This window comes from Marmota monax, unplaced genomic scaffold (genome assembly GCF_021218885.2).
Source record: "Marmota monax isolate L192 unplaced genomic scaffold, Marmota_monax_Labrador192_F-V1.1 WCK01_AAM20220418_F8-fsc00017, whole genome shotgun sequence".
Classification (NCBI taxonomy): Eukaryota; Metazoa; Chordata; class Mammalia; order Rodentia; family Sciuridae; genus Marmota; species Marmota monax.
The window spans coordinates 19,922,988-20,209,237 of NW_026695241.1; the positions used below are offsets into that span (position 1 = coordinate 19,922,988).

At 42.3% G+C, this 286,250-nt stretch overlaps 10 protein-coding genes, 1 long non-coding RNA gene and 2 other non-coding genes across 27 annotated transcripts in view; 7 read left to right on the forward strand and 6 right to left on the reverse strand.

The window, feature by feature from the left end:
• Window positions 1–8,582: 8,582 nt before the first annotated feature.
• Tmed10 (transmembrane p24 trafficking protein 10) lies at window positions 8,583–46,965 on the forward strand. The gene is made up of 5 exons (XM_046440838.2): window positions 8,583–8,868; window positions 28,042–28,153; window positions 33,527–33,600; window positions 43,214–43,340; window positions 43,830–46,965. Exons 1-5 carry the CDS (start codon window positions 8,644–8,646, stop codon window positions 43,949–43,951), a joined length of 660 nt encoding a protein of 219 aa, XP_046296794.1. The 5' UTR covers window positions 8,583–8,643; the 3' UTR covers window positions 43,952–46,965.
• A 3,192-nt stretch (window positions 46,966–50,157) lies between these two features.
• Window positions 50,158–51,499, reverse strand: LOC131424019 (uncharacterized). Its single transcript, XR_009226390.1, has 2 exons — window positions 51,122–51,499; window positions 50,158–51,011 (listed from the first exon to the last, which is right to left on the reverse strand). It is a non-coding gene; the product is annotated as an uncharacterized LOC131424019 (long non-coding RNA).
• A 17-nt stretch (window positions 51,500–51,516) lies between these two features.
• Window positions 51,517–91,673, forward strand: Nek9 (NIMA related kinase 9). Its single transcript, XM_046440839.2, has 22 exons — window positions 51,517–51,886; window positions 54,175–54,352; window positions 57,151–57,206; window positions 57,723–57,793; window positions 59,479–59,584; window positions 61,702–61,833; window positions 63,576–63,686; window positions 64,672–64,736; window positions 68,525–68,575; window positions 68,985–69,177; window positions 71,281–71,425; window positions 72,056–72,256; window positions 72,588–72,634; window positions 75,023–75,178; window positions 76,961–77,069; window positions 77,727–77,888; window positions 79,483–79,653; window positions 79,916–79,975; window positions 84,419–84,633; window positions 85,720–85,881; window positions 87,543–87,752; window positions 89,228–91,673. Exons 1-22 carry the CDS (start codon window positions 51,668–51,670, stop codon window positions 89,348–89,350), a joined length of 2,943 nt encoding a protein of 980 aa, XP_046296795.1. The 5' UTR covers window positions 51,517–51,667; the 3' UTR covers window positions 89,351–91,673.
• LOC124090487 (U6 spliceosomal RNA) lies at window positions 83,930–84,031 on the reverse strand. Its single transcript, XR_006851098.1, has one exon. It is a non-coding gene; the product is annotated as a U6 spliceosomal RNA (small nuclear RNA).
• Window positions 91,674–92,302: 629 nt separating the features above from the next.
• On the reverse strand, window positions 92,303–101,272 carry Zc2hc1c (zinc finger C2HC-type containing 1C). Its single transcript, XM_046440840.2, has 3 exons — window positions 101,103–101,272; window positions 99,020–100,346; window positions 92,303–94,833 (listed from the first exon to the last, which is right to left on the reverse strand). Exons 2-3 carry the CDS (start codon window positions 100,325–100,327, stop codon window positions 94,570–94,572), a joined length of 1,572 nt encoding a protein of 523 aa, XP_046296796.1. The 5' UTR covers window positions 100,328–100,346; window positions 101,103–101,272; the 3' UTR covers window positions 92,303–94,569.
• A 76-nt stretch (window positions 101,273–101,348) lies between these two features.
• On the forward strand, window positions 101,349–115,948 carry Acyp1 (acylphosphatase 1). Of its 2 annotated transcripts, none has more exons than XM_046440851.2 (3): window positions 101,349–101,641; window positions 107,346–107,437; window positions 115,554–115,948. In XM_046440851.2, exons 1-3 carry the CDS (start codon window positions 101,476–101,478, stop codon window positions 115,767–115,769), a joined length of 474 nt encoding a protein of 157 aa, XP_046296807.1. In that variant the 5' UTR covers window positions 101,349–101,475; the 3' UTR covers window positions 115,770–115,948. The 2 variants fall into 2 exon arrangements, with proteins under 2 accessions (XP_046296807.1, XP_046296808.1); XM_046440852.2 differs by lacking the exon at window positions 101,349–101,641 and adding an exon at window positions 106,822–106,992.
• Window positions 101,510–149,404, forward strand: Mlh3 (mutL homolog 3). 4 transcript variants are annotated; one of them, XM_046440843.2, is made up of 13 exons: window positions 101,510–101,641; window positions 118,798–122,144; window positions 124,551–124,649; window positions 125,331–125,416; window positions 126,251–126,355; window positions 128,039–128,111; window positions 134,552–134,623; window positions 136,216–136,327; window positions 137,831–137,990; window positions 143,023–143,046; window positions 143,312–143,390; window positions 145,656–145,807; window positions 147,371–149,404. In XM_046440843.2, the coding sequence occupies exons 2-13, from the start codon at window positions 118,859–118,861 to the stop codon at window positions 147,488–147,490; spliced, it is 4,368 nt and encodes a 1,455-aa protein (XP_046296799.1). In that variant the 5' UTR covers window positions 101,510–101,641; window positions 118,798–118,858; the 3' UTR covers window positions 147,491–149,404. The 4 variants fall into 4 exon arrangements, with proteins under 4 accessions (XP_046296799.1, XP_046296798.1, XP_046296801.1 ...); XM_046440842.2 differs by lacking the exon at window positions 101,510–101,641 and adding an exon at window positions 117,447–117,587; XM_046440845.2 differs by lacking the exons at window positions 101,510–101,641; window positions 134,552–134,623 and adding an exon at window positions 117,447–117,587.
• Window positions 142,781–161,730, reverse strand: Eif2b2 (eukaryotic translation initiation factor 2B subunit beta). Of its 5 annotated transcripts, none has more exons than XM_058577856.1 (8): window positions 161,498–161,730; window positions 161,277–161,397; window positions 160,979–161,127; window positions 159,950–160,113; window positions 159,273–159,368; window positions 158,546–158,683; window positions 157,498–157,564; window positions 142,781–143,240 (listed from the first exon to the last, which is right to left on the reverse strand). In XM_058577856.1, the coding sequence occupies exons 1-8, from the start codon at window positions 161,658–161,660 to the stop codon at window positions 143,200–143,202; spliced, it is 939 nt and encodes a 312-aa protein (XP_058433839.1). In that variant the 5' UTR covers window positions 161,661–161,730; the 3' UTR covers window positions 142,781–143,199. The 5 variants fall into 5 exon arrangements, with proteins under 5 accessions (XP_058433839.1, XP_046296805.1, XP_046296804.1 ...); XM_046440849.2 differs by lacking the exon at window positions 142,781–143,240 and adding an exon at window positions 153,323–153,517; XM_046440848.2 differs by lacking the exon at window positions 142,781–143,240 and adding an exon at window positions 155,765–156,330.
• Window positions 161,731–168,427: 6,697 nt separating this feature from the next.
• Window positions 168,428–168,499, reverse strand: Trnaa-agc (transfer RNA alanine (anticodon AGC)). Its single transcript has one exon. It is a non-coding gene; the product is annotated as a tRNA-Ala (tRNA).
• A 33,426-nt stretch (window positions 168,500–201,925) lies between these two features.
• Pgf (placental growth factor) lies at window positions 201,926–214,632 on the forward strand. 4 transcript variants are annotated; one of them, XM_046440855.2, is made up of 8 exons: window positions 201,926–202,082; window positions 202,218–202,360; window positions 203,534–203,576; window positions 207,983–208,179; window positions 208,397–208,473; window positions 210,465–210,494; window positions 210,600–210,662; window positions 213,763–214,632. In XM_046440855.2, exons 2-8 carry the CDS (start codon window positions 202,286–202,288, stop codon window positions 213,788–213,790), a joined length of 513 nt encoding a protein of 170 aa, XP_046296811.1. In that variant the 5' UTR covers window positions 201,926–202,082; window positions 202,218–202,285; the 3' UTR covers window positions 213,791–214,632. The 4 variants fall into 4 exon arrangements, with proteins under 4 accessions (XP_046296811.1, XP_046296812.1, XP_046296809.1 ...); XM_046440856.2 differs by having other exon boundaries at window positions 201,926–202,360; window positions 210,600–210,666; XM_046440853.2 differs by having other exon boundaries at window positions 201,926–202,360.
• A 20,232-nt stretch (window positions 214,633–234,864) lies between these two features.
• Rps6kl1 (ribosomal protein S6 kinase like 1) lies at window positions 234,865–250,462 on the forward strand. 4 transcript variants are annotated; one of them, XM_046440858.2, is made up of 11 exons: window positions 234,865–234,995; window positions 236,557–236,841; window positions 238,167–238,291; window positions 239,145–239,237; window positions 244,749–244,796; window positions 245,207–245,339; window positions 246,108–246,716; window positions 247,081–247,170; window positions 247,331–247,413; window positions 248,748–248,843; window positions 249,160–250,462. In XM_046440858.2, the coding sequence occupies exons 2-11, from the start codon at window positions 236,577–236,579 to the stop codon at window positions 249,268–249,270; spliced, it is 1,653 nt and encodes a 550-aa protein (XP_046296814.1). In that variant the 5' UTR covers window positions 234,865–234,995; window positions 236,557–236,576; the 3' UTR covers window positions 249,271–250,462. The 4 variants fall into 4 exon arrangements, with proteins under 4 accessions (XP_046296814.1, XP_058433758.1, XP_058433759.1 ...); XM_058577775.1 differs by having other exon boundaries at window positions 236,684–236,841; XM_046440859.2 differs by having other exon boundaries at window positions 234,904–234,995; window positions 236,668–236,841.
• A 1,718-nt stretch (window positions 250,463–252,180) lies between these two features.
• On the reverse strand, window positions 252,181–273,678 carry Dlst (dihydrolipoamide S-succinyltransferase). Its single transcript, XM_046440860.2, has 15 exons — window positions 273,556–273,678; window positions 272,978–273,011; window positions 269,915–269,963; window positions 266,685–266,740; window positions 266,500–266,574; window positions 266,060–266,115; window positions 265,423–265,534; window positions 262,901–263,053; window positions 262,461–262,537; window positions 261,322–261,419; window positions 257,422–257,552; window positions 255,639–255,712; window positions 255,346–255,429; window positions 254,823–254,990; window positions 252,181–253,753 (listed from the first exon to the last, which is right to left on the reverse strand). The coding sequence occupies exons 1-15, from the start codon at window positions 273,616–273,618 to the stop codon at window positions 253,619–253,621; spliced, it is 1,365 nt and encodes a 454-aa protein (XP_046296816.1). The 5' UTR covers window positions 273,619–273,678; the 3' UTR covers window positions 252,181–253,618.
• The window catches only part of Prox2 (prospero homeobox 2), a 27,090-nt gene continuing 13,579 nt past the window's right edge, over window positions 272,740–286,250 (forward strand). The window contains exons 1-2 of the mRNA XM_046440861.2: window positions 272,740–273,123; window positions 277,968–278,136. The gene's annotated coding sequence lies outside the window, so the exon portion shown is untranslated. The remainder of the gene's footprint in view (window positions 273,124–277,967; window positions 278,137–286,250) is intronic.

Below are 286,250 nucleotides of genomic sequence, written 5' to 3' on the forward strand. Positions count from 1 at the left end.
CTTTGTAGATGCAACTTGAGCTATGTTCAGAAGCTGTCATCCAAAATGCAGAAGTTGGCCATCTGTAGAACTGACAGCATTGGCTGTGGTTTGTGAAAATCCAAATATTGGAGAAGTATGACTTTAGAAAAGTTATTAATATTTCCTTTGTCCACGTGCCATGAGGGAGAAGAAAAAAAGGCTCCCCCATGTGCCTGTGGAGAGAGCTTTCCTCCACCCTGACCCTTGTTTTCTATTCCTTCCTCTTCACTACCCCTTGAGCTGGGAGCATGTGGCCTGCAGAGGAACAGCCCTTGTCCTCTAGTGCCAGCTAGGATTTCAGGCACTCTACTTATCAGAGGACAAATTTTATGTTGTGTTCTAGGAAAAAGAGTGGCCGTACTACAGCAAGGAAAACAAGAATGTAAATCAAATGGGGAGATATTAGGACCATGCTACCAAAAGGCACTGAAAGACTTGGTGCTGAAAGGAGAATGGGCAAAGTTTAGGTTGGATGCACATTGATCAGGGGGGAGTTTTCAAAAACCCTGATGCTCAGGTTGCAATCTGGACACCAGTTACATGAGAGTATCTGGGATTGGGAGTCAGGCTTTTTTTTTTTTTTTTTTTTTTTCAGATCTTCAGATGAGCGGGGCCTTGTGGGCCTAGTGGCATATGCTTGTAATCCCAGTGGTTCAGGAGGCCAAGGCAGGAGGATCACGAGTTCAAAGCGAGCCTCAGCTATTTATCGAGCCTCTAAGCAACTCAGAGAGAGACCCTGTCTCTAAAACATTTAAAAGGGCTTGGGGTGTGGCTCAGTGTTTAAGTGCCCCTGGGTTCAATCCTCGGTACCCAAAAAAGATCTGATTCCAATGTGCAGCGAAGGTAGGAAGCACTGAGACATGTTTTCATTCTCCTGGATTGGGCCCTTGGCGTTGGTAGTTTTAAAAGCTGCACAGGTGCTCTGGCATGCAGAGGCTGGTCCAACAGATCATAAAGAGACAGCTGTTGCTGCCCACCATGTTCTTTCTCCATCTCCCTCACAGGATGCAGCATCTATTGAAGTTTGGGCAGATTTCAAGAGAGGTGCTGAGAGTGTCCACCAGGTACTGACGACTTAACATCCTTGTCGAGGAAATGCATTAGAAAAGAAACTCAAAACCTTCTCAGAACCAGAGTGAAGTCCTGTGACAGTATTCTCCATTGTGGGTCACAAAACTTTCAGGTCCCAGCCTGCTTAGAAGTCATCTCAAGCCCTCTGAGGGTGCCCATGGTGTCCACATGCGTAGTGTAGCGAAGATTGGGGACAGATGCCTTGGACTCCCACTAATCCTCCTTTGGAGGGCCTTAACTTTGAGGCTATTTCACAACATTCTGAGCAACTTTTCCATTTCTTTATTTTTTCCCTTCTTTGTAGCATAAGTGGCTACACATAAAATGAACAAGGGGCCTGCGCAGTTCCCAACTTCCCTCCCTGAAAATATGACCTCCTTCTCCCGAGAATTTCATCCTTACAACTCTATCTTCCTTTTCGTCCCCCAGTTTCTCCAATCCTTTTAGTCCAGCAGATTTCTTTTGGTCTCGTTCCTGCATCAGGATTCGGCCTTCCTGGTCTGCAGAACTTCATCTCTGGCCAGGCTCTGCGGCAAACAGCGCTTATAAGGCCCAGAAAAGGCCTCCCTTCTTCTAGTCCTGTGCTTCGTCTTTGGTTTGTTTCCAAGGCATGTGAGTGTGAGTGGTGGTGAGTGTTCATATGATGGTTCATGTGATGATTCTCTGAAACTTGTTCTTCTGGGACACACTTTGCCTCTTTTGCTTGGATCTCTAAAATTCTTTCTCATTGTTGATCTTTTTTTTTTTTTTTTTTTTTTTTTTTCAGGGCTGAGGACCCAACTCAGGGCCTTGTGTGTATTAGACAAGTGTTCAGCCACTGAGCTAAATCCCCAGCCCCCTACTTGTTAAAAAATTTAATTAACACATAATAATCATCTGTAGAGTATATTGAGATACACAATATTTATTTATCTATTTATTTTTGCAGTACTGGGGATTGAACCCAGGGGTGCTCTACTACTGAGCTACATCCTCAGCCCTTTTAAAATTTTGAGACTCGTCCAGGGTCCTTTGAACTTGTCCAGGTTAGTCTCAAACTTGTGATCTTCCTGCTTCAGTCTTCCAAGAAGCTGGGATTATGGGCATGCACTACCACAACCAGCTATACAGTGTGATATTTTGATACAAATATGCAAATAATATGTAATGATCAAATTAGGGCAATTAATACAGTCATCTAATTTTTTTTTTATTGTTAAATCCAGACCTCTTTTGTTCTCAGCTCACATATTACTAGGAGAACTTTGATTGTGACAATCAGGATTTGCTGACTGTAGCATACAAGGCAGGGTCCTGATAACTTATCTGGGCAATATTCTACAGACAACATTGATGAAGAGTATTAATTGTCACGGGGACCTGGTGAGAAGTTTTGTTTCCCATCTAGGAAGGTAAAAATTTAGCACCATGGGAATCTGGAGAGGAAGATCAATTTTTTTTTTTTTAAACAAAATGAATTGAGGAGAGATGCTGGTGGATACTGCAAGTTTCAGTATTGATGGCCAGCATCTTCACAGATGCTCTGGAAGACTTAATTCATGCATAAACTATAAACATTGTATCATGACTGTAACCATGGATAAAGAAAGACTACACAGGTATCTAAAACTTTTTACTAGAGCAGGAACAAAAGAATAAATACCAAGTTCTACAAAATGTAACGAGAATTATGTCTGAAAACTGGCCTGCTGTTGGGAGCTCTTGTTTCTATTTTCAGCTCTAATACTGACTCATCCTATGGCTTGAGACAAATCACTTAACGGCTTGGACCTCAGCTTCTCCATATGAAAAGTGGCAATTGAAATACTAGAGATAAAGGAACTAGCATTTATTGAGCAACTGTCCCATGTTCATCATGTACTAGATGCTTTATATCATGTTACAGTATTTCATTCAGTCCTATGGCAAATATTTGTTGAATACCCACTAGGTACAGGATATTGTGTCTGGTATCAGGATATATCAGGGCAAAAACAAAGCCTTAGATTTTCTGGAGCTTTAATTTCTATGGGGTGGAGTGATAATAAACAAGAAAAGAAATATACAAGATTGTGACGAGCGTTTGCAGATAATAAAAACAGATTTTTTTAAGAAAGAAACATGGGGATGGGGTTAGCTATGTAGGGTATCTTCCAGGTGACACTTGAGACAGGACCTGAGTGAGGAGAGCAGCTGGCAGAGACCAGAGTCCACAGACAAGATCTGAGGAAGAGAACTCCAGAGAGAGGAAGTGCTAAGACTCTGATTCAAGTGGGAGCTCAAACTACTTGGAAGGCCAGGTGACTGTGGAAGAGTGAAGGCTGGGAGTGGAGGAACTTACGCTGGGGAGGGTGAGATTAAAGAGGTATGTAGGAATCAGACCACAGTAGCCTTTGAGGCTGCAGTAGGATGTTGGGGTTCATTCTTATTGATCTGATTTACAATTTTAAAAAATCCTTCTGTTTAGATTAATGAATATGATATGGTTAGACAAGAATGAAAGAGAGGTAATCATAACAAGGCTGTTGTTCCTCTAGGCCAGAGAAGCAAACTTCTTCTGTGAAAGGTGAGAGAGTAAATATTTCAGGCTTTTTAGTCCATGTAAGGTCTCTGTCACGTGTTCTCTTGCTCCTGCTCCTGCTCTTCCTCCTCATTTTTTAAAAATTAAAAAAAAAAAAAACATAAAACACATTCTTAGCTCTTGGGTAATACAAAGCAGGAGGTTACTGCTTGCTTGATTTGGCTTGCTTAGCGGGACAGTTTGTGTGCCCTTAGTTTAGAAAGGAGAAACTGATTAGCATCTATTTAGGACACAGAACTGATAGGACTTGCTGATAAACTGGCTGAGGGGTGGTGAAAGAAAGAGGAAGCAAGAAGGGTCTCAGTGATTGGGTAGAAGGTGGTGCTACTTACAGAGATGAGGAGGAAGCCAATTTAAGAGGGGTGGGAGGGAATCAAGAGTTAAGTGTGAGTTGCCTATTAGTCCTCTAAGTGGAGTTGTCCAGTTGGGAGCTCAGTGTAGACGCTGGAGCCTAGGGGAGAGGTCAGGCTGGAGACCCACATTTTGAGCCTATCGATGCATTTAAAGTAAGGGCATTGGATGTCACACAGAGTGCTGCACAAATGTTCAAGGACCAGGTCCCAGGGGAATCCAACAATTAGAGGACCCATTAAAGAGATCCTTGGAATTACTCTCTGGGTCAAAGAGCATGACACATGACAAATATTGCCAAATTGCCTTCCAAAGGGGTCTTTTGTATCTTCACAGAACCCATCTTGTCTTAGCTATGTAAACACACGCTGTGAGTAGGACTGTAAACACAAATGGGCAGGGACACTGGGGTTAGCAATCCTTGATGGCTTGTGCACGGTGCTGGGTAGCCTCAAGCCACACTGGAGGATTCAACTGGTTCCAGGAGGCAGCAGCAGAGGACCGAAGCGCTTCCGAGGAGTCCCAGCCACAGATTTGCCCAGCAAGCTTGTGATAAGTGCCAATTTTTAATAAGAGCTTCTGATTCACTCACTGTCTGGGTGAGGTATGTTTTAAACACGTTCCCTTTAATACGAAGGAAAAGTTGAGAAACCTGTGGCTTAGGGATAGACTGGGGTGGGTCCTCATGACGTTTTTGGGAATCTTAGGTGGGTCTGGCTGGGGAAGTTTCAGGATGATGCGGTGACAGAGGACTGCTGGCCAGGAAGAACCATTTGCTTTGGGTGTGGGATGCTTTCCATTTGATCTCCAATTCCAGATGAGGCCTTCCATTCATACAGGTGTAAATGGTATTGTTTTAGTCAGCTTTTTCGCTGCTGTTATTTAAGAGCTCGTGGTTCCAGAGGACTTAGTCCATAGAAGGCTAGTTCCATTTCTCAGGGCTCGTGGTGAGGCTGAACATCATGGTGGGAGAATGTGGCAGAGAGAAGCAGCTCACAATTCTGTGAAGCTGGAATCAGGATGCAGAGAGACACCACTAGTCAGATACAAATATATACCCAAAGCCACACCCCCACTCCCACCTCCTCCAGCTACACTCTACCACTTCAAGTTACCACTCAGTTAATCCCTATTAGGGAATTAAATCACTAATTGGGTTGAGACTCTCACAACCCAATCATTTCTCCTTTGAACCTTCTTTCATTATCTCACATATGAACTTTTGTTTCACATCCAGACCATAATAGGTATCTTCCTTAAAGCAAGTACAGAGTTTAAAAATTTGGGTTCCCTAGAGGTCTTTATCCATCTTCTAACTCTACAGCATAAAGGGAGATTTTGTTGTGGTTTTTCCTGGGTCTTTATATGGCAACAAGAACACGCTTCTCAAGGAAAAAAAAGATACGCATAATGTTGGTAAAACAGAAATCATACCTATGCTTATGATAGATTATGGATTAAATAAATTTGTGTGGAAATAGCAAATGAATACTAAGAAGGAATCTACTGTTAGGCCTTCGGCTAGGAGCCCAGGAACCAGTTTTGCTTTCATGGAACCATTATTCATTGAGCCTAAGTGCCAGGCCCTCTTTTAGGTTAAGAAGATAAACAGTGAACAAAATAGACAAAAACCCTTGCCCTCTCAAACAGATATTCAAATGAGGGAGACAGAACAGTAAACGCCATCAATTAATAAAAGGTATGTTACACTAGATAGGGGTGAGAGCCAAGAGACAGACCAAGGACAGAAGGCAGAGACAGGAGGTGTGTGGGGGGGTCAGGGATAAGGTAGAAGAGAGGAGAAGAAAGGACTTGATGTAGCTCAGTGGTAGAGCGCTGGACTGGCATGTGTGAGACCCTGGATTCAGACTCCAGAAATGGGGGAGGGGTGGGCTTGAGAGCTGGGACATAGGAAAATAACTCAATTTCTCCAAGCCTTAGTTTTTTTCATCTGTAAAATAAGGAATAAAAGTGGGGCACAGTGGTGCATCCTGTAATCCCAGCTACCCTCTAAATATAAAATAAAAAGGGCTGGGTTGTAGCTGTAATAGAGCACCCCTGGGTTCAATCCCAGTACCAGGATGGTGGCGAGGGAAATAACGCCTTCCTGACGAAGATACAGGCATTTGTCACGACTCAGTTAAGGGATTTGGGGTACTGACAAATATTATTTGAGCTGTTCTTAACTTTCTTCTGAAGTAGACCCTGATTTGAACTTTCATGTTTGTGCCTTGTCCAAGTTTAGCAAGAATCCTGCTAAGGGGCCAGGTATGGTGACACACACCTATATTCCCAGCAGCTCAGCAGGTTAAGGCAGGAGGATTGAAGTTCAAAGCCAGCCTCAGCAATTTAGTGGGGCCCTCAACAACTAAGCAAGAGTCTGTTTCAAAAAAAAAAAAAGCGTGGGGGGGGGGGTTGTAGCTCAGTGGCAGAGTGCTTGCCTCCCACATGTGAAGCACTAGATTTGATCCTCAGCACCACATAAAAAAATTAATAAACAAAGATATAAAAAAGGAGGGTGGCTGGAGATGTGGTTCAGTGGTTAAGCACCCCTGGGCTCAATCCCAGGTGCCCCCCCCCCAAAAAAAAAGAGAAAAATCTTGCTAAGTCAGTTTAGCCAGATTCTCCTCTCACCCATGATTTGCCTCTTAGTAATTTTCCACCCACTGAGTCCCATTCTGATCCTTGGCTATGAATTCCTATTTTTCCTTGTTTTCAAAGTTGAGGCTGATGTCTCTCCTCCACTACAAAACCCCACTATATCAGTGCATGTGTATCAATCTCCACAGTCCCCTTCTATTCTATTAAGTGTCATGAATATTTTTTTCTTTAACTGTATAAAAGTTCTTGGAGTCTTGGAACTTCAGTTTCTTCATCTGTAAAATGAGAAAACTTGTCCAGATTATTTCACAGTGGTTTTGAAAATATCAAATCAGATCATTAAGACATGTGAAAATATTTCAAAATGTATAATCTATTATGTAAACATAAGATGAAAACACAAAATACACACAGGTATTTTATGGGTTGAAAATCTCTTGCTAATGGTCAGCAGAGCCCTAGAACTTCAAGTAAACAATAATTTAAATAACTGTTTGTACAGAATCCCTGCACTGACAGGGAAAAGGCCAATGCAAATTATCAGGATGTACTCAGTAGACTAGTACTCTTATCTTAGATCAGGGATAAAACAATCAAAACTAAATGTTCCCAAGTGGACACCCCATAAAATAATTATTATATGGCATTTGTCAAATTTTAAAATGTTTAACAGCTCCTTTATGTTCTTGTTTTGTTTGTGGGACTTCAGTTCCAGGAAAAGAACTAGGTGGATTGCAAGGACTTATTAAATAAAAAAGAACAATCATTTAAATTACCAAGGGCATATAGTTCACCTTCTGGGTATTTCTGCTGATACGCAATACATATCAATCAAAGTAGATAATGACTACAATCAGAGGTTATTATGTATTCCTTTTTCTTTTTTTACTTTTTTAAAGAGATGGGGGTCTTTCTCTGTTGCCCAGGCTAGCCTTGAACTCCTAGGTTTAAGAGATCCTCCTGTCTCAGCCACCAAAGTGGCACGACCTGTCCTTGCAACTAGGTTGGGTTTGTTCTACTAGTTAATCATCATTCAACTCTTAATATTTGATAGCATTTCAATAATGGTCTGTTAAATCAATAAACATGTTAGCATACATGCAGGTTAGTGTCTGGCACACAGTAGGTACTCAATAATTATTTGTTAAAAAGAGTGCATGATTACCATGTGAATTTGCTTACTATAAAAAACCTATTTGATGTACAAAGAGTGAGTCTGAAATACACAAATACTCTCCTCCCCTGACAAATCTGGTAAATTTTATGCCCATTTCTCAGAATGGTTCACACATGGTGTTTTATTGTTTAAATACTGAATTAAATTTTGGTTTGAATGTACCTTAGCATAGTAAACGCTCAGTGTTTGCTAAAAAGTAATATACATACTCAGAAAGCCAAGCTGTTACTCCAACTTAACACCCCGCTCAGGGTCATGAACTGGACGCCTGCCAGCTCACACTTATCTGGTGATCACTACACCTTCTTAGATTCTATCCTACATTCGTTCCTAGCCAAATGAAAACCTTTTGAAAAAATCTTTCCTCTCAAGTGCCTCAAGGTCCCAGCTGTCACCAGAGCATCAAGGAGCTGGGGGGTGGTGACAGCTCCATCCTCCGCCTCCTCCAGGCGCGCCCAGGGGGCGAGTGGGCGGGCTCAAGGAACGGCCTTGTGGCTGTTCCCTATTGGAGCTTGGTTGCTATGGTGTCGCCGACCTTAAAACAACTTCTTCCGGAGGTTAAAAGAGAATTACTTCCAGGTCTGCCCGTAGTTGCCATGGCCGACTTAGTTGTCACTAATCTCAATAAAAATAAAACCTTTGCAGTGGGCTTCTAGGAAATCTTATTTAACCATTTAAGCTCCTGATTATGACGTAGTATCACAGTGTTCCTCCCCTTTCAAAATATTTATTATATATTTTTCGATTATTGGCCAGTCTCCAAAATGGCGCCGATGGCATCTGTAGGTCAGAGGTGAGTCACGTGGCCCCTCCCGGTTCCGGCGTGATAGAGGCCCCGGGTGGCGAACAAGTCTCCGGCACCATGTCTGGTTTGTCTGGCCCTGTAGCCCAGCGTGGCCCCCGCCCGTTGGCGTTGCTGTTGGCGTTCCTGCTCGGACCCAGCTCGGTCCTCGCCATCTCTTTCCATCTGCCCGTTAACTCCCGCAAGTGTCTCCGCGAGGAGATCCACAAGGACCTGCTAGTGACCGGCGCCTACGAGATCGCCGACCAGTCTGGGGGCGCTGGCGGCCTGCGCATCCACCTCAAGGTGCGCCACTGGGCGGTGCGGGGCTGGAGGGGAACCGGAGGCTTGGGCGTGGGGAGGCTTAGTCCCGGTAGTTCGGCCAGCGGAGGCCGGAGTTGACCTGGCCTTCCCCCGAGCGCGAAGGTCGCGCGGTGGGGACCGCCCCCTCACCCCGCTCGTTGGCGTTCGCGGGGCGGGGCCGGCGGCCGAGTCGGGAACCCTGGGGAGGCCGACGAGGCCTTGGCGGACGTGGTGGCTCTCGAGCTTGGGCGACCTCGACTTTGGGTAGTTTTCAGGACCCTATACCTTTGGCTCTCAGGTACCTTGAGCCGTAGTTCCGTTCTGCAAAGAAGTCTGATGTCGGGGATCTGTGGGGATTGGCATCTTACCCACGGGAAAATACTGGAGACAATAAAGCTTACCGTGATTAATAAAACTTGTTATTTATTGAGCATCTGCTGTGTCACTGCCTGTGCTGCTCTGCGTACGTTACCATAAGTTAGTGTGCACATCACCTTGCGAAGCAGGTGGATTCTGTTAGCCCTGTTTTACAAAGGAGGAAACTGAGGCTCAAGTAGAATAAACCGGTGTTACAGATGGTATTGCTTCTTAGGTTGGTAGCCGAGTATATTGGGAAAGTGCTGCCATCTCCTCCCCTTGCTTTTAATCTATAAACCCTGGAATTTATTAAAGACCATTATTGATCACAAAATGGTGTTTTTCCTTTGATAATGCTGGATGCCCAGACTCAGCTAAATCTCAGCTGTGCTCCTGGGTGATGACAGCTACTTTCCACTTTGATCTCATTTTGCAGTAAGAGTGGCCTGTACTGAATTTTGAATCTTTAATGTAGTTCCATATCAGTCAGGATTTGATTGTGTTTTAAGTAATTTTGCTCATTCACAATAAAAACAGTGGCGGTTTCTTTTTGACAGAATGGGGCTTTTCTTGGACAAAAAAGAAAAAAAAAAAGTTTTTATTTTTTAACAGACCTTAAGCTATTGGAAGATACAGGATAATGTAATTTGTATTGTATTTGGGAGATATAAACTGTTTTCAGAACTATTGTTTTGTGACCCATCCTTTATTATTATTCTCTTTGGGTAGTAAACTTCTGTCTACCCAAGAAAGTAGTGATGGAGAAATTTTAGAGGCAAAAAGGGTTTTGGAGGTGGTGTTTCTGGCTCTTCAGAGGATACAGTTCATCAAATAAATTGAGCAGTGAAAGAGACCTTGCTGTCATCTCTGGTGTAACCTTCTATTTTTTTTTTATTTTTATGTTTTTACACCTCTTCAATGGCTTGCTATTGCTCATCAAATAATTTGAATTTTCCAATATGCTTTGTAGTGCTTTTCACTTTCTGTTTCTAAAGCTTTTTATATTGCCACTTCCCATGAAGCTACCCTGAACAGTACCCTAAACTCATTGTTTTGCTATCTTTATTGTAACTACTCATGTTTATGCCTTGTTTTCCTTATTTAACTGTTAGTATTCTGTGGCAGGGATTACTTTCATGTTCATGTTTTCCAGAGTGCTAAATACATTGCCTTGCTTTTAGTAAGCATTCAATAAAAACGACCATAGTACAGCCTTGTGGGAATTATGTCTGGATCTAAGACTGCAGAAGGGACCTCAGCAGCAGGACTTTGTGCATCTGCACACTAGCATTTCACCACCTCTCTAATGTGTCTGTTGTGTTCTGTGGCTACTAACCAGTTAAATTGGACTACTAGGGTCCAAAACCCAAATGTCAAGTAGATAATATAAAGGAAGGAATTGGGAGGAAGGAAGGAAGGAAGGAATTGGGAGGAAGGAAGGAAGGAAGGAAATCCAATAGCAGGGTGAAAAATGGAGAATAACAAGCACATGAGTGCTTTTGTCACATCATTTTTCAAAAGAATGCAGAAACCTAGATTTTGATATGAAACTTTTGATTTAAATGTCACCAACTAATTCAAGTTAGTTTTGGCTTTGGTTTGCTTCCAGTGCTACAGTCTAGTGAGTCTACATTTATACTTTTTTTTTTAATACAATATCTTTATTTTTTTATTTTTATGTGGTGCTGGGGATCAAACCCAGTGCCTCACAGGTGCTAAGCGAGCATTCTACCACCTGAGCCACAACCCCAACCCCTTACATTTATACTTCTTAACCAGATTCAGCAATTGTCAGGGTCCATACATATTTTATCTGCATTGCTTTCCCTTTATTATTTTATGTTAAATTACTTTATTTTTAGTTGTTGATAGATTTTTATTTTATTTATTGATACGTGGTGCTGAGTATCGAACCCAGTGCCTCACACATGCCGGGCAAGTGCGCTACCGCTGAGCTAAAACCTCAGCCCTTTATGTTAAATTATTTTAAAGTAAATCCCAGATATCATGGTATTTCAGTCCTGCATACTTCAGCATGAATCTCTTTGAAAATATGAACATAACCACAGTATTGTTATAATCACACCTTGCAAAATGAACATTGAAACTGGGCACAGTGGTGTGTGTTTATAATCCCAGATACTTGGGAGACAGGCAGAAGGAGTGCAATTTAGTTTGGAGCTAGCTTGGGCAACATAACAAGACCCTGTCTCTTCAAAAAGAACTGAGGCTGGGGCTGGAGTTGTGGCTCAGTGGCAGAGCATTTGCCTAGCATGTGTGAGGCACTGTTTCGATTCTCAGCACCACATAGCAATTAAAAAAAAAAAAAGGTCCATTGACAACTAAAAAAAAAAAAAAAAAGAACTGAGGCTGAGGAGGAGGATCACTTGAGTCCACAAGTTCAAGACCAGGCTGGACAGGTTGCTCATCGAATAATTTGAATTTTCCAAAATGAAAGTGAGAACCCTTTCTCAAAAAAAACACCTTTTTTTAAAAAATTTTTTTTGATGATTCCTTAATATTATCTAATACCTAGTACATAGTAACATTTTCCCACTTGTTTCAAAAAATATCTATTTAAAAAATTCCTTTGTAGCTCTGTGAGGTGGCAGCATGCCTGCAACACCAGCTACTTTCAAGGAAGGAGGATGGCAAGTTCGTGGCCAGCCTGGGCACCTTTGCAAGACTGTGTCTCAAAAAGGGCTGAGGATGTGGCTCAGTGATAAAGCACCCATGGATTCAATCCTTAGTACCAAAAAAGTGTCTCAGGTCACTTATCTAGAGTAGTCTACTTTTCCCCCACCTCTTTTTTAGGGGTAGGGGGAGTTACTAGGAATTGAACTCGGGCGCTTGACCCCAATGAGCCACATCCCCAGCCCTATTTTGTGAAACAGGGTCTCACTGAGTTGCCTAGTACTTTTGCTTTTGCTGAGGCTGGCTTTGAATTCTCAATCCTGCTTCAGCCTCCTGAGCCGCTGGGATTACAGGCGTGTGCCACACCAGGCTTTTTTTTTTTTTTTAATAGAGCTTATAGTTTTATTGTTGGGAGGCAGTTGTCCTTAAAGAATGTTCCACCTTTTGGATTTGTCTTGTTTTCTTCCTTGATGTATCATTTAACTAATCCAGCTCCCTATATTTCTTATAAAAATAATGTTATAAAGATGTAATCCCATTGTTTTTTTTCTTGGTAAGGGTACTTGTGGCTGGTGCTGTGTTTCTTGTGGCATTGCAATAGGAATACTCAGTACTTTTTGTGCCTCTTAGTGCTATAAAGACGATCAGTAGGTTGAGATGTGTTTAAGTGGCCTCCTGCACCACAGATTGCCACAGTATTAACAGACAATTATCTTAAGAGATCTGAAGTCAGAATTCCTAATATCAAGTTGTTAATAAGGCTGTGTTCCTTCTGGAGAATCACTTTCCTTGCCTTGTCCAGCTTCTTGAGGCCATCTATACATTCTTTGGCACTTGGTTCACCATGTCTCTTTCTTCAAAGCCATTAGCATAGTGTCTTTCCCTGTTCTGTCCCTCTCCTTTCCTTCTTTGAAGCCTCCCTCCCGTCCTCCTTCCCTCTTCCCCACTTCCATCATCCCATTTTCCCTGACTCTCCTGCCTTGCTCTTTCTCTTATAAGGACCCTCATGATAACCCCCCATCTCAAAACCCTTAATTTAATCATATCTGCAAAATCTGGTTTCATATAAAATAATATTTTCACAGGTTCTGGAGGTTAGGATGTCAGCATCTTGGAGGGGATCATTTTTCTGCCTGTCTAGGTGGTAACAGCTTGAAGCCTCCATTGTAAAGTTTTTTTTTTTTTGGGGGGGGGAGCAGTACTGGGGATTGAACTCAGGGGATCTCAACCACTGAGCCACACCCCAAGCCCTATTTTGTATTTCATTTAGAGACAGGGTTTCACTGAGTTGCTTAGGGCCTAGCTTTTGCTGAGGCTGGCTTTTGTTATCTTCCTGCCTCAGCTTCCGGAGCTGCTGGGATTACAGGCGTGTACCACTATGAGTTTGCTATTAATCTTTCACTTAGGAATCCATTGGTGACTAGTATGAATCTATTCATTAAGGTTGTGAAATGATGATTTTCTAATTCTGATATTTCTAAGGAATTCATGAAGTAAGACCATTTGATTATCTACATATGGTTTAAAACATTTTCACTCGTAATTTCCAGTGTGAGTGTGAATCAATAAGGGATTTGGGTTTGTTTTCTTACCTTTTTTTTTTTAAAGTATTTTACTGATCTCTCTTTATTGTTTCGATTTTTAGAGTCTATGTTTTATTCAGTTTGCATCTGTAAAAAAAAATTGTTCCTTTAGCCCCTTCATATTGGCTTCTGTATCCTTTTGATACAATCCTATTAGTTTTGATAACTTCTTCATTTTCTGGCACCACAAGATGTCCTATGGTTATCTTTTTTTGTTTGGTTATACTGGGGATTGAACCCAGGGCCTGACGCATGCTAGGCAAAGACTCTACCACTTAGCCATATCCCTTTTAGATTTTATTCTGAGACAGGGTCTCACTAAGTTACCCCTTGAACTTGGGATCCTCCTGCCTCAGCCTCTTGGTAGCTGGGATTACAGGCATTTACCACCACCACACCCAGCCCCTAGACTTATCTTACATTTATCATCCCCAGACCTTAGAAGAGCTATTGTTCCCTCAGTGAGTCCTGGTTCTTTTTTATAGGAAATGGTATTTAGAGACCACAGACTGGATGTCATTTTAAAGATTGTAATATATTGTGCAGCCTGGGCAACTTAGACCCTATCTAAAGATAAAAAATAAAAAGAGCTCAGGATGTAGCTCAATGGCAGAGTACTTACCTGGCATGCAGCCCCTTAGCACAGTTTGTGATCATTTCATGTATCTGTTCACTTCTGCTTTTTCTTCTATTTTGATCTCTGCTGGCTCAGACTCTGCCTCAAGGATTTTCTCAGTGCATCATTGAGGGTTCAGACATGTAATACCTGAGCAGAGGAGTTCCTTTTTATATGCCAGGCCATGTTCTAGGTCTGAGCCTGTGGATTGTCTACTCTTTGGTCACATGTGCAAAGCAGCTGTGGTTTGAGTTGAGGTAGCAGAAAGGAGAACTTCCTATAGTGCTAACCCCAACTATCTGAAATTGTCATTTGGTGGTTGGTTGCTCCAAATGAGGCAGTCTCTTAGAGGATATCTGTGAATATAGGACTGGGTTTACCTGACCAACTCATATTTTTCCTGCACCTATGTTATCATATCCATGTTGCTTCTTTGTTTACCCATCTCTTCAGATAGACTAAAAGTTCCTTAAGGGGAGACTTTATCCCATCCCGGCTGTGTATGTATCTAATACCAGGGCCTTCCACACAGTAGAACCTCAGCAAAAGGAATGAGGCATTGTCCTTGCATCAGCTCTCATCTTTCCTCTTTCTCTTCTCTTTTCTCTACTCTTTGTCATGACTGTGGTCATATTGAACACCTTGCAGTTCTTTGAATATAGTGTTGTTTTAACCTGAATCAGCTTTTGCTTTTTTGTACCTCTATGTGCTTCCATTACATCCTGTTTGATGTGTCACTCTTTATGTAGTGTGGTCCTTACATGTTGAGCTCCTTAATGTCTTATCTGTCATTGTGTCTTCAGTTTAATATATATATATATATATTGTTGTACAACTAGTTAAATATTGGTTGGGTTTTTATGGAGGAGGGGGTACTGGGGATTGAACCCAGGGTCTTCTGCAGGCTAGGCAAGTACTTTGCCATTGAGCTGCATCCTGAGCTCTTTTTATTTTTTTATCTTGAGATAGGGTCTCTCTAAGTTGCCCAGGCTGGTCTTTTCACGTCTGAAAGTACCATAATGGGTCCTGCACAATAGAAAACCCATTTATCTCAGTCCTCTACAATTATATGAGCTCTGTCATCCCTACCTTACACATAAAGGTTGTTTTCCTCTATTGAATAAAATTTGAATTGCTCATCTGACATAGGTCATTGAAGTGACCAGATACTAAATTTTATAAATTTGTATTCTGCCAATATGAAATATTTTAATGATAAAAATTTTAAGCATCATTGTTTCAATTCTCAGCACCACATAGCAATTAATATTGGGGATATAACTCAGTTGGTAGAGTGCTTGCCTCGCATGCACATGGCCCTGGGTTCAGTCCCTAGCACAATACACACAAAAAATGTAAACATGTTTTAAATGTGATTCTTCCATTTATTCACAACTATTTATTTAATATTTAGTACATGTCTGACCTGGTGGGGATTAGGAATGAATGAGGACAAGGTACTTGAGCTCTAATGGGGAGCAAAGACAAAAAAGTTCTAAAAAGGAAAGGGAAGGGGGAAAAAAAAAAAAAACCTCAGTTAGTGAAAGGTACTATAATGAAAAGCCAGGTGGCTGGGGTAGCAGTGATTGACGAGGTGAAGAGTATTTGAGTAGTTAGGGAGGTCCTCTGGACACAGATACAAATGATGGGAGGGCCTCTGCTGCAGAGATTACTGCTTCAGGCCTATCAGAGATGCATTTCATATTGAGATTTCTGGTTGTGTCTACCCCATGCCTCTCTTCCTCATTCTTTTTATAAATTGAGGCTAAGTTAGGCTCAATAGTATTTGATTTTGTTGTATAAAATTGAAGCAAGAAGTATCACCTCGTCATTTATCATTAATATGGAAATTACCCCATTACTTCAGGTAGATAACAAAAGCTTGTAGGAATTCAAAATCAGCTCTCTTAATTTTGAATTTAAAATTACATTTTCGTTGTGCGCAGTGGCACATGTCTGTAATCCCAGCAGTTTGGGTGGCTGGGGCAGGAGGATCACAAGTTCAAAGCCAGCCTCAGCAATTTATCAAGGCCTTAAAGCAACTTAGACCTTACCTCTAAATGAAATATAAGAAGGGCTGGGGATGTGGTTCAGTGATTAAGTGCCTCTCGGTTCAATCCCTGGTACCAAAATATCAAAACCAAAAAACTTTATTTTCATTAGGACTAGGTGATACCATAATAGTAGGATCCACCACTACTGTTTATTATTTAAAATCCTGATTAATAGTGGAAATTGGGGATGAGTTAATTTTAGGGCCTGACACAAGTTGTTGCCTAAGGGTGATTTATACTTTGGAAATAGATTGCAGAAAAAGAAAAAGTTGCGAAGAGTTGTAGTCATTACTATAAAGGAAAGAAGAGGTTGATGGTAATAATTTAAATCATTTATAAACACATTTCATCTTCCAAATCTAATCAGTCTAACTTTTTTTTCTCTCGTCATTTTCGAAAGTGCTGACAATTCTTTGTCTAAATAAGAATTTTTAAATATGGATATTATGCCCAGTTACGGTTTTGTCTTAGTCCTTCCCAGTGAGCTTAAAGAAAGACAAACAGGGACTGGGGTTGTGGCTCAGCGATAGCGTGCTTCCCTAGTGCTTGTGAGGCACTGGGTTTGATCTTCAGCATCACATAAAAAAATAAAAATATTTTTTTTAAAAGACAAACAGATCATTTGAAGAAATCAACCTCGAGTCATATGCCTACTCACAGTCTCAGACTAAAAATTATCAAGAAGCAACCTAGCAGTTGGGAAGCCATAGTTTATGATCCCCCCCCAAAAAAAGATATATGGAAAGATACTACATATATTATAGTTTTTAGATTTGGGGGATGATTATATTTCAGTTTATTATTACTCAGTATCTACCAAGGGCTTTTCTGTATTGAAGATGAGACAAAATGGGATGCTTGTTGCTCATTTCTCAAAAGTAGCTATCCTTGGGCCAGGTGCATTGGTACCTACCTGTAATCCCAGTGACTGGGGAGCTGAGGCAGGAGGATCACAAGCTGCTCCTGCAATTTAGCAAGATCCTGTCTCAAAAAAGAAAGAAAAAAATGGCTGGGGATGTCACTTCATGATAGAGTGCCCCTGGTTTAATCTCACCCTCCTACACACCCCCCATCCATGTAGATATCTTTTTTCTTTTCTTTTTTTTTTTTTAATCAATGAGGACCCTTACTCAGGCTGATCTCTTTCTACTGGGAAAAGTACAATCTTTTAAAATTTATATGTAATGTGGCTATTGTCCAGTTAATTAGAAATAGATGGTTCAGTGAAAAAGGTTAATTGGTACTTAACATTTTATTTTGTTAAAATCTAGGGGTAGGGGCTGGGGATGCGGTTCAAGCCGTAGTGCGCTCGCCTGGCATGCGTGCGGCCCGGGTTCGATCCTCAGCACCACATACAAACAAAGATGTTGTTGTCTGCTGAAAAATAAATATTTTTTTAAAAATCCTTTAAAAAAATCTAGGGGTATTTTGTTTGTTTTTTGTCTTATGTGAAAAATTTCTAGTTTTAACTGGGTAGTGGTACAAGTCTATAATTTCAGTTGAGGCAAGAGGATGGCAAGTTAGAGGCCAGTCTGGGCAGTTGTGAGACTCGGTCTCAAGCAAATTCTGGATTTTAATTAAAACCTGACCCTGTATTTCCTTCTCTGTAAAAGTTAAAGGATTTTTATTTCATTTAAAGTTTATTCAATAAATAATTGTCCACACATCTCCCTGTTTTGAATTGATCTAGAGAAGGACACTATTTACAGTTTGAAATTGCTATATTATATCTTCATGGTAACGTCTGAAGACTCGGTCTAATTTCTAGGAAGTGAGACAGACTTATAAAGGTAACCTAGAGGGGTGCAGTGACTTATGCTGTTTCTGGTGTGAATTGCTGACTGGTGGTTGATAAGCTAGTGCCCCCATATTCATAATGCAGCCTGGCAACTGGGACAGTAGAGCCCTCTGTGAAATCAGCCAGCTGGCCTCAGATCAGAATTTGGACTCCCAAACAAGACTCCAGCTTGAGGGAGGTTGATGTCATCTGCTTTATCCTGTGCCCCCAACCTCATTGTTCAATATAATGTGTGGGAAGTCAAGGGACTAGTTGTTAAGAAAGAACAAGGCTTTGTTTGTGCCTAAAAGGGTCATGCTGGAGGTTTTTACCGTAAATAACTTTGGAACAGTATGAAAAAAAACATTTGATCTGGCTTCACCCCCACAGTAGTGTTGTTACGGCAGCAACTGGTTTTTCCTTCTCGTTCCTTCCCTTCCCCCTCCTCTTTCTTTCCATTTCTTCCCTGCTAGCCTCCCTGCTTCTCAGTCAAGCATGACGTATTGCCTGTGTTAAGTTAATGTAGCAAATGCTGATGGAAGCAGGAAGAGAGCATCTATCCATTATCTCACCAGTGCCTGGAAATTTTCCATTTCTGGTTCTCCACACTTGTACAAAAAGCTTCCCAGCCTCTTTGATCATATTTTAGCTTAAGCAATACTTCTGTGCTGTGCTATGTCATTACTGAATTGTGTTAGAAATCTGAAAGAACTTGATGTTTCTAAACTCTGCTTGTAGCTTTCATAAATTTGACTTTATTCTGGGTAAAATCTAGATGTGATCCTTTGATTTCAGGAAGGCAGTTGATAGACTTTGTACTTGCTGTTGATTGAAAGATCAGGATAAATTCATTTTATGCCCATTAAACATAATGGCTAGGTCATCAGAGTTGTCCATGTTCTTCATTTTTGAGATACAGTCACGACTTATGGTAGCCCTTTTGTTTTAATTAATTAATTAATTAATTTTTTGCAGTGCTAGGCATAGAATCTAGGGCCTCATGAATGCTAGGCAAGTGTTCTGCTATTGAGTTATCTGCCCCAATCCCTGTGGTAGTCTTTAGAAAGTCTTATTTCTGATATTATTTTCCCAGTCTAAAGCTAAAGCCTTGTCAATAAATTGGTATTCTTTCTGTTTTTCTATATCTTAGGTAATAGACCTGTTGAATCAAGACTTACTCATGAACTCTCACCAAATGAAGCATATACTCTGCCGCAGTCTGGCTGGGCACACAATCACGAGCCACCACACAGCTTGTAGATTCAAACAGCAACTCTTTATTCCCGAACTCACACCAGCCGTCTACAATCACGTTCTGGGGAAATCCACGTTCTCTGCCCAAATCCACCTTCTCTCCCAAATTCACCTCCACTGGGCTTCTATCTCCAAAATATACTGTCTGAATCCCGTGAGAACTCAAGGGGAACTCAGGCAGCAGGATACGCCCTATTCCCAGCAGGAATAATCTTAAACCTTAAACCTGGAACCTAAACTGGGAACGCCCTAAACAAGATTATCTTAAAACCGGGAACACCCTAATCTGCCTTGGTCCTTGAGCAAGGTTAAGTACATTCAATGTCACTGCAACATGGGGTACGCTGGCAAGGAAATTGTCATACTTACTTGGCTAATGGCTCCCAGCAATACTCTACAATCCTGATCATTACATATGCCTACACAGTCCTCCCTCATGTCTCTGTTGGATCCTTATGTGGTTATTATTTATCAGATTAAAAACCATATCCAGGGAATGCTGGAGACATCTTAGAGTCTTTATAGTAATCCTTTTTGTCAGATGAAAGGATTAAATACCTGTTCTGTTAGGCATTTTGTATTCCTTCAGTTTCTGAATCTTGATGCTGCTTCCTTGAGAATTTACCTATTTCTGTTTTTCTGTTTCCATGCAGTAACCATTCAGGCTGTAATTATCCCTGGGTTTGATCAATACAGCATACTTTTATCTAGTTTACTATCTATTAGTAATGTTAGGTTGAAAGTATGCTTAAGGATCTAAATGTTTTATAGAGTTCTGAATTATCACTAATGATTATAATAGCAATAATGCTAGCAGTTACTTTAATAATAGTAACATTTTACTGAGTGCTTGTTATGTGATTGACACTGTTCTAGGCACTTCACTGTATTGCATTTAATAATCCTCACAGTAACCTTATGGAGTATGTATAGCAATTTTGTTCTTATTTTGCAAATGAGGCACAGAGATTAAGGAACAGGCTCAAGACTTTACATCTAGTAAATGGCAAACTGTGATTGGAGCACAGACTCTAGAACCATCCATCTTATTTACTCTTCTATACTGTCTGTCAAAGAGAGAAGGCTATGTGTTTTTGTTTCAGTGCATTTTTATTCCATATCAGTGTTTCTAATTTGTCAGGAACTACAAGGTTGATGGTTATTTTTAAAATAGTTGTATACTTAGTGTTATTCCACAGACTGATCATAACCTGAAAAAGACAGAATGCAGGTTGGAGCCATTTGAAGGAAATTATCTTCATGTTTCTTCCAGCTTAAAACTGACCGGTCTGGGGATGTGGCTTAAGCGGTAGCGCGCTCTCCTGGCATGCGTGCGGCCCGGGTTTGATCCTCAGCACCACATACAAACAAAGATGTTGTGTCCGCCGATAACTAAAAAAATAAATAAATATTAAAATTCTCTCTCTCTCTCTTTAAAAAAAAAAAAACAAAAAAATAAACAACAACAAAAAAAAACTGATTGACCTCTGCAGCTCCCAGCAAAAACTTTGTTGTTTGGGGGATCTTTTAAAGTGAATCAGGGGAACATATTCTTGGAGTAATGGGGTATGGTGCTGACTCAGCAAATGAAAGCTATGTGTGCCTTGTGCCAATAGGAAGACACAGACTTGCCACCTCTCCTTTGGTTCATGTGTTATTTTATTTATTTAGGTACCAGAGATTGAACCCGGGGCACTCTACCACTGAGCTATATCCCCAGTTTTTACTTTTTTCATGTCCTGCCTCAGCCTCCTAAATCACTGGAATTACAGGCATGTGCCATTGCACGGGGCTTGTGTGTCATTTTATGAGAGTAGGCAAAGACTAGTCAATGAACTATTTGTATATACTTCATGAAAAGTATGTAAAAATGCTTGTTTGCTTGCTTAGCTCTAAGTAGACTAAATTTGAGACTCTAGAGGTATGTGCATATGTATTTGTGTTTGACTTAATCTGTCTGGATATTTTGTTTGCTCATTTTTGTTTTTGGTACCAGGGATTGAACCAGAAGCACTTGATAAACTGAAGCACAGCCACAGACCTTTTTATTTTTTATATAAGACAGGGTCTTGCTAAGTTGCTTAGTGCCTCGCTAAATTACTGAGGCTGGCCTGGAACTTGCTATCATCCTGTCTTAGCTTTCCATATTGCTGGGATCATAGGCCTGTGCCACCACACCCAGCTCCTTGGATATATTTTTGAAGTTTTATTTTAAAATGATTTGATATTTACAGAAAAATAGTGAAAATAATATGGTTCCTATTTACCCTGTACCCAATATCCTGTCACTAATTCTCACATTAGCATTGTATATCTGTCAAGGTAAATGAACCAATATTGTTTCATTATTACTAACTAAATTCCTTAATTCAGATTTCCATAGACTGGGGTTTTTTTTTTTTTTAAGTGTTTTTCGGTTCCAGGATCCCATCTTGGATATATTATTATTATTATTATTATTATTATTATTTTTTTTTTAGAGAGAGAGAGAGATTTTTTTTTTTAATATTTATTTTTTAGTTCTCGGCAGACTCAACATCTTTGTTGGTATGTGGTGCTGAGGATCGAACCCGGGCCGCACGCATGCCAGGCGAGCGCGCTACCGCTTGAGCCACATCCTCAGCCCAAATACATTTAATCATGTTTCTTTGGGTTCCTCTTAGTTGTGACAGTTTCTCGGGCTTTCCTTGTTTTTGATGACCTTATGTTTGGGGGGTACTAGTGTGGTATTTTGTAGGGTGCTCTCTAATGGGATTTGACGATTTTCTCAAGATAATGGAACCAGCTACAGTGGTGCTGCATGCCTGTAATCCTTGCAGCTTGGGAGGCTGAGGCAGGAGGATCGTGAGTTCAAAGCCAGCCTCAGCAACAGCCAGGTGCTAAGCAACTCAGTGAGACCCTGTCTCTAAATAAAATACAAAATAGGTCTGGGGATGTGGCTCAGTGATCAAGTGCCCCTGAGTTCAATCACTGGTAATCTGCCCCCTAAAAAAAAAAAAAAAGAATGGAATTATGGGTTTTGGGAGAAGACCACAGAGGTCAAATGTCATTTTCATCACATCATATTAACATTATTTATCACTGTTTATATTGACCTTGACATCTGGCTAAGTGAGTGTTTGTCAGGTTTATCTATCCACTGTAAAGTTATTTTTCTTTATATTGTGTTCTTCGGAAGGAAGTTATTTTGTGCACCCCACACTTACAAAATGTGGAGTTATGCTTTACTTTGAATGTCCAGTATTTACATAAGTTGAGAGATTAGTCTTCCTTCCCCCACTTATTTACAATGATTTATACCAGTATGAATTCGTGGATATTTACTGCATACTTTGGATTATAATCTTATTACTATTTTATTTTGTTGTTTAAGTTGCTTCAGCTTTGGCCATTGGGAGCTCTTTTGATTAGTTCCTGTGTCTCCTTGATGTTTCTACATTCTTAAAGTTTTTTCCTTTTTGAGCATTTCCTTTCTGGCACTACAAGATGCTCCAGCCCATCTTGTACCTTTCCCACCCACCTCAGCCCTAGCAGTCCTAGTGTTTGCTTTTTCAGGGAGTCCTGATTGGAGAGTAAGTGGTATTAAAAGCCAAGATACAGTTGGATAGTAATGTTAAGACATCTTTTCCTAGTATCCCCTCAACACTTGTAGCAACAAGTGGTCAAAAGTAGCCCCATCTTTCTTGCAGCTTTAGATTGAGGCTGAATTCCATGAACTAGAGGACTAGGCTGGAATGCGGAGGAAAGTGATAGTGGTGAGGGGTAGGAGATAGAACCAGGGCACAGGATTATTGGTATTATGTCCTCTGAGTCCTAGCTCTGCATTGCCATACATTGATACAGAGGTTCACTAAAAGTACCTATTTGAATTGTATTTGAAAGTCCGTGTTTGAAAATGACAAGGACCTTCCTGATAAATTGTTGTTCATGTTAGTTCCAGGAAAATTTCTCTGAGATAAATTTGTGAGCTTTCATCAGAAAACAAACCATGTGTAACCCAGTTTATTTCTTAAATGTTGGCTTCCAGAAAACTTATTAGAGCCATATTTATTGTGCGGATATCATTTGTTGACTTCAGGCTCTTGAAAACTTATTTGTTTCTTCCTTTGTGAACTCTACTTATTCCTAACTGCTTTATTGGCCTAAGCTACTTAGATTTTTGAATGTTTGATAAAGGAATAAGACTTTAGGAGCAGGACTTGCTTAGGAACCTAATTCCAGCCACTGTCTGGAATGGTCCAAGAAAATCTAATTCTAGATGAGTTTATTTTCCCAGTGGCCTCTTCTCACTTATTTGACAGTTTCAGTGTGAGTATTCACATAATCTTGATATCATCCACTCTACATATATAATTAACACTTTTCAAGTTGTGAACTTTGGTTTGCTTTTCTTTAGAATGTGTTACCTAAAAACAAACTTGATGTCATATGAGTGAATTTTATAGCTTAATATTACCTTCGTTCAATAAAAGAACTTCATAATAAATATTAAGGGTACTTTTATTGTTAAAAGAATCCTTTAAAGTTTTACTATTATAAGTGAAAGCAGTGATTGTTTAGCATAGTTTTGTAGTAGAAATTAAGAAGAAAAAAATAAAACCTCTCAATTCTTGAAAGAAAAAAAACCAAATGATCTTTCAAGGTGATCTGTAATCAGAACTTTTTTTGTGGGGGGTACTAGGGGTTGAAGCCAGGGTTGCCTTATCATTGAGACATTGAGTTACATTTCCATCTCCAGCCTTTTTTTTTTTTTTTTTTTTTTGAGACAGGGTCTGAGTTATTGAAGGTTTTGCTAAATTGCTGAGGCTGACTTCAAATTTAAGATAATCCTGCCTCAGCCTCCCTAGACACTGGGATTATATGTATGTGCCACTGTGCTTGGCAATAATCAGAACATTTAATTAAAGGAAATTAAAAACCATCATTTAAACCTTTTAGACTTTGCCAGCTCAGATTAGTCATTGTGTGGGGCCCAGTTTCCTGTTCCCTAATTTAGCTACCTGCTGGTGTGTGCAATGATGTTGGGGTTAGAGGATATGATTTTTTTAAATTTAATGACTTTGTTTGTACTTTTTTCTTAAATAACTGCAAAATTATATGAAGAATATAGATGGGAAACCTACAGATTTTTAGAAAAATATTAGGATCTGTTAGAATGTCAAGTAGTCATATGAGTTAGCCCAACCTAAAAGTTCAGTTATCAAGTTACCTGCCTGGATTTCTAAATTATTCAAATTAATACTGTCACATAGAGTCAGCTAAAGGTTATAGGGAGTATAGAAATGTGAAGGCCCTGAGGGAACTGTGAGCATTGTCATACGGTATTTCTGGGAGGTCAGTTTCATGCTGATAGAAGGCTGCAGTGGGTTGATCCTCTGCCTTCAGCCTCTAGTGATGCATGTAAGTCTTTGCCCTAGGATGAATCTCGAATAACTTCTCAGATATCATTGGACAAAGGAAATGGTTCTTCCTTGACTGAAGTTCCTCAGTACAGTATAGAAGAGGACAAATTAAACAACTTTTACTCTGTCTGAGTACCAGTAGGAGGTGTGGAATGTTCTGGAGTCTTTCAGAAAACATGGAAGACTTTTTTTTTTTTTTTTTTTTGGTACCTGGGATTGAACCCAGGTGCACTCAACCACTGAGCCACATCTCCAGCCCTTTTTTAATATATATTTTTAGAGACAGGGTCTCACTGAATTGCTGAGGCTGACCTTGAACTCATGATCCTCCTGCCCAGCCTTCCGAGCTGCTGAGATTATAAGCATGCGCCACCATGACTGGCAAGTTGCCTTAATTCATTTCACAGAGCACTCTGTGTAGGAATTTTTTTCATTTATGGTGCTGGGGATTGAACCTAGGGCCTTGGGCATGCTAAGCACATACTTTACCACTGAGCTATGTTCCCAGCCCAAAGGTGCCTTAATAAGAGTTTTACGATCTGCACTTAAGCATCTTTACGATCTAGAGAGATTCTTCTCCTTAAACTTAAAAAATAACTTTTTTGAAGGACACTTTCAGTACCTTAGGAGAAAATAAAGAGATATAATCTGTTCTTCCAGGAAATAAGGTAGTTGAGCAAATGTGTGCCAAATCTTGTAAACCCTGATAAATTGAGTTGTTTGTCCTTTTGAGTTGTTTGTGCTTTTCTTACCTGAGTGTGGAGATGATAAAAATCTATGATGACTGTTCAGTGCTCTAACCTTGATGCCTATTCTCTGCTGTCCTCTACTGGTTTCACTTAGTGTTTAAATATTTCTAGCAACCTGTAATTCATGCCTTCTTTTTCTTAAGAATTAAGCTGGTGCAGTGAGCAAATCTGGAAACTTCATTTACCCAAATTCTCCTCCGAGAAGTTCTGTGTTGTCTGCAGCTTCATTCATAGGAGCCAAATTCAAATTAAGGTTTTCACATCAGTTTGGAATGTAAAAATCTGTTATTCCTGCAGTCTCCTTTTTTGAATTTCCTCTTACTCTGAAGTGCTATGATGGTGCTTTGGGGGTTGCAGAGTAGGGAAGTATCAGGATGGGAGAACTCATTCTGAAGAAAGAAAGGAGTGGAACAACGCTGGTTACTGCACATTACTTTGGGATTTGATTAGTTTTTTGTTTTTAATATGTGTATATTCAAGGTTCTCAAGTAGTTTTTTTTTTTTTTCTTTTCTTTTTCTTTTAGTTGATTAGTCAGAAAAAGTGTCCCACAAACAAGAGCCTTTATGAATCTTCAGAGCTAACTTCCCTAGCAGGTTGTTTAGCTAATACTGACCTCAAATTCTTGACCTTCCAATTGCCTGTTCATCTCTCTAAGGTGGGGAATGCAGTCTGAAGAAGGCTGTGTACCACTTGAGAGAGACTCAGCTCTCCGATTTGCACTGGTGGAAGGAATCTAAATACTCTTGTTATTTTTTCTTGTCTTCCATGTATTCCAACTGAGCCCTTCATATTTGCCATCTTTTCTACCCTAAATGTCTTTATTCCTCTTCTTCCCTTGATTGAGATTCTTCCTTTAGGATTTAGTTCATGTTAATTGCTCCAGAATACACTCTGACCTTTTGTAATCCCATAGCACTGTGCTATCTCTAGTAGTGCACTCTACATTGCAATGAAGCTGTTTTATTTCTTTTTCTGCTTCATTTTGGTATAATTTATAAGTAGAAATTATATATATTCAAGATGTACAATGTGATATTTTGATATACATTGTGAGGTGATTGCCACGATCAAGTTCATTAACATATTCCATCACCTTGTGCAAATAACCAAGTATATATGAAAAGGTGTCCATCATCACTAATCAGGTAAATGCAATTCAAAACTAAAATGAAGGTGTATTTTTAACAAACCCTTTTTCATTAACACATCTTTCAAGTTTGAGTAATGATAATCTTCTTTAGTTATTAAGAATTTTTTCCAAAGTGAAATAGCTTTATTATTATTTTTGACTATATACCTTTGTGGAAAATTAAAAGAAAATATTAAAGTATGAAGGGAAATCTTATGACTCAGAATTAACTACTGTTAAAAAGTGCTTTTAACAGGGCATAGTGGTGCATGCCTATAATCATAGCAGCTCGGGAGGTTGAGGCAGGAGAATCTCAGCCTCAGCAATTTAGGAAGTCCCTGAGCAACTTAGTGAGACCTTGTCTCAAAATGAAAAATAAAAAAGGGCTGGGTGCCCCTGGGTTTAATACGCACTACCAAAAAAAAAAAAGGTGCTTTTAAATATATAAGCTTAAATGTGTGCTACTCCATTTTTCCTGTTTATAGTTTTGCCTATAAAAGAATTGTTTGTTTTGTCCCTTTGGAAGAAGTCTATTTTAACAAACAGCATTAGAACATCTAGTTTAGTTTAATGAAGCCACTACTTTTATGTTTCACATTGCAAAGTAGCTTCCTGACTTAGGTGATGAAATATGCCTTTTGCTAAGACAGCCATGTGCTCTTAGCCTGGAATCCAATGTTTTTTAAGTTACCACATCATACCTTGCTTTGTATGTGGCCATTTACTTAATAATATATGCCCCTTCATCTGTGCTTATAAGTCTTTTTCTTTTTCTCCTTTAAGTGGTACTGAGAATTGAATATAGGGTCACTTTACATCGCTGAGCTATATCCCCAGCCATTTTTATTTTTATTTTGAGACAGGGTCTTGCTTAGTTGCTTAGGGCCTTGTAAATTGCTGAAGCTGGCCTTGAACTTTTGATCCTGTTGCCACAGCTTCTCAGTGCCACTGGGATTACACACACCTGTAGGCCATTCTTCAGTAATGGAGCAGTTTAAAGCAACCTACAAGAAAGGAATAATCATTTGAGAAAGTCAAAGAAGTCTCTTTTAGGAGAAACTTTTTGTTTATACCCCGTGTCTTGCTCCCACTGTGTAGCCATTGACACAAAGTTTGCAGGAGTAATCTCCCAGATGTTCTTCTCCATGCACACCTTCTTTTCCGTTCCACTTTCATACTTCTGCCCTGTCAGGATTTGTTTTATAGAATAAATGTGTTTTTATATATTTTTTCTCTTCTTGTGTATTGTATATGTGACATGTCCCTCTATAGGAAATGATCGAATTCTACTTGGTATAAAGTGGGTTTTTTTTTCCCCAATAAATGCAAGTTATATAACTTAGAACATTGGCTGGATCAATTTTTGGTAAGGTAAGACATCCTATAGCAGCAGCAGATTTGAGACTCAAGTGTGGTTAGGCTTTTTGAATGAATATCATTTATTACTGTATTTAGATTTCATATTCTAATCCAGTCTCATCTTTGGAGATGGTTGGAACATAGTAATGCTGCTGAGGACTATTAACTATCTTTTATGGATAATGTCTCATTCTATCCCCAATTTCTATAAGTACCCTTTCTGAGTGTTATTTGCTGCCTATTCTTATATTTTTATTTTAGATCACAGATTCTGCTGGACATATTTTATACTCCAAGGAAGATGCATCCAAGGGGAAGTTTGCTTTTACCACTGAAGATTATGACATGTTTGAAGTATGTTTTGAGAGCAAGGGTAAGTAATCAGAAGATTTTCCTTGAATTGAGCATCTTCTCCAACTCTGTAGTGCCCCCTGCTATAGATAGCAGTTCATTTCTAGTTTCAATTTAGTTTTTGTTCCTTCTGATATGGAGATTTGATGTCTTGTGGCCTTTGAAGCATCTTCTGAAAGATTGTCTAGGTGGAGTAGAAGAGTGATGAAGTAAAGCACAGAGAATTTTTAGGGCAATGAAATACCTTGTGAACCAATAAAACTTTTCATAGAATTGGGGGGGTGGCAGAGGGGAACAGTCCTAAAATCCACTTGGGGGGCTAAAAGGTCCAGAATAACCAAAGTAATTCTAAGTCAAAAAAGCAATGCTGGAAGGCATCATAATACTTAACTTCAAATTATACTTCCAAGCTATATTAACAAAAGCTGCATCATACTAGCATAAAAACAGAGATATAAACCAATGGAACAGAATAGAAGATACAGACGAACACACACAGGTATAGTCATCTGATCCTTGACAAAGGTACCAAAAACAGATGTTGGAGAAAAATCAGACTTTTTTACACTGTTTAGAAAAATGGTTATCCATTCTTCTATGAATGAGATGAGGTCCTTATCTCACTCTGCACAAAAGTCAACTAAGATAATCAAATACTTAGGAATTATACTTTGCAACCTAGAAGAAAATGTAGGGTTAATCAGCATTAAAAGAGAATAGAATTATGGCATTTGCAGGTAAATGGATGGAGTTTGAGAATATTATGCTAAGTGAAGGAAGCCAATCTCCCAAATCTAAAGGCCAAATGTTTTCTCTGATTAGTGGATGCTCTCTATGGGGGTGGGGGTGGGGTGGAGGAACTTTGGATTGGGCAAAGGGGAGGGTTGAGAGAGGTTATAAGGGTAGGAAAGATAGTGGAATGAGAAGGACATCATTACCCTAGGTACATGTATGATTGCCCAAATGGCGCATCTCTACGCCATATACAACTAGAGAATTTAAATGTTGCACTCCATTTGTGTATAATGAATTGAAATGCATTCTGCTGTCATGTACAACTAAGTAGAACAAATTAAAAAATTAATTAAAAAAAAAAGAAAAGAAAATGTAGGTCAACACCTCAGTATATAGGCAAAGGCAGCAACTTCCTCAATAGGCAGGAAATAATACTAAGAATTAATAAATGGATATCATCAAATTAAAAAGCTGCTGCACAGCAAAGGAAACAATTAAAAATGTGAAGAGAGAACCTTCAAAATGGGAGAAAATCTTTGTAGCTACTCATCTTAGGATTAATACCCAGAATATACAAGAAAAAACCCTCACATAACCCAATTAATAAATGGGTGGATGAACTAAACAGACACCTCAAAAAAGAAGTATAGAAGGCCAACAAATATATGAAAAAAATTTCAACATCTTTAGCAATTAGGGAAATGCATATTAAAACTACACTGAGATTTTGTCTCATTCTAGTCTGAATGGCAGCCATTAAGAATATGAAAAATAATAGGGGAGCTCGGATTGTGGCTCAGTGGTGGAACACTTGCCTTGCACATTTGAGGCATTGGGTTTGATCCTCAGCACCACTTAAAAATAAACAAATACAATAAAGGTATTGTGTCCAGCTAAAACTAAATATATATATATATATTTTTAAAAGAATATAAACAATAATTAATATTGGAAAGCATGTAGAGAAAAGGGAACAATTTCACACTGTTGGTAGAATTGTAAATTAGTACAGATGCTATGGAAATCAATATGGATGTTCCTTAAAAAACTAGGAATGGAACCACCACATGACCTAGCTATACCATTTCTTGGGATTTATGCAAAAGAATTCATATTGACATACTATAGCAATACATACCCATGTTTATAGCAGTGCAATTCATATTAGCCAAGTTATGGAACTAACCAGGCGTCCGCCAGTTGATGAATGGATAAAGAAAATTTGGTATGTATACAAAATGGAATTTCATTCAGCCATAAGGAATGAAATTATATCATTTGTAGGAAAATGGATGGAACTTGAGAACATTATTTTCAGCAAAGTCAAGGGTCATATGCTTTCTCTCTTATGTGGAAGGTGGAGAGAAAAAAGGAAAAGAAGGGGATGGGGAATCTCGTGAAGATCAAAGGGAGACCAGTACACCAGAGAAAAGGGACCAAGTGGAGGAGGAGAGGTAGAATAGGGAAATAATGGGAAATGATATTGACCAAATTATTATGTTGTGTGTGTGTGTGAATATGAAACAATGAATCCCACCATTATGTATAATTAACAATGCAGGGGCTGGGGATGTGGCTCAAGCGGTAGCGCGCTCGCCTGGCATGCGTGCGGCCTGGGTTCGATCCTAGCACCACATACAAACAAAGAATTTGTGTCCGCTGAAAACTAAAAAATAAATATTAAAATTTTTAAAAAAAATTAACAATGCACCAATAAAAACAGGGTAAAAAAGATATAAGCAAAACAACAACAACAACAACTTTGTGTGAAACTTAGTAGTAGATACATGTCATCATACATTGATCCCAGCATCGCATTTGGAATGTAAGTCAAAAGGGAACCTAATGTAACTGTGGGCTTTGGGTGATAATGATGTATTGTTGAGGTGCATCATTTATAACAGGTTACCACTTTGGCAGAAGATGTGCATAATGAGGAAGGGTATGCACATGTAGGAGTAAGGGGAAATGGGAAGTCTGTCTACCCTCCTCTCAGTTTTGCTCTAAACCTAAAATTGCTCAAACAAAATAAAGTTATAATTAAAAAGGGGAGAGATTATCATTTTCCAGGCAAATACAGAAAGAGATTTACTGAAAGTGTCTTTTTAGGCCATGATATCAGCTAAGGGAATAAACTGGCTATTCTATGCAAGAGACTATATGGTCTAAAATTAGGCCAGCCAGACATTTGTGGTTTTGTGGTTTCACTTAGACTTGAAAAATGTTAATACTGTGCTGTGACAAACAGGAGATAAACTGAAGATTCTGATAGAAAGAACATGTCTGATCATTTGAATCATGTCAGGCTAGAAGCTACTTGTGTTTCACAGCTTTTTAAATGAAGACAGAAAGGCAAAAGTTTGTCTAACATCTTCTGTGGGTGATGTCATAATCTTTATTACATTCAGATTAGGGGAGAAGAGACTACTCTGGGTGCCATGTTTGATTTGCTTGGAGATTGTTGGTTTAATGCTTAGAAATCATCATGACTTGTCTTAATCTTCCTGTATATTTCTCTTGCTTTCAAATTTATCTTTCTAGTCTATCCAAAATAAGTTATTTACTGTCTTAAACATGACATACTGATTTCCATTATCTGAGCCTTTGTCCATGCTTTCCTTCTGTCTAGAATATTTTGCTTGAGTCTTACCTTCAGGTATTCCCGTCTCTTTTTTCTTTTTTTGGTACCAGGAGGGATGAATCTAGGGGGGCTTAACCACTGAGTCATAACTCCAGCCCTTTTTTATATTTTACTTAGAGACAAGGTCTCGCTGAGTTGCTGAGGCATGCAATCTGCCTGCCTCAGCCACTCCAGCTGCTGGGATTATAGGTATGCACCCCTGCATTGGGCCCAGGTACTCCCTTCTCAGTGCAGGCAGTCCACAGCTCACCTCTTACCTTTCCTTCACAGCAGGGATTATTTGAGCCAGTTGTTTTGGCTCAAAATTTTACAGTGCTTTGCTGTTATATATATGGATGTCTTAGATCCTCACTGAATTATTTGAAGGCAGAGAGTATACCTTTTGAGAGTCTTTCAGCACAGTTCTAGTTCCAAGTGAGTCCTCAGTGAGTAGTTTTTTGGGGGAGTGGGGGGTACTGGGGATTAAACCCAGAGATGCTCTATCACTTAGTCATATCCCCAGCCTTTAAAAAAAAAAAAAAAAAGACTTTTTATTTTGAGACAGGATCTCACTAAGTTGCTGAGTCTGACCTTGAATTTGCAATCCTCATGCCTGCCTCAGGTTCCTGAGTTGCTGCTGGGATTGTAAGCTTGTGCCTCCACTCCTGGCTCAATGAGTAATTTTTTAAATTGACTTCAGTCCATTTCAGAAAACTTTCAGTGTCTCTCAAGCAGTAGAGGGTGGAGTACCATCCCCTGTGACTTTTGCTCTTAAAGACCTCAGTTCTTAAGTGGCACTGTTTCCCAAAACCTCTGATTTCATACAGGTGTTTTTTAGTTTTATAAATAGATGAAATCCAAGGAATTTGAACCAAATGGTTTCTTAGGGCTCTTTGAGTTGTTCCCTTTCCTCTCTTACTCAGTGATTTAAGGTTAGATTGAGGAGCTAGGGTTGTGGTTCAGTGCTAGAGCACTTGCCTAGCACCTGTGAGGCACTGGGTTTGATCCTCAGCACTACATAAAAATAAATAAATAAAGGTATTGTGTCCATCTACAACTTAAAAAAAATAAATAAACAAACAAAGAAATAAATAAAAGGTTAGGTTGGTGGGGGGCAGTACTAGGGATTGAACCCAGAGGCACGCTGCCACTGGCAGTGTCTTCTCCTAAGTTGCCCAGGCTGGCCTTGAACTTGGGATTCTCTGCCCTAGCCTTTTGAGTAGATAATATTACAGGTATGTGCCATCATAGAATTCCTTTTTGGTCACACTGGAAATAGTTAATTTTTCTAATACAAATATGTTGTTGGCCCTATTATCCCAATAGAAATTTTCTTTCTAAGAAACATCCCTGAGAATTGTGCTTCCTGTCAAGTTTTTTTTTTTTAATTATAACTAACTCCTTTAAGGATTTAGTGGGAATAACCTTATAACATTTTATTCATCTATTAAAATAAACCTTACATTGATCAGAACATTTGACTTAAAATGGAATATTAGATAAAAACCTATATTCTTTTCAATACTCAGATTTGTGTTAAATAAATTCAAAGTTAGCATATACTCAGTAATCCTAATTGAGCATGACTTGCTTTCAAAATTTAACAGGCATTCTTTTCAGATGTGGAAATGTGCATTTTCAGCCTAAGTTGGTACTCACTTCCTACTGATCGGTATGCCAGTCAATTTCACAGGGTTGTGATTTTTGAGTTTTATTTTCCAGTTGAAAAGCCTGTGTGTTTTTTCTTCTCCTATTCTATTCCTCTGTAGTACCAGTAGCAGAATCTTGTGTCGTGCCTGCTCTGAGATGTTTGCCAGCAGCATGTTCTCTTTGCTTTCCGGCACCCCACACAGATAGAGGCTTTGTCTGGAATGTTTGTGATTTTAGCCAGAGCCAGGAATTTTTTGCAGCTGAGTAGGGGGAGGAGTTGTGTCTGTTTCCCTCTATTGAGAGGATAGGGGTGAGGGAGAGGGAGGTGGGTGGGTGATTTCCCGGAATTTAAAATATTCTGCACAATGATTCTTTTGATTTCTTTCTCAGGGACAGGGCGGATACCTGACCAACTCGTGATCCTAGACATGAAGCATGGAGTGGAGGCAAAAAATTACGAAGAGGTATGTTCTGCCGCCACAGCCAGAGGAGGCAGCATGCTGTGCCGTCAGATTCTGTGTCAGGCCAACAGGCTATGCTTTGTCCAGAAGGCTGCGTTTTTCTCAGCAGTCATGTGACAACCAGCTATGATTTTATTAATACAAAAAGTTGTATTAATGGCCTTAAATAGTAAATCTGGTTGTTCTGTCAACCAAAGGACTGAACCAACTGTCCCTTACAGATGTCACACTCAAGCATATGCCATTCGACCTCTTGAGGCAGAAACCAGATATATGTAGTAATGATTTTAGAAAGAAAGTGGGAGGGAAGAAAAAACTGCAAGAGATAGTGATAATGAGTAGAAAGGAAATATTATAGAGTAATTAAAACTGATGTGTTTGAATGACAGGGAAGTGGAGTATACATGGGATAAGGAGAAGGGTGACAGGCTTTTTCATCTCTATTTGAGACTTTGGGGGCACCACAAAATGATTCTTCAGATGAAGAGCACTTTTCTTTCTTTCTCTTTTTTTTTGGTGCCTGGATTTGAACCCAGGGGCGCTTAGCCACTGAGCCACATCCCCAGCCCTTTTTTATATTTTATTTAGAATTATCTATTGCTAAGTTGCTGAGGCTGGCTTTAAACTCCTGGCTCAGCCTCTCAAGCTGCTGGGATTACAGGCATGCACTACCCCCCCAGCTGAAGAGCACATTTGAACCAGGGGCAGTGTCATGCCTATAATCCCATTAACTCTGGAGACTGAGGCAGGAGGATTGCAACTCTGCATCTTAGTGAGACCCTGTCTCAAAATAAAATTTAAAAGGGTTGGGGTGTGGCTCAGTGGTGGAATGCTCCTGGGTTATATCTCCAGTACTGCAAAAAAACAAAAACAAATGCAGAGCACCTTTGAAAAAACCACTAGAACTAATACCTTTACAGAAAGATAAAGAGTTTTCTTTCCCAGTCCCTGAGCAGTCTTTGGGGGCATGAATAAGTGGAGTATAGGACATGTAAGTGACTTTTGTAGAATGTAAACTAAATAAGTGAAGAAAATTTGTTTTAAGAGCTTTTAGAAGAGTTTTCTAGGAGTTGTCAAACAAGAGAAGTTGCTTTGTCTTTGGTCAGATCTCTAGAAGGGAAATATCCTAAAATGGACGAAGATTGGAAGTGAATGGTTATTTCTGCAACAGGAAGTAGTAGTATAACAATAGCAGCTCCCTAGGTCTTTCCTCTTTTCCCTGTTCAAGTGTTTGACACTTGAACAGAAAGAGTTATTTGGAGGCAATAGATAGGAGCAAATGATCCAGCAATGATTGGAAGATAATTCCCAGTAGAGACTTTGACTTGTTTGTTCTCCAGGCTAGTGTAAGTAAAAGAAATAAGAGAAGCAAGAGAGCCTCTTTGTTTGAATTTAAGAGTAAAATGAGAGCTGGGGTTGTGTCTCAGAGGTTGAGTGCTTGCCTAGCATGTGTGAGGTACTGGGTTCAATCCTCAGCACCACATAAAAATAAAATAAAGGCATGGTGTCCAGCTACAAGTAAAAAAAATAAATGTTTAAACAAAAACAGTAAACTGAAACATCTTTTTAAACTTCTATGATTCAGAAGAGCCTTAATTATATTTACATAAGATAATGTATGTTAAAGTGCTGTTGTAAGATATAAAACTCTTAAGAAAAAGTTGTAGGTATTATGCAAGAGTAGATAAAATGATTTTCAGCTTGTGGTTACTGCTGCCATTCCCAACCATGAGCTATTCTCCAAGCAACTATATGAATTTCCCTGTTGTAACTTTGTTTTCCAACATGGTGACTATCATTAATGGGTATTTTTTAAGTAACAGAGCACCTGATACCCTATTAGACTTGAGACCTAGTTCCCCCTTGAAAACATTTGACATTATTATATCTTTACAAAAGAATGAATGTGGACACCACTGATTTGACCCTTTACCTCCTAGAACCCCATTATCCTTGGGTTTTATTAACTCTGGCAAAGGGGCTGTATTTTTTTTTTTTTTTTTTTTTTTTTTTTACCTTCTGCTTAGCCCAAGAGGGGAATCCCTAGCAGAAAGGAAATCACATTGCTTCCTTTGCCTGCTTCCTACTTTGGACATTTGGCACATCTTAAGCCTTTCTTTACGCACATGATTACAACACAGCTCTAAGGTTCTGCTTCTTAAACCCCCACTACTCCTCCCCACTACATTCCCTTATGAGCCCTCTGCCTCCTTCCCCCAAATAGTAGACCAGACTGAGGCAGAGGAGGAGAGGCGGGTATAACACAGGTCAAAGACCAGTCCTTTTTTTCAGTGTGTGATTCCATGGAACGTTTGTTAGAAATAGCTGTTAGTAGTTTCTGGACTAATAATGTCTGTAATAAGAATATGGATAATAGAAGCACTTTGTTCCCTGGTTAATTGCCAGAGAGTACCGAGCATATTTAGAGTTCAAGGCATTTAATTTTAGGCTCTTCAGATAGGGAGAGCCTTTATGCTCAAAGGATTTTGATCCTTTGGCATCGACTAAGATTTAGAAAGGCAGCACATTTCTTTCTTTCTTTCTTTTTAAGTACTGGGGATTGAATCCAGGGCCTTGTGTGTGATGAGTAAGCACTCTACCACTGAGCTGCATTCCCTAGCCCTTCTTAAATTTTGAGACAGGGTCTTGCTAAGTTGTCCAGGCTGGCCTTGGACTTACAGTTCTCCTGCTTCAGCCTTCCAAGTTGCTGGGGTTATGGATATAATACATTTTTAAAATTTTCCTCACATTCAACACATCTCTTCCTCATATGTGGACTAATAATTCTGAAATCCCACGTGGTCCTATACAATTCAGTAGTAATTATTGTTTTAATAGCTGGGTGGAGTACTATATTACCTATCTAAAATGTTATGGAGGATTTAGTTAATGCACTTGAAATTGCTGTATAAACACAATACAAATGTGAGATGATATTATTTGGAAGACATAGTGCTTGCCATATGGTAAAGAAGCATAAAGTCATGTAGCTTGAAAAAGAAAATGAATTCTTATATCCTCAGAAATAAAACACTTTTGATTCCCTGTGTTGTATTTTAAGAACTTAGGCTGGGTGAGGTGGTGCACTTCTCTTATCTCAGTTACTTGGGAGGCTGAGGCAGGATGATTTCAAATTAAAGGCCAGCTTAGGCAACTTAATGAGACCCTAAGAATAAAAATTAAAAAGGGCTGGGGATGTAGCTCAGTGGTAGAGTGTCTCTGGGTTTGAAACATCCCTAGTACTGCCAAAAAAAAAAGGAAAGGCAAAAGAAAAAGAACTTCTAGCCACTATCTTGCTTTTTGTCTCCTGGGGCAGGGGAGCATCTTTTAGATTCATTTTGTGAATCAAGCTATTTCTTCTTAATTTGTACTGTGTAGAGTAGCTGCTTTCAGGGACTTGTTGTCTGTTAAGGGAATAAAGGCAGTTACTGTCCCATAAAGAAGTAATTCTCTGACCCGTCCTCTAATTCCTGAGCTGTGTATGTCCCTTCTTGCTGTGGATATCAGCATTTTCAAAGTTCTGTTTTGCCTAGGGGTTCTGTTAATCTTTTATTTGCTGTCAACACATATACCAAAACACAGTGCACTGATTGAAGCCACAGCTGAAGACATTCCAAAACTGTTTCTCTGAATGCCTTCAGAGAGGAGAAGCTCTGCTTCCATATACTAGGTCCAGAGTCCCTTTCTTGACACAAGTTAATGAAATAACATGAATAAGGCACCTGATACATAGTTGGTCAGTTAGTAGATTTTAGCCCAGCCCCCCGTACTGCTACATGTGTGTGATAGACATTGTGGTAGGGAGGGCTTTCTCTCAGGCAGTGGGCCTCAGGAATATGAGTGCTGAGTGAAAAGAGATGTGAAGTGCTCTTCACACACAGGAAGCACTTGCTTGAGTCAGGGAATCATCAGCACTTAACTACTAGGTGAAGAGAAGACCACATCAACAGGTGTGGTAGAAGTGTTTACTGTGTTTTGGGTATTTAGCTGTAAATTTTCTGGGACTAAACTGTGAGGGAAAAAGGTAAAAGTGAAAACAAATTTGTGAATATGACAGTGTATGATTGTTAGTCATGTGGCACAATATAAGTGATCTAATGTTAGAGAAAGTTGGTGTGGACAGGAGTGGTTGAAGGAGTCTACATGGATAAGGCCTTCAGAAGAGAGGTAGGATTTGAGAACAGCTAAGTGCGCATGCTTCTGGAAGTTAAGGATTCTGTTCTTGTGTTTTATAGCAGAGCTTTGCAGTTTTGATGCTAAATAAATGCTTTGGTGACCTTGGGTAGGGAGTCAAGTAACCATGATGTGCTGCTAATCCTGGTCTGCCACCTAAAGGGCCAAGAAACTTTATGAACTCTTTTAAAAAAAGTTTCCTCATTTGTGAAATGAGGCACTCATTGTAAAATGAAGTCCTTTGATTCACACCAGGAGAATGCCACCCTCTGGTGGAAAACCTGTGGTACACATGTCATGTGGCCCACCTTTGTCAAGATGTTTTACAAGACACATCTCATGCTTCTAGCCATGGGATAGAAGTAAACTAGAAGCAAGTGCTCTGGCCTGCCTTCATGGAGTATGTCTAATTGGTATCCTCCAGGTAAAATGTTTTGAAGAGTAGAACAGTAAGTGGGGATTTTGAAATTGAGGTTTTCTTTTTAAACTTTTGTACTGATTGTTACATAAAGATTCTTGATGCTATTCACTGATGACAGATACTTAGTTCTGGGCAAGTGAGGAGAGTTTTCAGAATAATTACGTAGAATTTGTTTTAAATTTTTACTCTATTGCCTACAAAAATGGTAGTGGGGGAAGGTGAAGAAGTTCATTAGTCAGACCAACTGGACAACTTATTTAGATCCTTGTGGCCTAGTAGCTTGTTTGCTTCACTTTTGATTCAGGAAAATTTCAGTGTAGTTTTATAATTTTCTTTGTCTAATTTCTACCTATAGAGTGAAGTATCTACTCAGATAGACTTGGATTTCAGTCCTAGCACTACCATACCAACCTTGGGAAGTTATTTAATATATTTGAGCCTTAGTTTCCTCATCTGAAAACTTACAGATAATACTTTCTGGGGTTATGGGATTAAATGAGATCATAAGATATAAAATACCACAATCTGAGTATGTATTAATCGGTGTCATTCATTATACTGCTTTTTTCATCTCTTTCCCCATTTGTATCTCCAATCTGACTTTTGGGCCATTTATTTGCTATTATCACACCACCTTCTCCTAAACATAAAAGAGTATGTTGTATAAATGTGTGTACCTGCACCAACTATTCTAGCTTCCAGCATATCAGACTCTTTATGTAGTCTCCAAAGCAAGGCCTACACTCTCCCCTCCATGTTTTGGCTTACTGGTTCCTCTCTACCTTGAATGTCCTTCTCATCTCTTTCAAAATCCTCTCCCAATTTGTGAGACCCAGCTTAACTTCTGTTAAGTTTTCCCTTATTTTCCTAGTTAGAGTCAGTCTCTTGCTACTTTCTTTCCATTCTGTTCTTTTTTTTTTTTAAAGAGAGGAGGGAGAGAGAGAATTTTTTTAATATTTATTTTTTTAGTTTTCGGCGGACACAACATCTTTGTTTGTGTGTAGTGCTGAGGATTGAACCCGGGCCGCACGCATGCCAGGCGAGCGCGCTATCGCTTGAGCCACATCCCCAGCCCTCCATTCTGTTCTTAATGTATATCTTGGTAGTAGAAGTCAATACATGATGCTTTTTAATTAAAGCTTTACATGTGAGACTTTCTACCAGTGAGCTTAATGTGGTAATTTAGCTTTGTGTCTTGCACACCCTAAGCACTCAAACTATATTGTTGTTATGATGTTCTTTAAAGGTTAAAACAGAGTAAAAATGGGTTGGGGTTGTAGCCTAGTGGTAGAGCATTTGCTTAGCATTCATAAGGTCATGGGGGTTTGATCTCAAAAAAAAAAAAAAAAAAACCGCAAAATTTTATACTTCTTGTAAACTGATCATAAAAGTCTATTACTAATTCTAAATTTTTCTTGTAATGAAAAGTTTTTTTACCACCCTCTTCTTAACTTGATGTGTGCCTATTTGCTTCTTTCCCTTTCCTCCCCATCTATCAGTTATAATCTTTCAGGCCTTTTTTATTTACTTATCAATTTTTAATTCAGTATAATGGTTTCCTTGCATAACCAAATAGCTTTAGAATTACGAATTCCCTCTTCCTCTTTACTCTTTATTTTGTTTTATTTTTGTTCTTGGATATAATTACTTTTTAGTTGTTTTCCGTTTTAAAATAGTAAATTTGTTTCTTGTAGTTCTGAAGGTTAGGAAGTCCAAGACCAGGTTGACAGCACAGTCAGGCTCTGGTGAGGGCCCACTTCTGGGTTGCAGACTGCTGTCTTCTTACTATGCTCTCACATGTGGAAGGCAGATGACTTTACTTAACACCATTTGTTTGCCGAGTCACTCAGAGTTTAGTTGTTGGAACTGTTTTTTGTTCCTTGATTCCTTTCCAATATTATTTTGATTTCTAGGATTAAACATAGAAGTATAACCATGGTTGGAATTTACCACTGAGTATCCTTGGAGTGTTAGATGGTTGCAGTGGCAAGTTAGTTTGCAATATTATTTTACACTCTTGGGGTTTCTTTAAGTTTTCTAGATTTTAAATTAATACCAATAGCAAAGTAGTTATTTAGGGAACTAATTTTTTTTTAAGAAATGGGATCTTTGTTCCACTAATAAATAGTGGGATAGTTTGAAAATAATTTCCTGAAGGAAGAATGGGATTCAATGTAGATTTCATTGAGGAAATAAAATTGATTTAGAAGATAGATATTGGACTATTTTCTTATGAATAGAGGCAAAGAGTCCAGAGTAACACCTACACTAGAAGAGGGTTTATATAGATACAAAACATAAATAATGCGTATTTTAACAAGATCTGCAAAAATAGATACCAAGTTCATAACCACTGTTAACTCTGAAAAAGAATGTGGGAATTTAGGAATTGAAGAACTAACAAAATAGACTTTTGGTTTTTATTTTCTTTGCTTCTGAATAGTTAAAAAGTTTTGGCAGGAGAACATGTGTATATGTTGATTATACAACTAAAAATAAATGAATGTTGGAAAAGCACTTGGAATAAATTTTTTGGGTTATAACTTACAAAAGCCACCCTCAGTACCAGGTTTAATTCTGTCTTGCCTTTTTGGGTTTTAGGCTTTGGATCTTGTCATCTAACAAAAAATATATTATTTTCAGCTGGCAGAGGCACAGCCATAGTTTCACTTCCAGTTCCTTTTGCAAGTTTCTATATAAGCAGCCTTAAATAAATTATGTCTAAGAAGTTTCATGTCGTGTCATTATACTATCTCATTCAGGAAGCTTTGAAGGGAAAGTATAGAGCAGGAGGGAAATTGTTAAACAGATTAAGGTTCAGCTTATTATATACCTTATATATTTATGTCTTTTTCCCTAGGGATGATTTTTAAATTTTTATATTTTTTTGCTCTATAGCCTTATATGAAATCATACAACAGATATATATCTGCTAATGGTATACTTGGCATTTGGGCATTCAGCTAGGAAAGTTAGCTCAGTACATTAGCCATTGGTTAAATCTTGTATTCAGATAAACTGTTCTGCAGCTGCCAATCACATTATTAACCCTAGCCAACATTTTGCAGACGTAAGAAAATATGTATACAGTGGAACAAAATCACAAATCTGTCACCATGTTTTTGTGTACTTTAAATATAAACTCAGTTTTTCTATCGTGTATGTATATGTGTGAGAGAGAGGGGATATTGGTAGGACTGGGGATTGAATCCAGGGAATCTCTAGCACTTTGCTACATCCCAAGTCCTTTTTATTTTTTATTTTGAGGGAGGATCTCACCAAAAGTTGCTGAGACCAGCCTCAAATTTGCAATCCTCCTGTTTCAGCCTCACGAGGAGCTGGGATTACAAGTATGCGCTATCATACCTGACTTTCTATCCCTATCTTAATAGCAGGTTCTAGTTTTATTTTAATTGTTTTCTTGTTCTTCACACATTTAAGGAAGAGTACAGGTAAACAGAAAATACAAAAGTTACCCTTAAATCTTCCCACTCATCCCATATAAACTGCTGTTAACATTTAAGAGAGAGAAAGAACAAGGAAGATAAATTGGACAAAGGAAAAAAGTGGGTATTCCATAGACAATTTGTGGTAAATAGGGAGTAGGAAATAAACAAGCAGATACAGAGAAAGAGTTATGAAGAAATCCCACTGTGGACAAAACTTAGGAGCAACTGGTACATATGAGTTTCAAGATCTTGGAGGCTCTGGTGGTTTATCCATCTTAAAGGTTTCGTGAATTGGGTGTGGCATGTACCTATAGTTGCAACTACTTGGGAGTAATCCTTCTGAGGCAGAAGGATTACTTGAGTCCAGGATTTCCCCTGGGGCAGCAGTGATAGGAGAAGGGAGGTAGCACATACCTTAATCCCTGCAACTCAGGAGGCTGAGACAGGAGAATCGCAAGTTCAAGGCCAGATTCAGCAACTTCAGGATACCTTATCTCAAAATTTTAAAAGGGGCTGGGTATGTAGCTCAGTGGTAGCGTGTCCCTGGGTTCTATTCCTACCACCACCACCAAAAAAAAAAAGCTAAAATTGATAAAACAGCATATAATAATGAAATCCTTGCTCATGTGATTTATGCCTCTAGTTATTGGATAGCCTTTCTCACATCCTTCATTCCTCAGTATGCGTGGACATCCTTAGAGATTTCTATTATAACTGGTGTGTCATTCTTAAAGGGCACAGTCATACATGCCTGTAATTCTAGCACTCAGAGGCTGAGGCAGGAGGATCACAAGTTTGAGACCAGCCTCAGCAACTTCTCGAGCCTCTGTCTCAAAAAGGACTGTGAATATATCTCAGTGGTCGAGTACCCTGATATCAATCCCCGGCACTGCAAAAAATAAAGAAATAAACTAAAAAACTTAGTGCAATATTTTTGAGTAAATGTAGGATTCATTGTGGCTCTGAGTTCTAAAATAAACCTTAAAGTTATAGGATTAATGTGAACAAACCATGGACTCAGATTAGACAGCTTGCCTAATGTGTTCAAGGCCCTCCCTCTGTTCAATCTCCAGCACTTAAAAAAAAAGTAAGCAAACCAGAATTCTGTAATTTTGTATTTTGAGTTATTATCTTAATGCTGTAGTAATTAATATCTACTTTCTCATTCTTGTGTATTATTGGGAATTCGGTGATTTATTTTTTTCTTCTAAAACTAGGATTGATTTTTACAACTCACATTTATTATACTAATAATACTATCTCTTTCCTAGACACAAGTGGAAGGGTAAAAGTAACATGCTTTATTAAAGTCAGAAGTTTAGGGAAAACAGTATATCTTACTTTACAGCCTACCATATTATATTTACAAAGAAATCATAAAAATTAGAGTATTTTTTGAAAATCCGAGATGGAAAGATGTAAGTAGTTAATAGGGAAAGGTGGAAGGCCAGATTTTAAAATCTATTAGGATGATTGATAAGAGGATCTAAGCCTGGTAAGCTTCTAAAAAGATTCTTGTGTTGCTTTGTGTTCTTGACCAGAGCAGTGTTTTCTTAATTTCTTTCTTTTCCAGATTGCAAAAGTTGAGAAGCTCAAACCATTAGAGGTAGAGCTAAGACGCCTAGAAGACCTTTCAGAATCTATTGTTAATGATTTTGCCTACATGAAGAAGCGAGAGGAGGAAATGCGTGATACCAATGGTGAGAGGAAGGCATCTCTTATTTCTCAATAAGTAAACCATAAAGGAGACAAATCCCCAAACATTAAATTTTGGTGTACCCTTTTCTCAGTTTTTCAGAAGTGGGGTTTATGAAAGAAAAATTGCTTGTTTCAGTGCTGTATTAAGTAAATCAACATTGTTAAGAGTGGAATTTTCTTCTGTGATGCATTTGATCATATTCTCTCGTTGGCTTATAGTTTGTCAGATAGATAGAACTAATCTTTGTAGTTTTTAGCATTTATAAATAGAATTATCTTCCTTCCTTCCTTCCTTCCTTCCTTCCTTCCTTCCTTCCTTCCTTCCAGGTCCTAGTAAGGACCTTCCTTCCTTCCTTCCTTCCTTCCTTCCTTCCTTCCTTCCTTCCTCCCTCCCTCCCTTCCTCCCTTCCTCCCTTCCTCCCTTCCTTCCTTCTCCTAGTAAGCAGGCTTACTTCATTACATTTATATTTACAATGCTTTTTGTCTTTTAGAGTCAACAAACACTCGAGTCCTGTACTTCAGCATCTTTTCAATGTTCTGCCTTATCGGACTAGCCACCTGGCAGGTCTTCTACCTTCGTCGCTTCTTCAAGGCCAAGAAGTTAATTGAGTAATGAGACCAAATCTCCTCCTCCCTCATGAATCTCAGCCAGCAGAACATCGCTGGGACGTGCCTGGCCTAAGGCATCCTATTAACAGCACCATGAAGGCACGCTGAAGCTTTCTTGCCAGAACTGATCTTTTTTGGGAGGACTTGGGGTACTCCTACACTCAACAAGTCAATGAGGGACTTCTTTTTAACTCGGTAGGATTTGGACTGGTTTTGCAACAATAGGACTATTATTAGAGTCACCCATGACAAAAAATAGGGGTTACCTAGATAATGCCAAAGTCAGCATTTGTCTTGGGTTTCCTCACGTGATCTATTTGAACCATGTTTGCTTTCCTTCTCCCACTTGCTCACCAGCTTGGGCTTTCACTTTAGTTCTTTTACTACGATTTGTATGACCATGTTGAACTTGTTTCATACTGATTGTCCTCTTTGGGTTTCCTTCTAAAAACATCCTGGCCCTTAGCTGAAATGTTTACATAGCTTCTGGTGATATCCTTTCATAATTTTATGTCTCTTACAAGGGTCGTGAATGTGATACCTTATAAAAGTGAGCTCAGAACTGTAGATAACTTCTTAAAAAAAAAATCTCATTTTAGACAATTAAAATATTTGTGCTCAACTGCTTGAATTTTTTTTTCTTTTTGTGTATGTGTACTTAGTTCCATGCAGTTTTATCATGTGTTTAGGGTCATGAGACCATCACAAGCTATAGTACAGTTTCATCACATGGATTCCTCATATTGCCCTTTTATAGCCACAGCTACCTCCCTTCTATATGCCCCTTTACCCCAAACTCTGGCTACCACTAACCTGTTTACCATCACTATAATTTTGTTGTTTCAAAAATGGTACATAAATAGAACCATTAGAATGTGACCTTTTGAGATTTACTTTTTTTACTCACCATAATTCCCATGATATCCATCCAAGTTGTTACATTTTATCAATAGTTTATTCCTTTTTATTGCTGAATAATATTCTGTGATTATAGATGTACCACACAGTTTCATCCACTGAAGGACTGATGGATTGTTTTCAGTTTTAGGTCCTTAGTAATAAAGCTTCTGTGAATTTTTGTGTATAGGTTTTCAGATGAACATAAATATTTATTTCTCCGGAATAAATGCCCAGAAAGAGCAATTGCTAGGTTCTGTGGTAAGCACATTTAGTTATGTAAGAAATTTCCCTACTCTTTCCAGAGTGGCTGTACCGTTTTACATTTCCACCAGCAGAGTATCACTGATGAGTTTCTCTTCATCCTTACCAATATTTGGTGGTATTACTATTTTTTTTAATTTTAGCCATTTGAATAGCTGTGTATAACATCTCATTATGATTTTCATTTGCATTTTTCTAATGGCTAATGATGTTGAACATTTTTCATGTGCTTGCTTGTGATTTGTATTATCCTCTTCGATGAAATGTTTATGTCTTTTTGCCCATTTTCTAATTGGATCATTATTTTTACTGTTTAGTTTCGAGAGTTTCTTATTTACCTAGATACAAGTATCAGATGTGTGGTTGCTTGAATTTTTAACATCACTTCCACCAAGGAAAAGTAAGTAAAATTTATCATCTCTTCTTGCATGCCCAATTATTGACTTAGTTCCTGTCATTATGTACTCTTTCTAGAGAATTGAGACATAGGAGGTATTAAAATAGGTATCTAGGAGGATCATGGAAAGAGTAAATACTTGAAAATACATGTTCTGAAAGTAAAGCCAAAAATTACTTGTGGGAGTGTGAGATGCCTAAAAGTCCATACTAATGTAAAAAAGAGAAAATATGGAGTTGGGGTAGAATCCTCTCCTTGGATGTGTGAAGCCCCAGGAACTCACACATATACACATACCTGCCCACAGAGTGGATACAAGTGATGATGTTCATAAACAGGAAAGCTATCACTTGAAATCTTTCCAGCTTCTCCTAGGAAAGTAGGAAGGAGTTCTTTCTTTCTGGAATCTCTTTTTAACCCTGCTAATTGTTACAAAGCTTGTCTAATTGAATGGTAAGAATTACTGGACTTAGATTCATGTCACTTGCAGTTAAGAAGCAGAATATGAAAATTATCAAATAACACTGCTGTGATGACATGGATAAAATGTGAAGGCTAAAGAGGGCATGATTTATGTTAAAATCTCAGGCTAATCAGTGTTCTAATTACTATGAATATGAAAGCTTTAAAAAAAAAAAAAAACTCCTGGGCAGCAATAAGCTCTCACCAGCCAACTTGAGCAACATTGCCATCTGCTGTTAAGAAGGGATAGTTGCTGCTTCGGAGAATTTGGCAGTAATTTCCTTGCCATAGGGACAGCAGATGTTGAGAAAGTCTGTAGCACTACTGATATTAAAAGACAGTATGCATCCAAGTAGAGAAAAAAATAAACTAGTGGATTAAGTTCCATCCTTAAACTTTTAAATATAAAATCCTAGCCTGTACCATTAGCCTAATAAGAAACTCATATTTCTGACTGGTGCCTTCCCCTTTTTTAGAAGCAGTGAAAGCTTCTATTAGTTATGGTTTTCTACTCTGAAAAATATCAAAGAAGAAGATAGGAGAGGAGAGGAGAGAATGTTTTATTTTGCTGATGCTTTTGTTTCCAAGTGACTCCAAACTGAAACTTTGTGGAACTGAAATTCTTTAATGTTCCTTCCTTTTACTCATGCCAAAAATACCACCATGAACATTTGTGCTTTGGGTTTAAAAGTTAATATTATGCCTTGCTTTTATCTAAAAGGTAAAAATATTTGCCTTTGAAAACAGGCTAGTACAAGAGCAAATAAGCTTTAAAAAAAGGGATGTTATCTGCTTTCCTCCATTTTTTATTCAGAATGATCTGTATAAGTGGGAACAATTCAGTTCTAAATAAACTTTGTCATACCATTGTCATGAACCCCTGTCAAAGCCATTTTCTGTTTGTTTAATGGAAAAGGCATGTGGGATATATACAGATTTACTTGTGTTGAATTGGGGGTTTTGTGTAAATTTTCTCAAATAAATGCTAGCAGAAACCATTTTAGGTGTATATTTTTTCTGTTACTTTTGAATACCTCTTTGGATTAACAATAATTCCTCCATATTCCTTAGTTTTAAAGTATAGCAAATTACACCTGATAAGAGAAAAAATAATGTTCTTAATTTACTTCATAGTTTAGATGAGCTAGTAAAATTTTGTTATATAACTTATATAAAAATCATATGTATATAATGTAAGTCATGTATAAACTAATAATCCTTAAATATATATGCATGTATGTATATGTGTGTACATAGTTGCATATGTTTTTATATATGCATATATATGTTTTCAGAAAGACCAGATGTAAGCCAGACATTCTCTGTACCTTCTTTTTTGGAAATTGCTGTTGGAATTACCCTCTATGGAGGCTTCTTCCTTGTCTTTATTCCTGAAATATCTCACCCAATTTAGAACCCCCTGGGACTTGCTTTTTTGGCCCATCATGTCTATGTAAACTCCCACTACAGGAGGCAAAGGCTGTTTGTCTCCTTTGCTTTCACTTGACAGTTCATTGATTTTTGTTTGTTTGTTTTTCCATAAACCTTTTTTACAAGAGCCAACAAAAAGTGCTTTGTACATTCACTTACCTCTTATTTATCCTTTACCTCCATTCTTCCAAAAACCAGACAAAATTTATTAGTGGCACCATAATCTACTATGAGTCCAGTTTAATAGTGGTTCCCAGTATTTAGGTATAAATATTTTAACATCAGGGCTGGGGATGTGGCTCAAGCGGTAGCGCGCTCGCCTGGCATACGTGCGGCCTGGGTTCGATCCTCAGCACCACATACAAACAAAGATGTTGTGCCCACCGAAAACTAAAAAATAAGTATTAAAAAAATATATTTTAACATCAAAAATGTTTTGTTTCTAAAAAAAAATGTTTTGTTTCTTACTGATATTTTAGAGAACATGAATTATAAATGAATTCAGCAAAACTTACAAATGAATTTAATAGTATCAGTAGTATTATATACTTGCCATATGGTAATACATATTTTGTAAATTATTGATTCCGTCTACTACATTGGTGTCCTATATGTGAGTCACATGTATAATTTAAAATTTCCTAGCTATATTAAAAAAGCGAAAAGAAATAGGTAAATTTATTATTTAAATTTAACTGTTGAGAATGTTATTATGTTTTATAACATACAGTCATCTAAAAAAATGATTAAAGTAGTTTATATTGCTTTTCACGTAAAGTCTTTGAAACCCAGTGTGTTTTTTACAACTACAGCACATCTCCATTCAGAGGAGCCACAATTCAAGTTTTTAGTAGATGGAGCTAGCAACTGCTTTAGCATACATGCAGTATAGGTTTATACCTTGCTTGGTCTTTGGTGGATTCTTTAATCTTTAGAGTAACACTGTTGCTTCTTGAAGTCTGCCATCCACAAATTGGGTAACTTCAGCAATACATGATAACTATTCGTTTGTTAAAATATGAAAATAGTCTGTTTTGACCAAGGATACCTTCTAATCAATTACACTTTAATTACAAATGTTGCATGTTTCTGGATTTAATATTCAAAGTCAGATGGTTAGTTTCAGTTATATCCAGTATAATGAAGAATTTGGCATGACTGTGTTCTGTATGCAACAGGACATTTTTCTCTTAAGCTTATGATATCTAAGCTTAAGAATAGTTCACAATTGTGAACTAGAATAGTTCACAATTGTGAACTAGAATAGTTCACAATTTTAGGCCAGTTAATTATAGAAAAACTATTTCCTCATTGGAAAGGTGCTAGGGATATTCACCCAAAGGTGCTCAACCACTGGGCCCACGTCCCCATCCCTTTTTTTATTTGAGACAGGGTCTCAATAAGTTGTTTAGGGCCTGGCTAAATTGCTAAAGCTGGCTTTGAATTTGGGACCCTTCTGCCTCAACCTCTTGAGCCACTGGGATTCCAGGCGCATACCACCACTCCTGGTTTGGAAAAATGAATTTTTAAGTTGTGGCTAAAACCTACTGAATTTCTCAGAATGAAAGTCAACACTTCTGATTTTAATTATTTTTTTCTATTCTTTCAGCCTCCCCCTCAAAAAAAAAAAAAAATGAACACCTAGTCTGTTAAACAAAATTAATAGATTAACAGAATTAACAGTTAAGCCAAGCTATAGAGTATATATAAATCTGGTTAAATGAGAGTTATGTCTATCTTCAAAGTGCCTTCCAATAGAAATATGAAATGGTATCTAACTAAAACGATCTCCCTACTTTGCTTAGCTAATCTCTGACTTAATGCTTTGACTGTTCCTCCAGGAAGCCTTCACACCGAGTAAATTTGGCTTGGGAAGATGCCTCTCCAAAATACCTTTCTAGAATGTTGTATTTTTATAGCATTTATGCAAACTGTTGTGATTGCCTGGTTATTTTCTGCATAGGGACTAGATGCTCCATGAGAAAAAAACTGTATTTTTTTCTGTGTGATTTCCCAGAAGCTGGCACATATTTGTTAAATGAATTAATTGAAATAAAAAATACTTGTAAAATCTAGATCCCTGAGATGAAACCAACAAAACTAATGAGTTATCAGTCAAGGAGTCTTACATTTTGGTTTTTAAAAAATGTTTCATACGGACTGGGGCCATAGCTCAGTGGTAGAGTGCTTGCCTCACAGGTGTGAGGCCCTGGGTTCAATCCTCAGCAATCAATCAATCAATCAATCGAGATATTGTGTCTATCTACAACTAAAAAAAAATTTTAAATGTTACATACATATGGGATAATAATCTGATATTTATTCAACAAGTAATTTTTGAGCCTCTATTACAATGCCAAGCACTTTTCTAGGCACTGATTATATACATATATAGTCTTGAACAAGAGAGCAAAATCCAGGTTCTCGTGGAGCTTATAGTCCAATGAGTGGAGATAATAAACAAGACATCAGCATTTTATAGGTAAGCATTCTGAAAAAAATAAGGAGTGATGTCATAAAGTATGATGGCTGTGTTACATTTACTTTACCAATAATATCCCAACTGATAGATTTCTTAAATCTAAACCTTCTCTTCACTCACTGATACTATCTCAGAACCTGTTCTTAGAATATACATTGCCTTGTAACTTGTCTGTTTGCCTCCAGTTTTCATCCTCTGCATGTTCATCATTTGGGTCTAATCCAATCCAAGGTGCCCATAGTTAGTATCTGAGCTGGATGTTCATGCAAAAGAAGGCTTTATTACCCCTGTAATCTCAGCTACTCTGGAGGCTAAGGCAGGAAGATTGTAAATTCAAGGTCAATTTAGAACCTATCTTGAAATAAAAAAGGCTGGGGATGTAGCTCAGTGTTAGAGCACTTGCTTAGCCTGTATGAGCCTGTGGTCTAATCCCTAGCATCACAACAAAAAAGCTTTATTCATTATGCTGGGGGAAAGATTACATAAATAGGGACTTCCCCAGAAAAGTTAGATATATGGTTACTAGTCATCTGCTTAAGAATATCCAATAATTTCCCATAGGAAACCCCAAACTCTGAGAAGAGATTGTATCTTCTATCTCACATGCACTCTGGATTCAAGCCACATGACCTCTTAAGCTCCATTATATCCTACCCTTTCATGGCTCTGGAGCCAGATTGCTAGGTGTGACCTCCCAGCTCCTCTTAATTAGCTGTGTTACAATGATCACTCAATTGGACGTTTTACTTGCCATTCTGTATTTCAGTTTCTGTAAAATGAGAATAGTGTGAGGATTAAGTGCCATGATAACAAAACATTTAGTATAGTGCCCAAAACATAACACTCAACAAATGTTAGCCATCATCCCTGTGCTGTAGGTCATATTTCTGCAATTTTATTAAAAAAAAAAAAAAAAAGTTTGGCCATATGAAGTTTCTCAAGGTCGCATAACTGATGAAACTATTGCTCAATGTGCTGCAATTTTCTTGATGAGGGCAGGGAGCATCTTACTGCAGATTCTCCATTCCCAAATGTGTCTGGCATCTAGTGCTCAAAAAAACGCTTCTTGAGGTCAGATGGTCAAAGATCTTTGGAAAAAAAAAAAAAAACCACCACAGGAGAATGTTGAATCTAGAAAACGAGAAGGGAGAGGAGAGTGTCGATTGAAAATTTTTGTAGTGGTAAAGAAGATTCCAGGGAATCTAAAGGTAGTCCGAGGAAAAATAATTGGACCCACTGACCGAGATGACGGGAGGCTATCAACATCCTATCATTATTACAATATCTCTTAAAAAGGAGCGCTGTCCAACGTTGGAAGGGACCGCTTCCCAATCACCATTCCTGCGGCGGGTCTGACGCCGAGACTGGAAGACCTCTGGACTTCCAGGAAGTAAGGGAACCTGGCCAGGGACGCAGGGAAGCCGGTTGCTGAGGCCGGAGAGTGCCCCTTCGGTGACGCCCTGACTCTGCGAAAGCCGGGCGGTTTCGCTCGGCTCTCACCACGCGCCCGCCAACTCCACCCCGAGGCCACACTTTTCCCCGTGGCCCCGAGGGCGGGAAGCCCGGGCAGCTGAACTAATCAAGTGGGCCTGCAAAGGCGGGGGAAACCTGGCTGGGCCGGAAACGCCGAGAACTGCTTCCGGGTCAGGGCCCCGGAGCCACCATGGAGACTCGCAGGGCTGCGGGGCCGACGGAACCGCAGGTCGGCGTCAGAACCAAGTGAAACGCTGCTTGGCCAGCGCCGCCTGGGACACGCAGGCCGGTCCCGGGGAGCCGCGGTCGCCGCCATGTCGGTTCTGGGCGAGTACGAGCGGCACTGCGACTCCATCAACTCGGACTTTGGAAGCGAGTCCGGGGGTGGCGGGGACTCGGGCCCGGGGCCCAGCGCCAGTCCGGGGCCGCGGGCCGGCGGCGGCGCGGCGGAGCAGGAGGAGCTGCACTACATCCCCATCCGCGTCCTGGGTCGCGGCGCCTTCGGGGAGGCCACGCTGTACCGCCGCACCGAGGTAGCGGCCCTCGGCTCTGGCCGCTGCCAGGCCGCCCCGAGCTTCTCCTTCCCGGTCACTTCCTTCCCGACCTGCCCCCGCCTTCCTACGCGTCTTGAGCCTCCTTGCATAATGTTTAGACACCCGCAAGGCATATGTGTCAGGGTCTTCACCACTCTTTCAACTCACCTGCAATAGGAATTGCTTAGATTACTGATTTCCACTAACCGGTCATTTGTGCTTAGCCCGGGGAACCTGAGCAAATCACAGAACTGTCCATGAGATTTAGTTTTCTCATCTTTAAATTGGACTTAGTGATCCCCACCTTAAACCTTACCTTTATATTTTTAAGGTTATTTCGTGAATCAAACGAAGGTGTGTGCAAACTGTAAGTGAAAGTGGTATAGGAACGAGAGGTGTTGCCAAAACTTCCTTCCTTTCCTTGTGTAGCTTTCAAAGGTCTGGGTGGGGAGGAGGGGTATTGCTTCTGAATACCTCTACTTGCCTAGTTTTGTCATTATCTTTAAGTTCATAAATGATCACTCAATTGGATGTTCTTCTTGAAGATCATTGGGAAGATCGCCGTCTGTTGGTTTCTTCACTAGTGTTCATCTTGCAGGCTTCATGTGTGGAAAAATATTGGTTATTCTAAGTTCTTGGGGAAACAAGGACCCAATTGAGAACCCAACGTAAGCAGAATGATCTCAATCTCTTCTATCCACATTCACAGTGTATATACATCCTTTACAAAGAATCCATGGATCACTGATTCCCAAGTTAGGAATGTATACTCAACTCCACAGTGGTTATTCTCCTTTCAAAAACCATAAATTAGATTTGGTAACTAGTGTCTTAAAACTTTAGCTCTAGGATAAACATTTAATGAGACTTGCTGAGGTAGCTGAAGGTGATTCATCCATAGGTGATCCATCTGCAGTTCTACTGTCTGTTCCAAGCCAGATTATATTGATTTTGTTTTGTTTTATCCTGCTGGGGATTGAACACAGGGCTCTGCACATGCTAGGAAAACTGTCTACCTCTGGAGCTATTCCCCACCCCAACCCAGCATATGTTTAAGACTGAAAGAAGAGGTGGTTGCAGGCGAATATCTTTAAATAATTCTTTTTATCCTAATGCCACATTACTGTAAAATGTTAGATTTACTGTTATTCTAAATTACATATTAGTAATCTGTTTTCTTGCCTTGAATAAGATGAATGTTGCCCACTTAAAATTTAGAAGTAAATCTTGGACTGCAATTAGTTTCACATTTTCTTGCTCATCCCTTTCCATTATTACCCTATTAAATTGATTACTATTGTCTTGAGTTGAATTAGATCACACTTTTCCAGAATTGTAGAGCATAATCCTTATCACCAAATATTTCTTAGATCTGTGAAGGTTTAGTTAGAAGCATCCCTTTCCCTCTAGAAGGAAAGGTTCAGTTAGAAACAGCCCTTTCCCTCTAGAAGGTTATGTTTTAGTAAGAAGATAAGCCAAGTAAGAAAACAAAGAGCATTTCAGTTGTATATGTATGTGAATGAAAACGAATAGACAAATGCCATTTAGGTATACGAATGCTTAAAACTAAGGGAATGGTTGCATTCAATAAGTGTACAATAAAAGGCTTATTAAAGTTTCCAAAGAAGTTTCAAAGTCCTGACAGAGGCATTCAAAAGGATGAAGAGGGTTATGTGGTGGAGATGCTTGTGGGCTGGGAAGCAGTACTAGGAAAGAATTAGAGGTATGATAAAAAGGAATAGACATGAGGAGCTACAGGTAAATTTTTATGAATAGAGAAAAGTGTGACAGGAGATCATAAAGGTGCACCATGGGGTCTGACCTATCTGGAAAATTAGATATTAGGAAAATCTTAATTTATAAAATTAGAGGCAAGCTTAGTATTTTCACTTTATAAGAAGCTGTGATCAGCTGTGGATGCTGTTATCCAGTTCTTTTTCAATATTCAAGCCCTGCAGCAGTCTCCTTTCTGACTAGCAGTCCTATAGGGTTCCTCAATAAAATCTTTAACGTCTGTACCCATCTTATATTTTTACTTGGAACTGTCATCATGCAAATTAAGTATTGCAATAAAGTAAGAAGTAAGATTAGTTCATTACTTCCTCCAGTTCTAAAGTAAATTATAATAATTATATGCAGAACCTTTAACCTACATCTGTTTAAAGGAAAAAATTAAGAGTCGATCTTTGCCCCTCTAGGAAGTTTTCTTTCTAGGCTTACAGATCTGGGCGTGGATTCATTCACTGCTGGGCAAGAGGAAAGCACAATGCTTCTGTTACTTGTTGTAGGATGACTCACTGGTTGTGTGGAAGGAAGTTGATTTGACCCGGCTGTCTGAGAAGGAACGTCGTGATGCCTTGAATGAGATTGTTATTCTGGCACTGCTGCAGCATGACAACATCATTGCCTACTACAATCACTTCATGGACAATACTACCCTGCTGATTGAGCTGGAATATTGTAACGGTAAGGTAGAATTCAGTGGGACTTCCTCTGCAAGTCATTCTTATTATGTTCATACTTACCTTGAGGGGAAGAGTACAAGAAAAGGCATATATAATAGTGATAAAACTTTAAATGGATTTGTAGAGTTTAAGAGAAATTGTTCAGGCTTTGGAGAGTTTTGAAGTGTTGTACAAAATAAGGGAAGGGATTTTCCCTTGAGTATTCATATTCTTCCTTGTGATTATAGTTCCATCTTCAAAATGTTTTTTCAGTTGGATATTACATTTATTTTTCAAATTTTTTCCTCATGAAATAATATTAGCCATTAGGAACATAGTGTGGTTTGGTAACACTGGATAGTTATTTTTATTGACTTTAGCTAAAGTTATCCTGTTGCAAGGTGTCTAAAGATCGTAACGGAATGACTGATTTCTTTAGATCATTTGTGTGTAAGATTTGAGTAGTGCCTGGTTAATAGGAAAATAGACAACCCATATCCCAAGTCCCTCTACTTTCTAGCTCTGTAACCTTGGACAAGAAACTTATCTCTGCCTTGGTTTCCTCAACTTAAAATGTGTTTATTGATAATCAGGCTTGGTGACACACACCTCTAATCTCAGCAGTTTGGGAGGTTAAGGCAAGAGAATCATAAATTCAAGGATGGTCTCAGCAACTTAGTGAGACCCTATTTCAAAAACAAAATGGACTGGGCATGTGGCTCAGTGGTTAAAAGCCCCTGGGTTCCAGCTATTGCCCTTCTTGGACTTTTCCCAGAAGACCTTAAAAGAGCGTACTACAGGGATACTGCTACATCGATGTTCATAGCAGCACAATTCACAATTGCTAGACTGTGGAACCAACCCAGATGCCCTTCAATAGATGAATGGATAAAAAAAATGTGGCATTTATACACCATGGAGTATTATGCAGCACTAAAAAATGACAAAATCATAGAATTTGCAGGGAAATGGATGGCACTAGAGCAGATTATGCTTAGTGAAGCTAGCCAATCCCTAAAAAACAAATACCAAATGTCTTCTTTGATATAATGAGAGCAACTAAGAACAGAGCAGGGAGGAAGAGCAGGAAGAAAAGATTAACATTAAACAGATACATGAGGTAGGATGGAAAGGGAGAGAAAAGGGAAATTGCATGGTAATGGAGGGAGACCCTCATTGTTATACAAAATTACATATAAGAGGTTGTGAGGGGAATGGGAAAATAAACAAGGAGAGATATGAATTACAGTGGATGGGGTAGAGAGAGAAGATGGGAGGGGAGGAAGGGGGGATGGTAGAGGATAGGAAAGGTAGCAGAATACAACAGTTACTAATAGGGCATTATGTAAAAATGTGGATGTGTAACCGATGTGATTCTGCAATCTGTATTTGGGGTAAAATTGGGAGTTCATAACCAACTGGAATCTAATGTATGAAATATGATATGTCAAGAGCTTTATAATGTTTTGAACAACCAATAAAAAAAATTAAAAAAAAAAAAATAAATAAAAATAATGGTAAGAAAAGTAAAAAAAAAAAAAAAAAAAAGCCCCTGGGTTCAATCCCCAGTAACAACATCAAAAAAGTTTGTATCTAGCTATAGGGTTGTATTAGATCATATTTTAAAGCCCTTAGGGTAGGATTTGGTATGTAGCAAGGTTTGGTACATCCTATACAAGAGAATACCCAAAGCCCCTTTTCGAGCTGCATGCTAAAGAGGTACCAGCATATTCTTCATTTATAACTTTTCTGCCTAGACTCTGGTCTTTCACAATTGTTTCTGGTTCTGATCAACTGTAAATATAGGATATTGTAGTAGAAAATTTTTAAGTAACAGAAACCTTCTTAAGAAGTTAAGTTTCTGAACTATGTAATGTTCTGAACAACTAATAATAAAAATTAAAAAAAAAAAAGTTAAGTTTCTTTGTGGTTAGGAGGAACCAGAACAAATGATACATTTATTGAAACTCCGAATTACTAAATAGCAGGGGAAGAGAAATTATAAAAATTTACCCAGGCTAAAGTATAAGTTGCAGCCGAAAGTAAGACAAGCCAGGATTGTTTGCAATCTGTATTAGTTTATAAAAAAGTGAGAAGCAAATTAATACTTATTCCACAGGAAGAAATTCATAAAGGGAGTAATGATTGGGAACAATCTAGGAGTAAATTTTTTGGGAAACCTTTTCAGTAGAAAGTGGGAAGAAAAGATTGTTCATATGCACCCTGTATGTAAAACATTGCATCACAGACGTAACCCAGATGTTCTAGTAGTCACACTGGGAGAATTATAAAAATATTGCAGATTGGGCTGGGGTTGTGGCTCAGCAGTAGAGCACTTGCCTAGCACGTTCGAGGCCTTGGGTTTGATCCTCAGCACCATATAAAAATAAATAAATAAAATAAAGATATTGTGTCCAACCACAACTAAAAAGTAAATATGTGTGTGTGTGTATGTATGTGTGTGTGTATATATATATATATGTGTGTGTGTAGATTGCAGATTCCTTCAAAAGAAGTCTAGAAAAGAAAATCATGACTTTGAAGCTATTTCATTATTAGGGTACTATAGGAATGGTCTTTACTGTCATCTTTTCTAAAAATACCACACTTCCCATTTTTGTCTTGAATTAGGGAGGGGAATCTTCATATAATATTTCTGATAGTTTTGTACCCTGTGAAAGGCCAAGAGAGAAGAAATTGTTTCCTTTAGAGAGGAAGTTGAATCCTTCATTTCCTTGCATCACCTGTTAAAACCCTATTAGATGGAGTCAAGTTTTTATCTCTATTAAGCATTCAAACCTGTTTCTTGTTTAATTTCAGGAGGGAACCTGTATGACAAAATCCTTCGTCAGAAGGACAAGTTGTTTGAGGAAGAGGTAATTTATATGTCTATGAAAGGAAGCTGAAATTATAAAGTAATTCTTACATTTTGGTTGTGAAGAGTTTTTTCCCCTTTTATTTGGACTCCTTCCGGACTCTGATATTCATTAGAAAGAAAACCTCTAACAAGAAACCTGTCTTAGCTGCTTCCCGACCGTTTTACCTCTACATCATGGTTTACTCTGGCTTTCTTTTCTGGTTCTGTTACTGCATGCTGGTATGCACAGTATTCCATACTTTTGCATTCTTCCTGAGTTTCTACAAGAAAGAAACTGTTCCACTATACTATATTTTATGACAATAGAACTGTTTTATGGAGACCTGCTTTTTCTTTTTATCCCCTACCACTTTTCTTTGCTTATTCAACGTAGAAGCAAAAGATGTCAAGTCATGTTAATCATAACCTCTGGTTGCGGTTTCCTTTTTTGTTTGTTTGTTTTTGTTTCATGTGTGTGTTTATTTAAATGAATTTTTTGTTTACAAAACAAATATAATTTATTTTGTCTCTGCAGATGGTGGTGTGGTACCTTTTTCAGATTGTTTCAGCAGTGAGCTGTATTCATAAAGCTGGAATCCTTCATAGGTAATGAATAAAGAAAATGTATGGATAGATTCTTCTTTTTTCTTTTCTTTTTTTTTCCCTGCAGTACTAAGGGATTGAACCCAACGAGTTCTACTACTGAGCTATCTCCCCAGCCCTTTTTGGTTTTTATTTTGTCCAGGCTCAAACTTACAGTTCTTCTGCCTCAGTCTCCTGAGTTGGTGGAATTATAGGCATACATCACTGGGCCCAGCTAGCACTTTTTTTTTCTTTACCAAACAAGAGTTTTTCCATTGATATAATCAGGACAGGAAAGAGTGAATAATGAGGGGCTGGGGATGTGGCTCAAGCGGTAGCGTGCTCGCCTGGCATGCGTGCAGCCCGGGTTCGATCCTCGGCACCACATACAAAGATGTTGTGTCCGCCGAAAACTAAAAAATAAATATTAAAAAATTATAAAAAAAAAAAAAAGAGTGAATAATGAGAGAGATTATCTTCACTTTTTGAGATTAAACCATGTTTGTGATCTAGGAAGACTCTCCTCAGTAGCTAGATACCACTTAGTCATTACCTGTAGAGGTATCTTAGAGTTTAGTAGATTAACTTATCAGGAGAGCCGAGAAGGTAGTATGAGAAATAGTTTTAATCTGGATGGAATCCACAGTGAATGTTTTCTCTGTGCAATAATAATTAGCAATTGTTTTTAATTCTGTAATTAAGCTATTTTAATTTAAATAAATGGCATTTTGTAAGATTAATTGTGCAATTTTACTAAATATTTGATAAAAATTAGGGGGAACAAAACAGGTTTCTATTTATTTCTATCTATTAAATAGAACCATTTTTAAGAGCATTTCTGCATCATTATGCCCTTCTTTTGGGGATGGGGTACTGAAGATTGAGCCCAAGAATGCACTCAAACACTGAGCCACATCCCAGTCCTTCTTTTTTTTTTTCTTTTTTTTGAGGCAGGATCTCGCTAGATTATCTAGGCTGGCGGCAAACTTGTGGTCCTCCTGCATCAAGCTCCCAAATAGCTGGGATTACTGACATGTGCTACCTCACCAAACTGTAGTTAGCATATAATTCTTGATGACTATTGGATGGCTACTGTTGCATGTTATTTTCTTTTTAAAAGTAACAAAATATGTTGTTCTGGTTTATTCACATGTTTCAATAAAGGAAGCCAGAATCTAAACTAGGATTATTTTATTTTATACATGGTCAATCCATCTTTGGCAAAAGAGTCAGTGGCTTATTTAGATGATCTAAAACAGCCTAGTTGTGTTGATGCTGAGACATGTAGCCTCTTCTGCCTTAACAGATTTTTTAAAACCTTGACACCAATCAGATGCTAAATTGCAGTAATACTGAAATGGAAGGCGTAAGTGGTAGTTGCAAAGATAGTGTATTTTACAGGAATTATGGTTGCCTGCAGCCCTATTTTCTCATCTGACTTTCAACTTTTCCTAATGGTGTCATTGGTATGGGATACACTCCTGTGTAGTGAAGTTAATTCTTTGCTTTTACTCCCTAAGTCCCCTTTTCAGTGTTAAAATATGTGTGAAAGTGATGATCACTGTGTAGGATATTTGGGGCCCCATAACAGAATCTGACCAGTGAGAATGCATTCATATTTACTGTGTATTAATCTTGGCAGGATGTTTGGGTAAGATAAAACTGTTGACTATATGGACTTCATACATGGCATCTTTTTTTTTTTCCAGAGATATAAAGACATTAAATATTTTTCTGACCAAGGCAAACCTGATAAAACTTGGAGATTATGGCCTAGCAAAGAAACTTAATTCCGAATATTCCATGGCTGAGACGGTGAGTACAGGTTGCCCTTCTTTTTTTTTTTTTTCCTTTTCCTTTCTAGCTCCATGAGAACCATGCCCCCTAAATCTTGGACATTTTTCCCAAGACACTCTCTCCCTTTTTCTTTTTTCCCCCCTTGATTATACTAGTGATTGAATTCAGGGTGCTCTGCCATTGAGCTGTATCTCCTGCCCTTTTTATTTTTTGTTTCAAGACAGTGTCTTGCTAAGTTCTGAGACTGGCCTAAATCTTGCAGTCCTCCTGCCTCAGCCTCTAGAGTCACTGGGATTATAGGTGTGTGCCATCACATTGACATTGAAAATATTTTTTTTTCTTTAATATATGTATTTTTAGTTGTTGATGAACCTTTATTTTATTCATTTATTTATATGTGGTGCTGAGAATCAAACCCAGTGCCTCCCACAGCTAGGCAAGAGCTCTGCCACTGAGCCACAATCTCAGCTCAAAAATCTTTTGTGTGTGTGTGTTTCCTTTGAATTCTGCTTCTGGTTCAGAGAGAAGCCTATGTTACAAGCAAAGCCTAATTAATGCCCAGCGAAGAATCAGTTCTTTAATAATCACAGTCTGAATTAGAAGACTCCCTTCAAACCTGATTTTGATTGGGTAAAAAGAAGACACAAGACACAGGGATCTTATCTTTTTAGTAATTATAAAATCCAATTATGGCCAGGCATGGTGATGTACTCCTGTAATCCCAGTGGCTTGGGAGGCTGAGACAGGAGGATCTCAGTTCAAAGCCAGCCTCAGCAACTTACTGAGGCACTAAACAAGTCTCTAAATAAAATAGAAAATAGAGCTGGGGATGTGGCTCAGTGGTCAAGTGCCCCTGAGTTCGATGCCGGTATCCCCCCAGAAATATCCAGTTATGATTGTTCTGCTTTTATAATGCTCTATCCTTAAAAGAACTTGGAAATGTAAGTTAAAAAATTATCTTTATCCTGATGTTTTTTGGATAACATCAAGATATGCCTGCAATATGTGTGTGTTTATTTTTTATTTATTTACATGAGTTCTCTTATTATTCTAGGGTTGTGAGTCCCTGTTTCAGAAACTCATTTGTTTGTATGATGAAGGCCAAATTAAGTTTCTAAACATGCAATTATGTCCTTATATGGATTTTTCTCATCAAAAACAATCTGATAGGGCTGGAGTTCTAGCTCAGTGGCAGAGCGCTTGCCTAGCATGTGTGAGGTACTGGGTTCGATTCTCAGCACCATGTATCAATAAATAAAATAAAGGTCCATTGGCAACTAAAACAATATTTAAAAAAGAAAAGAACAATCTGATAAAACCCAGACTTGACTTTTCTAAGCCATTTAAATGCAATGAATTATCTGAAAATTTATAAAGGACATGTATGTCATCTGAAAAAAAATTTTTTTTTCTCTGTTGAGTAAAGATGGCTTGTCCCAAATAGTGGGAGAAGCAGACTTTTGTACAGAACACTTTATTTCTGAACTCATTCTTTTGTGTGTGTGTTTATTTTTTTATTATTTATTTATTTTTTTACATGAACTCTCTTATTATTATTTTTTTTGCATTACAATGCTTAATACACCTTTATACCTCAATTTATTATATTTCTGTATCCAAGATATGTTCCAAACTCATTCTTAAAGCCAGACAATCTTCAAATTCCAAAGAAATTTACTAGCTACTTTAGTATCACACATGTTGAATTGAGCCATGTAAAAAGTTTCATTCCGGTGCATTTCAGTTAGAACTTTTAACCCATTCATTCAGTTACCATCTCCCCACTGCCAGTTCACATTAGTGAATTTTTACTGAGTCTGTCCCAATCTGTATGAAGTCTTCACTAGGCCTTGAATGCCTAAAGCCTGTGTGAACTAGGACTCAGAGCCATTGAGCCTTCCAAGTTGACCATAGTGCCCTTATCACAGATTGCCCTTTTATAACTGACCCAAGAAATTTAATATGAATAAAATTTTTCCCCATAGTGGCATCATCTCATAAAAAACATTTTGGGATCTATTAGTGAATATTTTATGTTATTATCACTAGTTTATAGGAAATTTAACTTAACTAAAATGTTTATACAATTACTTCAAAAGAGAAATTATTTTTTGTTTTTTTTCTTTGTTGTTCAGCTTGTGGGAACCCCATATTACATGTCTCCAGAGCTATGCCAAGGAGTGAAATACAATTTCAAGTCTGATATCTGGGCAGTCGGCTGTGTCATTTTTGAACTGCTTACACTCAAGAGAACATTTGATGCTACAGTAAGTTGGTATATTATCCCACATTATCTTTGCAAGTGATTCAGATTGGTTAAGTGAATCAACTTCATTTATCTCTGAGCTTCTGATTTCTTAAACAGAAATCACTGTATTAAAAAATAACCTGTAGTCAGACACCAGATTAATATTATATCATTGAAATACTGAAGACTAGATTTATCTCCAACATTAATTCCCTACTGAAATGACCATAATCAAGCAATTTGAGCACTGTACTTGAATATGTTGACTCTGATTTTAAAACTGGCTCTAGCATCACCCATGTGATGCTCCAGTTTGGAAAAGTTATTTCAATTCTTATGCTCTAGCTACATCTTTTGTTTGTTTGATTGATTGTTTGTTTGTTAAATGTGGTGCTGTGGGTTGAACCCAGAGCCTCATATATCTAGGCAAGTATGCTACCAGTGAGCTACATCCCATCACCCTTTAAAATTATTACAGAGTCTTATTAAGTTGTTCAGGCTGGCCTCAAAACTTTTGATCCTCCTAACATAGCCTCCTGAGTAACCGGCATTACAAGCTTAAAGGCATGTACCACCAACCCAGCTTACATAATTTTCTCTTTTTTAAAAATAAAACCTGATATGAAGGAGCATTTCTCAAACTTTAATATGCATTCAAAATCACCTAGACATCTTGTTACAATACAGATTCTATTTCATCAGTGTTCAGGTAGAGATCTGATATTCTGCATTTCAAACAAGCTCCCACATGATGCTGATGATGCTTCTCCATGGACCACCACTTGAGTAGCTAAAGTGAAATCATGTTTATTCTCCTTCAATCAGATGTGAGAATTTAGGCAAATCATTTCTTGGATCCTCTATTTTTTTTTAATCTATGGAAACAACATATATCTCCCAAACAATATATAGTCCCTCATGAAAATTTTTAGATATTGTATGTGAAATATGCAAATGTAAAATTAAAAAAAAAGAAAAATGCAAATATAAGATAATGCAAACTCATTGGTCTTTTATGAGACCTATTTATTTTTCTAAATCCTGAAGTTTGTTCAGGTGTATCATCTAATTCTCCAGAATAATATAGTAGAAGAAAAATGACTTTTGGAGTCAGACTTTAGTTGGAGGATGGCTTTCCTTTTACTTTAAGTGTAATTTTGAGCAAGTTACTTTATATCTCTGAGCCCCATTTTTCTTGTGTAAAAATTGATAATGATAATAACTTCTTTTTGTTGTCTTTGTAAACATAAAAAAGATCATATATGTAATATACCTACTGGTCTTTCAATTAGATTGTTGTAATATTAGAATAATTTTATTCTTATCACCTTGTTATTATAAGATATCTGTGTATTATTTACTCTATTGCCTGTTCAGCCATTATTTAGGATATATACATTAGGAGATAAATTAGTTGGCAGGAGAGTTACTTAAAGTAAAGAAGCATAACTAATTATGCTTTCCTTTATCTTGGGATTCAGTTGAAGATTATAATATATTCTGAGCAATATGCTGTTGGCTATATAGTCATGGTTTTAATCTCCATTTTGGCCATTTAGCTTAATTTCATCTGATAGCAGCATTGCATCCCCAACCATTTCTTGCTGATGCATACTGATAGTTATAATATTATATCAAACCTAATATAGAACAATTGCCAACTCTTTAAATAATGGTCACAGACATCCCTGAGCCCCTGCTGGTAGATTATAATGTCATCTTTATATAACCAGGAACAATGCAGTCATCATTTTCTCATAGAACCCACTCAACTTGTGTGTGAAGATCGTGCAAGGAATCCGTGCCATGGAAGTCGATTCTAGCCAGTACTCTTTGGAATTGATCCAAATGGTCCATGCATGTCTTGACCAGGTAGGTCTGACTTATATATTGATTTCAATTTTACATTTTCCTTTTCTAGCCTCAGTGTTTAGGATATGGCATAGATACAGACCATACAGAACCACATTATCTTCCCAGATAAATGCATTCTGGTATTGGCAACTACCATGAGTTGCCAATACCAGAATAGGTATTGGCAACTCATGGTAGTTAAATACTCCTACTAACAAATTTTTACATTATTTTGCTATATTAATTTTCAACATGGTTTTGCCATCCAAACTGTGCTCTATATTTTACAGTCAAAATTTACCTCTATAAATTGATTTTGTAAAATGCAGTCAGAGATGTAGAGTTTCTGATTGTTGTGTTTTCTCTTTGTTTGGTACTGGGGATTGAACTCAGTAGGGCTTAACCACTGAGTCACATCACCATTTCTTTTTATTTTTTATTTTGAGACAGGAATTCCCTAAAGTACTTAAGCCCTTGCTAAGATGGTTGGTGAGGCTGACCTTGAACTTGTGATCCTTCTGCCTCAGCCTCTCAAGTTGCTGGGATTTTTAACTTATAAAACTCTAACTAGGTGTGCATTGCCACACCTAGTTAGAGTTTTATAAGTTAAAAAAAGAGAATTATGTTTCTGGATACCACCCCAGACCAACAGAATTTCTGTGGCTAAAGTTTAAAAATCTTTATTTGTAATATTTGTAATATGCACCCCAGTGATTATTCTGTGCCACATGTATTGAGGTTTGAGAGCTACTACCCTAATTGAACAAGTGAAGAACATGCATTATAAACATCCTCTTTCATGTACAGTGTTGATGGTGACAAGAGGATAGGCATTAAACATGGAATGTGACGTTAAGAAATGGTGATTTTTGAAACAAAAGGCTAATGTACAGTAGTCTTTGACTAATTAATCTTCATCCTTATAAGACAAAGTAAAATTTCTCATTAGATCCGATATTACCCATTTCTTTTAAGTGAAAACTAATCTATTTTTACTTTTTAGGATCCTGAGCAGAGACCCACTGCAGATGAACTTCTGGATCGTCCTCTTCTCAAGAAACGCAGGAGGTAAAGTACAAATAGATCACTTTCATTAGAGATGTTTGACTGCTATAGAGGCCTGATCAGAATACTACAGGAAAAGGTGGAGTTTCCTAACTTGGCCACTGTAGTGTTATTTTCTACCAACACCTCTGCTCCCATTGCTTGAGAGTGATTTCTAGCTTTTACTTCCTTAACTATTTGCTCTAAATTTGTACTGATTAGACCCAAAAGCCCTCTACTCCCTCAGTACGTGTATTTTCTATTCTACAGTATAGACATTGATACCCATAAGGTTGTATCTAAGTTCTGGCATTATCTTTGCCAAATTATTTAACAGCTCTTTTTGTTGTTGTTCTTGTTTGTTTTATCCACTATAGAGTGAGGTAAGGTGAGGAATAAAGAAGGTAACACATATAAGGTGCTCAGTCTGGGACCTAGTAGAAAGTGCTTAGCAGCTGTTGGATACAGATGTGAATTTGGGCATTTTTTTTTTTAGGTATGATTGTTGAGATGGTGTGTTGGAGTTGGACGAGTGTTCTTTATGAACTTCTTGTCCACTTCTTGAGGTCAATTTTTATTAACTTCTGACAAACTCTTTCCTGAGATTTTTTCTGTCCCAGGTCTCTAGAGGTAGGCAGGCTATCCTTCCTGTAGGAGGCTTCAAGCCTCAACTTAAAGGAGAAGTATTCCTTATCTTTTCTTAAATTTTCCAGTTTGTATTTCACCTTATTATTTTTGCCCCACTACACTTTATATCTTTTTTAAATATATCCTTCAAATATTCAAACATTTACTGTACTCATTTTTAAGTCTTGTTCTTATATGTACTAAGTATGTACGTCATTCCATAATTGTTGCTATTTATCTTTATTCTGTTGTCATTTAATTAATCTTTTATTAGTGTTTTTGTGTTTATTCAAACGTATTATTATTTTAATCAGTGCAATAATTGTTATTTTTATGGTATAGTGTGACATTTTAATACGTATACATAATGTGTAATGATTAGTTCAAGATATTTGACATATCTCTCACCTCAGACATTTATCATTTCTTTATGTTGGAAACCTCCAAACTCCTCCCTTCTAGTTATTTTGATATATTCAATTAATTTTGTTAATCATAGTTATCCTACTATGCTATGTAGAACATTAGAAGTTATTCCCCCTATCCAGCTGCACCCCTGTACCCATTAATTATCATCTCTCCATCCCTCGCTCATCCACACCCTTTCTAGCTCCGGTAATTACTCTTCTGTTCTCTACTCCTTTAAGGTAAACTTTTTAGGTTCCAAATGTAAGAACATGCAGTGCTTATTTACTTTGCTTGATTTATTTCACTTATAATATCCTCCAGTTCCATCTGTTTTCCTGAAAATGCTGATGAATAGTATTCTACTCTGTGTGTAGTCTACATTTACTTTATCTATTTACCCATTGATGGATACCTATGCTGATTTTATATTTTGCCTATGAGGAATAGTACTGCAATAAACATGCAAGTGTAGGTGTCTCTTTGATATACTGATATCAATTCCTTTGTATACATACCCAATAGAAGGATAGCTGGATCAAATGGTAGTTCTATTTTCAGTTTCTTGAGGAACTCCCATACTCTTTTCCATAATGTCTGTGCTAATTTATTGCCAATAACAGTGTCTGACAAGTTTCCCTTTCTCTATATCCTTGCAGCATTTGTTACTTTTTATATATATTTTTTAATAATAGTAATTCTAACTGGTGGTGGTTTTGATTTGCATTTCTCTTATGATTAGTAATGTTGAGCATTTTATCCTGTATTTACTGGTCATTTGAATATCCTCTTTCAAGAAATGTGTATTCAGATCATTTACCCATTTTTTTAATCTTCTTTTTTCTCATTCACCCATTTTTTAAATGAGATGATTTGAGGGTTTTTTTTTGCCATTGACTTGTTTATGTTCCTTATATATTCTGGAATCAATAGTTTGCCAATATTTTCTCCTCTCTAGATTTCTCTTAATACTATTGATTGTTTCCTTTCTGTATAGAAGTTTTTTAGTTTGATATAATCCCGTTTGTCAAATTTTGCTTTTTTGCCTATGCTTTTAGGGTAAAAGCCAAAAAGATAGACCAGTGTCCTGAAGCATATCTCCTTTATTTTCTTTTGATAGTTTTATAGTTTGGGGGCTTACATTATGCATTTGATCCATACTTAACCTCTAACCAGTGATTTGGTGCCTAGAATTATGTGTCATACTCCAGATATAGCACTATGACCTTCCATTAATGTTTTATGCCAATTCAAGCAATATCACCCTTTGGGGCTGGTTAAACACATTCATAAATTTTATCTAGTTTATACCCAACAATATAGTCAATGTTTAAATCTCTTATTGAAATACTCCAATTAATAAATATTTTTATGGTACTGGGAATTGAACCCAGGACAGTTCTATCTCTGATCTACATCCCCAGCCCTTTTACCAGTTTATTTTATTTTATTTTATTTTGAGATGGGGTGTTATAAAGCTTCCAAGACTGACCTTGAACTTATGATTCCCCCTACCTCAGCCTCCTAAATCACTGGGATTATAGACGTATGCCACTGCAGCAACCCAGTTTTGGACAAAATAGAGTTTATTCAGTGCAGTAAGCAATTTAACAAGTGTCAATTTTATAGTTTCGCCCAGTGGAATATGCCAACATCTATCAGTACTAGTAGAACCTTAGTTGATAATTTTTAATTGAAATTTTTATTGAAATAATTATATATTTACCTGGAGTACTTTGTTGAAAAAAACATAAGATAGAAGTTTTCTAGACAGAGAAAATAGCATAAGCAGAAGCACAGACACAGGAAGTTGTGGGAAATGTTCAGGAAACACAAAGCCCTATTTGGCTAGATTAGCTATTCTAGACCTGGGGTTCTCCGTGCAAAATCTCAGGAGCTTTCACAAATTACTGATACCTGAGCACTGCCCTAATAGTTCAGCTATGATAGATTTAGTCAGAATGATAATCCTGGACCAGAACATAAGGTGTAAGTGGGAAAAAAAAAGACTACAAGGAGAGAATCTTGAATACCAGGCTTAATTTAAAAATAGTACAGAAGTATTGGGCATTTAGGAGAGAACAGCTCACGTGATGAGAGGCGTACTTAAGGAAGAGTCATTTAGCAGTACTAGGATTGATGTTAGGTTAGCAAAGAATGGATGAAAGTGGGCAGGACTGTGGTGAGGCTGACTAGGAGGCACTGCCACAGTATAGATAGGAAATAAAGTTGCCCAGAGCTAAGGTGATGAGACTGGACAGGAAGAGTTGTGTTTTATAAAAGGTGCTGTATAGGTAGGATCCATAGAATTGAAATGTTGAAGAAAGGAGGAGAAAGGAGTCAAAGATGATTGAAGAAGGGGGAAGGAGTTTGCCAGTTACAGAAATAGGCAAGTCAGAAAGCAAAGCTGGTTTAGGAAAGAGATAATAAGCCCAGGTTTGGAGATGCTTGATTTGGGGAGTCAGTGGGCAGACCAGATGGAGATATCTATCATGTGCATCAGAGGTTCTTAAGGCTCCCTGCTCCAACCTAGACTGGTTCTCAGAAATAGAAAGCAAGTGGCCCCAAACTACTGACTCTCTTTAATATAATCAATTGTCTAATGCAAGATCTTATAACTGTTTTGAGTTGTATCAAGGTACCTTCCTAAAAATATTGTCATATTGTAGGATGCATTCAGTTAATAAAATTAAATCTGTGAAATATATTAAAGAGACACTGTTGCCTTATAGAAACCTATTATTTCAAAATTCATGTGTCTTTTGCTTTTCTTTTGGTAGAGAGATGGAAGAAAAAGTCACTCTGCTTAATGCACCTACAAAGAGACCAAGGTAATGCTCAAGAAACTATTAATACTATATGTACTGAATTTCCACCAGAAGGGTCTTACTTAGGTCTATGCATTATTTGATCCCAGTGGCCTTTGATATCTTCTTAGGAGCCACCATGTGCTTAAATTTCTGAAAAGAGAGCCATAATTTCACCTTACACTAACATGGACAGCATTACATTGATGAATGTTGAAAAGTATAGGTGTTATGGATCAGACTAGAAACTGGCCTGGCCAAACTGTGATGAATACCTGAGGCAGGAATTGCAAAGCTTGCTGTGAGAGAGGGTTGAAAGAATATATTTTTTTATATCATAATTGGCAGTACTTTTAAGGGAACAGACTGGAAGCAGTCTTCTTTGAGATTGTTTTTATGTTAAATGTGCCTTTGTTCTGGGGGTTGCTGGCAGGTCAAGCACCGTGACTGAAGCACCCATTGCTGTGGTAACATCACGAACCAGTGAAGTCTATGTTTGGGGTGGTGGGAAATCCACCCCCCAGAAACTGGATGTCATCAAGAGTGGCTGTAGTGCCCGGCAGGTGTGCGCTGGGAATACCCACTTTGCTGTGGTCACAGTGGAGAAGGAACTGTACACCTGGGTGGTAAGTGAGAGCTAAGGACTTTTGGAACAGTGCTGTCAGCCTACTTGTTTCCTGGGCCATGATGTCGAAGCATTTTGTTAGTCATATGATGCAGGCTACAACATGGGGTGATGGAACTTCAGCTCTACGAGAATGGAAATTCTGTTTGGTTCACTGATGTATCTAGCATGCCTGGTACATACTAGGTTACCTGTCAGCATTTTCTGAATGAATGAAAGAGGCAAAGAAAACTAAAAGAGCCCTAGCTTTGGACTCAGAAGAAGACCTGGCTCTTCAATTTATAGTTAGAGGATGTACTTTGTTTCATTATTGTGAGGTTCAGAGCAGCTAGTATTTGTGAAATAGCTTTACAGATGAAATACTGCACCATGTCAGGAAACCTCTGACTCCCACTGGTGGTTGAAGATGCCTAGGTATATCTTACATAGAACTTTTCTTGGTTGCCTTCTTACCTGCTTAACACAGTGAGTTTGTTGTTTCTTACCTCCCATTTTCTCCTTCACCTGCAGTGAAACCTTCATCCCTATCACTCAGTTGAGTCTTGACAAAATAACTGATAAATTGCCAAAGTAAAACAGGTGTTGTGTTTTCTTTTTGGTTTATGGATTTTTTTTAATTTTCATGGGACAAGGGATTGACCCAGGGCACTCCACTACTGAGCTACATCCCCAGCCCTTTTATTTTTAATTTTGAGATAAGGTCTTGCTAAGTTGTCCAGGCTGGCCCTGAATTTGTAATCCTGCCTCAGCCTCCCAAGTTTCTGGGATTACAGTTGTGCACCTTTGTGCCCAGCAAAACGGATGCATTTTAGCCCTTACCTTATTAACCTCTTGGCAGTGTTTGCCATCATGGACCACTCCCTTTTCTTTTTTTTTTTTTTTTTAATTAGTTACTCAAGACAATACAATGATCTTGACATATCATACATTTGATTCAAATGGGGTATGAATTCTCATTTTTCTATGTGTGCAGATTGCAGGTTCACATTGGTTATATAGCCACTTATATACATACAGCAATACTAGTGTCTGTCGTATTCTGCTGCCCTCCTTATCCCCCCTCCCCTTGACCACTCCCTTCTTGAAGCATTGTTTTCACTCAGCTTCCATGGGAGCAGGTTCTAGTGGCTTCCCCCTGTCTCTTTGGCCTTGCCTTCTCAGGCTTATTTCATGCTGCTTTTTCTTTACCCTACCTTATATTCGGCCCTTGGTTCCTTTCCCTGAGGGAATTCATTGTTTTCAGTGGTTTAACAATATCTTCTCCATGAGGACAGGGACTAAAGTTATCTCCCATGAGTGAGGAGTAGGCACACAACTGTTGAGTGATTAAAAGAATGATTTGGCCTTGGTTGTAGAGTGATGACTTACTGTTATTTCCTTAGACCCTGTTCCTTAAAGAATTAGCCTCTGGGGGTGGCTTCCAGAAGTAGAGTGAAACCAGTGCTTTAAACATCATTTGTATAAGGACTTATAGTTGAGTCCTTGGAAAGAATTACTTATCTCTGTAAACTGTAGAAAAGTCACGAGGACTGTTCTCAGTTCTGTATAGCAGCTTCTTTGATGTTGCCAGATTTTTTTTATAACTGTTCTGTGTTTCAAGTAAACTGACCAAAATTATCCATAATTAAATGTATAGTTCACCTTAGAGTTAGTTGAAGAACAAGAGAAATGTATCCTTTTAAGGCTTGTTAATACTTTTTAAGATTTTTAACCCGTGGGCAGTGATTTTATACTACCTACTATTAAAAGGTTTAATCCCCTTACCCATTTTTTTTTCCTAATTTCTAAATTTCCAGCTGTTTTTTTCCTTTTTATTTTTCTTCATAAGAGGTTATATTAGCTGGGTGCAGCTATAATCCCAGATACCCTGGAGGCTTAGGCAGAAGATCTCAAATTTGAGGCAAGTCTGGGCACTTTGGCAAGACCCCCATTTCAGAAATAAAAAGGGCTGGAAATTTAGCTTTGAGATAGAATTCTAAGTTTGCTCCCCAGTACCATCCCCACACCACACACACACTCGAAGAAGATGAAGAAAAGAAGTTATTTTAAAGATAGCCTGGTAGTGTGAAAAGTTAAAATTTCACAAGACCTCTTTATTTCACAGAACATGCAAGGAGGTACTAAACTCCATGGTCAGCTGGGCCATGGAGACAAAGCTTCCTATCGACAGCCAAAGCATGTGGAAAAGTTGCAAGGCAAAGCTATCCGTCAGGTGTCATGTGGTGATGATTTCACAGTCTGTGTGACAGGTAAGCCATCAACAGAAAGCATCTGAGTACATTTAATGTAGAGATTGTGCTTAAATCTGTGCAGTTTTAGTTAAGATTTTAACCCCCCCACCATCAAAAAAAAAAGTGTTCAAGGAAACAAAGACATTGAGAAATATGCCCATTAATAACAATACTCCCAATTTGCTGTTCTTAGGGAATGATTGGCAAGAAGACAGATGGGATAGGTGGATAACACAGAAGAGGCAGGATTAGGAGAAATACATTGTGTGTCCCATTTGAGGGAGAAAATAATCTTACTACCTCTGGAGGCTGTGGATAACAAAATCAGGATCAAGAGCTAAATTTAGTTTTGGGCTAGTCATTACTCATTTTATGATTCCTGGTACTTCTCTTTTTATCTCTAAGATAGAGTCCTTAAACATGACAGCACTGCCATTTTAAAACTATTTATTACAGTAATAATAAACACATACAGCTCTAGACTTAAATACAGATAGCTCTAGACTTACATAATGTGTCCTTTTGGTTTCTCTGATACAGTAAACTCATGTGCAATCATTGGCTGGATCCTCATTTTAGCCCTGTCCAGCTTTCTGATTGGACAAAATAAGTCAGTCCTGTGATGAGTTGTTTGCTTTTCTTTTGCAGATGAGGGTCAGCTCTATGCGTTTGGATCAGATTATTATGGCTGCATGGGGGTGGACAAGGTTGCTGGCCCAGAAGTGCTAGAACCCATGCAATTGAACTTCTTCCTCAACAATCCAGTGGAACAGGTCTCCTGTGGAGATAATCATGTAGTGGTTCTGACACGAAATAAGGAAGTCTATTCTTGGGGCTGTGGAGAATATGGTAAGTGTAGCCTTACTTCTGTTTACTTCTTCCCCGGTGCACAATCCAACTTCAGATTTGCATGCATCCAAACATATCACGTAGCTCTATTCCAGGGCTGAGGTTATGGTTCAGCAGTAGAGCGCTTACATAGCAGACGTGAGGCCCTGGGTATGATCCTCGCACCACATAAAAATAAATAAGTAAAATAAAGGTATTGTGTCCAACTACAACTAAAAAATAAATATTAAAAAAAAGAGAAGTGTTAATTTCATTAAAGAGACTCTATAGAACATCTTCATTTGAAAGAAGGCTGTAATCCGAATGATTTTGTTTCTTATTTGTGTTTCAGGACGACTGGGTTTGGATTCAGAAGAGGATTACTATACACCACAAAAGGTAAAATCAGAAGCAGCTTCTTCATAAAGCTTATCTAAGTCACATAGGAAGAACACATTCTTTTCCTGACTCTTCATATCAAGGTGTTAATTTCTAAAGTATTTTGACAATCTAGGATTCCTGGTTTAGTGTTATCATCTGACTAAATCATAGTGGATACAACTACTGTGGACACAGTAGAGTCACATCTTACTCAGGGATGAGAGCTAAAATCAGCATATACAGAGGAAAAGTCACATACTGTTAAATATACATAGAAAACTCCTCAGGAACATACTGGAAAGCAATATGCTATCTCTTAACACAGCCATTTTTCTCCTCGTGGTTTCTATGTTAAACACCAGATGAAATAGTTTTTGTTTAGGAATCATGTGGTGCAAATCGTCATATCTAATTACTCAGCACTTCGAGAGGCTCGCCGGAGTTGAAACCAGCTGAGGGAAAGTCATCTTCTTCTTTCACACCCCCCTGGGGCATAGGCTGGAGGGGTACCTACCATTGACTATACCATTTACTGTTAGAAGTTTTTATTTACATTTTAAAATTAACTGGTGTTTTTGTGGGGTCCACCCTCAATGGGATTCACAGCAGTTGCTCTTCTGAAAGCTATCATAGAAATTGTGAGGTTTGAGGCTTCAGGTTTCATACACATTAGCTAAAGAAGAATGTGGGCATTTGCAAATGTTCTCTCGGATATGCGGATGCTAACTCAAAATAAGTGGGGGGAGGTAGGGAAGAATAGAAGTACTTTGGATTAGACAAAGGGGAATGAAGGGAAGAGAAAGGGAATGGAAATAGGGAAGATAGTAGAATGAATTGGACGTAACTTTCCTATGTTCATGTATGAATACACGACCAATGTATTTTCACATCCTGTGTAACCAGAAGAATGGGAAGTTATACTCCATATATGTATAATTTGTCCAAGTACATTCTACTGTCATGTATAACTAAAAAAACAATTTTTTTTTCCAATCCAATTCTCTTATTATTTTTATTATGGCTCAGATTTTCCCTTCTTTGACCAGTGTGTGGATATGATAGCAGTAACTCCACTAGACATTTGGTTTCATGATTTGAGTTTATATTCACCATCTTACCACTTGTCTCATCTGTTTTATATTCTTTTTTTTTTTTTTAGCTACACATGACATTACAATGATCTTGGCAATTCATACATTTGAATCATTGGGGTATAATTTCTCATTTTTCTAATTGTACAGATTGCAGAATCACACTGGTCATAGAGTCACCTATATACATACAGCAATCATAATGTCTATTCTATTCTGTGCCCTTCCTATCCCCCCTACTCCTCCCCTCCCCTCCCATCATTTCTCTCTATCCAATCTAATGTGATACACTTTTTTTTTCTTTTTCTCATCACAACATCATACATGTATTCTGTATAATGATGAGGTTCTCCTTCCATCTTCCGTGCAACTCCCCTTCTCCCTCTTTTTCCCTCCCACCTCTCTTCCCGATTTAGTGGTAGTCTTCTTCTCATGCCCTTCCTCCCTATCCCATTTTGAGTCACCCCCCTTATATCAGAGAAGACATTCGGCATTTGTTTTTTAGGGATTGGCTAACTTCACTTAGCATAATCTGCTCTAATGTTATTCATTTCCCTGCAAATGCCATGATCTTGTTATTTTTTAGTGCTGAGTAATATTTCATTGTGTATAAATGCCACATTTTTTTAATCCATTCATCTATTGAAGGGCATCTAGGTTGGTTCCACATTCTACCTATTGTGAATTGTGCTGCTATAAACATTGATGTGGCTGTGTCCCTGTAGTATGCTCTTTTTAGGTCTTTTGGGTTTAGCTTTCCCTTGGAAAGCTGGGAATGGAACCACCATTTGACCCAGCTATTCCCCTTCTCGGACTGTACCCAAAAAAAAAAAAAAAAAAAAAAAATTTTTTTAAGTTTTTAAAAAAAGAATGTGGGCATTTGGAAGTCCTAGCTGCCATCTCAGTACCCTGTCACCTCTCTTATAAAATGAACAGCTTGGAACCCACAGGTCCATTAAGTGTCTTCGAAAGCTGTCAAGAAGCCCTCCATCTTAGAGGATGAAACCAGCAAGGGATTCAAGCATCTCCTTTCCAGCTTGTTTTGAGCAGTCTTCTCCTTCAGAAAAGTAGGACCTGTTACTAAAACAGACAGGGACTGTCTAGTTGAACTGGAATTGCCACTTTTTTCTTCCTGGTTGGAAATACTAGCCCTTAAGCTGATGGGCAAATCTGAAGAGAATGGACCATCCTCTACTTCCCTGTTGTCATTCTGCTAAATGCAGCATGTTGCTTCTGAAAGAATTTTGGAATTTTTTTTCAAACATGAGTTACATATTTGGGATTAATTTTCTTCCAACTTACTTTTCCCTTACAGGTAGATGTTCCTAAGGCCTTGATCATTGTTGCAGTTCAGTGTGGCTGTGATGGGACCTTCCTGCTGACCCAGTCAGGCAAAGTGCTGGCTTGTGGACTTAATGAATTCAATAAATTGGGTCTGAATCAATGCATGTCTGGAATCATCAACCATGAAGTGAGTGCCCCCTCCAAGTCCCAACCATACCATTAGAACTTCTCCTGATTGAAATTTCTTTGGGATTATTGGTTAGTGACCATAGAATTTGATTTAAGAATGAAGGTGGGTTGAGGTTTTAGCTCAGTGGTAGAACACTTGTCTAGAATGTGTGAGGCACTGGGTTCGATCCTTAGTACCACATAAAAAAATAAATGAATGAAATGAAGGTGTATTACTGTCCATCTACAACTAATATATATATATATATATATATATATATATATATATATATATATATATATATATATTTTAAATAAGGTGATGATCTCACATATATTATTTTTAGCAAAAGAAACCAGCCACACAAAAAAAATACATACTATATGATTCCAATTAGGTGAACTTCAAGAACAGGCAGAATTAACTTCGGACGGCAGAAATCAAAATAGTGGTTACCTCTGGGTGAAGGGGTCTGGTTATTATCAGAAGAGGTGAGAGGGATCCTGGGGTGATGGGAATGACTTCTGTCTTGATCTGGTGGTGGTTTTACAAATGGGTACACACAAAAAAATATATATCATGCTGTGTGGTATTTTGCAGTGTATCATGCTTCAGTAAATAAATTGATTATAAAGAACAAAATGAAAAAATTCAGATTCTACCTTATTATTAAAAGAGGAACAAGAAAATTAACATGAAAAAAAGTAACATTTTCATTCATTACCCCCTAGAGAGTTTTTTAGATTTATTGTTCTCAAATCACTGATCCTGTATAGACTTATTAAGTATAATTGCCATTCTCCCCCTTCAAGGATGTCATGAAATTCACCACTGATACTAATTCGTAGGTTCCTCTTTGTGTAAGTATGATGAGTTTTTGTTATTTCTTTTTTCTTTTCTTTCTTTTGGTGATGGTGCTGGGGATCAAACCCAGGGCTTTGTGCATATAAGGCAAGCACTCTATCAGCAGAGCTATCTCCCCAGCCCCAGTTTTTGTCATTTCTAAAGAACCAAAGTAACAAGAATTTTTCTGACTCAATGAAAAACATAAAAGTTAATGATAGAAGGTAGACTAACACAGCCCTAGAACTCAACCACCTGATAAAAGGCAAAGTTTACAATTTGACCTTGATCAAATTACCTAAATATTATGCCCCAAATTGCTAACCTATTAAAAAGAAAAACACAAAAGTTAAATTTTAAGCAGTCTGTGAAGTAGCAATTTTCAGGTAAGTATAAACTCTGGGTGAGACTGGGGAGTGTGTAGTTTGAAAGGCATATTCAGAATTATACTGTTTGATTTTGTGTTGGATTGGAATATTGGATTTGTTGTGAAATTTTAAACTTATAGGGGAGGATATTTTTATACTAATTCAAAGGCAACATGGGTTTTTAAGAAGTTAAACACTATTGACCCCTTAGATGAAGTTAGATCACATGATGTTTCATAGGCTGGAGAGAATCTTCAGGATTTGAATTCCCTACACTTTTGAGGTATGCATTGTGAAACCAAGGCAGATGTCAATAATTGTATCCTTACATAAATACTTCTGGGATGAAGAGTTTTCGTGTGGTATATCTTAATTTAGAAAGTAAAAATTTATTTTCAGAAAGCCCTGCTTCATATGCTAAATTCTGTGTTTGCATATTGAGCTTGTTTCTTTTTGTATTGTGTTAAAATGGAAAGCTACCTACACTCTTTTCTTGGCAACCATTCATTTGGTCCTCATCCATTCTCAGCCTGATTATTTCTCCATTTTTTCTCTCACAAATCTTTGCTTTCTCTTTTACTTGTTTTAGGCATACCATGAGGTTCCCTATACTACCTCCTTTACATTGGCCAAGCAACTGTCCTTTTATAAGATTCGTACCATTGCCCCAGGCAAGACCCATACAGCTGCTATTGATGGTGAGTTGATTTTCAACTATATTGTGTCCCTTAGGAGCTCAAGTGTTAGCTTTGCTTTGCTTTGCTTTTTTTTTTTGGTACTGAGAATTAAGTCAGGGACACTCAACCACTGAGCTACATCCACAGCCCTTTTTATATTTTATTTAGAGACAGAGTCTCACTGAGTTGCTTAGGGCCCTACTGAGTTGCTGGGGCTGGCTTTAAACTCGCAGTACTCCTGCCTCAGACTTCCCAACCAATGTGTTAGCTTTTCTTAATGACATTTTCATCTTCCTGATTTTCCCCATCTAGTATTGTCATTAACAATCAGGCATTCAATCACACATTTTTTACTGTTAATCATTATAAATGCATGATAAATATTTCTCTGAGAATACCACACCTCTAATGCCTGACTTATATTGTCTCTAATTAGTACCCTTTATGTATTAGAAGTTAGGTAGTACCCATTTTCCACATTAAAAATACAATATTGGAGACCGAATGAAATATTGAGTCGCTTAATGGATCTAACAGATTACAGTGCTTAGATTGTGTAGCCTCCATAGATCTAGGATCATGTGGCTAGCTAACAACCAGACACTAATGCAGGGACTCATTATGTCTTCCTTCGGTAACCCATTTGTGCCTGGTTATTTATTTTGGCTTCTCTTTCAGAGCGAGGCCGGTTACTGACCTTTGGCTGTAATAAGTGTGGGCAGCTGGGCGTTGGGAATTACAAGAAGCGTCTGGGAATCAACCTGTTGGGGGGACCCCTTGGTGGGAAGCAAGTGATCAGGGTCTCCTGCGGTGATGAGTTCACCATTGCTGCCACTGATGGTGAGTCTGTACTTGTCATTTCCAGCTTTCTGAACAGATGGGTATGTTTTTATTGGGACTAGTTTTTATATAGCTGGATTATGATTTACTTTTTTATTTATAGGAAATCAATGGCCAATTATTATATATCTTGAGACTCATTGACTTTTTGTGTGTTAAATATAGTGATTTTTTTAAGGGTCAGATTTTTAGATAATAATGAGTTGATTTCTAAGTTCCTTCCTTTTAAATTTTAAATTAATTTTTTGGGTAAAATGTTTTCGGAATTATCAAGAATTTCTGTCTATAGCTTGCCAAGCACCACACTGGTGCCAATTATCAGTAACTAGGTAACTGGAAAGAATATAGGCAGATCTTTCAATACTATGATAGAGGCGTCCAACTAGAGGCATCCAACTTCTTCCAGTGCTCAGTCCTCTCTCCAGAGTGAGTTCATTCCTGAAACTTTATATTATTCAATAGCCTCTCAATCTAAGTGTTACAAAAGATAGCCCATTTATCCTAGGTGATTCCTAATGCCTATTATCTTAGCATAATCATTAGTAGAACCCTCCTTCAAATTAAAAGCAAAAAGGCCTGATTTGGATGAGAATCAGGATTCTGGATTTGGCATCATAGACAAACAGTGTATTCTTATTTTATGCCTTCCTGTCTATAAGTGACAGCTCCATCCTATACCCTTCATCCCATTCATCAGCAAATCCTATTGATTATCTTCAAAACATATCCAACAACTTATCATCACCACTTTCTATAGCTGGTCTCCCCGCTTCCACCCTGACTTCTTGCAGTTTCTTTTCCTCATTGTAGCCTCAGGGATCCTTTTAAATACCTCCTGTTCAGAACCTCTAAGGGCTTCCTACATCAGTCAGGAAAAACCAAAGTCATCATAGTAGCCTCTACAGTCCTTTGTAACCAGGACTCCAGCCATCTCCTCATCTTTCCTTTGACCACTCTGTCGTTTGTTACTTTGCTCCAGCCACAAGCTCCTCCTCATCCTTTTGCACTTATTTTACCTTGCGCTTGCTGTTCCATCTGCCTAGAAACTCTCTCCCTCATTTCAGCCACATTTCTACTTAAGCATCCAAAAGTACTTCTCTGACCACCCTTTCTATAATAAACCCCTTCCTGTTATTATTCTTTTTTTCTGCTTATTTTTCATCTCCACTTATCTTCCTTCATAACACATATTACTCCCTGAAGCATTAGATATTTCTTCGTATATTATCAGTCTCTCCCGCTCCAGTGTTGGCAGGGACTTAATTTTTTTTGTTCACTGCTCATTCACCTCAGGCAGTGCCTGTCATGAAGTAGATGTCTAATAAATGTTTGAGCTACCAGTAAAAAGTTGTTGAGTGAGTAAAGCAGTGTATGAATGGCAATACATAGGAGCTGCGGGGTTTTTTGTTGTTGTTGTTGTTTGTTGTTTATTTTTTTACCTGGGTGGGATCAGGAGGAATTTAGGCTTCTGTAGGGGAATAAACAAATTACCCTCATTTGGGACAGTTTTCTATCTCTAAAAAGATGGGGAACTCAAAAAGTTGGGAGGCCAGTGTTCCATTAAATGATATTCTGTTTAATTTTTTTTTTCTAGATAATCACATTTTTGCTTGGGGAAATGGTGGTAATGGTCGCCTGGCAATGACCCCCACAGAGAGACCACATGGTTCTGATATCTGTACCTCATGGCCTCGGCCTATTTTCGGATCTCTGCATCATGTCCCAGATCTATCCTGCCATGGTTGGCACACCATTCTCATAGTTGGTAAGGGTTTCATATGTGAGGGATTGGGATGGCTTGGACAGGCTTGATCCACACCTACAGTACTATTGGTCATATTCTTGGAAAAAAAATATTCCTGTAGTAAAGAGGCTACTTCTCTAAGTCTTATAATGAACAACATGCCCTAATCATTATGAAGTTATCTGGAGTCTGAGATAGCAATTATTACCTCCCTCCTGATCTCTCCTCACTTTTCCTGCCTGTGTCTATATACAATGCTTACTGACTGAATATGTTTCCTCAGAGAAAGTCTTGAATTCTAAGACCATCCGTTCTAATAGCAGTGGCCTCTCCATCGGAACTGGTAAGTAGCAATGTCTCAGGTACCACTGGTTTTCTGAAGAGTGGGTCGTTGGGTTAGAGTTCATGTACTCTCCAAAACTAAAGGGAAAACAGAAAATTTCTTTAGGAAATGAGGTATATATAGTGATTAAGAGGAAAGATACTATGTTGGTGAGTTTCACAATAAGTCATGACTTACATTGTGGCCTGGGTAGAGTACATTTTTTGCCTTCAACACATATGGAAGTAATTAGTGGCTTTCTCATACTGTAACTTGTGCTGATCCTTTCCTTACTCTCCTAGGGGCCATGTGTTCTCTCTGTCCTTTGCGCCATTGTATTCTCTGGGGTATTCCATTCTATAGAAACCGTCCTTCAAAACAGGCTATCATAGCCACACATGGTGGCACACACCTGTAATCCCAGTGGCTCAAGAGACTGAGACAGGAGGACCAAGAGTTCAAAGCCAGCCTCAGCAAAAATGAGGCACTAAGCAACTTCGTGAGACCCCGTCTCTAAATAAAATACAAAATAGGTCTGGTGATGTGGCTCAGTGTTTGAGTGCCCCTGGGTTTAATCCCCAGTACCACCACCACCACCGCCCGCCCCCCCCACACCAAAAAAAAAAAAAACAGGCTACCAGAAATGAAAGTCAACTAAACTTTCAACATAGTTAGGAAAACGAACCAAGCCAGGTGCGGTGGCACACACCTGTAATCCCAGCAGCTCGGGAGGCTGAGCCAAGTGGATTGCAAGTTCAAAACCAGCTTCAGCAAAAGCAAGGTGCTAAGAGCTCAGTGAGATCCTGTCTCTACATAAAATACAAAATAAGGCTAGCGATGTGGTTCAGTGGTTGAATGCCCTTGAGTTCTACCCCCATTACCAAAAAGAAAGAAAGAAAAATGAGCCTGAGTTTTCTGATAATTTTCCTTTAACTGCTTTCTCCATGTTTCTCTGTTACTTGGGACTATCCATGAAATTGTATTTTTGTATTTTTTTTTATTCATTAAATTTATCCATATTACCTAGAAGAGCGTCTGGCAAATGGAAGATGCTGTGTGAATATTTATTGATTAAATATGTCATACCCTTCCATTGCAAGGAAGAGTGTTCCTTGTTTCTTGTTCCATTTATACAAGAGTGAAAATGAACAGCACCTCCAAATAGTCTATAGTTTAAAGTATAAAAAGCAAGTTTCAGCAGACTATGTACCTTTTTATAAAGTTTATTTTTATTTTTTAATTTATATTTGCCATACTAGGGATTGAACTCAGGGGCACTTTACCACTGAGCTGGCATCCCCATCCTTTTTATTTTTTATTTTGTCCAGGCTGGCTTTGAGCTTGTGATCCTCCTGCTTTAGCCTCCCAAGTTGCTGAGATTACAGAAGTGTGCCATCACACCTGGCACCTTTTTATGAAATTTTTAAACACACCAAATAAATAATATATTGCTTGGGGCTGGGGTTGCGGCTCAGTGGTAGAGTGCTCGCCTAGCACGCACGAGACACTGGGTTCGATCCTCAGCACCACGTAAATGTAAAATAAAGATGTTGTGTCCACATAAAACTTAAGAATAAATATTTTTTAAAAAATATCCCTCCCAGCTCTTGAGAGACTCTTTTTTAAAAAATGAATAAATAAATAATATATTGCTTAAAGATACATTACACATATATTGATAAAATCTTTTTAAGAAGAAATGACATATATAAAATTAATCAAGGGCTGGGGATGTGGCTCAAGCAGTAGCTCACTCGCCTGACATGCGGGGGGCGCTGGGTTTGATTCTCAGCACCACATAAAAAATAAAAAATAAAGATGTTGCGTCCACCGAAAACTAAAAAATAAAGTATTAAAAAAAATAAAATTAATCAAGAGTGATTTCATCTGGATAGGAGGCCAGAGAAGGAGGGAATTCTCTATGGACAGATAAAATGAGTGTCAGAGCTTTCAATGACAGTGGGAATGTTCCATATCTGTGCTATCCAGAAGAATAGCCCCTAGCCTCATGTGGTTATAGAGTGCTCAAAAAGTGGCTAATGTGACTGAGGAACTGAATTTTTAATTTTATTTAAATTTATTTACTTATTTATTTATTTTTAATTTTTTATTATTAGTTGTTCAAAACATTACAAAGCTCTTGACTTATCATATTTCATACATTTGATTCAAGCAGATTATGAACTCCCATTTTTACCCCGTATACAGATTGCAGAATCACATCGTAATTTTATTTAAATTTAAATGACTACATACATTTTTTTTCTTAGCCAGGAATTGAACCCAGGGGCACTTAACCACTGAGCCACATCCCCAGTCCTTTTTTGGGAGGGTGGGCACGTACAGGGGAATTGAACTCAGGAGCACTTGGCCACTAAGTCATATCCTCATCCCTATTTTGTATTTTATTTAGAAACAGGTCTCACTGAGTTGCTCAGTGCCTCACTTTTGTTGATGCTGGCATTGAACTGCAGTCCTCCTGCCTCAGCCTCCTGAGCCGCTGGAATTACATGTGTGCACCACAGCTCCTGGCTCCCAGCCCTTTTTATATATTATTTGGAGACAGGGTCTCACTTAGTTGCTGAGGCTAGCATTGAACTTGCTGTCCTCTTGCCTCAGCCTTCCAAGCCACTAGGATTACAGGCATGTGCCACTGCACACAGCAGCTGCATACAATTAAAGGCTACTCTATTGGATAGCACAATTCTACTTTTAGTGATAGCATCATGTATTTATTTCATTGTTAGCATGAAAAATTGTATATATATTAAAATGGTCTTCTGTTTATCTCACATGTAACATAATTCTTAAAAGCCACTTAGAGTAAAAAAACAAGCTTCAAGAGCTTATGTTGGAATCTACATATCTAAAGCTGCTGGAGTAGGATCCTAGTGTAGCATAGTAGTCAGTCCTCAAGCCAGCATAACATGGGATGATGATAAGCGATCCTTTACATTTAACCTTAGAATATATTATGAAGAGTTATTTTTATTTTTTGTACTGAGATTGAACCCAAGGGTGTTTTACCACTGAACTACATCCTTACTCCTTTTTGTTTTTTATTTTGAGACAGTCTTGCTAAATTGCTGAGACTGACCTCAAACTTGGAATCCTCTTTTTTTTTTTTTTAAGGAGAGAGAGAGAATCTTTTTTTTTTGTAGATGAACACAACACAATGCCTTTATTTTTATGTGGTGCTGAGAATCGGGTCCCTCCCACCTGTGCTAAGTGAGTGCTCTACCGCTGAGCCACAATCCTAGCCCCGGAATCCTCTTATCTTAACTTCCTGAGTCTCTTGGTGCTACTGTACCTCGCTTCAAGAAATATTTTTTTAGCTTTGGGCAAATTTATTTTCTTATATTTTTCTTTGGCCCACATCAAAACTCATTTGCATTTCCTGAGTGCACATCAGCTAGTCTTAATTATAGTAGCTTGAACCAGCCATATTTTTAAAATACATACAAATAGTCACACATGCCTGTAATCCCAGCAACTGAGGAGGCTGAGGCAGGAGAATTACAAGTTTGAGGCTAGCCTCAGCAACTTAGCAAGGCCCCATCTCAAAATTTAAAAATAGAGAGGGCTCAGGATGTGGCTTAGTGGTAAAGTGTCCCTGAGTTCAATCCCTAGTAGAAAAAAAAATTTTTTTTTAAAACATACAAATAATTGGGGCTGGGGATGTGGCTTAAGCGGTAGCGTGCTGGCCTGGCATGCGTGCGGCCCGGGTTCAATCCTCAGCACCACATACAAAGATGTTGTGTCCGCCAAAAACTAAATAATAAATATTTTTAAAAATAAAATAAAAATATACAAATAAATAATCATCAAAGAATTTAACACTTAGATGAATGTTGAAGAATTCACCATTTGAGTGTTTCCCCAGACAGGGAGTTGCCAGTGGTGAGTTTATCTGGCAACTTTAAGAGGTGTTTGACTCAAATGTTTTTGTGAACTTCTTTTTACTTTTATTTTTTATATAATATGGAACATTTCACAAATTTGCATGTCATCCTTGTGCAAGGCCATGCTAATCTCTGTATCATTCCCATTTTAGAATAGTGGTGCTAAAGCAAGCACTTAAACTTTTTATATGAGGTGAATGTCAGTGGAGGAAGCTGGAGTCCGAATGTATTTGTTAAAGATGCATAGTAAGCATGAGCACTCCATTTAGTGTACTGTGTTTGAAGGGATTGTTCGGTAATGCATTATAATATTGATAATCTGCTGTGAATATAGGATAAGCAAATTCAGAAAATAGAAATGAACTTCAGTTATGAAGATCCTGACATAAAGATACCTTGTATAAAAACTTAACAATTTAGTCTCAAATATCTGACTTGCACTATAGCCATTCTACTTCATGCAACTCTTAGGAACCTTTCCAGGGGTAAGTGGGACCATTAGAAGCTAAATATTTATTACTTCATAGCAAAGCTCTATACTTCTGTGCCATTTATCTGTCAGTGGTTCAGAACTCTAGCCCAGGAGCTGGTGGCGGCGGCCCTGGTGGTGGTGGCGAAGAGGAGGACAGTCAGCAGGAATCTGAAACTCCTGACCCAAGTGGAGGCTTCCGAGGAACAATGGAAGCAGACCGAGGAATGGAAGGTTTAATCAGTCCCACGGAGGCCATGGGGAATAGTTGTGGGGCTAGCAGCTCCTGTCCTGGTTGGCTTCGTAAGGTAATTCCTTTGGAAGATATACCTCAGATAAAATATATATATATATATATATATATATATATATATATATATATATATATATATATATATATATAATCTCCATCCCTTTGCAAGGACTGGAAAAGAGATCTCAGGATCTCTTGGTTTACCTTGTCCTGTTAAACTGTTTTGTGGCAAGAATCTAGGTTTCTGATTTCTACCTGGAAAGAAATCACCAAAATGTTAATTCCTTTTTTCTTTCTAATAAAAGTGATAGAAAACATCCTCATATTTGTATTATTTAAATAGACTGTACATTAATATGTAATCTACTTAGAAGGCAGTTTTTGTAGTGCATGTGTACAAATACTAAGAAGTTCATAGATTTTTCTTCTCTTTTTAAAAGTGGAATATTAGGGCAATTGGAATGCCTTACAATAGAAATACAGTTTATCAAAGTTGAGGTTCAGATAGTAAAAATGATATTGAAATATATTTATTTTTGTAGAAAGTTAATTAAATATGTAACACAAAAGAATATGAACAAGACTGTATAGTGATCATTTTGACTGTGGTTATCTGGTGAATTGCTGGTGGTTTTTATTAGCTTCCTTTGCCCATTTGTATTGTATACGTAAACATAAAGTTTGTGAAGTTTAAATTTTTTTCTCAAAAAAAAAAAAAAACAAAAAAACCTACAGATTTAAAGTTCCTTAACCAATAAGACTAAACTTATAGTTATTTGGAGATAAGCACAGCCTCAGCCATAGTCTTTAGCAGTCTAGCAGTTAACCTTACTGTCATCACCTTCAAGCCTCCCCACTCATTGAATAGCCTGTGCAGAATTAAGTGTGTTGGAAATGCACCAGATACTCCAGACTGTTCTTGAACTTGAGTCTGAATTTGCATCATTGTTACTCTACCACTGAAAGGTTTGGTGGTTTTGTTCCCAGTAAGGGTGAGCTCTGTTGTTAACCACAGCTAATCTGCCCCACTAGAGGGTGCTGATGTCACAACAGAATGAAAGCTACAGCAAAAGTAAGAAGGGAATTTGAGAGAAATAAAATTTCTGCAAACAATTGATGAGATTCTTTCTCATGTACATAGGAGCTGGAAAATGCAGAATTCATCCCCATGCCTGATAGCCCATCTCCCCTGAGTGCAGCATTTTCAGAATCTGAAAAAGATACCCTGCCCTATGAAGAGCTGCAAGGACTCAAAGTGCCCTCCACAGTTCCTCCAGAGCACAAGTCCCCAGTGGGAGCCTGGGTAACGGCTTTTTATCTTGAATTGCCAACTGAGTAGAGTAACTGCAAGCTTTGCCTGATCCTTCTGGACTCACTGTGTCCCCTGGCTTCCCTGGTCTTCTGGCTGCCCTGCATCCACTCTGTACTCTTCTGTCTACTAGTCCTATAACTTTCCACCCAAGGCTAAACTGAGCTGCCTTGGATCAGTATTTTACCTGCTGCATTTCTGGAAGATTAACATCTTTTTACACTGAGCATTCTCTTTTCTCTCTGCCTCAAAAGTACCAAAATTGAAATTCTGGAATTCTGATTCAATTTTTTATGATACTGCTAGGATGGGTTGGAAGCTGTAACTATAAGAAGTAATGCTTGAAGTGCAGGGCGGGAGTAACAGGTTCACCCAGTCTCAGCAGAAATGAAATTGTGGTAAATACTTCAATAAAACTGCAAACCAAAAAAACAGTAGAATGAGTCAGACATAACTTTTCTATCCTCATATATAAATGCATGACCAGTATAACGCCCCATCAAGTACAACCACAAGAATGGGAAGTTATATTCCATGTATGTATAATATGTCAAAATATTCTCTGTTGTCATGTATATCTAAAAAGAACAAATGTTTAAAAAAATTTTTTTAAAGGATATGGGAAAAAAAAAACTTCTGGATGGGAAGGCAGCAAATTTTTCTATAGAAGGCCAGGTAGTAAGTATTTTAGACTCTGCAGGCCATTCAATCTCTTATAACTATTCAATTCTGACATCACAGCACAAAAGCAACCCCAAATACAGGATGGGTATCTTTTATCCAAAATGCTTGAGTTCCAGAAGTGTTTTGGATTTCAAATTTTATCAGATTTTTGAATATTTGCGTGTACATAATGAGATTTTGGAACTGGGACCCAAGTCTAAACACAAAATTTATATTTCATAGACATTTTATACACTATTTTATTGTGCCTGTTCTTTGATCACTATCCATCACATGAAGTCAGATGAGGAATTTTTCATAGGCATCATGTCAGTAATGCCCAAAAGTTTTATATTTGGGAACATTTGGAATTTTCAGATTAGGGATGCTTGACCTATATACATAATGAATGAGCATGCTTGTCTTTCAATAAAACTTTATTTATAAAATAGGCAGTAGGCCAGAATTGGCACATGGGCTGTCATTTGTTGACCCTGGCTGTTAAGAAAGTACAATAGAAGAAGGAAGAAAATTCAGACTAGGATAATTGAAAACCTTCCCAGAAGAAGTAATAAAACCTTTGAAACTCGATGGTGAATTAGCCTTCTTGAATTGTGCTGGCAGTCACACCTCTCAAATTTTTCAGAGTGATCCACTATATTTCATAAACGTTGACCCTTTAGATCACACTGTCCTCCACTGTGATCAGAAGGACTTGTTCCAAACTAAATCATGCACTTTAAAATTGTTTACAGAATCCTTCAAAATAGGTCACTGCTCTTTTACCTTAGCCTAGTAGAGACGAAGGTGCTGAGAGTTCCCTTGTTCTGTCAGTTCCGGGCACTATGTAATCCCAGCACTTTTCTTTTTCTCTTAGACCTGTTCTTGTGTGTATATGTTTTATCATCGTAGTTTAAAAGTAAAATCTGTTTGGATTGGGGAACTATAGCACCTGAGCAGACTGTCCTGCAATCTTTCTTTCTTGTCCCCAGCCATCACGGCTGAATCCTGCAGTACCATGTGCTGGGAAGGGAACACCGTTGACTCCTGCCTGTGTGTGCAGCACTCTGCAGATGGAGGTGGAGAGATTGCAGGGTTTGGTGTTAAAGTGTCTGACTGAACAACAGAAGCTCCAGGAAGAAAACATCCAGATTTTTACACAACTGCAGAAGCTGAACAAAAAATTAGAAGGAGGGCAGCAGGTGAGAGCATTGAAAGAATCATTCAGTTTCTGAGTCTTTTTTTTTTTTTTTTTAATCACAGAAACAAAACACCAAGCACTGGATACATCAATTCTTTTGCAAGTCTGTACCTTTCATGGTGTAAATTTTGTAATGAATCCCAGAAGCATTGAACCTTGTTCAGGCACCTGGATTGAATCAATTTCATCACCTAACTTCCACTGTGTGTGTGTGTGTGTGTGTGTGTGGTTTTTTTCCTGTTTGTTGTTTGTTCCTGTTTGCTTTTTTCTTTTATTATGAAAGATGTTAAGCCTCACATTTCCTAAAATAAAGATATTCATTGTCCTAGACAACAGTATTTTTATTATCACACCTAAAAAATTGACACTAAATAAATATTCTCAATTTCATGTAGTACCCCACTGATAATTTGAAATTTTCCTAATTTTTCCACAAAAATGTCCTTTATCAGACTAGAATTGAGTCAGGAAGACCACATTGTATTTGATTGGCCTTGTTTTAACCTAGAACAATTGCCTACACCACTATCACTACTTTAAATAGTTTCATGATGTTGATTTTTTTAAATAAATTGGGCCAAATGTTTAAGTGTCCCATGTTTTAGATCTGTCTTGTTTCCCTGGGGTATTATTTAATTTGTTCTTCTTTCACTGTGTCTTTTCTGAAAACTAGAAGTTGGATTTAAGGTTTGGTTAGATTCAGGTTAAATGGTTTGGGAAAAGCGCTTCACAAATGATGGTGTTTGTGCTGTCTTTAAAGAGCCCTGGTATTGCTGCATATAGACTGTACTCTCTAGGAGTGGAGAAATAGATTCAGCCCTTGGCTTTGTTATTTATTAACTAAATGTGTTTGGACTCATTACTTTGTTTCTCTGAGCCCTGGTTCCTCACCTAAAGAAGAAAATAATATGGCCAACTCTTGCCTGCATCCCCCGCACGGGGCTACTATGAAATATCTTCCTAGCAGAGTGGAGATAAAGGTCAAGTGCTTTGGGCAATCTATTGCCAGGGGAGAGCCATGGAAGTTCGCGAAGCCAAACCTAAGTCTCCCTGGCTACCATACTGAGAGAAGACCTTCATGTAACTCATGGATAGCTTCCCGCAACCCATCCCATATCAAGGGTTTTCTTTATTTTGTTTTTTGTTTTTGGATTAAATGAAAGAATGCCTCTGAAAGTATTTTAGAAAATAATATATACATTTGAGGTAAGATTGACAGCTCTAGTAGGCAGGAAGATCATTTTGTCCAGGACTGTTTCAGTTTTAAAACAGAGTTCTGTGTCCCAGGAAACCCTGTGGTCCTAGGCAAACCACAGCAGTTGGAACCCTGCCTGCCACAAATGTAAAGATATGGATATTTTCCAAGTTAGTGCCATGAACTTCCTACAAAAATGTGGATATAAACATTGAAAACAGTCCTGAATTGCTGGGACCCGATGGCACTTTTGCTAATATAGAACTGTTTTCTCTGGACAGGTGGGGATGCATTCCAGAGGAACTCAGACAACAAAGGAAGAGATGGAAATGGATCCGAAGCCTGACTTAGATTCAGATTCCTGGTGCCTTCTGGGAACAGACTCCTGTCGACCCAGCCTCTAGTCTCCTGAGCCTATATTGCCCCCAGGAAACTGGGATCCAGAATACTTCACAGCACACCTACCGAACGCAGAGAGCAGCTTTCCTGGCTTTGTTCACTTGCAGACAAGGAACGTAAGGCGGAGGCTCTGAAGCACTTTCCTAGTACATTTGGAGAGTGGCATTGCCTTTTAGATAGGATCTAGGAGTGATTTTATTGTTTTGGAGAATGGAAGGGCCCTGTGGCCCTAGCTTTGTCACCAGTGACTGCCATAGCAGCAGCAGCTCCGTACCTCATCTGTTGATCCCCCCTTTGAAGAGGAGACACGGTGCTCACTTTAATCGCGCTGGTAGCAGCTCATATCCCATTTGTCATTTTCATCGTTGATCGGAAGCTGCCATGGGAATTCAGCACCAGGCATTGCACCTCTGGGTGGGGGAGGGAAAAGTGTGAAATGGGGGCAAGCTGGGACCATGTGTGGCCCACCCAGGTTCCTCTGGAGAGTGGCAAAGTATTCTGAGCCCTCTCAGGAGCCCAGAGTCCAGGAAAATGTCTGGTGGAGTCAATCTAGGGTTTGTTTTCAGAAAGTTCAATTACTTCGTGCAGCTAAATGCTTTAGGAGGAAAAGTGGGCTTAGAATGCTTTTCCTCTGAGGGTTGATTGAAATGTCTTCCGTGAGGAGTAGACAAAGGGCAGGTCCCACCTCATCACACTGCTGGAGTTTCAGGCTGTGGCCAGTGCAGGGTGGGATTTCCCAGCTCTGAAAGACGCCTCTGAGAGAAGAGGTGTCTCAGAGGGTTCAGTGGGGGCAGTGAGAAGAGCCTTAGGAAAATCACAAGGAGTGCCTCCATTAGTGCCACTGCCTGGTGTCTGAGAGGCATCAGGGTGACACTGAGTCTTCTACACCTGGGAAGCTTTTGTGCCTCTGCCTTTGTGGCTCTTCGAGGCCTAATCCCTTCCTGTATGTTTAGTCAGTATTTTTTCCCCTTTTTGGTGTTTTTGAAGCCATGTCATAACCAGTGAATCTGAATCATCTTTCTTACTTGAGTGGCCCAAAGCCAGCACCAAACCCTGGAGGTCCCAGAAGCCTAACAAAACAGATCGAACCTGCCAAAAGAAAGGAGTTTGGCAGTGAGCTCACTTGTGATGTGCCTTTGTAGACAGGAGCAAGAGAAATAGTGTCCTGGAAGAACAAAACTCCATATAGATAGTTCTAGGCAAGTGTTAGATGGTGCCCATGAGGATGTAGGCTTTGGGTTTCCACCAAGCCTTATAAAGTGTTCCTGTGGTAGTTAGGGTCACAGGAGCTGATTTGATGGTCTTACATCCTTCCTCCCTACAAGTCACAAATAATTTTGTTTTCAGAAACCAAACAGATCTGTTAAATATTGCAGGAGGGCCTGTGTAAGGGAAAATCTGCCGTTTCCCTAAAATTGGTGGTATAAAGGCTGGCGCTCAGAGAAAGTCTCATCTCTGGGGATGGGCAACTCTGTCCAATGGGATCCTCTTTGGTTTGAAGTCCCATTGTTTTCTCAATTCTGAGAAGAATAGTACATTAGTACTAATGTAGTCACTGAAGCCTTTTCCTAAAATAAGGGGAAGGCCAACCCTGAATTAAGGTTACAAAGTCTGAGGGTTTGCTGTAAACCCTGACAGCTGGTTTCGGTTCATCATAAATGCAGCATTGGTTTCTCAAGGACTGACTGACCTCTCAATGTTCCTGCATCCTGATGCTCACCGTTTCAGCAGGCCTGAGCAGCAGGGCTAGTTTTGGTGTTCATCATGGAGCTGGCTTCTGCTCTGGAGCTAAGGGATATGGGTACGTTGCTGAGACTGTGGGGTGATGGTAAGTGTTGAAGGGGGCTCAAAGCCCTTGCTTTGTTTCTAGAGGAGAGTCATTCCCTAGCCGTGGAACGCATTGGTCAGTTTCTCTAGCATATTTCCTAGGGAAGTCTAGGTTTGCTAGTAATCTGGATGAGAACCTGAGTTCTGTGCCTTAGAGACAATTGCACTTTCCCAAATTGTGCCTGGGACAACATGATTTTTCCCACCAAACAGCTATGCAAACAGAAACCAGTTCAGAGGTGGCAGCCATGCGTTGGAGAGAGTGAAAGTCAAGACAGCAGAAGTGCCTTTGAATGGTTTCCTGTAGCTGATTCCCCCCTTTGTCCTGCTTTTCTTCTTTATGCGGTGCTAGGTATTGCTTTTGAGTTACAGTATAACCTGAGTTACTCTTCTATGCTGACACTGTTGCAGAAGAACTAGCTTATTGTTAGCCAGATGCTGGAAAGGTTGAGGGTGGAGTGGTTTGGCATTTCTGTTTTAAATAAACATTTAAACTCTCAATTAGTGCTGTGCCTCAGTAAGCCTGCGCATGGCCACCATCACTGGAGATAAAACACCCACATTCTGGATCTGAATCTTTGATTCCATGAATGTTTATATAAATAAATAAGTGTTCTTGTAACGGGAACAGCACAAGGAACACTGCACAGAAATAATCTCTGCTGCTTTTCCATATCTTATTCTTGCCAACAAAATCATTTCTGCTATTTCAACTTTTTTATGAAAACTTTGAAATGACAGTGCTGTAAGTTCAGAGGAAGGAAAAAAATAAGTTATTAAAAGAATGGTCCTTTCCTGTACTTGCCTCCTTAGTCTTGTGGGGGCTTTTCCAAGTGATCATTCCAGTTTCTGTGTATAAAGTTTTTCCCTCAAAGAGGCTGAGCCATATTTGGTCTCCCTGGCCTAGCACAGCCAAGTGACAACTGCTCTTGGCTAAGCATTTTGCTGAAGTCTAAAACTCAAATTTCATTTGGTTCATCATCTATTCAAAAACATTCCTAATAGGACAGTTCCAAAGCAAGGATATATTTTGGGCAAATTCATTCAATGCAGTCTCTGGGCCTCCAAGAAAGTATTAGAGATGGTAGCGTCAGAGCATAGCAGACAACAGTAAAACATGTCCTTCCTGCTGCAAAGCCAGAAATCATTTATTGCTTTAATGTTTAACTAAGGAAATAAATGTACTGATCATTAAACCCCCCAGAACCATGAACATAAAGAGAAAAGCTCAACCGTCAAATCTCTGCTACCTCCTGGGTAGTGTGAAGAGTCATCAATCACCTGAAAGCAAATGTTGACCAGAAGGTGCCGTCCTGCATGAAATATGAAGAAATACTATCTCTGCACACACTTATAAATGAAGTGAATTTCCATGTGAGTTCCACCATGAGATTTTTCCCATAGCTTAACTTTTTGAACTTTTAAAATTTATAATGTTTACTTGGACTAAAGTTTCCTGGATAAAGTAATATAAAATATAGACATTTACAGGCAGCATTTTTGTGTCTTCTCTCATCCTATCCAGGAAGAGACTTAGAAATAAAGTTCTTACCTCTTCTCCAAATCCAACTCAAGCTAAATTTAAAAGACTAGTAAGTGAATAAGCAAGGTCTAAACATATAGAGATCAAAGAGAACACCAGGCATTGACTATTTTTTTATTTCTTTGGCAATTTAAGAATGAATTACTACTGCATCCATGTCTATAGAAAGCACTCTCTACATACATATTCATAGTTGATGGGTTTTGAGGACCTTAATGACCTCATCCAGGGATCCCAATCCCAGGTGCAAGGAGGCAGATGAGGCAAGTGACACAGGCCCCACCTGTTGTCGCCTCCACTGACGGAGCCACGTTTTCTGAACCCCACCAAATTTGTCATTAGGTTGCTGGTTCGGTGTTTCCAGTTTTTCAAGAAATGTTCTGTATTCCAGTTTTTAAATGTCAGATTTTAACACTGTGCAGCCAAATAATACACAGCTGTGGGACAGAACTGTCCATAGGCTTCTACTCTGTAACCATGGCCACAGCTTATTCTTTGCATCTATTGCTCTTAATATCAAGTGTGGAACTTAGTGTATTCCTCATTAAACTTGCCTGGGAAATGTAAATATTGGGTTAAGTAACTATCCATTGTGCCTATGAGCTTTCCTTAAGGACTCACTGATCTTTTTATTTAATTTTGTAAGTCCTCAAAACCCTTTAATTGAGGGCCTAACTTGCACTAAGCACTATTCTTCATAGAAAATTAAAAAGATCTGCTCCTTTCCCCTTCAAAGTTTACTCTCTAAGATAGAAATTGGACAGTGCTCTAGTCAGCAAGGACATGTGACACTATACACAGTCCCAGCTTACTTTGATAGTAGATTTGTTGACTCAGAGTCATTCAGGCCAGGTGTGGAGGTCACCACATGCCTGTAATCATAGCTAGTAAGGATACTGAGGCAGGGGGATCACAAGTTCAAAGCCTCAGACATTTAGTGAGACACTATTTAAAATTTTAAAAATAAATAAAAAGAACTGATGATGTATCTCAGTGGTAAAGCATCCCTAGGTTCAATCCCCAGTAGCACCAAAAAAAAAAAAAAAGTCAACAACCTGATTTGATAGCCAGAGGGCTAGCAGCTTCTTCCTTTTTCTTTTTTTCAACATATGAAACCCATTAGAATAAAGAACAAGTAGGGAGAAGAATAATGAGCTTCCTACCATGGTACCCTACCACCCCTACTCTGTGAAGTAAATAAAGATGTTTCCTTTATTATACAGTACAACACAGGGAAGGTTTAGGACATATTCATGCCCTAACATCGAATACTTTTTTTGGCATTTGGCCAGGACCATGCCCCAGGGAAGCCAAGGATTGATTTCCATTAATAATGCCTTGTGGCTGAGACTGTGGGGTGATGCTAAGTGTTGAAGGGGACTCAAAGCCCTTGCATTGTCTTTTATAAAAGTTACCAACTGGGTGATCATGGTCCTCTGATCCCAACTCCTCTCAAAACTTCAACTTCTTGCAAGAGCCAGAAGAATTAACAGAAACCACATACATACCATGACCAAAAGGTACAACCAAATACAGGCACTTCACTAGTACAAACCACAGTCTGGCTTGCAAGAAGACAGCTTTAATATAGGCTACTCGCTGTTCTGTGTCTTCACTCATCAGTTCCTAGGGCAAAACCATAAGGCAAACAGTAGAGATTTTAATTTAGTGGGAAGCTGAGTCTTCCTCCTGCCTCTTGCAGCCTAGCATTTGCTCTTATTGTTTCTGGTTCTTCAGGCAGTTCTAGGTGATGTCAAAGTTTTCTTTTTATCTTTATATCAAATTATTCTACTTCTGTTCATTGCTGTAGTAGAACCTTCTTAACTACTCAAGGATGTTTCCACTATTGCCTGCTCAACTATAATGCTTCCGTGGAGGTGGAGGACGGTTCTTAATGGTCTTACACTTGGGAATGTGTCGCTCAGCCACTTTGGGAGCAAAGTGGCGGCTACAGTGAGGACACTGAATATAGTCTGGGTTTTCTGCAGGCAGGATGGTATGCAAGTCTGAGGGTTTTCCACCTTTGGCAATTATCTGCTGGATCTCCCGTGCATGACGGAGGGTATGGATGAAAGATTCGTGCTTCTGCCTCCAGTTGTTCTTCCGAGGAGGTTCAACCTATAATGTAAAAAGAAGACTGGTCCTTCAAAGTAGTGTTTGTCTTATCTCCTTCCTGAGTCTCCATGTGGATGACAGTAAGAAATAAAAAGGGTGTTTATCTACACGGTCAAAGAGAACAGAAAAGGAGCAATTGTGATAACTCATTTGTCAGAATGGAGGCATAGACCAAGGGCCTGCAAGGGAATATAATACTAGGAGGCAAGTCATTCTCAGTAGAACACCTGAGAGGATCAGTGCTTGAAAGAACCATGCAAAGGGAAGCACGGAGATACAGGGATGAAAACATGCCGGACCCCAGGGCTCCCCTCCCCTTGAACATCCAACACTCCCAATAACCTCACATAAGAACAGGGTTTTTTTCCTCTGGAGAAATTGAACTGGATGGATTTCAGACTCGGGAAGTCCAGACAGGGTAGAGAACAGGGTTAATCTTGGGCTTGAAAATGGAGACTAGACTAAGTGCAAGGATATATATAGCAAATTGTGCAACTGTCAGCCTCCACCCCACAACTCAGCTCCCAGAGTAACAATCACTTTTGTGTTCTCTTAGGGAAGAGAAGCGTTCTCTGAATGCACCAAGCAGTGCAGAGAAAAGCCTCCAGACTGACCTTGGGGCACCCAATTATAAGATTCTGCTTGATAATCTTAACAAGGCCCCTAGTCAACAAGGCCTATGTAATCATAAATATGAATGGACAGCCAAAGACCACTAGATATTTGATGAAAGCTCTAACAAGGAAAAGACCCCCCCGCAAAATGTAAAATAAAGAAAACCTCAGGAAACAGCAACAAGAAGAAAACTTTTTACAGAAAAACATCAATAAAATGAATCTTAGAAGAGAATGTGTCCATAAAGGAATCTATTAAAAACCAATGACCCTAGGCTGGGGATGTAGCTCAGTACTATGGCATTTGCCTACCATGCATGATGCTCTCAGTTCAATCCCTAGCACCACCAAAAAAGAAAGGGGGGGAAAAATCAGGAACAATCAGAGAACTAGACCTATTATATATGAAAACTCTCATAGCTAAACCTAAAAATGAAGTAGAAGTGTTATAAAATAATGTCAAGAAAATTCCTTGGAATGGGAAAAAAATTCAAAATAGAAAGTAGAAAAGATCAGAAAATTAGAAAACAGGAAGTCCAACATATGGCTAACAGGAGTTCCAAAAAGAATAGAGAAAACACAAGGAGAAAACTATCCAATAAATAATACAATTAACATTTTTAGAATTGAAAAGTACAAATCTTGAGACTGAAATGGCTTACTGTGTATCCTAGCATAATCATCATAATTTCATCTGTAGTATTTTTTTTTTCCTTTGGTGGTTCTGGGGATTGAACCCAGTGCTTTGAAGTTCTGATAAAATCATTCTCCACTTAGAATTCTGTACCCAGCTAAATTGTCAAATAGGAGTCTATTGTATAGATATTTTCACTCATTCCAAGACAAAAAAATTTACCTCCCGTGAACATTTCTTAGCTTTCAAAAGCAAGAAAAAAGAAGGCAGAGGATACTGAAAATAGAGGATCCAACACAGAAGAGAAGCTAAGAGAAGTCCCCCCAAAAAACAGGTCTGCACCAGGCCTGGAAAAGAGCCAGTCCAGACTGAAGCAAGAGGAGAAAGAGTAGAGGAAAGGGGATTTTCAGGAAAATAAAACTGGTGCTAACGTTATGAGAGGTGTTTGAGCACTTAAGAAAACATAAACAGATGTCTGACATCAGATGGATCTCTTAGGAAAAATAAACTAGAGATAGACATGTAGAAGATGAAGGAAATGAAAACATAAGTCAGTTTTTAACTCGAGGTACATGTGGACGGGGCAAAATTTGTTCTCGCATCAGTGAACAAAATGTAGACGGTCAGGTAAAAAGCCAACTAATGAATAAAACCCAAAATAGTGATTCAGCTACAGTGAAGGAAAAGGGGTGGAAAAAAAGTAAGGGCAGTGGAAATAGGATATTCTTATGGAATTTGCAGTTCCATAAGAAATCACCAGATAATGCAGAATATTGGAAAATCAAGAAAATAATCATTTAGGATATGTAAATATTCTAAATATGATATGCATATCAAAAGAACCATGTAACAGAAATGAGGGCTGGATGAAAGGTCAGTGAAGGATACCACTGATCTGCACTGTAGATGAGTACTATATGATTTTTTAAATGCATGCAAATATTAATTGAAATTAATCTTTAAAAGAAGAAAAATAGAGGTCAAAAAGCTCTTGATAACATTGAGAAATACTACCAAAGAAAGAGAAAGGATCCATTAAGAAAGTCTCGAAGGCAGCAAAAGAGTCAGTGTTAGAGATGGTGTCCAGGGACCTTAAAGAGAATTCAATTAGGGGAAGCTTCCCTAAATATACAATATTATCTTTTAATTATTTATCATAATTAATTTTACTCAACACTGTAAGCACAAAACACAAAGATGTGTGTGTGGTTCCTGTCCTCAAGTGCTTACCTTCCAGTAGACAAGAGATACAAGTAATATAAAGATAAAAGGATATCCGGAAAATCATTTGTTCTTGGGAGTGCACTAGAGGAATGACAGCTTCCAAAGGCAAAGTGGTCTGGAGTAAGCCTTGGGGCATTCTCAGGAGTGGGTCCATCTCAATCCTGTCTTGGGGTCCTCAATGCAACACATTCCCTCAAATTTGTTTTCACAAAGGTGGGGCATCTTGACCTCAGAAACCTAATTCTTTTGCTTCATTGCTACTATATTTAGGAATTTAAGAAGCACAAGATTCTTTTAGGTTGTGGCCAAAAATAAATTGCTATGGTGGGACAAAGGATTCCCCAGTGGATTACTGAGTTAACCAAAAAGAAAACAAGAAAAAACAGTAACTAGCCATCCTGTCATTTGCTGGTGCAAAATGTTGGCTTTGTGTTGGAAGCTATGTTTCAGGGAGATTATCTTTTCTGAGAGAAAAGAACTTGAATACATCTCTTAATGGCCATCACATCAATGTGAGTTTTGGAAGGGCCTCAGCAAATACACACATAAACTAGTAGATGAGAGAGGTGCCTGCACAGCAAAGAAATAAAGACAGAGGACAATTTCATTTTCCTAGAACATTAGAGCTAAATGGGGCCTTTGAGATCAATCTTATGGCCTAGGATCTCCAACGCTGACAACTTTGTTTTCTTTACTACAATTCTTTAAATTCATGATCCCCAGATATTATAATTATAGCTTAACATGTTTTTGTATTTTTCTAATATTCACAAAAACTAATATACAACACTTTGTCAGCATGCCACACTTTTAGAAATATTCATATTACAAACCAAGTTGTACAACCTTGACAATCAGGTTATTTATGAGACAATCTCCTCCACATCTGTCCAAATATATCTATGAAGTTCCCCTGAACTTATATGTCAGTGTTTTGAAGCGCATACATTTTACAACCTGCTTTTTCTAACAGGAGGAATTTTTTGAGAGATAACCAAAAACAGATAAACCAAAAGGTCTCCAGTACAAAAAAATAAAAATAAAAGTCCCTACCTTCAAGGTGTTTACACTCTGAAAAGAGAGGAAAAAAATTCAAATGTAGTTGTGCTTCTTATATTTACTAAGAAGCTAATCTAGAAAGAAAAGATAGAGCTAAAGGAGTGGTGACAGATGCTAGTCTTGGAAGGTGACAGCATATTGCCAAAAACAAGGAGCCAAGAAAATGAACATAAAATGCTTCATAGTTTTTCTTTGGGTGTTTCATGTTTTTAAAAAAGTTTCTGTGGTATAAACATGTACTACTTTTATAACCAAAAGGGCACCTATTTCTTTAATTCTAGATTTTTTCAGCCCAACCAATATTTACATATTGGCCCTGCCACTTAAAGCTATGACCTCAAGAAAGTTACTTGACGTGTATAAGCCTTGGTGTGAGAGAGTGTGTGTGTGTGTGTGTGTGTGTGTTTGAGTGTTTAGGATAGGTCTGAGCGTTGATATCTGAACTGATAAAATGAGAGATAATGTCACCATCACAGAGTTGTAAAAATCCCATGAAAAACTCCTGTCATGGTGCCTGGCACATATGAATGCTCAACAAGTATTAATTCCCACCTTCAGCCTACAAGACACATGAGTTTTCCCTAAAGAAACCGGTGAGAACATAATAGGTCCTCACAAGGATCCATATACAAAGTCAAATCCACAAGGTTTTTATTACCTTGACTGCAGCTGGCCCCTTCCAATTCAAGTACTGCTCTAGCTCCGTGCCTTTAGCCCGGGCCCTGGAGGAGTCAAACACTTTCCTCTTGGAACCCTGCATCCTGCCACAGATGACAGAGTGTCTCTCCAGCCTGAGCAAGAGAAATTTGCGTCCACAGTGGCTGCATTTGCCCAGTTCTGGCTCTTCATTGGAGCAGCTGGAACCTGAGGAGCCTGGTGTCCTGCATAGGCTAGAACTTCTTGTGGATCTCTCCAAATCGCTGCTTGGTTCTTCCAAAGGCTGAGAGAACTTTGCCACTAATGGCCCTGAGGCTTGGTCTCGGATTTTGTTGTTGCTTGCCACCAGCCTTTCCCTTTTAAGCCTCTGGATTCTATAATCAGAGAACTGGAATGAACTAAAATTTTCTTGAGGCTGTCCCCAGGCTTCGTCCTCTCTCCTGTCTCTACTAAATACCTCTTCAGACCCAAATTGTGGGGAGAAAACAGGTTTGTATGTTGTGTTGCTGTTATCAACTTCCTTCCTGGGAAAGATCATTCTCTGTAGCCCTCTGTCTTCATTTCCCTTGGCCTGTTCTTTTACCTTCTGGATCCTTCTAAGTTCCTCTTCTATTTTCTTCAGCTTTTCTCTCAGGAGAATCTCCTTTCTTCGAATTTCCTCCTCTAAGCTCTCCCCTGCAGCTTCCAATCTTTGGATCTGCAGCCACTCAGTCCTTCGGAGGTTTGCCCTGGCCTTCTCCCGCTGCAAGTCAGCAAGAACAGATGAGTTCACCCCATTCCTCAAATCAAAATTGCTGTCTGTAAATTCTCTTGGCTCAGGGGTTCTTAGGCAGACATTCTGGTCCCCATCAGTGCTGGCCTCACCTGTACTATGATACTTGCGGTGGACCATGGGTTTCAGTGGGTATGCCCGGTCCACCCCAACTCGCTTTTTTGTAAAGGGGATGAAGTCCTGGTCATTTGCTTTGGGATATCGAGACTGAGAACTTGGGTAAAGCAAACCCTTTCCTTGGCCCAGGAGATCACTGCCCATGTCTCGCTGGCTGATTCCAGCACAGTGGGGATAAGAGTAGCTCCGGGCTGGTGTGCGGGTGTTCCATTTGGGTTGAGAGTAGACATTATCCAGTGCCAGTTCTTTGTTGCTCAAAAGCTTCTGCTGAAAATTGTTCTGCCCCATCGAGGATCGCTGGGAAGAGTCACCTTGTTCATAAGGGTCTTGCTTGGCTGAGTGGAGCCCTGGAGCTTCCGTTTTATTATGTGGGAACATAACGCCCACAGGCAGATGTGGAGCCAACTGGAGACCAGCCATTCAGGGCCTGGACTGAAGCCTAGGGAAGATTTAAACCAGATACATGTGAAGAATTTGTTTGAGGTTCACTCCCAGCTGCTAAAGTAAACTGTTTCTACATTTGCCCTGCCCACATTTCCCTTTAAACTTTTCTAGGGACAGTGGAGCTGATTCTGCCAGAGATTCCCTTCAGTGAGCATATGGTGAGTGATGATCAAGTGTCAGACACTGTGTTAGGCCCTGAGGATAGAAAAATGAACATGATACAAGTGTTCCTGCCACTTAGGTTTCCTTTCCACCAATCCCAGCCTCTGCCATACGTTATTATGAAGGAGGTAAAACAGCACTGGATTGAAGGTCAAGTTTTAGACTGTGACACAGAACAACAACTTCCTCTTGCTGGCCCCAGTTTCTTCACCTGTAAATTAAACGTTTTACAGGTAAGAAAAATGAAACCCAGTGGCTTAGTGCAGAGTTCTCAGGGGTTTCCTCCTGATGGAACGGTGCAGGACTCCAAGAAGCACAGAAGCCACTAGAGCCTGGTTGTCAAATCCTTTATCCAAGGAGTCCCCACGGCACAGACGGTGGAAGGCCTGTAACTTGAGAGGTGGGGGCCATTTGACCTGGCCATGGCCGGGTTTGGATTCGGAACGGGAAGTTATGTTCTGTCCAGGAGGGTCAAGCGGGAATCCTCACTGGGCACTCCGCTTTGGGGGAACAAGACCTCGCTCTCCTGCTCCTAAGGCCCTCCGGAGGTCAAGGTGCTGACCCCAAGTCTCCTCTCCCTTCCCGGTACCTGAGGCTCTCGGCACCGCTCCAGCTCAGGGAAAACCCCAGGACCTAGCTTTGGAGACCAGACCCTTCAGCAAACGACAGCCGCGCAGGCGCTTTTAGCTGGCTTCTGTTATTCCAGTTGCCTGGAGACCTGAGCGCGGAGCGCGCCCCTCCTCGCCTCTCCCCCGTAACTCCGCTTGGGAGGCGCGCGCAGGCGCAGTCTGCACGCGGTCCAGAGCGGCCGGGGCCAGTGGGGTGCGGTCGGTCTCAGTGTCACTTGACCCAGTGTCCAGCCAACTCTGCAGCTCAGTTCAGCCCTGCCCTTGGGAAAAGGGGGAGGGGCAGGAAAGGCTTTTCTGGGGCTCCATCAAAGAAGAACTTGTATTTTTCTGAGAATGATGCTCCCTGACCTTGGGGTGTGCCCGTCTCTGGCAAAGGGCGGAACCCCTAGATGTGCCCCAGAGTCATCCCGCCGCAGGATTCCGGTATCCGCCTGGTTAGCCGGAGTGGGCCTGCTGATAGCCTTTCTTAGCACGCTCGGCTGCTCTGCCCGGGCCCCAGGTATGGCTATGTGCTCTCCGTGCTTTCTTCCCTTGCCAGTACTTTGGAGCTTGCTGTCAATTTTTCTTTTTCTTTTTCTTTTTTTTCCCCTACCCAGTCTTTCCGGGGTAGTTTTTGTGGCCAATCTAATTATTTTAATATTATAATGTTTTCTCTCACGTGGTAACTCTGGACGTCTCTACTTAGGGCTCAGGAATGACTCAGCCAAATGTAATGATAATAAATTTAACTACCGGATCGGAAATAATCAGGCATAACTTGGTTTCAACACTAAATGATACTCTAACTTTTTGACATCAGAAGAGAATTTATTTGTCTTCTTCATGCTTCAGTTAATTTGGGTAAGCTGTTTAGAACAGGCAGCTCACTTTTTCCCTACTCAAAAGATTCCAGCACATGGAAAACAATGTAGACAGCAGCAGTCGGTGTTAGCACTTCAGCATGTCAGATTGGAGCCGTCACATGTTAACAGATTTCTTGGTGGGCCCTCCAAGGGCAGTTCTTTTATTCCTAGTTGACTCTTCTTTTTCTTTTTTTTTTTTTTTTGGTACCAGGGATTAAACCCAGGGCCACTTAACCACTGAGCCACATCCCCAGCCCTTTTATGTATTTTTTTATTTTGAAACAGGGTCTTGTTAAGTTGCTTAGGGCCTCACCAAATTGCTGAGGCTGGCTTTGAACTTTCCATCCTCCTGCCTCAGTCTCCTCTGCTGCTGGGATTACAGATGTATGCAAATGGGAACATACCCTACTCTGCTTAGGGCCAGGTCATCTCAGCCTCCCCCTGTATCTTGTCAACTTCCACAGCTTCCCCGCAAGCTAGTAGAATTTCCCAGCATGTTACCCTCCCTCTGACTGCCTTCCCTCTGCTTTCTGAGAAAGAAGGGCCTCTCTCCTGAATTTCTTTCTTTCAGAGCCCTCAAGGAATTGACTCCATCACTTTACCCCTCCATCTTGTTAATCTCCACAGGCTCCTTTTCTTCGGTGTTAAAACACATTAACTGTTCCCTACAAAACAAATCTCATTTCCGTTGACCTGTCATCTCTATATTAGGATCCCACTCATTCCGCGCCCCCACACCCCTACGGGAAATGGAACCCAGGGGTTCTCTACAACTGAGCTCCACCTCCAGCCCTTTTAAATTTTGTATTTTGAGATAGGGTCTTGCTAAGTGGCCAGGTTGGCCTAGCGTGTCCTGCCTCAGCCTCTTGGGATTACAGATGAAGGCCACCACGCCCAGCTCCACAAGAGTTCTTAATAGAAAACTACATCTGCTGTCCCCCCTCCCCCCCACTCATTGTCTGTTCCACTGTGGTCTTGCTGCTACCCTCTCCAGTTTATTTAATTGCGTGGCTGCCAGTGACCTTCTCATGACCAAAGACAAGCTTCTCTTTCAAGCCTACTCACTTGACATTATTGATTAATCACCATCTTAGAACTCTTTTCACTTGCTCCTTCTTGGTTTCTTTTTTCATGTCTTTGCTCCACCTTCTTCCAGGTCTCTGGCATTTATGTCTTTTTTCCCACTTGTTCTCTAAATTTAGGTATTCTCCTGAGCCCTCTTTCTTACTTTTTACATATGTGCAGTTCCAGACATTCTCTTCCTTTTATCAAATGCTGAAATTTCAGGTTTCACCTATGTTTAAATGCTGTTCAGCTGAACTGTAGCCTGTCTCCGTAGTTAGAATTTTCCAACTGCCCATTTAACACCTGCACATGACTGAGCCTCAGGAACCTCAAGCTCAGTGTGACAGAACACAAAGCTCTTAATCACCTCTCCATCCCCAGTCTGCTGCTTCTCCACATCCCCACTCCTGCTCAGAGCAAGATTCACCTTCCACACCTTCCTTTTATCACCTCTTTCTTCTGACTGACCTGCAGGTTCTGTTGAGTTTGCTTCTCGAATGTCTCCCATAAGTAGCCCTTCCTGCCAGGCACGGTGGCAATGGCATATTCCTGTAATCCTAGCTACTAGAGAGGCTGAGGCAGGAGAACTGCAAGTTCAAGACCAGCCTCTGCAACTTAGTGAGACCCTGTCTCAAATTTTTAAAAGGACTGGGGATGGAGCTCATTGATAAAATGACTGTGGGTTCAATTCTCCTTACTGTGAATAAATAAATAAATAATGTCCCTTTGTTTGTTTTTAGTGCCCTAGTTGAGTTCTTCCATACTTCTCATTGGGATGCTATCACGCTTCTTACTGTTACACTTGCCTTTAACATCTGCTCCCAAACCCATCCTTCTTGATGCTGCCAGACTAATGAGTCTAAATACTTCTTTCTTGGCTTTATTAAGATTTTGTTGAGGGGCTGGGATGTACCTCAGTGATACAGCACTTGTCTAGTATGCATGAGGCCCTGAAGAAAAAAAAAGATATAATTGAAGTCAAGTATGCTGACACACATTTGTAATCCCAACTAGCCTGGCTGCTGAGGCAGGAGGATCACAAGTTCAAGGCCAGCCTAGACAACTTAGCAAGATCCTGCCTTAATTTTTTTTTTTTTTAAAGGGGACTGGGAATATAGCTCAGTGGTAGAGTGCTTGCCTTGTATGTGCTAAGGCCCGGGGTTCAATGCCCAGTACTGCAAAAGAGAGAGAGAGATAATCGAGATAATTGACAGGGGCTGGGGATGAAGCTCCGTGGTAGAACATGTGCCTAGCATACGTGAGGTCCTGGGTTGGATTCCCAAGTACCACATACACACTTTTTATTTATAAATTTATAAATAAAAATTGTATATATTTATAGGGTACAATGTGATGCTTTGATATATGCATACATTGTGAAATGATTAAATTTAGCTTACTAAATACTGATCCTATCATTTTCCTCTCCTGGTGAAGACTCCTTCACCCGTAGAATGAAATTGAAATGCATACTTAGCATGGCATTTCTATTAGGTCCAACCTATCTTTTCATCCCTGCCTCCCCTGAATAAACCCCAGCGTCTAGCCCAGTAGGTCTCAACCCTGGCTGTGCATTAAGATTTCTTAAAAAGCTGGGCACTGTGTAGCACATGCCTATAATTGCAGCAACTTGGGAGGCTGAAGCAGGAGGATCACAAGTTTGAAGCCAGCCTGGGCAACTTAGCATGAAACCTTGTCTCAAAATAAAAAGCAAAAAAAGTACAAGGATGTAGCTTGGTGGTAAAGGGTCCCTGGGTTCTTTCTCCAGTACAAAAAAAAAAAAATGCTCAAAGAATATATATCTTGGGTGAGGCCCAGGCATCCATAGCTTTAAAAGCTTCCCTAAAAGTCCTAATATGCAGCCAGGGTGGAGAGCCCCTGGTTTAGCTGTGGTGACTTCTTGTACTGTCTCCTCTCCGTGGTACCACCTTACCACAAGCTCCACAAACTGGGTGGTGGTAGTCATGGAATTTTGGGGAATGGACTCTGGACTGGCTGCCTGGAATCAAATTATCAAATTGTGGTCATGTAACTCTGGAAAACTACTTTCCAAGAACACTTTCCTAGTCTTCCCAGTCAGAATTACTCTCTGCTCCTTCTAACATTTTCTATCTGGTTCATATTGAGCAGCTCTCAGTAGGTGTTCATGGAACTGAATTGCCATGTCATGCATTGAATTATCATTATGTGCATGCATATTTATCCCTTACACTAAATTGAGGGCAAAAATTATTTATTATTCATCTTTGTATACCATATGATGCCCCATACATTGAGACACTCAATAAGTTTTAAATTCCGGAGAAAACCTTTTTTTAAAATGAATTTTAAAGAAATAACATCAGCCAGGTGCATCATTTTCAAATAATTCCATGTACAGCATTAAATCCAGCTGTCACTGCACTGGGGGTTTTAAGATTCTGTAGGACCTGGATCCTTAATCTATAGTGGGGAGCTAATGGGATGATGAATTTCCATGTCTATTGTTGCAAACCCACCTCACTATGCCAAGTCTGCCAACCTGGCATATTCACAAATGGAGTTTTACAGAGGGATGTAATGCATACAAGCAATAAACAAGCAATCCAAAGAGGAACAATAAACATCAGTTTTCCTTCACAGACATTCTTTTTCTTTCTTTCTTTTTTTTTTTGGTACAGGGGTGATTAACCACTGAGCCACATTCCCAGTTCTTTTTTTTTTCTTTATTCTGGCACAGAATCTTGCTAAATTGCTTAGGGCCTCACTAAGTTGCTGAAGCTGCCCTTGAACTTGCAACCTTTCTGCCTCAGCCTCCCAAATCGCTGGCATTACAGGGGTGCACCATTCATACACGTTTTTCTGGTGGTGGGGGGGGGTCCTGGGGATTGAACTTAGGGGCACTCAATCACTGAGCCACATCCCCAACCCTATTTTATATTTTTTATTTAGAGATAGGGTCTCACTGAGTTGCTTAGCGCTTTGCAGTTGCTGAATCTGGTTTTGAACTTTTGATTGTCCTGTCTCAGCCTCCCAAGCCTCTGGGATTACAGGTGTGCACCACCATGCCCAGCTTCATACACATTCTTAATCATAAGGGTGGCTGGATTTAAATGTTTGAAAATTGACTCTAATTTTAACAAATGTCACCTACAACACCCCCTTGACAATTCCCTTTAGACAAAAATAAATTCATGAAATTTGGTAATTTGGTTTAGACTAAGTCAACTGAGATTCTAGAGCCATGAACCATTTGCTTGTGTATGTGTTTCCTTTATTTAGTTCTTCAAGCATTTTCTTAGTAAGGTAGTCTCTGATGGACAGCTTCCAGAATTCCAGGAGAAATAACCTCCACCAAGATGTCCTGTATCTCCCCCCTGCTAGGCATGACCCCAAATTGAAAGAGTCCAGAAAAGTGGCATGTGTCCTATTCAGTTTATTTATTTATGATGTTTAATGTCTGTTGTCTGACTCCCAGCTCCAGAATTTAAATTCCCTTAGGGCAGGATTCTGTTGTGTTTACTGATGTATGCCAAGTGCCTAGAACAGCGCCTGGTCGTCCTTTACTATGTGTCAGTGGTGTTTACTGAAGGCTGACAGTCGGTGTTTATTGAATAAATGAATGTATCCCAGCGTTTCTCGTCGTCTATGCCTTTTTACTTTTGAGAATCTCAGAAGAGGGGTACACTTAGCGACTGAGACGGGTTACGGGGTGAGTCTATGGAAGACGAGAGAGACACTGAACACATTCCCAAGTCGGGCGCCCAGCCGCTGGACCTCCAGTCCACTGGGCGGGCTCAGGGGTAAGACGCCCCCCCTGATTGGTCGAGCGAGGTAATGGGCGTGCGAGGCAGCGAAGGAGGAGCCACACTCTAAACTTCCGGGAGCGGCCGTTTGCGCGGCTGGGGGCGGTTCGCTAGGTGGTCGCCGGTGTGATTCGGCCCCCTGTGGGGAAAAGAGGCGGGTGAGCTGGGGAGAGGGCCCCAAGGCATGGCCCTGAGTTCGATTAGTCCTGAATGTTGTGGAAGGGGATTCTGGCGGCTGAGTGGGAAGAGGAGTGGATGGGAGGGAGCGGGACAGGTAATTGGGTCAGCAGGTGTCTGCCCCTGAGGAGCTTCTACCGGGCCCAGGTTCCCTCCCCAGGTGTCTTCCTGTTACTCACAGGCTTCCGTTTATGCCAGTCCACTCACTTGCTCTTTGGAGTCCAGGATGCAGTGGTGATGGATGGAGAAGGGCCATGTGGCCCTTTCTTTCTGCCTGTGGATTGGCGGTCCTGGGGTCGTCCTTTACTATTTTTGCTTTCCTGGTCTCTGACAGGTTTGAGCATGGCAGAAGGGGACACCTTGGTATCAGTGGATTACGAAATTTTTGGGAAGGTGCAAGGGGTGTTTTTCCGCAAGTACACTCAGGTATGTGGCCTACAGGCTTTGGGGACATGCCTAGGTTATAATTCTGGGAACCAGAGACGCATTTCTGACATGTGAACTGGAAGAAGCTGGCATTCGGTAGCTGAATGGTAAGGATGTGAAAATGCTTTGCAGTTTGTAAAACATGATGTAAATGGAAGATTCTCCTGATGTTATTATTGGCCTGTTTCTAACAGTGGTGTCTGAACATGTAGACAAACTTGTTAACGGTCTTTTTCTTCCGAAGGGGAATATGTCTAGTTCACCTTGTTGTGGTTTTATCAAACGTAGTCACATTTGTTGTAGGAAGGCTACCTCTCATCGAGGAAAAATGGCCTTTAGAAGAACTGATCATATTTCTGTAAATTAAGTTATTACTTCAATCATACCTGCTACGTTTTATATATATATATATATATATATATATATATATATATATATACGCATAAAGACACACATATATAAAGACATACACACACACATATATTTTTTGTTGTTGATGGACCTTTATTTTATTTGCTTATTTATATGTGGTGCTGGGAATCGAACACAGAGGCAAGCACTCTACCACTGAACTACAACTCCAATCCCATAACTGCTACATTTTATTTCTCTCTCCAACCTTTATCATTTCTCCAACCATCTCCCAACATCCCAACTGAATTCCTTTCTGTTCATTTTAGCTGTGGAAGAACATTCACCTTTTCCAGCTGAAGATTTTCTAACTAAAAATATTTTATCTTTTCCAGATTACCTAGATAATGGTAACACAGAACATGGAGTCTGGTATTCCTACTATATTAATACAGAGTATTTGAGGAGATAAACAAACTGTTACCTCTGCTTTAGTGTCAGTAATCTTCCCTTAGCATACACACACCCAAGTGCAATCTCAATTTCCCTCCTGCCTTCTGCAGGGAGATATCAGACTATTGCCTCCCACTCTGTGTCTAATTCCACTCTGTGTTCAATGGGTAATGAGTTAGGATTGCCAGATTTTCCAGGTGTTACACTGCTGGGACTGTGGTACTCAAAATTCAAACCTGAATCTTTGAAATAGGAATGTCAATTGTCAATACCTCTTTTTTTTTCTTCAGAATTTCATTTTATTGAACACATTTTTAAAATAAGCACCTCTTAGCAATTAAAGTTTAAAATAATAATAATATTCCTCCCACTCTGTCAATACCTCTTATTCTAATTATTTGCAAATCATTTCTTTCTGTTTCATACTCATATGAGAAGTGCTTGTTGAAAAGAGAGTTGGTGAAAGTCATTGCAAGAGCTAAGTTCTAATTAGTTTGGCTGCCAGTGCAGAGTAAGTTTCTGTGACTTAATAAATCAAGGTGACAACTTCAAAGATTAGTCAAAGTTGTTCAGAGAAAAGGACCAGATAGTATATAGTCCATCTTACTATACCTGCCACCTTTTACCCTCTGTCAAAGAGAGAATAAAAGAATGCAGAAAAACAAGTAGTGGTTAGGAAGACTACAAGGAAAATGTCATTTTAAAATTAGATTGTAGCTTATTCTTTACCATTTATAATCATTTAAATATATGTTATTTTTAACAGTTGTCTTATTTTGCTATAGTCACTTTGCATGTCAATATCATCTAAGTCCTGAATTAAATTTCATCACTTCTAGAGAAATGAATGAGAATACGGGAATGAGCTGTTTTTTAAGTGGGAATATAATTCACATTCCATAAAGTTCATCCTTTAAAAAAGTATAATTCAGTGGTTTTTTGCATTTACACAAAGTTGCACACTAATTTCAAAATATATTAATCACCCCAGAAAAGAAAACCTACCTGTTAGCACTTACTCCTTATTCTCCCAGCCCCTGGCAACCACTAACCTACTTTCTGTCTCTATGGAGTTGCCTATTCCGGACATTTAATATTAAAATGGAATCATACAAATGTGACCTTTTGTTTCTGGTTCATTTCACTTAACAGTGTTTTCAAAGTTCATCTATATTGTAGTATGTATCTGTATTTTGTTCCTTTTTATGGTTGAATAATATTTCATTGTATGGATTTATTATATTTTATTCTATTAATGAATGGACATTTGGGTTGTTTCCTATTTGGGGTTATTAGGAATAATGCTGTGAACATTTATTACATGTATTTGTGTAGACAGTATTTTCTGTTCCTTTAAGTGTATATACCTAGGAGTAGATTGCAAGGTCATTTGACAACTCTGTTTAACTTTTTGCGGAACCGCCAATTTTTCCAAAACCACTAAACCATTCTACATTTCCACCACCAGTTTATGAGAATTCCAGTTTTTCCAGATCCTTGCCAACCCTTGTCACTACCTTATTTATTACAACTATCCCAGAGGAAGTGAGGTAATAGTCTCACATTGAGAATTTTTGTCATTATTTGTTTTGTTTTCAGGCATCAAGGAATTTAAAAGGATTTAGGTCATAGTGGAGAACATACAGATCAGTAACTAAAGATAATTGGAAAATCCAAAACTATTTGGAAATTATACAGCATGTTTTTCTAAAGTTGTGGTAGAATACACATAATGTAAAATTTACAATGTTAACCATTTTAAATATACAGTTCAGTGACCCTCAGTACATTCATGCATAGTTATGTTACCATCACCATAATCTATCCATGGAATTATTTTTATCTTGCAAAACTGAAATTCTGTACCCATTAGCCATTAACTCCCCATTTTTCCCTCTGCCCAGTCCCTGACAATTGTGATTTTACTTTTCCTGTTTATGAATTTGACTATTCAAGGTAACTCATAAGTAGAATCAGTATAGTTCCTTTGTGACTGGCTTATTTCACTTAGTATAATGTCCTCAATGTTCATTCAGGGATCATGTATCAGCATTTCCTCTTTTTAAAAATCTGGTAATATTCTGCTGTATTTGTATACTCTGATTTTGATTTGCCTTCTCCTAATGACTAAGATGTTAAACATCTTTTCATGTGTTTATTGACATGTGAAAGAAGATATTGCATATCTTCATTGAAGAAATTTCCATTTAAATCCTTTGCTTAGTTTTTTGAGTTATTTTTTTTCGTATGATTCATAAGAATTTCCTATATATTCTGGACCCTAGTCTTTTATCAGATGTATGATTTGCAGATATTTTTCCCATTCTGTGAATTATCATTTCACTTGATAATATAATGTCCTTTGAAGTACAAAAGTTTTTCTTTCTTTCTTTTTTTTTTTTGTACCAGTGATTGAACCCAGGGGTGCTTAACCACTGAGCTACATCACCAGCCCTTTTTATTTTATTTTATTTTATTTTTATTTTTGAGATAGGGTCTTGCTAAGTTGCTTAGGGCCTCACTAAGTTGCTGGGCCTGGCTTTGAACTTGCAGTCTTCCTGCCTCAGCCTCCCAAGCTGCTGGGATAACAGGCACCGGGCATAGTTTTTAATTTTGATGAAGTCTAATTTAGCATGTATTACATTTAAGAAACCTTTGCCTCATCCAAGATCAAGATTCATGCCTACGTTTCCTTCTAAGACTTTCATAGTTTAAGCTTCTAGATTTAAGTCTTTAATCAAGTTTGATTTTTTTAGTGTTGGCATTAAGAAGTCCAATCTTATTCGTGTGTGTGTGTGTGTGTGTGTGTGTGTTGGCGATTGAACCCAGGGTCTTGTACATACTACGTATGCAGCTATACCCCAACCCTAACTTCATTCTTTTGCATATGGATATCCAGGTGTTCCAAAAGTATTTGTTGAAAAGACTAATATTTCTTCCATTGATTCATCATAGCACCCTTTTCAAAATTGTAGGGGTTATGGACTCTTAGTTTACTTCCATTGATCTGTATGCCTTTTTTTTAATGCCAATACCACATTGTCTGAGTTGCTGTAGTTTATTTTTTATTTTTAACCCAGGACCTCACACATTCTAGGCAAGTGCCCAATAACTGAACTGTACTCCTAGCCCTTTGTATCTTGAGACAGAGTCTTGCTAAGTTGTTAAAGCTGGCCTTGAATTTGCAGTCCTCCTGCCTCAGCACCTGGAGTAGCTGGAATTAGGTGTGCACTGTAGCTTCCTACTTCGATTATTGTAGCTTTGGAAAAGTTCAGAAATCAGAAAGTGAGTCCTTCAACTTTGTTCTTCCCTTTTGTGATTATTTTTAGCTATTCTGGGTCCCTTATGTTTCCATGTAAATTTTAGGGAAATTTGTCAATTTCTGCAAAAAAAGATCTGAGATTTTTGGATAGATTGTGTTGAATCTATAGATTAATTTGGGAATATTGCCATTTTAATATGAAGTCTTCCAGTCCATGAACATGGAAAGCCTTTTTATTTAAATCTTTATTCTTTTTCAACAATGATTTGTAATTGTCTACTTCTTTTGTTAAATTGATTTCTAGGCATTTTATGATTTTAGATGCTATTGTAATTGGGATTGCTTAGTTAATTTGTTTTTCAGTTGTCCATTGCTAGTGTTTAGAAATATAATAGATTTTTGTATATCAATCTTGATTCCTGTAACCATGTGAACTTGTTTATTAGCTCTAGTTTATGTGTGTGTTTGTGTTCCTTAGGATTTTTGGTATACAGAGTATGTCATTTGCAAGTAGAGGTAAGTTTCTTTCTTCCTTTCCGAGTGCCTTTTCTTTTTCCCTGCCCTGAGTACAACCTTAAAGATAATAAATAAAATTTTGAATAAAAGTGGCAAAAGCAGATATCTTTGTTTGTTCCTGCTTTATGGGGAAAGCTTTCAGTGCTTTTCACTATTAGGTATGATATTAATTTGTGGGCTTTTCAATACTCTTATCAGGTTAGGAAGTTCCTTTCTGTTTCTAGTTTCTTGAATGTTTTTAATCATAAAAGAGTTTGGGGATTTTTTTGAGTGCTTTTTTTTTTTTTTTTTACATTAATGAGAGGATTGTGTAGTTTTGTTTTATTCATTAATATGGCATATTAAATGGATTACTTCTTGTATGTTGAACCAACCTTGCATTCCTGGCATAAAACCCAGTTTGTCTTGTTATGTAATCTTCTTTATATTTTCTGGGTTTGGTTTGCTAGTATTTTGTTGAGGATTTTTGCTGCTGTATTCATAAAAGCTATTGGTTGGTCTAAAGTTTTCTTTTCTTGTGATGCTTTGATTTTGTATGAGGATAATGCTAGATGAATAGAATTAGTTGGGAAGTGTTTCCTCTTCTATTTTTTGTAAAAATTTGTGAAGGATTGGTGAATTTCTTTAAACTTTTTATAGAATTCTATCAAAAAAAAAAAAGAAAAGAAAAGAAAGAAAGAAATTTTATCAAAGAAAAGCCATTTGGTCCTGGGCTTTTCCTTTGAAGTTTTTTGATTACTAATTTAATCTCTTATAATAAGTCTGTTCAGATTTTCCATTTCTATTTCTGTTTTGTTTAAAATTTTTTTTGTAGTTGTAGATGGACAGCATACCTTTATTTTAGTTGTTTATTTTTATGTGATATTAAGGATTGAACCCAGTGCCTCACACATGCTAGGCAAGTGCTCTGCCACTGAGCTACAGCTACAGCTCTCTATTTATTCTTGATTCAATTTGTCTTCCTAGGAATCTGTCCTTTTTACCTAAGTTGTCTAATTTGTTGGCATACCATTGTTCATAGTTGTCCCTTTTTTGTAAGGTTGGTAGTTATAGCCCCTCTTTCATTTTAATCATTTGAGCCTTCTTTCTGTCAGTCTAGCTAAAGGTTTTCAATTTTGTTGACCTTTTCAAAGACTAACTTTTGGTTTTACTTATTTTCTTCATTTTTCTATTCTTTATTGACTTCTGCTCTTTTTGGGGGGTGAGGAGGATGGTTTCAGGGATTGAACTCAGGGACACTCAACCACTGAACCACATCCCCAGCCCTATTTTGTATTTCATTTAGACAGTGTTTCACTGAGTTGCTTGGTGCCTCGCTTTTGCTGAGGCTGGCTTTGAACTCCTGCCTCAGCCTCCTGAGCCACTGGGATTATAGGCATGTGCCCCCTCACTGGGCTTATTCTTTATTATTTCCTTCTGCTTGCTTTTAGTTTCATTCACTCTTCTTTTTCTATTAAGATGGAATTCTAAGTTACTGATTTGAAAAGACTTTCTTTTTAGATTGCAAACTAGAATTGATGATCATAATCCTTAAATTTGTTATAAAAAAATGTCAGAACATTGTTTAAGCAGAAATATGGTTATAAGGTAAAATTAGCTTTTGGAATTTTATTTTAAAAAAACACGCGCTTCCTCACTTAAAGGCAGATATACAAAGTTGAACATGAATGAGCTATTCTTTTTTTTTTTAAAGAGAGAGAGGAGAGCGAGAGAGAGAATTTTTTAATATTTATTTCTTAGTTTTTGGCGGACACAACATCTTTGTTTGTATGTGGTGCTGAGGATCGAACCCGGGCCACAGCGCATGCCAGGCGAGCACGCTTCCGCTTGAGCCACATCCCCAGCCCAATGCTATTCTTTTTTTTAAAAAAAAAAAATTTGTAGTTGTAAATGGACAGCATGCCTTTATTTTATTTGTTTATTTTTACGTGGTGCTGAGGATTGAATCCAGTGCTTCACATGTGCAAGGCAAACGCTCTGCCACTGAGCTTCAGCCCCAGCCCACATTATGCTATTCCTTAAGAAATTAAGAGAATTGAGTGCACAAATAGATTTTTCAAATTTTGGAGTGTTTTATTGATTCTCAGGAGTTCACTGCAGTTTAAAGATTTGACTGTTATAACCCTGTGTGCTCAAAACTGCACTATCAGTCTGATAGCTATTTACCATATATGGTAACTCTAAGTACTAGAGATGGCCAACCCCCCTATGTTAATTTGAAGTAGAACAGTGCAATTGTTAGTCAGTTGGATATTGAGTCTTCATCAAAGTCCATTCTCAGCATTTTTCTTTTACGTTTTCTCCTCTGGCACTTAGCAATGCATGCTGTAGGTATCTCCTGTTTTTCTTCATTCCTTAATTTCCTCCCTTAAACAGTTATTTGACCAGAGTCCCTTTTGTTCATTATGCAGACATGTCTTTGCTTTGAACCTACCTGATTTGATGGATGCTACAGTTTCTTATCATAGATTTTTTTTCCCTGCTCTACATAAAGTTTTGTTTGGTGAACTCAGCAATTTCCCACATTTACTGGGTCACTACTTTGGCATTTAGACATGCAATCATGTTAATTCCCATTTTCTTTTGTAATTCACGAACCTTCTTTTATTAGATATATTACTTTATAATCAATGACCTTTATACTATTCTAACTATATATTTACACAAAAATAAACATATCTAAAATATTGCTACCTTTTTCTAAATGTTCAAGTCTTGCCATAGCTTAGTGACTTAAAGGAAATAAGATTGAAAAAAAAAAAGCCACTACAGTGATTAGTTGGCTTTTGTAAGTTTATTCAACTTTAAGGACATTATGATTATTTAGACAAAGGAGAAGAAAGTCAAGTGAAAACCTAATAGTTATGTAGTTTCATGAAAGCTTGGTGTTCAGAGACTGGTCACAGCTGTTTTCCTTCTCTAGGAGGCTGACAGAAAGTGGGCTTTGAATGCAACATAAACATGTTGGGTTAGACAGTTAGTTTCTCTACAGTACAAACAATGGATGAGTTGCCCAGAAAATTGCAAAATACTCTTTAATGATCTTTAAAGATATAATGGACACTAATTCATCTGGTTATGTTTAGGTGTGGTCCTGGTTAAAGACAAAGGGAAGGATCAGATAACTTCACGCTTTTTCCATTTACCTTACCCAGTAGATTCTTGATTAAGGTTAAATGAACAAGATACAACCCAATATCCTAAAAAACAATCTGCCTTCAGGGATCATTATAAAAGCATCTGTTTTGGACTTAAGTCTTTAGTACTTAACCAAATTTACTACATATTGAAAAATTCTAGTGCCTGGGTTTTATAGAGTAGAAAGAAGGAAATGGAGTCAAGTGACCAACACTTGATGTTAAGATCAGCAATGAGATCCTCCTTGCTGTCTTTCTGTTTTGACTTTTCTGGACAGTATCAAATTGGTTTCAGTGGCTTGATTCTAGGCCAAGATTCCGGCAAGAGATTATAGTCTTATTTTGTTCAGTCTCACTGGATCTGTATGTCTCTCTCTCTCTCTCATTCTCCCCTTAGGCTGAGGGTAAAAAGCTAGGATTGGTAGGCTGGGTCCAGAACACTGACCGGGGCACAGTACAAGGACAATTGCAAGGTCCCATCTCCAAGGTGCGTCGCATGCAGGAATGGCTTGAGACAAAAGGAAGTCCCAAATCGCACATTGACAGAGCAAATTTCAGCAATGAGAAAGTCATCTTGAAGCTGGATTATTCAGAGTTCCAAATTGTGAAATAATGGCCTGAATTTAAATTTTCCAAGAAAAACTCAGTTTTGGTTTTTATTATTAATATAAAACTATTCTGTGTTCAATATTAGAATTAGTTATTTTTGTATCAAATATTTGTAACTGCATGTTACATGTGTGATGGAACACAACTTTACACAATTCTAATAAAACACTTTAGAACCATGTACTTACGTTTCTTTTTTTTTTTTTTTCCTGTGCTGGGGATTGAACTCAGGGCCTTGCACATGCTTAAACAAGTACTGTACCACTGAGCTACATCCCCGTCCTGTTTATGCTACTTTCTTAAATCCTTAGTGAACTGCCTTTGGGGCAAAATGAAATATTTATTCAATAAACATTTGTGGGAGAAATATTTTTGAGATCATTTAAAGAAGTCTAAAAGAAAAAGTTAGCAGTTACTTTGAATCATTTCTTTAAGTGGTTTACATGAAGTTTTCTTCAGGAAACTGCATGCCTCATAAGAACAAATGCCACCAGTTTAATTTGTTAGCAGTTTCAATGATGTTTTGGACTAATTACTCTTAGTTTTCTGGAAGTTTTGCTGTCATTCCTTTCCTCTAGGTAAGAAATTCACATAAATTAATGTTATTGGCTGAATTTGATCCTCCCAAATTCATAGGCTGAAGTCCCATCCTTCCATCTCTGAAAGTGACTATTTGCAAATAGGACTTTTAAAGAAATAATTAAGATTAAATAGGCTCTAATCCAATCTGACTGGGGTGTCCTTACAATGAAGAGGAAGTTTGGACACAGATATGTGTATGAACAGACAAAAGACCATGTGAAGACAGCTATTCACAAAGCAAGGAGAGGCCTCAGAAGAAATCATCCGTGCCAGCACCTCCTGAACTGCGAGAAAATAAATTCCTGCTGTTTAAGCCACCCAGTCTGGTATTTTGCTATGGAACCCTAGCAAACCTAATATATGCAATAATCAGAATTTTGCTTCATCAGCCCCAGAAGTCTGATTTGGTTTGGTTAGTGACTGAATATATTTCCAATAGTAATTAGGCTTAAATATTTTGTCATAAGATCCAATTTTTTAAAAAACAAGATTTCAATGAAATTGAGACAGCAGAACTGAGGATTGGTTAACAACTCCCAAAGCATTTATTCTCAGTGCTCTTAAGAGTTCTGCTTTTCGTCAGTTAGGAAAGAGGCTGCCATGGCGTTGGGAAGATACCAAAAAAATCAGTGAAGGAAGACCTAGAGTCTTATTTGTAAACTGAGAGAGTTGAGCTAGTTTCTCAGTCTGTTCCAACTCTGTAAAATCATTCTAAGATGGAAGGTTCCAGATTTGGTCACTGAATGCTACCATAGGTCAGACACTGTTCCTGGCCGTGGGGTACAGCATAAATAATAACGGACAAAAAACCAATCCGTCACATCGTGTACATTCTAAGGGGTGCAGGGGATAAGCAAATAAACGAAATACACTAAATTAAATAGTAGTATGTGCAAAGGAGAAAAAAAGAGAAAGGATAAAATAAAATTACCAGAAAGAGGCCGGGCCCAGAGACTGGTTCAAGGCCAACCTGGGCAAATTAGTGAAAACCTGTCTCGGAAAAGAAAGGAGGGGGGTGGAGGGGGATGAAGACGGAGCTGGGGAACTTGGGCTAGGAGCGAGAGCTCTGGGGCAGGTAACACCTGTGCGCATGCGTGCTGGGTGTCGCGGGCCGAAGCGCGCTCGCGGCAAGTCCGTGAAGCGCATGCTCGTGAGCTAGCGCGCACTCACTGGAGCCCAGGTGCGCGCGGCCGGCGCCCGTGGCGGTTGATATCTGAGAGCTGGTGAAGCGCGTTTCGAGGTGATTTGGGGGAAGGCACGTGGCGAAAGGACGATCCCGCGAGCTCTTCTACCACCAGAAGGGCTCTGGTGGCAGCTGCGGGCCAGCCTTTTGAAGCCAGTGCGCAAGGGCCCCGCGAGGCTCCTGCGGCCTTCCGACTGCGCGGGCGCCTTAGCGGGTGACCGGCGAGTTACCTCGCAGGCGGGGGAAAGGGAGGGGTGGAGCCTGAGGCCTGCGAGGCCTGGCGGGAGAGACCCGGCCTGCGGTCTCCTGGCCTTCGTAACTCCGCACTCGCACGACTTGGGCTGTTTCTCCAGGAACCTTGGCTCTGGAAGTCCTGGGATGTAATTAGGAAATCGTTGCTTTGGGTTTAATCAGAATACTTATTAAACACTCACCTCATCCCACCCCACCCTGTATGCTGTCCTCTGCTAAATTAACCATCCGAGGTTCTGCAATTATAAGCCCTGGTTTTACGAGGTTTGGAAAACCAGCCACCTGCAAAGGAGTGCAGCCATGCTTCCCTCTCACTTAAGAAGAATGGGGTCCTTTACTGCTCACAGAACCTTAGTTTTTCCTGCAAGAAAACTTAAAAATCAAAGTCTTATATGCAAAGGAGTTTCTCTGTCTCATCCATTCTGTTCCCAGCCTCTTCCCTGAGGCAACTACGTTTAACCAGTAATAACAACAAGTCATCATAATCTCTTAATGCCTGTCTCGATAGAAAAGTTGGTCTTTTTTATTTCCTCCCGTGGCTTTACCTTCCTACTTACAATATCTTAGCACTTCATTATAAGTTTTTCTAAAAGTCATGGTTATTGTGTAATGTATGTTACGAAACTAGCTTGGATTTTTTTTTTCATGAATAATTTCTAGCTAATGTTTCTTAGCTGAATTTAATTTAGGCATCTGTTTTTGGTGAAGTGGTTAGAATTTCGAATACTGTCTTTACGGGTCAACATCAAGTTAATTATGATTTCACTTAAGGGCATGTGGGATTTAGAAAGAAGCAATGAAATTATGAGTGCCTCTTTGGATGTTAAGTCCATTGCATCAAGCATTAGTTGTGTGATCTGTCTAGAAATAAGAGGGATAATTTTGTTTTGTTTCATAACTTGGTTTAATAAGAGATTCCATTTACCTCAAATGATATTTCTTCATATAATACTTGAGAGAAATGGATAATGCTGTGTAACTCTGAAACTTTGATAGTGTTTTTTTCCCCCAATAGGCAATTATTTCCATTCAGAGAAGGAAACCAGTGCCTGGCATTCTCATCACCTCTACCTGCCATGATCAAGTGCTTGTCAGTTGAAGTACAAGCCAAATTGCGTTCTGGTTTGACCATAAGCTCTTTAGGCCAATGTGTTGAGGAACTTGTCCTCAACAGTATTGATGCTGAAGCAACATGTGTGGCCATCAGGGTGAATATGGAAACCTTCCAAGTTCAAGTGATAGACAATGGATTTGGGATGGGGATTGATGATGTGGACAAGGTGGGAAATCGTTATTTCACTAGTAAATGCAACTCGCTAGAGGACTTGGAGAACCCAAGGTTTTATGGTTTCCGAGGGGAGGCCTTGGCAAGCATAGCTGACATGGCCAGTGCTGTGGAAATTTCATCCAAGAAAAACAGGACAATGAAAACTTTTGTGAAACTGTTTCAGAATGGAAAAGCCCTAAAAGCTTGTGAAGCTGATTTGACTAGACCAAGTGCGGGGACAACCATAACGGTTCATAACCTATTTTACCATTTACCCGTGAGGAGGAAATGCATGGATCCTAGACTGGAGTTTGAGAAAGTCAGACAGAGGGTAGAAGCTCTCTCACTCATGCACCCTTCTGTTTCTTTCTCTTTGAGAAATGATGTTTCTGGTTCTATGATTCTTCAACTCCCTAAAAGCAAAGACATATGCTCCCGGTTTTGTCAAATTTATGGTTTAGGCAAGTCCCAAAAGTTAAGAGAAATACATTTTAAATACAAAGAGTTTGAGTTTAGTGGCTATATCAGCTCTGAAGCACATTACAATAAGAATATGCAGTTCTTGTTTGTGAACAGAAGACTGGTTTTAAGGACAAAGTTGCATAAACTTATCGACTTTTTATTAAGAAAAGAAAGTACTATATGTAAGCCAAAAAATGGTTCTGCCAGTAGGCAGATGAATTCAAGTCCTCGGCATCGGTCTACCCCAGAACTCCACGGGATATATATCATCAATGTGCAGTGCCAGTTCTGTGAGTATGACGTGTGCATGGAGCCAGCAAAAACTCTGATTGAGTTTCAGAATTGGGATACTCTCTTGGTTTGCATTCAGGAAGGAGTGAAAATGTTTTTAAAGCAAGAAAAATTATTTGTGGAATTATCAGGTGAGGACATTAAAGAATTCAGTGAAGATAATGATTTGAATTTATTCGGTGCTACTCTTCAGAAACATGTGTTCTTAGATGAGAAGCATGACCAGGGCGGTTTCCAGGAAGCGTGTAATAATATTTTGGATTCTTATGAAATGTTTAATTTGCAGTCAAAAGCTGTGAAAAGAAAGGCTACTATAGAAAATATAAACACACAGAATTCTGGGGATTCAGAAGCTATCAGAAGAAAGACAAATGGCTCATTTTTGTACACTTATGAATCAGATGGCCCCAGTCATAGTAATATGACAGAGTTATCATTATACAACAAAGACAGCTGTTGCTTAGAATCAAGGATGTTAGAACAAGAGACAGTTGAAATATCAGAATCAAGAGAAAGTGAGAAACATAAAAAATCTTGCTTGGAACATAACTCTTTAGAAAGTCCATATGGAATCAGTTCAGAAATGTTTTCAAGCCCTTTCCAGATACAACATCACTTTGAGGAGAGTGGGGTAGATTTAGAAGTACAGAAAGAAAGTACAACTGCTAGTGGCATGGCTGCCAACATATTGAAAAACAAAAGAATTCAGAATCAACTTGAGAGATTTGAAGATGCTACTGAAATGGGATGCCAGTCTCTGCCTTTTGAGACAGGATTATTGAGCATACATAGTGCTCAGAGAGAAAAAGAGCCCAGTGATTGTGGAAGAATAAATGTTTTTAGGTATGGACAAGTAAAATTGTGTTCCACTGGCTTTATAACTCATGTCCTTCAAAATGAGCAAACTAAATCAACTGAAGCAGAACATTCATTTAAAAATTATGTACGGCCTGGTCCTTCAAGTGCCCAAGAAACATTTGAAAGTAGAACATGTCATTCATTTGAGACTCCAGACATCAAAGGTTTAACCAGCACTCTAATTAAAGAATCTGCTCAACTGCTGAGCAAAAATTTTTGCAGACAAAATACAAGTTACGGGCTAGAGAACAAACCTAGAGCAAAATGCAAAACTGTTACTGTTTTTCAGGAAGGTGATAAAGAATCACACACAGGTTGCTTATTGCCCGATATATCCTCTTCTTTCCCTTGGTGTAGACAAGTTTCAAATGGTATTAAGAAAACAGATAAATTGATTGGTTCCTCCAAACCTGTAGGCCGAAAGAAGCTAAGCTTGACTTCACAACTAGGATCTTTAGAGAAGTTTAAAAGGCACTATGGAAAAGTTAAAAATCCTGTAGATACAGAAGTGGAAGAAAATAATATTGAAGTTATTGCCAATCTCGGTCCTCAAGTCAAACCTGACACTCCACTGAAAGACAAGAACCACTTAGAAAATTCTGACGTCTGTAAAATCACTACTATAAATTGTACCAACTCAAATGGTAGTTGTCAACCAGTAAGTCACATCCTGTGCTCAGAGAAGTTTCCACTTTCCAAAGAAGATTGTTTGGAACTACAGATGCCTTATTTGGAAGAAAGTCCTGTAACTCTAATGGAGTTGTCTCACTTGAACAGAAAACCTTCGGATGTTGAGAAGTCACCTGAATCATTGGCCTCTAAATTATCCAGATTGAAGAGCTCTGAAAAAGAGGCTCAAACGATGGAGATTAGGAGTCATTTTATTGAACTTCCAAATTCAGATTCCAGCAGGGAAGACAGTAACTTGTACAGTGGGTTAAACCTAGATTTTTGTGAGTTGTTTAAAAATGAACCTGAAAGAACAGACAGCAGCATCCTCCCAAGGTCAGATACTGTCATTGAGGTTACTGAGGATAATTCCCTCAATGAAGACAGTGAACTGCATTCAGGCAACAACAAAATGGAGAACACTGCAAAACCAGACACTCCTTTGGAGTTACCCCGTAGTGATTCTAAAATTATCGCTCAAGATTCAGATGTTCTCATCAGAGCTTCAAAGCAACAGATAGGAAGTTCTGATTCTCCCAGTGGAATTTTAATGAATCAGATAGAAGATATCATAGCCAACCAAAATGAAATTTGTTCCTGGAGTAAGAAGTCTAAAGGAAGAGCTTGTTCTGAAAACGAAGAGTCAAACACATGTTCTTTGGATTGGCAGCAGCATTTTGATGAAGCCCTGGGAAGAATGGTTTATATTAACAAAGTCACTGGACTTAGCACATTCATTGCTCCTGCTAAGGACATTCAGACTGCTTGTACTAAAGACCTGACAACTGTAGCTGTGGATGTCATACTTGGGAATGGTAAGTAGTGTTCACTGGCATGAAGTACTTTTGAAGATGGGAATAATGGCCAGGAGTAGGGAATTGTCCAAAGAGATGATCTCAGCAGACAGAGTTCTCGAAGACTGATTATAAAACATGTGTTTTATGGTATACGAAAATTCTCCAACACTAAATACAGAAATACAATGAAGGGTTCACCTAGGATGTAAGTGTATGTATACACATCTATGAGTGTGTGTATGTGTAAGAGGAAGGGCAAAACAGCCCATTTTAATGAAAATGGTACTACTTAATAGCCTAGAAGATCCACAGTGCTTCCCTATCCCATTTCCCCCCTTCCCAAACCCATAACTCCTCTAGAAACTTTAAAGAAATGAAAGTTTCTCTCTGTGGCTTCCAGGCTAAGGGTAGAATGATTTTGTAATCATCCTCCATTTTCCAATGAAACCTATGGCTCAGTGCAGTACTATTTTATGAACTTTTTCCCCCAGAAAGTAGCACTTAATCATAAATTTTCAAAATATAGGCTGAATATATACTGTCATAACCATACTTTTCGAGTGTACTTTATTATAATGCATATGGTAATCCACTTGATCTGTTTTGGGTATAAGAAGATGTTATTCTGGAGCATAATAATGTGACTTTTAGATCTTTATGAGGTTACATTAGACCTTGGACTAGAGCTCTAGGTTCTCAGGTCTCAGTCAACAAAGTGACATTGTTTTGGCAATGTGTTGAGAGCCAGATGTTGGAGATGGTAAACCTGCTTTCTGTCTGACTATACTCTTGGCTTTGCACTAGGAGGATAAGTGTTAAATCTGCATCCGTATTAAAAGTCTTGAATGCTGCAAAAGAATGGATATTATATGAATGTAATTGGAAATTAGCTTATAATTTTTCTTTATGATGATTATATCAAGCAGGGGCCTCTGGCTTTATATAAGTTAAATAAGACCTTTATTTTTCCTTGTTTTACAGTTTTTTCCTTGTGAAAAAAGATAACTTTGGATAGTTTCAAAGTATTCAATAAGAGGAGAAAATGCTTCTCTTTCAGTATTGCTCCCAAGACTATCAAGTTGCTCTTAAGGCAATTTTATGTAGTTTTCAATTTAGGTCATTTTAGACCTGATTTTCACAGAATGCTTATCAGAAGTAAATTTAAGGCACCAACACCTCATCTTCCTGAAATGCAACTGCTTCTGATATGGTGCCAAGAGATAGTTGGGTTACATTCAACTGCAGATGATTGTTGCCAAAACAAAAGGGAAAGTCTTAGCTGCCATACTCAACATAAACATTTGCTCCTGCTAATTAAATCTAGATGTTTAAACACTTCAATCCACTTAACTTTTTGGAATAGTTTTTCTTTTAATGAACTTTTTGAAGGTCATGTTAACTGATAGTTTCCTAATGAAGACTATCTTTGTATAGAAACAAGTTCATAACAAGATGATTCCTCAGCACCCTCCACTCACGTGGAATGTTACCTTTCTGGAAATAGTTTGTGCACAGTGGTGCATTAGGACATGGTTGAACCAAAAATAAAAATGTTACATGAGATAATTTCTGTTGAACTGGGGATTGAACCCAGGAGCCCTCAACCATTGAGCCCATATCCCCAAACCTTTTTTATATTCTATTTAGAGACAGGGTTTCACTAAATTGCTGAGGCTGGCTTCGAACTTTGATTCTTCTGCCTTTGCTTCCTGAATCTGAGATTATAGGCATGTACCACCATGCCCACAAGAAATTATTAAGAAGTAAATTTTATTGTGTAGAAGAGAGGATACTTTATAAAGGTAATTTTTTTGTGGGCGGGGGGACCATGTGTTGAACCCAGAGATCTTAATCACTGAGCTATATCCCCAGCCCTTTTTATTTTTTATTTTGAGACAGGGTCTTGCTACGTTGCTTAGGGCCTTGCTACGTTGCTTAGGGCCTTGCTAAATTGCTGAGGCTGTCTTTAAATTTCTGACCCTCCACCCTCAGCTTCCTTAATTGCTGGGATTATAGGTGTGCGGCCACCATACCTGGCAACATTGTAGGATAATTAGCAACATTCCTGGCCTTCATCTGCTAGATGCCAGAAGCACCCTTCACTCAAGTTGTGACAATGAAAAAATGTCTCAGACATTGCTGAGTACTCCCACCCTATGCAAAATTGTCTCCCATTGAGAATCACTGTGACCTTAGTGTCTTCACTCTGTCTGGTATAGATGAATAATTGGACTAAACATTAATATGGATGCCTAAATTAGCAGATTAATTTCATTAAAGAACTTCTGATTCTCAAGCTAGTGTTTACTAGTCTGCTTTATGTCTTCATTCAGTTTGTAGAGAAAGAAATTTATGTGATTTAATTTTTAATAGTTTATTTGTATGTTGAGTTTAAATTTCTAGGTTTTTCTTTTTGATATTTAGGGTCTCAGTACAGATGTCATCCTTTTAGAAGCAACCTTGTTCTTCCTTTCCTTCCAAGAGCTCGGGAAGAGAGGACTGTGCTGAGGCAGAATAACAGAGGTGGGGGCACTACATTTCTGGGACACCTCTTATACACCTACTACCTAATGCAAAAAACAAAGCAGGGTTGCATTATTAAGCCTGATCAGTGCCAGCTGTGTCTTACTGGAACCAGGAACTCCCTGCAGCCCTATTTAACAGCAGAACTAAGTAATTCAATGCATGCATTTAGATCAGAAATTACTTTTCCAGACTTGAGGTCAGTACTGGGTGATTATGCATAGTCTGTGGTGTCTTGTGATTGAGGAAATGTTTTGTTATTTTTAAAGATTGGAGTTGCACTCCAAGTTATAGTAGTTTGATCTAAGCAAAACTTTTTGGAAAAAGTTACAGACATTTTTGTTTGTTTGTTTGTTTGTTTCTAAAAATAAAAAGTGTATTTTTACCTAAAGGCAGTGAGGCTACTATTTTGAACCATAGTTTCTTCTGGACTTGTATTCGGAAATCTTGCTATCAGTTTGGAGAAAGTCTATAATGTCAGAAGTTACAGTCACAACTCTAGTTTTAAAAGTAACATACCAAACAACTTAGAGATATAGTCTAGCAAACTCTGAACATTTGTAGAATATTGGAATAATATGTCTGATCCTTAGTCTTGAGGCTGCAACCAAACAGGACAGACTATTCATTCTTTTTTCCTGAGCTTCATGATGCCAGCTTCACCTGTCTCCTTTGTCTTAGATGCTGTGGATGATGCTGTTGGTAGTGAATCCCTTCAGTCTTTGTTTTCAGAATGGGACAATCCAGTGTTTGCCCGTTACCCAGAGGTAGGTCTGTAGCAATTTTTATTTGCCTGTTATTTTAATTTGAATTTCATTTAAGCTGGGTATGGGCATGAATAGCTATACTAATTTGTAATTATGAATGGAAACTAGGCATGTTTCCAAATGATTTATTTGGAAATTAATTTCTAACGTAGAGAGGAGGAATCATCATTTTGGAAATTCAGGCAATTTGAATTAAATGTGTATAATCAGTGTGCATCAAGTGAATGCATTTACCCTGACCTACAGCTTTAGTAAAATATTCAGAGTGATGATAATAAAAGCATCATTAGATAAAGCAGTGAATCTTCTATTGGACAACAGTTCATTGTTGGACCTGGGTACATGTTCTGTTCTCACTGCATTATCACAGAATGTTCTATGTGTGTTAATGAGGGTGTATAATAGGTGAACATTTGAATACTGATTCTTCAGTTAAGCTATCTTTAAGGACTTGATCATGGAGCATAGACAAAGTGTTCTGAAACAATATTGGTTTTTGTCAGTTATTTTGTTTATGAACAAAAAAATATTAAGGGAAAACTGGGGAATGAAATTCACCAAATTATATTGTTATATCATGTGATTTAAAATGTGATGATGAATTCCATTATTGTGTATACTTATAATGCACCAATAAAAATTGTTAGTTAAGACTAATTCTTGGGACATTTTTAATCTATAAATTCCCTGAGTTCAACCCACCTTTTTTAGTTTATTTGAAATTGAATGCTTTTAAAGGATTTTGAAATCTGGTAAAACAGACATAAAAAATCAAATTTATGTCTGTAGATTTAAAAAATTAAAATTTAAATGATGGTTTTGATGTCTCCCTAGGTTGCTGTTGATGTAAGCAGTGGCCAGGCTGAGAGCTTAGCAGTTAAAATTCACAACATCTTATATCCCTATCGTTTCACCAAAGAAATGATTCATTCAATGCAGGTAAAAATTGACTTTGTAATCAAACTACACTAGCTCTTGTGAAATTGGAATAATTTAATAATTGAGACCACATTTGCCGAAGCACTTGGGGCTTATTTTGTTTGTTAATTTTTATTTGTTTTTTGTTCTGGGGCTTTTACCCAAGGGTGCTTAGCCACTGAGCCATATCCCCCAGCTCTTTTAATTTTTTTTAATTTTGAGATAGGGTCTCTCTAAGTTGCTTAAGGCCTTGTTAAATTACTAAGGCTAGCTTCGAACTTGCAATCCTGTTGCCTTAGCCTCCCAGAGTCTGGAGATTACAGGTGTGCATTACCACACCCAGCTGTTTGTTAAGTTTTATTGTACCTTTTATCATCAGAAGTAAAAGCAAGGGATTAATTATAATTACAAAGAAAGAAATGTCCTTAATAGTGTAAACAGGTTTGAAGGTAATGAATTATAGATTCAGGCTTACAGTTTCAAGGAATATTAACACATTTCTATAGAGAATTATATGTAGATTTTATGTGTGTGTGTGTGTGTGTGTATCTGTATTTCAGGAAGGGTAAATTGAACCAAAAAGTACTTTATCACTGAAGTAAGTCCTCATCAGTCCCCCCAACCCCGCTCTTTTATTAAGACTGGATCTCATTAAATTGCTTAGGGCCTCACTAAATTGCTGATGCTGGCCTTTAACTTGGGATCCTTCTGCCTCAGCCTCCCAAGTCATGCAACACTGGGCCTGGCTTGATTTTTATATTAATTGATAGGTCAACAAATATCAATAAATAATTTGTAAATCAATACTGTCCTTTACTGGGCAATAATGCATTTTTTAAAAAATGACCCTCTATTGTGTGGGGCTACAAAGACTTAGGGAACCCCAGACTGATGAGTTCCATTAACCAAAGGGACCCCTCGTGTCATCTGCTTTTCTGTTTTGCTCTCTATGGCTCTCTCAGCCTCCTTGATTTCCAGTTTGGAAACAAATTAGGGATCCAGATAGAAATAAGGGAACTCCCAATGTGACATTGACCTGGTATTGAAGCAAGGAGCAGTTGGTTATGAAACAGACCCTGGACAGTGGAATAGGCTAAGGGATTTGGGGCGGGGGGCTGCCTCAGATATCTGGACAGAGAGGAGCCATCAAGGTCTGAAGTTATTAGGGGCTTTTTACTGTTTTAATAGAGTAACTCTTCCAGAATGGTTTTTCTTGCTTTCACATAAACTTTAAAAAGTTATTTTAGTTCTATTTGTTAGCAATCTGTGGTTATATTAATAATACTCTGGCCATGTTACTTATTACTAAGAATCACTCTGTTGGGAAATTTTCTCATCTACTCTAAAGAGTTATTAGTCTGTTTCTCTTACATGCTTTTTTTGGTCTTCCTTTGTGGTCTCCCTCTTTTCATATCTTATGATCACTCTACTTGCCCATTCTCTCTCTCTCCTGATACTGGGGATAGAACCCAGGGTTGTGCACGTGCTAAGCTAGCTCTGTACCATCGAGCTACATCCTCAGCCTAATTTGTTCATATTTTTTACCTTTCTTAAGGATTCCCTCAGGTTTGGCAGCACCTTATCTCAGTCTTAGATATGAATGTTATAATGTAAACTACTCTAAAATACAGTTTTGTGTCCTATGCAGATGAGACTTTGTTAATTTTTATTTAGCATTGTACCATTTCTTTGAATGTATGGCAGGTTCTTCAGCAAGTGGATAACAAGTTTATTGCCTGTTTAATGAGCACTAAGACTGAAGAGAATGGCAAAGCAGGTAAGAATGGAGGTTAGCCTCAATTAATAAGCCAGCTAATTTTCTGATAACTTCTTTTTTTTCAAATTACTTTATTAGGTGATAACTTCTTTTAAGGTAATTTTTAGTATACAATGCAATTTCAATGATTTGGATAGATGAAGAAAAACTCTCTAAATTAAGAATATTATGAGGGGCTAGGCATGTGGCTCAAGCAGTGGCGAGCTCGCCTGGCATGCGTGCGGCCCTGATTCGATCCTCACCACCACCACATATGACGAAGACTAAAAAATAAATATTAAAAAATACTCCCTCTCTTTAAAAAAAAATTTAAAAAAAGAATATTATGAAATAGCAGTTTTAAATACATTTAGTTTTATGTACATACACATGTATCATAAATAAGACACAGATTAAACTATTAATAGTAGCTGCCTCGGGAGTAAAAATGGCAAAGGGGGAAATTTAATCTTTTACTCTAAAATATTTTATATTGTTAACTTTTTCATAAAATTTCTATATTTTCCCTCTATAATAATAGAAAGCTTATATAATAAACCCTGTTAGATTTATCAAGAGTTATTCAGAATCACTTGATGACCTGATTTAATGAAAAAATAATAGTTCATACAGAACTTTAACTTATACAGCATATACTAAATGCCTGCCCCAGGCCCTAGGGATACAATGATTGGGAAACGTAAGTATGAGGAGTAACAATTACACAAACACATAGTTTTAACTGTAGTTCTTGTTATGAAGGAGAAAGAGAAGATGCTGTAAGAGCCTGTTTTGTCAGGGAGGTCAGAGAAATGTTCTTGGTGAAATAAGGTCTGAAATATGAGTATGAGTTAACTAGGTTTAGAAGATGGGGAATAATGTACACAAGTTGTGATTTCTTCCCCTTTAGCAGGAGCGGCTGGAGATGAGGCTCAGAGAAGTAGCTAGGAACCAGATAGTCAATGCCAGTTACTAGCTTTAATTTGTCCCGACACTGATTTGGAATGATTTGAAAGGTGATTGTTTTTTTTTAATTATTTGTTTTTTGATGTTGATTTGGGGGCAGTTTGTGTCACATCATATTGCATTTTGAAAAGATTGTTCTGGGTTTTTAGAGTGAAGAGTGGATTTTGAGTTCCAATAACTCCAAGAAGAATACAAGGAGGACATTACAATATCTAAGGAATGGTGGTAGCTGGGACCAGGGTAGGCTAGGGAGAAATGAATGCATTGGGAAAATGTTTAGGAATCAACAGGGCTTGGTGACAGATTTCTAGTTTTCTGGCCTACATAGCTAAGTGGACAATGTTACAAAACCAAGTTGGAGATGTAGCAGGCTTGTAGGGGGACAATGTGGTATAAAAATCATGAGTTAGTCTAACTTCTCTTTGAAATATTCCAGATGAGATGTCAAGAATGTTTCTGTATTACAGGTGTTACATTAGAGATGTGCTCTGACCTGACGATATTAATTTGAGTTGTCAGCATAAAGCTTATCATTGAAATCCTGGATATAAACTTTATCTCCTAGAAAAAGAGTAGTGATTGAGGAGAGGTCCTGAATCTAGAATGATTCCAACATTTAACAGCTAAGTAGAAAAGTGTGAACCAGCGAAAGAGATTGTCAACGAACAGCAAGTAAAATAGTGAGAAAACAGAAAGTTATGTTGCAAAGCCAAGACTTTGTGCCAAATACTGCTGAGATGTTTAATAAGATGAGGATGTTTAGTAAGAAGACTGATTTTGTGACAGTGATCAGCAAATGAGAGCTTTTGAGAGGAGAGGAAAAATGCTGATGGTACTAATGGAGACTGTGAGGGAGAGACTCAATCTGTGATTTGGAAGTGAGAGACCAAGGAGGGTGAGGGTATGGGTGAGACAAGACTTTTTTTTTGGGGGGGGGGGTACCAGGGATTGAACTCAGGGGCACTGAGCCACATCCCCAGCCATATTTTGTATTTTATATTTAGAGACAGGGTCTCACTGAGTTGTTTAGCGCCTCACCGTTGCTGAGGCTGGCTTTGAACTCGCGATTCTCCTGTCTCAGCCTCCCAAGCTGCTAGAATTACAGGCGTGCACCACTGCACCCAGCAAGACAAGACTTTTTAATGAAAGAATCTTAAGTGTAATTACGGTAGTCACCCCCCTCCCTTTTAAAATATTTGTTTTAGTTGTTGAAGACCTTTATTTTATTTATTTATATGTGGTGCTGAGAATCGAACCCAGTGCCTCACACATGCCAGGCAAGTGTGCTACCACTGAGCCCCATTTCAGTAGTCACCCCTTTTCTGTGGTTTCACTTTCTGCAATTTCAGTTACCCACAATCAACCAAGGTCAGAATATATTAAGTGAAAATTTCCGGAAATAAACCATTTATAAGTTTTAAATTTCATTCTACTTTGCATCTTCTTCTATCCCATCCAGGATGTGAATTGTCTCTTTGTCCAGTGTATCCACAATGTGTATACTACCTGCCTATTAGTTGCTTGGTAGCAGTTTCCATTATCAGATTGACTGTGATGGTATCACAGTGCTTATGTTCAAGTAATCTTTATTTTATTTGATAATGGCTCCATAGTGCAAGAGTAGGGATGCTGGCAATTTTATTATAATATATTGTTATAACTTTTCTATTTTATTATTAGTTATTATTGTTAATCTCTTATTGTGCCTAATTTACAAATTAAACTTTCTCAGAGGCTTATATGTATGGAAAAAATCATAGTACCTACAGGATTTGGTAAAATCTGCAATTCCAAGCATCCACTGGGAGTCTTGAAACATGTACTTTGTGGGCAGGAGAAGACTGGTATAAGGAATGCTAAATAGTGCAAGGTTCCCAAAAAGACCCGAGTGGCAGATAACCCTGAGTAGCAGTGGAGGGTTGGCTCTAGATTTGTAGACTTACGAGTAAGTGCCTCTAAAGTTTGAGAGCATTTAATTCTCTTTGTGTAAGTGTGGTATACATACACAATAGAAAGAGAATAAAATTATGGCATATGCAGGTAAATGGATACAATTGGAGAATATCATGTTAAGCGAAGTAAACCAATTCCAAAAAACCAAAAGCCAAATGTTTTCTCTGATTGGGGGATGCTGATCCATAATGGGGTGGGAGGCGGCGTGGGAAGGAAGAATGGAGGAACTTTGGATTGAGCAAAGGGAGGGTGGCGAGGGGAGAGGGTATGGGGCAGGAAAGATTGTGGAATGAGATGGATATCATTACCCTATGTACATGTATGATTGTACAAATGGTGCGACTTTACATCATGTATAGAGAGTTGAAAAGTTGTGCTCCATTTGTGTACAGTGAATTGAAATACATTCTGTTGCATGTATAACTAAGTAGAATAAATTTAAAAAATTCTCTTTTACCTTGTTTAATATATGTCAGAGGTCATAGATCAAAGGCAGATTAACCTAAAGTTCTATCAAAATTATCATGAATTATAATATAGTTTTACCATACCTAGAAAATTAATAGATTTTTCTCCTTTTTTTTTTTTTTTTTGGAGTGGTACTGTGGATTTAACTCAAGGGCACTCTACCACTGAGCTATACCCCCACTTTTTTTTTTTTTTTAATTTTGAGATTGGGTCACACTAAGTTGATTAGACTGGCCTTGAAACTACAGTCTTCCTGCCTCAGCTTCCAGAGACACTGGGATTATAAGCATGCGCCACTGTGCCTGCTCACACATGCTAGGCAAGTACTCTACCACTGAGCTATGTCTCCAGCCCCCTTTTTAGGGCCACCTTTTTTTTTTTTTTTTTTTTGGTGGGTGTGTGTGGTGCTAGGTATTGAACCCAGGGCCTTGTGCCTGTCAGACAAGCACTGTACCAACTAAGCCGTATCTCCAGCCCCATCCAGCCCCTTTTTCAAATTTTATTTTGAGACAGGGTCTCCCTGAATTGCTGCAGCAGGCCTTGAACTTTTCAATGCTCCTGCCTCAGCCTTGAAAGTAGCTGGGATTACAGGCATGCATCACTGACTTCTTTGTTGCAGGTACCAAGGGCATTATAGATGGTACTCAAGATGGGTGTAACCACAAGATCTTCAGATGTTCAAAGAAGCAAAAGGAACTATTGAAATTTCTCTTAAGAGTCTATATTAATATTGTTAGATACTACCAGAGTATCTCTTGTAAAAGGGTAAATATTTATATGCTGTTAAAAGAAACCAGAGTACAAGAATGCTCTTAAATATATTTTTCTAAATCAAAATGCAAGTATTTTTTCATAAACACCAAATGCAACCTATTCTTTGATTTAATTTTGATATTTTCGTATTTTTAATGGATAAATTTACAGTGTGTTCACCGAGTGGTGAAATACCAGGAAAGTCTTTACTCCTGTGGTCAATTATTCTTTTAAATTATAATGAAACAAATTCCAGGTTTGGCATTTTATGATGCATGTTTCTGCTTACAATAAAATATAGTTGTTCACTTATGACACCCTAAAGAATAAGGATTCAGGGACTGGGGCTGTGGCTCAGAAGTAAAGTGCTCGCCTACCATGTGTGAGGCACCGGGTTCTATCCTCAGCACCACATAAAAATAAAAAAATAAAATAATAAAGATATTGTGTCAACCTATAACTAAAAAATAAATATTAAAAAAAGAATAAGGATTCATTCATTTATTCTATAAATGTTTATTGAGTGCCTACAATGTGCCAGGTGCTGTTTTATGTGCTGAGAATGTAATAGATAAAAATCTCTGTTCTCTTGAAGCTTCCATCCTGTTGGATTGGAATATCAAAAATGTAGCTTCCATCATGAGTATTTATCTTCTACATTCTGCTTCATTCAAGAAATGGAAGACATCAAGAACACTATGTAGGGGCTTGGGTTGTGGCTTAGTGGTAGAACACTCGCCTAGCATGTGCGGGGTGCTTGGTTTGATCCCCAGCACCACATAAAAATAAAAATAAAAATAAAAATAAAGGTATTGTGTCCAACTATAACTAAAACAAAACTTTTTTTGAGAAGAAAAACTATTTCTCTAGTCAGGTGGAGGCTGGGTTGCAGAGGGTCTTGGTTATTCACATTGGGTTCAGTTCCAACTTTGAGGTTACTCCTTCACAGTTTAAGATTTATTCCATCGTTTTGCTCAAAACAGGATATTCAGTATTCATCAAAACCGGCTGGTGTTCCTCCTATCCTCAAAGGAGTTTAAAATTCAACATTTTAGAGGTTGTTCTTGTGGTTGAACATGCTGTCGGAAAATGTAAAAAAAAAAAAAAATTCTTTTTTTTTCTTCTTTTAATCTTAAGCCCCTGTGCCATGAATTTGATAGTGCCATAGAAATTATTTTAATCTCTTGTAGAACTAGGAAAAATAGACACTAATCACTTTGATTAAAAGCATAAATCTCCACCAGTTGGCCAAAAATAGCAAATTGCAAGCTAAAAAATGAGAGCCCAAAGACCTGCTCTTCAAAAGTGAGACCTGTAGACAGGATCAGCTGGAAGTTTGTTAAATTGCAGAAGCTTGTGTGTCACCACTAACCTAAATCAGAATTTGCATTTCAGTAAGATCCCAGGTAACATGTATGCCTCCAAAGGCATACATGTTCAAGAAGCCTGTCTAAAGCAGCCAGTGGGCAAATCCAGACATTGCCTGTTTCTGAATAACCAGAGAGATAAGAATGGCTATGTTATGACGTGGTTGAAAAGCAAAAAAAAAGAATATTTATTGACACAGTAAAATTATATGGAATTCTTATTTCAGTGTCCTTAAACAAAGTTTTACAGGAATACAGCTATAATATTCACATTTTGTCTGTGACAACTTCTACTTAAACTGAAGGGTAGCCATGACAGATATCATTTGACCCCAAAAGCTTAAAATATTTCCTCTCTGCCCCTTCATAGGAAAAAAAAAATAAAAATTCTAAAGTGTACAAGAAATACATTCTTCATGAGTTGCTGATTATAATAATGTCTTTTTTTTTTTAAAGAGCGAGAGAGAGAGAGAGAGAGAGTTTTTTAATATTTATTTTTCAGTTCAGGCGGACACAACATCTTTGTATGTGGTGCTGAGGATCGAACCCGGTCCGTGCGCATGCCAGGCAAGCGCACTACCACTTGAGCCACATCCCCAGCCCTATAATAATGTCTTAATGACTCTTTTTTGTATTAAGGTTGAATATATAAAGCAAAATTTGTATTTAAACATTAGGAAATGTAGAACTTTAACTTTGTTTTATAAATGAAATACTGACGAACTAAAGAGTTTTTTTTTTTTTTTTTTTTAAATCAGGGATAAATTTATTGTTCTCCCCACAATTTCTCTTTTTTAGGAAATAAAAGGTACCATTGTTGTCACATAGTATACTCTCATGCTTATATTGTTAAATAGGTTGAATGAAACTTTTTCTTCCCCTCCCTCAACATAATGATTATTTTAATCTTGATCTGAGAATTGGAACCTCCAGTTATCCTTATTGATCTTGTAGGTGGAAACCTGCTAATCTTGGTGGACCAGCACGCTGCCCATGAGCGCATCCGTTTGGAGCAGCTTATTACCAGTAAGGATCTCTCTGCAACTAGAAAAGATTTGAGATACCCCAGCAGAATTAGTATAGCTGAAAGTTTTTCTCAGTGGAACTATTGTGAGGAAACATGCATTGTATGTTAGAAAAATGAAGCTGAAGTCCTTCACTTTGTTTTTTTTTTATAACTGGAATGTAATAGTTTAGTTTATTAATACTTACTTGGTCAAAGGCATATTTGCTATATGTTATTATCCACCCAGCAGTACCTAAGGTCTGGGCTAATTTTGAGGGGGGTTGAACCCAGGGGGGCTTTACTACTGAACTACATTTCCGGCCCTTTTTATTTTTTATTTTGAGACAGAGTCCTTTAAGTTGCAGAGGCTTGCCTGAACTTGTGATCCTCCTGCCTCAGCCTCTTGACCTGCGGGAGTTGTATGTCTCTAGGCTAATTTATTATGGCATTCAGCACCAAGATGTGCCTCTTTTCCCACATGATCTTGGTATACCTTCTTCAAGTTCAGCAGGCAAAGAACAGCAGCTCAGAAGGCCAAATATATTGTTTTTATTTTAAAATAAAATTTGTTATTTAATAGTTAGTTTAACCAAATTCAATTATAAAGGCATAAGAAGAAATATAATGTTTCCTTTATACCCTTGTCCCCATCCTAGCTCATTTCTCTTCCCCACAGGCAACCAAATATTAATAATTAATAATAAAATAATGTGTGTCTTTCCAAAGTCAACATATGCTTTTTAATTTTTGCTACACATGTTTGTCTTCATGAGGCAGCATGTTCAACCAGGTGGTAAAATACCAGCAAAATCTTTACTCCTGTGGTCAAGTAATGAAAAACGTTAATATCAAAGAATTAGTGAAGAATCTAGGGAACTGTTTCATAGGCTAGACTGGCAATGGTATTACCACTATTTTCACTTTTTCTTATAAAATATTGGGAAAGATAAAATAAAAACCATCTTAGAAAAACTTTTGCCATTTGAGAAGAAAGCTGATGGATTCTCTTCAGAGACTGGGAAACCCTTCTGATGCACAGAAGAGCCTTCTTGAGCTATAGGATGGCAAACCCATATATTTGCCCAGGAATCTACATTACCACCTCTATTATTTAAATCACATTTACTGCCAGGTGTAGTGAAGCACCTATAATGCCAATGACTCATTAGGCTGAGGCAGGGGGATTGAAAATTTGAGGACAGCCTCAGTAATTTAGTGAGGCTCTCAGCAATTTAGAGAGACCCTGATTCAAAAAATAAAAAGGATTAGGGATGTAGCTCTGTGGTAAAGTGCCCCTGAGTTCAATTCCTAGGAACAAAAACAAAAACACCCTCACATATATCATCTACAGGAACATTGAATTGTTTGTTTGAATGTGAAAATTAAATCTTATACTCCTTACTTTTGGAAAATACTACTCAAATGAGTAAACTGACTATATATTTCCTAGTTTGACTTTAATAATGGAAATCCAAAGTACTGAACTGAACATTGTAAACATATTACTAAGGACTAGAGCACTTATGTCATGGCTGTACCTTACCATGCTTCATTTTTATCTAAACATAGATTTCCCTTCTTACTCTTAATCCATTTATTTTTCTTCTAATAGATTCCTATGAGAAGCAACAACCACATGGCTGTGGTCGAAAAAAATTACTGTCTTCCACTATAATTCCTCCACTAGAGATAACAGTGACAGAGGCCCAAAGGAGACTCCTATGGTTAGTATCACCATGAAGATGTGTTGTTGATAATATAAATTCTCACAATAATTCTGTGAGGTATTAAACATGACTATTGTTCCATGTTCAGAAGAGGAGACTGAGACCAAGAGAAGTTCACATGATGGCTTGTCCACGGTCATAACAATTATAAAGTGGCAGAGCAAGCACTCCATGGCAGTTCTGACTCCAGACGCCGTTCTTTCCACTGTGTCACAGCTGTTGAGTATAGGATAGAGTTGCCCTCATAATTTTTTCCAGGAGTTGGCTTAGAACAGTGTTTGTGCTCTGCTGTTTCTGAAGGCAAAGTAAGTGCAGTAATTGCTTCCATTCTGCTTTGTCTTGGTTCATTCTAGATTTCTCATTACCATAATCATATTAGGAAAAAAGTAAAACACTGAGATGCAAGAAGGGACAAATCATATAGTGAGTCACAAGATAGGACATTTCCCCCCTTTTGGACAGCACAAGTTGTTAAAAATGAAAAATATGATTGTCTATCAATTTAGTTCAAGTTTGGGAATCTGGTGCTGCCAATACATCTTTCTCCCTGGGCATAATTTATACTCGAGGCAGATTCCTTTATTTATGTCCCCTGTTAATCAGGACTTGTCATTTTCTGGCTGTTAATTACCCCCCTGCTTTAATGCTGATTCAGAGCATTTTCAGACCTTATCTTGTGCCTTCAACAAGAAGTTAGCACTGTTCCCCAGTGAAGAATAAAAACTTAGGAACAAGATTTTGAGACAAATTGATTATCTTAGTGTCAAGGATATATTCCAGGACCCCCAGTGGATTCCTGAAAACATGGATAGTACTGAACCTGCATATATTGTTTTTCCTATGTGCCCCAAAGCATGGCCATATATGTCAGAGTTAATCTATCTTTCCATATTTCATGCTGTAGTACCTCCTTTGTTTGTATAACGACTATTGTGTTTTGGGGTCATTATTAAGTAAACTAGGGGCCACTTGGAACCAATAACAAAATCCCGAGACAGTTAATCTGATAACTGAGATGGCTGCTAAATGACTGTCAGGTGCGTGGTGCATACAGCACATGGATGTTTGGGACACAAGGATGATTTTGTGGGACAGCATGAGATCTTCCTATGCTACTGAGAATGGCATGCAGTTTAAAACTTATGCTGGGAAGGTAGTCAGTGGTAGAGCACATGCTTAGCATGTGAAAAGCCCTAGGTGCAGCCCCCAGCACCTAAAAAATTTTTTAATTATTTATTTTTGGAATTTTCCATTTAATATTTTTGTATCATGGCTGCCCACAAGTAACTGAAATCTTGGAAAGTGGAAATGTGGATAAGAAGGGAACTACTGTAGTTCAAATAGAAATTTGAGAATAAAATCCCAAACAAACATATAAGTATGGGGAAAACAATACAGCTTTTAAAGCTTATGGCAATTTTTAAGAAACTATCAGGTACTTGGAACTAGAACTGAAATGTCAGTGAAATAAAAAGTTTACATTTGAGACTATTTCTTTAGGTATTACCACAAAAATCTGGAAGATCTGGGCCTTGAATTTATCTTTCCAGACACTAGTAATTCTCTGGTCCTTGTGGGAAAAGTACCACTCTGTTTTGTGGAAAGAGAAGCCAATGAACTTCGAAGAGGAAGATCTACTGTGACCAAGAGTATTGTGGAGGTGAGACAGCTTCCAGTGTTGAGGAGACTGCTGAGTGAAACCTCAAATTTTGTGGAGAATCTCTATATTTTTCGGTATTTTAACATGCATTTACTGAGTTTGCTAGCAGTTTGCAAGGTGCTAGAAATTCAAAGGTGCATTAGCTCAAAGTGAGGAGGAAGATTTAGATAATTATAGTACAATGAAATTTGGCTAGTAGAGATTTGTTCAAAAAGTGTTATGGAAGTACAAAATGATTACTGTGCCCAGGGAGGGGAGGTGAAGGAAATTGCCACAAAAAGTCTGTTTTGTTTTCTTTCCTCCCTCTTTCTTTCTTCCTTCCTTCCTTCTTTTTCTTTCTTTCTGTTTTGTTTTTTTTTTTAAACAATGGATTGAACCCAGAGGTGCTTAACCATTGAGCCACATCTCTAGCCCTTTGTTGTTTTTTATTTGGGACAGAGACTCGCTAAGTTACTTAGGGCCTTGCTGAATTGCTGAGGCTGACCTCAAACTTGTGATCCTCCTGCTTCAGCCTTCTGAGTCACTGGAATTATAGGTATTTGCTACCACACCTGGCAAAATACAGTTTTCTTAAGAAAGGTTTTGTAGAAAGGTAGAATCTTCCAGATACAGAAGAGGAGAGAAAAGCATTCTTGACAGAGAACCAATGTCAGAGACTTAAAACAGATCTATATGGGGGGAACTATTAATAGATATAGCTCCAATTAAGATATATATGGGGGAGTGTTAGGAGTAGATGAAGGTAGGTAGGTTACCAAGATGAATCATAAAGGAATTTAGCTTTTTATATGGGTACTTGTGTTTCATCCTCTGGTCAGCCGATGAGGAATTTTAAGCAGTAGAGTTAAATACATTTGAACCAGGCACAGTGGCACACATCTTTAATGCCTGCTGCTTGTGAAACGAGGCACCAGGATCACGAGTTCAAGGCCAGCTTGAGCAATTTAGCAAGACTCTTTCAAAATAAAAAGGGCCAGGAATGTAGCTCAGTAATAGAGCACTTGCATAATGTGTGTGAGACCTTTCCAATACTGCAGAGAAAAAAAAAAAAAAGATATATTTGAGGTGGGCATGGTGGCATATACCTGTAATCCTAGTGGCGTGGAAGGTTTAGACAAGAGGATTGTGAGTTCAAAGACAGCCTCAGCAAAAAGCAAGGCATTAAGCAACTCAGTGAGACCCTGTCTCTAAATATAAAATAGGACTGAGGATGTGGTTCAGTGGTCAAGTGCCCCTGATTTCAATCCCCAGTACCAAAAAAAAGATGCATTTGAGATTGTATTTTTAAATATGGTTACTGTATTTATACGTTTTAGCAGAGGTTCAGAAGCCACAGCTGGAATGTGGCCCTGGAGGTGTTAGGAAGGACCATTACTTCTTACTTTATTTCATTTTTTACAACAAATATAATTTATTTTGTTTTGTTGCTTCCCCAGCCATCTTGTTTTCCATTATAGCTTTCCCTTTTTTCTCTACTGATTTAGAAGTTATATACTCCATTCATATCCTTTTAGAGACTAGTCTTGAATTTTTACATGCATAGTTAGCAAAGTTTAAAGGTAATTTTTTTCTCTGTCCTCTTCCTAAACTGTATATAAACATTCCCTTTATCTTCCATCATTCCCTTCTCATCTTCCATGTTTTTGTTTAATATTTTTTTTCCACCTTGTTTTTAAGACTTCAATGATCATGAATTCTATAACACTGACATTAACCAAAATATTTATCAGAGTCTTTGTTTGCTGTTGCCTCCTATATCCTACTTGTTCCTTCTGGGTGGTTTTCTTTTTACCAAAATAAATCTTTTAAAAGTTATTTTGTTAAGAATCCATGAATTATAAGCTGTCTTTGAAAATTCTTTATTTTGCTTTCATACTTGCGAGATTGCCTAGCTGAAAACATCACCATTTATCCTTTAATATTTTGGAAATATTCCACTACTTTTGATTTTCTTTTTTTTTGCCATTGAAGTTCAGTCAGTCTAATTATCACTACTCTGTGGGTAATCTGATTTCCCCCTGGTTGCTTCTTAGATTTTCTTTTATGTGGTGCTGAGGATCAAACCTAGTTTCTCATGTGTGCTAGGCGAGCGCTCTACCACTGAGCCACAACCCCAGCCCCGCTTTTGGATTTCTGTATTTGTCTTTGGTGTTCTGCAGTTCATTATGATGTATTAGTATAGATTTGTTTTCATTTCTTTCTTGAGATTCATCTGCTTCTTCAGTGTGGAAAGTGTACATCATTGTTGCTTCCAATATTGCTGCTCCGCACCCCTTGCCCCCACTCCTGTAAGAAGTCTGCTGGATCTTATCCATATAGTCTCCATGTTTCAGACTCTTTCACATTTCCCATTGCTTTATCTCTAGTACATTCTGGGAAATTTCCTTGTATGTCTTCCAGTGAACTAAAGTCTGTCTTCATTTGCTTTTTAATTATATATTTATACAAGTCTTTTTACTTCAACTACTATTTTTTTTTTTTATTTCCAGAAGTTTTGTTTGGTTCTTTTTTCAAATCTGCTTGTTATTTTTTTCCTTATGATTTTCTATTCCTTTTTCTCTAGCACTTTCTATTTGGAGCACAGGCAAATCAGTCCATTTGCCTAGTAATCTGAGTGACTTCACTGATCTCTAAAATAAAAAGTAGAAGATAGATTTAGTGGCTAAATTCTGTGATAGGTTGATCTGGAGGAGATCTGAGGCAGAGAGAGCCGTTGAGGGGCAATTGCACTTGGTCAAATAGGAGATGATGAGGATTTGACTAAGTCAGCCAATGGAAAGGAGGGACATATTTGAGAGACCTAATTTGGTAGGTAGAATCAATAAGACCTGGTGATGAAGGAGAAAACATATTACCAGGGATTCCAAGGGTTCTAACCTGAGGACAGAAGGATGGAGGTGTCATTAACAGACACAGGAATAGAGAAGGGAAGCACATCTGGCCAGGAGTTGGATTATGATCTTGGTGTGGACACACTGAATGTGACTTCAGGGGACACCCAGCAGGTGGGCTGACCTACAGAGCTAGCACTTGGAAGAGAAATCTGGGCTGTAGTCAAGAGCTTGTACATTTTGGCAATATCAGAGACTGGAGAAGGGTCTAGAGAAAGGAAGTGATTGTCCAGGGAGAACTGGAAGAGCAAAAAATGGAGAGAGCAAAAGGAACACCAGCATCACAGTGTGTATGTTTGGCAAGGGTCTGGAAAGTGATTGCTGAAAAGAGATGGATGAAAATGTCTAAGGAAGAAAGAAATCCAGAAAAAGTAACATTGCCAAAATGAAGAGAAGTTGTAAGCAAGAAGAGACGATAACTGGCTATAAAACAAAGCCTGAGAAGTTGGGTTTAGCTGTCTTGAGGACAGTGGTCATCTTGTAGAATCCCCTCTTGAGGATGAAGTGGGGCAGAAGACAGAATGGGGGACAGGAGTGAACAAAAGGAAAGGAATGAGGCAGGTAGACTATTCTTCCATCAGCTTTGGCTAGATAGATGAAGAGAGATATGGGACAACTAACCACTAGGAAGGGTCAAGAAGTGGAGGGCAGGACAGAGGGCTGAGGAAGGAGTTTTGTTTAAGATGGGAGAGACACAAGTGTGATTAGGCTACAGGTGAGAGGACGTACAAGAGCAAGAGGCAATTTGTGGACTACCTGGATCCTACCCTTCCCACAGTTGCCTTTTGATCTGGCAAACTTTGCTTTGCTCTCAGCAGACCTCTTTTCTCCACAGAGCTCATTTCCAAATTGTCTTAAATCCAAAAGATAGGATCTGTTAGAATCTTGTATTGTAATTCAACCCCTAAAAATGTAACTGGAAAATTATAATAAAAAACTTTTCCTAGAGCGACTTCAAAGACTACTTTTACAGAGTTTACTTCAAATTGAAACAAAGCTTACAGTTTCAGATAATCAAGATTTTCTGAAATCTGATCAGACTGATCAAGAGAGATTTTGTTGATTCTGGAAGAAGCTGGAACAGTTTGGTGTTTTGAGGTGGTAACTCTTTGAATCCTAGAGTTGAAAGAAAATTTAATACATCCTTCTATAACGCTCTGTATTCCAGTCTGCTGAATGAGCTTTTAAACATTATTTAAATTATACAGTATTACTTGAACCATTGAAATGGGAAATAAGCTGAGAATTAGACCCTTCTTCCCCTCATCAGACTTACAAATTGATGTTTTACAGACTCAGATATACATACACAAAAGAGAACAGTAAAGAAATTAGGTTTGATTTCCATCCATACCAAGCTTTGTTAGTAAATGGGTGTTTCATCTTTCTATTTAAGTTTGTTTGGGAAAATATGTGGTTCATATATAGTATTTATCACATGGCTCTTGGTAACAGTGCTCATTTATAAATTTGGCCAACTAGAATATATAGGAAAGAGAGAAGAGAGTGTTCTGAGTTTGATTTAAAAAGAAAATCACCCTGTTGTAATCTTAGGAAGATGATTTTTACATTGTCATTTCCATGAGTAAAGAAATCTAGTTTTCTTATAAAGAAATCATTAAATGTGCTGAATCTCCCAACAATTTTCTTTCCTTGAGAGGTTAAACAAATTAGTACCATTAAATAATGCTGGGTTTGAATTTCTTTAAAGTTCTTTTGTAGTATCTATGGATACTTAACTGTTGAAAAGGTCACCCCAGGGGCAGAGATATCCAGGAGAGGAGAAACTTCTTTAGAAAAAGAGCTTGTTGACATGAAGGGAATTGTTCCCAAAAAAGACTGCGGGAAGTAAATTTATTTCTGCTTGTAATATCTAAACAAGTGACAGTGCACAGTGTGTTGATGATTTTTGTGTATTTATTCTCATCTTGTGTGTAACATTACACTTGTTCTGGCCAAGATTACACATACAAATAGACAGTCTTACAACAAAATAAATCTGTACCTAAGTGCTGTATTGCTGGAACTCTCTTCTTCAGGAGGCATATCTTAAAGGAGAAAATTGGGATAACCTGTAAATACTGAAGGGCTTGAACAATATAACAGTGGACTAATGCCTGGTTTCCTTTTTTGATTTGTAGGAATTTGTTCAAGAACAAGTGGAGGTAAGTTTTTCTCTCGAGGTTTCACACAGAGTGCCACACATAAAAGGCTTCATTGTCTCATTTCCTTCTCATGTAATAACATAGCTGCGGGCTGGGGATGTGGCTCAAGAGGTAGCATGCTCGCCTGGCATGCGTGCAGCCCGGGTTCTATCCTCAGCACCACATACAAACAAAGATGTTGTGTCCGCCGAAAACTAAAAAAAAAATAAATATTAAAAATTCTCTTTCTCTCTCTCTCTCTTAAAAAAAAAAAAAAAAAACATAGCTGCTCCAGGCCACAGGAAGCATCCAGGGGACTTTGCCACTGACCATCCAGAAGGTGTTGGCCTCCCAAGCCTGCCATGGTAAGAGCCTCAGCAGCCAGCTGTGGAATCATCCAGGTGCTGAGCACTGGCCTCAGTGCGGTGACTGAGAAAGAAGCAGATGAATGTTTCTGCTTCTCCCCAGAGAGTATGATTTAGATTTTAAAAAGAAAAACTGAGTACACAAAAGCAAAGCCTAAAAAATTTTACAAAGTGTGATGACAACACTGACTTTCGTGAGCAGAGGAGTGACTTCTTTTAAATTAATGCATTACAATTATGCATAACAGTGGGATTTGTTGTTACATATTTGCACATGTGCTGGAGGAGTGACTGTTAGAGGAGGCGCAAATGGAGCTGAGTTTTGAATGAGCAGAGGGTGATGGATTCCGTTCATCTCCTGGAAGGGGGAGTTTACCACAGGGAGAGGAAGCAGGCTGTGCAAAGAACACCAAGAAATTGGGTTGGTAAGAGAGAGCAGAAGCCTAGGACACAGCAACCCCTTTAGACTTGATACAGAAGGCATTAGAGGCACATTAGACGGTTCTTCAGTCAAAGATAATGAAATGTGGAATGGTATTGGAGATACTTACTTTAGGGATCAAGACAGTTACAGAATCTCCTGTGACTATCATTTGACCGCAGTGAAGTCTCCAATCCACTGACCCTTTTATCCCTGTCCATCAGTCTTCTCTCTTCACCTCCTGTGATCCATCATTAATCTACCTCCTATAAATATCCTCGAGTCTTTTGCTCCTTTATCTTATCCTTATTCCTCATAGCTACTCGATAATCAAATATCATTATTGCTATCTTCAAAACGTAACCTAAATCTCTCATTTGATCTGACTTCACTGTCCCCCCTTCACTCCCTCATTATTGCCCCTATTTGGGGTGGTATGTACAAGGGACTGAACCCAGAGGCACTCTACCACTGAGCTACTTCCCCAGCCGTTTTTGAGACAGGATTTTGCTAAGTTGCCCAGGCTGGCCTTGAACTTGTCGTCCTCCCTTGTCTCTAGGATCACAGGCATATACCACTTTTCAATGCTCTTGGTTCTCCACATCCAACTCTGGCTCTGCTTCAAGCTATTAATGCCCAGAGGAATCTTTTCAAAGCATCCCTCTAAGTATGCCATTCTTCTAACTAAAATATGATAATGACTACCCATTGCCCTTAGTATAAATATTTTATTCTTTACTAAGGGTTTTCATAATCTGACCCCTGTCTACCTATTTAGTATCATCTCACATCACTGGGCTCTCCCTTGATCTTTACATTTCAGCCTGTTCCTTTGATTTTGTTCTTCCTGTGTGCTAAACTCCTGTCAGTCTCAAGGCCTTTGCACTTCCCTTTCCTCTGCCTGGAACCTCTTCTGCCCCTTCTTCAATCAGTTGTCTTTCTTAGTCCAAGGTCTCAGTTTAAATATCATTTTGACAAGGCAGCCTTCCCTGACTTCCTAAACTAGATTTGGTCTTCCTGTTATATACTCATATTCTATATTTTATAGTACTTAAATTATTGTGTAATTATTAATTTAATGTTCTTTCATGTATTGACCATAAACTGCCCAAAAAGACTCCTAATGCATGGTATATACTTAATAAATTTTGGGGTGGGGGCAGGGCAGCAGGGATTGAACTCAGGGGCATTGGACCACTGAGCCACATCCCCAGCCCTATTTTGTATTTTATTTAGAGACAGGGTCTCATTGAGTTGCTAAGCACCTCACCATTGCTGAGGCTGGCTTTGAACTCACAATCCTCCTATTTTAGCCTCCCAAGCCACTGGGATTACAGGCATGTACCACCGCACCCAGCTTAATAAATATTTTTGACATTGAATTAATATAGGAACAAATGATGGGTTCTAATAATATGAGGGTTTATATTAGGAAGATTATTACAGAAATTAGAAAAAAGGAACAAATAAAACTGGGCGTTGAAAGAAAACAATCAGAGATGGCTGTTGGATAACCCTTGTACACAAGGTAACTTCAACTCCACAAATTCATAAGTAGGCAAAAATACTTCTTTTAGAAAAACCCTGAAAACAAAATCCTACAAGGTAAGAAATACCTCCTATAGGAATTAGACGAACACTCCATAAGGAAAAGCTGACGGACAGGTCAGTCAGTCCTGAAGCCGTAAAGTTTCATCCCTGGCGGTTAGTGCCAATTCCAAGCAGTATGAAAGCCACATTAAAGAAGTCTAAGAAATGTTACTTTTTACAGATATTTGGCTCTGACCCAGGGTCAACATTGATTTCCATGTACACTGTAACCTTCTGGTTTCTTTTTTGTTTAGGGGCCATCAAATTTAATGACAGCCTGAGCCTAGAAGAGAGCTATCGACTTATTGAAGCTCTGTCATGGTGCCAGCTGCCATTCCAGTGTGCTCACGGGAGACCTTCTATGCTGCCACTAGCTGACCTAGACCACTTGGAGCAGGAGAAACAGGTACACTAATGATTAGGAGGAGCAGGAAGGAGCAGTTTGTCTTTATTTTCCAGGTCCTGCTATCCAAGTGCAATCAGTTTTAATCCTTTCCAAAATGTGAGAGCTTGGAAAAACAAGCATTGGAGGTTTCATTTAAAGCCTTGCTCATTTCATCTTCCAGCTCAAATTCAAAATGGAACTTAGACTAAACTGTTAGATTATCTACATGATGGCTTTGTATTTTTAAGCTTAACTTCTATATAGATTTGTGTATCTTGAAATATGTTACCTAATGGCTCTGGGTTTGATAAGATGCAGAGGTTCTTCTTGGAGGTAGAGAAGGTTGGTAGAAATACAGAAAGTTCACTATTGGTAGAATATAGCCGCAACATCCAATTTCTTGATAGTATGTGCTAGAAATGGTGACCTGTGACTGTGGCTAGCCACCTCCAATGATGTCTTTCTTTTTTAATTTTTTTTTTTAGATGTGTAGACCTTTATTTTATTCATTTACTTATATGTGGTGCTGGGAATCAAACCCAGTGCCTCACACATGCTAGGCAAGCGTTCTACCACTGAGCCACAGCCTCAGCCCCAGCCCCTCCAATGATATCTTGAGTTGTGGCTGAGGATCATTATCAGGCTGGGAACGAGGCTTTAGGAGATCTCTACATTGCTGTGACCCTGGCTACCTAGCAGCCATGGAAAATGATGTGGATAATGCAATCAAGGCACAGAGTGGCATAAATTAAGAACATTTTCTATCCCTATTATAATCTTCTTCCCCAGCACTGGGGATTGAATTCAGGGGAACTGAGCTATATTCCCAGTCCTGTTTTTTAAATTATTGTTTTTATTTTGGACAGAGTCTCAATAAGTTGCCAAAGCTGTCCTGAAACTTATGATCCTCCTACCTCAGCCCCTGGGATTACAGTTGTGCATCAGGGCACTTAGCTCTATTCTTGTTATAATCTTTTTTTAAATTATTTTTTTATTTTTTTAGTTGTTGATGGACACAACACCTTGCTTTGTTTATTTATTTTTATGTGGTGCTGAGGATCAAACCAAGTGCCTTACATGTGCAAGGCAAGTGCTCTACTGCTGAGCCACAACCCCAGCCCCACTTATTTATTTATTTTATTTATTTTGGTGCTGAGGATCAAACCCAGGGCCTTGTGCATGCAAGGCAAGCATTCTACCAACTGAGCTCTATATCCCCAGTCTCTTATTATAATCTTAAATGAAAAATAGAACATGAGCAAATAGTTATGTCCATGTTGCTGCTTTCCAAAATCTTTTATTTTTCCTGCTAAAGGTTATAAAGGCTCTTCTCTTTTCCTGACTCAGCCAGTTGATTTTACTCTTTGTTTCATATAATAAAGAAAAATGAAAAAAAGTTTTGTCCCCATTGGTGAAGAGATAAGAATCTAGATTTAAAGTTTGCAGTCCCAATATCCTATAGAACTCTATAATCTTTGTCCAGAAACTAGAATTCTAAACAGATTTGAAGAACTGTAATTTTCAAATACTTTCATGCTATCAGACTTTTCATATTGCTAATTGGAATTATTCTTTGTTCCACAGGTTAAACCCAATCTTGCTAATCTTCGGAAAAGGGCTGAGGCGTGGCATCTCTTTGGAAAAGCAAAAGGCTGTGATGCAAGGCAAAGCCTGCAGTCTGTGTCTTCTTGTGAGCCCCCTTGAGTATGGACCTTTGGATCCATGAGGAACCCAAGGGCTTAAAGGATGCTAACTGCCTCTGAACAGAGAGCATGAGCCGTAGTTAGCAGTGCAGCCGTGGCTGAGTCCCCCTGGTGCCTGGAGAGGACCCTCACATCAGTCCTGTGGTGCAGGTGGGCCCTCTGGCTGAAGAGTCAGATGGAATCAAGCCTAAAAACAGTTCATTGATTTGCATCCAGACACAGTACTGTTTGTAACTTACTTAAGTGATGAAATTTAATGATTAATTATTTGACTGGTGAGTTAGCTTGTGTTTGAGAGGTGTGGTTTTTCTTTTTGTGTAATTTATTTTCAGTCTCCAAATATGCATTTATGAAATTGAGCTGATGCTAAACCCCTACAACTAGTCCTACTCGGCCTTCCTCCACTGCCCCCTGGTTTCTCCATTAGTCCCTCCTTTCCTTCAGTCTTCACTTCCCTTCGCTGCTTTTTAATATTCTAAATCAGAGATTTACAGTTTCTCTACTCTCAGTAAATCCCTTCCTGAAGTCATCCATCAGAACTATAGTCAAGGGCTGGGGTACTAGCTCAGGGGAAGGTGCTTGCTTAGCATGTGTAAGGCCCTGGTTTCAATCCCTAGTATGGCAAAACAGGCAAAAAAAAAAAAAAAAAAAAGGAGCTTTTAATAAAATTATTTTATGGATTAAAAAACTATTAATAAAGAGAAACATGGACAAAGAATAGAGAAAAATTTGAAGTTCTGTTCCTGGCTTTTTGTTAGTTTTTTTTATTGCATTTTGAAAACTCAGAGAATGTTCATATTCTAAACCAGTAACATGGTAAAAATGCTATGAGCTTGTTTTTTAAAATATAATTTTTCTGTGCTTCATAAAGTGTTTCTTTATGTGAAAGCAATTGTTATATCAAATGCAGCATTTATTCTTTCAATCTTACATGACATAGTCCACACTTTTTTTCCTCAGGAGACAAGGGTTCTTTTGATCCCTTTTAAATTGTGTCTTGGTTTTATTATTATGCCTATCCAATGGCCTTATGATTTCACTTGGGGCTAAGACTAATCTTTCTACAAATGCTTGTTATTCCACTCTTAAATTTGTATTTCCTCCACCCTTTCAGGTGACTTGATTTGTGGTTAATAGGACTCAACTAGTAAAAAAGCAAAAAACTAGCTGGTTAGAGTTTATTGCATCTGGGACACTGTACAATTAGTAAGATGTTGCAACAAGGATTTTCCCTTCAGTATTTCCTGAGCAGCCTGCTCAAATTGGCCTTTATATCAATGAAATAATTTTTCGCATTTTTTAATGCAGTAAACAAATGTGTGTTCATGGAAGAAAGTTTATTTTGCCAACAACACTAGGGTGAATCCTGGTAATGAAAGTATTGCCTTCATTGGCTTGGGCCTCAAGGCAGATGCAAGGAAGCTTTTATTCATTTTCAAGGGGATCCTTATAGAGTTATATAATTGGAAACCCTGAAGAATGGGCACCACTGTCTACAAATGGCCTTCATTGTACTGTATAAGAGGGGGTTTCATAATATTGGAACTATGACCTTAGAAAGGAGGGTATTTCGGAGGACTTGCAAGGCTGTAGGTCCAGAGGGGAGACATGGCCTTGAGCTTCAACCTCACTTACCAGAACGGTGTGAAGGCCACCTGTCCCAAGAATTTGAAAAATCTTTTTAGGTCAGAGCAATTTGTGAGATTGAAAAACTGTTACCTCTTATTATTTTGTTGGGGGGGTGGGTACCGGGGATTAAACTCAGAGGCACTCACCCACTGAGCCACATTCCCTATTTTGTATTTTATTTAGAGACAGGGTCTCACTGAGTTGTTTAGCGCCTCACTTTTGCTGAGGCTGGCTTTGAACCTGGAATCCTCCTGTCTCAGCCCGCCAAGCCACTGGGATTACAGACGTGCCCAGCAATTACCTCTAATTAAGATTATGAGGGAGGCGTTCAGAAGGTTTTGCCGTATGTTTCTTAATAGTAGCAGAGGATTAGAAAAAGTTCTCTATAAATTATGTAACTAGTCTTCCTGGCTAGCCTGACTTGAGCAATATAAGAGATACCCTATTTTAATTTATAAACTCAGTAGCATGCATCAGCATAAAAATAGCCTATTAACTAAAAATATCTAATTATTTATTTTATATTAGGATTAGAACCCAGGGCCTCACACCTGTAGGCAAACACTCTACTACCAATTCACATCCTCAGCCCTTTTTATTTGTTAAAACAGGGTCTCAGTAAGTTACTGCGGCTGACCTTGAACTTGGGATCATCCTGCCTGGGATTTTAGGGCACCACCATTCCAATAAATTATTTTTATTGCCTGTTGGGTTTTATTTTTTTCTATTTTGTTTTAACTCAAATGCCAAAGGAACAGAGATGCATTAAATTTTCTAACACATGATAGTAACTATGGTACTTAAGGTTTATAAAATAACTTTTCATATACTTAATCTCATTTGAATTTATTGATAACCTTTGAGATAAGGTGGTATTATTCTTTCCATTTTATAGACGGGGATTTGTCTAAGATCACACAGCTAGTAAATGAGAAAGCCAAAAGAGGCATCCCAGTTTTCTGACCTTAGTAACAATAAGAACAATAGTTAGCATTTACTGGGACTTGCATACTTAGTGCTTTGTATACACTACTTTTTTTCTTTTCTTTTTTTGTGTATGTAGTGCTGGGAGTTGAACCCAGGGCCCCAGGCACACTGTGTGTGCTACTAATGAGCTACACCCCCAGCCCTGCATACACTATTTCTAATGCTTACCACAGTCCTCTTGAAGACTATTCTCCCATTTTTATAGCAAAATTCGGAGGCTCAAAGACATTGACCAGTTTGCTAAGGACTTAGCTAAGTAAAAAAGCCAAAGTGCAGACCCAGGCCTGTGTGACTTCAAATTACAAACTCCTACCCATTATTACCCCATGGTGTCCCCATGCAATGCATGTTTAATTTATTAAAAATAAATTAGGGGCTGGGGTTATGGCTCAGCGTTAGAGCGCTCGCCTCACACCTGCAAGGCCCTGGGTTCGATCCTCAGCACCACAAGTAAATAAATAAAATAATTTGTTAAAAAAAGAATTCATTAGGTCTGGGGTTGTAGCTCACTGGTAGAGCGCTTGCTCTACTGGATTCAATTCTTAACACCACATAAAAATAGGTAAATAAAATAAAGGTATTGTGTCCATCTACAACTAAAAATTTAAAAAAAAAAGAATTCATTAATTTGTCGACTTAGTGGTTTGACTTTAGATTATATTCTGGTTGGTAGAGGCATTAGTAACTTCAGAGTAAAACTTGAGAGAAGAGGTGTGAAATGTGGCCATTATTGAAAGTTCCTTTTTCAGTAATGTTCATCAAAATTTATTGAGAAATAAAGGTGCATATGGCTGTCTCTGCCTTCAAGAGTCTTAGCTTTAGTCAGAGAGAGAAGGAAACTCAGGATGGAATATGGTGACTTCCTCCAGATTTAGGTATCACAGCTAGCTCTTTGTTATTGGGACAGAAGACTGTAGCTGGCTGCAGGAGCTAGTATCAGAACCCTTTAAAGGAGGCTAGAATGTGGAGAATGGGAGGGACTCAGGCAAGGACAGAACTGAGCTCAGGTCTGGAGCTCAAGGAGCAGCAAGAGTGGAGAGGCTCTAGCAAGTGGGCATCACTTGACAAAATCAAGGCAAACAAAAAGGGCAGAGCCGGAGGGAGCCCAAGTTCAAGTTCTAGAGATATATGCCAGTTGAGGAAGCCAAACCAAGAAGAGCAGATGTGGTTGGGCAGCCCCTAGAGAGCCCAGAACAGTGCAACAAAACTTCCAGTGCCGGCCATGCTCAACTCACTGAATAGAGGAAGAGCAGTTTCTGGCACAAAGAACCATATTCTCACTGCCTGCTTTCCACCTGAAGTGCCACCCATCTCATCAAACACTTAACCAATGCAGGCTCATAGAGAGAACTCATGGGCATGTTTGCCACCATATTTCATGCCTATTTTCACCCTTTTTGGCAGATTTGCTCATCAATAGTGAGATAGCAAAGAGGTGGAGCTAGAGAGGAAAAGGAAGTCTGAGAAAATCAAATGCACATAATCTGCACCTTACCCTTCTTTCCTTCTATCCCTCTTTTTATTCATTGGTTCATCATTTAGCAAGCAAGTAGTAAGTCACTTCAAAGTGTATTGCTTCAGAAGTCATAGGGCATTTAAAGAAGAGGTTACAAGGAGCTGCAATTGTAGCTCAGTGGTAAGAGTGCTTGCCTAGCATGTGTGAGGCACTGGGTTCGATTCTCAGCACCACATACAAATAAATGAACAAAATAAAGGTCCATCAATGTCTAAAAAATATTAAATGGAGAAAAAAAAAGAGGTTATGATTTAGGGTTTTTCTAACCTTTTTGTTTCTTTTTCTTTTTTTTTTTAAAGAGAGAGAATTTTTAATATTTACTTTTTAGTTTTCGGCGGACACAACATCTTTGTATGTGGTGCTGAGGATTGAACCCGGGCCGCACGCATGCCAGGCGAGCGCGCTACCGCCTGAGCCACATCCCCAGCCCCTTTCTAACCTTCTTGATCCAATGCCCATTTGTTACAGTGTACTCAGTCTTATCCAGAGACCTCTCCTGAAGTTCAGGTGACCTAATCATCGATGTGGGATCTAAGTGTCTTACCTGTGAACAAACTTAGCCAGTGAGCTAGTGTGACTTGAGCAGCAATCTGAAGAAAGGAGACTTGGCCAGCCTTGCCTGACCTTGGCCTTGCAACATGCTGTTTACTACAAAGACAAGAAATGGCCAGTGATGCCCCTCCATCTCCTGCCCCCCCAAAACAATTTGGAGTTAGCTCTGATGTTCGGAAGATTGTTGTTAATCAACATTGCAGTAGCTTTCTTTTAATTGCAGAATAATATATATAAATTAGGAATTGTAGGAATCAAGTTTTTGTGTTTTCACCACTGAGTAGCTTCTTTCTTCTGTAGGCAGGTCTTAATTCTAAATGTAACATGCCTGGGGTGGTGGGGAGGAGGACGTGTCACCACCTAAAGGATCCTTCTCTTTAGCACAGTATTTAATAGCAACATCATATGGTTGCCATTACAAGTGCAGCAAGGTTCAAAGGCTACCTTCCATTGTGTGAGTGATGTGCAGAGACTGAACACTCAGACTCTTTACTAAATGCTTAGCCATTGCACAATATCCTGGAACAGCAATTTGGCAAATGAAAGAATAAGGGCTGGGGATGTAGCTCAATGATAGAGTACTTGCCTACCGTGTGGAAGGCCCTGTGTTCAAATCCTCAGTACCACGCACACAAAAAAAAGAGAGAAGTAGGTCAGATAAAAAACACTTCCAAATATCATATTCTTTTTTTTTTTTTTTTGTCAGGGAGGTGTAGGTCTATAGAGGGAGTTTTTGCAAAGACCAGGTAGACAGTATGTGACCTTTACAATAATGGTCTTATACTATATGTGCTAAGCAGTTCCGATGTACTGAGTTCCACATTTATAGTGTTGCAGAGCCACTTAACAGTGATGACCCATGTGACCAGTGGCTTTCATTAACCCAAAGACTGTTACAATGGATTGCTCTGAGAAATGGTTTTGAAGCACATTTCTGAAATGTACAATCCTATGGGTCCCGGCAATCTTTCTTTGAGGTATCACTTTACACTTAAGTTTTTCTTGGTAGAGTATTTTTCAAAGACTTCTCTTCTGAGGCTAAATTAGGAATTTCTATTCCTTATTTGAGTTCCAAGAACTGTGCCTTTCCTGCCCTCCGCCCAACTTGGAAGATAGAAACCGTGGGAAAGAGCGTCTTTACAAACTGCATTTAGTTATCTAACTTGGTTTATTTAGCATATTCAGGAAGACTTTTGCATCCATGGAACCCTATTTGTGTTCATTCTCTTCAAGGGTTTTTTTCCCTGGGTTCTGCAGGGTTGGGAGGAGGGCCAGGCCCAAGCTCTAGGTAGAGTTGATGTGGAAGGTTCAGATTGATTTTTCTCTTTCCAACATTTTCACCTCCTCAAATAGAAAAAGGGAGAAAGGGAAATAAGGAAACAAAGCGTTGTGGAAATTTATGTAATTGAGAGCATAAAGATCTGGAAGAATATGCATTCCTGCAGTTCTGTTCTAGGCACTGAAGAGTTGGCCCGATGAGATGGCTTCTAACCTTCATCCATCTCAGTCATGCCTGGGAAGGATGTTAGTGCTAATTTTAGACACTGAGACTAAGATGCACAAAGAACAAGTATCATAAAGCATTTTTGGAGCCAGGAACAGATTTAAATTCCTTGACTCATTGCTGCTCTTCCTCCAAACCACACAATTGTACCCAAGTGAATTGCCGTTAGAATTGGTGCCTTCAGAGGAGACAATTGCTCATAATTGGTAGCCATAAGCCACTTCACTGAGAAAGCGTGGGGTCTTAGATGCTTGAAAGAATAATTGACAGAGGCTTGAGTGAGTCAAACACTTCTGAGTCACACAGCTTTGGTCTTGTTTTTCCCTGTCAGGAAGATGAAACCCAAGGCAGAGCCTGTCTACCAGAGCAGAAGCCTTCCCCTCATAACCTACTTTCAACCAGTGTTGACCCAAGTGTGGTTATCAAACCACCTTTCCATATTTCTTAGGGGCGGATTCCTAGGCTCCCTCCCTCCACCCAATCACTGCCACAAGAGGTAGTCCTATTTCAGAATGACTAGTTCCTAAAGATGGCAGATTATCTGGATCACTCAGAGTGATGTCTTAGTTTAAAACTATAAATCATATAATTTTCTTTTGTTTTAATGGAAGAAGGGTCATATTATGCATTTTGTCCTACAGCTTGGTTCCTTCCACCCCAGCTTGTTTTTAACTTACAGAATATTAAAACAAACTTCCATACAAATCTATCCCCCCCCTTTTTTTTTCTTTTTTTAGTGCTGGGGATTGAACCTAGGGCCTTGTGCTTGTGAGAAGCACTCTACCAACTGAGCTATATCCCAGCCCCTCTAGCCCATCTTTAAAGGGTAACAACTCATCTGCCCACAGGGCCTAAACCAAGAGCATACACAAGCTAAGTGGGTTCAACAGGAAGTTTTCAATCCAGTGGAATCAGATGCTAATCCTGCAACTTAGGAATGTGGGTTAGGATTTGCAAAATCTAAGTTTTCAAGAAAAGCACGAAATCTGAATTTTTTAAATGGGCAATCTCCAGATTGTTCAGTATTGGTAACTAATTAAAATTAAGTGCTAGGTGAACCATCCAAAATGCTTTCAGTGCTCCAAGCCACCCTTTTGAAACCTCTATTGCTTGTATACATAATGTCCCACAGTGAAAATGTCATACTTATTTAACATTTCTTCTATTGTTGAACATTTAGCCATGACATTACATATGTGACACTGAACATTCTTGTGGGAGGTGCCACGCCATGTGACCAGCATTTTCCTTCCCTGATTGGTTGAGGCTTTATCGGTCACTTCCCGTGATCAGGACACACAGAAGTGGCCCTAGATAGCAACCCGGATCTTGGAAGTCGTAAAATGTCGCAAAATGTGTCTTCATGCGAAGGCCTGCCTTCTTATAGCTCCAGGGGTCAAATTACCTTACCTGTCCTTGTAACCTGCCCCCTTTGACCTTTTTTTGGATGGAAAAAAATGAGAGTCCCCCAATAAAAGCCCACTCCCAAACGTGCTAGCTCCCTCTCGCCAGCCTCTTGTGATATTCCTTGCTCTCCCATTTGGGGGGTTTGAGGCCAAGGGCAGAGAAGCTGTCCCAGGGCTTGAATTAAAGGTAAATTGTGTGTCTGTGTTTTATTTGGTACCTTAGGAAATTCACTCAAGCAACCCTTAGTTGGCTGCCTGCGCTGGCCGGGGGCACATTCTTATCTTTGAGTGTTTGTACACACAATTCTAGAAGTGGAGGCTGCCTTTTAAAATGTTCTAATTTACGGTCCTAGTAACGGGACATTAAGAGGGTCCTTTTCTGGGAAGCTTTAAAGTAACTCCCAAGGTTCCCCAAAGATCAGATGCAGTAGGTCTTATAGGGAGCAAAATGGTGTATTTTTTTAAGCTCCCTGGTGATTCTGATAATCAGCAATCTTGAAACCACTGACTAGATTACTGAGGAGTTATTGGGGGCCAATTCCAGTGAATTATGAAAACTGTAAATACTTTCATTTGTACTTCTATGTTCAGACTTTCCCCTCTAACTACAGCCCTCTAAGATAACATGAAAATGGTTCTGCTGCTGCAATTTCAGTTCAGTTGGAGTTCAGGACAACAATCTTGGGAGCCTTCCAGTATCTTTTATTGGCATAGCCTAGGAAAAGGTGTGGGAGCCATTTCTGAGCAAAAATTTGTATCCCAGCAAGGTAGTCAGTGTTATGTTTAACACACCACTGAACCAGAAAGTTGAAGTCCCTGAAACAGACACAGCTAGGCACTAAGAGGCTCCAAAATCAATAGGCAAAGCCCTGCTGCTCTTTTAAGACCTAAAAGGCAAGAGCCAGTCCTGGATGTGTGGCTTGTTCTGGGATGACTAAAAAGGCAGAAACAGGATCAAGTTTTTAAGGTTTACTCTGTCCACTCCCCCACTGCTAGGAGGATGCATTGTAGCAGCAGCATTGAGTCTCCTCTCCGCTGTGACCAAGCAGTTTCCGCTTAGAGTAAGTGGTGGTCATAAGACATGGTCATCAGGATGGTAGAGCTCACTCATTAGGCGATAGATGTATGACGGTGCATTCCCACCAATGTTGGAGATAAACAGGGTAATGAGCTCAGGGGGAACGTAGTCAAACACAGGGCAGTGAACGCTGACCTTCTCCAGAATGTCCCCTGAAAGGCAATCACAACTGCTAAAGATAAAGCTGAGGCTCCTACTCTAAGAATTAAGTTGCATACGGAGCCTAGGCTCAATAATGCAGGCATGTAAATACCCAGGAAGGGAAGTTGTGGCAAAGTAAAACTGGAAGACAGGATTCCAGACCATAAATCTCCGTGCTTAAAACTGTCCAATTCAAATTGGAGAGTTTGAATTAAAATTCAAACTCGAGATTGCAACCTTCAAAATCTGTTCTCTCCACCCCACCACATTATGATTTGTACTCTCCCCGATGCTCACAAATTTCCAGCCATATGGCCATTTTTTCCAGATGGGGAAGTATATTACCAATCTCAGGCTCCTGTACCAGTGCCTAGAAAACCCTTGCCCTGATCTTCACATGGCAGGTTCTATTCATTCAGTACCTGGTGGCAACGTGATCTCATGAAGACCCTTGCCCAATCTCGTTAGTACCTTAGCCACTTTCTAAGACATCACTTTTGTTTTCTTCCTAAAGTATCCCAGGACCTGACATTTCTTGTCTGTTGTTCACACAGAGTAAAAGCTCTGTGGAAACAGGGCCTTATTATTGTTATATCTGCCGTGCCTCATGACGGTGCTCAATACACATATTTCTTAAAGAGTGGGTATTTAAATAAAAGGATGAAATTATTCAACTTCCAAAAATTAGGATACCACATATTGTGCTTTGTGTTTAGAGAGTGCTTTGGGCCAGCTTAACTGCTTAGGAGGCAGCAGGTTCATTGAGCAGAGAAAAAGACCCTGATATACCAGGGCATCCAGGCTATAGGTGAGTTTTACCAGTAGGAACATTCCAGAGCTTGCTCCTTTGGCAGTCAGTTCACCAAAATGACTCCCTACAGCAAATGAACACAGGTAAAGTTTCCTACGCAATTGCTGCCTGTATTTCAAATCATGTGCAAAGCCAAACCCAGTTAATGCTGAGTGCTCCAACCAACCATAGCCCCAAGAACTCAGCTAATACATACTAGTCTAAGAACAAATTAAAAGGACTAACTCAGGTCCCTAAGCACTCAGCTGCTAAATATAAAGTCTTTACAAGAAGTATAATAAAAAAACACACCTTGCCAGTACTCAATCCTACTAACCACCCCAACAATAAAAAGATCAAACACACACACACACACACACACACACACACACCACTCTTCAGTACCTTCTGTGAAAGGCAGGACTTCTTCAGGAGCCACAAACTTGTGAAATGAATCTTCTTCATTGGGGAACTAGGAAGGAAAAAAAAAATTTAAAAAGAGACCTAGCAATTCCACTCTTAATAAGTACCTAAGAGAAATGAAAATATATGCCCACACAGAAAACTTATATACAGATGCTTAAAGTAGCATTATTAAAAAAGCCAAAAGGAACCATCTCAAATGCCCATCCACAAATGAATGGATAAACTGTGGTGTACCCAATGGAATCTTTCCTTAAAAAGGAAATTCTGACATGCGTTACAACATGGATGAATCTTGAAAACATTCTGCTAAGTGAAAGAAGTCAGAAACAAAATGTCACATATTGTATGATTCCTTTGATATAAAAATATCCAAAATTGGCAAATCCATAGACAGAAAGCAGACTAGTGGTTAATAAAAGATGGGGAAAGAGGAGTAGGGAGCAATGACTTAATGGGTACAGGGTGTTTTTCTGGGATGACAAAAAGTTTTAAAGCTAGAGAATGGTAATTGCACAATGCTGTGAATGTACTAAATGCCACTAAATTGTACATTTTAAAATGGCTAATTGTATGCTATGTGAATTTTATCTCAATTAAAAAATACAGAGACATATAAATAGATTGTTTTCAATGCAAATAGCTTTTATCACTGACAAAATGGCTCTTCACTTAGCAACTGCTTGTATTCAGGCCATAAAGACAGGCCTTTATGACAATGAGGAATAGGACCAATTCTATGACCCTACTTTCAACCTGCTAGGCATTTTCAGAAATGATTGGGGGGGGGGGGTTGTGTTAATTGTATGCACAGGGCCTTTCCTTAGTCCATATTGTCCTGACATTATAATTTTGACTTCTAAAACTGGCAGGATATAACTATCAATTGTGCTTTCTGGATCAAGACTTCTGTGGCTCTTTCTATCCTCTACTGGGTCTAATCCATTGAGTAGAATGAGTAGGTTGAAAGCCAAGTTCAAGCCTACACTCTGGCTTCCTTCTTTCTGTTGCCTACAAACTAGAGACATACCTGTGGGGAAAGCTTGAACATGGGTGCACAGACGATGAGTGGTGTGAAATGGTGCTTTGCTGCCAGTGCCAAAGTATGGGTTCCTGCCACAGCTCGCAGCGCACCATTAGCCAGGATGGTCTTTGTGCCAATGATCACCTTTGGGACAAGAAGAAAAATGTAAGCCATCTTGGGGGCCATTGGCCACCACAGGCTGAATGCTCAGGCCTCCATCTTGGCACCCTGAGAAATCACAGACCAGCAGGTGGAAAGTGAGCCTAGGCTTAGTACTATAAAGTTCTGGCTTTCCCAAGGAAAGAATGAATGGAGCATGGAGCAGGAAACCGCAATGCCTTCTGCTCTCTGCCCTGTCTTTTCTGGAATCTATCTGCCATACCTCTCGAGAAGCCAAGAGTCTTCTTTATTTACCATCTACTATTGCCAAGTTCTCTTGAGCCTAGGGCAGGAACCCTGTAGCCAATCCCTAACAGCTGACACTCCTAGCTTGATTCTACTTCTAGTTTTTCAATTCTTTAACCAAATTTAGATGCTACTCCAAGTGAAGAACAGTGATGCAGATAAAAAGGAAAGAAAATCAGTTAATAGATTTAAAATGCCTAAGTATATACTTTCAAAGGGTTAACTAGAATCTTTCTTCTCTTACCATAAATATTAAGAGAAGGAAAAAATATCAGTATTTTAAAAATATAATCCTCATGAATTCAACAGTAACTTGAAAGATACCAACCTTGTTGACTCTTGACATAACAGCAAAAATGGCAGCATCAGTCATGACAGTAGTCTCAATACCTGCTTTGGACAAATTGACAGCCATTTCATGACCCTGCAATAGAAGGGAAAGGCTGATGCTGTGAGAGAAAGAAACAATGAAAAAGAGCTCTCAGATGTACCTGGACCTGCGGAATGCTGTGCTATAGGCATATCCATCAGCCAGTTTCCAAAAGATAACTCCCTTTTCTGCCTATGATGGGTATACTCTTATGAGCCGCAGGAAAGCTAATAAATATATATTACTCCATAGCAGCACTAGAGTAGCCACAAAACTGGAAATACAACTTGCTTGCATAATGGAGCACAGCTGCCACAACAGCTCCTGGCTCATTCTTTTACAACATCCTTCATCCTTACATATTTATCTTTTTGAAACCTATTATTTACTTAAGGATTGGGTGAGATCAGTCCAAGCACCCATCATCCCCAAAGTAAAGTACCCTCTTTTGATTCCTAAAAGAACCAGTTTATCTCTTCTTGGACCCAATAGTGTCACCCAACTTTTTTAAACTATAGATTGAAAATATTCACCAGATGAACAACTTGAAAATTCTGTTAATGTTTTACTTCCACCCATCCTTCCTTTATTCCCTCGTTTTTCACTTTTCTTAGCAACTCTAACAGTCCCCCTACCTGGCAGAAAGGAGCACACTCTGCCACAATGACATGGAATTTCCTCTTTCGGGCAGCCTCTTTAAGGAAGGCCTCCACTGTTCTGGAGAAGCCAATGGTCATAATCACCTCATTGGAATGGATGTGCTCCAGAGCCTGGGCTGCAATGTTCTCCGTGGTGCCCTCTGCAAAAACATTTTTTTGTAAGGAAAATATGAAAACACTATGCCACATCACAGATATGACAACAGTATGACAAGGGATGTTTGCCCTTCACATAAACTGCCCACCTGGCAGAATCTAGTACCACAGGTTAATGGGCTTAAAATGAAATGTCACAATTTCTTAAAAGCTCCCCTCCTCTGGGATTTTCTACTTCCTAAAATCTTAGCCTGCATCCCTTTTCCAGCAGCATTCCTGCTCATCAACTTCCTCCCTGCCACAATGCTGGCTCTGAAGACAGTAAGCACAGGCGAGAAACAGCAATCTGGGGAACATGAAAGTGCTGACTGTGAGGTAAACAGCTCCTTCCTAAAAGAACTCTTTCTCCAAAAGGTGGCCACAACAACCTCTACCTGAGAGAGGGAAGCAAGAGAAAAATGGAGAAGGAATTTGGAAGCAGTAGTTTGGGCCACAGATAGAACCTAGTCTTTTTATCCTATGAGGAACTCTGTAATGAATATCTGTAGGTCTCCTGGATCTCAGAGACAAGGTATATATGTATGAAGAAAAAAAAATATAAGAGAAAGTTTAGTAAGGGAGGGTGTAGCAAGTGTGGTTTTAGGAAGTTTATTTTCTTTGAAATGAAAATAAAGCCCTATCCTAATAGAGTCTTTGAGACAGAGGATTTGCAGCCTATAAAGGATTGGTCTGTCAGGAAAAGTAGGGAAGATTACTTTAGTCCTGCTGCCTATTCCACCCATTCCTAATCAAGGAACCAGAAGACGGGTCATCCTTCCCACCTCTGCTGAAGAACGACTTCCAGGGGCTTGCTTCTGTTTTCTCATCCCTTGCGACCTGTTGGGTCCACCCAGTGTTCAGACATCTTACCCAGCTCCACGAGCAGCTCATTAATCGCCTCAATTATGTTGGACTGCAGTTGGGCATAATGGACGCTGAAATCCTCGCTCAGACCTCCAGATGTCAAGAGTTTGTGCAGGGACTCCTGCTGATCGCTCTCGTCACTGCGTCCGTGCAGTCTACGGGGGCAACAAGACCCAAATGGGGAGGAGGTATAGTCAAGTAAGCAACAGGTGCTGCTCAGCAACAGTAGTTGCTCTAAGTGTTCAGAGAGCACATGCAAAAAGTGTCACTGCGTCCAACCCAGAGCCCAGGCCGTGAGCCTGACCTGCCATACTCCTCCCGGATGATCTTGAGCACTCTCCGCACCATATTGCCCACGGTGGTCTCCGAGGGCTGCGCGGCCGTCATCCTCCGGCCCTCTCTGCGGATCAACTCCATCAGCTCCCCTACAGCCCGAGAGAGAGGGTGTGGGACAGAGCAGCTTCAATGCTGCCTGGGTAACTTAGCCTAGGGATCGGGGACGTGAACGAGGCAGGTCTGCCTCACCTGCGTTACTCCAGCGGTGGTCCGTGATGATCCGGCGCAGCAGCCCCAGGGTCTCCCGAGCCATGTGCTCCGAGCTGCGCTGCCCACCACCCCGCTTTAGGGTCTCCACAAAGCTCTCGATCCTCTCGGACAACTCCGAGCCCTTCGCCGCGGCTCCCGGCATCTCGGTGACAGGCAGAATCCACACCTGGAAGACCCAGGGTTGCACTTCCGGGGCGGGAAAGGTCAACTTCCGCTCCAAGAAGAAAACTTCGGTTTGAGAGAAGTAGGTACGCCCCTTTCATCTGCTTAGGCCAATCAGAGACGTGGAGCTCTGGTTGTTCGCTTTCCACGGTGCGCCTCGGCCGGAAGTGGCTTTTCTGAGGGCTCTGAAGCTGAGCTGGGGTGACCGGTCCCGCCTGAAGAGGAGGTGTGGCTAGGGAAGGCTACCCTGCTGCTATGGTAACGGCAAGCCTCTACGCTGGCTCTCAGCGACCCGAAGCCGCGCGGGAGAAGTCTCCGCCCTCCTTCCTGGCCCCGCAGCTCGATGACCGTCTGGTGTCCTGAATCAAACGCTGCAAGAGGGCGTCCAGGGCCTGCTGCTCCTTGGGAAGACGCCCCATTATAGTGTTGATTATTACATGGTACTGATTGCTCCCGTCTCCCTAATGGATTCAATCTCGCGAAGACGGGACCGTTACCTATTTTGCCTTTATATTCCCGCGGCTTGGCACGTCTGATGGAAGAGAGAGGAATAGGGGATGAAGAGAGTGCCCGTTTACAAGGATTTCGTAATAGGAGCTAATACGGGAGCAAAGATGATGGCCTCCGATTTGGTAGACTGGCCGACCTACCCAGTATTAACAGCTACCATTTACTTCAGGCCTATCATGTAATGGGCACTGTGTGTGAATTGACTCTTCTTCAGTCCGGTGAAATGGATATCTTACCCATTTTACAAGGGAAACAGACCCACAATATTTAAGCAGTTAAGAAAGGGAGTGGTTCACACTTGTATCCGGTCTATCTGAACCCAAAATCTTAATAGGAATCTCTCTCTCTCTCTCTCTCTTTTTTTTTTTTTTTTTCCTCCCTGTCCTGGGGATTGAATGCAGGGGCCTTTTACTACAGAGCTACATCTCCAGCCTTTTTATTTTGAGACAGGATCTCGCTAAATTGCTGAGACTGTCCTCGTACTTTTGCAGTATCCTCCACCCTCAGCCTCCTCAGTCACTGGTATTACCCATATGCCGCCGCTCCCAGCTCGAATTATTTCCTTGAGATAAATTCCTCAAAGCCAAGTCCTTAGGCATTCACATTTTCAAGGCTTTGACAAATTAGGCATACACATTTTCAAGGCTTTGACTATTGACAAATTATCCTCCAGAAAGATTTTACCAGTATCAAAATCAGCCAGAGCTGAGCGCGGTGGCGTAAGCCCATAATCCCAGCGTCTTGGGAGGCTGAGGCAGGAGGATCACAAGTTCAAAGCCAGCTTCAGCAAAAGTGAGACACTGAGCAACTCAATAAACCCTGTCTCTAAACAAAATACAAAATAGGGCTTCTAGGGATGTGAGTACCCCTGAGTTAAATCCCCGGTAACACCCCCCCACACACACACACACAAAAAAAAAAAAAAAAGACAAAGATAGTACAAAAAAACTACAGACCAAAATCTGCAACAAATTTGTTGGCACATCAAATCCAGCAACACTAAAAATGAATAATACAGGAGCTGGGGCTGTAGCTCAGTGGTAAAGTTTTTGCTTCGCATGTGTGAGGCACTGGGTTTGATCCTCAGCACCACATAAAAATAAATAGATACTGTGTATTCATCTACAACTAAATATTTTTTTAAAAAGAATAATACATATGTGTGAAGCAGAATTTAAACCTGAAATGCAAAGCTGGTTCAACATTTCAAAATCAATTTATACACCATATTAACAATCTAAGAAGCAAAAGCACAAATTTATATCAATAGATGCAAAAAGAAACATTTGATAAAATTCAAGATCTTTTCATGATTAAAAACTAGAAAACTCTGAATAAAAGGGAACTTCTTTAATTGATAAGGAATGTTTACAAAATCATACACCTAAAATCATACTTTATGGTAAAAGACTTCTAAGATCAGGAACAAAGTAAAGAAGATATCTGTTCTAACCACTCCAATTTAATATTACCTCAAAATTCTGACCATTGCAATAAGGCAAGAAAAATAAACAGCATTGTCTACATAGAAAAATGCTAAAGGATCAACAACAGCAATAGAAAAAGTTTAGCAAGGATACAAGGTCAGCACACACAAATGAATCATATTTATATAATAGCAGTGAATAATTAGAAACCAATTGAAAAAAATTGCTATAAAAACTCATAGAATACCAGTTTTGTTGTGTCAAATCTTAAAGTGTCTTTAAAATTGTTTTACTTTACATACTTGCTAGCGCTTACTACATTCTGGCCAATTTGGGGCTTTGTCGTTCTTTTCCATATATCAACCCGTTAAAAATCAAAATATGAAAGGCTGGGGTTGTGGCACAGTGGCAGAGGGCTTGCCTCACACGTGTGAGGCAATGGGTTCAATCCTCAGTACCACATGAAAATGAAAAGGCAAAATAAGAAAAATAAAAAGATATTGTGTCCATGCATAACTAAAATATTTTTTAAAAATCGAAGTATGAGCCAAGTCTGGTAATGCATGCCTGTAATTCCAGCAACTCAGGAGGCTTGAGGCAGGAGGATTACAAATTTGAGTCCAGCTTCGTCAACTTAGTGAGACCCTGTCTCAAAATTTAAAAAATTAAAAAAAAAAAAAAGAGGTGAGGCTGTAGCTCAGTGGTAAAGTACTCCTAGACTCCCTCTCCAGTCCTTAGGGGATAAAAGTTTGAACATGACAACTTAGACCTTCACTGGGAAACAGGTATGGTTGGAGCCATGCAGGGCCAGAAAGGGGTGAGAACTGTCTTGAGACAGGGCTCCAAATGAATAAAAAGGCTAGGGATGTGGCTCAGGGGCTAAGTGCCCCTGGGTTCAATCCCTGGTACCCAAAATATTTTTAAATAAATATCTTCTGCCAGTGTTTAACTTCACATAGCGGGAGGGGAACAGAATTTCAAAACAACAAAAATGAAAAGAAGTATATTTTCATACATACAAAATAATGTGTGTGTGTGTGTGTGTGTGTGTGTGTATACACCAATCCCTCAAACTAAAATGTTCACTCATAGATACAGAAAGTAGATCAGTAATTGCCAGGGGCTGGGTAAAAGGTGAAAGTTTTGTTGAATTTCTAGTTAAAGTTAGAAGTTAACAGTTGTCATTTTTGTTTGTTTGTTTTGTTTTTTTAAGATGTTGATGGATCTTTATTTATTTTATTCATTTATTTATATGTGGTGCTGAGAATTGAACCCAGTGCCTCACACATGCTAGGCAAGCACTCTACCACTGAGCCACAATCCCAGACCCCAGAAGTTAATAGTTTTGCAAGATGGAAGGAGTTTTTTGTTTTTGTTGTTGTTGTTTTGTGTTTATATATATAATATTTATATATATAAAAGATATATATATATATATATATATATATATATATATTAGTTGTAGTTGGACACAATACTTTTATTTTATTTATTTATTTTTTTATGTGATGCTGAGGATCTAACTCAGGGCTTTGAAATTGCTAGATGAGTGCTCTACCGCTGAGTCACAATTGTGTTTTGTTTTTTAAGGATGGAAAGAGTTCTAGAGATAGAGGGTAAATTATGTTTGTGCATTTACATTGCACAGCATGCTGCTGAACTGTAAACAAAAAGTTCAAGGTGGTAAATTTTGTTTATTTTACTGCAATTTTAAAAATTATGTGGCATATTTTTAAAAATACAATAAATATTAACACTTCAATGTTGTGTTTCCTCTACCCCATTTCTCTGCCTTCTCCCATATCTGAGGATAACTGATAAACTAAATTCTTACTGATATTTCATTGCTTTATTTAAAAAAATATACATTTGGGATCCTCAACTTATTGTTTAGTTTTACTTGTTTATATATAGCATTTATAATGGAATTTTGTACAGCTTCCCTTTTTCATTGAAAATAACATTTCTAAAAATCATCCATGTCATTGCCTGTGTCTTTTAGTTCTCTTCTTTGCACTGTTACATAGTATTCCATTGTGTGATTATATCACAATTTATTCATTTTTCTTCTACATATTTGAGTTGCTTCCAGTGGTTTTTGGGGGATGAGTGAGTATAAACTATGAGTATTCTTGTATATAGCTTGGCATAGCTTTAAGTGGAACAGCTGGATCCTAGGCTATATGAGTGTTTTTTAACTTCACAAATAGGTGAAGACCTACAATCCCAGTGACTCAGGACCAAGGCAAGGGGGTTACAAGTTTGAGGCCAGCCTTAATAACTTAGTGAGACACTGTCTCAAAAAAAGAAAGAAAGAAAAAGGGTTGGGAATGTAGTTCAGTGACAAAGTATCAGTGTGTTTAATACCCAATACCAGAAGGAGAAGGAAGGAAGGAAGAAAGAAAAAGAAAATTAAGTCTAGTCTTTAAAGTGGTTAAATTAATGCGTACTCCTCCAGCAGTCTTTAGATCTTTATGAGCACACAGTATTTTCAGTTATCATTTTGGAGAGTCGGGTAGGCATAAAAGGATATTGCATGTTTCTTTGGGGTTTTTTTGTTTTTTGCTTTTTGGAGACTGAGTTTCTCCATGTAGCCCGAGCTGAACTTGAACTCAAACTCAAGTGATTCTCTCACCTCAGCCTCCTGAGTAGCTGGAACTATAGGCACATAGCACCTAGCTGGTTTTCATTGTTCTTTTAATTTGGATTTTCCTGATTATTACTTTACAGTAGTAGTAGATTAACAGTTGTTGTTATTCTTTTTTTTTTTTTTGCCACTTTTTTTTAGCCATGTGTTCTTTGTGAAATTTCTGTGCCTTTTCCTACTGTGATGGTTTGGATATGATTTGAAGTGTACCTCAAAATGTGTTGGAAGCTTAGACCTTAGTGAAGTGATAGTGAAGCTAAGATATTGTGGACTTTAAAAGGTGGGGCTTAGAGGGAGGTTCTTAGGTCACTGAGGACACTGCCCTTGGAAGGAATTAAGGCAGTTCTCATGGAACCCCTTGGGTAGTTCTCCTGAAAGTATTATTACCAATGGAGCAAGACTGGTGGTCCCTCTCCCTCTCTGGCTTCCTGTTTCAAGATGTGATCTCTTGGGCTGGGGTTGGGCTTAATGGCAGAGCGCTTTCCTAGCATGTGTGAAGCACTGGGTTAGATTCTCAGCACACGTATCAATATATAAAATAAAGGTCCATTGACAACTAAAAAAATACTTAAAAAAAAAAAGACGTGATCTCTTCCTTTCACATATATTCCTGCCATTATGACACCGTTCACCATTACGTCATCACTCGAGGCTAAACGTTCCCCTGTTCCCCTATGTTACCTGATCTTGGACTTTGAAACTCCACATTGTTACCTAAATAAGTATACCTAAATAAGTGCCTTTGAAAATAAAGTTTAATTTGGATTTTTCCTTTTTTTTGGTTTTGTTTTTGTGGTTCTGGGGCTTGAACCCAGGGCCTTGTGCTTGTGAGGCAAGAACTCTACCAACTGAGCCCTATAGGGATTCTTTATATACCCTGAATACTGACATTCTTTTTTTCAGTTGTTTTCTAAATATCTTTTGCCAGCCAGAGATGGTGGCAGAAACCTGTAATCCCAGCAGCTCAGCATGCTCAGGCAGGAGGATGGCAAGTGCAAAACCATACTCAGTAAACTAGCAAGACCCTAAGCAACTTAGACCCTGTCTCAAAATAAAAAATAAGGTCTGGTAGAGAGATGTGATGGGAGGGGAGGGGAGGGGAAGGGGGTATAGGAAGGGCAGCAGAATAAAATAGACATTATTATTGCTGTATGTATATAGGTGACTGTATGAACAATGTGATTCTGCAACCTGTACAATCAGAAGAATGAGAAATTATATCCCATTTGATTCAAATGTATGAATTGTCAAGATTATTGCACTGTCATGAGTAACTAATAAAAAAAAATAAGGTCTGGGATTGTGGCTTAGTGGTAGAGTGCTTGCCTAGCATATGTTAGGCACTGGGTTTGATCCCCAGCATCACATAATAAATAAATTAATTAATTAAAGGTATTGTATCCATCTACAACTAAAAACAAAAATTAAAAAATGAATAAAGAGGGCTGGGGATGTGGCTCAGTGGCTAAGTGCCTCTGGGTTCAATCCCTGGTACCTAAAATATTTTTAAATAAATAAATATCTTTTGCCAGTTTATGGCCTGTCTTCTTATTCACAGTAATACATCTTTGAACAGACTTTTTTATTTTAATGTGTGTTGAAAGATATTGGTCTTATTTTTAATAACGAATGACTTTGGAGTCTTATTTAAGATACCCCAATCCGAAGTTTAAAAAAAAAGTTTAGTTTCTTCTAAATATTTTATTTAGTCATTTATTTAGAGGTGCTGGGGATAAAGCCTGGGACCTCCGGATTGCTTAGGAAAGTGCTGTACCACTGAACTATACCCCAGCCCTATTATTAATTTTTTGTATGTGGTGTTGGGGATCAAAAGAAGAGCTTCACACATCCTAGTAAGTGCTCCACCACTAAGCTATATCCCCAGACTCTTCTAAATATTTTAAAATTTGTCTGAATATATAATTTGGAATTAATTTTTATGTAGTGTGAAAAGTGTTAATCCAATTTTCTTCTTTTATTCTCTGTCCCATAATTTGTAATGTTACCATCATTGAAAGTCAAGTTTCTATAATATGTGAGTCTGTTTTGGGGCCCTGTATGTTATTCCATTCTAAATTTGCCTATTTCTAAACTAATCTAATATTATTTTTTTTAATATTTACTTTTTTAGTTGTAGTTGGACACAATATCTTTATTTTATTTATGTGGTGCTGGGGATTGAACCCAGGGCCTCACACGTGCTAGGCGAGCGCTCTACCACTGAGCCACAACCCAGCCCCAATCTAACATTATCTTAAATATTGCCTTATTTTTTTAAGAAAGTTTGCTGTTAAAAATTTCATTTTCTAGGGCTAGGAATATAGCTCAGTTGGTAGAGTGCTTTGCTTACCTCACATGCATAAGACCTTGACTTCAATCCCCAGCACCACAAAAAAAAAAAGAAGAAGAAAAAGAAAAAATTCATTTCCTATTTGTTTTAGATTGTCTTAAGTTGTTTTGCACCTTTGCGCTTTCTCTCTCTCTCTCTCTCTCTCTCTCTCTCTCTCTCTCACACACACACACACACACACACACACACACACACACTAGAAACAAGTCTTTTTAAAAAAAATTCATCTATGGAGATTTTTATTGGATTGCATTAAATCTATGAATCAATTTAAGGAGAATCAATATCTTTAAGATATTGAGTCTTCCTATTCATGAACATGGTATATATCTGCATTTATTTACGTCTTCAGTAAAATTTTATACTTTCCCCATATAGGTCTTATATATCTTGTGTAAGATTTATTCTTAGCCATCTTATGTATTTGTTGTTACTGTGAATTATTACTCTTTTTCATATTGTTAATTTGATAGAGAAAATAATATACAACTCCTTTAATTGATCATTTGCATTTCTTCTCATGAACTGCTGGTCATAATGGTTTCCCTATTTTTCTAATGTGATGTGTGATAGAAATCCTGGTTGCCTGTCCAATATCCATTCTTTCTTCTTTCTTTTTTTTTTAATGTTTACTTATTTTTTTAATTTTAGATGGACACAATATCTTTATTTTATTTTTATGTGGTGCTGAGAATCGAACAGAGTGCCTCGTGCATGCTAGGTGAACATTGTACCACTGAGCCACAACTCCAGCCCTCTTCTTTCTTATTAATATAACTAATTTTATTGTAGTCTATCTAAAGAGAAAGTGACTCTAGCTCATGAGTAAATCCTGATTGGTCTATAACAACCCTGTTAATGCTCCACTCTCTATATATATCTCTGTCTCTATCTCTATCTCTCTATCTCTCTATCTCTCCCCCTCTCTCTCTAGTTGATTTGTGAAATCTATTTATATATTAAGGATACCAATCCTGTGGCTTCCATTTGTGTTGCAATATTAATACTTTTAGAAACTTTGTCCCAACTCTCACAGGTTGCTGTGGGGGTGTTTGAAGTAACTTTCAGTATGATAATTTGGGAAAATATAGTGAAAGAGTTTAAATGTTCATTCATACCCTTAGAACTATCATGTCCATGCTTGGAAATTTATTTTAAATTAATTTATTTTAAGAAAATAATCAAAAATCCACAAAAAATAATCCACAATATTATTTCTCACTGTCATTTATAACACAAAAGTTAGTAAACCAAATTATTAAAAATTAAGAAGATTGCTTAAGGACATTAGAATATGGCCATACAATAGAATAGCATATTTTAAAATAACAACATGGGAAATGCTTAATGATAAGAATTGTTGATATCAGGTTTTTAAATTTAAAAGACAGTATATAACCACTCTTGAAAATAGTTTGGCTGTTTCTTTCAAAACCCAAAACAAACTTATAATATGACCCAACATTGGCACCTTTGTCATTTATCCCACAGAAGGAATGTCCATATGGAACTTGCACATGAACGTGCGCAGCAGCTGTATTCATAATAATAAAGACTGGAAACTACCCAAATGTCCTCCAATTGGTGAATATTTAAACAAACATCCATACCATGGTACACTACTCAGCAATAAAAGGAATAAACTATTAATATATACAACAACTTAGGTGAACCTCAAGGAAATTATGCTCAATTAAAAAACTAATTTCAAAAGTATACATGCTCCCAGAGACAAACCCACATAAATACAGTTACCTCTTAGTAGACAAAGGCACCAAAAATATTCACTAGAGAAAAAATAGCCTATTCAATAAATGGTGCTAGGGAAATTGGAAATCCACATGTAACAAAATAAAATTTAAACCCTGTCTCTCACTCTGCATGAAACTCAAAGTGGATCAAAGTCTTGGGCACTAGATAAGAGACTCTGCAACTAATAGAAGAAAAAATAGGCCCAAATCTTTACCATGTTGGCTTGGGATCTGCCTTCCTTAACAAGACTTCTAAAGCACAAGTAAAATCAAGAATCAATAAATGGGATGGATTCAAACTAAAAAGCTTCTTCTCAGCAAAGAAACAATCAAGAATGTGAAGAGAGAACCTACAGAATAGGAGAAAATCTTTACCACATGCCCCTGAGATAGAGCATTAATCTCCATGATATATAAAGAACTTAAAAAACTCAACACTAAAACAACAAGGAACCAAATCAATAACTGGGCTAAGGAACTGAACAGACATTTGAGAGAAGAAGAAATACAATCAATTCAACAAATATATGAAAAAATGTTCAACATCTTTAGCAATTAGAGAAATGCAAATCAAAACTAAGATTTCATCTCACCCCAGTCAGAATGGCAATATCAAGAATACAAACAACAATAAATGTTGGCAAGGATGTTGGGGAAAAGGTATACTCATACATTGCTGGTGGAAATGTAGATAGTGCAACCATTATGGAAAGTGGTATGGAGATTCCTCAGGAAACTTGGAATGGAACCACCATTTGACCCAGCTATCCCACATCTCAGTTTATACTCAAAGGACTTAAAATCAGCATATTACAGTGATGCAGCCACATCAATGTTTATAGCAGCTCAATTCACAATAACTAAACTATGGAACCAACTTAAGTGCCCTTCAACAGGTGAATGGATAAAAAAAAGTAAGATATATATACATAAATATCTTACATATATATGATGGAATATTACTCAGCCTTAAAGAAGAATGAAATTATGGCATCTGTGGTAAATAAATGGAGCTAGAGAATATCATGCTAAGCAAAATAAGCCAATCTCCAAAAAACAAAGGCCAAATGTTTTCTCTTGATTTGTGGATGCTAATTCACAACAAGTAGAGGAGACTAGGGAATAGAGTTACTTTAGGTAGAAAGAAGGGGAGGGGGTATGTGGGTAGGAAAAATAGTAGAATGAATCAGACATTATTAACCTAGGTACATATATAACTATATGACCGACGGGATTCTACATCACCACAAGAATGAGAAATTGTACTCCATTATACCATGATGAATCAAAAATGCATTCTACTGTCATGTATACTAATTAAAACAAGTTTTATAAAAAAAGAGAAAAAAGTATACATGTTGCATAATTCTCCACTTATGTAACATTTATGAAATAACATAATTATAGAGATTAGTGGTTGCCAGGAGTTGGGGATGGGGGTTAAGGAGATGGGTGTGGCTGTAAAGGAATAACACAAAGGGGTCTTGTGATAGTGTGGTTGAATTTCTTGTTTGTGGTGGTGGTTATGCAAGGCTACCCATGATTGCATAGAGCTACACACACACAACATATATAACTGGTGAAATCTGAATAAGCTCTATCAATTGTACCAATGTCAGTTTCTTAGTTTTGATGCTGTACCATTGTTGTATAAGATGTTACCATTGGTGGCAGGGGGAAGGTTTAAGAGAGAGAATTGTAGCGTCATGTGAACCTACAATTATTTCATAACAAATAGTTAAACAAAAATTATTTTTTATTGCAGTGCTGGGATTAAAATCAGGGCCTCATACATGCTAGGCAGGCTTTCTCCCACTGAACTACAGCCCCAGAGCCTACAGAAACTTTAAAAACAGAGTTTATAAAATAAAAACACCTACTTAAAAGAAAATTATAAAGTATTACATTTGGGGTAGTCAATTTTTAATAACTCTACCTATAACTGTTAAATGATTCAATGCTAAAATAGATTTTTTAAATGTATTTTTTTATTTGTTGATGGACCTTTATTTTATTCATTTATTTATATGTGGTGCTGAGAATTTAACCCAGTGCCTCACACATGCCAGGTAAGTGCTCTACCACTGAGCCACAACCCCAGCTCCCTAAAATAGATTGAGAAACCATTTAAAGTCTGCAATCTTTTTAAAAAGCAGGATGCAGCTGGGGGCCGTGGTGCACATTTGTAACCCAAGCAGCTGGGGAGGCTGAAGCAGGGGGATTGTGAGTTCAAAGCTAGCCTCCGCAAGTTGGCAAAGCCCTAAGCAACTCAGGGAGACCCTGTCTCTAAATAAAAGAGACCGGGAGGGCTGGGGTTCAATCTTCAGCACCACATTGTAAAACACATACACACAAATAAATAAAATAAAGGTATTGTGTCCTTCTACAACTAAAAAAAATTTTTAAAAGGGCTGGGGATGTGGTTCAGTGGTTAGGTGCCACTGGGTTCAATCCGTGGTACCAAAAAAAAAAAAAAAACAGGATGCAAAAGTAGTATATATGGTGGGACCTTAACTTCATATACACAAACATATATACATGCATGCATATGTACACACATGCAGGCACACACACATATATTTACATGTACTTACATATAAGAGTATATGTTCCTATATGTACATATCTGAGCCTGTGCGTTATATGTATATCACGACCTATACTAAGTTATTAACAATGACTATCTCTGTGTAGTATGATTATTGATTTATCAGAGGCCCCCAGGTCTCCCCCAAAACCACTCTCCCTCTTTTCCATAGTCACAGAATTTTAGTTGTGCAAATAACCACTTAGAATAAGGACTGCATTTCCCAGTATCCTTAGCAGGTAGATCTGGCCATGTAACTATGTTTTTCCAATAGGATCTTGTGGAAAGGTGCTGCTCCTTCTGAGAATCTTCCCTGGGAGAGAGCTGGGAGGAAGAGACCTCCGCCTTTCTTGCCGGTTCTCTTCCTTGCTGCATTCCTGCTCTGCCAGCCGAGTTGACGCAGGCCGTGCTGTGGGGATGGCAGAGCAGTAAACTGGCAGGAGCATGGGCACTCAGAGGTCTCTGAGGAGTAGAGTTCCCATACCAGCCTGGACTGTTTGCCTTTGGACTTCACGTAGCTGAGAGAGCAAAGTAAACTTCAGCCTTGTTAAAGCCACGGCTATTTTGGGGGTTCTGTCACTTGCAAACACCCCCAACCCTAACAAATTCAAGTGATTTTCATTTTTTTATTTGTGTACTGTTCTGCATTTTCCAAAACATCTGCAATAAATGTATCCCATTTATAATCAGAAATAAAAGTTATTTGTAAGAAAAAAGAAAAAGAAGCAATCCATCAGGCTCATTCTCTCAACCAGGGATCCTTCCAGATTTTCCCCAAGGGTCCTAATTTCAAACATTCTGGATCACTGTCTTGTCAAGTAGGTTTCCTGAACTTAATTTGGAGGTAAATGATTATGAAGATAATTTTCAACAGGAGGGAGGGAGGCTGATCAAAATATTTGTCTCTTTCTCCTGTTCTAAAGAATCTCCTTCAGACCATAGGATCACTTCCTTTTCCTGAAGAGCTTTGACTCAACACTTGGGCATGTGAGTGCACTACTGTTTTTATCCTTCTCAGATTGTTTTGGTGGATAAGTCATGTCTCCACGCAACCTGAGAACAAGTGCTATTGTCATGGACACCTGTTGTTTTTGTCTGCCCCACACCCCCTTTCCGTTGGGAACTACCCCTCCTTGTCCCATGCGATTTGGGTGGAACTGTCAATCTCAGTGCCTCCTGGTGCCCCAAGTGGCCCCTCGCCACAGAGAGACACGGCACACCACCAAGGTCTGGTCCACCATCCAACTTCTACGGTGATTGGCAGAGCAAAGCCATTTGGGACTTCCCTGCAATTTGCTATGAGGACTCTGGGAGAAAAGCAAGTTTCTCTCCTTTACATTATCTCCTATAAAGAGGTTGGTTCTGGATAGTCAGGTGCTACTTTTCCTGGCTCATGGAGAGAGTTTGTCTGGCTTAGGAGAGTCAAGTAACCACTCCAAAGAAGCAAACAGAGCCAAGTCCTTAGTGTGAGAGAGAAAGCAAGGTGCTGATGTAGACTTTTGGGTCCAACCATGCCTGAAAGTAGAGGCCCCTGGGACTTCTAACAAATGCCCCTTGAGTGTTAACTTTGTGAGTTGCTTCAATCTTGGCTAAGCTTCACATTTATACTCCTAGAAGACAAGCCTTGTTCTCAGCTGAGGTAGGAGTCATTATTTGATTGCTTCTACTAAACTAGAAGCTCGACTTGATCTAAATGTTGGGTTTACATTTTTATGGAATCTGGCTCTATTCTTGAGATTCCCTGCCACTTGGTCACTGTCAATTGCTAGGAATTTGGAGGGAAATTCTAATGACAGGCGCTGGTAGGAGTACCAGGGCATGTGATTAGGGGAAAAAAATGGTTTTCACTATTGTTATTCCCTATTGTGTATTAACAGTTGGTCTTCATAAATCAACATGTTCAATATAGAATAAATATTGATCACCTTTATACCATACACTACACTGAATATAGAAAATAACTCCTGTACAAAGTATAGCCCCTTACGCTTGAGAGGATTTTGCCTTTTGACTAAAATCCTTATCTCATATTCCTTATCTCTTTAGGTATCAACAGTAGCACTGTGAGGTGGACTGGTTGGGACCAGATCAGTTATTCAACAACTGATAGGTCTGTGAGGCTGTACCATGCACACAGGCAGACACAAACCAAATACAGTCTGTGGTTCTGGGAGAAAAATATGTGGAGACCAAGGTTAACCAACTAGCTGTTTTCTCAGCTATGACAGCTGTGACATTGAGTGTTGAAACCATAGCTTGGCCTTAGAGGTCACACAGATAACTTCAAGACTTCCCCTCACAAACTGAGTGATCTTATCTGCTGCTGGAGTTGATAGTAATGGTGACCTTGATCAATATTAATATTGATCTTTACAGTGGGAAGCCAGAGGAGGCCAGCAGGTCTAGATATGCATTGCTTAATGGAGAGGTTTTTTCCTTCCCCAAAAATCTCCACAAAAGTTGACTCTAGTGCATTTAATGAGGACCTGGTTGTAATTTCAAAGACCAGAAAAATAATGCCAACCCTCATTTCAGGAACTCCTCTCTCTCCCAAGGACTTGTTAGTCACTGTAACCTCCTGGGAAAAGTGCGGACCACCAACTCTGCATGATGGCATTTCCCAGGCACCTGTGTCCTTGGTCCCAACAGTTTCCTGCCACTCTTGGTGCTCAAAGGATCCTTGGTGACTAACTTGCAGATGGTGGTTGTGGGAAGCTCCCAGAGGCCCGAGGCTCACCTCTCCCATCCAGCTTCCCTCTGTCCCAGGAATAGTTTCCACCCCTGATTTGACGCCTGTGGCCAGAAACATACAACAGACAATCTTTGTCTAACTTTGGACCACAGTTTCCCTGCCCCCACCCCCCAATGCACACACTGGAAATTGAATCCAGGGGCTCTCTACCACTGAGCTGCATCCCCAGCCCTTTTTATTTTGAGGCCAGTTCTTGCTAAATTGCTTAGGGCCTCACTAAGTTGTTGAGGCTGGCCCAAACCTATGATCCTCCTGGCTCAGTCTCCTGCGTAGCTGGGATGGCAGGTATGTATCACTGTGTCCAATGTGAGTGTCATTTGATTAACACGTTCTTGACCTGGGCGGGGGACTTCTCAAATGTGCTCCTGAACTACAAATTGAGATTAAAAAGTTCTTTTCAATCTTAGCTAATTTTGCTTCTCTGGGCTTGTGTAATAAGAATCCCAGAAAAGTACCTTTGCTTATGAAACACCTGCATTGGCCAGAGATTTTGTGTATATGAAGCTGAGGCTCAGAGAGGCTAAGTGGTGTGCCCAGCCATACAGCTAACGGGGGCAGAGCATCACTTCTAACCCAGGTTTGTCTGTCTCTGGAGACTTCCACAGTGCTTCCAAGTTCCATAGCATCCACACCCTGCATGTTACAGTGCGAGGAATGAACTTTAGGAGCCAGGCTTCTACCAGGGTCTGAGGCCTTTCAAGTGTGATATAAGCTGTGTGTCCCTGTCCCTGTCACATGACTAAAGGACCCAGTAAATGAGAAGAGTGGATGCTGAGGAAGCAGAGTGGCATGGTTGGCTTCTTTAGGATGCCCAGCATAGGTCTGGGGGATCTGGGGGAGCTCAGAGGGGAGGGCCCTGCAGGGCTCTGCATCCTGATTCCCTGAAGGAGAGGCAGTATGGAAACCTCTCAGGCCTGTGGGGGGAATGGCTCTGTAGAGCTCAGTGGCCGGTTGTACCCCGTGGGAAAGCCTTGGCCCTGGCCAGCCAGGGAGCCCCGATGGTGCCGCCTCCTACCCATAGCTTGGCTCAGTGGGTTCCCAAGTGGCTTGACTTCCTCCCTCCTCTGCCCCCACCCTCCCTAGTCCCCAGGGAGCCAGAGAGGCCACTTGGCCCTCCCTCCTCAAGTCCCACAGGCTTCCCTAAGTCCCTTCCCCACACACCTCAGAGCCAGGCCTCCCCAGGGGGAGCAGAAGGGTAGCCTCTACCTCCCGAGGCACCCCTGCCTCTAGGTCTGTTTAGGGCTGCCAGCCCCACTCCTTCCGCTGCACACCGAGGCTCCACTCTCGGCTGCAATAACAGGGCTTTGGGTATGGGCTGTTGTTTTTGCAGCTGGGCTGGGGCGGAGCAGCAGCGGGAAGGCGTCTTGGGTACTGACCGTCTGAGAAAGCCCCGAGCCCGCATTCCCACTAGGGCAGGGGCAGCCCCTTCAGGCTAGTGCTGAGATGATCCTAGGGAGAGAGGACCATGGGCAAGGCCCGAGATGATAGGGAAGCCAGAGGAGGCCAGCAGGCAGGGCAGAGAGAGATTAGAGGAGCCTGGAAGTCCCAAGCCCTCTGTGAGCCACCTCCTCCCCCAGCAGGCTGTGGTTCTCCCTGTTCTAACTGCAGCTGGAGCCTCCCACCCCCTCCCCACACACATCTGGGAGATGCTGGAGCTAGCTTCCTTAAAATAAACAACAAACAAAATTAAAAAATCTCATTTACTAAAGGGACAATGTTGGAATAAAAAGAACAAAGTAAAGGTCACTCATAACCCTTTGTGCAAAAATACTCATTATTGAACTTATTTTTTTTTTAATATTGGGGATGGAACCCATGGCCGTCCGCACGCTAAGCAAGTGTTCTACCACTGAGCTACATCCCCAGCCCTCATTGGAACTTTTTGACATACTTCCCCATAACCTATTTTTTTTAATTATGGAAAAATATACATCACATAAAAGTTGCTGTTTTATCCATGTTGAAGAATACCACTCAGTGTATCCGCATTGCTGTACAGCTATCTCCAGAACTTTCTATCATCCCCAGCTGAAATTCAAAACCCATTAAACAGTAACTTTCCCCAGAATCTGGAAACTACCATGTTACTTTCTGTCTCTACAAAGTTGGCTGTTCTAGGGACCTCATGTATGTGTATATATTTGTCCTTATTTTCTGTCTGGCTTATTTCACTTAGCATATCGTTAAAATTCATCTGTGTTGTAATATGTGTCAGAATTTCCTGCCTTTTTAAGACTGGATAATATTCCATTGTGTGTCACATTATTGTTTATGCATTCATAATATTTTTTTGGTACTGGAAATTAAACACAGGGGTGCTTTGTCACTAAGCTACATCCCCAGACCTTTTTATTTTTAAGGCAGGGTATCACTAAATTGTTGAGGTAGGCCTCAAATTTGTGATTCTCTTGCCTCATCCTCCTGGTAGCTGGAATTACAAGAGTATACCACTGTGCCCAGCTCATAATCTGTTTTTTTAATGTGATGAAGATTGTACTTTGACAATAGTTAGAGATCCTTTATACTCTACTCAGGTGTTACCATGTCATTATAATTTTTCCCTAGACATAATTTTTTAAGAATATTTTTTAGTTGTTGGTAGACCTTTATATCTATTTATTTATATGCAGTGCTGAGTAATCGAACCCAGTGCCTCATACATGCCAAACAAGTGTGCTACCACCGAGCACAAGCCCCAGCCACAGCCTCAGCCTCACTAGACAAAATTTTTAATGTTTTCTCTTTTTTCTTTTTTGGTACCAAGAATTGAACCCAGGGGCATTCAACCACTGAGCCAAATACCCAGCCCTTTTTTATACTTTTATTTAGAAACAGGGTCTCACTTAGTTGCTTAGGGTCTCACTAAACTGCTGAGGCTGGCTTATGACTTGGGATCCTCCTGCCTCAGTCTCTTGAGCCACAGGATTACAGGTGTGCACCACCACACCCAGCAAGTGTTTGTTCTTTAATTCCTTGTGTAGATGGAAATAAGGTAACACACTTGACCAATCTCTTACTATTGGATAACAATGTATTTTCTTTTTCTGTTTGATTTGTTATTGTTGTTGTTATAAATGGCACTGAGAAGCATATCTTTTTAGACTTTTTTATGGATCTTCCTGTGGCCATTTCAAATTATTTCCCAAGAGAAAGTACCAGAAGCAGAATTGCCAATCAAAGTGATTCGCGTTCTTCAGTCTCTTCACCAACATCACCCAAACTTTCCAGACAAATCATGCTCCTCTCATGGAACCCAGAGCCTTTTCCTTCCTTCACCCCATACTCAGCAAACTTCATCATCCGGGTGCCTGGCAACCAGGAGCCGGGAAACCGCTGCACCTTACCATTCCCTGGAGAAAGGTGGAGACCACCATAAGCAGAGCTTCCGGGAACCCAGCCTCCTGGGACACAGCAGTGTTTCCTGAGGCTGCTCTGTCCCAGGAGGCAGGCCAGTCTGATCAGGAGACAAGTTTTGATGTCTTTAGGGCAGAGTGACTCAGAAGAGAGCCAGATGGGGCCTGGAAGCTACTGTGGGAGATCTCAGTACAGTCAGCCTGGAGGCAAGGAAGCAACCAGCGAGGTGAAAGTGCATATCTCCACCCTAGATGTGCCCTAGGCTTGGCCCAGGACCACTCTGCAGACACCTTAGCCACTGCTTAGCCAACCCCATGCACAGGGGTAGCTGTAGATATAGTGCATTTAATTATTTATTTATTTTTGCCAGATGTGGTGGCACACACCTGTAATCCTAGTGGCTCAGGAGTCTGAGGCAGGAGGAATGCGAGTTCAAATCCAATCCAGCTTCAGCAATTTAGTGAGGCCCTAATCAACTCAGTGAAACCCTGTCTCTAAATAAAATATAAAAAGGGCTGGGGCTGGGGCTCAGTGGTTAAGCACCCTGGGTTGTCTCACCCCACTCCCCCCACCCCCACCGTGCTGGGGATTTTGTCCTCGGCTAGGCAAGTGCTCGAGCACTGAGCTACCTCCTCAGCTCATTTGTTGAGGGCTTAACCTACGCTACACACATTGGCTACTTACACAACGCTTACACCTTCGGGGCCTCTGTAGTACCTATTTTGCTGACAAGACTACTGAGTTCTGGTTACTTGGTACCTTGGTCAGGGCACAGAGCTGGGGTGCGCACAGCTGGTCTCTTTGACTCCAGAGCTTATTCCTGCATCTTGCTGCTTCTCCCAGGAGCTCTGCAGGCATCCCAAGTCTAGAAAGCGGGAAGGGAGACTGTGAACTAGTGATGGTCTGTGGGGGTGGGACTTGGCTGACTTTCTTCCCAGTTTTGCCCAATCCTGGGCCAGAGACCTCCAACTATGGTGAATGAGGAGTACTTTATGCCCCAAAGGGATCTGGCTGGAGCAGGGATGGTGGCAACCCAGGGGTGGGGGGCTGGGACCACACCGAACACAAAGGGCCTGATTGTATTACAAACTCTGCTCTTTGGGAAAATAAGTGCCATGAAGTCGTCTTATTTTAGACAATCTGGTGTCCCAGAGACCCAGCGCCAAAGAAAACATGGGCTAAGAAAGCCGAGCCAGCAATGTTGAAGACTGCAGGTGAGGCCAGTTCTTCTGAGGTCAGGGATTGGAGCTGGAACTCAGGTGCTGAAGGTTCCTTGGGGTCCAAAGGACAGGTCTTGGATGGGGAAATTATTCTATATACAGAGGGGCCTCTCCATATCGAGAAAGCCTGGGGTGGATCAGAGATCAGCAAATCCCGTGGGTTCCATTCCTGAGGCTGAGGAACAGGCTCCAAGACTGTCCAGTCGGGGGTTGGCCAGGCCTCAGGCCATCAGAGCACCCTACAAGGCAGGGGTGGGCTGCTCAGTATGCACCAAGGCGGGGAAGGGTGACCTTTTTTCCGGAACAGGATTCCCTATGGGGCATGGGCCAGAAGTCAGTGGGCTCGAGAGTCTGGGACGTGCCTGTTTGGCTGGGCTCAGGTCAAGAGGGCACCCCGCTGGCCTGGCCTCACCAGCCAAAGCCAACACAGGAAATGCCAGGCCGACCTCAGTGGCCAGCACCTCATTCGCTCTGGCTGGCAGCGAGCACCCGCCTTCCAAGCTCAGCCGTTGGCAGCCCCTGCTGGAAGGAAGAATGTCATTACTGCTCAGGGGATGCGCGGTCCCCAGCCTGTCCTTTTGGGCTCAGCCTCAGGGCAGGAGGAGCCAGGCAGCAAACACAGGAGATCAGCAGGCAGCAAGAGGGAGCCAGGCGTTACCCTGGACCGCGGCCACCGGGCTGTTGCTGGGATCCAGTTTCATGCTCCTTCGAGGAGAGACGCGAGGGGTCATCCCCTCCACGACGCCCCAGGAAGGAGACTGATGGGCAGACAGTTGTTAACGCCGCGCCGCTGAGGCCAGCGTGTGATTAAGGCTGCAGTAATTGGCCTCGCAGCCAGGCAGGGGCCGGCCCGACAGCCGGCAGCCGCCGGGGTCCTCAGGGCAGGGGAGGGGGCCACGGAACAGCCCTGCCACCGCTGTGTGCGCTGATCCGATTAGTTTGCGAATTGACACTCAATCCTCCTTAGTGATTTCCTTCCTGGAGCCCCAGCCAGGGCCAGATCTGTGGGGCAGGGGTGGGTTGTGACCAGACATCAGCCTTCCCAGGCTCCGGATGAGCTGGGTACTAGCTGGGGTGGGAGTACAGGTCTCCACCCTCCGTGGGGCCCAAACTGAGCCCAAAACCACTCTGCAGATCTCTCAGTGACCATCCTGCAAGGCCCATGTGGAGGATGAGCCCTCTCCAAGGGAAGCCTCTTTCCAATGTCCCCAGGACTAGTGAAGCCTTGAAAGTGGACTCTACTCCTAGTGCACCTGGCTCAGAGAGGGTTTGGCAGGACATTGACCAACTGACTGAATCAGTGTCTTTTTCCCCAGTTGGCCTAAGGACCTTGTGGGAGAATCTCGGTGATGCCCTCCAAGCTCTGGGGGAGCGTTTTGTTAGGCCACCTCAGGAATAGAGAGTGCTCCAAAGGTTACCCAGTCCACGAGCCCACCTCTAAGGGAGGCAACCTTTCCACCATCTACTGGGCAGCGGTACCTCTCTGGCTTCTCCCTTCTGTACCAGAGTGTGTGTGCTGAGTGCATATGTGCATGCGTGGGCCCAGTGGGTGGGAACACTGGGTGTTTTCTTCCCTGCGAATCGTCTAGGTTCTCTCAGCTTCGTGGGCTTCCTCCCTTGGAGGTCCCGGGCAGGGAGAAGGAAGGCCAGAGATTTGGTGTGAAGAAGGCCCCTGGGTCACGACCTTTAGAGAATCCGCCTTGTTTACATTTCAGGCTGAGGCACAGGCTGAGTGGGCCTCCCACTTACCTTTCCCCTCAATTCCTTTCCTGAGGGGACACCCCAAGCCTTTGGTTTATAGGAGCTGATTTCTGGCTGCTCTGGGCCTTGACTGGGATGAGGGTGTCCCCCTCCACTGCTGGATATGCTGAGGCCAGGTGGCCAGAGAGGGCAGGGGGTGTAGGACAGGAGCCCCAGCAGGAGAGCGCAGGCCTGTCTTGTCAGCATTAGCAGGGACAGCAGCAGACCCCAACAGGGAACCGTTCCTCCAGTAGAAGATTCACTGTTTTATCTAATGAGAATGGTTTTTATTATCATCAGTGGTATTTGTCTGCAGGACAGGGGAGTGGGCAGCTAGGGAAGGAATGTGGATGTCCCGGGCACTCCAGGGCTGAAAGGCAGCCCTTCCTGTCCTCTTGCCAGCTTTGGCTTGAAAACCCCTCCACTGCCAACTGCCCATTCCTGCCCTGCCTAGGCCTGCAGGGCCCCAGGCCCTGTGCTTGGCACAGCCAGCTCCTGAGCGACACTGGAGAGGAGCACCCAGCCTCACAAGCAGACCTTGCACCCCTCCCTGGTCCACTGCTCGACCTTTTCTTCCAGCCCCCTGCCCTGCCCTACCTCCCATCCTAGCCCTCCCTCTGGGGGTTCAGCTCCTCTGCCCCATTGCATCCACCTTCCCTAAGGAAGGCACTGGAGGCTGTGGCAGGGTGAGAACAAGGCCTGCCCGTGCAGTCTGGGATAACCACCGAAACCTTCAGAACCTGTTTTCTCATCTTTAAAATGGGGATGAGGACTATACATACTGTATTTACTGATGTTAATGATGCATTGTTGAGTGAAACAGCAGATACTGTGGAAGGATGTCCAATAAATTGGAGACAGAGGTCATCGCTGGAGTAATGGGGTGGTGACTGACAGAGGGACAGAGTAATGGATGTGGAGAGGGGGGGATTTTCACTTTTTACTTCATATAATTGAATTTTGTTTCAATAAGTGCATACCTCTTTTGGTTTTTTGGGGGGGAGGTGGGGTGGGGTTTGTTATTGTTTGGGGGAGTTCTGGGGATTGAACCCAGGGATGCTTAACCACTGAGCCATATCCCCACCCCCTTTTTATATTTCAGTTAGAGATAGGGTCTTGTGGAGTTGCTTAGGCCCTTGCTAAGTTGCCGGGGCTGGCTTCGAACTCTCGATCTTCATGCCTCAGCCTTCCTAGCCGCTGGGAGTACAGGCGTGCACAACCACGCCCAGCTTACGTACCTCTTCTGCAATAAAAAAATAAAATAAGAACTTTATTTTACAGGGTTATCGCCACCCTAATTGTTAATGCACATCTGTTGGCTGGAGGGTAAGCGGATGAGCGGACAGTGGGTGGATCACCCTGTTCTCTCCTGGCGGGAGGACGTGCCTCCCTTTCCCAGCAGCCTGACTCTGGCTCAGGACTTCTCTCCACCTGTCCACCTTCTTTCCCTGAAGGGATTCCACCAGCAACCCTTCCGGAGCAGAGTAAAGGTGAAACTCGTGGCTGTGGCCGTGGGCCATGTGTGGACGTGTGGAGGGCAAGGAGGCACCATCCCTAGTATGCCTCAGTTCCCAGTAGGGCCTCCCACTCTGCTCAGCCCGGACCTGCTTCCAATTATCCATGAAATCTGAGCTGGAAGAGACCTATTAAAGCCCCATTTAGTTTGATCCCCTTGGGGGCCAGGGATCTTTTCCGGCGACATCCCCCTCCTTGTCCGACTGGGACTCCAAGCCCTTTGGATGTTATCTCCTCCTGGGTCAATATTGTGACAACTCCAGCTGTGACCCAGGCCACCCTGGAGCCAGAGCTGGTCTGGCCCTGGCGTGGGGCAGCAGAGGGCCCCAAACCCAGCTCCTTCCCACCAGAGAGGCTGAGCCACAGCCCACAGCCCACTGTCCTCTTTTTTTTTTTTTTTCTTTTTTCCGGTCACACACAGCAGCACCAGAGCCCAGCCTGATCTGAACCTCGCTTTTCTGGCTGGTCACCTGATGGGTCCCGGGCCTACCTGTTCATCCCATGGGAAGCTTTTACTGGTAGGGACTATCTTTCCCACATTCCCAGTTGTGCCTGGTACAAGATCGCGTGTTTCATAACACCCTGTTACATAAGAAATAATAAATAACGGTGATTAATGACCTCCTCCCCTCGTCCCTGGACTGGCTGGGTCAGACCTCCCAGGGAAGGTACAGGGGATCCAGGAGGAGGCGAAAGGGAGCACGAGGTGCCCTCATCTTCCCCAACACCTCCGCATGTCCTCTCCCACAGGCCACCAGAAAAGCCAAGGCAGAGACTCCAAAGGCCCGAAGAGAAGGGGCGCCCCAGCACGAGGTTGTATAGTCCCCAAGGCCCCTCTGATCCTGCCCCATCAGGTGGCCCTGTCCCCTGAGGACCACCCTGGTTGAGGAATGATTGTCCACTGAGATGCCCCGCCTGCCCCGGGCTCTGAGCACCTCTGGTGGGTGGGAGGCCCAGGCTGCACTCCAGGGACCAGGCGGGGCTGGGCTGGGCCTTTGGGGGTGGTCTCCTGGGAGGATTTGTGGCTTTTTTCTCCAACTCTGGAGCAGCAGGGAGGGAGGGAGGAAACCCCTTGGAGGATGTGGCTGGGCCACTTAGAGGTGAGAGGAAAGGGAGGCTAAGAAGTTGGAAGGGAGGAGCAGAGGAAGGAGCCGGAGACCTCCCCAGATGCTCCAGGCCCTCTCATCGCTGCAAGGCCCAGGGACAGAGCCAGTAATGCCACGAGGGGCACTTCTTAAGGTCATCAAGGCTCATCTCTGACCTCCAACAACCTCTACCTGCCCTCTGGGTGGATATAAACCCTGTCATTTGGATCTTTGCAGACCCAGAACTTGTGGACTTTGTCAATGAAGGATGTCTTCCTTAGGTCTAACTTCAACCTTGCTTGCTATACTTTATTCATTCATTCATTTTGTAGTACTGGGGACTAATCCTTGGCTGTTCTATCACCGAGCTACATCCCCAGTCCTTTATATTCTTTATTTTGAGACAGGGTCTCTCTAAGTTGCTGAGGCTGGTGTCAAACTTTGCATCCTCCTGCCTCAGCCTCCTGAGTCACTGGGATTACAGACATGTGCCGCCACCACCAGTTTTCCTTGCTAAACCTTAAACCAGAGTTTCCTGCACAAATGGATCCCCACCCCCCAGCATTAAACTGTTGCTTTGTTCTTCCAAAGTTCTCTCTCCCAAGCAGACACCATAGATTTGGCATTTCCTGGGTACTTTGACCTGTCACTGTCTCCAACAACTGGCACAACATCTGCAGCTCCTCATGGACCCAGGAAGGCATCCTCTTGCCTGGAGATGAGGGCAGTGATGTCATCTCTTTCTAGACTCATCCTGCTCCCTCCTAGTCCTGGTTTCCCACCCAGTAGGGGACAAGGGATACTAAGGGCTAGAGGCCAAGGGCCAGGCCTTCCTGGGGCCAGACCCCTGCCACTCACAGCTGCTCAATGCTACAGCCTAGCAACCTCTCAGGAATGCTTCATTTGTCTCTGTCAAAGGTCAGGATGTGGTGTGCAGCCTCCCCTCACTCCCCTGGAGGTCGGATGGGGATGTGGGAGGCCGACTGACTGGCCTTGGCCTTCTCTGGTGCCCCTGGGCTGGGCAGAATGAAGCATACCCATGTGCATACCCCACCATGCACATAGAGATCCATCTTCACACTCAAGCGTGCCCCCCCCCTTCAAGGCACGGGTACCCATGCACATTCCTTGGCACGTGTGCACAGGCTCAGCCGCACGTACATGTTCACAGGGACACGAGCACAGGCACAGGTACCTCCAAACATAGGCAGAGGTCCCATCCCCAGGCACGTGCTCACTCATATCTTCATGTGAACGTATACATGTTGGGCCAGATGCGGTGGCACATGCTTGTAATCCCAGTGGCTCAGGAGGCTGAGGCAGGAGGATGGCAAGTTCAAAGCCAGCCTCAGCAAAAACAAGGTGCTAAGCAACTCAGTCAGACCCTGTCTCTAGAAAAAATTACAAAAAAGGGGTTAGGGATTGGCTCAGTGGTTGGGTGCCCGAGTTCAATCCCCAGTATCCACACACACATAAAAAAAAATACATTTTCATCCATACACTGTGACACACTCCATGGACACTCACGGGGACATTCATGGAAGGCTGTTAGCTACTGCTCCATTCTCATGTATGGGAGTATACAGAAGGAGCTCATCCAAAGCCACTGACTATAGAGATCCTAGTTGGGGGGCATGGAAGAAGATCCCCTGCCCCCAAGGGAGGTCTCTCCCATGCCTTTTGGAAACCATCAGCCTCCTGGGGCCCAGGAGACCCCAGGCCTTGCAAAGGGGAGAGTTTCAATAGGCAAGCCTGGTGGTCACTACAGGAGGCAGGACTGTCCTCATAGGAAATCGAGATGGGAGGCCAAGTTTGATGGAAGACATGTTACAAGGGAGAGTTTTCTGGCACAGCCAGGGTGTGGAAGCCAAAGGACACAAAAGGGTCTTTTTGCAGCAGGAGCCATGGGAGATTTAGGTGTAGGAGAGTGTCCTTTGGGAAGCTTGAGTGTCTGCCAAACGTTGGCTAAGGGAGCCCAGAGAGGGAACAAAGAGGATCAGGAGAGCTTCACGTTTACCATGGGCTTAAGAAGATAGAGCATAGGTGTCCCAACAAGGAAGGACAGGAAGAGTGACCCCAGCTGAACCTGGCAGCTGCGGAGTGGGGGTGAGGGTGGGGTGTGTTACTCATCCGTGTACCCCACAGAGCCAAGCACAGGTTGTCCTGGGGAGCTGAACACAGACAGCGTCTGCGTCAGAATGGAGGAGTCCAAGTAGCTATGACAAAGTCCCCTGGGAGATGCAAAAAAGAAGCCATGAATGGTGCCTGATGATATCCTCGGTCCTGCTGGCCTGACCCCAAGGAGAACAGGACCTATCCAGGAAGACACGGGGGCTTCCAAGTGCTGCTGGTTGGTCTGCCAGAGGGACCCACTCAGGTCCTGGTGGCCCCAGACATTTGTTCCCCCACTGGGGTAGAGAACAGGTGGAAGTATGTTCACCTGGCCCTGATCCTTTGACCTGCCCCATCTCTGGGAACCCTCCATTAAGAACATTCCAGCCACCCTGGCCCCGTGAGCCTGTTGAGGTGGAGTAACCCAGGGCTCCAGCCCCCAGCTCTTCAGAGCGGGAAACACCACATCCCAGCTGTCTGTCCCAAATCCACCTGGAGGCCAGCCAGCTTGGCCGAAGCCCAACTTAGTTAGTGTCTCCAGACCCAGGAGACACTGCCGGGAAGAGGCAAGGACTGGAAGGAGGCCGCCGGGCCAGAGACGGGCCCCTTTCTGGGGCCTGCCCCATAGGGTTCCTCCTGGCACACCCGTGGGCTTGCCCATTGCCACACATTTCTGGGCCCCTGGCTCCCTGGGTCATGGGCTCCAGGCCTTTCTGGGCAGTCCTAAAGAGATGCTGGTTACTATGACAGCTGGGGATTGGACCCCACCCTGATTGCAAGAGGCCTGCAGGCCTGGCCAGAGCCCCACTTATTCAGAAGGGAAGGAATCTGGTTGGGAACCAGGAGCCCTGCCTTGCAGACTTGAACTACAGAGACCCTCATTCTGAGAGCAGCTCCTTCCGTCCTTCTGCCCTCCCACCCTCTTCAGCCAGCAGCTGTATCAGCAGCAGCAGCTGCTGCAACCCAAGGGCCAACCCAAGGCTACCACTAGGCAGTGGAAGGAGGGACGAAGCTGAGGTGGTGGGGACCAGGACTGCTCCATCCTCCCTAGTTCTGGGGAGCAGGCCCCTATCATCCTCCAGACACCAACCCCACTGCTCCCAGCCCTGGGCAGTCTCCTCCCTCCATCTCAACTTTATCCTCCACCCACTCAGCTCCCAGTTGAAAGACACTTTTTAGTTGCCCGTGGCAACTGGGTGCCACAATGAGAGGCACCAATGTGGCAGGATGCATGCCACATTCCATGCAAATGTCCTCTTTGGCCCCTTTTACCTCCCAGAAATAAGGGCAGGTGAAACCCAGAGTCAGAGTGGCCGAGAGCTGGATGGAGATGTCCATCTGAGAGACTGTCCCCAAGGATACCTGGTCAGAGGGAAGGGGGCAGTAGAGGATGTAAGGCAGAGGCCCAGGATCAAGGGCTCCTGCTGAGCAGCACAGACAAGGGGCAACTTGGGTACTTCTGTGGGGACCAAGACTGAGAAAATCTAATGAGGACAGTAGGTCCTTTCCCCTGATGCTCAGGAAGGGTCACCTGATAGAGATGGGAAGAGTTAAGGGTACGAGCTTTGGAAGAGCACAAAAGGGTCTTTTGTGTCCTGAGATTGCCCCTCACAGGCTGTGGGATCTAGAGCAAGTGCCTTCACTTCTCTGGGCCTCACTTTCTTCTTGTGGAAAATGGAGCTACTATTGTACTTCTCGAGAGACTTAGATCAATCAGCATGTGTGAGGTATTCAGCCAGAGGTCCAGGTATCTCTAGGTTGCCAACTCTAGGTTGGCCATTATCCCTGTTATTTTCTGAGCTTAGATGTCCTTGTCTGTCACAGGGATATAATAATATATGGAGCACCATTGGCCATGGGATTGTGTGGAATGAAGCTCACAAGGTGGGACACTTGGGAGATGTCAGAGCAGGGTCCTGCTCCAAGCCTGTTTGCCCGCCCCATGCCCAGCCCTACTCCTTGTTCTGTAGCAGAGGCATCAGGGCCGGCCTCGTGCCCAGTCAGGCAACAGGTGGCAAGGCCGGCGGGTGCAGGTGCAGCCTTGCAGGGGATGCAGGGGGTGGTCCCTCCTGTTTCCTCCCCACGTTGTTTCCCCAGCTGCTGGCTGGGCAGGCCGTGCCTGAGAGGAAGGCCACGCAGAGGGAAGCAGCAAACACAGCCACGTGCATTCGGGGGGCTGAGTAAGCACCCCACTTCCTGCTACCATCGTCAGCAGCTTTTGCGACTATGGCCAGTGGATGGCTCACAATGCTCGCTGGGGCGGGAGCTCAGAGACCGGGCAGGGTCACTTCCCTGAATTGTCCTTGCTGCCAGCTCCCCACAGCACACCTGGCCGGCCTGCCTGCTGCCCTGGGGAGCCACGGGGTGCCCTGCCCAGCCTGCAAGCACCATCCTGGGTGGCAGCCGGCACCCAGGCCCACCAGGCCAGGAGGCGGGGCCTTGGCTGGGCACTGGTTCTGGGGTCTGGACTCAGTCTGAGTCTTGGCCCAAGCTCACTGGACCTCAGCCAGGCATCAGGGTGAGCATCCATCTTGTGCAGGACTCGTACCAGGGCTGGGCTCAGGCCACCCTCTCTGCAGCCCTCCCTGGCAACGTGTCTCACTGTCTTGGTGGGCTTGGAGTACCCAAGACTCCGGCAGATACACGCCAGTGGCCAATAGTTGGAGACATTATCAACTGGACGACTCCAGGAAGTGTGTCCAGAGACGACTCTCACAGCTCGGATGGGTAAAGATGTCTACAGGGGACTGCTGGGGTCCTGGGATAGCATCACTGTTTTTGTTTTTGAGGTGCTGGGGATGGCACCCAGGGCCTCCTGCATGCCAGCAAGCACTCTACCACTGAGCACACCCCCCGCCCTCTCATTTTCAGACATTTCAGGAAGGGTACAAACTGGAACAAACTTTTTTGCAGGGCAATTTGACAATGTACATCAAAACCCTTTGAACCAAGAAATTATATTTCTAAGAATTGAAGGGACATGAGCAATGAATATGTATAAAGATGCTCATCCCTGCATTGTTTGTAATGGAGATAACATTGGATATAACCCAGATGCCCGATTATGGCTGGGTTTGAAAAGAAAAATTTAGCCACATGGTGGTAAATATTTCCTAGGTGTATAAGTATTAAATATGATGCCAAAAGTGGCGCTCTCAACCTTGAACATGCACAAGAATTCCCCAGGGGTCTTGCTAATATGCGGGTTCTGATTCACCAGGTGTGGGATGGAACCTAAAAGTCTGCGTTTCTAATGGTCTCCCAGGTGATGCCTGTGCTCTGATCCCTGGACCATACTTTGCACAGCAAAGCTGTAGAATTTTCACTAGTAACTTGAAAAAGCATCCCCAAACTACGATAAAATGAAGAAAAGCATGCTACAAAATAATAGGATTTTTTTTTTTTAATGATCTTGGAGATTGAATCCAGGGGTGCTAAGCCACATCCCTTGCCCTTTTTATATTTGCTTTTGAGACAGAGTCTTGCTAAGTGGCCTAGGGTCTTGCAAAGTTTACTGAGGCTGGCTTTGAACTTGGGCTCCTCTTGCATCAGCCTCCCAGGTTGCTGGGATTATAGGCATGAGTCACTGCCTGACTCCTTTTTGAATGTCCTCCCCCTGGGAACCCATTGGGACCAACAGGGTGGTAGCAGAGAGAATCAGAAAGACACCCAGGGGAAGGTGGACCGGTTGTGAAGATGGAGATGGCACTCCCAGGCTTGCTCATGCAGAGGTGCCAACCTCCCAGGGTCCAGCTTTTGTTACAACGGAGAATATGTTCCTTACCACGTGGACACTGTGCTCTCCTACTTGAGGAGGCAGTGACTCCAGAGAAGGTGCTCAAGCTTCTGCTCAGGATTGGATGGGGCCCGATGGATGATTTGGGTAGTCCCTGTAATCTTCAACGAGTGCTGAGATTTTGCAGCCATAATAGAAATAATGTTTTGTGTGCTTCACGGGGCTGAGAGCTTCAAATGCTTAGAAAATCTCTGCAAATTCTGAAGGCCTAGGCCAAAGCTGAGAAGCCTGCCTTTCCCTTTTGTTCTTCTTCAGAGACAAAATGGCACAACCCTTCCATGTTGCCCTCCGTGGCTTGCCAGATATGATTCTGTTCCCCCAGACGTCACACAGGCCAGACCTGTGGCCTTGGAATGTTCATTTTTCAATGCACTGGTTAATCCATAAGATGTTTTTGGGTGTTGCTATGGAGTGGTCCCTGGTGTAACCGTGTTGAGCGGGCCCTTTATGAGGTGTTCAGGACCTGGGAGTCCAGGAAAGGCATGAATGACATTCCCGTGAGTTGGTTCTCAGGGGAGTGAGTGAATTTTTGCTCTCTGGGGGCTGGATCAGTGACTGGGAGAGGTGGTTGTTAGGAAGTGAGGCACCCCTCATGTTTTTGCTTGCCCCTCTGCTTTCCCACCAGCAAAAGGCCCTTACCAGAAGGCAAGCAGAAGCCCGGGCCATGCTCCTCGAGTTCCTGGCATCCTAAACCGTGAGCCCAAATGCGTTTCTCTCCTTTATACATCACCCGGTCTCAGGTACTCCAGGATGTCAACAGAAAGCAAGCTGACACAGGAGCATTGGAGATAATTTTACTCGAACGCAGACACAGACTTTAATGGCACTGGACCATGGAGTGTGAAAACTGTCCCTTCTCAATCCTCTCTTGAACTTTCCAAAGAGTGGAGGAGAAAGCCTCAGAGAGGGGCCAGCCTGTCTCTAATGCCTCACAAGCACTTGCTAAGTTTGCTTTTTAACAAAAAGAGAGCAGACCTCAGGCCCAAAGTCCTCACTGGCAACATTCAACTATAATTTCATTTATTTGTATGAGTTACCTTTCTATTTAAGGTAGTGATATAAAGTTTCCTTTAAAAATATTTTTTAAGTTTTTTTTAAAAACAGCTTAAATTCAACAAACAAATATAGAGTAGGTGGTTTTTGGATGTGGCACATGTTTATTGAACATCTTAAATCTCTGGAGAGATGCAGACACCCCTGGGAGGGGTGGTACCTCCAGACCCTTCTGAGAGCCCCCTCCATCACTGTTCACTGGCTCGGTATCTTAGTGTGATTGCTTAGCTTTTCTTCCTGGGTTTGGAACTTCTCAAGGGTTGAGAGTGTGTCTTGGGCCTCAGGATCTCCCCCACACCCAATGCAGGGCCTAAAATAGGTTAGGTATCATTCCAAAAGTGCCAAGAGGTCTGAGATCTGAGGCCGGGCTCCCGGCTGCATAAGTGGCAGAGCTCTGGCAGGGAGCAAGAAGGCTGAGTTCTGGCTCTGACTCCCCACCTCCAACTGGCTGTGTGGCTCTGGGCAGGTCACTTAGTCTCTCGGAGCCTCCATTTTCTCATTCACTTGCCTCAGAGCACGGTCTTCAGCACACATAGTATGTGAAAGGGGCTTGAAATCCGTATATCACTATAAGGGATCATTGATATTATTGGTTCAATCACAAATCTAGCGTCACTCAAAACCTCCTGGTTTTGAGTAAGCACACGGCTGGAAGTAAAGAGAGAGTAGGTGAAAGTGGCCAAGAGCAGGTGGGTGAAAGGGTGGATGCCGAGGGCTGGGCCCTTTCTCTGCGGTCTGATTTCTATCTGGGCCCACCTGGAAGTTGCGGCCTGTGACCTCAGGCATAGCCCTTCCTGGTCCCCCACGTCTCCAGGGATTCCTTTTTACAAAATTCCTTGTGCTTTGGAGTCACGTGATTAGTGTTTAAATTCCAGGTGACCTGAGGCAGGTTACTTAACCTGTCTGTGCCACATCAACCTCTTTGCTAAAGTGGGGTAGATGTCGATCTCTCGGGCCTGTTGGGAGCAGGGAATGAGATCACACAGGCACACAAGGGACCTGACCCACAGTGCTCAGAGAACGTGGATGCCGTTCTCTGATTCTGCAGGTTCCTGGAAGAAAACTCCAGAAGTGATTCAGGTCCATGATGTCATCTGGAGCATTCGACTCATCATTTGGGAGAACTGGGCTCCCCAAACTTTTCCTGACCTAGCACTGGGGAGTTAGAGTAAAATCACAGATGTCCACTTCCAGACCCAGCCCCACCTCCATTCCTGCCCCAGATCCTCCACCTATATCAGTGGGACCCAAAGAAGACTCCCATCCTGTTTGTTAGGGTCTCTTGGGCTGCAGATTGAGGCCCCTACTCTCCAAGATGAGGGGAACTGGAGGCACAGGAGGATCTCCAGCCAGGCAGCCAAGTGTTCCTCGACTCCTAGTAGAGCCTGGGACCCGAGAGGCCAGCCGGAGGTCCGCTGTCTGGATGCTGAAGTCTCTGCTAGACTTTCTGGCTCCTCCACCCCTGGGAATCCAACCACGAGAGGAACTAATCTGGCTCCCCTCTGCACCTCTTGCCCCCAACACGGTTTCCTTCCTGTGCTCTCTGGGAGAAGATGAGAACTGGAAAGGGAGGGATGTGTCTGGGGAGGATGGTCCAGCTCAGCTTTGCCATGACATCTGCATCCTTAACAATGGCCTCCCCATTCCGGCTTTAAACTGAGAGGGGAGTGGAGAGCCCGAATACGTCCCAGGAAACAGTGACGTGACTCACTCCCCGGGCTAAGCTGGGGAAGAATGCAGGGTTTTTTCTACAAAACGAAACTCGGGTATGGAAGTGGGAGCTCATTTTCTCACCTCTGGAACACAAAGATGTGATACAGCCTGCCTCAACTGCAGACTCCGAAATACCAGTGGCTTAAACAACATAGATGTTTATTTCCCTTTCACATAAACTAGTTCTGAACGTAAGAAGGCCAGGGCTGGTGTGGCAACTTCACCAAGTTTTCAGGAACTCAATTCTTTCCAGCTCATTCTCGTGATCGAAGGTGACAGCAAAGCTCCTACCACCATGTTTTCGTTTCAGGCAAAGCTTGGCAGCTAGAGAAGAAGTAAGACATTAAGACATATTCTCTCCTTTAAGGATACTTTCCAGAGATCAGACCCAACACTTCCACTTATGTCCATAACCCCAAGAAACAGGAATTGGCCAGAACTTAGTTACAAAGCCACAGATAGCTCCAAACAAGGCTGAGCAATGAATTAATGAACCCTTTAATCAGGGTGACATTGGGACTCATCTCTTCCACAGCCACTCTTAGTTCTACAATCACCACAGAGAGGGTCTTCCTACTTCTAGGCCAAACCCTCTACCTTTCCCAACTTGTTTCTCCAAAATATATCATTGGCCATGCCACTCCCCTGCTCAAGAACCTGCAATGGCTCCCTGGAGCCTTAGGAAGAAGCTATGAATGCTCACCCTGATCGTGAGGCTCTTCACAGTCTGACCCAACCGTCCCCTCCAGCCTCTCCTCCAGACCTAGCCCCGCATCTGCCCTGCGCCCAGGCTAGCCCCAGTTGACTTCTTGGCAGCCCTTGGATAATCCATGCCTTGTCAAGCCACTCTCCTTGACGACAGTCCTGTTTCTGTCCTTCTATCCCCGAGAGACTTCAGTTCACCTTGTCAAACTCTGAATAAGCACTGCTTTCTCCGTGGGAGGTCTCTCTTGACCCGCTTCTTACCCTCTTCTGTGAACCTCTTCTCCAGAACCTTCCACCTTTCACATCGTGAAGGTGATGAACAAGCAGGGCACTTGGAAGACTCACCCGCTGTAACCATGAATCCTCACCAGAGGTCCTGGACCCAGCTTATTGTTTAGGCATTAGGCCATTCCCTCTGGACCCGAAGCCCCTTGAAGGCCATCACTGTCTTGGTGTCCCAAGCTCCGTCTCTTTCCATCGTTGGCTCAGGCCAGCCCACTAGGAGCCTCCAGTCTCTGTGTCAAGAGCCAACTCAGAATTCCCCAGGGAGGCCTGCAGGTCCTGCTGCTCAGCCCACCCAGCCTCCCTCTCCCTGAAATACAGAGCAGAGCAGGCCAGAGATAACACCCCAAGTGATGACATTAAAGTGGAACAGATACAGGCCCTCCCAGGGTCCTCCCCCAGAGCCACACGGCTCTGTCTGTGAGATGGTTAGTCAACGCGGTCTCCCCGGACCTCCAGATCCTGTACAGGAACAACGTCACTCCTGAAAAGAGCAGAAGCCCCTCGCCACGCCCAGGGCTCTGAGGGTCAAGGGGAGTACTGCCTATCCTGCCAAGTGCAGATTCCAGGCCGCTGCACCCACTGCAAATCTGGGATGCTGAGTGACAGCCTCAGGGGCCAGACTGGCTGCCTCCCCAGACTATGCAGCCTTTGACACAGACTCCTAAGGGCGATGCTGTGCTGCTTCCTCCACGCTGAGGACTAGTGCCCACGGCCCTCTGCACACCGCCCAGGGGTGTCCTTTGATCACCACCCAGAGAATAGGCATGACTTCTTCCCTTTGGAGGAACCCCTCCAGGTCACTTCTGTCATATTGCCACCTGAAGACATGGCTGGAGTATTGAGACCTCCTTCCCTAAGAAGTCCCTGGTCCTGGTTCTAGGGCCCAGCTTCCTTTTCCCCCCTTCCCAGAATCATCCAGCTGGGCTTAGGTGGATGAGATGGTCAGGATTCCCAGGCTGGGGAGATCTGATATTTATTTTGATCCCCATCTCTACACACACGCAGCCACATACACACACGTGTGTGTGCACACTCAGACCCCAGCATTGTCTTCCCGCTCTGTCTGCTCCCATTCCGCTTTGCCCCTTGACAGTGCTTCTTGAAATTGAAGTCCTCATTGACTGTGGCTATCTATGAACCAGGGCCATCTCTGCCTCATGCGTCTGGCACAGAGAAGTGAACACAATGAACACAGGTACCCTCTTCTCTCCCATTTTCTTCCTAAATCCTTGCTCTATGGAGAAAGGGGTCTCCTTTAAGGTTGGCTCCAGAATAACCCAGAAGCCTTGATTCTTTGGGGACAGCTTCCCTGGCTGGAGAATTGGGGAGGTCTGCCTGACACTTGGTGGAGACAACCTGGCCCTCTTCCCTCTTAACCTCCTCCCTCCTCCTCCAGGAAATAGTCGCAGTAGCTAAGCACTTACATTATTAAGCACTTACAAAGTACTATGTGATCAACTTCTGCTTTTTTATTAAGCCACTCGGCCAGCTTCTGAGATGGGAAAGAAAAAAAAAAGAAAAGGAAAGAAAGCCAGGGTTGGTGGCACACACCTGCGATCCCAGCTGCTTGGGAGGCTGAGGCAGGAGGATCACAAGGCTGAGGCCACCCAATTTAGTGAGACCCTGTCTCAAAAAAAAGAAAAAGAAAAGCAAGCTGAAAGGACTGGCCCAGGTCTCATAGCTGGTGAGAAGCAGGCTGCTGTTCCCGCTGGATGAAGTCTCCTGGCTCAGCCTCAGCTGGTCCTCGTCCTTCCCTCTCACTTCTGCTGTTTGCAGGCTGTGGGACCTTCCATGAGTGACCTCACCTCCTTGAACCTCCATTTTCTGGCCTAAAGCATGGTGACAATAATACTTGCCCTGAGGAGGATGGGAGGTTTCCACGTGTTGAGTATTTAAAGAGCTCAGCAGGAATAGAGCTACCACCTGCCCGGCATCCCTCAGACCTCCCAGGGGAGTGGGGGGAGGAGGAAGGGGCGACCTGCTGTCCCCATCCAGAGATCAAGGGGCAGAGCCATCCAGCTGTCGTCCAGAGGCGATGGCCCCGAGCTCTCGTGGGCTCTCAGGTTCTCCAAGGCCCCGTTCCACATCACAGCCGATTAGTTACAAACAGCTCCCCTGCCTCGTGTATCGCTTTCACCACAGAGAAAGGGGGGATTGTTCCTGAGGAGGAAGGTCTCCGGCCCCTCTCCCCGGAGCAGCTGAGAGGCGAGGATGGGAGAGAGCTTAGAAGGGGAGGAGGGCACTGTCACAAGAAATAAGGACGTGGTGGGTCCCAGGCAGGTGGGAAGGGCCTGGCTATGTCCATCCCTAGTGAGCAAGAGAGAGGAGGGGACCAAGGCACACAGAGGGTCCCACGGAGTGACAGCAGGAGGGGAAGTTTTCCCACGAGCTATTCCTCAACGGTGGCTTTCCAGGCAGCCCGGCTGGGGAGGAGGAGACAGAGCGCTGCAGGTGCCGGCCTCTGGATTCCACCAGAGTTTTCCGCACCACTGGGATCCGAACGCCGTCCCTCAGAGCAGCCCGGACAGGCCGGCCCTCCGAATCCCCAGGTTTCAGTAAAGCCCAGGCGGTCAAGGCAGGAGCCCGGAAGAGTCTGGAAGGAGACTAGTGTCAGGGATCCTGTCTGGACATGAGGTGCTGGCCCCCAGAGCCTCCCGGTGCCCTTGGTGGCCCTTGACTTTGCTGCCACCACTAAGCAAGGCCCTCCATTAAGGCACAGGCCAAGCATGCACAGAGTCCCCCTTTGTCATTCCTCTTAGCACAGCTGAGACCAGCTGGCATTTTCACAAAGGGCTTTACTAAATACTAAGGGAGAACAAAAGGGAAATAATTACAGAAAACATGAAAAACCCAGCCCTGGCTGCCAAGTTCCCAAAGTACAGGTTTCCATTCCTTTGGTGACAACACGTCGCCCCAGAGGCCTGGGACAAGGCTGTGGGCATCTCGCCTGGCTTCCCTTGTTCCCAGCCCTGGTGGCAGGCGCCATCTTTTTTCCCACCCTGGGAACCACTTGGTGGTCATCCATAGGCTCATCTCCCGTTCCCCTTCCCAGCTCTGCCCCACCCCAGGCCTCCCACTGGGTTCTGGTCTCTGGCTACAGGCATGAGCCCTGTCCCCTGGGGGCTGGTGGACTGTGGTGACCAACCAGTACATGATTACACAGTAATGGAAGGTGGTTCTCCCACACTGGCCCTCATCCAGACAGGCCCACCCAAGTTGAAAGGTCTTGAGTATGGTCTAGGAGGGGGTCCTTCTGAAGAGCTGAAGGGCATTTGAGCAAGGAATGCAGAGATATGGGGCGTTTTCCATGAGGGAAGAGGAGTCTCTGAGGATTGGTGCATTTCACCACGTACGAAAGAGCTGGAGATATATAGGTGAGCCTGAGACACCATTGCCCTCTTAGATTTTGTACAGTCCCTGAGGCAGACAGATAAGCAATTGGGTAATTGTGATACTAAGGGTCAGATACCATGATGAAGGGTCATCTAAGTGTCACAGGAACCTGGAACAAAGAGAAGGGCTCAGATCTGAGGCATGGGGGTCTGCAGGAAAACCCAGCCCAAGAGGCAGGAAGAAAAGGCAGAAGACGTCAACCAAACATCTATTTGCTGGTTGGTGACTTTGGGTAACAGTTGGCTATAGAGCATGCCCAACCTATAAAGTGAAAAGGCCCTTGACTCAGAGCTGCCCATGGCTGCTCTCTGCCAGCCAGGAAAGGGAAGGGTTTAGTTCTTAGGCCACTTTTCAGCCACATTGGCCATTCCCAGGCTTGGAGCTCAGGGACAAGGTCAGAGGTGTGTATTCAGGGCCACTGAGACACCTTACCAGAAGCAGATATCCATTATAGAGAAGGAAAGGTCATAGGAGGGGAAATAGTTCAGAGGGTCAAGACACTGAAGAAGCCACACCAAAATGGGAAAATGAGTCAGGAAGCTGAAAGCCAAGAAATTGGGATGGGTTAGGGCAGGTGTTTCAGACAAAGGCTGTGACTAATACAAGGTGTGGGAAGGAGCCTTGGGAGCCTGGCAGCAGAGCACGCAAACCGGAATCCATGGCTGCTCAGGGTGCAGTTTCCACAGGCCAACCCCTGGTGCTCCCGGGAAAGGTTCGGCTCCTGAGATCAGAGACTCCTCTTCCCACACATGACCATCCAGAGTTTGTCAAGCACTCACTCTGCTCTGGCAATAGGTTCTAGACATCAGCCCTGCCCTCAAGGTACTTGTACTCTGGTTGGGAAGAGAGTTCACACTCACTTAAAAGACCTTTGGAGAAAGATCTAGGTTGGATCCCCATTGCTATTCCTTCCTTGGTAGCTAAATGGCTATTGTCAAATTACTTATATTCTCTAGGCCTCCATTTTCCCATCTTCAAAATGGGAATAATTAACAGGCTGGGTGTAGTTCAGTGGTAGAGTGCATGCTTTGTACATGTGAGGCCCTGGGTTTGATTCCCAGAACCAGAAAAAAAAAAGTGGGGGGGGGATAATTAAAACCTGCTTCGTGTTGTTGTGGACAGAGTTAAGGAGTTGGTGTGTAAAACACAAGACAAGGCATGCTGCTTCACACATAACAGGTACTCAATAAATATCACTTTCTGTTCCTGAAACAACAGCAAAGGATTGTGGCAATGAACACTTAGGTGCTGAATTGTGAAAACTGACTCTGCTATCTTCTTAGCAGGTGGATCCACTCAGAGGACCTCCACCACAGCTGAGCACTGGTCACCCGGAGCACGATGGAGGGAATTAGTGTATGCACATGCGCGTGTGTGCACGAATCTCACCATCCTATTATTCCTCTGCAATTGGCAGAAGCATAAACTTCTCTGTTTCTCTTTTGTCCATGTTGTCAAGGACTCCACTCTATAACTGAAGCATTTTCATTTCTCTAATCAGAATCGAAAATTGAATTAGAAATCAGGTCCAAAGTTGGGCATGGTGGCACATGACCGTAATCCTAGCCGCTTGGCTCAGGAGACTGAGGCAGAAGGACTGTGAGTTCAAAGCCAGCCTCAGCAACTTAGTGAGGCCCTAAGCAATTTAGTGAGACCCTGTCTCTAAATAACATATAAAAAAAGGACTGGGGGTGTGGCTCAGTGATTGAGCACCTCTGGGTTCAATTCCTGGTACCAAAATATTAAATAAATAAATAAATAAATAAATAGAAATCAGGGCTGATGTCTCCCAAGGCTGGTGCCCCAACACCTGGCCAGTCTTCACACAACCCTAGGGAGTAAGCATGTTCTTATTCTCACTTTCTAGTGGAGGAATTAGGCTCAAAAGCGAACATCTTGACTTGAAGTTACATGGCTAGTCAGCAGTGGGGCCACAATACAGAGGAATAGAGATCTGGCACGGGTACCCTGGCCTGGAAGTGAGCAAGAATACACTACTCAAGCCATGAGTCTTCTTGTTTTTTTCTGCCACCTTGCCTACCCTACCTAATTCATCTCAAAACCCAGAAGCTTGGCTTAGTGTCTTTTTAAAATTCTTCTTCTTTTTGTGGAACCAAATGCTAGGCAGGTGTTCTACCACTGAGCCCCAGCCCCAGCCCCAGCCCAGAAGCTGGGTGTGGCCTGTGGTCTAGTGTCCATAGATTGAGGTGCCCTTGTGGGAATCATACACATTCCCTAAAGTATTGAGGCCACACAGGAGTGAAGAAGGAGTGCTTTGGCATTCCCGGCCATCTGTGCCATTCACACCATAGTTAATTTAATGTTGAGGGAATGGTGGTACTATATCCCCAGCACCTGGGCAAGAGCTTAGAGCACAGTAGGACTAAAGTAATATGTATCAAATGAATGAATAAATACATAATGCACACCTCTATATAAGCACAGTGACAAGCAAATATGCTCAACACATAAGCACTCAAAATATTTAATATAGACAATCATATATGATACAGATAAATACACACATTAGTGCATAATACACACATATGAATCCAAATCCCAAAGAGACACAAATACGTGCACACATATACACAGATGTCATGGGCAAATGCATGATACAGCTCACAGCACAGAGCTTCTCACCTTCATGCACATGCACAGTGACTCTCCCCAATGACCATGGGCCCAGGAAGAAATATATCCATCTTAAAAACCCTAGCATGTTGGAGCTCATCAGAATGCTTTTTGCAGCCCCCGCTTAGCTGGCCGCTGACTGGCCCTTGGCTCCTGGACCTCCAGGCTTAGAGCTAACTGGGCAGGGAGGCAGCGTCTCTGGCAGCCCCTCGTGGGTGGGCAGGCAAGCAGCAGACCAGAGGTCACTGGGGTGAGACCCAGGATTGCCCTGGCCTCCCTGCTTCTGGCTGAAATGTGAGCTGTAGGGGTCACCTCCCAGGCCCTCTCCTCCCCCACAGTCCCCCACCACCCCCAGGCCCAGCCAACTCATGATTCCAAATCCTGCCAGGTCCTTGTAGCCAGGGCTGTGACAGTGGTAGTGGTAAAGAATCATTGAGGACTAAGGGGGAATAAACACAAATGCCACCAACTTGCATGGTTACATATAGAAGCCTGTCCAGGTATTCACAAACAGTGAAGGACGCACATATGCAGAGACACATCAGGCATACAGACTCATAATCCCACAGAAATACATGTTCAGACATATTTCCAAACATCCCTGGACACACACACACACACACACACACACACTCACTCATGCATACAGAGATACTCAAAGACCCAGCCCATACAGTGTCCTATTTGGATGGTCGGTGGGCACACCACTGGATGTGTATCTTCACAGTCACACACAAATGCTCATGCACGCGAACAGACACAGACCCAGTCACTACACCCCTCCCTGCTACACGGGAGCATTTCCTCCTTAACCTGGGACCAGGAGATGCCAGGTTAGACCACTCCACCCCTGCTGGGCTGGCCAAAGCGCGCTCTTCCCCAGGAGGAAGCAGGGCTGGACCCCCAGCCAGGTGCCCTGAGGTGCTTCCTGTGGGCCGCCCACAGCTGGGCTGCCCTGCTGGCTGCGTGGGGGGCTGAGGGTGGTAGACAGGGTGGAGAGACGGTTCTGGAGTCACGTAGCTTGGATTTTGTCTCTGCTAGTTCTCCGGAAACACAGGCACGCGCACACGCACACACGCGCACACGCACATGCACTTTTCAAGAGTGCACGTGTGCGTTCAACATTGGCAGGCGGGGCACTCTCACAACCTCGGTTTTTTCGTCTATAAAATGGGATCACTGATCCTTTCACCCCCGAGGACTGTGGGGATGGCGTGACATGGCCACGCAGGGTCAGACCAAGGTGCTGCCTCCTAGGGATGCAGCGCAGCTGTCCCCGAGAGGCAAAGTCCTGAGCCTCGATGGCAGACGTTGGGCGGCGCACCTGGAGGCACCACCCGAGGTGGCCAGCCCAGAGAGGCCGGCTGGGTCGTGGCTCTGGGTGGGCTGGCCCGGGGCGGGCTGAGGCCCTGGGGTCTGTGTGGCGATCGCCCCGTCCACTAGCCCCAGGCTCGGCGCGCTCCGCTCCGCGCCGCCGCCGACGCCGCCGCCGCCGCCCCGCGGGCCGCGCTCTGCGCTGGGCCGCTGCCGGGCCTCGGGCGGGAGGCGCGGTGGGCGGGGTGGCCTGGAGCCCCGCCCCGTGCACAGCCTTGAAACCGCGTCGCCGACCAGCTTCAGTCCCAGAAGAGAGCTGCTGTCTGAGCAGGAAACTGCATCCTCAGACTTCTTCTGCCCAGCCACGAGACGACTTGTGGTCGCATCGTGCCCCCGAGGACCCTCCCAAGGACTTGCCTGCCCCACGCCGCTCCGACCCGCCGGGAGGCTCCTCACCAGGTACCGCAGCCACAACCTTACCTGCTGGCTCCTGACTCCCCGAGCTTCCAAAGGATGCTCGGGCCACCAGCGGGGACCTCCGGGCAGCAGTGAGGGGGACATTCAGCCCCTCACTCAACTCTTGTCCTGTGCCAGGAAACCCCCCAGGGGGACTAGCATGGTGATTTTCCCTTGGAGCCCCCTGGCTCAGGACTTCTGAGAAGATGCTAGCCCTGAGGCTGCTCACTTGCTTCCTGCAGCTCCTGGCTGGGCTGGCGCTGCCTGCTGTGCACCCCCAGGTAAGAACACCCCCCACCCCTGGCCTGGCTCTCCTAATCTCCCCCTCCCAGCACTGGAAGCAGGGGGCTCTGAAGTCACAGACCTGCTCCATGGAGCAGGACCTCCTAGGATGTACACACATTTCCCAGGGGCCAGGCTGGACCAGTGTCCTCTGGGAAGAGCTCTCAGACTGGGCTGTCCCCAGCTCCAGGGGGCTGTCTTGGTGGGGGCAGGGAAGCCACAGGGAGGAGGGAGGTTTCCTGTCTGGCCCCTGGAGCCCTAGTGGCTTTGCTAAAAGCATCTGTCCACTAATCCCAGGCAGTTCCCTGGCCTTGTGGTCAGGGTCGAGGCCCGGTGACCAGCCAGGCGCCCCCAGGACCTCTGACCTGGCCTGGTGGGGAGGAAGCTGGCTGAAGAGGCTGTTGGTGGGGAGGATAGGCCCTGCCCCCACAAGAGCTCAGGGGTGAGCTGGGGATGAGACAAGGGGTCCTGCTATGCCCTCTCCTCTGGGTGGGTGGCTGGAGGTCCTGAGTGCAGGGCCTGGGGAAGTGAGCAGGGCCCTTTTCCCAGGAGCTGGGTGAGTTTGGCTGGGAGCCAGCTTGGGCAGTGAAATCCTGACAAAGCCAATGAGCTCCCTTCCCACTGCACTGCCCTGCTGCCCTGGGAGTCCCCAGCCGCAGCCCAGGAGTTGGTGGACTGGACAGTCCCCTGCTGAGCAGCCCAGCCACCAGCCTGCCTGCTGCAGGGCTGGCCAGAGGTGTAACGTTACCGGCAGCACCAGCTCATGGCGCCGCCTGCTCCAGCCCCTCAGCTCCCACCAGCTGATCACCTCCCCCTGGGCTCTGGCACCCAGCCAAGGCGGGCTGTACAGGGCCCAGCAGGGCTGGTCTGGGGGCTGGGTAGAAGGGAGACCCCACAGGATCATAAGATCTTTGGGACACAGGAGGCCTCCAGAGGCCTCCAGCCTCCCATCCTTTTCCAAATGAGGAAACTGAGGCCAGAGAGAGGTGGGACTTACCTAGGGTCTAATTGGTTTTAGTCACGTGTAGAAAGAGGCAGCTCTGAGACAGGGCAGAGTGTGTGCAGAGGGTGGGGAAGAGTTCTGGGGGCCTCTACCTTCCTGCCATCACATGGGTCCCAGAACGCAAAGCCCCAAGGTGACCTCCGTCATTTCTGCACCTTTCTGTCCACAGCAGCGGGCCCTGTCTGCTGAGACCAGCTCATCAGAGGTGGAAGGTAAGCAGCCAGGCTGGGGTCCATGTGCTCAGCCCCTCTCCTTCCTCCCAAGCCCCAGCAGAGGATGGGATGGGATTGGCATGCAGAGTTGGGTACTGGCTGGAAATAAGTTGGGAGAGTCTATAAGCTACTGCTGATGAAGTTGGCAGGACCTGATCAATCTACCCATTGAGACCCAGCAACATGGAGAGGTGTAGCAGCCCTGGGCCAGAGTCACTCCACTCTTGGGCTGGCTAGGAACCTGTTCCCAGCTTGGGGTGAGGGTGCAGTCAGGGTCTTGGAGGGTGGGGTAGGCAGTGAGTGCCAGGATCCAGACTGGGGGTCTGGGAGCTGGATGCAGTGGGCAAGCAAGCAAGAGGACCGGGTGGGGTAAAAAGCCTCCCCACAGCCCAACCCTGGTGGAGCTGCAGGGATCTGACCAGGCCTTTCCATTGATTACAAACAGACAGAACATGAGTCGCGCCCTCCCTGGCCCCAACACTCCCCGCCCCGGGTTGCATCAAGAGGGAATCTTCAAAGGGCAAGGAGACATTTGCCAAAGAGACATACGTGCAGAAGACAAGAGGCCCATGCCAGGCCCCCTGCCTTGCTCCTCCCTTCCTGCCTCTCCAAGACGTGCAGAGTGGCCACACACCACTGCTGAGGCTTCCCACCATGCTGTGGGAGGGGGGCGTGTAGAGACGTGCACACCACACACTCGTGTGATAGCCGTCCATGGGCTGGGACACCCTCTGTTGGCTTGCCCGCCTGGCTACTTGCCTGCCAACCCAGCAGCTAGATTCTCTCACGCTGATGCCTGAGACCCAGACCCCTTGGCCACTGAGCAGGGGCGGGTTAGCTATCCTTGGCTTCGGTGACACCCCTTGCTATGCCCTCTGGAACTGCCTTAATATTATGCTCTCTGGGATTTGGGGAGGGACTAAACCCCAACCCCCCAACTCTACACCATGTTCATTTTGATGCTTTTAGTGCAGTTTTGGCAACAGGTGCCAAAGATGTCTGAGCCTCAGTTTCCTCATCTGCAAAATGGGAGCATTCGACTACATGATTCTGAAGGTTCTTTCTTTTTCTAAGACTATAGGATTCTCTGACTCATGGAAGATACACAAAGATATACACCAGGATGTTGGGTGAGGAGGTTTGAGAGCATAGATTCATATAGGTCAGCTCAGCTGTCATTCTAATCCATCAGGGAGCTTGTATTGTGGCCAGGGAAGCACAGTGAGCTTTGGGCTCCAGTGTTCAAAAATCTGAAAATGACATCTCTTCCTGCTAACACCGAAGCAAGAGAGATACCATGGTCTGACCATGGCCATTGATTTTTCATTCTTCATGGGCATTTACTATCATGTCGTTTGACCACGGGGCTGTGAACTAAGAAAACATTCACATTATCCATACTTTACAGATGAAGAACCTGGAGTTCAGAGAGGTCCTTAGGATCGCCTAAGCCTCAGGCACTTTGCAATGTATCTGGCAGAACCTGCCACCAGGCCCTCCCAACTGCTGGGTGGCTGAGCAGGCACAATCAGGGTGTCCCTTGTGGCTGGCTGGCTATGTGCCCCATTAGTGAGGAGGACACCTGCTGGGCTCCGGCTGGTGGCCAGCGGCTCAGCCCAGCCCAGCAGCCCCTCCCCAGCGGCTTCCAGAAGCTTGTTCTCAGGATTAAACATGTCCCTTCCTGGGTGTCCTCTATTCTCCATAAAATAGAAAGTTAGGAACAGATGGAGACGCACCCACAGGGCTGGAGAGAGCTGAGCGCCCAGGAGTGGCTGCAGGAGTAGCCTCCTTGGGGGAACACCCAGCCCTGGCCCAGTGCCTGATGGGGCCTCAGCCTCCCCTTCCTCTCACCCCACCCCCACCCCAAGCCCTGACAGACCAAGGGCCAGCAGCCGCGCTCCCTGGAGCAGCCCAGTGGAGCTCCCTCCTGAGGGGCTCGGCCCACACCCCACACGTGACAGCAGCCACCGCACTCCCTCAGCTGGCCCCTCGCCCAGCCCAGTGTTGTTCCTCCTTCACACCCAGACAGGGGCCTCCAGAGATGAGCTACTCTTTCTAGGTAGCTTCCAGGTAAACCAGGCCCCACTCCTCTGCCTTCTCCGCCCTTACCAACAGTCTCCCTACCTGGGCCAGAAAGTGACAGATTTCAGGATCTCGGAGCCCTGGAGCCTGGGTGCTGTGGACGCAGAGCCCTACCATGGGTGTGGGGTCGAGGAGAGGAAATCCCTTCCTCTGCAGCCTTGGCCCAGCTGGCTCTGCTCAACCTGGCCGTGGCCTCTAGGCCCAGCTGGGTGGGATTTATTTATGGATGACAGGGGGCTGGGGTGCTCCCTTCTCTGCTCGTGTCCCCCTCCCTAATGGCTGGTCCCAGAACAGGAAACCGAGCCTTCTGCTGTGCTTGGGCCCTGACTATCCCTCTGCTCTTATTTATGTTTCCACGGCAGAGATTAAATGTTCAGAGTCGCATAGTGCTCACGAAGGTTCTAGACTAAACATACAGCTCATGGAGCTGGCGATAGGAAGGTGCTCTCTGACCCTGTATTGCGGAGGCAGGCTCCCCCTGGGCTGCAGGGTGCCTATGGGGAAAGAGGACTTGTTTCCCTCTTGGGCCCAGGGGGAGTGTCCAGTGGCCTGGAGAGGGAGTGTCAGGGAGCCTGGGGATCCCCCTCCAGCCCTGGTCCAGCCCAAGTGCCCCCTGGGGTGAGCAGCCCACACTCCAGTGAGCTGGGTCTGCTGCGCGGTGGCGGCCCCGCCATCTCCATGTGGCCGTCTTGGCTCTGGGTACTTTCCACCAGCTCCCAGCCTTTCTCAAGGGCCTCTGCTGTGACTGAAGTTTATTTTTCTTCTGAGATTGCCCTGAGACTCAGGTCCTCATAGGCTCAGGGGAATGGACTTTGGCCCCATCTGCCTCCTGGGAAAAGCCATGGGAGGAAGTGAGGGACTGCTGGGAGAGGCCGTTGCTCTATGCCAAGGCTGCAGGGCTCCCAGGTGAGCCAGCTCCCTGTCCTCCTCCAGCAGCTGAGGATGACCATCAGATGTGGAGCAGGATGACCCGGGCCCAGGGCTGTTTCTGTGCCCACATTCTCAAGGCTAGGCCGGCTGGGTTGCACGAGCTGAATCACAGTCTGTCAGAGCGAGGGAGACCTTAGCAACCACCTATTCCCAACCGTCTTTTTCCCTAGCCGGGGAAACTGATATATCCAGAAAGGTTAAGTGACCTCCCCAAGGTCACACAGTATAAAGCCAGGACTAGAAACTGGATGTCCTGGCTCTTGTCCACTCCCAGGGAACCTCTACTGGGTCCTGGCACCAGACCTTCCCTTAAAGGAGTAGTGTTTTTTGAGAGATTCCAGATCAGTCCCCCAAAGATCCCAGTCACCACAACCAGGACAGTTCAGGGTTCAGGGATGGCCCCGGTAATCCTCAATGAACTGTCATCTAATCTGTCAGGAGTCACTTAGCCTGTGTTTACCAGCCCTCTGCCTCACTCCCGACTTCCCAGAGCCTCAGTTGGGCTGTAAAGGAGATAAGAGCCACCAATGATAAGACAGAGGAGGAGAAGCCTGGGGCCAAGCTGTGCTCGGTGGAGGAGCCTAGAGAATCTCTGGGGAAGGCAGAGAGGAGGTGGGAAGGGGACCCTGGGAAGCAGGGGCAGGGCTTTCCTTGGGAAGAAGTGGAAGGGTGGGCCCAGGGTGTAGCTCAGCAGCAGAGCACTTGCCTGGCCCGCCTGAGGCCTGGGGCTTCATCCCCAGCATCGCAAAGAACAAAAGTAAAACAAAAAAAGAAGGAAAAGAACATCACCCTCCTCCTGCAGCACACAGCACAAAAGCCCAGACCTGGGGAAGGACGTCATGTGCCCTGGCTCAGTGTGCTGGCTCTGGCTCCGAGTGGAGAGAAGGCTGGGCCACATTGCTCCATGTGGTCTTGGTTGCAGGCAGAGGAGCTGGCACTGTGTGGGGCGGGACACGAGGGAGCCATGGTAGGCTTCTGGGCAGAGGACTAAGGGGAAGGCCAACCCTCCCTGCAGGACTCCAGAATGGTTTTTAGCACGTTCCCCACGATGGGAGGAAGTACCAGGTCAGGCCTGAGAAGGGTCAGAGGACTTGGGGAGCTGCCAGGCACAGTCCTCAAAGCTCCAAGGAACCAAGACCCGCATGGCTACCTGAGCAGAGAACAGAGCTGAGAGCTCAGGATTAAGAGATTCGGTTCTGCTGGGATCTGTACCCAGAAGAAGAGCCAAGGGTCCAGCAGGCATCCCAAAGGGATCCTGTCAGAAGCTCCGAAGAACAGAGGTGGCTCAGATGGGACTGAGGGCTGAGGGAGAAGGACACATGGGCTACCCTGGGAGCCAGGCCTCGGCTTCAGGGAGCCACCTGCTGGCCTGACCCACCCTCCTGCCTTTGTAGTGATACCCTTCCATGAGGTGTGGGGCCGCAGCTACTGCCGGGCCCTGGAGAAGCTGGTGGACATTGTGACCGAGTACCCTAGTGAGATGGAGTACATACTGAGCCCGTCCTGTGTCTCCCTGAAGCGCTGCACTGGCTGCTGTGGTGACGAGGACCTGCACTGTCTGCCCGTGGAGACAACCAACGTCACCATGCAGGTAGGGGGCCCTCTTCATGTGCCGCGGGCTCCTTGGCCAGCCCCTACCCAGGAACATGCCCACTAGAAAAGATGTGGAGAGAGGAGGAGGCGGGCCAAGGCCCCGGCCAGGGACCCTCGATCCCCTCCCCAGCACAGGGTGCTCCTTCCTGAGCCCGGCTCAGCTCGCGGCCACTCAGCTGCACCCTCACCAGGCATTGGCCTTTTTCTTCCTGCAGATCCTGAAGATCCCCCCGGAGGGTCCACCCTCCTATGTGGAGCTGAAATTCTCTCAGCACGTGAGCTGCGAGTGCAGGTAGGTCCTGGGTAGACCTCCGGGACAGGGTCCCAGGGCAGAGGTGGAGCTACGGGCCCTGCGGCAGGCAGCGCTTACTTCCCTGCTTAATGGAGCCGGGGCAGCTGCCTTTCATTCTCTAACCCCACCAGCCAGTTTGGCCTGGGGAGCTGATCCCAGCAGCTGGAGTACAGCTGCTGAGATGCCACAGGGGAAGGGGAAGCCTGGGTCCCTCCCAGACTTGCAGGGGCTTAGCGCACGTTGTTCCCTTCCTCTGAGATGGGAGGCAGCTGCCACAGGCCCCTGGAGGCAAAGGCATCACAAGGCTGGACTTGGTTCTGGGCCAGGCTGCATGCCCTCGGGAGGGGGCGACTGCGCTGAGAATCAGAAGGAAGGATGAGCTCTGGTGGGAGCAGAGGGGCGGGAGAAAGGACGCGCTGAGGTTTCTTTAAAGTTGAAGCCCCTGCCATCTCACCCTCGTCCAACCCGCTAAGGCTGGGCCAGCACCTGCCTTGCTGCCTGGGTCCCAAGCACTAGGAACAGCAGGCCTGGTACTGACATCCAGGTCCAGAAAGAGCGAGACAGGCTGAGACGCTGCTCTAGGTACCACTAGGCCATGGGGCGAGGCACTGGACTGGCCAGGCCTAGAGCCCGTGTGGGGTAGGAAGAGGCGAAGGACAAGCTCTTATTATGTACCTACTGTGCCCAGCCCCAGATGAGGCATTTGATTGTGTTTTCTCATTTACTCAGATATGTTTATTAAGTGCCTACTGTATGCCAGGCACTGGCCTAGATGCTTGGGATACAGTGATCAGCAAGGCAGACAAGGTCCTTGCTCTTGTGGCTGCCCTGTCCCCACTGTGTAGGTGAGGAAACCCAGGCAGATGCAGCTAGTGAGTATGGAGGGGGGAATTTGGATTTGAACTCTGGCCTGTCTGTCTTAGGCCTCCCCTTTTCATGCTGCCTCTCTTGGTCATCACCACATTCTCCCATAGCCCCAGGACCACTTAGGCTCAGCCCTGCCTGGAACCTGGGGCTCTAGCTTCCCACTTTGAACCTGAGCCCAGACTCCAGGCCCTCTTCACCATGTCAGCATTGAGGGCCCTGTTTCTGCTCAGCCAGCTGTACAGCAAAATCTCAGTCACGATCCCTCCTGGGTACAGTGCTGTACAGTGCCCGTCACCTTCTACATTACCTTTGCCTTTGCACCACTCTTGTAGCACGAGCAGATGAGGAAAGTGAGGTTTCTAGAGTGTCTCTGACTTGCCCTATATGGAGAGCAGGCATTCCCAAGGCAGGAGCAGCCCAGGGCAGAATTCCCTCCCTGCCCACAGCCCAGAACTGACTGTTACCCTGCTGCCCCCTTCCCTCCCCCCACTGTTCCCAGAGAAGACTGAGGCCCCATCCCCTTCCAACAGGCCTGGCAACAGGAACACCTTTCTTCTCACTTCTGGGCCAACAGCCACATCCCCGGGAGGCAGAGCTGGGACATGCCTGGTGACCATGCAGCTTGTGTTCACCTCCCGTCACCACCCTCACCCACTGCCCCTGGTGTTGCCAGGGAGGGGTGGGGGTTGTGCCCTGATAGGCAGCCTTGGCTGGCAGCAATCATCGCCTCTGTCCATGGTCTCGTCCATCAATTACCATCCTTGAGGAAATTCCCAGAATGCACCCTGGAAGGAAGGGGAGGAAGTTAACAGAGAAAGTGAAGAAGCAGAGAATAGACTCAAAAGACCCCAGATTTGATGCCAAGAGGCTGAGGCATGCAGATGAGGAGCCCTAAGGGGGGATTTGTACCTCTCTTGGTGGGGGAGTCACCAGAACCTAGGGTAGGAACCCCAGCCCAGAGGCCTCTGGCCATCTCTCCCTCACCAGCTCCATGCTTCCCCCTAGTGGCCACAGTGTCAACTGCAGAACCAATCCTAGGGAAGTCTGAGGGGAGGTGGCGGGATGGCAGGGGGGCCCCATTACTGCTCTCCTGATTCCCCTCTCCCCTCTCTCTGTTTCCCTAGACCTCTGCGGGAGAAGATGAAGCCAGAAAGGTGAGTGGCAAGAGGCTGGGGCATGGGGTATTCTCCGACCTGCCAGCCCCTGTCCTAGCATGAGGGCCCCAGACGCTTTGTCCTGATGCTTTTGGCTTATTGCAGGAGGAGACTCAAGGGCAGGGGGAAGAGGAAGAAAGAGAAGCAGAGATCCACAGACTGCCATCAGTGAGTGAGTGGGAGCCCAGGGATGGCAAGGAGGCTGGGCCCAATGGGGGGCCTCTCCCTGCTGGCAGGGGTCAGTGGTCCACCTGAGGACAGACAAGGCTCAGGGACTCTTGGTGACCAGAATAAGGGCTGCACCTCCCTCAGGCCCAGAAAGCATCAGGGACCCTCTGTTCTTGCCTTGGCTTAGCCCCTAATCTCTGTGAGATCTAGAACAAATCACGTCACCTTTCTGAGCCTAGTTTTTCTCTTCCTAAATTGATGGGGCAGGAAGTATGCCAAGCGCTGGGTCATTTGACAAACACTTACCAAGCACTTCCTGCGTGCCAGACCCATCGGCAAGCAAGCGAACAAGGGCTTAGGGCATTTACATTCGAATGACACAAAGTTGGCTAGGGCTGCTCCTCACAGCCCTGGAGAGGTGCAGCCCCTACTGGCTCCCAGTTGTTTTTCTACTCTAGGGTCCCTTTGCTTCCTCTTCCCCTCTCCATGTCCCTTGCCTATTTTGGCTTCACATTGGGGACAGCAGGCTGGAGTCCCAGAGTTGAGTGTGGCTGGGAGAGAAGGATTAGAGAAGGGAATACCTAAATTTGTGAGAATAAATAGTAAAAATAAAATATTGTACATGCACAGTAAACCAGGGTTTCCCTTCAGGGCCTAGGTCTGCTTCTAGCTGCACGACAGGAAACCATTTCACGCTGTAGGAGTGGAGCTTACCCAAGTCCTGACCCCAGAAGCCAGGTCCTTCAAGAGTGGAGATCTCTACCCCATCTGGGAAGACAGGGATTTGGCAAAGGCCCCCTGAGGCTTATGGCCCTCATTTCTACCTTGAGCCCACACAGCCATTTAGGGCAGAAACTGGCAGTGAAATCAAGGGAGCCAGGCAGCCCGAGGTACAGAGTGTCCCATCACGCCATCTCCCAGCCATCAGTCATCAACCATTTCATTAGGGCATTTTCTGAAAGAATTTCCAGAACTCATGGACTTTCTTGCTCTCTGTGGTTTGACCCTTTCTTATCATAATTACAAACAGTTGCAAAGGATATAATTTCTGGCACATTGTAAATAATAATATTTTAGTGTAAAACTATTATAAGAGTGAGTCTATAACTCAGTCTCCAGAAATATCCTACTGAATATGCTGTCCTAATGTAGTCCTCCTCATCATCTAATATTAAAAAAATGAACAGCAAAAAAATATATGCATAACCTCCCTTAATATTTACTTACGTATAACATTACTTCTATTTGCCTGGGACTTTGCATTTATGTTTTTTATGGTTCTGGGGATTGAACCCAGGGGTGCTCAACCATGGAGCCACATCCCCAGCCTTTTTTTGAATTTTATTTAGAGACAGGGTCTCACTGAGTTGCTTAGGGCCTCATAAGATGAGGCTGGCTTTGAACTTGCAATCCTCATGCCTCAGCTTCCCAAGCTGCTGAGTTTATAGCTCAAGAGTGAAACAGCTCATTTCTGTTTCACTTCCCCTACAGAATTTCTGCCTAATATAATATTACTTTTAATGCTCAAAAGTCTTTTATTGGGCTGGGGGTTTAGCTCAGTGATAGAGAGCTTGCCTAGCATATACAAAGTGCTGTATCTGATACCCATACTGCAAAAAGAAAAAGAAAAAAATTATTTACCATCTTGTTAGATTTGGCTGCCACAAAATGGTATATAAGTTCAAACTATTTTTAATATCCTGTGAGCATGAAACCAAATTAAATTTTCTCCTGGAATAAATTATTGAAATAATTATTGGTAGTACCACTTGACCAAAACAGCACAAATACATCATACTTTAATAAATTTAAAGCCTAAAAGTACAATCCATCTTATTGGGGATGCATCTCAATGAGAGGGATGTGGCTGCCTCTTTTCAATTAGTTAATGACTCTGTTGATGAATGTTACCTCCTGCCAGACTGAGACGGGATTCAGCATAAATTGCACTTCTGTTTATCATTTTTTGTAGATGAAAAGGTTGAGGAATCAAACTCAGAAATAAGTAAATGGGACTGGATGCCACTCAATTACTTGAACTCCTTCCAAGTTATTTGCCAAAAACCTCAGGGTGATCTGCTAACGAAAATCACTTCTGATGATATATCAGCTGACAGCTAGGTTAGGTTGCTCTTCAATTTTGTTCAAAAATGTAGAAATAGCCTAACTCGCCGGGCTCGGTGGTGCGTGCCTGTAATCCCAGCAGTTTGGGAGGCTGAGGTAGAATGACCGTGAATTCAAAGCCCGTCTCAGCAATTCAGTGAGGCTCTAAGCAAATCAGTGGGACCCTGTCTCTAAATAAAATATTTAAAAAGGGGCTGGGGATGTGGCTCAGTGGTTAAGTGCCCCTGAATTCAATCCCCTGTACCAAAAAAGAAAAGAAATCTACTCACTTGCCAAGGACTTGGTGACCCAGTCCTTTGATGTCTTTCTGTCTCAACACCTACACCAGGATTCAGGTTGTCCTTCCATTTCGTGTCCTCAGAACACTTTCACCTTGCTGCAGAGCACTTTAACAGGATTTAGAAAGGACCAGGTGCATCCCTTCCTTTCTAAAAGAAGAGGGGTAATGAAGCGGACCTCAGTCACTTTTTCACACAACCAATCTTAAGGCCATATACCCACAAAGGCTGAAAACCAATTTCTTTAAAATCATCATTTCTCAGGCTTCACGATCATCTAAAGGCACCTGTTCCCCTATTTGAAGACTGCTGTTCTTACATGAAGTCAGACTGAGTTCAAATGTGACTTTGTCCCTGACTAGCTGTGTGATCTTGGGCGTTTCTTGACCTCTCTGGGTCTCTCAGATGAGAAACTAGGTTCCTTTAGTTCCATGCAGATGAGGGAACATCATCCCACCAGGAAGGCAGTTCTTCAGACTTTCCTCCTGGGATGTTGTGACAGGCTTGGCATGAGGCTGGGCACCTGGGTGAGTGTTCAGTGAAGGGTGGCCCGCAGCTGCTTGATGGCCTTTGTGTCAGCAGGGTCCCAGGAGCATTGCACCCTCCCTGTGCACCCTGTCCAAGCTTCCCCTCTGCGTCCACCTCCCACCCTCCACAGTGTGCTGACACCCCTGCCTGTCTGTGTTTGGTCTTGGCAGGTGCAGTGACACTGTTCCTCAGACGTAACCACCCCTCGGAGGAGCGAGACCCCGCCCCCAGCTTGTGTATTTATTACTGTCACACTCCTGGTGACCTCCCTGCTGGTACCTGTCCTCTATTTATTAGCCAACTGCATCCCTGTTGAATGAATCCCTCCCTCCAGGACAAGAGGAATGGAGGGAAAGGACCCTCAGGAATTCAGTGCCTTAAACAGAACGTGAGAGAAAGAAGGAAGCCAGACACGGACCTGTGGGAGCTTCGGCTTGGGAAGAAGCGAGACATGTGGCCTTGCAAGGGGCAGGCCAGGCCCCAGAGGGGACCCAGAGTCTGTTCCTGGGCCCAGCGCTCTGCACAGGGAGCCCAGCTCCTGGCCCAGGCAGGGGTTCAGGCGCGTGCTCCGGCCACCACGGCCCAGGCTGGGTGGGAAGGAGGAGGGTGGGTGGAGGGGATCCAGACTGGTCCTCCTCTTCCTGACAGCGGCTCTTCACCCAGGAGACCAGGATGTTCAGTGCTGGAGAACGGCACTTGCCTGGGGGCTTTTGCCACTCCTGTCCTCTAAGGTCACGCCCTCCCACTTTGCCACCTGCTTATTTTGGGAACATTTTTCTTTCTAGCCAGGGCACCACCACTCTGTCCCCGTCTCAGGGACTTAGGCTGAGTGGGCCCCAGGCTGGACAGCGAGCAGGCTGGACAAGGAGGAGCCCAGCAAAATGGGAATGAGGTCACCGGGAGAGGGGCCCTTGTGTCTTAGCCCAGTGGCTGCGGAAAGTGGAGCAGATTCCCCAAGGGCCCTGTGCCCCACCAGCTGCCCCGCAGGGCCGTCTGACTGCCAAGCCAGATTCTCTTGAATAAAGCATTCTAGTCTGGAAGCAGCCTGTCCAGGGTCGTGTGTGCTGGAGCAGTGGGCAGGAGCAGAAAACGGGCAGAGCGCAAGGCCACCTCGGAGCCTCAGTTTCCCATCTTAGAAAACCTGCCCAGGTTGCAGCACAGCGAGGTGGCGTTCTCCTGCCTTCTTCCTTTGACAGTAGAGAAGCGGAGGCCCAAGAAGTTGAAATGACGGATGGAGCCAGAGGACATCAAACTGGGTGGGATTCAGAGGACAGGACCACGTCTCCAACTCACCAAGTGACCCTGGGTCTCCTTCTACCTTCCTTTTTCATCTCTAACACAAGGGCCTTCGCTAGATGGTCCTCCCACTTGGACACATTCTAACAGTGCCCAGGCTCCAGTCTCCGTGTCCTGGGTCATCATGGAGACTTTTTCTATACAGGCTATTCCAGGGCTGCCCTGGGGCTTGCTCAGGCCCACTCCCACAGCACCCTAGGGCCACACCTTCCCCAACGAGGGGCTCCCAGATGTAGTCTTACCCCAGAGTTGGGGAGAGGCCTGGCCCTAGCCACCTCTGAACACCATAAAATTCAATGGTCCCCTTCTGCCCCAGAGCCACCTTACCCCACCCAGCGCAGGGCCTGGCCCTCTAGACCCCAGGTGAATGGAGTTCCCAGACTCCTCAGGCTGCAGGGACACCTCCGGACCTGGACCCCAGGGCACTGAACTGCAGGATCTCCACCTGCTCAGGCTGCTAGAAGCAGGGGTTTTCTGCCAATTTCTTCTTCCTTTTACTTCCCAACTTCCTCCGCCTACCTCCTTAATACCTTGGCATGAAAAAATGTTCCCTTCTATTTATGAGTCCAGACCACTTACTGTTGGACCCCCATGTGCTTCTGACCCTGAAGTTGTGTGTGTCCTTTTATGTCATGGGTATTGGTAGAAGGGGGTTCCCCGTTCTCTCCTTGGCTCCAGTTCCTCATTTCAGTCTGAAACCCATAGGACCCGCCTCCGACTTTGGAGGGGGGCCATGAAGGGCCTGGCAGGGTGGAGCGACCTCCTCAGGCCCTTGGCGGTCTGTTCACTGCGGCCTGGGCCTCTCAAGGACACTCTGGTCTGAATGTGCTCCTGGCTGGTGATCACAGGGAGGGTGTGGGTCAGCCCCAGGGGACACTCTTAGCAGAAGAAATGCACTTTCCTGCTTCTCTAGGCTTTGTCTGCAGCTGCTCTGGTTGCCTTTGACCGACTGAGAGTAGCCCTCCCCTTGGCCAGGCCTCCAGCTCAACTCGGAGGACCCCGGCCCTGCCCCTGGGCATCATCAAAACTTTCATCTCCCTGAGTGTCTCACACAGAGGGCAGCCTCCTGTAAAGACCTAGACAAACCAGGGCGGCTCCCGGAGGTCAGGAGCGAAATCCCACATCCTTGGCCAGGAGCTCTGCAGCAGGAACAAGTAGGAGAGGAACTGAAAGGAACTGGCGGGTCCACTCAACCACACTGACAGTCCATTCAGATCATTGGGTCCTAAAGGAAAAGGATCTTTTTATTTGTTTGACACCCATTAGGGAGCCTCCCTTCGGTTACAGACACCATCCCAGGCACTGAGGTGCCAGTGTGGAATCAAATGCATAAGGACTAGTTCTCACAGTCACATTCCAGTGGAGAGACAGACCCCAAGTGGGCGTTAGAGGGTATGAGGTGGCTCTTGGCTCTTTATATGCTTAAGCTGGTGACTAGACTCAGAGCTAAGAAAGAAGGGGCTTTTGAGCACCTCCTTTTTTCCCCCCCAATGCTGGGGATTGAACCCAGGTCTTTGTGTGTTCTAAGCAAGCAGCTCTACCACTGAGCTACATCCCCAGCCCTGAGGACCACAAATTCTAAAACAAAGAAATGATTTGGGGCTGGACACATTTGCCCATGGGATTTGTTAAGAGAGGGCTGAAGTAATTCTGTGACATGTAGACACCACCCAGCTCTCCTTCCTCGGCTCTATAAGCAGCAGCCCAGGAAGGGGAAGGGGGGAGACAAGGTCCCTGGAGTCCTGGGTGCAGCCCTTTTCCCTCTCTCCCTGGGGCTGGATTTTCCCATGTGCCATCTGAATGGGGAGTCAGGGTTGTACAGAATGGAAGAGACACTGAGAGGGAACCCTTTGGGGCAGCCAGCAGGAGTCTCCTATAGGGCAGATGAACATGACAGAATGTCCTTGAGCTGTTTGGCCCATGTTCTCCTGAGAAGGAGGCCTGTGGGGTACAGCGGTGTGAGGGTGTCAGACAGGGAGCTGGAAGTGATCTCCCACATCAGGGGACAGTAGCGCAGCGTGGGCCTGCGGTGAGCCCACAGAGGGTTGGCCTCCTCGTCATGCAGGTGCATGCATAGCCAGAGAAGAAACGGCATAGCTGAGAAGGACTTCCCCCAATCCCCGCTGCCCTCTCCCGCCATGTGTGTGAAAGAAGAGAAAGGGACTGAGAAAAAGGCAGGAGGGGTACAGGGGCAGGACACACCCCTCGTGGATCCCCTGCACCAAATCCAGGCCCTGCCTGGGGCAGGAAAAGGATCTTAAACTGGATGGACCAGCTTAGGAGAGGTTGGTCATTTCAATAAATTCAAGTGTCAAGGACATTAGAAGTTTTGCCCAAAATTCTTTAAGGAACAGAAAAAGGAACATCAACACAGTTCACCTAGAAGCAATGATGGGAGATAAACAACACAAAATAAAAAACAAGTTTGTACCCTACTATTTACTCAATAAGCAAGTCACCCATGTGAAATGAATTAACAAGAAAATACCCTGTTGCCAAAATGTGGTTAAGGCATATTAGGGATGGACTTGACACTCTGATCCGGAGGTGATCTCTCTGTTCCCTCTCTTTGCATCCAGGATGGCCTGGTCCCTTTGAAATTATTCCAACCCTAGCTTTCAAGAGCACTGGTGCACCGGGTATGGTGACACATGCCTATAATTCCAGTGATTTGGAAGGCTCAGGGAGGAGGTCACAAATTTGAGATCAGTCTCAGCAATTTAGCAAGGCTCTCAGCAACTTAGCGAGACCCTGTCTCAAAAAGTTAAAAAAAAAAAAAAAAAAAAAAAGACTGAGGATATAGCTCAGTGGTAAAGTGTCCCTGAATTAAATCCCCAGTGCTGAGAGAGAGAGAGAGAGAGAGAGAGAGAGAGAGAGAGAGAGAGAGACTGGCAATTCTGTTATGGTCTCTTGAAACATAGCTCTATATGAAGTCAACCACCAGCCTGAGTTTGCCATGTTGGAAGGAAGCTCAAGTTGACCATATGGAGATAGGGAGAAGAAGACAAATGCTCAGTCATTGTGGCCATCTCAGCTGAGATCCCAGACCTCACAGAGCAAAGCCGAGTTCTGATTGATTTCCTAACCCACAGAATCATGGGATACTATAACAAATCGTATTGAGGCAGGTTGTCATGCAACAATAGGTAACCAGAACGGAAAAACAGGGAAGATGAAGAGATGGCATCAGGGCAAGGCACTCTAGACCTCCATCTCTCTGTGGAGGTGACACTTCTGGCATGACATTATAGTCATGTGATGATCAGGATAAGAGTAATCCAAACAGAGGGCACTGCTGATGTAAAGGCCCAGAAGGGATCTCCTTGTGGCTGGCACATGATGAGTGAGGGAGGAAGGGGTATGAGCTGTGTTGAGTTTGCTGTAATATGAAGGGAAACCACTTGAAGTTCTCCAGCAGGAGAACAAAGTGACATTAAGTACATTTTGGTTTCGGGAAGAGTACTGGGGATTTAATCCAGAGGCGTTCAACCCCTGAGCCACATCCCGAGCCCTTTTGTTTTTTATTTTGAGACAGGCTTTCTCTAAGCTGCTTAGAGCCTCGCTATGTTGCTGAGGCTGGTCTCAAACTTGCCATCCTCCTGCCTCAGCTTCTGGAGTCTCTTGGATTACAGGCATATGCTACAGCACCCAGTGACATTAGGTACATTTTTAAAGGATCACTGTGTCCACTATGTGGATAATGATCTCTAAGGACACAAGACTGGAGGTACAAATATCACTTAGAAGGCTGTGACAAATCCAAGCAACCAATTATGGCGGATTGTTCTAGGAAGAAGGACCAGGGATAGAGAAAAGTAGGGAATTCAGTGCATAGACTGGTTACTCTGACCATTCATCCATTCAGGAATATTTTTTTTTTAATTTTTAATATTTATTTTTTAGTTATCGGCGGATACAACATCTTCGTTTTGTATGTGGTGCTGAGGATCGAACCCGGGCCTCACGCATGCCAGGCGAGCGCGCTACCGCTTGAGCCACATCCCCAGCCCCTCAGGAATATTTTTCAAGTCTCCTAAGTCTAGGTATTTTGTAGTAGATACGTGTGTAAAGGGGCAAAATAGATTAAAATCCAGAAGTCTTCCAGTCTTCCCCAAAGAAAAGTCTATTCTGCAAGAAGTAAAGAGGTCGTAGCTGAGAGGCTGTTGATCGACCTAAGAACTAAGAGAGAGGCCAGTGGGTAGAGGGGAAATAAACAAAAGTCTGGAACTAGAGAAGGAGTCAGGGATTTTGCTGCAGAGCCTATGATAAGGCAATATGGGGAGTGCCAGGCACGGTGGCCCACACCTGTAATCCCAGCTTTTGGGAGGCTGAGGCAGGAGGATCGTTGAGTTCAAAGCAGCCTCAGCAAGATAGCAAGACTCTAAACAACTTGGCAAGATCTGTCTCAAAATAAAAAGGGCTGGGGATGTGGCTCAGTAGTCAAGCACCCCTGCTTCAATCCCTGGTACCAAAAATTGAAAAAAAGGAAAAAGATAATATGGGGAGTGAAAGAAGGGCTTTGGGGGAGTCCCTATGCTTCCCTAAGGCTGAAGGCACTGATGCTCTTTAAAAGATCTTCACTCCATAAGACACTCGGGGGCCCAGGTTAGAGCTCAGTGGGAAAGTCCTGGCCACACATGTGGAAGGTCCTGGGCTCAATCCCCCAGCACCAAAAAAAAAAAAAAAAGAAGAAGAAGAAGAAAGGAAGGAAGGAAGGATCAGATTGTAAGAGAAAGGAAGAAAATTGGGTGGCATGTGAGCTGTGTCTTAAAGAATACAAAGTCATTTTGGCGATGACAGGGGAAGCCCAGTTCCAGGTGGAGATAACCCACTGACGTCCAGAGGTGGGAACTCCCACAGCTGGACAGGGGTCTCGGGCGTCTGGCCTTTGCTGGGTAATGGAAGGTGCGGAGGTTTTTTGTTTATTTGAAGAGAAACATGACATGGTCTTGGAATTCAGGGCTGAAAGAAAATGCCCACATTTTCACCTCCTCATTTTACAAACGAAGAAGCCGAGGCCCAGGTCATCCAACACAAGAAGTGAGCCAGAATTTTCAAATGTGTCCACAAGAACTGAGAGAGAATCGAACCCAGCTCGGCTCCGAGGGCCAGACCATCTGCGAGGTGGGTCCGGGTGGATCAGCAGAAAAGGCCCCTCCACACTCTCTGGGGGGAAATCAAGGCTCCAGACTGGGCGGCGACAGGACGGAGGCTTGGTGTGGAAAGATGGCTGTCTGTCAGCACCAGAGCCCAGCAGCTGTTTTCCTGGAGGAGCCTGACCCTTCTCTTTCCTGAGGGGAGCCTGAGCCCGCCCCTCCCCCTGACATTGGCTGTGACTGAGGCAAATGAGGCCACACCTCAGGGGCTCTAGGCCAGAAAGATGGTGTGTTTCTAGTCCCTGAGGAAATCACTGGTCAGGCCAGGCAGGAGGAGAGGAGGTGGAGGCTGTCACAGAGTTGGGTGGCGGAGACAGGGCACTCCCTCCACATGGACTTCCTTTACCCACTGCAAGATCACTCCACACTGTCCCCAGTCAGTGCACCCCCCTGCTCCCCCTTCCCTCTCCTCTGTCCTCTAAGGCCCAGCCCCCAGCCAGCCAGCCCAGGCCACCCAAGTTACCACACAGGCACCATGGTAACAGGAGCCTCAGCTGCTCCCAACCACCCAGCTCACAGTGACGGTGCTGGTGTTTACAGACATGGTGATGCCTGGTGGCCCCAGCCTGGAGTGGTGAAGCCATCCTTCCCTGAACCCCTGGAGCCTTCTCACTTGCCAGACAAGCTGGAAGGAAGTCCTGAGGGGGTGAGAAATCCGCCAGAGGAATTCCCGCCCCAGCCTCCTGGAGGGTCAGGGGCTGACAGCTGGCCTCGGCTGGCTGCCCACTGCGTGTGCACACACAGAAGCCCAGCGCTGAGGGAGGGAGGCGGCGCAGCGGGCTCAGGTTCACATGTGGTTCACATGTGGTCACCGTGCACCAGTGCCGGGCCTGTGGGGTCATGGAGCTCATGATGCAGGAGAGGTGGTGATGCAGGAAGGGGGTCCAGCCAGGGCAAACCCTGGAGCTGCTCCCCCACCCCCTACTCCTGTCCCCAGAGCAGCTGGAAACACAACTTCTCATCAGGGAGCTGAGGAGTGGCTGGGGCTCCAGTCATATCCAAATCCAAATCCTGGAGGCTCTGATGCCTATAGGATCTTTTCTTAGAGACTAGCCCTGACCAGTCCGGATGAGCTCCAGCAGCCAGGGCTACACAGGGCCTTCACCAGGCTTTCATTTTTATGTGTGTGTAGATTTGTCTGCCACCCACCTCCCTTCCCTCTGAGAATAAAACATTCCCATCCTCTTAGGAAAGATTAATTGTTATGAAGCTAGGATAACAAGTAACTCTTAGTACTGATTATAAAACTGGTTTATATGGCCACTTGGTTAAGTAACCAGGCTCCCCAAACCACACAATCAGTCATGGCCCCATGCTTCTGAAAACAACCAGTTGGCAGTAGCCTAACTCCAGTGACCGTGCTCCCAGGGCCAAAGATCAAGCAAAAAAGTTGACCAGTCCCTGAACTCCACACTTCCCCAAAACCTCCACAGTAATCTCCCTTAGCTGCAGTTTTGCTTGCCAAGTTTTCAATTACTTGTAGTCATACAAACAGTAAATACTAAATTGAAAAAATCCAGAAATAAATAATTCCTAAGTTTTAAATTGCAAGCTGTTCTGAGAAAAGTGATGAAATTTGCACCACTCAGCTCTGTCCCACCCAGGATGTGAATTACCCCTTCCAGTGTATCCACATTGTATGTGCTATCCACCTGTTAGTTACTTAGTCGCTGAATTGGTTATCAGATGTACTGTAGTGGTATCACAGTGCTGGTTTAAGGGGTTTGGTACTATCCACAGTTTGAGGCATCCACTAGGGACATTGGAACCTATTCCCCACGGATAAGGGAGAACTGCTATATGACTGATTCTCAGCTTTGCTCAGAGATGCTATGCCTTGCAAATGCAGCTTTCCCATGCTTTAACAAGCAGTAAATGCAGCCTCTTGTTTCAGATAATGAGTGGACATGTATTCTTTCAATATTTCCACCCCAAATCTTTCTTTTTTTTTCCTATCGATTTTTTTCCCAAAATTTTTTCCCAAAAATTATTTCTTATAATCTTTATTACAAATTCTCCAAAAATCCAGAGAAAAAGCAATGTACTTTTTTTTCCCAGCATTGCTACAAAATTGGCCTAGATGGGAGCAAAAAGCCTTTTCCCCTGCTCTCTCTCTCTTATCCCTCTCCTCTTCCCCCAGCTCCCAACTCTATCCTGGGGGAATGACTGCGGTGAATCCTCCCGTGTTCCCACATGGTGCATCTACAAGACAAATAAGTCTCTCTTTTGATAAAGAGGATCATGTTCCTTGGCATAAATTTTACTATGCAGCATTATGTCAAAAGACTTATCAGGATAAATACAGGGGGAAAAAGCGGGCAGAGGAAATATCCTGCCACATACACTTAATTTTTGATACCTAAGTGAGATTATAATATACCTTTTATTTTATAATTTTTTTTCTTTTTCTTTTGGTGCTGGGGATTGAACTCAGGGTTGCCTTACTGTTGAGCTACACCCTCAGTCCTTTTTTTTACTTATTTATTTTGAGATAGGATCTTATTAAGTTGCTGAGGGTCTTACTAAATTGCTGAGGCTGGTCTCTAACTTGAGATCCTCCTGTCTCAGCCTCCCAAATTGCTGGATTACAGGCGTGCACCACTACACTGGACTGTAATTTTCTTTTTAAATTTAATGTAGTGTATAGACAGTTTCCCATGACATTAGATAGACTACAATATTATTATTATAATCATTATTTTGGTACCAGAGATTGAACTCAGGGGCACTTAACCACTGAGCCACATCCCCAACCCTTTTTATATTCTTATTTTGAGACAGGGTCTCCCTAAATTGCTCAGGGCCTAAGTTGCTGAGGCTGGCTTTGAACTTGCAATCCTCCTACCTCAGCCTCCTTTGCCACTGGGATTACAAGCGTGTGCCACGGCACCTGGCTTACAATATGAATTTTAAGTACTGAATTGTATTGCATCTTTTGGGTATCCCATAGTTTGATTAATTGATCTGTTATTGGATATTTCGTTTCTTCTTTCTGTTGTCATAACTACAGCGCTGTGATGAGCATCCTTTTTTTTTTTTTTTGATATTTATTTTTTAGTTTTCGGCGGACACAACATCTTTGTATGTGGTGCTAAGGATCGAACCCAGGCCGCAGGCATGCCAGGCGAGCGCACTACCACTAGAGCCACATCCCCAGCCCCTGATGAGCATCCTTGTGGATATGTCTTTGCAGAAATCTCTCCCTTCATAAAAATAGCAACAGTGGCACATTCTCCCTCTGAGTGTCTCCTTATCTTATTCTGGTCCTGGGCTTCAGATGGGTCCATTTTGAAAGACACATCAAACTTTCAGTCTCTGTCTCCGATTTTCCTTGCACCATCGTAACACAACCCTTGCTAGTAATTTCAGGGATTTTGATGGCGCCAGCAGCATTTTCAGTTTTCATCTTGCTCAGCTGTTCACGTTACATTAAACTCTCCGACCTTGCCTCTGCCTGAAGACTGCATGAAGTCTGACCCCTGCCTGCTCTCCAGCTCCTCCCAGGCCATCCCACGCTTTTTTTAATTTCTTTTCTCACTTGTCTTCTCTCGGTGCCTGAAATATTTAGTGCCCACACCTCTCCAGGGCCTTTGCTCAGGCTGTCTCCTCTGCCAGGAAATCCCGTTCCCTCCTGCACCCAACCCCTCAGTTTTGTTGACTGACACACACCGCATCATCTGAAACTCAGCTAGAAGGCACTTCCTCAGGAAAGCCTCCCAACACTGCACTCCTTCAAATTCCATCTGACCCCTCATTAGAGTCTGGCAGAGCACGCTCTGCTCTCAGGTGGCTCTCATTGCTGATTCTGTAAATAGTTTTAAGGTGTTTTGTTTTCTTTTGTCTTGTTTTGGTGCCAGGGATTGAACCCAGGGGTGCTTAATCACTGAGCCACATCCACAGCCCTTTTTTTGTATTTTATTTAAAGACAGGGTCTCACTGAGTTGCTGAGGGCCTCACTAAGTTGCTGAGGCTGGCTTTGAACTAGTGATCCTCCTGCCTCAGCCTCCTGAGCCACTGGAATTACAGACATAGGCCACACCACCCAGCCTTTAAGTTATTTTTAATATCACAAATAATATGTCAATTTTATTCTTTAAAAACATATGTCATGTCACTACAGATACCGTAAAGATCTATTCGATCTCTCCATCCTCCTCAAGAAGACCCTCCTCCTTCGAGAGCACCCTGTTAAGGGTTTAGTGTGATCAGCCTGGTACTCCAAAATCTGGGTTCTAGAGCCAAACTGCTAAGATTTCACTCCTACTGCTCCCAGCTCCTAGCTGGGTAAGCACTTACTCAATCTTTCTGCAGCTCAGCATTGTCATCTGTAATGTAAAGATGAATAATAGTTATGAGTAGTGTAGTGTTAAGATTTAAATGAGATGTTCTATGTCAAGTGCCTGGGAGAGTACCAGGCTGATACGAAGTGCTTTTTAGATGTTAGCTTCACTATACGTGATGGTTAATCTTATGCATCAACTTGACCGGGGCACAGGGTATCCAGATATTTGATTAAACATAATTTCTGGGGGTATCTGTGAGGGTATTTCTGGATTTCAGCATGTGAATCAGGAGTAAAACCAATCGCCCTCCCCAGTGTGTGTGGGCATCATGCAACCCGCAGAAGGTCAATGAGGAAAGAGAAGGTAGAAGGAAGGAGAATGCACTCTCTCCCTGCCTGCTGACTGCAACATCCAGCTTCTTCTGACTTTGGACTGAGCCTTTGGTTCTCAGGTCTTTGGACTTGAACTTGAACTCTACCACCAGCTTTCCTGGATCTCCATCTTGCAGATGGCAGATCATGGGACTTTTAGCCTCTATAAAATTACATGAGCCAATTATTTATAAGGAAATAACACATCAGTCTATTTATATGTAAATGAGATATATGTGTATATGCACATATAATCTTTACATTATACATAGATTAATATTAATTATATATTATATATGTGTATATATGCAAAATCTACATATTATCTATGCATATTTTTAAAAAATATATTTTAAGTTATAGGTGGACACAATACCTTTATCGATTTTTATATGTGGTTCTGAGGATAGAACCCAGTGCCTCCCATGTGCTAGGCAAGCACTCTACCACTGAGCTTCAGCCCCAGCCCATATATTATCTATATATTATATATGAATATGGATCTATTGTATAAATACATGTATATATGTACACATATATACAAGCTATATATACATATACATGTATACACATCCACAAAATTGACATATTATATATATATATATAATCTACAGATTTTGTATATAACACACACATACACGTGTATGTGTGTATATAATCTCCTATTAATTGTTTCTCTGTAGAATCCTGACAAATAACCATAATATGTAGATAATACATAGTGTTGTTTTGTATATGTATTTTTAAATATATAAATATAAATGGCATTATATTGTAGGTGGCATTTGGAAAGAATCTCACTCAAAAATATACTTTTGAGATGTGCGTGTTCACACACATAGATTTAGTTCTGCTGAATCCACTGAATAGCCCTTATCTGAGAAGCTTAGGACTTAGGACCAGAAGTGTTTCAGATTTCAGATGTTAGAGTATACATAATTAGATGTTTAGAGATGGGACCCAAGTGTGATATAATTTTATGTTTTATAAATATCTTATGTTTATAGAGTGAAAGCAGTTTTATACAATATTTTAAATAATTCTGTGCATGAAACAAAGTTTCATGCGTAGAATTTTCTACTTGTGGTATCATGTCAGCTCTCAAAAGGTTTCAGATCTTGGAGCATTTGGGATTTTGAATTTTTGGGTTAGGGATGCTCAACCTATAATAATAATTCAATAGAAGAATATACCACATTTAATTAACTTGAAATGCTTCCTTTTTCCATATTGATATTATATATGATATTGAACTTAGGATTTGTTTCATTTCTTGATATTGCAAGCAATGTTAAGTGAATACCCATATATATCCTTATGTGCCCGGGTGTTTAGTCAGACTTCCATTGCTGGGACAAAGTACCTGAGAAAATCACAACCCAAAATCCTCCCTTCTGAACATTGCTGCATTGAGAACCCAGCCTTCAACGCAGGAATCTTTGAGGGATGCTTCATATCCAGACCATGACACTGGGCAATTGTTTTTCTAGATTAAATATCCAGAAGTGAAATTGATATTTGGTGTATTTCCACTTTAAATGGTTCTATAAATCAGCCTCCCAAATGGACCAATTTATATCCGCTTTTCCACCAGTAATATTTAAGAGGCACGTTTATCTGCAACCATATAGTATTCTTTGACACTTTCCTCTAAAAATTTAAGGCTGTTCTCTTTTTTAAAAAACAATTTAGAGTTTTTAACATGGATTTATTTTTGAATCTGGCATGTAGTAGGGATTGATTTTTTCCATAAGTTGAGGGAACTGTCCTATGAAGAATTCATCCCTCCCCTGGCTTGAAATGCTTCCTTTATCCTATGTGAAATCCCCAAAGAAGCATGAATGTATTTTTGGACTCTATTCTAGTCTTTCATGTATTTGCCATATGTTTTAAAAACCGATGCTTAATAATATGCTTCACATCTGATATGGCAAACTCCCAGCCTCACGTTCTATTCTTTATCGAGGGGTAATTGTTTCCCATTTATATACTGTAAAATTGCCATGAGATATTATGTGTTCCTACGTTTATTTTTGCTTCTCTTCACAAAGAATGCGAGTTTCATGGAGGCAGAAATTCTGTTCTGTTCACTGTTTTTCCAGTACTTAAGGCAGGTTCAGACCCATAGTAGGATCTCCGTGTTTGTTTATTTGTTTGGTTTTGCAGGTCTGGGCATTGAACCTGGGATGCTCTATCACCGAGCTACACCCCCAGCCCTTTATCTGAGACATTCTTACTAGGTTTCCAAGGATGGCCTGGAATTTGCAATCTTCCTGCCTCGATCTCAAGATTTGCTGGGATTATGGGTATGTCCCATCACATCTGGTCATATGTTTTTGTTGAATGAATGAACGGACATATGAATTTTAGAAGCATCATCCAAGCTTTATGAAGAGTTATTTTGGTATATTGAGTGAGTTGCATTGAAATTTAAAATTAACTCAGGGAAAATTGGTATCTTTACAATGGTTGCGATCCCGTTCTTGAACATAACACGTTTCATTTATTTGGTTCGTTCTGTTCAGTTTTAATTTCACCACAAGGGTCATATATTTCTAAGTTGTTTATTCCTAAGGATTTAATAGTTTTTGTAACTATGATGAATGGAATGTAAAATTATTGTTGTATTTTCAAGTTGTTATTGCTGTATAGAGGAAAGCTATTGATTTGTTAATATTGATCTGTGTCCAGCCACTTTGCTGAACCTACAGACTGTTCCAGATGGATAATCACCTCATAAACAATGGCAATTTGGCTTCTTCCTTTCCAGTCCTTAAGCTTCTTGTTTGTTTTCAGTTTCTTTTTGCATTTGCAGCGAATCCTAGTACATGATTAAAGAGAAGAAGTGTTGATGGGTTCATCTTGGCTACAAGGGGCATATCATTCAGGATAGGTCAAAGTACAGTGCAGTAACAAATAATCCCAAAATCTAATAGTGACTTAACACAACAAAAATTATTTCTCATTCACAAGTCATGTCCAATACAGTCATAAGGTAGAACAGGGAGTTCTCGTATTGCCAGAGGTCCAGGATGATGGAGGCTGTCTGTCTCCACACACAGGTGTTTCCATGGTGACTATGGCAAGAGGAAGGGATGAGGTGAATGAGGCACTGGTGTTTGAAGTTTCCATCCCAAACGACAGATGTTTTGTCCACGAGTATTCCAAAGCAAGTCCTGTGACTAAGCTTAACTTTCAAAGGAGTTAGAGAAGTGTGATGCTATCATATGCCAGCAGGACAACTGGACTGTAGGAATGCTTCTAACACTCCATTACATGCAGTGATTGCTGGCTGGCCATATAGCTTAGTCGGAAGACTCCTTTCCTTGTATGCACAAGGCCTTAGGTTCAATCCCCCGCACCACACACAAAAAAATGCATTTGGTGGTTGCTCTGTTTCTGGTAGAGAACCACTTATCAGGTTAAGAAGCAAATTCATGAGCTTGTTTAGAGTTTGTTAAGCAGGTGTTTATCTTTATTATGAATGGGCATTAACTTTTTTAAAATATTTTTTTTAGTTGTAGGTGGACACAATACCTTTATTTTGTTTATATGTAGTGCTGAGGATCGAACCCAGGACCCCACATGTGCTAGGCAAGCACTCTACTGCTGAGCCACAAACCCAACCCTAGGGCATTAACATTTTTTTATTAATTGTTTAATTTATATATGTCAGCAGAATGCATTACAATTCATATTATACGTATAGAGCACAAATTTTTCATATCTCTGGTTGTATTCAAAGTATATTCACACCAATTTGTGTCTTCATACATGTACTTTGGATAATAATGTCCATCACATTCTACCATCATTTCTTTTTTTTTTTCATAGTTGTAGATGGACAGCATGCCTTTATTTTATTTGTGTATTTTTTTTATGTGGTGCTGAGGATTGAACCCAGTGCGTCCCAGGTGCAAGGCAAGCACTCTGCCACTGAGCTACAGCCCCAGCCCTCCACCGTCATTTCTAACCCCTGCCCCCTCCCTTCCCTCCCACCCCTCTGCCCTATCTAGAGTTCATCTATTCCTCCCATGCTCCCCCTCCCTACCCCACTATGAATCAGCTTCCTTATATCAGAGAAAACATTTGGCATTTGGTTTTTTTGGATTGGCTTACTTCACTTAGCATTATCTTTTCTAACTCCATCCATTACCTGCAAATGCCACGATTTTATTCTCTTTTATTGCTGAGTAATATTCCATTGTGTATATATGCCACATTTTTTTATCCATTCATCTACTGAAGGGCATCTAGGTTGCTCCCACAGTTTAGCTATTGTGAATTGTGCTGCTATAAACACTGATGTGGCTGTGTCCCTGTAGTATGCTGTTTTTAAGTCCTTTGGGTACAGACCGAGGAGAGGGATAGCTGGTTTAACTTTTATCAAATGACTTTATACTGTCCCTTTGAGCCTGCAAATGTTATCTTCCTCCCTTAATTCATCAAAGTATTTATATATATCTTGTCCCTGCCAAGTACATTCTTCCTCCACTGCCCTCTCTGAACACTTTTTCTGGTTAATTCCTTCTTATTCTTTAGAGCTTGCTCACTCATTCAGCCAATATTTCTTGAGCAATATTATAGACCAGATGCTGTTCTTGGCACTTGGGTTACAACAGTGAGCAAAGCAGACAAAGCTCTTGTCCATGTGGATCTTATGCATGGGATAGAAAAAGTAAGAAAATAAATATACAATAAATAAATAAATAAATTATAGAGTATGCTACAGTGTTAAGGCCAATGGAAAAGAAGTAGAGCCAGGTGTTGGCAGCCCACACCTGTAATACCAGTGACTAGGGAGGCTGAAGCAGGAGGCTCACAAGTTCAAGACCAGCCTAGGCAACTTAATGAAACCCTGTCTCAAAATAAAATATATATATATATATGACTGAGCATGTGGTCGAGGACCTCTGGGTTCAACCCCAGTGCCAAAGAAAAAGGAAAAAAAAGGAACTGGGGAAAAAAAAAAGGTGACCAAGCACTTTGGAGGTCATATTAAGGGTTAGTTCTTGGAATAAAATGGGAGCCCTTTCAGGGTTTTGAGCAGATGAAGGACAGCAACTGATTTGTGCTTTGAGAGGTTCTCAGTGATGCAAGGTCAGTCACCTTTAGGATGGCAAGGGTAGAAAGAGAAGACAGTTGGAATTTCCTACACTAAGATAAATATGATTAACCTGATTTTGACATTTTGTAGTTTATACATGTATCCAAATATTACATGGTACCACCCTAATATGTACAAATTTTATGTTTTTTTAATGTATCAGTTAAAAATTAATTAATTTTAAACCCTCCTACAGTAAAGGAGTCACAAGATATAGAAGTTTTCACCAAAGTCTTAGCAGTGGAGAAGGTGGGAAGTGCTGGGATTCTGGATAAATGTTAATGGATAACCACTTATGACGTTATATATTATATATGTGACTATACATAATATATAATAATGAAATTTATATATATATATATATGTGTGTGTGTGTGTGTGTGTGTGTGTGTCCACACACACACACACACACACACACACACTTGGAATTGAATTCATGAGCACTTTACCACTGAGCTACATCCTCAGGCCTTTTTATGTTTTGTTTTGAAACAGGGTCTCTCTCAGTTGCTTAGGGCCTTGCTAAATTGCTGAGCTGTCTTTGAACTTGTGATCCTCCTCCCTCAGCCTCAGGAGTCTCTGGGATTACAGAATGGATCATCCTGACAGAGGAATCATTAGGATGAAAAGAGCAGACTTCAGATAGATAGAGTTTCAGGGGAGGCTCAAGAGTTCTTTTTTTTTTTCATTATGTTGATTTTTTTTTTTTTTTTTTTTTTGGTGCTGGGAATTTAACCCAGGGTCTCAAGAATGCTGGGCAAATGAACCACACCCCAGCCCATATATTTTATTTTTAAACTGAGATAATTGAGATATCAAAATTCTATTTACCCTTTTAAAATGTATAATTCACTGGTTCTTAGTGTATTCATAAGGTTGCACAACCATAAGTACTATCTAATCTAGAATGGTTTATGACTCCAAAAAGGAAACCTATTATCCATTCCCCCATTCCTGATATGAATGGATTTGCCTATTCTGGAAACTTCGTATAAATGGCACCATACAGTACATGGCCTTTTGTACCAGGCTTCTTTTATTTAGCACACTGTTTTTAAGGTCCATCCATGTTGTAGCATACATCAGTATTTCATTCTTTTATTTTTTTATTTTTATTGTTTGGTGCCAGAGATTGAACTCAGAGATACTTCGCCACTGAGCCACATCCCCAGCACCCCCACCCCGCCCCAGCACTTTTTTGTATTTCATTTAGAAACAGGGTCTCACTGAGTTACTTGGGCTTCACTAATTGATGAGGCTGGCTTTGAACTTGGAATTCTCCTGCCTCAGCCTCCTCAGTCACTGGGAATACAGGTGTGTTCCACTGCACCCAGCTAGTATGTCATTTTTTTAATGGCTGAATAACATTCCAGTATATGTATATATCACATTTTATTTATCTATTCATCAGTTGATAGATATTTGAGTTATTTCCTCTTTATAAATAATACATTATAAATAATGCAGCTATCAACATCAAAGTGCTAGTTTTCAAGTCAACATGTGTTCAGTTCTCTTGAGTACCCACCCAGGGTGGATTGCTGGGTCATATAGTAACTCTACATTTAATTTTTTGAAGCACTGCCAAATTGCTTTCCAAAGCAGCTGCACCTCATCAGTGATGTATGAAGGTTCCAGTTTCTCCAGGTCCTTGCCAACCTTCATTATTGTGTTTTGTTTTGTTTTGTTGTTTGTTATGACTATCCAGCGGGCATGCAGTGGCCTTGCACAGTGTGTTTAATTTGCATTCCCCTAATGACTAAGAAGGTTGAATACCTTATTGGCCATTTGCATATCTTCTTTGGAGAAATGCCTATTCCAATACTTTTCTCTCTTTTAAACTGGCTTTTCTTTTTATTATTAAGTTGTAAAGACTTCTTTGTATATTCTGGATACAGACCTTTATCTGATTAATGATTTCCATATTTTCTCTCCCATTCCATAGGGTGTTTTGAGAGTTTAGTTCTGGACATTTTGAATTTGAAATGTTTTATTAGACTACTAAATAATTAAAGAGGCAAAGAGGTGAGAGCTGAGAGATATAAATACAGAATCAGCGGTACAGGAAAGTATAATATTTAAAATCACGATGGGCTGGGGATGTGGCTCAAGCGGTAGCACGCTCGCCTGGCATGCATGCGGCCCGGGTTCGATCCTCAGCACCACATACAAACAAAGATGTTGTGTCCGCCAAAAACTAAAAAAAAAATAAATATTAAAAATTCTCTCTCTCTCTCTCTCTCTCCTCTCTCCTCTCTCACTCTCTTTAAAAAATAAAATAAAATAAAATCACGAGACAAGGTACGATCTCTCATTAAGAACACAAGAATAGAGGGAAAGAAAACTGAGCCCTGAGACACTAACATTCAGCAGCTGACAAGGAAAAGGAAAGCCACCAAAAGAAACTGAGAATTGATGGCCAGGGAGAAAGGAGGAAACCAGAGAGGGTGGGCCTGGAGAGCTTGGGTCAAGAGGAGGAGGACACAACCACCTGGTTCAGATACTCCCACTAGGTCAAGAACACTGGCGAATGAGAAACCACCACTGGGTTTAGCATCAGGAGGTGATCAGTAACTTGACCAAGGGCATTTGTGGAGGAATGTGGGACAGAACAGCCCCACGGAAGAGGGTTCAAGAAAAAGTGGAAGTGTACCTATCATCCCAGCTACTCTGGAGACTGAGGCCAGAGGATGGCAAGTCGGAGGCCAGCCTGGGCAACTTATCAAGACCCTGTCTCAAAACAAAAAAATAAAAATAAAAAGAGCTGGGGATGTGTCTTAGTGGTAAAGCACCCCTGGGTTCAATTGCTGGTACAAAAAAAAAAAGTGGACAATGAGAAACTGGTAATAATTATCTATATCTCTTTTAGGGAATTTTGCTGCAAACCTACAGTGATAGATAATTGGGATTGTCACCAGAAGGGAAAAGAAGTCCCTCCAAGGAGGTAGTAGAATGGCAACTTGGCTCCAAGAGGAGAGCGTCTGGGGTTCTTGACTCACACCACTGAAAAGAATTCCAGGACTTGTGGGAAGCAAAGCACAAGCAACTATTCATTGAAGAATTGCAAAGGTCCACACACCCTAAAGGCAGGGTGTGGATACCCCTGCTTCTCAGAGAAGAGGAGATGAGGGACACACCCAAGGTGGAGCTCTCTGGCTACATATATGACAAGTGCAGTTTCCCAGGCAAGCTTTGGTAAACATCAAATTCCATGTCAATCATTTGATATTTAGGATTCAGAAAGTTCTGGTTAAGCAGTCGAGCCACTAATCAGTTGTGGGCACATTGTGTGGGTCTTTGAATCTGGTGACTTTTAAGTTGATTCTGTTGTTGTCCTAGCTGATCTGGTTCAAGCATACACCGAGATAACTGAGACATCAGGACAATTACCCTTATAAAATGTACAAACCACTGGTTCTTAGTATATTCACAAGGCTGTACAACCATAAGTACTATCTAATCTAGAATAGTTTATGACTCCAAAAAGGAAACCTATTATCTATTCCCATAGATAAGTTCCATATCCATGGAACTTTTGTTTATTTAACTAAAAAGACAAGCGTGGTGGGTCATACTGGTAGATCTGGGTCTCTGTCTAATTTCCCTGAGAACCCACCTATCTCAGAAGTAAGGCCCAGAGTATCTTTTATTTTGTTTTCTTTATTTTTCCTTTTTTTTTTTTTTAAGAGATGGGTCTCACTCCAAGATGGCCCCAAATTCCTGGGCTCTTCTGCTTCAGCCTTCCATATATTGCAGCTTTGCTTTTAAGAAGGGAGAGATGGTATTGTTTATATCAGATGGGAATAAGCCAATGAGAACCAAACGTTAATAACATAGGAAAGGGAAGAATTGCTAGGGTGGCCTCCTGGAGTGGTGATGGTATGGGACTCATGGAAAACGGTCTTCGATGGGGTGCAGGCCAGACCTTCTATGGAAGAGGTGAGGAAGTTGTGTGCAAACCTGGCAGGGAGCTGGGTAGGAATCTGTGGCCCACTGTCTTCAAGGGAAGGGGAAAGCAACAACTCTAGCTGAGAGTGAGGATGGAGAAGTGGGAGTGAGGAGAGGGGAACTGTATGGAACTGTATCCAGGGGACAGACAGCCAGAGCAGTAGGGAAGGACAGTGCAGGTACCTCCCTCCCCATTAAGGGCTCAGGTGAGGCTTATGTTCTCAAACTCAAGGCTCAGTTCATGTATCACTTTCTCTCGAAAACTTTCTGGCCCCCAGACTAGGTCATAGACCCTTGTGCCCCTTCTCCCTCATAATAAAACCAAATCTGAACTCTATTATTCAGCGTGTGCTTAACCACTGAGCCACATTTCCAGCCCTTTTTAATATTTCATTTAGAGGCAGGGTCTTGCTGGGTTGCTTAGGGCACCACTAAGTTGCTGAAGCTGGAGACAGGAGATCCTCCTGTCTCAGCCTCCTGTGCCGTTGGGATTACAGGAGTGTGCCACTGGCCCCGAGTCCCCGGCCATTTTTATTTCTTATTTTGAGACAGGGTCCCTCCAAGCTGCTGGGGATCTCCCTAAATTGCTAACGCTGGCCTCAGAACTTGCAATCCTCCTGCCACAGCCTCCAGAGTTTCTGGGATTACAGGTGTGCGCTGGGGAGGGGCTATTTTTTAGCTCTTAAATCCCGGTGTCCCTCTGGAGACTCAACCCCAGGAAGACATGCGCAGAGCTGTTTAGACCCTCACTGCATCTAGCCCCTCAGCAGCTAGCCTCTAGGGCAGGGTACACTCTGGACACCTGATTAAATAGTTGAATGAGCGAGTGAGGTAATGAATGAGAAAAACCTTAGAAGTGCCACGAGTGCATTTGAGTCGACCCAGATTTCTGAAGCAGCCCCGCTCTCATCCCTGGGGGACAATAGACCTCCTCTCCCGACCCCACCACCTCCCTCTTCTAACTCCCAGCCCCACCCCCAAGCGCAGCACCCAGGAGCGCGGACCCTGCGACTTTAAGGGCCGGCAGAAGCCGAGCCGGGCGGTGATTGGTGGTTTATTCTAACGGGTGGAGGATGAGCTCATCGGCAGCCAATGGCCGGGCCGCACCGGGATAGACCCCCGCACCTGACTGGAGGGAGGGCCGCAGGCAGCGGCCGGCCGAGCGCACTCGCCGGCTGGGCTGAAGGGGCGGTGGCCATCGGGGAGACCGGGCCCCGCGGACCGGGCGCCTGGCTCGGGCAGGTACGGTGTTTTCCCGCTCCTCCATCCTCCCAGGCGACGAGGCCCCTTCCTCCCACCTCCTCAGCCCAGCCTTCCTCGGCCGTCCCTGGGGGACCGTGCACCCTGCGTGCCGGGGACTCGCGGGCTGCACGTGCGGGCTGCGGTGCCCAAGCGTGGACTTGCGGCTCAGAAGGCGGGACCCGGCCCGGTAGGGCCTGACCCGGGCTGCACAGCCCCATCGGCCTTGGTGCCCCCAGAGCACAGGCCTCAGAGCAGAATGTCCCCTGAGCTAGGCGGGGCGGGGACCGGTGGCCTCCCTCATCCTCCCGGCTGCATCCTGGCCAGGGACCAGCTCCTCGCTGTCGGGGGCAGGGCGGGGGGTGTGGGTTTCCTACCCACCCCTCCGTGCATCCTGTTTTCGTCTCTCTCTCTGAACAGAGGCCAAACAGACCTGGGCTTGGAAGTTCCCTGTTGGCCCTTTCCCAGTGACACCTGAGGGCAAAGGTGGCAGAGAGGCTACAGGAAGGGGCAGAGGCTGCATGGCTGCCCTCTCTCTGAGACTCTCTGCTTCTGCCGCAGCCTCTGCTCTTATCCTTTGCCCATCTGTGACACACATTGATGAGGGAGGAGCTACTGTCAGGCCCTTGGAAGCCACGTGGCTTAGTGGCTTTCCCAGACAAGGGCCAGGCGGTCAAAGCCATCCCCTCCATAGGCGGGTCACCCTGCCCTTCCTGCCCTTTATCAGCAAACTCCATCTATAGTGGCACCAAATCTGCCACTCAGTTATCTTATCTACCCATGGACTTCAAGGCTGGGCTCTATACCCAGCTCTCTGCTGGTTTCTGGAGGGTCCTCACTCACTGGCCACACTGACCTCAGGACCAAGAGAAACAAAACAAAGAACACACAGTCCATCTTGTCCTGGGAGAGGTGTCACTGAGCTGAACCAAAGGGCAAATGAGATTTCCATAGGGGCACAGGGAATGTCTGTGACGGACAATAATGATAGCTAGTGGGGAACAGTGTGAGGAACTGCCTTTGAGCTCAGAATGTGTGGACTCCACTTGTTTAACACGTGCTACACACCAGATTTGCTCTGTGGAGGTCCCATGAAGGCAGCTCTGGGTCACAGATAACCTCAACCTTCTCCGGTGCTCAACATATAATATATGCTTAAGAAATATTTGTTGAGCTGAATTTTTAAAATACGTATATTTTTTTATTCCAGGGATTGAACCCAGGGGTGCTTAACCACTGAGTCACATCCCTAGCCCTTTTTATTTTTTTGAGTCAGAGTCTTGCTAAGTTGTTGAGGCTGACTTTGAACTTGTGATTCTCCCACCTCAGCCTCCCAAGCTGCTGGGGTTACAGACAGATGCCACGTGCCCAGCCTTTTGAACTGAATTTGAATGGAAAAGAAAAAAAAGCTGTGTTATTCCATCATTACCACCACTTGGGGAGGATCTGGCTCATTGGGGGGGGGGGGAACTTATGCACATTAGCTCTCATCCTTCTGGCTTTTGGAGGTGAATAGTAGTGTCACTCCCAGCTAGGTCCTCCCCAATGCATTTGCAAATTCCAGATCCCAGCTGCAAGGCAGCCATGAGTCTGGTGGCCTTTGAATGCCTGCCTGGCCCAGGTCTGGAGCCTGAGCCCTGTTCGAGAGCACGATCCCAGGCCTGTGTATACCTAGAGCAGATTCGCAACAGGGTGGCTGTGGGAGCACCTGACATGACCAAGCGTGACTACCTGGTGGATGCGGCCACGCAGATCCGGCTGGCCCTGGAGCGTGATGTTAGTGAGGACTACGAGGCAGCCTTCAACCACTACCAGAACGGTGTGGACGTGCTGCTCCGCGGTGTGCATGGTGAGGGGGGGTCTGGGCAGCGACAGGGCATGGGAAGGGAAGGGCCAGAACAGGGCTTGCCCTGTCATGCATCTGTCCTGTTCTTTGTTCCTCTGCTGTTTGGCAGGGCACTATGCTAGCCCTGAAGGGTGTCTGTGATGGACAATAATGATAGCTAGCATCTATTAAGCTGTTCCTCTGCACCAGGCTCCCTTCTAAGGGTTCTACCTGTATTTAACCTCACAGTAATAGAAATGATCATATTGGTTGTTGCATATAATTATGAATATGTAGGAATGTTTTCCTTTCTTCTTATCTTTTTTTTTTTTTTTTTGAGATGGGGTCTTGCTGAGATGGGAGTCTTGCCCAGGCTGGTCTTGAATTCCTGGGCTCAAGAGCCTTCCTCCCACCTCAGCTGCCAGAGTAGCTTGAACTATAGACATTTGCAGCCAGGCCCCACAGGAACTTTTTTTTAGACTCATTTTCCAGATGAGAAAACTGAGTCATGAGCAATTAAATAGCTTGCTCAAGATTCCACCACTCCCAGGGGGCACAGCTGGGGTGGAAGCAGTTTTGGCTGCCAAGGCTGTGTGCTTGGCTTAGCATATTTGGCCACCCCTGGGTCTGAGTGGGTTGCTGCCCCCTGGAGCTTGCACTCCAGGGTCATGTGTGGCTAAGAGTTGATAATGGCCAATTAGTGGGAAGAACAATAAGGAGGAAGTGTGAGAGGATCGGGGAAACAGGCCAGATGGGGCTAATGGGGGGCATTTTCTAGAAATGCTGAAGAACAGCAGGGAGGCCCAAGGTGTTCCAGAGGGAGGGCCTGGAGAGGAGAGAGAGGCCTGCTCAGGGCAGAGTACTGGGAGAAAGGCTAGTGCTGCGGCCAGTTTGAGACCCCTGAGGGCCTGTGAACAGGCCACAGGCAGGAGTTGCCCCCACTCAGCCTTCCTATGCTCTTGCTAAAGAGGCCCCTCCAAGCCTGGGCTTTGGGCCTGTCTATGGAATTCTGATCTGGTCTCCACCCTGATGCCCTTTCACACTGGACCTCAGAGATGGAGGGCGCAATGCTCTCCAGGAACTTCATCTCCACTCTGAATAAATGGACATGGGATCCCCACCCTGACCCTTTCCATGGAGTGATGGTGGCCAGAGAGGTGGTGGGTGCCAACTGTAAAGTATAGCTGGCTAACTGTGCCATCTTCCTCCTCCTCCTCCTCACTTGGGGGTCAGCAGATCTGGGAAATAGGAGCCATCTGCTATGGAGGGTGAAGGGTGGGCAGCTGAAGCTGGGGGAGGGCCAGGGGTGGGAGACAGGGCCGGTCCCTGTGACCCTCGTTTCCCTACAGTGGATCCCAACAAGGAGCGACGCGAGGCAGTAAAACTAAAAGTCACAAAATACCTGCGGCGGGCTGAGGAGATCTTCAACTGCCACCTGCAGCGGACACTGGGCAGTGGAGCCAGTCCCAACACGGTTTGGAGACCCTCCCCAGGCCCCTTATCGGGGGAGGGCCCTGAGGGAGAGAGCTGAGGCCCAGAGTTGGCCAGCCTGTGGTGCCAGAGCTGCCTCTCCTGTGCTCGGGCTTCCTCCATCCCCCACACCCTCACAGCTCATTCATTCTCAGGCACTCACTGAATCATCCCTAGTCCAGTCTCGCGCTGTCACAGAGGACTTTACAGACACAGCCACCCCAGCTTGCATAGGGCTGCATTCACGTGCTCACATGTATGGAGCCTCTGGCCTGTTTCTCTTATGAGTGAGCAGGCTCCTGGTCTCTGGAACACACATAAACACATGAATGCAAATGTACACATGTCTGCCCAGGGCTCCCCATGTGGCTTTTGCTAAACCCGTGGGTACTTGATCAGGGTTTGAAATGCATGCACAGTTCCCATGCCTACTTGTGTGCACAGGCAAACGCGTCCACCAACTAGGCTCACTGGATCTTGCAGGCTGCCTTAACCCAAGGCAGATGGCTTGGTCTTCAAACCATGTTCCCTTAACCCACATGTGCCCAGGTTATTTCCCATCCCTTACCCTGAAGCATCTGTGGATGGGGCTTATGAGAGACTTCCGAAACCCTGAGAACTTTGGGAGGCTTGGAGGGCAAGGCAGAAGCTGAGCCAAATGGTCAGCCTGGCCACCCTGGACCAATGTGGGCCCCCACGAGTCAAGGCCAGCTTGTTAACTCAGCCTGTCCCTGTGAGGTGCGGTCTGCCTGGACTCTGGTCCTACTCACTGTGGTACCCACTGCTCTCCCAGCTGCCAGGAATCCTTGAGGCAAGTCAACCCTGAGCCCACATGTGCCTGTCTCCCTCCTCCACAGGGATTCAGCAGCTTGAGGCTCCGGCCCATCCGCACACTGAGCACTGCCCTGGAGCAGCTGAGGGGCTGCAGGGTGGTTGGGGTCATCGACAAGGTGAGTGGATGCCCAAGGAGTGGGAGGGAGACACGGGTGTAGGTGCCATCCAGGGTGGCAGAGGGATAGGTGGGTAGGACGGCCGTGGGTCTGAAGTGCCGCCTGACTCCTCCAGGGGCTGGTGGACGGGGTCAGAGGAGAGAGCAGCTGAGTCCAGGGGCCCCTTCTTTCCCACTCTCACGCTCCAATCAGGTCCTGAAGACGGTAACGGGGGAAGGAGGAGAGGCAGCCAGCACCCTCTCCACAGTGCTCTGACCCAGACACAGAAAGCCAGCAGAGGCCACAGGGAGAAGCTGCTCAGGGCACAAGACAGGCACTTGTGACCTGCCCACTCCCACTCCTCACAGACACCCACCTACTCTCACTCTGCACCCCAGGGGTGCAGCCCACCACACACAGCTGAACACTCCCTGTGACTGGAACGTGCTCATGCAAAGCTCTTCAGCAGAGGACCAAGTGGGCCTGCCTTGTCCAGGGCCTGGGAACTCTTCCCTTTTCTTCTGGCACCCCCCACCATCATCTGAATTTCCTTAATTCAGGGCAGACAGGAAGACAGGAGATGACATCTCAACCCTCACTCAGGGCATTCATTATTAAAGTGGGGAATCAGGGGGGCAAACATGTCAAATGAGAGCTGAGCCAGTCAGATTCCCCTCTGTCCTCCATCCAGGGCTCCCTGAGTATCCCTAAAACAATTTTTTCTCAGACTGGCCATTTATCAGAATCACTTGGAAAATACAGATGCCTGGACCCCACCCCACATCTGTGGTGTTAGAGGTTGAACCCAGAGCTGAACCCAAGACTCTGCAACTTAAAACACTTGTTGGATGATTTTGGTGATTCTGGGTTTATAGAGAACAGACCATTGTGGGTTTCCCCCCATGCAACAGGTTGGCATGGCTGCTGATGGGAGGAGGGGTTGTGGGGAGCAGACCCCTGCCTGGCAATGCACAAGGTGACCACAGGCAAGTCCCTCAGTGCTCTGAGCTTTGGATTCCTCATCTGTAAAGTGGGGTGGGAATTCTCTCCACAAAGGATGACCTGGGAAGGAAAATGAAATCATTTGGGGGAAAGGCCTGGCACATGCAAATATATTCCATGCATGTCTGATGGCTCCCAGTGCAAGTGACATGAGCGAGTGAAGAGGCACAGGCTCCCAGCCCCAGGCTTTGCTACAGCTGCTTCTCCTAGGTCCCTGGAACAGACCCCAGACTGTCACCAAAGGCCCAGCCAGCTTCCATCTGCCAGTCCCCCTCTGCCTGCGCTATCTCAGTGGACGCAGCCCCAGCCTGACCTTGACCAAGCACAGCCACTCCCATGGATAGGCTGGGGAGGCGACCATTTCCCACTAAACCATAGGTGTTATGATGAAGGGTGTTCCAAGTTAAATAAGTTTGAGAAACAGTGAGTTAAGGTTCCATTACTTTTTTTTTGGGGGGGGGGGGATGATAGGAGTTCTCTGAGCTTTTAGGATGCAAATGTATACTTGGAGTCTTGGAGACTCCAGGAGGGAGGCGTGTGACACAGCATCCCTCAAATTTGTTTAACTCCAGCACGACTCTGAGGGCTGTGCAGATTGAAAGCACAAATTAAGGCCAGACCTAACCATGCTGTCTCCAGGTCGCCCTCTTTCTTTGTGTCCCTTTCGTGCACACTCAGTTTATGGATTCAGCTCCCTCCTGAGACCCTGCTTACTTTTCCTGTGTCATACCCAAGACAGGAACAGCACTTTCCCCAAATTAGGAAAGGTGTTAGGGCCACTGGGCCCATTCCATAGCTCTGCCCAGGCAGATCTGGGTGGCAACGCAGTGCCAGCCCAAGGCAGCTGCAGGCCTAGGAAGGCAGCAAAGATGCCCTGAAGGTGTCTAGTTTTTTGGGTTTTTTTTGGGGGGGGGTCCCTAGGGGCTGAAGAGAAGCTGGCAGGGGTAGGGGGAGCAGGGAGCAGGGAGGTGCGTGGGCCAGGGTTTGTGTAGACAGCCAGGACACCCAAGGGTTCATCTTCAAGGAACCTGGGGACCAGGGAGATGTCACTCAGTTTTTGCTGAGCTTCTTCCAGAAGCCAGCCTCTGAGTCAGGCATGAAGAAGAAAAATGTTATTAAAGTCACTTCTTGCTTTATTTGGCTCAAACACAGGGGTGTTTTTGTTTTTGATTGTCACCAACATTTTAAACGTGCAGATTTCAAATAAGAAATCCAGATTTCTGGCTTCTCCTGAAAAAAATCAAAATACTTGGAAATTCAGGGTTTGCATTCCCACCTGGTTGGAGAAGCTGAGCACTTCAAGGGGGTGCAGGCCCATCTATTCGTCTTGTCCCCTTCCGCGCCCCCCCCCCCCACACTTTCACATACTCAGTGGGCCTTTGAGTTGGAGAACCTATTTGAATCTTTTGGATTGTTTGCTCCGTTCAAGATTCCTCCTAGGACTTAGATTCGGGCATCTTTAAAGAGAGGGTTTATTGTGTTTCACCAAAGTTTTAATCATCTCTGTGTCCCAAAAAACTCAGTAGGGTTTTTTTCTAAAAAGAAAAAAAGTCATCTTTTAAGAAAAGTAAGAAGAGGCACCCCAAACTGCCTTCCATCTTTCCAGTTATCAGACTCACCTGACATTCGTTGTCATGGCATGTTGTCATTTCCAGTGCTGTGGCAAGAGGTCCTCACAGTTGCTGTTCAGTATAGAAGCCATTAGCCACATAACACAATTTACGTTAATAGTAATTAAAATCAAGTATTCTGTCTTAATGGCACTAGCCACATTTCAAGGGCTAACTGGTCACATAAAGCTAATGGCTTCGACACTGGACAGTGCAGATATACAATATTTCTACCATGGCAGGAAATTCTATCGAACTTGTTGCATCATAATAATTGTCTGACAGAGAATGAAACTGAGGTTCATGGAAGTTGAGTACTAACTAGATAGTACTCGGTCCCTCAGGCCACTAAGCAAAAGAAGAAGGGGATTTTTTTGTTTGGTTGCATTAATGGGAAAATGCCCTCTTTGCTGCCCTTTAGAATATAATGAAAGAGAAAGGAGTTTAAAACTGGAAAAAAAAACAAGTCAAAACTTACTGCTATCTAACTCCAAATAATTGCTGTTAATGTTTTGGCCTAATTCTTTCTAGATAAATAGTTAGGCTTTGATTTTTTTTTTTTTTTTTAACACAAAATCTTTCAATGTGTGTGTAAAGCGGCCATTCTGGCTTTGCCTTCACTGATGGTTTTTTGGACAGTAAATCAAGAGGGCCTTGCCCAGGACAAGGTGGTGGGGAATCCCACTTGGCATGGGATGGTGGGGAATTATCCGGGGTGTTGGTACTTGTGGGAAACTCTGTTCTCTGAAATGACCCCAGAACTTTCTGCCTTTCTTTTTCAAACATTGCACAAGTTTGGTCAAGGAGCCAAAACCAGGGTTCTGTCTCTGGCTGCTGAAGGGGAGACCTCTGGTGGTCAAAGGGACACCTCCCAGGCGAAGGGCTGGCACTAGTCTGCTGCTTTCTTTTTACTAATAGTAGGGAAAATGAGTCCCAAAGGGAAGGAATTTGCCATGGTCACCTAGTCATGCCCCCCGTTGTAGTGAGGTCTTCAGGACTCTGGGATCAGCCTGCCCTGAGTCAAATCCTGACTGCTACTTTTTAGCGGTGGGACCATAGGTGGGCAATATCACCTTTCTGAACCTCAATTTCTTCATCAATAAAATGGGCCACTAGTAACTGTCACCTGGTAGGTTGTGGGAATAAAGTAACCTGTGACAAGTACCTAGCACAGAGTGAACTCTTCATAGCCAATATAGATTTCTTCTACAATGCCTTTTGATAATTGCTATGGATTATGAGGGTTTGTACTTCGATTGACTGCTTTAATCAAACCCCCTAATGACCCTCTGGAGGAGGAACTGCTATGAACCCACTTTGCAGTTAAGAAGAGCAAGGTTAAGAGAGGCTACATGATTGGCAACCCTGATAAACGCCATTCTTGCAGTCTGTGCAATCCCAGAGGCTTGCCCATGTGAGGCTTCATCAAGCCCATGATGCAGAGAAGGCGGATATTTGTAATTCCGTTTGGTGGTAGAAAACATTGCCTCACCTGTCCAATATGTAGATGCGCAATGCACTTTCCCCTACCCTAATCCTGGCTGCATTGTCACCACTGTCTGGCCTTAGGGTCTGGTTCCCACTCATCATCATGGCCAAGGAGTCACAACACCAGGGTGCTGTCTTGCCTCCACATGCCCCTTTATCAAGGCTGAACCCTCTGCCTTCTTGTCCTGACACATCCATGTGCCCCCTCCTACAGCTGGGCCCACCCAGTTGAATCAATGACCCAACTCCAAACAAGGTGTGGACCAGCAGATGGGCTGAATGCTACCTGTAACCCAAACTAACACCAGGAGGGGCTGCTTTCTGAAGACAGCCTCCAGAGAGAGATTTATTCATTCAGGCTGGCCTTGAACTTCTAGGCTTAAGCAACTTTCCTGCTGCAGGCTCCTGTGTAGCTGTAAGGCACAACCACACCTGGCTTAAAGAACTTTTTTTCCTTCTTTTTTTGGTACCGGGGATTGAACTCTGGGATGCTCAACCACTGAGCCACATTCCTAGCCCTTTTTTTTTTTTTTTTTGTATTTTACTTAAAGACAGGATCTCACTGAGCTGCTTAGTGCCTCACTTTTGCTTAGCGCCTCGCCACACACACACACCCTCGAGGTACATGAATTGTCATGTACCTTGACCAGTGCCTCCTGGACTTTGGCAGGTGCAGCTGGTCCAGGACCTACTCCTGGCTAGAGAACTTTATTTTTTATAAAAGGAGGTGCAGAAGGTCAGGGGGAGAGACCCCAAGAAGATTGCCAAGCCCAGGCATAGTTCAGCCCACATGACCTGGAGCTGTACACTCAGAGCCTCAGCTTCCTCACTTGTAAAACAAGGATCAGAGGAAGTGAGTGAGGTCCCTTCTGGCTGTGACACCTTCAGACCCTGCAGAATGGTGGGCTCTGGGTGAAGTCTAAGTGAAGGGTTGATCTCCTTATGTGAGGCCTGGCCAACCATGGGCAAGAAGGGGGAGAGAAGTTCTTCTCACATCAAAGTCCTCCCAGCCCCAGCAGCTGGTACTGGGGCCACTCACCAGGCATGTGTAAAGTACCCACTCCATTCCTGTGCTGTGCTTGGCTCTGGGAATACAAAGCTAGATAGTGTGGTCCCTGCCCTCGGGAGCTCAGAGTCCAGGGAGCAAATATGTAATGAGACACGGTATGACAAGGCTTCCCCGAGGGTGAGCACAGAATGCACTGTTGATGGACTAGGAGCCCCAGATGCTGGAGGAGGTAGCCCCAGAGCTGAGATCTAGCAGGGTAGAACAGAACAAGGTTTAGAGGTGGAGGACATCTCTGAGCCACCAAAGCCTGCCCTCCCTGCCCTTCCCTGGAGGATCAGCTTGGTGGAGAAGCCTGGTGGGGGGGGGGCAAAGAGCCCCAGGAATTGTCATGTACCTTGACCAGTGCCTCCTGGACTTTGGCAGGTACAGCTGGTCCAGGACCCAGCAACTGGAGGGACCTTCGTGGTGAAGGTAGGTCCTGCCCAGCTCCCGCCATGCTGCATTCCCCTTGGGACTTCCTCAGAGTTCTTGAAACCCCTTCCTTCTGGGGAACCCCATCCTCAGAATGTGCATCAGGAGCCCATGCTCCCTCCAAATCTAAAAGCTGCTTGTTTTGCCCCTGAACATGGCCCCTGCCTCCTAACCAGACACACATGCGTGCGCGCACACACACACACACACACACCCTCACCTTGGCCAGGAGGGTGGAGGACCTGATTCCTGGGGAAAGAAGGGGAAGCCAGGTCAGAAACTGGGGAGGCATATGCTCCTCAGAGTTGCTCCCATTTCTCATCTGGGTTCCCCTGAAGCAAGGGCTAAGATGATCCCTAAAAGTGGCAGCCTCTGACCAGTCCCAGCTGACCTGCCTACTCCCTCCCCAGAGCCTGCCCAGGTGCCACGTGGTGAACCGGGAGCGGCTGACCATAATCCCGCATGGAGTGCCCTACATGACAAAGCTGCTACGGTATTCCGTGAGTGAGGACTCCATCTTCTTGCACTTGGAACATGTGCAAGGTAAGGGGGCCCCTCAGCAGCTTGGGCCTTTGGTATTGTTGACACCTACCCCCTTAAAATACTGAGCCCTGGGGAGGGTTGTGGCTTTCACTAGATGCACAGTAGAGATCAGGGATCCAGCCTTTCTGGAGATTGGTGGCAGGACCTGGCACCAGGCACATCTGGTGCCAGAGGGGCTGGGAGGATGTCTGCATGTAAGCAGATGAGACAGCATTCATACACTGTCTCCTTGGTCACCATTTCCTCTTGTCTTGGCTCTTCTCATTTTTCTGGTTGGTGACCGTCTCTCAGAATGGCCACACAGGATGGTGGTGACTGAAGCCTTAAGGACAGGAACTGAGCCATGTAACTGATATTTATTGATGATTATAGTGATTTTTAAAAAATGAGGTACATCCTTGAGTCATGACATAGAGCTGTCATGGATTCCTGCCTGGTCTTTGACTGTCGTTACATAAGTCTTCCTATGAAAAACGAAAAAAAAAATTAGAATATGTTGAACATTGGTGAACCCACCATGCAGAACAAGGCCATCAACAATAAATACAGCAGTCTTGGGGTTCAGCACCTATGCTATGCAGGCTGGGAGGCTGGGCCTTCGAGGCTGAGTGGCAGGCAGGGGCAGAGGTGAAGAGGTTGAACAGGGAAGGAGCCCAGGCAGGTGGAGGTCCACACCCAGCATGGAGGGGAGGCGGGAGTGAGACCAGACCCGGTGTCCATGCCCTTCTTCTCCCTTCCCATGCTCACTGCTCCCTCTGCCTGGCCCAGGAGGCACTCTCTGGTCCCACCTGCTCTCCCAGACGTGCCCCCAACATTCTGGGCTCAGGTCTGGCTCCACCCAGGAGAAGGTGAAGGCCCAGCTCAACACCAGCCACAGCCTCAGTCTCCTGACCCCAGCACAGCTCCCCCCAGGCCACACCCTCAGGCAGGCCAGCATCCCTCCAGAACCTTCTTGGACTTCTCAGAGCCTTCCCGCCGCCAAGGAGGCCCCCTCCCTCAGACCCCAGAGAGAAGCAGAAAGTGAATCCACAGGCAAGACCAGCACTTCCTGCTCCTTGGACCTAACAAAAGCCCCCAGTGGCTTGAACCTGCAAGCCAGGCGGGCTGGCCAGAGGTCAGACCCTGGGCCCCCTTGGGGGATCCCTTGGGTTCGCAAGGGGGCTGGCCGGGTGCTGGGGGGCTGTGGCCTAGGCAGAGGTCAGAGCCACCCATCAGAGGGCAGGGCCAGCCTAGGGGGCAGTGGGGCTGTCTGGAGCGTGAAGGAGGAGAAGGTGAAGCAGTGGGCAGCTGAGATGTTGGTGGCACTGGAAGCACTACACGAGCAGGGGGTGCTGTGCCAGGACCTCAACCCCAGGAACCTGCTCCTGGACCAGGCAGGTAGGAGGCCCAGTCTCACTACCCCTGCCCTTCTCAGGTGGGATGCCCCCAGGGTCAAGGTGACCTCTTAAGTTATGTGCCACTTTCCCCTACCTCCATCCAGCCTTTCATTGGACTCTGATGGAGTCTGGCTTGCCTTTGTCCCCATGAGACTCGGGTAGCAGCTCCCAGGAACATCCTGTGAGCCTCTGGGTCTTAGGGGCTGTGCTCTTGGGGAGACTGTCCAGCATGGCAACCTTTGGTTCCCACCATGTGACTGTGTTGGGGGAAACCCTGGAACCACCTCCCCCATGCCAGCTGCTTGGTGACGGTACCCTCAACCATTGTCCCCTGTCATTCCTTCCTATTCACACTGGACATGAAGGTCACATCCGGCTCACATATTTTGGCCAGTGGTCAGAAGTGGAGCCCCAGTGCTGCCGGGAGGCTGCAGAGCTCCTGTACAGTGCCCCAGGCAAGAAGGCAGGGGGTGGGGCTTGGCCTCTGGTACTTCTGTGTGGGCTGATTCTGGGGGCTAAGGATGACAGAGGGGATGGACAATATGTGGTAGGATGAGAAGAATGGAGAGGGCCCTTTTGAGTGAGGCAGGGATGTGTGTGTTCCTGTTCCTGCAGAGGTGGGTGGGATTTCTGAGCTGACAGAAGCCTGTGACTGGTGGAGCTTTGGGTCGCTGCTGTATGAACTGCTGACAGGAAAGGTGAGTAGCTGGCAGGGTGTGGAGCCCTGGTGGGTACTGCTGCGCCCAGTCATTCAGTGACTGGGCAGAGGCTGCATGGTTCTCTAAGATCTGGCCATGGGGCTGAAAATCCTGCCACCCCTGCAGGCCACCAGGGATATAGGAAGACACTTCCACCAGGCCATGGGCACACAGCACCCCACTGCACTAGCAGCTATAGCAAATGAGATGGTCAGCTTCTATGAGTGTTAAGTTGGGACAGTTAGGGAAGGCTTCTGGAAGAGAAACCAGGCTAAGGTTTGAAGAGAGGGTGGAATTTGACAACCCTCCTTCCCTGGATCATCCCGAGCTTCCTCTGCCCACTGCTGGCTCCTCCTACCTATGCCCTTAGGGGCTTCTGCCCCAGATCTAAATGGGAGGATGAGGAAGGGAGGAGGCAGGCCTTTCATCTAGGGCAGTAGCTGCCCTGTCTTGTTTGGGTTAGCCAGGAGCTCAAGGTTCCCCTACAACCCTCTTGCTCAGGATGATGACTGCCCTTTGTCCTCCCCTGGGATGAGCTCAGCACCACATCCGGGGCCCGTTAAGAAAAAAGCAAGGAAAGCAAGGGAGAGGCCAAACTGCATCTGAGCAGGAAACAGCCAGAATGGATGCAGTGTGACCTGAAGTCCAGACCTGACCTCCTGGCTCCCTCCTTTTTTTGTCCCCTATCTGGGGGCCTCTGAGAGTCCTGGCTGCAAATATTCACCCCCACCACCACCACCAATCCAGCTCTCCTAGTCTCCCACCACCTCTACAGGCTAGGGTTCCTGGTCTTCATCCTGGAGCTCCTAGCAGCTAACCCTTACCTCCAAACAGACCCCCTCTGCTCTCCAAAGCTGCACCTTTGGGCATGGAGAAGTAAGTCTATGTCACCACACCCTGCATAGCATACAATTCTTACCTTGGGCCTGGAGGCAACAAGACATGGTCAGCTGTCAGATGAGTAGCCCATGGAGGCTTTTCTCTGTAAGGAGACAAGTCCCAGAGCCATTCCTAATAGTATGTCTGTCCCAATTGCCACCCGAGATGGGTACTTGTAGGAAGCTTGCAGCCAGAGGGACCTGGGTTCAACCCTGAACTCAGCACAAGTCCCTTTTCCTCTGAGCCTGCTTCTTGTCTTTAATGATAAGGTATGTCAGGGATCCAGAACAGGGTCTGGCACCTAGTAGATCCTGAGCAAAAGGCAACTCTCAATGTCATCATTATCATCATCCCTATGGAATGTGACATGAGGGTGGGAGTGGGTTCCTGGCTGCCACTGGAGTGTAGACTTTCCTGGGGCTGCCTCCTCAGAGGTCCTCCTTTTGTCCTTCCAGGCACTGTCACAGAGCCACCCCTCAGGATTCCAGGCTCATACCCAGCTCCATCTGCCTGAGTGGCTCAGTCCCTCAGCAGCCTCCCTGCTGACTGAGGTGAGGTGCAGCCCAACCTAGAGGTGGGTGGGTTCTTGGCCTATGGTTAAAGACTGGTGGCATAGCATCCCACAACTATGTGTGACACATGTGTGTTGTGTGGGTACGGAAGGGCAATACATAGAAATCTTAAACATTGGTGACCAACTGCCACCAATGACCGCCCATACCCTCTGGGGAAAACAGGGTTTACAGGCAGGGCTAGCAGGGAGTGAGCCACCTAGGGCCGTGGTGAGACCTTAGGGGTGGGCCCCTGCCTCAGTGGTGGGGGCGGGGAAGGCCTGTCAGAGTACTGACCCCTGGTCTCTCCCAGCAGCTGCTACAGTTCGATCCCACACAGCGCCTGGGTGCTGCAGGAGGTGGAATCAGCAAACTCAAGTCCCACCCCTTTTTCAGTACTATCCAGTGGAATAGACTGGTGGGGTAATGGGGTGAAGTGGGTGGTGGAAGCAGCTGCCCAGGTCTGGATGTCCTGCCTGCCTGTCAGAGCTGGCCCCTCTAATCAGTGGGCTGCAGGTGAAGAATGTGGGGTAGCTGTCTTTCCTGCCCAGCTCCCTACATGGGCCTCAGGAACAATTATCACCACTGCCCCAAAAGGGCCAGCCCCTGAAGAAGCTGCAGAAGGGCAGCAAGGCTTCCCCTGCTAATAAGCAGCTTGACCAGCCTTCCACCCATCAGCCAGCAGACACATGTTGAGTACACCCTATACCCTAACATGGACCTACCACCTTAAAGGGCACCTTCTGTGGTACTGGCTTTGAACTATGGACCACCTGCTGAGCCCACAGGAGGTTTTGTGATATATTCCTTCACTACCATGCTGTGCCTGACTTGGGACATCTCTGGAAACTCCTCCCAGGATACAGATCCACTGGCTGCTCGGTAGACCCAAACCAGGGCCGTCCCTGGCTGTCTTCTTAGTCATGCAGCAAGCAGCTACTAGTTGCTCCCATCAGAAGCTGTTCCCATAGGGGTAGGGAGAGTGGGAAGCAGGGGAGAAGGTGCAGAACTGGATTATCCACTCTTCACTCCTGTCCAGGACCCTTATCTGGTGATTTCAGACTTGGGAGAGCAAAAGGGAGGGGAGAAACTAAGAAGATAAGGCAGAATGGGATGGGAACAGGTGACACAGTTTGCCACTTAGATCAAATTTGAAAACAATAAAGAGCTTTTTTAGCTGGGCATAGTGGCATGTACCTATCATTCGAGTGACTCAGGAACCTGAGGCAGGAGGATTATAGTTCAAGGCCAGCCTGGCCAACACCGTCTCAAAAAAAAGCAGTGTTGGGGGGGGGGGGGTGAAGAGGCTTGAGATGTGGCTCAGTATTTTGTAGAGCACTCGCTGGGTTCAATCCCTAGTACAAGAACAACGAACAAAACAAAAACTTCTCCAGCTGCCAGCTGGCCCACCTAGCAGGGGAACCCGTCCCAGGTTCCAAGAGGGGCTGAAACAGCTAAGACAGGTGTGCCTATGAGGATTCCCTTCTCAGGCACTGGATCTATTTACCATACTGCATTTTGGTTGAGGTTCTACTCAATTCACTGCCCACTGTGACTTCATTTCTGTTTGAGTAAGAAACCATGAAACACATTAAATTATTACTCACTTTTAGCCAGAAGCAAGATGTTTCTAGTCTCTGAAGAACTGGGTAAGTGGGCACCTCAAAAGACCCCAGGTATGAAGGTCCTTCTCACACCCCACCAGCTTCCACTAAACCTATGCCCTCAGCTCCTTCCTGTCAGTGTCTCCACTACCACCAGGTGGTGTCTCTGGAGGACCAACTCTCAGGCCAGACTTGGTGTCCTGGGGAGGTCCAAGGCTCCCCAGCTTCTCAGGAGGACTCTGGGGAAGAGGATGGGGAAAAGCAAAGCCTGTGTATGATTATCTATGGCTCATGCCAGGCATTTGCCCACCCCCTAATAAAGCCTGCTCTTCCTACTGTGTCCTTGCATCATTAATGTAGTCAAAATACCTGCTAGAAGGGGCAGATTGCAAAGCTCAAGAATGAGCTTGGGTCCTGCTAGGAGAAGCTGCCTCAGGTCTCAGTGGAAGTGGAAGTGGCAGTGTAAGGGGCACTGGGCTCTGTGGGAAATAAGAGAGGAAGAGAAGCCTTGAAAGAGGGTCATGGTACCTGGCAGGTGAGGGGGACTAGTTTAATCTTCAGTGACCCCTCAGGAGATGGTAGCTCCTGAGAAAATTGAGACTCCAAGAAAATTGACTCTATAGCAGCAGGACCTCAGAGTTACTGTTCCTTCTGCCGCACTCCCCAGTCAGGCCAAACTACTTCCATCCACTGCTTCCTAAAGTGCAGGTCACTTCTGAAGGGTCCCTTCCTGCCAGCACACACTACACACTTGGCACTGTTAGGCCCTCAGTTTAGAATACTGTGGTCCCAGTACTAATAAGGCTTAAGGTTGATCTTTCCAAAAAAAATGTGCTTTGGTTTACTAGAAAATTAATAAAGCTTCTGGCACCAAGCCCTGGACTTGACACATAATTCTAGCTCTCCCTTTCACTGAACCATTTTTACCCACCAGCTCTAGACCTGCCCTCTAGGACCTACTTCCTTCCTGCAACAGACCTCCACAGACTGCTGGCCTCACTATAGGCAGGATCAGCAGACAAGGACTTTGTGTGGAAAGATAAAGCTGTTTAAGCATGGACTCAATGATGCCAGTCATCAGTCTAGCATAGTTATCAGCTCTTTTCACTGACCCTCAAGGACCCAGCTCTGCGGAAACTTCCCCTCATTTGCTCATACTGACCTCATGCATCTTGGTACATGTGACAAGTCCAAGTAAAACTATAAGAGATACTGCCACAATCCATCCCAGAAATAATACAGCCCCCCAAAGTGCAGCTGTCCCCTGGTACTGTGAAGGGGGAATCACAAAGGTGAAAACTATAATTTCTTGTCTAGAGTCCAGCTAACCATGGGGCTGGGGTTGTAGCTCAGCGGCAGAGTGCTTGCCTGGCATGTATGAAGCACTGGGTTCCATACTCAGTGCCACTTAAAAATAAGTTAAAAAAAAAAAAAAAAAAAGTACTGTATATATTTACAACTAAAAAAAATTTTTTTAATTAAAAAAAAAAAAAAATAAGAGTCCAGCTAGCCAGGCTTATAAGGTTCCCTAGAAGCAAGCTGGGGCACTAAGAGACTAGTGTGCTTCCCTGGCTGGCGGACTTCCACCTTCTGTCATATTAGTACAGTTTAACTTAAGTCAGAAGCATGGGACATCATGAGACCAGTGCTAATGACAACCATTAATTAGTACAACTATCAGTGCTGAAGACTTACAATACCTCAGTAACCAAAAGGAGCACAAATGCAGGAACCCTGTTTGAGAACATGTGTCCTTTAATTTTCCTTCAAAATCAGTTTCTTTAAATACTTTAGTTACAAGTTCTGAATGGTAAAGACAGAGTAGCAGATGCTGCAGGCACTCAGTACCGGCCCCTCCCCCCACCCCCACCCCCGGCCTTGCTTCTTGGCTCAAGATAAAAAAGGGCACTCTGCACTAACTAATGGCCCCGGTGTCAAGTGCCAGCAGTCTCAGGCATGGATGCAGTTGGATACAAAACCATACAGCACAGTAGCTTTCACAAGATACTTGCATTTAACCATGCTCCAAAGGAATTCCAATGATTGTGCCCAGACTCAAAGGGCAGTACCTTAGAGATGATACCAGTCATTTCATCACTATGTACTAATACCTGGAGGCTGGGTCCCACCACAGTCCATCCTCCCCTAGATCTGTGTCCTATAGGGCAAGAGCCAAGGCCTGGCTCCCTATGGGCCACAACATGGGAAGGAAGAGGACAGCCTCCTCAGTCCAACTTGAATCTGAATCTAAAAGCTCGAGTCAATGTGAACAAGTCAGAGGATACCTCCTCTCCCCAGGTTCCAGTCTTCACTGTGACCAGGCTCTGTCCCACTGCCATGATGCGCTAGAATCTGCTCTAAATGAGGACAATGTGCTAGATGGTTCCTAGCATCCTGGAAAGGGTTGGCACAACCACAACTGTGTGATTATGCCAAAGTGGGTCTTCCTGGCATGAATCTATGACTGTGAGTGTGAGGGCAGGCCTGAGTTCTGCTCTCACTGACATTTACAACATGTTGCCTCAGGGGGGTACTCTGCCCTCTCCCCCCACAACCAGATCCCCTGGCCTGTGTTTCCTGGAAGAGGTAGAAGAGGCATCTTGAAGTCACTGACATCTGAGAATGACGGTGCCATTTAAGAAGCAAAACAGCACCTCTTCACCTGTGTTCAGTACCTCCACACAGATGGCATCAAGTGAGAATGTGCACAGCTGGGACAGAGGCTGCTCTGAGCCTGGGAGGCAGAGCACCCCCCTAGGCATCTCTGGAGAACAGATTTTCCAAAGATGAAAATTTAATCACATGGTCCCAGTGGTTTCCCTATAGTATACTGGCAATGGGGAGAAGCAAAAATCATCTGTGCAGAGGCTAAATGGAAGAAAGGCAGGAATATTAATGAGCATCCATTAAGGCTCTCTCACTCTCTCTCTTTCTCTTAAGCCTAAGGAAATAAGATATTCAAAGGCCAGAGAAAGATTCAGAGGGAGAGAGCCTGGCAGGAACACCAAGAGAAGACCTGCAACTGCTGGTTACATAGTACCCTGGCTTCCTTGCTTGAGGCCAACAGCAAATACCTGCCTGTCACAGGCTAACCTGGGACCCATGAGGGGACAAGGAGAAGACTGGTTTTAAGTTCCTGCATGGTCGATTTGTAGGGTATGGGGCTTTCTCTTAAAGGTCCAGAAGGAGAACTCTGGGATCCTCTACTGCTGCCTTGATTTTGCGGAGAAAAGTCACAGCCTCTCTGCCATCAATCAGCCGATGGTCATAGGTCAGGGCCACAAACATCATAGGCCGCACCTCCACCTGTAGAGGGGAAAGGTCAACAGGTCTGTCACCAATAGGTCAGAGAAAGCTCTGCAGAGGGAGGGAGATGGGAAAGTGCTGCCCTCAGGCAAGCTCTTAGTTCCAGAGGCTTTCCTATTAATGTGGCCACTGCATACTTATCATATTTTCAAAGGCCAATCTTTACCCTTAGTGCAAAGCTCCTCTACTTAGAAACAAAGAATAAACAAAGAGAAAATAGTCTCACAACTGCCCTTAAAATAAAACAACACAACATAATCTGCCTTGTCCACCCTCCAACTCATCTGCTATCTACAGAAAGCCTTCCTCCTCTGTTTGGGCTGCCTGAAGCATTGCAATTACACATCCCCCACCCCTCCCCTCCGAAGTTCTAGGGATTGAACCCAGGGCCTCAAACCTGCTAGGCAAGTGCTCTACCACTGACCCACAGCCCCAGCCCATAGTTACAATTTAAAAGAAAAATATTTAACCTGGAGTGCACAAATTCTCTTGACACTATGCAAAGTTGGGTGACCACTTTTCAGGCAGAAGATCCATGGCTTTTCAATTCACAAAGGAAGTAATGATCCCAAAAGATTCTAAACCCAGGAGTCTGAGAAAGTTTTTTTCCTATCAATATATCTTTTAAGGGCTAGCTGAAGCCCCTTTATCATCTAAGGCCTTAGAAAATTTCCAAGCCTTATCAGACAACTTCAAAGCTCCTAAATTCTTGTGCATTCTTGTCTTCTGTTTCCCAGGGACAAGGTCCATGACTGCAACTCTATCCCCCACTCTCTATAGCACCTAAACAATGAAACATTTTAATTGGTCCTAGAGGAAGGGCAAGTCTCCTCAATGGTTCTCAAATATGCTGAGATGGAATTAAGAATCTGCATTTCTAACAAGTTCCCAGATGATGCTGATCCATAGACCACAATTTGATAGTGAGTGCCTTAGCTGTTAATTATATACTAAGAAATGAAACTTAGGCCTAAAATTATAGTGAATGCTCTATAATAAGCCTTTAATTGGACTGCACTCTCATCATCACCCAGCTATTAGGTAGGACCTTATAAGCAATAGTTCCTACCTTGCCTCCCACAGCCACTGGCCTGTCAAAGATGGCGTGCATGCCCAGGATGGCAGACTGAGGGGGATTGATAATGGGCGTTCCAAAGAGCGAGCCAAAAACGCCTCCGTTACTAATGGTGAAAGTACCACCATCCATATCTTCAATGGCAAGTTCATTCTTTCGGGCCTAAAAACAGAGTTCACAATTGAAACATTAAACAAATACAGATTCCTTCACCTAAAGAAAGTAGGTCCATATCTGAGGTAAGTAAGCTCATATCTGAGGTCAGTACTACACCCTCCACCTTCAGCATGACAATTGCTTAGCTGAGGTGACTGTGTCAGTGCTCCAGAGAAAAGGCATGATTGCATAGAATTGACCTTTTCTTCCCCCACCAGGTCTCACTTCATGAGATTTCAGTCAACTAAGCATGCTATGCTTAATCTTCTAGGGCACTACTTTCCTCAGTGGCTATGTATTTCTTAGCTGGCTCTTCCCACACCTGCCCAGCAGCTCTCATGCACACTTCTTTCTACCTTACCTTCTCTCCCAGTTCACTAATGGTTCGTTCTATATCTGCATAATTCATAGTTTCCACATTCCTGATGACAGGAACCACCAGGCCCTGAAAAGAATGAAAAAACATTTTCAGTTGCAAATTAACAGTACCCTTTCTAGTTACAAGTCCCCTACCCAGGATACTTTTATTACTCACCATTATTAAAAGTCTAAGACATTTAAGTCCGACATTAAAAGAACATGGTATGGTTTAAAAAAAAAAAAAAGGTTACTTTTACTAACTACCTCCATTCCCCACCTCCCGCCCCAACATACCCGTGGCGTGGCCACCGCAACACTGATGTCAATATAATCCCTATACACCACCTCTTTGGTTGCATCATCAATCACTATGAGAGACAGAGAAAAAAAAGGTTACATATAACTCCCTAGGCCAAGGCTAATAAGCTAATATTTCTATTAACAGAATAAAAATCTGCAGTTCTTGATACAGTGTGGGCTGACCAATCAGCATAAAAATAATTGCATTACAAATGGCAACTGGCACACTACTTACTCCTATCCCAAGCAATGATAATATTTCCCAAGTTCCCTAACTGAGCATACATTCTGTGGCAGCCCTCAGAAGTGCTCAATACACAGGCTCACATGGGATTAGAGAGCATCAAGTTCTTGTTACTACCCCTCTTAAGCCCTCCCTTAGCATGGGATGGCTAGTGTTAACAAAAAAAGGCCACTCAGCAAAGAAGAAGGGGCATAGGCACGCTGCCCATTCTGCTTTCAACAAGGGGAAGAAGGAAGCTTCTCTTCAGGAAATGGAGGGGAAACTAGTGGTCTGGCTTTTAAATATGCCAACTTGAGACAGCAAACCAGCAGCTGAGAATTTACGTCTAGTACTCATAAGAAAACAAAGGCTTGGGAACCTTCTCCACAGATAATAAGTCTATGCTGTACTTTATATAAGGTACTGAAGAAAAGCATGTAAAGTAAAAGAAAGTCAGAGAACTTTTTAAAAAAATATTTTTTAGTTGTACATGGACATATTTTTATGTGGTGCTGAGGATAGAACCCAGTGCCTCACATATGCTAGACCAGCATACCACAACTGAGCTACTGCTACAGCCCAGCCAAAAGAACTCTGAAAGATGCCTATGAGCATGGGAAGGCATAAAAGAGGGGGGCAGGGAAAGGGAGAATGCCAGTCAGGAAAGCATAAGAATGGAAGAAACAAAATGAGGAACACATTGGGGACAAAGTCCACCCTCCTATCTACCTAGAGCACAGCACTCTATGGAAGTGACGAGGCTCCAATTTCTAGATCTTTTGCTGAGGATTGCAAAAATATCACTGCTTGCTCTCCAGTCTTCCAAGGGATAGAGAAATGTTTTAATAGGAAGAAGAGAACTGCTTGTTAGGTCAACACTTCAATGACGTGGGTGAATAAAAAGTTGAAAGAAAACAAGTACCAAGTCCATGAAAGTGAGATTCCCAGTGAGGCCCATCAACCTGAGATCAGAGGTCAACCTGGAGGACTATGTCAAATGTAGAGGCCAGGCTCCAAGAAAACAGGGCCCACGGGGATTAGGGGTGGGCAGCCAGAACATGAGCTCCTATCCTGACAGGAGGCACCAAAGAGAGCTGGGCTGCCCCACAACTGCCTGCTACCAGAGCAAATGCCAAGCTATGCATCAGGAAGAGAAACTGTTCTGCCCACTTTGTGGAGAGAAATAATCATGGTGGCCTTTCAGAAAAGTACATTAAAAAAAAATCTTAGCCAGACACGTGGCATAAGCCTATAATTCCAGCAGCTTAGGAGGCTGAAGCAGGAGGATCGTGAGTTCAAAGCCAACCTCAGCAACAGCGAGGTACTATGCAACTCAGTGAGATCCTGTCTCTAAATAAATAGGGGTGGGGATGTGGCTCAGTGGTTGAATGCCTCTGAGTTCAATCCCCAGTACTTAAAAAAAAGAAGAAAAGAAATCTCTGAGGAAGATGGTCAAGTTATGAAATAAAAGCCTTGGTCTACTAAATGTGGGAGCAGGTCTGTGTGTACACCTACCTTCTAAGACCTTTGCAATATTGGCCACCAGAAACTCACCTGCATTTATAACAGGCTGCTCCTGCAAGGCAAAGGCTGAGGCCTTCACAAATGCTGACATGAAGCCTAGTTTGAGATTATGTTTCTTCAGGAAAGCATCTTTGTGCCGAGCTCTCATATCCTGGATGTTACTGTAAAAACATATTACAAAAGAAAACACAAATGAAGCCTTGATTTTAACATTCAAACATGTTTCCACCCAAGTACACAAATAGGCAAAGCCTTTCCCTTACTCTGGACCATCTATGTTTAAGTTGGTTTTTTTTTTTTTTTTTTTTTTAAATTTTTTTTTTTTAAATGTGCTGTTAAGGATCAAACTCAGCACCTCAAAGATGCTAGGCTAGCACTCGCCAACGGAGCCACAACCCCAGTCCGCCATGTTTGAGTTTTGAAATAGTTTACTAGAAGTCAACACCTTGTTCTTTCATAAAAACTGGATAGAAAGGAATCCGGGCAATGTGTCTTTAAGGTGGGTTGAGTCTTTACAGGGCTTATTATGTCCTAGAAGTCACAGATTTCAGTAACAGAGAATATGAATGAGACATAACATAGCACAACATCCTTGCCCTGAATGAGAAAAGTATTTCTAACTAAAATAGTGAGATATCCACCTTGGGTGTGTGTGTGTGTGTGTGTGTGTGTGTGTGTGTGTGTGTGTGTGTGTGATCGGGGGGATGTTTTAAAGTATAAGCAAAGTCTATGAAACAGAAATATTCTTTTCATTTATCAGAATTATTTTCAACAACCACCAAACCAGATTTTAGCTTCTTTGGGACATTCTCTTATCTGATTATCAGAGAAAAATAAAAACAAGCCAGGAGCAGTGGTACATGTCTATAATCCCAGCAACTTGGGAAGCTGAGGCAGGAGGATCTCAAGTTCAGGGAAAGGCCATGCAGCTTAGCAAGACCATCTCAAAATAAAAAATAAAAAGGGCTAGGGATATAGATCAGTGGTAAAGGGCCCTGGGTTCAATCCCTAGTACCACAAAAATCAAAATGACAAAACCACCCATGGGCTTATGGTTTTCATGTGAACAAAAGCAGTCATGATTATCAAGGAAGGGTAAACCCAGTGCTCTTTCAGGCTCCTCGGAAGTCCTTCATATTCTCAGAGTTAGCAATTCCTTCCACTTATTCCTTGGAACAGGTACTAACATGCAGCATATGTGAGAGTCACAGCTAGGCACCTGGATACAAAGAAAAGACAAACTGCTTGCCCTTAGATTAGTTTAATGAATGTGTTTTTCTCGATATTTAGAAAAGTGGCCCTATGTAGAGTGAGACCTGCTACCTTCAGTTTCAGCAGCAGGACCTTGCTTCTGAGAGACCTCTGCAACATGATCAGCCTTTGGTCTGTCAGGGCCAGTTTTTTTCACATACATGGTGAAGAGTGAGAAATGGCTTTACCATCATTTTGCCTCAGAAACCTATGTATTTATCGGAATAGCTATTCACAATGGAAATTGAATTTAACTTCATCTCAGGTCCAAATGCTTGGTTCTCCCTTTCCCCCTATAATGGCCTAATTTGACATTACCATGAAAGCTAAGATGTGATACAACTTTAAAATACCCCCTTCAGACCTTTTGTTTTTGAAAAAGGAAATTTTTTTAGACGGCCTGATTGGGTTTAAAATGTTTGTTTTCCTGAGTCTAACCTTATTTAGTGCTAGGATTACCACCCTAAAGACATTATTGGATCCCAAGACACAAGGGCTGCAGAAGAGGGTAAGAGTAGTGATAAACATCTCTGCTCTCAAACCTGCAGGAATGCCATTGTCTGGTCATTAAGTAGTTTCTATTTCAGAACTCTGTCCTTGGAGGCACAGCTGGGACAACAGGGAAAAGGAGGAGTCTCAGAAAGGCCCCTTATGGGTTAGCTGATGGGCACAATATCCAAAGGGCACTCAATCTAAACGAGATTACTGGCTGCAGTGAGACCCCAAGCCATTGTTAAGGGATACCTCAATTAGCCACTGAAAGGAGATCCAACTCTTATACTTACTTTCCAATTGAGGCTGTTGGAACAACTGCATCTTTCAAGACCACAATATTTACATGTTTTGTCTTAAGAAAGTGGATAGAATTTCAAAGTTTCATTCAATTTGTGTACAATTTGGACCTAATGCACTGAAACATAAGCTACAACCTTTGTGATTCATTAGGCAAGGTCCTTCCCTGCACACTATGAACAAGAAATCTTTGACTAGAATGACATCCAGTCTCTTTAGGAAGCTTCCCAATAGAATGGAGATTTCTAGTACAATTGGCCACAGAGCCTTATCTGGTTAACAAAGCCCTAACACACTGTCAATAAACCACTCCCTCCTATTTTTCAGAACTCATCCAAAGGAAAACAAATTTCCCTAATGAAAAGTAGATGAGCAAACTTAACACTCAGGACAAAAGGAGGCAAGGAGATCCCCTGAAGACTTACTAATACACCTCCTGATTTAATATAAATTTCTTTCTTGGCCTTCAAAACCAACCTTCTTTACCATATTCCTCAGGGTAGAAATGATCTAACTATTTCTTGTACTTTCATGACTGTTGTCATGATACATACCTTTCATTAACACTGTCTGGAACGACAATGCTGCTTGTCAAAATACTAGTCATTCCTGAAGGCCTGTTAAAACTTCCCCAGGAAACCTGTTAAAACTTCCCCAGGAAACCTGCCCTGATCCTACCTTTGCAACCTCTACTCCCAACTTCCAAAACAAATGAGTTTACTCCTTTCTCTATTCATCCTTATTTTTATCCTTCTGACACTTCTTTCTAGATTTTACTTTGTGTTTATCCAAACCAAACAATAAGCTACAGGGAGTCAGGGCTTCTTTTTCACTCATTTTTATATTATACCCCCTAAATTCCATACTTTAGTTCCTTGTTTACAGTAGGCACTGAAAATGTTTGTTAAATTTAACTGCTTTCTCTTCCCTACTGTGCTGATACTTGTATGCATTATTATTGTTATTATTATTATTACTATTATTATTTTGTGGTACTGGGAATTGAACCCAGGGGTCCTCTACCAACGCGCTACATCGCTAACCCTTTTTATTTTTTGAGACAGGGTCTTGTCAAGACAGGGTCTCTGCTGAGGCTGGCCTCAAAATACAATCCTGTCTCAGCCTCCTAAGTAGCTGGGATTACAGGCATGCTTCACTATGCCAGCCATCCTTTTAATTTTTTCACACAGGGTCTCATTAAGTTGCCCAGGCTATAATCCCAAGTAGCTAGGATTACAAATATGTACCACATGCCTGGCTGCACACATCAAAATCTTGAAGAAAACAGGTGGGTCAAGAATTAACTCACTATAGAAATGGGTAGAATAAATTAGTTCCTTTTACTCTTCTGAGGTTTTATTTTAAAACAAACTGCTTTCCATTTCACACTCAAAGCTGGGAAAGCAAGAGAGATGACAAGCCTCTGCCTTTTGGCTGGTCTGATTCTAAACTGCTCAAGAACATGTACAAGAAGCAGTCATTGTGGGAAAGAAGCAAGGTGTGTTGCCCCTGCTCTGGCATGATGATGAAGGCTCTCCATCCAAAGGATAGTCCTGGGAACAAGCCCTGTTTGCCTGGTTGCTCACTTCTGGCAATCTAACCCTAGTCATCAGAATTTAAGACTATTAATAGCCTCATTTACCAGAATTCACAAGATTCAGGTATAAAAGTCTAAAAGGCTAAGTTTTTTAAGTCATAGAGGAAACAAACATAATATTAGGAAAGTCATTTAGAGGATGAAACTGGTAAATTTCCCTGTGTAAGTCAACTACAAGCAAAGCAAAGAAGTACCTCTCGCCCATCAAGTTAGTTTTGGGAACAGCACTAGATAGTCTCTCACTGGGGCAAGATCAAGGCATGGGGAGGTAGAGGGTCTAGACATCCCACCTCATGTCAATCTCATTGAAAGTAGTCAGCATTGCACACGTATTCTGGGCCTCCTTCAGACGCTGAGCAATGCGCTGCCGCATCCTGTTCATTTTTTCCTGAAAGCAAAAGTGAACAAGAATTGACAATCTGATCTCTCTGGATCAAGTATTCCTCAGTAGGCAGAGAGAGAACTCAAGAACTTGCCAAGAGTAGATGACAAGGACTACAGTATTTAAATATAACCAGGGGAGGAGGGATGTTCTGGGGAATGATATAGGCCAAATTATATTGTTATATCGTGTACATCCACAAATAGTAACAATAAATCCTATCATTATGTACAACTATAAGGCACCAATAAAAAAATGTGGAAAGAGGAAAAATAAACAAATAAATAAGTATATATATCCAGAGTTCTAGGCTTCCCCTTTCCTGTGGTGGTCTTCTTCCTCTGAGCAAAAGCAACAAAACCTGGGCCAAAAGTACTACCTCAGATATGCCTGATGGTTGACCAAGAATGGAGGTCCAGGAAATGGTGTGATTTAAAAACCAAAACCAATTTATGAAAAGGAAGAATGTGGTATAGGTCTAGACAGCCTAAGAATCATTACAGAATGGAGATTTCTGTTGATAGAGGCTTGCATGAGAGTAGCTACTTGTGGAACGGAAACTCATGAGCAACATACTTTTGAAGCTATAATATTTTTAGGAAGTATTCTCAAGCAGAGGAACCCACACTCTTGACCAAACTTCCTTGAGGTTTATGTCTGCCCGGACAGCTATTGTTACTATGTAGTATATCCCTTAGCTGCAGTTAAGTATCCTGGAAGTATAAGAATAGAACTCTCAGTACATCATCTGTGTGAAGTATTTGTATCATTATGGAAGGTACTATTCCTTGCAAATATTTTATACCTAAGGCATTTCACTGATGGCATAACAGTGAAAAACCATTGGATAAGTATGCAGAAAACCTCAGATTCTAGAGTTCTATCATTTAATGGTTATGTGACCACAAACAAGCCATTTCCTATACTCTGTCTTTTCAAGGCCAAGAGAATAAATTGCTAGCCATTCAAAGGTGGGCACCATCATACCCAAACTCCATTAATCAACTAACAGGTAACATGCAAATGCAGTAGTTCTCAGATGCTTACCCGATGTTCTGAACGCACACCTTTGCCAGATCCTGGCTCAGCTAGTGGCGGAGCGGCAGTGGGTTTTATTGCAGACACTGAAAATGAAAAGAAAAGGTACAGCTGATTAAGAGACAGAAATATTTACCAAGCACATGCCAGTGCTTTCATACTGTATTTTCACTTGAAATATTCTGAGGTGTATTAGTATAATTCCCACTCCACATATGAACAATCTGCTCAGAAAAGTTAAGTAACTGGCCTAAAGTTACAGTGAACAGAAAGCTGGGATGCAACTTTAAGTCTTCATACATAAAATCTAGAGACCTTTATACAAAGCAGCCAACCTGGCCTTTTCAGAGCCACAGTTGGTCTCATACTATACCTCGTTCGTGAGGGGACATGGTATTAAACAAAGTATTCTTCTTTCACAGAATGACACATGGGAGTTAGAGGCTTACCTGGTTTGGTAGAAGGAGGTTGTGAAGGTGAGGGCACTGGTGGCATCTGAGTGGGTATGGGTGCTGCAGGGGGAGGAGGAGCAGTTGATGTTGCAGGCTCTGCTTTTGGGGCTGTGGCAGGAGCTTCAGCTGGCTTGGCCTTAGCAGGAGCAGCTAGAAAACAAGAAAAAAAAATTGCTATTGACACTGTCTGGAATGGAAAGCAACCAAATCACAGAAACCAAGCAGAATTCAATGGCAAAAGCCCTATCTCCAATCCATTAATAAATGTCTACTGGGTATTTGCTATATTCAAGACCCTATCAGACATGCACAATGACATAAGGCACTAATCTCTATTCCCCAGAGTCCCTAAATGTCCTATATCAGATAACTGCCTCAATTCAGATAACTGGCTTTCCTGATTTCACAAATATCTACGGATCATGAAATTCTGCATGTACTTCCAAAGCTTCTACTCTGAACCCAAGGAAATGAAAACTTCCAAGCAAAAAAAAACCTAGGCAATTTAAAATATTAAAACACACACATAGGGCTGGGGATGTGGCTCAAGAGGTAATACGCTCGCCTGGCATGCATGGGGCGCTGGGTTCGATTCTCAGCACCACGTAAAAATAAAATAAAGATGCTGTATCCACCAAAAACTGAAAAATAAATATTAAAAAATTCTCTCTCTCTCTCTTTAAACACACACACACACACACACACACACACATATTTCTAATTATAATAGTATGGATACTCATCTTCTATTTCAACTTCACATGTAGAAGACTATTCTTAACCAAAAAAATAAATAAATAAATGTTTAATCAAGGACTCATTTAAGCTTAAGAGTTCAAAGTATTTCTTCCAGGATGACTATCAAAAATCAATGAGGTGGTAAAATAATAAATCTACAACTTTAAATTAGATGTTTATTTCAATTTTTACCCATCTGGATATTATATCCAGTTTTATATTTAAATTACAACTTTCTTTTGATAGTAAAAAAATGAATGATTAGAAGATGAACTTCAAATTCATTGAATCTTGGAATCTGGAAGATTCATTCTTGCTTCCTAGCCTATAGAGATTTTCTCCCCAGTGTGAGTGTCTGGTTTCTCTCTGCTTGACTATTTTAACAATTAAAAAGAAACAGACCTTAGTAGTTACAGCATTTAAGAGTCAAAAAAACCCAGATATTTTCTAATCTCTAATACTGATCATGAGGTTCAATAGATTCTTTTCTTTCTCATTTCTTCCCAAGAGAAATATAACCCTTCTTAGAGATGTTATAAAAGAATAAATGTGAAAAGAAACTACATGAAATGAAGGGAGGGGGAGCCTGTAATCCCTGATATTGGAGAGGCTGAGGCAGGCAGATCAAGGCCAGCCGAAGTAACAAGTGAGACTTTGTCTCAAAATAAAAATTGTTTTAAAGAGGACTGGGGATATAGCTCAGTGGCATGAGGCCCTGGGTTCTATCCCTAGCACCACCAAACAAACAAACAAAAGATGACAACTTTGCTTCATAATAGTCCCATGAAATAATTCTTTGTCCTCTAGTGTACTGGTTCTCAGTCCTAGCTTGTATCAATATCACCTGAGAAGCATTAAAAACATAACCCAGGGCTAGGATTATGGCTCAGTGGTAGAGCACTTGCCTCACATGTGTGAGGCACTGGGTTCAATTCTCAGCACCACATATAAATAAATGAATAAAATAAAGGTCCATCAAAAAAAAAAAACAAAAAAACAAACCATAACCCAACTATGGCTGAGGATGTAGCTCAGTGGTAGAGTGCTTGCCTAGCATGGGAAAGGGTTCAATCCCCAGCACAGGAAAAATAAAGAATCTACCTATGATAGATTGTGATTTATCAGATCATCTGATACATGTGATTCTGATGCCAGGGTTGGAAAGGGGAATCACTATCTTTAGATATCCTCTTCATTTTCTATTGTATCTTTAAGAAAAGGTCCAGTATAAAAAAACACCATGGAGGGCTGGGGATATAGCTCAGTTGGTAGAGCGCTTGCCTTGCATGCACAAGGCCCTGGGTTCAATCCTCAGCACCACCAAAATAAATAAATAAATAAAAATAATTAAATAAATAAAAAAAATCCATGGAAAGAACAGAGAACTATGAGGTTTATTCTTTAAAAAAAAAAAAAATTATCTACCCCCCTCCCTTTTTAAACTACCCTTTTATTACTTTTTAGTTGTAGATGGACATACCACCTTTATTTTGTTTATTTACTTTTATGTGGTGCTGAGGATCCGAACCCAGTGCATCATACATGCTAGGCAAGTGCTCTACCGCTGAGCTAACCCCAGCCCTAAACTACCCTTTTCTTTTAAACCTAACATTTAAAATTCCCTCTATATAAATAAAAATATTGTTCTTTCTTTTCCCTCAACTAAGGGCAACTGGGATGCAAGAGTCTTTGAGGTTTCAGGGAATTATTAGTACAGTACGCTCAGCCCCAATCCCAAGGGGGAACACTGGAGACCTTGACCACCAGGAGAACTTCTTTACCACCAGTTTTCCTGAGTGTGAAAAGAGGAGTGCCTCCTTCAACTTTTCCCCCATCAGGTACCAAAAGAGCTTCAATTACGCCATTTGCTGGTGATGGAACCTGCACAGATGTCTGGAAAAAGAAGAAAGATGGAGAAAGGGCTGACATTTTTACACAGCATTAGCCAATTAATTACACAGAATCTCCAACATGAGTTACAAGAGTTGCAACATGGTTAAACAAGGCCCTGCAAAACACCTGAAGTCACACTTTCAGAGTGGGAGCAAAGACAAGTCATTGCTACAGAGAAGATTCACCAGTTCTTGGAAACATTAAAGTAAAATTCAGTTAATGTGTTTCCAAGAGACGAGAGGACAAACAAGTGGAAACAGCTCATGTACCACAAAGGAAAAAAAGAAAAAGCTACCAGGTTAAAAGTTAGAAAGTTACATAGTTCATACCTACAGAACAATCTAAAATTAAAACTTTAATAAACTGCTTCTTTTTAATGAGTTACTCAAACACTTTCACAACTAAGGTTAGAGCTAGTTAAAAATTATCTTTAAAAAACACTGCTGCTTTAAATCCTGCTGCTTCTTAGAGTGAGAAACCAAGGGTTGATCATGAAAATTTGTCACTAATAAAAGACAAACCCACCTTGTCAGTTTCAATCTCACAAACCACTTCATCTTCTGCAACTGTGTCTCCAACAGCTGAAAACACAAGCAAAAGCTATTTATTAGAGGGGGACCGCCAGAAGCCACAAAACCCCTTTCGGCAAATGTGTTACAAGACTCCTCTCCTATAAGGCCAACGGAAATAGGTATATATGTGGGAAAGGTTCCACTGACTAACATAGGGGAAGTGGAGACTTTACTAAAACCTAAGAAGTTGATGCTTAGCATGGTGGCACATGCCTGTAATCCCTATGATTCAGGAGACTGAAGTACAATTGCCAGTTTGAGGCCAGCCTCAGCAACTTAGCAAAGCCCTAAATGACTGGGCAAGTCCATAAAAAGGGGTGAGGGAACGTGGCTCAGTGGTAAAATGCCCCTGGGTTCAACCAGGGTTCAACTTGAGAGGAAACTAAATCCTACCTTTCTCCCACCTGACATCTCCCTCTGTGACAGATTCTGCAAAAGCTGGTGTGTTGACTGTAATCACATCATCCTCTAGGAAAAAAGCAAAAAGGAAAATCATAAGTAGTTCATTTGTTTTTTCTTTTTAATTAAACTCAGTTTGTTCTTTCTATTAAAACTCCATTCACAGGGCAGGTACTTACTGCACACAGCTGTAGTTCTGAAGAAGCGAACACTGAAGACACTACTGTTGTTAATGCTACGAAAGAAACATAAAAGTTAACTCCTTTACCAGGCGAACTACTCACATTTAATCTAGTTTAGGTACCATGAGTCACCTTTCCTTTAAATCAGTGTTTCTTGACCAGAGTGCCCATCCATGTCATCCAGGGGAACTTTGTCAAAGTACACATGTTTGGACCAAAACCAGAGAGATTCCGACTCAGCAGGTAGAGTCCCAGTGCCTGATGACCTGGCTGTCTTAAAAAGTGTCCTGTGCTGCAATGAAATGTCAGTTCTCAAAAAAGACAAGAGACTTATATTTGGTTCTCTAGAAGAAAAAAATTAGCATTTTCGTCCTTCCTTTGCAGACACACGAAAATGACTTAGCTTCCAGATAGGTTTCTTTCTTAACTAACCAAATCCATGTAAGATGCCCTCAGGGATACATGGTGATACATGTCAGATATAATGGTATTTCTGTCCTTGAGATTACAAATTTAGATCAGATAAGGCAGCAAAGTAAGATAGTTACTTGCAAGTAAAACAAGGTACTCTGCCAAAAAAAAAAAAAAAAAAAACCACAAACCCACATATCTTGTATTTTGTTCTCTTTGCTAAGAGGCAGTGTACAGATCCATCCTGGACTCCTTCCAAAGAACCTCACTCAAAGACAAAGGCATTTTCTCATATAGCATTTACATTAAATAGAATAAACTTGAGAACAATATCATCTTTTATGCACAAAACCAAGAATAGTTACCTCTGGGGAGAGGGAGATGTAGCTATGTAGGGTAACTTTATACAGTTTGAAAAAATGATTTGGAATGATAGGAATTTTCATCTTTTACATTTCAGGACTCTCTGGATATTCTACAATAAGCATCTTTATAACAGAAAAGCAAAACAGATTTAAAATTGTCTTTAAAGATGTTTATAATGCCACAATAACTTTTTAAGGTCTATCTAAAAATCAAAGAGAAAAATAAAGTTATTTTTTAAAATACAGAATACAAAATGTATGTGTAAAGTTTGTAACCATGTGAAAACACATGCCCATAGATAAGAACTAACAGGTAACATGCAAATGCAACGGAGAGTGCTCTGCCAGATACCCAGGAACCTGAAGCAACAGCTGCTACTGAGAAAAGGCATTCAACAGGGCTAGAAGACAAGAATAAAGAAGTCTTCTCATTAATACCCCTTTTTTGCCTTTTGAATTCTGAGCCATGTAATTATTTATTAAATAAAAACATAAAAATTTTAAAAAATTATTTTAGTGTGTTTGTGGTATTAGGGGTTGAACCACTGAGCTACGTCCCCAGCCTTTTTAATTTTGAGACAGGGTCACGCTAAGCGGGCAAGAAATGGCTTTAATTCTGTGATCTTCCTGGATCAGCCTCCCAAGTTGCTGGGATTATAGGCATGTACCACCATATGTAGCTTAGAAAATAGTTTCATAATAAAAGATTTAAAAAAAAGAGAGAGAGAGCTCAGGATGTAGCTCAGTGGTGCTTACTTAGCCTGTGTGAGGTCCTAGGTTTGATTGCCAACACCTCAAAAGACAAAACTAAAACCAAAATAAAACAAAGTGGATAACTCATTCACTCATTCACATAACAAAAAAATGGGTATTAGATTAAGGTGACCCAATTAGGGTTATCCAACCCAAAGATTAGATTTTTTTTTCCATAAATCACTTTCAAATACTTATTTGTTGTATTTATTATATAGAGATTAATAACTGCCCCATTTTCATTTAAATTGCAGGTGATATATTTTGAATCTCTAAATTTTTTGCAGAGGCAGAGGGGTGTTTCGAGAGTTGGGGTTGCAATATTGGGGACTGAACCCAGTGGCACTATACCACTAAGCCCCAGCCATTCTTTTGTTTTCTGAGAGAGGATCTCACTAAGTTACCAAAGCTGGCCTCCTGCCTCAGACTCCCAAATCACTGGGATTACAGGTAGGTACCACAGCACTTGGCATTTAAATAACTTTTAAAATTACAAAAGCATTAGATGTTCACTGCATAAGCCTTACATAGTGGTGCATACCTATAATCCCCACTATTCTGAAGGCTGAGACAGGAGGACTGCAAGGTTGAGGCCAGCCTGGGCAACTCAGCAAGATCCTGTCTCAAAATAAAAAGGGCTGGGGATGTAGCTCAGTGGAATAGTGTCCCTGGGTTCAATCCCCAGTAACACAAAAGAAAAAGAAAAATATTCACTGCAGAATATTAGGAATGGCAAAAAGAATGTTTATAATGGAATTGTACCAAACAATAGAAAATGGAATTACTTTGTAAAATGCTTTTTTCTACTTATCATAGTGTAAATGTGTTAACATGCTATAGCGTAATTAATCCCCTACTGTCATTTTGAGGGAAATCTGGGTACACCAGTTTTTCAGTGTAGATTCCTAGAGGTAAAATTGCTAGATCAAAAGGTACAATGCAATTAAAAGACTTAAAACTGCCAAATTGCCCTCCAAAAATATCATAGGAATTAATATTTCTTGTTGAGTGCAACATTATCTAAATTGAGAAAAAAAATCTTAACTGTGATGCACAGTAAGAAAGCTAATCTGCTGACTCCTCACTTTGAAGATTCTCCCTGTAGAGAAAGCAGCTCATAGTTCTTGAACAAGTTGTTAGAGAGCATCCTTTAACTACCACCATGAAAATAATTGGCATACAGAGCAACATTCATAAGAAGTGAATCTGAAATACACAGAGGTGGCCCTTCTCCAAATGCAACATTATGCAATAATAATATTCCTCCAATCTAATCAAAGTCCCAGAGCTCAACTAGTCTGCTTTTTCTGTTTCTAAAATGAGTAACTATGCTGCCAAGAGGATGCTCTCAATCTCCACAATACATGTCCCCTCCAGTCCTTCAGCTGTGCTTATATCCAACTAGAATATTTAGGAGCACTCTTCTATACCTATTCCCATAAAAAGTGGGTTCCAAGTTAACTTTAGTTAATAACCAACCACCTGATGACAGGTACACTCTTGGTTCAAACCTGACATGAAGCTGAAGCCCAAGGTACATCATAAATTTAAAAAATGATCATCAAAGTTAGATCTAAGGACTCAAGATACCATCTTGATTTCTAGGTCTCAAGGCCAGTGAAGAAATCAGATAGTCAATTTAGAATTGGATTCTGAATACCCCATGGCCACATATCTGTACTCCCCAGTGATACTTACACAATCTTCCTGCTGTCAGGGTAACTTGGTCCCTGACATAAGGAGACCCCTGCAAGAAACAAAACAACTCTTAACCAACAACTCTTATCTTACACAGGATACAAGATGGAAAGGGAAAAGAGATCTGCTCACCCCCTAACCCCAAGACAGAGCAGGACCAACTGCAGTTAATGACATAATCTTTATCACACAAGAGTCCTGCTTCTCAAACTTTTCCACCAAAGTAGCCTTAATGGCAGAGAACAATGGGAAGAATAGGTGTTTGGGAAGGGAAAGGGGAGATATCTGATGACACAGCCCAAAAGAGTTTTACAATCTTATTTGCCTTAAAAGTTTACAAACTTTCATTATTCCTATGTTCTCATAATAAAAGGTCTCTACTTCCCAAGTATTCAAATACAATTGAAGATTGGGGAAAACAAACAAACAACAAGAACAAAAAAATGTGACGGCTGATCTAGTGACTTTACATAACCTAACTGGAGACTCAGGGTAGTGGATCTGGGTTTGAGTGGATTGGGCTGGAAACCTTACTCACTGAACCCTAGCAGCAAAGACTGAGCTACTTTAGACCCAAGGTCTCCAGATTGTCCGAAGATTGAGCAAATCATTTCCCCACCTTTCAGTTTATTGTCTTCTTGTGCTCTTTCTGAAGCCCTTCACCTTGGTCACTCTCAAAAAGGTGGGAGCCCCTTTTCTGCTCACCAACTGTGCTTATCATAAATTTTAACTGCATCTCCCTAAATGATGTTTAATAACTACAGACACCTCCCCTGAATATATTCTGTGTCTTGTGGTCTTTCCTCTCTCAGATCTATTAACAACTTTTCCAAAATCCTAGGCTCAGAAGACACCAAATGAGATAGCTCCTGCTTATGCCTACCTCCTCATAAACATTCCCAAGTTTTAATTCTCAAGTAAGATGCCTCTAGCCTAGCAGCCAGTGACTATGCAGTGCAAACTCTTGAGTGCAGCATGTCTTTGAAGTAGAACACAATAGTATATACCAATTTTTGGAACCCCAAGTCCAATTCAGAGCTCAGCCTATAGCAGGTTTCATTTGTACAGTGCTTTTGGGTTATAAAAAGTTTTCACATAATGACCTCATTTTTATTTTCAAGTTTCCCAGCAATTCTCTGAAGTAAAAAGACCATCTGCCATTATTCCTATTTCATCTACAAGTAGGGTTTCTGCCATTCCTATTTCATCTACAAGTAGTGACTACTCTAAAGTAAATCCCTGGGGCTGGGGATGTGGCTCAAGAGGTAGTGCACTCGCCTGGCATGCGCGGGGTGCTGGGTTTGATCCTCAGCACCACATAAAAAAATAAAATAAAATAAAGATGTTATGTCCACCGAAAACTAAAAAAAAAAAAATTAAAATATTCTCTCTCTTTAAATAAATAAATAAAGTAAATCCCTGAGCCAAGATGCAAACTCCCCAAGTGCAAGGCTCTTTTTTTTTGGTCCTGTCAATCTAGAAAGTGGAGAAATGTTTTGACATCTTTCAGAATTCCAGTTGAAAAGAAAGTTTATTTATTATCAGGACTGGGAGTACAGCTCATTAGTAGAGTGCTTGCCTAGCATGCATGAGGCTCTGGGTTCAATCACCAGTACTGCCAAAAAAAAATAAAAATAAAAGGGTTTATTATTGAGAGTCCAATACACACTGTGCTGGATGTCATATGTTCTCCTGACTCTTAGGATAAAGTCCAAGCACTTTACACTGTCATGAACCATCCAGTTCTTTCTATCTTTCCAACCATACAGGGTTCCTTTCCATTTTTATAACTGGTCAAATTCCTTCTTGCGTGGAAACCTTTGCAAAAGTAATTCCCTTTGCCTGGAATATCATTTTCCTGACTAATACCTATGTACTCTTCAAGTCTCAGCTTAAATGTCACCACTTTTAGAAAGTCTTTACCAACAAGCTGGACTACATCATGCTCATCACAACATGTCCTGATCTTTCCTAGTAACCACATATAAATATGTACTTAAGTGTGCATAAACACGTATTTGCTCTCTCTATCCAGCTAGCCCATAAGATCTCTGAGGGTAGAGACCATCTGTATCCCATCACCTAGCACAGTGGCTACACACTGGATTAAGCACTTAATAAATGATCTGTTGAGTATGTGAGCAAATGAGAACACAGTGGGTTAAGATTTGGACTGAGGAAGGAGTCAGGTGGACCTGGTTTGACCAATAGTTGGCTGAGTGACCTTGCCATGACACTTAACTCCTCTTTTTTGGATTATGCATTTTTAAAAGAGATCCTACCTCTCTTGCTACTTGATGATTAACTAAAAAGCACAGAAAGCACTCAGGACAACACTTGACACAAAGAACCCTACAATAAGACTGATTGATTTAACATATATTTATACCAGGCATATAAAAATAATAAGCTATGTAAGATACATTATTAATAAGCCCACCTTAAAAAATACAAACCACTATTTGGATAAAATCTAAACTCCTTCCAAGGTCTCCACACCATCTCTATCTCATGACAATGTCTCCCTTAACAAAAGTGGTCCAGCCAAATCACACTTTTCCAGCTCCAAAATACCATCAACCTTTTTCCCTCCTCAGGGACCTTGTAGATGTTATTCCTCCCTTTCTTCTGCTGTTTTCTATGCTTGCTCTGTCCCATCCTCCAGATCTCAGCCTTAATGTCACCAATTTAAAGAAATCTCTTCAGTCCATTTTCATATTTCCTTCTCAGCACTTACTAAAATTTGTGACTGTTCACTTGTTTAGCAATTCACACCATGTCCCTCCCACCAGCCTGTAAGCTCCAGAAGGGCACGAGGACAAGAACTGTTAATAGCCACATCCCTAATGAGTGCCTAGCTGCACAGTGCCTGACACACAGTAAAACCTCAATAACAAGGGCTGAATGATTAAATGAGAGTTATTATGATCAAGTAGCATATTGCTTCACTCCTATGAACTGAATGGTCTTTGAAAATTAAGAAGAAATATACACCCAGATTTCCTCACACGCTGCTCTGCCCAGGAGGAGAGCATTTTAGGTGACGGCAAGGGCAGAACTTACCAGGCAGGGAACGTCTCCCTAGAGGGCAGTTCCCCTGTTGAGAAAGAAGACATTATCGACGTCACCCAAGATGAAAAGAGGGAAGAAACAGCTTTTTAGGTGCACACTTCCAATGCTGATGACAGGTGGATCTCACAACTCCAAAGGTAATATAAATGCAACACACTGGGTCTGCCAAACTATCTCAAATTCCCAGTGGAATGGCACCCACTGATTTTAAGAAAGGAGGAGACGGACGCCGGCTCCAGCTTGGGGGCCGCACGGCGCCTCCTCCCGAACTGAGTCAGTCTAATGTTGGGACGGGCGCGGCTCCCCAAGCCGGGTGAAGGGTGGGGTACAGCAGGAAACGGTCGGCGCCAGTTGCCTCGGGAAGGAAAGGGGCCGCCGGGCTCCAAAGGTCCGGCATGACCGTCCCGAGGACATCGGCCGGGCCCCCAGCCGCCCAGCCCGCGGCCTCCGCGTCCCGGTGCCCTTGGTGTCCGGCCTGGCCACCGAGCTGCGCTCCTGCCCTTCAGGCAGCCCGTCCACCCGCCAGCAGGTTACCCACCTGCCGGAGCTCCGGCCCAGGCAGACCGTACCTTTTGGAAGGCAGCGAGCGAGCGGCTGAACGCCCGGGACACGCAACGGGACCGGGAGAGCATAGCGCCAGCGGAGGAGCCGAGGGCGGGCGGACACCGGATATAGGGCCCGGCAATAACCGGAAGTGGGGTGGACCGCTGCACCCGCCAGGCGGGGAGGGGTGTTCGGAGCGAACCATTGGCAGGGGGTGGTATGAGCAGTGCAACCCAGTGCTTCGCGGTTCGGCTTGCGAGAGCCGGTAGCGGGAGGGCGCACTAGGAGCTCGCTGCGCTGCCAGACACCCAGGGCTGGTCCTCCTGAAGGTGTCTACACTACCCAGCCACCTCATCGCCCCCAGGTCAGGCCTTCCCCGCAGGCTTGAGTTTGGCGCCTTTCTTTTCTGGGAACCTAGGGCACCAAGCCATGTCGCCTCTGCATCACGGGAAGAGAACGAAAAGGAGGGCACAGGTTTTGGACTTGGCAGTCAAGCCTGACTGATCTTAAGCTTGTGTGGCTTTCATTGCCCTTTTATGAACCTCACCAACTAATCTTACTTCTGCATCATCGGATCTTTGCCAGTCTGTAGAACAACTCTCCAGGCAAACTAATTGTTCCCCATGTTTCCTGTGTATTTTTGGAATTTGTTGGTTTGTCTTCCTACTCCTAGAATATAAACCCCTAATCTCATGAGATTTACATTGTGTCTTGTTTACTGCTGTATCCCCTGCACCTGAGACAGAGATTGACTAGGTTATGTGAGCTGAATTTCTTCCAGCTGCCTTAAAATGAAAGCTCATGGCATCCCCACTCCCTCCCTTTTTTTTTTTTTTTAACTCTGTCAAGTCCTCAGGACGCTGAGTAGTAGTCCATCTTCCTAAAAGAAAAGATGTTTCAAAAACGTCTGGTTGAATGAATAATGAATGAACATATGAATGGATGAATCAACCAATCGCCTGGTGCTTGTTGGTGTTGGTTCTTTTACTTGAGTTATTTTGCCTAATCCTCAAGACCTTCACAGAGCCTTCTCTGACTCAGACCCTACAAGCACTGCCACTGGAATTCTGGAGTAGTGAGTAGAATCCCTAACTAGAAATAGAAAAAACATCCATGCCAGCTGCTGCCCACAGTCGATTTCAGCATCCTTCATCTGAAATATTTTCAAAGTTTCCTAAACAGTCCTGAGCCTCCACTCTCACTTTCTCTAGCCCATCCTTCACACCTCTATCCAAGATCCTTCTGAAATACAAACCTAATCCTGTAACTCCTCTGCTTAAATTCTTTTAGTTGCTTCTCCCTATCTATAGAATAAAGTCCAAACTCCCCATTCAGGCACCTGATAATCTGGCTTCTACTTCCCGTTCTCACTGACCCTGAGCTTTAATCATACCACACTGTTTGTTGTCACCCCAATCTGCTATTTCACTCCTTCTCATCTTTGTGTGGGCTTTTCCCTCCTATTTGCCTAGGGACTTCTAATCATCCTTTAAGTCTCTTTCCAAATCCCTTCCTAATCCTTTTCTGGCAGTTGACAGATACTTTCTCTATGCTTCCAAAGTAGTGTGTATCTTTGCCTTGCATTATATGGTAATGTCCTTTTTATTGTCTGTCATTTTCCTGAATGTTGTGTTGTGCACAACACGGTGCCTGGTACTCTGTGGGTACTCAATAAGTATTTGTGAAATGACTAAATACTTTTGTGCTCACAACACTGCTGGACACAGCTGAAGAGTCTAAGAATAACCAGGAGCTATGGCAGTCTCTTGCTGGGGTTGCTGTTGCTATTTCTTAGATAGCTGCTTAATTATTATTTATTTTTCAGCTGTGATTAAACCCAAGGCCTCACCCATGTTAAGCACATGGTCTACCGCTGTGCTACCTTTCCAGTTGCCCCCCACCAATAACTGCTTAATTCTTTCTTGCTTTTTAATGATTAATTTTTAAGGTTCTTCTCTAAAGTTTAGAAGCTCATACCTGGTTACAATGTGGCAAAAATTTCTCCTGGTTTTAGTGATCACCCTAGTTTTATAGTCTTAGACAACTTTCACACAAATATATACAAACACACCTGTGCATAATACTATGCAAAGTTTCTTTCAGATAAAAAAAAAAAAGGTTGAAATTGATTTCCTTGAATTCTTCTAAGACCTTCCATGGGATCCAAGGTGCATCCCATAAGCTAGCACCCTCTTCTGCATTGGGAGCCTCCCAGAGCACAGCATTCCCTACTGGGACAGGAGTTCATGAATATGTTATAGTGTGGTTCAAAAGAGAATGTTTTTTAAAGTATTTTCATTAATATATATATATATATATTTTTCATTCAATGGGGGATAAAAGTCTATGTGTATGTTTTATAGAAAAATAATAAAAGAGCTGGACATGGTAGCACATGCCTATAACCCCAACTTGAGAAACTGAGGCAGGAGGATTGCAAGCTCAAAGCCAGACAGCAATTTAGTGAGGCCCTAAGAAACTTAGCAAGATCCTGTCTCAAAATAAAAAGAGCTGACAATGTGGCTCAGTGGGTTGAACACCCCTGGGTTCAATCCCCATTACTACTACTATTAATAATAGTAACAACAACAATAACAATAATAATAATAGAAGAAGAAATATCCATACTTCCCAGCTTAAGGGATGGAAAAATCCTGTGTGACCCTCCTGGATCATCATTCCCAGATAACAATGATTATATTGAATTACATGTCAACCATTCCTTTATTTTCGTTATAGCTTCAATATGCATGTGCATAGTATTTTGCCTATTTTAATTTATCTATTTAGTGGTACAGGGGATTGAATGCAGGGGTGCTCTACCACTGAACAACATCCCCAGCCTTTTTTAAAATTTTTATTAAATATTTTTAGTTGTAAATGAACACAATACTTTTATTTATTTTTTCATGGTACTGAGGATCAAACTCAGTGTCTCACATGTGCTAGGCAAATGCTCTACCACTGAGCTACAATCTCAGTCTCTTATTTTTTAAAATTTTGAGACAGGCTCTCACTAAATTGCTGAGAGTCTCACTAAGTTGCTGAGGCTGGCATTGAGCTTATGATCCTCCTGCCTCAGCTTCCTGAGTAGCTGGGACTATAGGCATGCACCACTTTCCCTCACTGGTTTTCATCTATTTTTTAAATTGCTAAAAGAAGAAAAATATATATTTATATATTTAAAATTACAATAAAGAACAATTTTGTGTTTTAAGAAAGGATTAAGGGATGGGGTTGGGTTCAGTGGTAGAGCACTTGCCTCACACGTGTAAGGCACTGGGTTCGATGCTCAGCACCACTTAAAATAAATAAATAAAGCTATTGTGTTCATCTACAACTAAAAAAATATTTTAAAAAGAAAGAAAGGATTAAGAGGCTCTGTTCATAGAACATATCGAAGGGTCAGCTCAACTTGAATAAAACACTCAGCATTCATTTTACTTACTTCAAATTCCCCAGTATTTGTATGTGTGGTCTGACCTATGCACTCCCGTGGTTGCTTATGTATTTATGAACATTACTGATCAGATGGTAGGTGGGGCTATACCCTGCCTCTCCATCTCTAGGCTCCATAAAATCAGGACTATTGTAGTCACTCTGTATTACCTAGATTCCATCTATCTATCTCTATTCAGTTGTAATTAAAAATAATGGATAGAGGAGTACACAATGAAAATCAAGACATTTTGGGGGTGTTGCCTGGTTTTGAAATGGAATTAAATCAAATTTCTGCATCATTCTGTGACTTCTTTCACTCAACATTATGTTTTGAAGATTTATCCATGTTGAAGAGTTGAGCTGTAGCTCAATCAATATCATTGACTGAGTATTATAACATCAACTCCATTTTCCAAGCTGAAGGAGAAGATAGCAAAATTTGAGTGACATTGAGGGGTTGGATTGGGGTAGTGAGTTTTCCTCACCTGTCAGATATGGGCACTTTTGGGCCTAGCAACCAGCCTTCCCAACAGTGTTCCAACCTCTGCTGCAGGAACAGGCCACACGCACAGCCTCTCTTCTTCCTGCACATTTGAAATGCTATGCTTTGGTGTAGGACAGAATTCAGTCTACTCAGGATGCTCTAGGGACATGGAGAAAGATGATCACTCTGGAGCTTCCTTGGGGGGATTTGGAAACAGTGTCCAGGAGCTTTCCAGTGGAGGCTGAAGGATTGGGAGAAACTGGGTAATCCAGTCTCCTAATGTTCAAAGGGCTCTGTGAGTCCTTAGGCAAGGACAGAAGAGATGGCATTTCAGGAAGGTCGTCTCTGAGATGGCTTTCTTTGGGGGGGGGGGGGCAGGAGGAAATGACAGAGAGCAGCCAACCAGCTCTGGCCCCTATTTACATATTCATAAGCCCCCATGCTGGTTGGCTGCACTAAGCAGCCCCCAGTGTCCCCCAGCAGGGCTGGGTCTGTCAGATGGTGTCTTTACAGAGAAAGGGCCAGAGGCTCCTCTCAGCCAGCCACAGCACCAAGCCTGCCTGGGGAGGAAGCAGGGAAACCAACATCACTTCCTGAACCTGGCTTTCTGCCCAAGACTGGTGAAGACTGGGCCACTCCATGCTCCACTCCTAGGGCTGGACCTCCTGAGGACTCCCTCTCTGTGAGTTAAGCCATCCCTTCCATTTGCCTTGCGCTGTATTATTGTTATTATTATAAAGTGTTTACTATGAAAGTTTTCAAGTATTAACAAATTGTTAATATGTTGCCTGCCATATTTGTTTCATCTATTTTTTTTGGCTGAAATACTTTCAGGTAAATCCCAGACATGGAGATATTTCGCTCCCTAATACCTTACTCTGTTAATACCCAGGATGCATTTCTGGAGGCCTCTTGAAACCTGGGGATGGGGCAGGGGGATCACCACCCCCATCTTAGAAAAGTGGAATGAGGAACACAGTGCGATTCCAGGGCTAATATCTGGGAGTAGGACCCAGACCCCCTAACTCCCAATCCAGGTACCTGGACAGCCACATGTGAGCATTTCTGATGTCCGGGAATGGTTTCCTAGGTACTGCAGCCACTGTATGGCCCTAGGCAGTCACTATACCTGTCCAGGCTTCTGTTTCCTCATCCATAAAGTGAGGGCAGACCATGAAGAGCCGAGGATACCTGACACTGGTCTTTGCTGTTTTCATAAACATGAGAAAAGAGTTTTTCAAAAGCTAAATTTATCTGCATGTTGTGCCTTTCCTTCTTATTTTAAAAAAACAGGATGTTAAGATTCTTTTCTTTTATGAAATATAAATAATAGAAGATTGTAATCTTTTGAATCTTTATTTTTTTCATGCTCTTACCTACAAAATAAGATGTCACAACTCTCCAGGTGATTCAATTTTTTTTTTCGTTTCATTTTATTAATGGCTGAAGCCTGTAAGTCTGGAGACCACCCACTGTCCCATGCTTTCTAAGCCACGGCTAGCACTAGTGTTCTATGGTTGTAGGGCCACACAAACTGCCCTAGGAGGAGAGGAAGCTGCATTTGGAGGAGTACTTATCATTCATGCTGGAAAATGCAGGAACCTTGGCTTGTGTTACTACATGGGATCCTAACACAAGTGATTCACAGAGAAACTGAGGGGGAAGAGAGACAGTTAACTTGCATAAGGTCACTTAAGAGCTAGCCATTCAGCTGAAAATCCAGAATCTAAGAAATGAATAAGCAAATATTGCAAAGAAAAACCTAAAGTTTTCCCAACAAAATCTTGACTAGAACTTTATCAAGGAAATGACAATATATCTTCTTGAAAAAGTCTTGAGCTTCAGTGGCAGTGATGAGAACAGGGTAGGTGACTTTTGTCTAAGGACAACCGCACCCCCATAATCCACCTTGCTATATTAGCCAGCTCCTTGCTCCTTAGCTGGAGCATGCTAGTACCTAAATGTATATGCACCACAGAAGAGGAGACGCAGCCTGAGAGCTGCCGGTGGCCCCAGGGACATCCCTTCCCCTTTGTCCCATTTGGACAGAGCTTTGGGAGATCTCCAGGGATAGCCCACAGAAGGGCATAGACTGGCAAGGAGAAGGGCTGCCATGTTCAGAGGAGATTGGTGCAATCGACAAAGTCATAGACTCCGGCTGTCCCTTTTCAGCGCCTGCCCCTGGGTTCCAACCCTTCATCTGAAAGGGGACAATGCACAGCTTCTCTCTTTCCTCTTTCAATTACTTGAAGTTAACCTCACTCTCATTTTACACTCTGTAGCTATAAAATTCTAACTTTGCCATTATCTCAGGAGATCTGTTTTCTGCACTTGGGTTTGTAGCTAAATTTGTTCTTCCGGTGGTTTTTTTTGGTCTGGTACCCAGGAATGTGTATCTAGGAAGGAGGCGATGAGAGAAAAGGCAGGTTATTGTTTTATATTTATTTATTTATTTTTAGTTGTAGTTGGACCCAATACCTTTATTTCACTTATTCATTTTTTTGTGGTGCTGAGGATCGAACCCAGGTCTCGCACGCGCAAGGCGAGCCATCTACCGCTAAGCCACAACCCCAGCCCCCAGCTTGTTGTTTTACTTAAAGCAGTTTTATGCTCACAGTAAAATTCAAAGTACAGAGGTTACCCATTCATCCCTTGCCCCCCAAATGCATAGCCTCTGTCATAAATGTAAAAAAAATTAATTAACAAAGGCAAAATTTGTCATTTTTAATTACAAAAATGAAATATAAACTAGGCATGGTAAGGGTCCTGTCATCCCAGTCCCTCTGGAGGCTGAAGCAGGAGGATTATCGGTTCAAATCCAGCCTCAGAATTTTAGAAAGGCCCTAAGCAACTTAATGAGACCCTGTTTCAAAATAAAAATTTTAAAAAGGGGGAGTGGGCTGGGGTTGTAGCTCAGTGGTAGAGTGCTTGTCTGACACTTATGAGGCTGGGATCGATCTTCAGCACCACATAAAAATAAATAAATAATATAAAGCTATTGTGTCCATCTACAAATAAAAATATTTTAAAATAAAAATAAATAAATAAATAAGGGCTGGGGTTGTGACTCAGTGATTAAGCACTCCTGAGTTAAATCCCTGGAATTTTATATATATATATATATATATATATATATATATATATAGTGTGGGGGGAACACACACACACATATATATAAATAAATATATAGAGAAAATATGAAAATGTAGGAAAGTAAAAATAAGAAATAGAGAAAAAGATTACTCATGGCTCCATCATTCATAATAATGATTACTAACATTTTAATATATTTCTTTCTCATGCTTTTTCTTTGTATTTTTATATCTAACTTTCTCTTAACCCCCCATTATTATAAAATAATGTTACACAAACTCTGCTTAATATAATTTTTTGAATGGTTACATAGGATAGCATCATGGAGATGGCATCATGCTTTATAATTTATTTAATCAGTTTCTACTCATATAATATGGGGATGATGATTTTTGACATAAATTCATGAGTATAACCATGATTTTCTTGGTTTAATTTCATAGACATCGAATCATGACTCAAATTGTATAAACATTTTTAAGTTTCTTCATATATACTGTATAAATATGCTCTTAAAAATATGTGAAAAATGAGCAGGCACTGAGAATCAAAGAAATGCAAATAATGAGATAATATTTTCATCCATAATATTAGCAAAAATCAAAGAGTGTTGTTAAAGATAAAAGGATATGTGCTCTTCTTTAAAAAAAAATTCTTAGTTGTAGTTGGACACAACACCTTTATTTCACTTATTTATTTTTTTATTTTTTATATGGTGCTGGGGATCAAACCCACAGTCTTGCACGTGCGAGGCAAAGTGCTAAAGTTCCAATTTCTGGCCTCAAGATATTTCTGTTGGTTCTTGCTTCTACCGCTGAGCCACAACCCCAGCCCCAGGATATGTGCTCTTTTATAGATATATTAACAGGAGAGCAAATTAGCTTTTTGAAAGTATATATAGTGCTGGGGATGTAGCTCAGTGGCACAGCACTTGCCTAGCATGTACAAGGCTCTGAATTTAATCCCCAGCACCATGAAAAAGAAATTAAAATAAAAAGTGTATATATATATATATATATATGCATATTCTTATAAAAATTCATCTATAGAAATATAAGTAGTGAAAACTGAAGGTTTTCCTTCCATTTCTCATCTCCACCCTTAGTTGATACATTTCTGGAAAGCAGTTAGGAAAGAAGCATAAAAGTTTAACATATGTTTAGTCTCTGACCCAGTATTTCTGCTTCTAGAAAAGTGTTCAAAGAAGCAAATAGGTTAAGTCCCCATATGTAGATGAAGGAGTGTTAAGATTATTCACAGTAACAATAGTTAACACCTATGAACAGTTATTATGTACCAAGAACTATTTTAAAAACATAACATTTATTAACTCATAAGATCCTTAAAACAATCCTCAATAACACCAGGTATTGTGGTTATTCCAACTTACTGCTGAGAAAAGTGAACTACAGAGAGGTCACAAAGCTAGTGAAGTGGCTTGGGGGTTCATGCTTTCACCTCCATATGATATTGTTTATTTTTATGGTGAAAATTAAAGGTAGGAACTTATCAATCCAAAGAGAATTTACTAATAAATTACAATATGTCTATACAATGGACTGTAGATTTATACTCATTGATATGAGAGAGAAAAGGAGAGTATAGAACTATATAATTCCATTTTTGTTCTCTTAAATTTACAATTATGAGAAATTATGAAAATTTCATAAAGACAAAAATGTTTGAAAAAAATTATGCACACTAAAATGATAACTGTGATTTTACTCTGGGAGAAAAATCTTTTTTCTTCTTAATACATTTCTATATTTGGGAAGTAAAATAATCCTGCATTATTTTCAGACTCTAAGAAAAGCAATAATACTGTTTTTAAAGGGTTGTCGCCATTGCTGCTTCTATAAATGCATATGAAATTTCTACTATTTAATTTTCAAATAGAAACCTCTGCTGGGTGCAGGTTCACCCACATAGGGGATCTGGGTAGCATACTGGTCTCAACACAGAGGTTTCCTGTTTCTCTGCAGCCCAGATGCAGTTTCCATGATTGTCTTGCAGAGATGGCCGTAAACATCTCTGGACACCTGGCCACAGTGGAGGCTGGCTGGAGTTCCAATTTCTGGCCTCAAGATATTTCTGTTGGTTCTTGCTTCATTAAACGTGCTGGCCTTGTCTCTTACTCTGGTAGTTCTGCCTTCTGGAGCACACAGACCACATGGAACCTTAGAAACAATAACTTTAATAAACTTTTCTATGTACCTATAACCTTGTTCAGAAAATGAATATTAGCATATTTATTAAGATGTGTTAAAATTATAAATTTGCTTAGGGATAACTGATATCTTTCTGAGTCTCCCTATTCATGGGAAATGCAATGCTTAACCTGCAAAGAGCTTCCGGGAAAGCAGTGGTTCTGTGCTCTCTGTCTACACACCTACAAACCTGTCTGTGTGTACTGATTTTGTTCCATGCACAGGGATCTATGTTAGGTGCTTGAGGGATCTGAAATTTAGTACAGTCATCCCTTGATGTTGGTAAGGATGTCCTTGGTTCCACCGATACCAGAATCCTCAGACACTCCATTCCCTCGTATCATATAGCATATTATACATACCACACTGTAAGCTTTAAATCTCTAGATTGCTTATAATTCTTTTTTTAAAAAATATTTATTTTTTAGTTATAGATAGACAAATATTTTATTTTTATGTGGTGCTGAGGATCAAACCCAGTGCCTCACACATGCTAGGTGAGCACTCTATCTCTGAGCCCCAAGCCCCAGGATTGCTTATAATTCTTAGTACAATGTAAATGTTATATAAATCGCTGTTACACTGTATCTTTTAAAGAAGAATGACAAGGGGAAAAGTCTGGACATATTTATGGAATTTTATTTTAACATTTTCAACCTGGTTAGTTGACTCTGTGGATGCAGAAATTGCATATATGGATGGCCAATCATACCACAATTGAGGAGACAAAAATCAGTATAAATGACTTGTTTATAGAGCAATTTGTTCAACTGAGTGAGTGAGCAATTGGCAGTCAACCACTATTAGGAGACCAGATAAAGAGGGAGCTCACAGTCTAAAGGGAAGGCTTCAGAGAGGAGAAAGTAACATTTCAGTTGGATTTTGAATGAGTAGGGGCTAGGCCATGAGGAAGCAGGAGAAGGGCTGTCTAAACCAAGGGAATGATAAGTGCCAAGACATGGAGGCTTAAGAAATGTGGCCCATTCAGGAACACAAAGACAGCTCACTCTCCCAAGTGCTAAGGACAGCAGCTCCAGAGTTAGAACAAGACCATGTTTATGAAAAGCTGAGACATGAGAACGTCAACGGTTGCTGGGAATCCAGGAAAGATTTTGATTCCACAGAGGGCCATAAGTAGATCACATTTTAGAAAATTGATGCCACTGTCAATGTCACTGAGAAAACTGAAATAACCAAAAGGGAGCTTCCACCAACTGCCATGGCTACATTTACCAACCTGCCTGCCTGTGTGCAGACACTGCCCTCTCTCCTGCCCCGTGGATGAACCTGAAGCCAGTCCCTTCAGGTATGCATAGACCTCACCCACTCCTTCCGGCCCAAGGAAACAGGACTTTCTCACTCTTGCCTACATTAACATATTTTATCTTCTAACAGTCTTCAGGAATGCTGTTGTTATTTCTCCTATATTGAAAACCCATCTGTTCACACTACTTCCCCTTCCAGTCTCACTGTCCCATTCCTCTCCTCTATGCAAACCCCCTTGAAAGTTGTCATATTCAGTGTCACCAATTCCCCCTTCCTGTCTTCTCCCTTCAGTCCACTCCAATCAGACATTTTCTTCCCTCCATGCCACCAAAACCACTGATCAAGACCCTTAATAACCACATCACTAACTTGAATAGTCACAGACCCTATGGGACTTCACCTCTCCTTTCTACTACAATCAACTTCTTCGCTTGGCTCCCAGGACTCACAGGGACCTGGATTTCTTCCTACCTCACTGCCTGCTCCTTCGCAGTTGCCTTGGTTGGTTCTTCCTCCTGACCCCAGCCTCCTCACATCACCATGACTTTGCCCTCTTCTATCTACCTTCACCGCATTGGGCTCATCCAGTTATCATACTGGCAACCCTCAACTTTATATTTCTAGCCCAGATCTCTCCCACTGAACCCCAGGCTCATTTGTCCAACTGCTTCTTTTTTTTTTTAAGTTTTAAAAATTTTAGTAAAGATCGATGTGGGTTTTTTTATACCTTTATTTTCTTATTTTTATGTGGTGCTGAGGATCAAACCCAGTGCCTCGTACATGCTAGGTGAGCGCTCTACCACTGAGCCACAACCCTAGCCCATTTAATTTTTGTTTATTTATTTATACGTGGTGCTGAGAATCGAACCCAGTGCCTCACACATGCCAGGTAAGTGCTCTACCGCTGAGCCCCAGCCCCAATGCATCCAATTGCTTTCTTGACATTTTCATCTTCATCAAGCTATCTATTATCTCAAATGCAACATGCCCTTAACAGAGCCCCCAGTATTCCTCCAAACAAACCTGCTGTTCTGCAGTTCTCCCATCTCAGTTCATGGCAACTCCATCCTTTCTTGCTCAGGACAAACACCTTGGTGGTGTCAGTGCTGTTTAATTTTCTTGCATCCATTCAAGCTGTTAGTAAATCCCATAATATAAAATAATGAATCCCACTCCCACTATTATGTATAATTATAATGCATCAATTAAACAAAAGAGCATTTCACTTATAACCCTCTACTGGATCCTTATTTATCTCAGAGTAAAGACCAACTTTTTACAATGGCCAACAAGACCTTACACAATGATCCTCCATTTTTTATTTCTCATGTTATTTCCTCTGTTGCCTCTGCATGAATGTTAGCTCTACACAGGCAGAGGATTTTGTCTGTTGGCAGCACTCAATCCATATTTGTTGAATGAATAATGAAGAAAGGCCAAAGAGAGGAGAGGCTAGAGGAATGGAAGCGGTCATGAGGTACTGGAATTATCTTGGTGAAAAATGGCGAGATCCTGAATCAGATGGTAATGATGGGAAAGGCATGGTGGGATGGAGTTTAGAGACATTTTACCATAAACCTATCAGCCAATCAATGCTAATGATGAGGAGTTAGCCATCCCTGGCTTCTGACTTGTAGAGCAAGAGACTGGTACAAGGTGAAGCAAGATGAAGGGGCAGTTATAGAGTTTGGGTTTGAAGATGCTGAGTATGAGCGCAAACTGTTCAGTGAGCAGTTGGTGTAAGCAAAAATAACCAAAATGGTTTTGGCACATAATGAAAACATAAATAACCAGGACTTCATGGATCAGCAATGTTTTTGTTGTTTTTTTTTTTAATATATATTTTTGGTTGTAGGTGGACACAATAGCTTTATTTTTATGTGGTGCTGAGGATCGAACCCAGTGTCTCACATGTGCTAGGCAAGCGCTCTACCACTAAGCCACAACCCCAGCCCCTCAGCAATGCCTTTTATTCAGCAACAGAGTCAGGCATTGGAGGGGCTTACTTTCTGGGTAGAAAATGGCCACTGGTTATAGAGGGGGTCTGGGTTTGTTTTTTTCTTTTCTTTTTTTTTTTTTTTAGTACTGGGAATTGAACCCAGAGGTCCTTAACCACTGAGCTACAACTCCAACCCTATTTTATATTTTATTTAGAGACAGGGTCTTGATGAGTTGCTTAGGGCCTCACTAAGTTGCAGAGGCTGGCTTTGAACTTGTGATCCTCCTGCCT

Coding starts and splice junctions, on each gene's coding strand:
- Tmed10 (XM_046440838.2), top strand. CDS start 8,644: ATGTCTGGTTTGTCTGGCCCTGTAGCCCAGCGTGGCCCCCGCCCGTTG. Junction 28,154..33,526: donor AGTATGTTTTGAGAGCAAGG/GTAAGTAATCAG, acceptor TTTCTTTCTCAG/GGACAGGGCGGATACCTGAC. Junction 43,341..43,829: donor GGAAATGCGTGATACCAATG/GTGAGAGGAAGG, acceptor TTTGTCTTTTAG/AGTCAACAAACACTCGAGTC.
- Nek9 (XM_046440839.2), top strand. CDS start 51,668: ATGTCGGTTCTGGGCGAGTACGAGCGGCACTGCGACTCCATCAACTCG. Junction 72,257..72,587: donor TTGGGGCTGTGGAGAATATG/GTAAGTGTAGCC, acceptor TTTGTGTTTCAG/GACGACTGGGTTTGGATTCA. Junction 84,634..85,719: donor GTCCTGGTTGGCTTCGTAAG/GTAATTCCTTTG, acceptor TCATGTACATAG/GAGCTGGAAAATGCAGAATT.
- Zc2hc1c (XM_046440840.2), bottom strand. CDS start 100,327: ATGGCTGGTCTCCAGTTGGCTCCACATCTGCCTGTGGGCGTTATGTTC. Junction 94,834..99,019: donor AGGGGCCAGCTGCAGTCAAG/GTAATAAAAACC, acceptor TTTACATTATAG/GTTGAACCTCCTCGGAAGAA.
- Acyp1 (XM_046440851.2), top strand. CDS start 101,476: ATGATGCTCCCTGACCTTGGGGTGTGCCCGTCTCTGGCAAAGGGCGGA. Junction 101,642..107,345: donor CTGCTCTGCCCGGGCCCCAG/GTATGGCTATGT, acceptor GGTCTCTGACAG/GTTTGAGCATGGCAGAAGGG. Junction 107,438..115,553: donor TTTTCCGCAAGTACACTCAG/GTATGTGGCCTA, acceptor TTCTCCCCTTAG/GCTGAGGGTAAAAAGCTAGG.
- Mlh3 (XM_046440843.2), top strand. CDS start 118,859: ATGATCAAGTGCTTGTCAGTTGAAGTACAAGCCAAATTGCGTTCTGGT. Junction 125,417..126,250: donor TGTTTGCCCGTTACCCAGAG/GTAGGTCTGTAG, acceptor ATGTCTCCCTAG/GTTGCTGTTGATGTAAGCAG. Junction 143,047..143,311: donor TTGTTCAAGAACAAGTGGAG/GTAAGTTTTTCT, acceptor AAAAAAACATAG/CTGCTCCAGGCCACAGGAAG.
- Eif2b2 (XM_046440847.2), bottom strand. CDS start 161,660: ATGCCGGGAGCCGCGGCGAAGGGCTCGGAGTTGTCCGAGAGGATCGAG. Junction 161,398..161,497: donor CCACCGCTGGAGTAACGCAG/GTGAGGCAGACC, acceptor CTCGGGCTGTAG/GGGAGCTGATGGAGTTGATC. Junction 160,114..160,978: donor TGAGCTGCTCGTGGAGCTGG/GTAAGATGTCTG, acceptor ATGTTTTTGCAG/AGGGCACCACGGAGAACATT.
- Pgf (XM_046440853.2), top strand. CDS start 202,286: ATGCTAGCCCTGAGGCTGCTCACTTGCTTCCTGCAGCTCCTGGCTGGG. Junction 202,361..203,533: donor TGCCTGCTGTGCACCCCCAG/GTAAGAACACCC, acceptor TTCTGTCCACAG/CAGCGGGCCCTGTCTGCTGA. Junction 210,663..213,762: donor AGATCCACAGACTGCCATCA/GTGAGTGAGTGG, acceptor TGGTCTTGGCAG/GTGCAGTGACACTGTTCCTC.
- Rps6kl1 (XM_046440858.2), top strand. CDS start 236,577: ATGAGTCTGGTGGCCTTTGAATGCCTGCCTGGCCCAGGTCTGGAGCCT. Junction 245,340..246,107: donor GCACTTGGAACATGTGCAAG/GTAAGGGGGCCC, acceptor TGCCTGGCCCAG/GAGGCACTCTCTGGTCCCAC. Junction 247,171..247,330: donor GCTCCTGTACAGTGCCCCAG/GCAAGAAGGCAG, acceptor CTGTTCCTGCAG/AGGTGGGTGGGATTTCTGAG.
- Dlst (XM_046440860.2), bottom strand. CDS start 273,618: ATGCTCTCCCGGTCCCGTTGCGTGTCCCGGGCGTTCAGCCGCTCGCTC. Junction 273,012..273,555: donor CGCTCGCTGCCTTCCAAAAG/GTACGGTCTGCC, acceptor CTTTCTCAACAG/GGGAACTGCCCTCTAGGGAG. Junction 265,535..266,059: donor GTGAGATTGAAACTGACAAG/GTGGGTTTGTCT, acceptor TTCTTTTTCCAG/ACATCTGTGCAGGTTCCATC.